Here is a 288358-nt window from a genome sequence, read left to right on the forward strand (position 1 = left end):
AAAACACTTAATAGGCAAACAAATTCCAATCTATGTTTCCCCTGTCATTCAGTTTGCTGTAGCACCATGATAATGATGATATAGTGTAATGTTTCTCAACTTTAAGATATGTAGACTTCAACTCCTAGAATACGTTAGCCAGATGGCTGTTGAAGTTCCCATATCTTAAAAGTTGCCAAGGTGGAGAAATATTGATTTAGTGTTAGTGCATACCTTCTTTATTTACAAGAGAGTTTTTTAAAATTTCACACCTTTATATTTCATTTAACAGGGAATTTTTCAGAATGTATAGACAAAAATTAATATTTACCCAACTACACATTGGGTGAATCTTTATCTGCTGTTGGAAACACTTACTATCCTTACCTGCCTGTCATTTCTTTGCTTTTCCTTCCTCCTTCCCTCCTCTCCACAAATCCCATACCTTCCTTATGACTTCCTTATGCAGAGGCAAGAAAATATGTTTTTAGCTCTTGGCAATTACTAAAAGACATTTGATGGTAAAAATGATCTAAACGCAGGTCTGGTCTACCTGAGAGGAAATGGTGTAAAAAAGTTATTCTTCTTAACACCTCAACCAATGAAACAACACTTTTCTTTGACCACACCTATCTGGCCGGCAGGTGCATAAAAAGAAAAAAGGAACCGCTCCAGAGCATTAAGTAACTGCTGAAGAGCTGGGACTTGACTTCTCCCCTTCCTGAATTCCTGCCACTTCTCCAGTCTATCTTTGGAAATTCACCAGTCATGCTTTTTTGGCATAGTCAACCTGATCATTACTGGCCAGGTCCGGGAGAAATGTATCCTTGCCCTGGCAACAATATCATAAGGTGAGCAGCTTCTTTTTTCACCCCTCCCTTTCTAGCTATGCTAACAGCTGAGATCCCCAAGAAGAAGAAAAAGCATGCAAGCAAATGTACTTGTTCGTGCAATGGGACACACGAAATAGTTGCAGTGATTCAGCTTCCAGAATTTTGCTTATTTCAAGAGAATGTCTGGAAAGCTCAGTCAGACTATCAGAGAGGATGAAGACTTTGCTACATTTTGCTCCCACTCTGTTCTCAGTACTTTGTATGCCGAGCTGTCATTCTACTCACATAGGATTTGCATGGTGCTATGCTAGATAGTTGCTATAAAAAGATTTCTCATCCATAAGTTGGTCTCTTCCAAATTTAAATCACTTAAACCCAAGTATCACTGTTTTTCCCATTCTGTGGTTAAATGAGGGGAATGAAGTATTAGCATCAGAGCCAGATTAAGAAAAAAGAATAATGTCACATCTTAACAATAAAAGAGTTGGAAGAGACCTTGGAGGTCATCTAGTCCAACCCCCTACTCATGAAGGACACCTATACTAGGGATTTGAACTGCTGACCTTTCTGATCGACAAAAGCTCACTGTGTTAGCCACTGAGGCACCTCTAGCCAGGCACCTTGTCAATTTCTTTGGTATAAGCTAACATAAGTGACAGATCTTGTTTTGACCCTGTTCATGTTTAATTTCTGGAGACAGGTAGGTAGCTTAAGAATGACACAGCAGGGAGTGTGGGGCCCATCTTTGTTCTGCTACTACTTGAGAAGCTCATACTCAACATCCAGCAGGAGCTGGATTTTGCTCAGAGGCTAACAGCAGAACTTTTCTTAATTCCATTCAAATTTCTTCACTGCCATTCTTTTTAGTATCCTGTTCTCTGGAATTGTTATTCCCCCTCCCTCCCTCTTTCTTTCTTTCTTTCTTTCTTTCTTTCTTTCTTTCTTTCTTTCTTTCTTTCTTTCTTTCTTTCTTTCTTTCTTTCTTTCTTTCTTTCTTTCTTCCCTATCTGTTTTGGATTCCATTTAATGGAATTTAATTTCCCAACTGTTTAGTTGGGAAAAATAGGGGCTAAGTCAGTGGTGGATTGCAGGCAATACGCCCCGGTACGAATGTACCGGTGCCTGCTGGAAGCAGCACCCACTGTACCGGAATGGTGCTTTGGAGGGCCTGCCCACCCGCCCTCATTCCTTACCTGTATTTGAAGGAAATGGGCCATCTGCACATGTGTGTGCAGCATACGGCACTTGCACAATGCTCCACCGAGCAAATAGAGCATCACAGGCAGTGGGTGCGCATGTGTGCGCAGCGGCATACCTGTGGTGCACGCCCGGCTCCCGTTGCAGTGTACCAGTTGCAATGGTAGCTGAAACCCACTACTGGGCTAAGTGTTAAAGTATCCTCTTCTACACAAATATCAAACATGCACAAGTCCTTGCAGCCTTTTTAAATTTGGCACTCTTACTTACTGTTCATTACAACTACTCTTCCTTATAAGACCTCCAGCTTCTGTAGCCAAACCTCCTTTCACTAGCTCATTTTAATGGCATCTCAAGAGGAAGAGGTGCCAGTTGAAGTCCAGAATTGCGGCCATGCACCAAAACACTTGTATATATAAAACAACAATTTCACTTTTGAGAGCTCAAGGTCAGAAGTGCAATCCCAGAGCAGCATGAAATGTTTCTGCGAAGTACATTAGGTAGATAGCCATTGGCGCAAGGCCACCCTATTGTTAGTAATTTGGCTAGACACATTTGCAAAACCCTTTTTGTGATGCAGCCTTTTTACATGCAATGGAAAACTGGGCTTCTCAATAGCTTATCTGTGGAAACAGGAAGAGAATATTCTCCCTTTTTACTCTTCCCTTTCGAAATTGTTGCTTGCTCCTAATGACTAATACTGGTATATATTGTGATAAAGGCTAATTACATATTTTACAGTCAAACAACGTGCACTTGTAAAATTGGCACTAACAATGTCAATGCAGAACAGAACGTGAAAGAGAACTAATTTTAAAGTGAACAAGCCAATGTAGACTTAGCATTCAAATTATGGTTAGTTTAAGACATTATCATTGTACAATATTACAGGTAGACTTGAAAAATTTATTTGGGCTTTTACTAAAACTGCAAGATCTGCTGATCCAATATGGATACCAAATAAAGATCCCGCCGGCATTTGTGATGTGCTAAAAATGCAGTGCCTCTGGGCAATTCCTCAGCTGAGGAATTTACAACTAGTGGAGAATTCAGAAGGGAAGATTGTTAACATGAACCAACCAAGGATTAGAAAGCTGCAGTGATCTACTACCTCCTGCTTATTTGCAAAAGGAAAAAGAAAAAAAAAGATGCAAAAAATAACGAGTAATCTTGGAGAAAATGCACTTTGTAACTCTTCCTTTCGTCATCCTGCCATTTAGCTACTATGAAGGTATTTACAGCAAGACCTCACAAAAGCTAATTGCCTTTTAAAAGGTTCTGAAGACATGTTGTTTGTCATCATAGTTGGGAATCCAGTGATGTGGAGTCTGTTAAGATGGTTGTGTTGATTGACATATGACCTGTAACTTCCTGCTGATTATCTTTTTGGGTTTTAATGGTGTTACTTATTGTGTTTTGTAATCTGTTTATTATTTTATATTCATTTTAATTATGTGAACTATCCAGAATCACAAATGTGAGATGGATGGCTACACAGTATATATCTGCAGTAATTTCTTAACTTCTGAATGTATTATCATTTAGAACTTTAGTTGAAAAAATCTCCCCGCCACCCTCACACACACACCAGTCTTCCTCTTGGCAAATCCTACTTCCAGAAGTTTTCATTGGCAAAATTTTGGAATTCTTTGCCATTGCTTGCTTCCTAGAGCCGAGGAAGAGTGACTGCTCCCAGCTGTCTTTATGCCTAAGGCAGGATTAAAACTCAGTTTTGCAGGTTGTAGTCTTGATGCTTTAACCACTACACCAAAGTGGCATTCTTATGTCTCTTATCCATACCTTTTTTGCTATTGTAGAGAGCCACTGTCACTGCCATTCCTAAAGCAGGAGGAACCAAACATCTCAACATCAGCTGAGCAGCATTGCCCATCTTTCCAGTATATTCTGTGTGCTGTTACCTCTCCAGCTGTCAAACAGCATGAGGAAACTCTCACTTATCTCAACCAAGGTAAGATTTTATAAATCAAGGGAGGTGGTGCAGGAGAAAAACTGACCAAGTTCTACTTAAAAGCTGCCCCCTAGTGGTAAACATAATGCATTAGAGGCAGGTTCCACTGCCTAAATAACATCGTGACACAAAAATGACTGGATTCATACACAGAAACCGCAAGCAAAGCCTCTACTGTTGGAAGAGAAAGGTGAATTACAGACCTTTCATGAACTGACAGCTGAACCAGGTAACAATAAGGCTTTCAACCATTTAAATCCTAACACATTGCAAGATTGATTGCCTTTCTAATTAAAAGCTAAAGGTTGCATTTTATCCAGCAGAAGATCTTTTGTTAGAACTATATACTGTGTTTACACAATATGCTTAATCTGATTACTGAATTAACTCATTGTCAAGACTTGCACAATATATTTTACCCAAAACTAGCCACATGGGTTGGGTCTGCACAATGTGTTACTTCTTTTTGGCTGCCTTAACACTAACGTAGCATAGCATGGGTGTAAGAATGCATGGTGCATTTTAGCAACTGAATTTAGACATATAAAAATAAATTCTACTGAAACATATTATTTTCACAAATGGTTTTTTTTTTTTGTTGTGCTGTGAATATGTTCATATAAATCAATGTTTCTCAACCTGAGCAACTTTAAGATGTGTGAATTTCAATACCCAAAATTCCCTGCTGACCTTGAAGTCCATACACCCTAAAGTTCTTAGATTGAGAAACATTGATATGGGGATGGGAAGAGATCATTTTAAAAGCAAAATTATAGATGATTTGTGGAGGTGAGGTTATGGATTGTTATTGGTTGGATCAAGACTAAGATCAAATTACATTTAAGATTAACAGTAAAATAACTGAAATATTTTTGCTTCTATGTGATGTGAACTATGCCATCATGCTTGGTGAATTTATGTCTTAGCGCAATCATGGGTTATTCAAGTATGATTAAGCAAATCATAGCGTAGCACCATTTTACAGGCCGGTCCAACTGGCGGCCTGCGGATCCGATGTGTCACGCGCAGCTCATACCCACCCCAACTCCACAAAAGCAAAAAAATCATGGTATGTCATGATATGTCATGTGATGCGATTGAGTTTGACATCTGTGATCTAAGAACTCAATCCTAAGAGCTCCTCTGCTTCAAAACATACCCACCATTTTTAAATTTATAGACATTTAAATGTCTATAAACTTGTACATCAGTCATAATAAAATGAAGAGAAAATTATAAATTAATATTCAGCTATAATGTTTTTAATAGTTCTTTTTGTGTTTTTAAAGAAGCGGAAATTTGGGAATTGTTAAAATAATTTTATATACTTTCTAGGTTACTGTTAATTTCTCAATGATATTCTGAGCGGTAATTTAGATTCTCAGTACTCCTTCATTCACTTACTTGCATATTTCTCTTCTTCATTTGAGAATGTATTAGAAAATAAACATGGAAAACTAAAAGATGATATTTTGGATTTTGAGACAATGTTTGGCATATTTGGCCAATCTCACATTCCACGTGCTGTATTATTATTTTCCAGGGCAATCATATGAAATCCGGATGCTGTGTAATCCCAAAATAGGTGAATTTGCTGAGGGGCGGAAGCTGCTGAAGGTAAAGCATAGGATAGGAGAACTGATTGGCATTTTTGAAAATTGAGTCCTCATGAAGCTTCATCTTGTAAGAAACTATAGAACTCATTCACACAACATATCACAATTTTTCTAAAAGATCCAATTCACTGTCTATGGAATAGAATCCATAATTAATCATTAATTCCCAGAGAAACAATTGTTTTCTTCAGAAACTCTCAGCTCCTGGATATTCTCATCATGGTTTGCTTGCAGATTTGTCTGAAGAAAATCTTCAATAGATAGTGGGCTGAAAATTAATCAGAACAGAACTTTATATAGTTCAACCAATTCAGTGTCTTTGAGGCAAAAGTCACAGAGTCCAGAAATTCATTCCCACTAATATCTCTTTGGTCTGATGAGTGATGCAACCATTAAATCTAATTAAACCAATCTCACAGTATGTCTCCTATGTGCAGCCTAATGAACAACCAGTTGTCTATGACCCAATGCAACACTCTGGTGGTAGAAATGGATTAAAAAAAATATTTTCTCTATCTCTCTCTCTCCCCCCCCCCCACCCCTCTATCTTGATCAGAGTGTAATCAGAGTGGTCTTCCATGACCGAAGACTGCAATACACAGAACACCAGCAATTAGAGGGATGGAGATGGAACAGGCCAGGTGACCGCATCCTGGATATTGGTAAGGTGTATTTTCAAAGAGGGAGGAGTGATATTATCTACTTAAGTCCCTAGCTGTGCTTTCATAACAATCTTCCAAAGAGTTTGTAATTGTGAGAATGCCTGCTCTGAACACAGAGAAATAGATCAATCCAGTGGTGGGATTCAATTTTTTTTACTACCGGTTCTGTAGTAGATACTGCAAAATCCCCATTCCCTCCCAATCAACTGGGACTCGGGAGGCAGAGAATAGCAATAGCAATAGCAGTTAGACTTATATACCGCTTCATAGGGCTTTCAGCCCTCTCTAAGCGGTTTACAGAGTCAGCATATTGCCCCCAACAACAATCTGGGTCCTCATTTTACCCACCTCGGAAGGATGGAAGGCTGAGTCAACCCTGAGCCGGTGAGATGTGAACAGCCGAACTGCAGTCAGCTGAAGTAGCCTGCAGTGCTGCATTTAACCACTGTGCCACCTCGGCTCTATAGAGAATAGATGGGACGGGCCAGTCAGAGATGGTATTTGCCAGTTCTCCAAACTACTCAAAATTTTTGCTAGGCAGAGAACTCCAGAACTGGTCAGAACCTGCTGAATACCACCTCTGGATTGATCATTTCAGTTCTGCTGTACAATAGAGAGCACTTGACCTATGATTACGTTTAGTACCAGAAATTTCATAGTTAAGTGAGGTGGATGTTAAGTGAATCATGTTCAATTTTACACCCTTTTTTAGCAATATTGTGTGAATCACTGCAGTTTTTAAGTGAATCATGCAGTTATTAAGCAAAGCCAGCTTCCCCTATTTGCTTTTCTTGTTGGAAACTGGCTGGCAGGGTTGCAAATGGTGATCACAGGGCCCCAGGATGCCACAACCATCATAAATACATGCTTTTTGCCAAGCACCCAAATTTTGATCACAAGACTGTGGGGGATGCTACGAAAGTCATCAGTGCAGGGATTTGGTCATAAATCCCCCTCCCCTTTTTTTTGCTGTTATAACTTCAAAAGGCCAGTAAGTGATCACTTATGTCAAGGACTATGGGTAAAGAAATTGTGAATGTTCTTATAGAAGTATATCTTCTCCAATTAGAAGGGCTTTTCCATGGTCCTTTCTTCCCAAAGCCTTAGCCTCTACCACAATACCATTACAAGCTTTTGGGACACAATTCTTGGCTTATCTTTTGTTTCACCAGCACCTACTGTTTTGTCTTTCCCCATTTTCATGCCTGGTCTGTGCTTGGCTGGAAGAACCTTTCTATTTTAATCCATACTTGGCATCCCCTGCATCCGTCACACAGTACAATAAGAGCATTCTAATTAAAAGCCCACACTTGCTGCCCTTGCAAACACTTCGGTACCCTTTGGCGAATCAAAAAAGTCAAGTTGCAGAAATCTGTCCTTTAGTTTTATTTATTGTCTTGGTTTTTGGTCTTGGAAGCTTTGATTTATAAAACAAGATTTATAAACATGATATTATTTTTATCAACCTCTTTCAGATTTGCTCTTTTTTCAGGTTTGTCTTTTTTTATTTTTCAAGAAAACATGGTCACTGATGCATGTATTTTTTTTTAACAAGAGGCAGTCTTCAGGGCAAAGTTGTGGCTGCCCTGTTAACTTTATTGACCCTGCAGACGCTCTCCTCCCCCTTCCTTGGAAAGAGGACTGCAGGATTGTCCAGCCAGCCATCCCCATGAAAAAGTTGAGAAAGAATTTGGGGGTGGGGGGAAAGAGTATGGGAAACATTATTTATTTGATCAAACTGGGGTTTCCGCGGCTGATTCCATGCAGCTTCCCCGCCCTGCCCCCCCCCCCGATTCTCTGCTCCCTTTTCATGAGAGGGTTCTGATAGGGTTTTTTCTTTTCTTCCTTTTCTGGTCTGTTGTAGATATCCCAATGTCTGTGGGCATTCTGGAGCCCCACATGCCCTCCACTTTGCTCAATACTGTGGAATTCCTGTGGGACCCAACTAAGCGCACTTCAGTCTTTCTGCAGGTGGGTAGCAACCTGCTGGTCAGTAGGCTCGTCTTCATCCCCTCGCCCTTTCATTTGCTTTTATGAAAACAGTAGTGCAAATTTTATGACAGGCTTAGAAGCAATGAAATCGCCCTCCCCCCAATAATCAGAGGGGGAGGAAGAGCCAGTTTTGTGTAGGGGTTAAGGTGCTGCCCCGGAAAGTGGGGGACTGAGTTCTAGTCCCGGCATAGGTACGAAAGTTGGCTGGGTGAGGAATGGGACAGCTGAACTCACCTCACAGGATTGTTGTTGTGGAGAAACTAGGAGGAAGAAGGAATATTATTTTGTTTGCCACCTAGAGTTACTTATAAAATGATAAAGGTAGTATAAAAAAAATCTTATTTAAAAAAATTAGAAAAAAGCAGGTTTCCCACAGGACCACACCAATATTTTGATTCAGCTCTTCCTAGCTTTGCTTTCTGCATAATTTTGAAATGGTCATTGCTTTACACAAATAATAAGCCCAAATTCTGTGTTTAGACCAAGTATATGCCAAATGGATATTGGTATGATGATAGAAATTTTTAGAATTTATATGAAAAAGATACGGAGGAGGGGAATCTGCAACAAAACTGGCCAGTATGGATTATTCCTCATTCGGGATTTCAGTCATCAATTCTTTTTTGTTCTTCCTCACCAAGTTAGTGAACATTTCACGGTCAATGGGCACCCAGTAGATTATATTAGGGGATCCTCCATCAATTATCCTCCTCCCATATTTTATTATATTTTGAGAACCCCGTGATTATCCTACCTGCAGATTTCACTCCCATGCGTTCAAATGATGTTCTTGCTTCTTTTAAAATGACCTTCAAATTGCAAGAATTGATTTGTATACAGACACACACACAGCTTTTATGAACGGGGGAAGCAAAATTGGCTTTGAAAAGAAAGACTGTAGATTAATACCAAAGTATCCGCTTTCCACACAAAAGGAACTAGGGGCGATACATTAAAAAAAATGTTCTGCCCCAAAACTGTGTAGAGCCTTTGCCAGTCAAAGTCAACAATACCAGCTACAAGAAGACATTGGCGCTCTCATTCTAGCTGATCAAAGGAAATTTCACAAGATGAGAGAGTAGTTATGAATTTCAAGGCTGCAGAAAATTGATTAGTTATGGTGATTGTATATTACTTTCAGAAAGTTTATTGCCCCTCCACACTAATTATGGGAAAGCAATGGTGTGTGTGAAGGAAAACATGGGTGCTTCAGTGGTGCATTTAGGGAATCGTCTGCGGGCTACAGATGCTTGTGGTCTGATCCAGCAGCATTTCTCTCAACTGAGAGAGGCATGTCTTTTTCCTCTTTCTCTCTTTGAAACAGGTCCACTGCATTAGTACCGAGTTCACACTTCGTAAGAATGGTGGGGAAAAAGGGGTCCCCTTTCGCATCCAAGCTGACACCTTCAAGCCCAATGAGAAGGGTGAGCACATGGAACACTTGCACTCCGCCAGCTGTCTCATCAAAGTCTTCAAGGTAATGTTGCCTAACTCAGTAGGGGCAAACACAGTTGTTGAAAGGAAGGATTCCTACTGCAAGGATACTACAATTCCTATTCCCTGCCCTGGGTACAGTATAATGAAAGCAGGACGGAGTAAAAGAATCATTGCCAAATTAAGGTGGAGGGTGTCAAGGCTTAGGGGATGCCAATGTCATTCCAAAATCATTCAAAAAAATGGAAATCTTCACATTGGCGTAAGGGGACCACATATTATTCAGCCAGCACTGCTGCCAAGCAGGCTTCTCTGTTTGGAAATGGAATAAGAGCTGAGTTAAAGGCTGATCCACATGCAGTTTTGTTGGGTGGTAACAGTCTTGGGCAATATTGTTCATGTGTGAACATTAAGGATCTAAGTAGCAGAAAGAATATTCAGATTGTCTGGAAGACAAAGTAATCAGCAGAGATTGGTCATATGTTCGACTGCCAGTTATCCAACATACATTACTATATGCAGAGAAGTTTCATGAGAAGCATGATTAGTTGGCATGTGTCAAACGTTGCTGAAGATCTGCTATATTTTAAGTGAGGCTGTTTTTCCCCAGCCCAAAGGAGCAGACCGGAAACAGAAAACAGATAGGGAGAAGATTGAAAAACAGTCCCTCCAGGAGCGGGAGAAGTACCAGCCTTCATATGACAGCACAGTTTTGACAGAGGTATTTGTGCTTCTTCTTGCATCCTTTCGTTGCTGTCTTGCTAAAGAGCTCTGTGTGATTTAAAAGTTTACTTTCATTAGCAACATAAGAATAGCAATATAGCAATAGCAGTTAGACTTATATACCGCTTCATAGGGCTTTCAGCCCTCTCTAAGCGGTTTACAGAGTCAACATATTGCCCCCTACAACAATCCGGGTCCTCATTTTACCCACCTCAGAAGGATGGAAGGCTGAGTCAACCCTGAGCCGGTGAGATTTGAACAGCCGAACTGCAGAACTGCAGACAGCTGAAGTAGCCTGCAGTGCTGCATTTAACCACTGCGCCACCTCGGCTCTGTAGTCAGTCCAAGGATAACCTTTAGAATTTAATGGGCTGAAATAAAAGGCAAAAATAACATTTCACAACATTATCTATGTTTATTTCCTAAAACAAGATGGATCGATGACATCAGCAAGTATTGCGGGCCAATTGGTAAAAAAAAAGCTCAGGACAGTATAGGTTGGAAACATGTGGAAGAGCCTTCATCCTGCAATGGATACACAATGGCTAAAATGATGATACACACATACACACACACACACACACACACATCATACATACATACATACATACATACATACACACACACACACACACACACACACACACACATCTTGATTTATTTTTAACAATGATTTGAATAAGCTACAATGGCTGAATTCACACATTTCATTAAACCATTAGTTTACACACTATGCAGACTATAATAGCTGGGATTATGCAAAATGCACCCATACCTTTGCTAATGAAACATGCAGTAAAATATCACCTGGGAAGTCAATACCTACATGGCAACCAGCCATGAACTCTCCATAATATTCTGCTTCACTTCAGAATGATAAACTTGCTTTAAATTCAACTGCAGAGTGCGAATTCCAGGATATAACATTTATCTCTTCCCATCCATTTTCTTCCTATGCTTTTCCTTAGTGTTCCCCTTGGCCTGAAGTTTCCAGCAATCTCAACAGTCCTCCATCAACTCCTGGTCTTGTCTCTCCTCATCCTTTCAAGCTTCAAACCCCTGAAAGGTACCCTAGGCTGAGCCATCTATAACAGCATTCCTTCTCTATTTTGGTCTTGGGATATCTGTAAGATAAACTGCCTTTGTTGCTCTTTTTGGCAGAGTCTGCTCCTCACCCAGTTATGCCTTGGACAGTTCATCAGAGGGCATGGCAGAGGTAACAAATAGCATCTGTAGGTGGGCAGAACTATTCATGAAGGCCATATTATTAAATAAATGAAGTCTAAATAAAATCCAGATGGATCTTTTGATATTTTGAATTTGTCCAGAGCCTGTTCTCCATTAAACTAAAGCAAATGCTTCCAGAGAAAGTGAATTTTGTGAACCATTCTACTAGTTAACTATGAGATGACTTGATCATTTACCAAGTCCTTGCTAACTGACTCTCCTGCCTTCCCTGCTTTAAGGCAGAATATAGCAAGCTACCAGCAGTAGACTAATATGATCAGTAGAAATGATTGTCTTTAAAAAGACACTAGACCAGTGTTTTTCAACCTTGGCAACTTGAAGATGTCTGGACTTCAAGTCCCAGAATTCCCCAGTCAGCGAATACTGGCTGGGGAATTCTGGGACTTGAAGTCCAGACATCTTCAAGTTGCCAAGGTTGAAAAACACTGCACTAGACTGATGAATCCACATATACCAATAGGTGATGTCAACTGGGATTGACAAAAGTTTTATTCAGCCTGTGCTTACTTTGCACTCAAATAAATACAATGTAAGGGTGCCCTCTGGTGGCAATGTTTTATTTCCAATTAATTTTTTAAAAAATGGATGAAATTTAGTTTATGAAAGAGGATCCAATATACCCAAAGTTGGCATTTTAATTAAAATGTTAAGCTAAATGGTGCTGCTGTTTCCAACATTTATTGGGGAGAGGAACAAACTCAAAGAATATCTCATCCACTATCTACAGTATACCGTCTTAAATTATGAGTAGGTAACACTTGGAGCTCCAGATGGCTTATTGCTCCAGATGTGGAAGAACCACAACTCCCAGCATCATTAAGAAGCCTAGCCTAATTGTAAGTTATGCCCAGAATTTCACGTCAGCACACCAGGTGGACCACAGGTTCACTATTTCTGCTTTACATGATACACTACTATCTTAGCTAGTTTTTCCTACTACAATAGTCTACACACATGTAAGGGTCAGAAGCCATAGTCCAATGCATCTGCAGGTTGATGGTGGCTGCCCACTATTTTGCCTACAGCACTGAATTGCCTACAGGACAGAGAGGTTGTTAAAGCACAGATTTTGAGAATTCCTTTTCATTATTTCTAACTTTTCCAATTGTTGCAATAAATGTAGGAAGATTCTGAATATTTACCCATGTAATCTGGAGCCATAATGGTGGAGCAATATATTATCAGTGGGCAAAATAGTTCAAATATGAACTATTCTGTATTTGGAAATGCCTATTTTGAGTTTGAAACAGCTGCCGACTGCAAATGAAAGTATTTTTATTGCTTTGGAGGTGTTTTAAGATAGAAAAAAACAGCATGGGTTCTTTTGCACTCAAAATAACTGTTTTACATTTTAAAGGGATCTTTAAAATGGAAACATTTGGCAAATCCCTCAAAATGTGAATTACTTATCTACCCAGCGGATATTGAAGTAAAATACTTTCTACAATTCAGGTGACAGCAACACTTACTCTGAATACATGAAACATAGTATAAAAGCATGTTTCTAGCATGTGTTGAATAATTTCCTAATCCCTGTAAATCAGTAACCAACTACAGTCATCTGGATTAAGGAGGAGAGGTTTGTAATCAGATAATATGACTTCTTGGCTAATTTGGGGACCAATGATTAAAGATGATTAGAGTTCTGACACATATTTTTCTGTAAAAGTTCCCTTAGCACATACGTGCTAATCGTTCCCGACTCTAGAAGGTGGTGCTCAACTCCGTTTCAAAACCAAAGAGCCAGCCCTGTCCAAAGACATCTCCGTGGTCATGTGGCCGGCATGACTAAATGCTGAAGGCACATGGAACACTGTTACCATCCCACCAAAGTGGTCCGAATGCTGGCTGGGGAATTCTGGGAGTTGAAGTCCAGACATCTTCAAGTTGCCAAGGTTGAGAAAGCTAGAGCTTCTAGCTGTTCAAAGAATCTGCTATCAGAGAGTGAGTTTCTTCTAACCTGTTTTGGTGGACTTGATTAAAGATGCCTTTTAATTTTTCTGCCTCTTTTCAGACCCTGAATCCAAGCGCCTCCATTTTGGAAACTCAACAGTGGTTACTTAAAAACAGGTTCTCCAATTATTCCAGGGCTTTTGCCAGCTACACAGGTGAGACTTCTTTTCATCTCCAGGGTGAAGATGCCAATAAACTAATCCAAGACTCTGTATCCTTGCAATTTTGCATCCCCCACCCCCAGGCCAGTGCCTTTTGTGGCCTCCTAAATCAGACCATTAAAATAAACGGCGCACACATTTCTTAAATGAGGGAGAACAGCCCAGATTTCTCCAGCATTCCTTAAATTAGGAGAATATACCTACTATTTCTGAATAGATTGTAGAGGATAAAGGAAATACCAAAGCTGAATTTAAATTACAACTTTCTTATGAAAGATGATTTTTCTTCTTTTTTCTTAAGTTACTCTGCAAGACATCATATATATTGATTATGCGATAGAAAATAATGAAAAATGGGCTCTGCCAATCTCTGATATTGCAAATATGAAAAAAAAAGAATTCTAACTACATTATGGATTGTGATGGGTCAGAATAAATATAGTAAAATAAACATTTATTGAATTCTGCCTTGCTCTCTGAAAATGATCTATTATCTACAAATTCTAAATTCTTTTTCCACCCCTCCCCCCAGGAACGGATTTGCTCAAACTGTCCCGCAATGATCTTGTACAGATCTGTGGAATGGCAGATGGGATTAGACTTTCAAATGCTCTAAAAGCAAGGTATGGAGTTATGAACAAAAGTAGCGAGTTTATGGATATCATTTTTTTTAAAAAAAAACTTCTATTAAAACATTATTAAAAAGAGAAATAAACTCTTTTTGGGAAAGAATGAAACTATTGTCCCAGGAGACCAAAGAAAGTTCACAGAACAGCCCATGAAGTCACCAAAAGTCACGCTTGAACTTTTAATATAAATACATGGTGAAAATGTAAAATCAAGTCTAACCCACACTCAAAATAATTATGTTTGTGATTCAATGATTACATGAGAAACAGAGCCATGGGATTAACTATTAGGAAGGACTTCAGAGTAGACAAACAAGGAGCTTCCAGACTATTTGAGCTGCCAGCTTGTGGGACAGTATTTTTCAGTGCATAAAAAATACCCTCCCAAAAAAGGTGGGTGGAAATGCCTGTGTCTTATAGAACAAATGTTGCCAAAGCCCCGCCTACCCGCCAGCTCCCACCCTTCAGCTTCTGCCCCCCAGCAATTTGTCTCCTTGCAGCGAACAGCCTGGTCAGCTTCAGCACAGCTTGATGTGCCCCATTTTCGGCCTGTTCCAGGTGGTGGGGATAGATAGCGATAGGCGGCAGCGGCGATGGCAATCCCCACAGCCTGGAACAGCTGATAGTAAGCATTCCGGGAGGCAAATACAACTGCCAATCAGCTGCTCGTGCTAAATCAGGCTGTGCTGGAGCTGACCAGGCTGTTTGTTGCAAGGAGGCAAATTGCTGGGAGGCAGACAGAGATTTTTTTTGTTTTCTTCCCCAAATGCTAGGTGCGTCTTATAGTCTGGAGCATCTTACAGACCAAAATATATGGTGTATATTTTGGTGAGGTTTTTATGCGCTAAAGGTCTTCAATGGCTGGATGGCCTCTAGGAGATATGTGCTAGTCTGGAAATCCTGCACTGAGCAATTGGTCTAGATAACCTCCAAGATACCTTCCTATTCTATGCCTTTATTAAATTGTTATTTTCAACCTAAATATCCCTTCCCATAATGTTAGTTGTATCCTGTTAGTTGTATCGAGTGCTTGTCAGAGTATAACAATTGAATATGAATTAAATCCATTCAATTCTCCCTTCTCCCCAAAGTAATACTTAAAAAAAAATTGGGAAATTTTAAAAAGGTTAGGGAGAATAGCTAAATATAAAAGAGGATGGACTCCTTAATCTGAGAAGAGGTTCAAAATTCCTTTTTCTATTAAACTATTAAAACAGGCTATTAAACTTTTTTGTATCTGGCCATCCCAAGCTTGCAGTGAAAATGTGTGATATTTGTGGACTTGAAAGTCTAGCTCATCCATACCATTTAGCAACCATGTCACTGAGATGTGCTTGTGTCTGTGTGTGTCTGTGTGAGGAGTGATCTAAAAAAAGTCAAGGAAACAGCCACAACTGTGCAACTGAAGCCCCACCCCTTTTATGATTTAGAGGCAAGGGGAATGACCCCAGTCATATAGAACACTTACTGTGTTCGACATGATTGGGGCCCTTCCTGTTTCACCTGAATCATTAAAAGGAACCCTACTTCAGTTGCATAGCTGTGGCTGTTTTCTTGATTTTATTTAGGCCACTCCTCCCACAAAGCTCCTATTACCACTGCCACCATCAAGTAAATTCACAGCTGGTGAGAACTTTGTAGTTAATCCTCGAAATAATTTCATCCTGCCAGGAATTGGTACATCAGAGAAAGTGGCCTGACTTCCTTCTCTTTTTCTAGGACTGTGCGCCCTCGTCTCATTCTTTATGTGTCCAAGGAACTGGAAGCAAGTGGGAACAATGCTCCTCCAAACCCAGCATCTGGTAAGTTCAGAGTTATTTCCTAAATATGATTTTGGGGCACCTGTGTGCAAAATCCAAAAACATCGCAATTGATTGAGGAGGCCTTTTAGCCACACATTCAGTTGTGGTGCTACTTTGTATTTTTTAAAAGATGCAATATTGCATACTATGTTTATGTTCTGCTTAATATCAGCAGCTTTGAAAAGTGGGACCTATGTAAATTTAAACAAAACAACAAACAGATCCAGCAAAGCGCTGAAACAAGAGGCCCTGGAATTTTCTAGCAAGTTACAGCTGTCTTGGAAGATATTTTCCCTAGTTACAAAATGGTTCCTAGGCAGGTGTAGCTGGTTGCAAAAATACTAATTTACCCAGAGTAAAACTGATCAAAGTCATTGTCCCTTCTAAGTTCTCAGCTTTTCTTGCCAGATGGGTTTAGCTCTAAACAAAGCACCAAACCATTTTCTAAGAATGCTCAAGGGAGTCATTTAGGGCTTTGAGGCATCCTGGGAAGTAATGAAGATGATGGAGGCTGGTGTTTTACATTGCAGCATGCCAGGTGGTTGGGTTTCTTTTTTCTGGTTTTGATGAAAGAGTCTAAAAAATAAATTAAGATGAGGTGGTGTGTGGCAAGCAGCAGGGGAGGAATTTGCAGACACAATTATGCCCACGGGAGCTACGCTGTTCATTTGGGAGATTACAGTCTCTCCTTCACAACTTTTAAGCACCGATGGCATAATTTTGTAGGATAAATTGTTATAAATCTTTTTTTTAAACTGTATTTCTTAAAACTGCACAATATTTCATGCATTGATGTTCCTTCCCCAAAAGTTATATACCAAGAGTTATATCTGGAGGAACTGACTGCCACGGAGCTGACTAATAAATTGGCAGAACTGCTTAGCGTCCCAGCCAATCAGGTCCAGCAAGTTTCCAAACAGGGGCCTACAGGAATTCACATCCTTGTCAATGATCAGGTATGGTGCAGACTTATTTTAAGAATGAGCCTTACCTCTTAGAAACACAGAAGATTGAATCCTTATCTCCAAAGATTAAAGAATAGAGATTAGAAGAGCACAATTATTATTCTTGCAGCGTTCTGACCATGCACTTTCAAAGAGGCGAATCTATGGGATTCTGGCTGCAGCTAGCCGTGACCCGTCAAAACCGCGTTCCACAAAAGCGCGGTCGACGAAATCGCGTATGTGACGTCATCACAACGCGACGAAAAAGATAGAAAAATTGAAATAAAAATTAAATTACAGCAAGCCGATTCACATAAAGGTAAGCGTTAGGTTAAGGGTTAGGGTTAGGGTTAGGTTGAGGGTTAGGGTTAGGTTTAGAGCATTAGCGTTACGTTTAGCGTTAGGTTAAGGGTTAGCGTTAGGTTTTTCGTTAGGTTAAGGGTTACGTTTAGGGTTAGGTTTAGGGTTAGGTTTGGGGGGGTTAGGGTAAGGTTTTCGCTTTATTTTTACATTTTTCGATCTTTTCCGTCACGCTGTGATGACGTCACATACGTGCTTTTGTCGACCGCGATTTGTCGTCCGCGGTTTTGTGGTGGAACCCAACGATCAGGCTAAAGGTTTTAATGCCCGCATTCACTTCTGCTCATCTGTACTGGGAAAGTCCTGGCAGTTCCATAGCATCCCTACCTCTTTCCTTACCAGTAGCACTGTGGTTGGACTTTGTGACCAATCACTACCTATTTTCTTGTTTGTTTGTTCAGTTTATATAGCTACCCACCTCACCAAACAAGGAAATCTATTAGGAAGGTGTCTTTAATGCTGTTTAGTGGTAAGTTTAGAAGTGGACAAACTTTTTTCAGTTATCTGTATCTCCAGCTTTTTTTCTTGAAAAACTAAGTATGATTTAATTAGATGTGTTTTGCTATTTAAATAAACATGGTGAACTGGGGAGAATAGCTTAATCCCAAATAACTCCAAAGATGATTTGCATAAAACTAGCCTCTCTTACCCTCTGCTGACTTTAATTGTTCAGTCCATACCCTAGCATCTTTTGTGAGCTCTGCCAGCATTTAACTTTGGCTGATACCAATGAATTAGACTCTTTTTCTTCCATAAAGTCATTTCAGAAGTTGAGAATGGATTATGATCATATATGCTTGAAAGCACAGATTATAAACAGACATTACTTAATTGGGAAATCCAGATCAAATCAGTTTCAGCTACAGCATTTACCTAAATGGTAGTTTCAGATTCAGAGGTGGGTTGCTCCCGGTTCGGCCAAACTGGTAGTTGCGCATGAATAGCAATAGCAATAGCAGTTAGACTTATATACTGCTTCATAGGGCTTTCAGCCCTCTCTAAGCGGTTTACAGAGTCAGCATATTGCCCCCAACAACAATCCGGGTCCTCATTTTACCCACCTCGGAAGGATGGAAGGCTGAGTCAACCCTGAGCCGGTGAGATTTGAACAGCCGAACTGCAGAACTGCAGTCAGCTGAAGTAGCCTGCGGTGCTGCATTTAACCACTGTGCCACCTCGGCTCTAGCATGAGCATGAGTGAACCAGTAGTAAACTGGTTAGCAACCCACCACTGTTCAGATTGTGAAAATTTAGGGCAATATCCAGATGGCATGGCCCCTGATGCTCTGGAATAAAAAACCCATAATGTATAGTCAACATATTTAGAAAAAAACAGGTTGAATGACATTCCTGTAGAATTAACACACAATCCAACCTAAAATTTGCTCCAAATGGCTTAAGCAAGTGAATTAGCTGGGGACAGAAGGGGAGGGGGAGAGTGAATTGTAATCTTTCTCAGCCAAACAGCCTTTTCAGATTGTCTTCAGTAGATAATGAATTTCTGAAAGAGGTTATTGGTCTAATCCTGCCTTCTCCAATTTGGCTTCATGTTGGCTTGAAATTCTGGGAATTGCAAATACAACACATATACCTCCTTGCATTAATTCAACCTGGTCTGCATCTTAAAATAGTTAAAACCTATATACTGAAGTTTTATCATCTTGCATACAGATGTAGATAGAAGAGTTCTGGGTAGCTCAAAATCCATGAGCATGAGTCATAAAAAAAGCCCTCAATTTTATTTTTTTGGGGAAAAAAAACCTTATAAACCAAAACAGCTATTCAGTGATTTTTATAATTATTTTCAGATAAAAGAATGCCAACCATCCAGAAAGGCAAACCAGTAAAATATCCTTGCTTTGCTGCAGATTTCTGGAGCTGAAAAAAAAGGATTTCTTTGCCGAGGGCCACTTCATCAATTCTTAACAGAAATGAGATTTGAGTTGGAGATTTTCTAATTTGCAACCATAATGGATTATTTTTTACTTAATTACAATTGGCAGGGGGTCACACAACATGCTAAGTCACAAGAAGCAACTTCATGTAACATGGAAGCCATATTATGATTTAGTGAAACAATCACTTTGCTACTCCTTCTTTTTCCTGAATTCCGGAAATCCCAGTTTCAGGGGGTGGGGGGGTGTTGTGTTGAGATTCTCTCTAAATTGAAAGCCATGGAGGTGGCTGTTTGAGAGCAGACAGAGGCAGAGTGCGCCTTCATTATAATTAGGGACCCTGCCATTGACAAAGAATATTATCGCTTTCCACTTTACTCCCATTACTTTGAGAATGTATTCTCAAAGAAAGCACTTAGATTGCAACTAATCGTTATTTTTATTTGTAAAGAAAATTTATGGGACAAGTTACTTACTTTGGAAAATGGGTTCAAGGATCTTGACAGACTTGAGCATTGGGCTCTATCCAACAAGATGCAGTTCAGTGGTAAAAAAAATTAGGCCCTGTGCTTAGGCAGGAAAAACAAGGTGCACAGGTAGGCAGAACCTGGCTCAATAGTTAGTAACTGTGAAAGGGATTTAAGTGTTCTGGTGGATCAACACTTAAGTATAAGTCAGGAGTGTGCTGCAGCTGCCAAAAAGCCAATGCATCAAGAGAGGGATAGCATGAAGAACCCAGGAAAAAATCAACACAGCATCGAGAGAGATAGCATCAATAACCCAGTGAGGCCACACTTGGAACAATGCATTCAGTTCTAGTCATCATGATACAACAAAGATGCTGAAGCACTAGAAAGAGTGCGGTGAAGAGCAACAAACATGATAAGGGGTCTGAAGCTAAATCATATGGTGAATGCCTAAGGAAACTAGGTATATTAGTTAGTGTATTAGAGAAGTGGTGGGCAGTGCTTAGAATACAGTACTGCAGGTTATTCTGCTGATCACTGGCTGCCAGCAATTTGGCAGATCAAATCTCACCAAGCTCAAGGTTGACTCAGCCTTCCATTCTTCCAAGGTCAGTAAAACGAGGACCCAGATTGTTGGGACCAACATGCTGACTCTGTAAACCGCTTAGATGGCTGTAAAGCACTGTGATGCGGCATATAAGTCTAAGTGCTATTGCTATTAGCTTAACAAAGAAAGGTCTTATTGGAGACCTGATAGCAGTTTTCCAATACTTGAAGAGCTGTCACAGGAAAGAGGTGGATAATTTATGCTCAATAGCATCTGAGGCAGGACAAGAAGCAACAGGTGGAAGCTTGTCAGAGAAAGATCTAACCTGGAAATGAGGAATTTCCTGACAATGAGAATGATTAATCAGAGTTGTGAGTGCTCCATCACTGGAGATTTCAAGAAAAGATTGAACAACCATTTTTTCTGGAATGATAGAAGGATTTCTGTTTTGAGCAAGGGGTTGGTCTAGGAACCTCTAATATTCTAGCCTTATGAGTCTACGTTAGTGTTCACAATCCATTTGGGGGATTCTTATATTAACAGAGTTTCAGACAAACTAAATTACATTTCTATTAAGTCCCCCCCCAAGAGTCTTTTACAATCCATCTTTCTCTGTACACATATACACACACACACGCCCCTCCCATATCAACACTGCCACTGGCTTTTATGTCTTGACAATCTCACTTTACCATATTGCCATCTGTTGCTGAGCTCTCCCTCTCTGGCAACCCAGTTAGTTGTTTTTTTAAAGCTGACATTTAGGAGTCTAGCCAAGAACTAACCTTGCATTGTTCTCTCCTGATTATCACAGATGGTCAGAAATCTTCCAGATGAATCCTGCTTCATAGCAGCTGTAACAAAAGGTAGGTAGATCTGCCTGTGAAAAGAGCAGAGTTCTGACTTCTTCAGGACTGATAAGATGTATTGAAGCCTGAGTGTATGTAGACAAAACCCACCCCCATTATTCAGTTCTCAAAATGTCCATGACACAGTGGACTCAAATTTCTACTCCAGGAGTTTGTTTTTTGTTTACAAGAAGACTGAGATAGTGTAGAAGAGATTCCTTCAGTTCACAGACCCCACTCCCTTGAACTCTGTTTTAGGAGGTTCATGCGGAGATAAGGAGGAGGAATTAGTGAAAATTATTATAGGAAGCTCTCAACTTACAACAGTTCATTTAGTGATCATTCAAAATTACAACAGCACTGAAAAAAGTGACTTGTGATCGTTTTTCACATTTACGAACATTGCAGCATCCCTATGGTCATGTGATCAAAATTTAAACACTTGGCAGCTCTCATATTTATGACCGTTGCAGTGTCCCAGGGTCATGTGATCCCCTTTGGTGACCTTCTGACAAGCAGAATCAAGGGGAAGCTAGATTCACTAAAAAGTCATGTTGCTAACCTAACCACGGATTCATTTAATATTTGTGTCAAGAAAGATCATAAAACGGGGCAAACCTCACTTAGCAACAGAAATTTTGGGCTCAATTGTGATCATACATTGAGGACTATCTGTATTTCCCTCAATACATCCAACCAGAGGAACCAGAAACCAGGTGGTGGTATTATTTTTTTCTATCAGTGTCACCTGGCACTTCACATTCTTGGGGCTCTGTAATTTTCACTACTTCCCTCTCCCACAATATGGAACAGGATTCAAGCAGTGACCAGACTCATATCTGCTTGGGATTCCTAGGATTTATTGCTGAATTTTCTATCCTTACTGCTTTGCAATATGTCACTACATAAAATAAGGCATTTATTTAAGTCAGCAGGAGAATATTGCACATAAAATAGTAGGCAGCAGAATCCTGAAAAATATTATACTATCCAATTAAGTGTACGAGGCAAAGCAAACTCATTTAATATTGCAGCATAAATATTCCTTTAGAGGTTTTTGAAGACTACACAAAATCTCCCTTTGGATCAATCACCTTGATTTTTTTCCTTATAAGCTATAAAAACAGACCCTATGCTTACCCAGTACTGGCCCATCTTAAGAAAGGATGAAAATTCCATTTTTAGGAACTACTACTTAAAAAGTGACTTGGTTTTGTCTTGTCTTATCTTATCTGTTACTACAGTACAGAATGCAGAAGGCTACCATTTAGTTCTAAAATAGACTAGGATCTTCTTGATGGTGTGCTGCTGGCCTGCAAGAAGATGGGGAGCGGAAAAGTGAGAAAACAGGCGCAATAAGAACATTAATAGTAATACCCCACAAGTTGACTCTGCACCAAAGAACTCAAGGCTGACATCATCTGATATGGATTTTAGCAACAGGAATCTGTAGTGCAATAAACCACTGGGATTTTTTCTGTATTTTTTGCAAAAAGAAAGTGGCAACCATGTCACCTCACTTACATAGACTACAAAGAATCATGTATATTATCAACTGATTATCTAATATGTTGCAAACAAAATAACTACTGGCATAATTATCAGTTTCTAATGATATTATTTGCGCAAGTCCACATTTTCTGTTAGGAGGAAGATGTTCTCAGACTTACATTTATTTGTTGTGGTGATGAAATCTGATAAAAGTGTTTTTAAGTGAATGGACATATGGGTAACTTGATCCTTTACAAAGGCAATAATTCTCCCTTGCAAGAGGGATGGGGCAATCACAGACTGATTTCGCTGCAAGGGAAAGCAAGCTTTAGTCAGGAATATTTCTGTGTGGGAAATGCTCATCCTCTAGTCAAATTATTTGCAAAGCCAACAGAAAAAAAACACCATGGTTTTTGGTTGGGTCCTTTCCACAACTAATGGTTGCAGCATCTGTGATGAAGGTGAACAGCCATGCTCACTGAACAGATGGTGTATCAGTCAATTACCTGGAATTGTGGACAATGCTGCAGGGCCATCTACTTTTGCCAATTTCTTTCTCTATAAGAATGCCCAAGCAGCACAGAGCTTTCCTTTTCAAGTGCTCATTAATGGTTAACTCAGTGTGACAATATCAGAAAATGTTAGGTTGTAAAGGAAATCTCTTTAGTTTTTGCTCTTCATCCGTCCCTCAACCAAAAGGCAGATTTGTCTGTGCACTCCTTTGTGTTGCAATGTTATCAGTGCAGCTTTCTTTGATTTTTGACATTGGATAGTTTCAGTGGGAGAAGTGCCAACTGTTTGCTCTGCTTTTATTGGAAAATGAAATTATTGATGATTCTTGATAGAGAAATCCAAAGAGTTAAGCTAAGGTCATACAAGAGACTATGTAACAAATCTTCCATAAATATCAAATTATTATATATTCTAACCACCAGGACAGGCACTTCTTCAAATATTTGATGAGTTGTTTTTACATTTATAAAATACAGATTATGGGACATTGGTTGCCAGCTTTTGTTAGCATTTTAATTTAAAAAGCCAAATATTGAAATGGATGATTGAATGATCCTGAAATAGTTTAGATTGCACTCATTCATTTGCTTATCTACAAATAATCACTAGTGATCTAAACAGTCCTGACTTTTGAGTAAATATGCACAGAATCTTGCTATTAAATAATCTACCAAAAAAGAAGTGCCTGTAAACCATTAGCTTTTAAGTCTTTTCATAAGAAACATTTTTGGATTCATATGGCTTAAACCATGACTTCACTTAGTATTAACTGCAATCTTTTTTTAAAAAAATCTATTTTTATTTGGATATTGCTGTTATTTGTCTAAGCCTTTTTAAACATGACTGTATCTTACTGCCATCTGTTACCAGCTGGGTGGTGGTGGGGTTGTAATGATTTCTAAATCCTGCACAGTAGGAAAGCAGCAGCATAATTATAAAGTAATCAAGAGTGTCTATTTTTATACCAGATAAACATAATGTATTAATGCAAACACATATGAAGTGCTAAATCAATAGCACAAAGCACGCCTATCCCTTTGAACAGTGATCCAGTTTGTGATGTACAACTTCTGTAATGTTTAAACTCTTGCCTTTCCTATGCAAAGGAAATCCCATTATAACTTGAACATTCAGAAACTCGACAGCCTTAATATTTTAAACAATTCCCAGATATTGATGAAAGCTTTAACCTACATTACGATTTACCAACTCAAAGCTTTCTTCATATACTATACTCCTAAAGTCTCTGTTTTGTTGTACAGGATATGAAGAAAACACACTTGTTTCAGGTAGGTACTGATTAGTAAATTTATTGTTGCTGACAAATCTTGCTAGCAATTGTACAATACAGTAAATCAAGGTCTGTGCTTTGTAAAGTGGGGGGGGGAAATCTAAAATTACTCCAGGGCTATTATTTGGAACATGTAAAGTTATTACCTTTTAATTAAGGTGTGTTGATTTTCCATCTTCATTCACTGACTATTTTTAAATCCGTTCCTTTTATGCTGTAGTAAGATGGATTTGTTATGGAAACCATTTGATGTGCCACAGATCTAGTATTAATTTCCATAAAGAGTTAATATGTATAATACAGTATACCATTGATTTTAGAACTCCAATTCGGAGCACAGGAATTCCTTGTCCATTAACTGTGCACCCAAATCTAAATTAATTCTGGAAGACAAATTGAAGAACAAATTACTCAATCTGTTCCTCCAAATCTCTTCTTCGAAAGCGTTTTTTTCTCATGGTGGAACTAGATTTTTTTTTTGCAACAAAAAAACCTTGATCCTACACTATGAACTTGATCAAGGTTATAATATTATAAAATAAAAAGAAACTAATTGATCCATGTGCATATTTTGGTTGTAGTAAATTAGCATTAAATCTGCAACAGTTTTGTGCAGCAGCGAATACACAGATTTCATATTTTTTTAAATATACAGATTTCTCTATAGCCTATAGTTAGGGGACTAAATGACAAAATTTCAACGTGTATGTCTAATATATTTGTTAAAGAGGAGAATTATGTTCCATATATTCAAAGTAGCATTTTCACACTAAGCAAAATATCAATAGTTGTATAAATGTAATCTTAAAATTTAAAAAGATACTCTATAGTTCTAGAGTGAAATGTTCAATAAAACTTTTATTTAATTAAAAATTGTTTATGTGAGTGCTTTGACACTGGTTTCCTAAAGGAATTCACTGAATTGCATTATATTATGTTAGGATTCTAAATATATTTTGTATATAAACTTCAAGTACCCAATCCTTGGACAATCTCCAGGGACTTATGCATGGATTTTTTTTGCAGATTTCAATCCCATTATTCCAGTAATTCTTCATTCCAAACTGATTCAGCTAATTGTGCCTGTCCATACTTGTAGGTAGATTATAAGCTTTTTGACAGATAAAAAGCAATAGGTGAAGGTTGGGGAAATCACATCAAATACCCAAACTATTAGCATACCACCCCCAGCCCAGGGCTATCTGATCTCTCCATTTATTATTTTTTTCTTTATGTACCAACAACTGCACTTCTAAATAGCCTTCTGTTAAAATATGTTTGAAGATGATACAACAGTCATTAGTCTCATTTGAGATGAAGAGTCTATTTAATGGGAGGTTGAACAAATGACTATGTTGCAGCTACAATAATCTGGAGCTTAAAATGCTTAAAACTAGAGACGAGTGGATTTTAGGAGGGGCACTCCTATATCACCTCTTAATATATCAGACAACACAGTATCAACAGTAAAGTCCTTCACGTTTTTGGGTTCTATAATTTCCCAGGATTTGAAATAGACATTAACATTAAAACCTTCATTAAAAATGCAAAAGAAAGAATGTTCTTCTTGTGTCAACTCAGAAAGTTCAGACCATCCAAGGAGTTGGTTATACGGTTCTACAGAGGAATTACTGAATGTGCCATTTGTACCTCTATAACTGTCTGGTTTGGCATAGCAACCAAGCCTGCCTCCTTTTGAGGACCTGTATATTGCTTTCCACAGTTCTGTCTTACGTCTATTACCCATGTAGTATGACACAATATTACATTTATCCTTCTGATATGTTGCATTACCTTCTCTATTGGTATCATGATTATCCTTTGTTATTATCATTATTACTTTCTTCTTTTGTGTGTACACTGGGAGCTTGTATACTGGAGACAAATTCCTTGTATTTCTAATCACACTTGGTCAATATTCTATTCCGTTCTGTTCTATTCTATTAGTAGTCACCACCACTACCTGACAAATAGAGAAGTCATGAGTTGCAGTTCACCAAATGTGCTCCAATTGGAAAAAAAAATCATTTGTCTTCTAATTTGGTACTAGTAGGTTAAATCCAAAAAATTAAATTCTCTCTTCCAAATCTATGGTTTTCTATTTCTGCCTTCCAGGAACAAATATAAGCCAAGTGAACAGACCATACTTAAAAGTAGTAAAACTTTGTCTATGGATTGTTCTCTTGAAAATACACCATTTTTAGATGCTACTTTCAAATAAAACTAAATAAAGTAACTTTTTTAAAAAGCATTTTTTCTATCTTCAGGAATAAATGCTTTATAATTGTGAAATATCATTGTTAGTATACCTTGAGCATTAAACTTATTGACTCAGTAGATCTGGAGGTTCTTCAGATCATTCATTGAAGATATATTGTCATTCCCACCACATTTACTCTGTTTATAAGGCAAATGGATTGTGTGTAATTCAGCTGATATGTAGTTATTTTCCACAATACGCAACACAGCATGTCTCAAGTTGTATGCAATTTTTGCTGAGGCATTAGTTATTACTGTTTAGGTACAGGCATATCCAATGGCAATAATATTTTGACATCTTAGGTTATTGTGGTTTCTAATTAAATAAAGATTAATGAATGATGATAATAATAATAATAATAATAATAGCCTTCTAACTAGAGTTTTCAATATAGCATTCTAGAGTGGGAAATCTCCCTCACCATTGCTCATGTCTGAGGCAGGACAAAAGATTCAGATGGTATTTCTTCCGTGTGTGTGTGTGTGTGTGTATGTGTGTGTGTGTGTAGAGATACCATCCCCCTTTCAGAATTTATTATGGGAGAGCTCAGTTGATATGTACAATTGGCTAAACCTGATTGGAAACTCTTGCGATTTTGGTTTTTGGTTAGTAAATGGGTGGGCTTAACACTAATGTAAGTGTGATATATTGTATATAATGTTTTTCTATTACAGAGCAGGATGACTTGGTGGATGGGATCTTATAGATGAATGCGCTAGACCCATATGCTAAGAGACTTTGAGGCATGTAAACTAAGCTTATTTTACAAAATAGGACACCATAAAAGTATGTATCACATACAGTATATCTTTGGAGGCATGATATACTGTATGTGAGTATATCATGTAACCTCACAGAAAGATAGCAGCAAACAAATTTAATAAATAAAATATAGGTAAGGTAGCGATGCTTCTAACGGAGTGTGCATACTTGGGGTTTTCTAAGCTATTTTGGTATAGGAAACAACCAATGAAGCTCTGCAACCCAAATGGGTTGAAGGAGATTAGAAGGTTAAAATTCTGAATTCCTCTGGTCAAATACAACTTAACAGACCTCTGACATCTAAGTTTTTGCCAAATACCCTCTAATTACACATTCGGGTTGAGATAGGAAGGGAGAATAAATTCCTGAATCTGGGGGAAGGCTGAATTCATCTTGGTTACAAAAGTTGGATACCAGTAAAGGGGTAAAGCTGCATTATATAGAATGCATTAAGAGATTAGTGGGAATGTAAAGGCATAAACAACAATTTTTGTTCTAATTAATACATTTGCTGTCTTTACTCCTTGGCTTGGAATGTCTGAGATTAATTTCTCAATTTTGTAGATCATACATGTTCTTACATCAGTTGTCAACCTCCTTAAGATTAAGAATTAGGCTATATTTTCAGAATATGTCCTTCAATTGAGCTAATCTACCATTGTGATATAGTTGGACATGTTCACTTATGGCAGTCGTCTGTTTGTGGGTAGGGACTGGTTCATTCCAGGAAGATCAACCCTCTTTGGTGTTGAGAATGGCACTGAAGTGCTATGCACCTGATGCTAGTGGGTTCTTTTTAAATTATATTTTTCTAAAACCAGATCTTTCAGAGTCTACAAACATTTTCCTGTTCAATCTAGGGTGACAACCAGTATACTATAGGCAGGAGCACTTGGGGATATGAGATTGGCTATACTGATTACCATCAATACCTCAAAAGCTGTTGAATGGAAGACAATGGGTGCCTGGGGAATGTCTAAATAAAAGTCTTGTCTTTCTTGAGAAATTCTGTATTGAATGTTTCCAACCCAAATCCTCAATATTTGATTTTGGCAATTTATGCATTACACACTCAAGATTGATGTATCACTTTTTTTCAAGAATAAAGAATGTGAAATACAGTATCTTCAATGATTTTGATTGTCTGTATTGAGACAAGAACCTGAATGAGATGTTTGACATTTTGTCTTATGACACTTGTGGGATATCATATAGTAACTTAGTGTATATGCACTGATGAAGTCTACCATGACATTTGTGAAATTGTTTTTAAATTATATGTGGGTTCATTATGTGGGTAAATTCCATTAGCCTTCCACCTACACCAGGGGTGTCAAACTCAGGGCCCAGATCTGGTCCGACACAACAGACGTCAAGATGGCCACACCCACCCTGGTCATGCCCACCCTGCCTCCCGAGGTCAAAGACAACCCTAATGCAGTCCACAATGAAATAGAGTTTGACACCCCTGACCTACACGGTTTTTGCCACTCCTCATGATCCTGATGGTTTCCCCAATGAGTTTGTTACCAGTTTCAGGCAAGGGCACAAAGCAAGCATGTGAGCTGCGAAGAAAATATCCACTATTTGTACTTACATAGGAATTTTTAAATTGGAAGATCCTGATTCCTTGTGTTGGGGTTTTACATAATTTATTAATCTGGGATAAATTTGCATGTGTAAATTCTGACACTGGCTGTTGGTGGCCCATAGACTGTTTCCCTCCTTCCTCTCTGTTCTTTAATGGAATTATCTAAATCGCTTCCATTCCGTTCTTTCCCATCTGATGGCAGCCTGGACATTAGCATCTGCAGTAAGTAAACACCCATGAGGAATAGAATATGGGGATTGCTGCAGAATCTCTCCTCGCACCTTGAGTTGATTCAGTTGGGAAGACTCTAGGACATTTCCTATCCTTTTCCCCTCTTATAATACAGACCATATTTCGAGATCATCTCGATTTACCTTCACTGGTGAACTCCGGAAATAAATGCTGAGAGATTGGAAGCAATGGTTCCTCTAAAACGGATACCTAGCTTCCCCCCCCCCTCCACTGCCCAGGCTGACTACCCAGAGATGGTAACAGGTTATGTATCAGCTATGCTATTCACATAGCTTGTGGCTAGTAATTCAACACTTATGGTGTTGACTAATGTCTCTTGAAGAAACTGTAGAAATGAAGTGAAGTGAGTGAATTAGCATGCAAACACAGACTGGTTTAATGGCCCAGACCCAACTTTGGAGGAATTCTGACATACCTTCAAACATTAAGAGTTCCTGCTATATGCTTTGTGGACATATTGGTGTAGAAGAGGATAAAAATTAGGGGAAAGAGCTGTCTTGGGAAGAAACTGTCTGAAAACCAAGGTTGTCCTAGACAGAGCTGATGGGCATAAATGCTCTTTGGAAAATAGAGCCGGAACTAGGGATGTGCTTTTAGAAACATTATTACTATTTTCTCACCCTGTCTTGAGAAAGGGAGATATTGTACTATAGAATTCCTTGACTCCACTTCATAAAAAAATATTTTAACACATCAATTTAGAATCATGAAACTGTTAAAGTCTCTATCTTCACTCTTATCTTTTTTTTGTGCAGCAATTTAGTCATGTATCTTCATCTAACCCAGCTCCTACATAACCTACATTGTCATAGCTAGCAAACACAAACTGAATTTGGACAACCCATAGAGTTTTAAAAAATGGGAAATTTTCATCACATAATACACTCAGATAAAACCTGACATTTGTCAAAGGCAAGTTTTTTTCTAACATTAATAATCAGTACTAAGATTCATTTGCTCTTTGAACCCACATCCAGGTATATAATATCCTTATCTTCTGGGTTTTAACTCCAGAAAATGCAGTCCATTATTGGCAATCACGGCAAATCTTTATTGTCATGAATGCAAGTAAATGCATGTTATAATGCTGGATCTTAAAAATCCACAGGAAAAAAAACCTAGAAATTAACCTATCAATTTGCCCAAAGTCTTTCCTTCAATCCCAGATTTGCCACAAATAGAGCTATTTCTATCTTACCCTGAACAAGTAGCCCTATATTACTGTTAGATAGAATGGAACATTTAAGATAGCAATTTAAACTGAAAACACACAATATGTAATGCAGCAAATGTTTTCATTCATCTCAAGGGGGCTTTGCACATGAACAACACCTGACATTTATCTCCACATGTTCATTCATAGACAAAAAATTCAAAACACTCTGGGGTTATCCTCAAAGCTTTGCTAACCATTGACAAGGTGATAACACATACAAGTTTCTAATTTGTTCTGATAATAATCACCGCCATGGAGTTTGGGATTAAAAAAGAGGGAATTTGCACTGTAATAGTGGATCAATAATATACATTGGAGTTGATAATTGCTTATAATATTTCTCTACTTGAGCCAGGTGATTGTTTCATAACTTACAAATTCGAAGAGATTGTATGGAAGAGGGAAATGACATTTAAAAAAATGTATTTTTAAAAGTATTTTGGAACAGTCTAAATTGTTTTAAAGCCCTTTAAAAACTATATATTGGTGAGTTGAGAACATTCATTGTAAATGTTTGTGTAAGAAAGCAAGTATCTGTGCAAAAGAAATTGTGAATATTGAGATCACAACACAAATTTAAATATTTCATATGGAGCAAAGGGAAAACATATTTTCTGATCTCAAAATAAATGTGCTGCTGATTAAGAAAAATGAAAGAACATGTCACAAAACAATTTCATAAAACAGTGGAATTCTACCCCATCTTAGTCTTCCTAGTATAGTTAAGGTATAATTAAGAAAGTTTATTTTAACATCTATAAGCTTGGCAAGAGAAAAATAAGTTAATGTAAACTGTGGAAAGTTGTCTGGATAGGACTCTGCAATCTGTACTGCACTTTTGGTTGCAGAAGTGGGTGAAGATCCCTTTAAAATCTGTAACTTTCATGATGTAGGGAATACTTAATGTCTCCTGTCTTGCTTGTCTTTCTGCCTCCCTGATCTTGTTTTCAACTGAACATTCTGAAATATTGCCATTTTTATGGTAACTTTAAATTTCCTGTATCAACTATTGTTTGAAAGAACAATTTTGAAATCTGAAGGCTGAGATGAGTGTCATTATAATGGAAGTTTGCAATCCAAACAACCAAAGAGCCTCATTGGGAAAGGTCTAAATTCTAGATTACATTTTGCAGCTAACTCTCATGCGAGAGGAAAAAAAAACCCTTAATGTAAGCCATACTGTGTCAAATACTGGCACAGAAGGGAAAAAACCAACACATCCAGTAGCATGAATGGCAAAAGCAAATGATAAATATTCACTAACAAGAAGTATTCATTAAAGCAGGATACTGGATATCGGAGAAAGTGATTGGTGACCTTTGGCTTGTGTTTTGGGGCTCAATTTGCACTATTTGTGAAGAGAACGTTGGAATGTTGCTGTATAATCCCCACAGCCCTTTTAAACTATGTCTGATACCAAAAATGGCTTCCGAAAAAGCACCTAAAATGATTCCAGTGTTTTTTTAAACAGCAGCTTTGAGCAAATCAAACCAAGTTCAGTAAATATAATCCTGCAGTATTGAACTGGATGGACCTGAATTTTCCCATCATGAATTCTACTTACTTCTAAATAAAATGCAAACATCTGGTGTAGTTTTCATAAGTGTCCAGGTACCTGAAAAGGAATTTTCCAAGTTCATCTAATAATGGAAAAGGTCATTTGTCACTGAAATTAGAATAATTATGTTTGTATACCATTTCTCATTTATGAGGCACCCATTTCTTTGGAAGTAATTAATACATTATAATAGACAGAACTTCTCTCTTCTCCCAATAGCATCACTTGTTTAAAAAAAATGTAGAATAATCTTTACAAAAGAGTTTTGCTTTTATAACTTCAACTCATTTCACAGCTGTGTTTTCAAAGCTTTATCCTCTAGTGATATAAAGTTGCCTTTTGAAAAGAAATATTAACTTGGCATGTGTATTATATGTTCAGTCATTTCATACAGTTTCAGAATTAGACATCTAGTTTATATATATAAAAAAGAAGATACTGAGGAGATTGGGGGGAAAAAGATCAGGCCTGACATTACAGATTTCTAGCTTTATCATCACAACAATCTAGGAAGCCTCTGAGCCAAATATTATAAAAGAAGAGAAACTGCTGAACCTCCAAGATGAGCATGCTCAGTGTATGTGCCAGCACAGAAAACAAGGTAGTACAGAAGCGCAGGAATCTACATCTCACAATGGCTGCTGTTTTAACATTCCTTAACACACATATGATTTTCTTTTTAAATAAAAAATATACCCAAGGGCATTGTGTTTTCTTTTTGCTTTGTACATTTTCCTCCCACCTGAACAGTATCTTCAAGGTTCAGTGCTCATGTTTGTTCCTCCTCAGTTATAAACCTCTCCTTCAATCCCAACATCATTTTTTTTTTGCTGCTTTCAGTGTCAAAAGAACAACTTTTCCCTCTCTTGGAAGCAACAGCAGTTTTTCTGATGTGCGAAGTGATTCAACCAACAACTCTTTTCTCCCACCCGCCACCCCATGATTTCTTCTGAGCAGGCTCTGTAGGAATGGTTTACAATTATAGCAACCCACCCACGGGACAATGGGGTGGGAAGAGGAAAAAGTTCCCATAGATTTAGGTCCTCAGTTTCAGAGACCTTCAGTCTATTGGAATAAGTATGTATATACTAGTTTGTGTGTTTGTGTGTGTGTGTGTTTGTGTGTGTGTATTTTTACATAGGGTAAAAAAGGGGAACAATGTTTTGCACCAGCTTCCCCTGCTTTGTTTTCCAAAGGCCCTGGTGAAGGAGCACTGGCATCATTTTGTTGGCAGAGATACTGGTGTCCACTGTAACTTCTAGAAGGGTAATTTAAATACTCAGTTTGTTTTTCACAAGGTAGACTGGCTCTCACGTCATAGGATGATGCAACATCTGCAGAAACGCTGTCTGCTGCCCCCCACAGATGGTGGTGGAGTTACAGGTGCAAAGTAGGCGTGGACTTTTATATTGGGTAAGTGGGTCTGAAAAGACAAACAAAATTTTTCCAATTTAGAAAAATTTAAAAATACCGAAAACATGAACAAATATTGTAAACTTAAAAAGTTGAGCATGAAGTAATATTGGACCCTTTTTACATGGAAAAAAATATTCTGCATAAAATATATTTTAAGGAAAACTAATAGATATTTTTCCCAATCCTCCCCACTTTAGTTTTGTACATATGTAATTTTTTTTTTACTTCACTATTTTCTTTATTATCTGGTTGCTTCGGTAAAGATAACTTCCCTTAATCTCACTTTCTATAGATTTGTAAAAGACACTGCTTCACAAATGAAAAAGAAATCGAAGTGCAGGGACATAAACATACATGACTGAAGTGCTATTTCATCATCAGATCAAGAAGTAACATTTGGGTCAGGCAATTGTTCTTAATATGCTTGAATTGTGTAAATTATTATCTTATTTTGAGCTCTTTTAAATAATAACTGTTCAAGTGCTTTTCTGCACTGAGAATGATCTTACTAGTGTGCATGAATATCAACATTCTCTCAAGAAAGAAGGACAGGCCCACAAACAGATCAAAGTATCTCAGAAGGAGGGAGGGATGAATGGGATAAATTCAATTTTGGCTATCTATTTGAAGGATATTTTTATAGAAAATTACCATTACTCGCTGTGTCCTATGAATACTTTGTAAAGTTGGAAACTATTTTCCATCTCATTCTTAATGGGATTAAATCTTAATTTATGTAGGCAACAAGTCTTCAATTTTGATTTACTGTTTATTTGTCATATTTCTGTCCAGTCTTTATCTCAGCAGTTTACATGGAAGTCTGCTCTAATTTTATCCCATAATGACAACCCTGCGAGAAAGGCTGGACTGAGAATAACTGACCCACATTTTCCAGTGCATTCTGTGGTTGAATGGAGGCTTGAATCCATAACTTCCCAGTTCAAACTGAATACTAAGTCTAATATGCTGATATTATGCCATATATCCCCTTACTTTCAGTTTGAAGAATATGTTTTAAGTAATTGCAGCTATTGTTAGGATGAGAAAAGAATTAAACGAGTACAGGAGCTAGAACTATCTGAACATCAATCTATTAAACAATGTAAATGTATTCTTACCCTGAGTCTCTTAATTCCAGCTCGGGTAATCTGTTGGCAGTCATACAGTTCTATCCTTTCCAAGCTGTGGCAGCTCTTGAGATGTTCCAAAGAGGCATCTGTGATCAAGGGGCAGTTATCCAGCTCAATCACCTCCAAGCGATCATGGGCACAGGCACCATTGCCTAAATGGCGAATACCATCATCGGTGATCAGTTCACAGTGTGATAAACTCTGCCAATAAAAGGGAAAATAAAGCAACAGATGACAATCAAAGGCTTGGCTATGCAGATTTTTTTCAATTTATCAGGCCCATTCCTCAATTATCCTCTACAATCTGTTCTGTTGAAATCTTGCACAATATTTTAAACCCTTCAGATGAGAATATACAGACTCTGTGGATCCTCTTTTCTTCAATAAATGTTGAGATCCATTACCAGTTCTGTGTATAGGGCAGTTATGGCTGCCTGTAAACACAGGCCCAGAGATGGATGCTACCATGAGATGAACAAAAACATTCTTATTAGCAATATGTAAAAAGTTTTCCTATTAATTAGTGTGCTCCTCTGTACCAGCCTATCTAGCAGTTAACCAGCACTTCAAAGAAATGCAGGAATGCGAGCTGCTCGCCTTCCTCCACTCCCCCCTCCCTATTCTTCCACCTCCCTCCCTTCTCATCTATCTCTCTTCTCCTGCCCAGGGACGAAGCAGCCCCCCTTTTTCATCCACCTCTCCTCTTTTGCCCAGAGACGAAGCCTTTTGCCACGCTGCAATATTATTATTGGATTATTTAGTCATGTGCCTTTTGATGTAATTTGTATACACCTTCTCTTTGTTTGGAACTAATAAAAGAAGCCCCCCGGGCATCGCTCGTGGCCAAGCTTCATCACAAAAAGGATTTGTCCGGTGTCTTTCTTCTCATTCGGCTACAAGCATGAGCGGCCCATCAGGAGCGTGAAAAAGCCGCAACTGGTGACCCCGACGTGATCTTGCTGATCAAGCACATCGCCTCATCCGTCTCATTTGGCACCCCCATTGCTTACCGGCGAAGGAACGCCTCTTGCATACCAGGACCGGCCGTCGCAGACGGAGCATCCTCCCAGAATCGTGAGTTATGGGGGCAGAATTCTCTAAGCCCCGGGTTGCACACCTTTTCGACCTTAGAGAATTGGCCAAATCCTCAATATTAATCTTAAAAAACAATGGGAACTTTCTCCCCATCCCTTCAAAATAAGATCTTACTAACCTTCTCAGGTACATTTATCAAAATTGTCCCGCATATCCTGAGAAGGGCTCAATTCGAACAATCATTTGGGTAAAATTAGGGAAGTATTTCCAACTGAAAATACTTTCCACTTGGCGGATCATCATGGAATGCTTAAAAGTTCATGAAAAGGCCATGATGGGGGGACCGGACCCCCCCCGCCATATTTGGAAACCTCTTCACTAAATTCACACTTTGAATCCAAGGCTTCCTCTTCTCTTGTATGCATGCCTCTGTCACCCGCAGCCCCTGAAGCTCCTCAGCATTACATCCCTTTAGAGGACGCTTCTGCCTGCTTTCCAACCTCACTCACTGTCGGGAAACTAATCCTGGGGCATTCAGCCAGCCTCACACAAAAGGCTGATGCTGCTATTTCTGCTTCTTATCTTCCTTCTTATTTCAATCTCTTGGCAAGTGAACCTATAGATGCTCCAATGCCTGGCTCTTCCTATTTCCTTCCGGTGATCCTGGCTACCTCTCTTCCATTACCCCCTACGATGCCTCTCTTAGTCTTTCCTCATCGTGATTTCATGTCTCAAGGAGTTCTTGCTACTCCTTTTCTTACTGACTCTTCTGATTTCTTTTCTGTTGCTTTGATGACATTTTCATGCCTGAGCACCTGAATCTTTTTCACAGATGTTTCACAGAGCAATTGATTTATAGGATCCGAATTGGAATGGAGAAAAATGCTTTTGTGCGTGCATGTGTGTGTGTGTGTGTGTTTGAGTGAGTGAGGGATCCAGTAAGGGAACTGCGCCTATTTAGGAAAGTAGGTAAATTATTGCAAACATGATTAATCGAAGGTAAATTATGGGGACAGGTTGGGCAGTAGAGAGTAAAGAGAAAGTGATAAAAGAGTGGGAGAGAGGAAGAAAGAAAAAGAGTGAAAGAGAGAGAAGAAAGGAAGAGGAAAGAGATATCCCTCAGCCCCTATAATACACCTGTGTTTGTCATAAAAAAAGAAATCTGGTAAATGGCGTTTTTTGCATGATTTGCGTGCTGTTAATAAAATTCTCCAACCCATGGGAGCGCTGCAGTGCGGCCTCTCCAATCCAAATTTGATTCCCCAAGAGTGGGATCTCATGATCATTGATTTAAAAGATGCCTTTTTTTCTATACCACTCCATGAGAAAGACTGTCCCGGAATTTAACTATTCCAAACCTGCTTCTCGCTTTCCATGGACAGTCCTGCCTCAGGGAATGCTCAACAGTCCTACCATGTATCAATATTTTGTAGATAAAACTTTGCAGCCGTATTGGACGGCATTCCGTGAGCTGCACTGGCTACCTGTTGATCTCCGGGTGCGATTCAAGGTGCTACTTGTCACCTACAAAGCCCTCCATGGTATTGGATCTGGGTACTTGAGAGACCGCCTACTGCCAATTACCTCCACTAGACCGATAAGATCGCATAGATTAGGCCTCCTCCGAATTCCATCAGCCAGCCAGTGTAGACTGGCAACTACCCGGAGGAGAGCCTTCTCGGTGGCTGCTCCAACCCTCTGGAACGAACTCCCCGTGGAGATTTGGACCCTCACCACCCTCCAGTCCTTCCACGCCGCCCTTAAAATCTGGCTGTCCCGGCTGGCCTGGGGTTAACGATTCTAACCCCACTCGAATTGTATGACTGTTGTGTTCTTAAATGATGTAGTGTCTCCATGTTGTAAATTGTTTGTCCTCCCCCCCCCCTTTTTGAACTGTGAGCCGCCCTGAGTCCCCCCAGGGAAAAGGGCGGCATACAAATAAAGTGAAAATGAAAAAAAAAAATGAAAAAAATATCCTCACTTTTTAATTTACCACTATATGGATGACATCTTGGTAGCGGCATGTGGGCCCCCAGGTACGGTTTTAGCAACATTACCTTTTCTGACTAACCTTCTCCATAAAAATGGCCTGCACATAGCTCCAGAAAAGGTTCAAACAGCACAACCTTTTTCGTACCTGGGTCATAAGTTTTTGGCTTCTCATGCTGCACCTGCAATGCCAAAATTGGACTTGCCACACACTCCCACATTAGTACAGTTACAGCAATATTTGGGCTCCATTAACTGGGCACGCCCATATATGGGGCTCACAACCCCTCAATTGGCTCCGTTGTTTTCTGCATTAACAATGGGCAAAAACCCTGCAGATGGATTTGTCCGGTGTCTTTCTTCTCATTCGGCTACAAGCATGAGCGGCCCATCAGGAGCGTGAAAAAAGCCGCAAATAAACCCCCCAATTCCATATATATTTTGGACAGCATGCAAATTCCTCTGCAATTTTTTTTATTTGAATCATTGGTTAGCGATCTTAATAATCTCCAAAGTGATTGTGGAAGGTTTACAAAAACTAAAACCATCACTACAACAGTTTAATAAAACCAAATGCTTGATTTCATACACAATATAATTCATAAATATATCATATCTACATTAACTAGCAGCACAAGACTCAGACACCTGGGGGAATGGCTAGGTCTATAACACTTTACTAATCTCCAGAAGGATGTTTTGTAGGGTGCATGTTGTCTTCCCTTTTCTCCTCTTCAGATTTCTGCAGTGCCTAGTTTTTCCCCCCAAGTCATGGCATATTGGCCCTTTTATAATATATAAAAGCTTCTTACGTTGACATTTAACAGGGCTGCAGTTCTGTTCAGAGAATTTAGGGAATATCAAATTTTATCTGGTTGTATGTTCAGCTATATATCTCAAACTCTTAAAGGTGCACTTCAACTAAGATATATAATAAAATATTCTCTTGGCCCTTCTGACTCATATTCTAAAATTCTATAGTGCAAATGAAAAAATGGGTTGGGTAAAATTTTAGCCTGCAAAAAAAATTAACTCACCAAAACTTGGAGCAGAGGACAGTGAATGGAAAGCTGGATTAATGTGCTGTCTGTTATCTGGAAGAAATCAGACATATTTGAAACTAAAACAGTATATTGGATTGGCAAGAAGTTTCATATGCATCATTTCACTTATTTTGTGTTAGCGTTCTTTCAGGAACAACATAAAGCTTGAAGAGGAAAGTTGCTAGAAGAGGTACTGATTCTTCTCTGGTCATTTCCACAATGAGAATTTTGGGTGGGGCCAAAAGCCAAAATGTGAATTTCTTAACATAGAAAGTACTGTATTTCTAAGACAGTATTAATGCTAAGGTATCCATAAATTATGTAAAATCTGTCTTTCTAATTCAGATTACATTCAATAGGATTTAAAATTTGGTCTCTTTACAATTAATAACTAAGAACAACATTAATCTGAAGACCTATAAACTCACTTAATCACAAATTATTGCTGACAATTACAGAGGGATCTGATTAAAAATAAAAAAGAAGCACCAGACCATGCAGAATTAAAATCAAATCTTTAAAAATCTTTTCCTCCATTTTGTTCTTCTTATTCCCAGGCTGATACTAAGGATGGTATTTCTTTCCCATCGTGTAATCTAATGCTTTTCCTATTTATTATGTGCATGAATATTCATAATATAATTGAATGCAACTAAACAGATTAATCTCTGTGATATATTTTCAACTCTCTGGTAATCTGTAATTAAGAAGAGAAGTGATGTCAGAAAACTGCGTAGACATTCTTCTTTTGTTGCTTAAAGCAGCCAATGAAACAAAGTGAAGAAGCTTTCTGGCTAATGTACTGCACACTTTGAAAGATGTTTACTGGGTCAAAAAGAGAAAGTGGATCAGGTGCTTCTCACTAGAGCAAGCGTATCCAACCAGCAGCCCTAGGGCTGTATGTGGCCCTGGACAGCTAATAACGCAGTCCTGGAGGACTGTAAACTTCTAACGTTATGTGCATTTTTATACATTAACTATATTATATATTTTATATGCGTCCCAAGACAATTTCTCTTTACTCAATGCAGCTCAGACAAGCCAAAAGATGGATATGCTACACTTGTACTTGTTCCAATTCTGAATTTCCTTATAAAGTCAATAAATGTGATTCAGAAACTTATTTCAACCTTGTGGCATTATAACCATGAATATGTTTTCTTAGGTATAATAAAGGCCTATGAAAATAACCAATTATATATTAGTAATACCCTATGTTCATCATTACAGAGTGGTCTCAGCCAAATATCACCCAAAAATATTTTTTCCTTCAGTGCTTGCTATGATGCTTAAAAACAAAATCAAGCAGATTCTTGAATTAATTTTAATTTATTTGTCATTATGTTACTTTTAACTAAATAATCTAGAAAATAGGTTGAAAATAGTACAATTACCTGAACACATTCCTCCAAGTCCATTTTTTCAAGTTCATGACAATTCTGGAGAATATACATGGAAATTAAAGATTAGATTGTTTTTAGAAACATGTCCTGGTATTGCACAATGTTACTTTTCCTTTTGTTACTAACAAATAATTTCAGTGGTAAGCAGTTGGATAACCTTTACTTAAGGATAAAAAACCCCAACTTTGCTAGAGAACTCAAGTGCATGTAATGTATTAAAATTATTTTGGGGCAAGCTAATTTTGTTTAGGAATAAATATGGACATACACAGCCCTCACTTTCTGACTTTGATAAAGTTTGCAATCACAACAGATTATATAATTTTATGGAAATGTCTTATTATCAAAGCAATTTGTTCTTATTCCATGAAATTATTTTTATTTTTAGCACTAAATGGTATCAAACTAATCAAATGTAGTTCAAATGAATTACATTAATAAGGTATAGTTATCTGTGCATTATGGGCTTAGACTATGCTCTTCACATTATTACCTTTCAACTTCGATCATATTGAACCACTGTGACCAATGGTCAAAAATGGGCATGGTATTCGAAGAACAATGGTGCCCAAGACTGGAGAAAGCTACTTGTAAAATGCAAGGAATAAAAATAAAAAAAGAATTTTTTTTTTTGGAATGTTTGCACTAAACGTAGACTGGTGGATAATGCATAACCAATAAAAATATTAACTTGCTGCATCTTCTGTTCAATCACATCAAGCACCTGTGATACCATCAAACTACAATAATCTTAAAAATGCTTGGAATCACATCGTCCGTTAAGATTAGAATTTTGGATCTTTTCAGATCTTTCACGTTTGTACAAAAAAGCAGGCATTAAGATATATCATTTGAAAAGAAATGGACTGGAAATGACCACTGAGCTCTCACATCTTGGCATAAGCTAGGTTTTTTTTCCTGCACCATGTACTCACTTCTAGATTCAAAAAGGGAAGCCTGGCTAGATCAACTACCGTGATTTCCTGAAAATAAGACCTATTCAGAAAATAAGCTGTAGCTTCATTTTTATGTGTGTGCCTAATATAAGCCCTACACCCAAAAGAAGCTCTAGTTAAGACCCCGTCTACTCTCTCCCAGTTTGGTTGTACAAGGTGGGGCAAGGTGCATGCGTAAAAATCAAGCTAGGGTGGGAGTGGGCGTGGAGTGGCCCCACACAGCCCACACCCATTTACTTTAGGACCGCTGCAGCCAGGGCTCCCACGCCCCAATACCTGTCGTGCTGCTACCTAATTTCTTCTGCGGCTGCTTACAGCCACTTATGATCGGATGCCATGTGACTCATGTCAGTGCTGCTGCTTGCAGCAGGAGGACACATGGCTCATCATGTCGGTGGACACTGTGTGGCACTTTGCACCAGTACTCCTGCTCACAGCAGGAGGCTGCGTGGCTCGTCATGCTGGTGCTTCTGCTTATGGCAGGATGTCATATGCCACTGCAGCTTGTGGTGCGCCACGAGTCACATGGTTAGGTTAGGTTTATTAGATTTATATGCCGCCCTTCTTCCAAGGACTCAGGGTGGCATACAACATTAAAAGAAACACATAATACAAAAGTTAAAAAAAAATTAAATAGAATATCCCAAACCCAATTAAAATTGACAATGACATTTTTTTTAAAAAAAAAATTGAATTAAAATTAACAGTGATCAATAATTTATTTTGTTTTGTTCAGGCCAGGCTGGCTTGTTGGAAAAGCCAACTTTTTAGGGCACATCGGAAGGACCAGAGGTTGGGGATTATACCAAGCTTCGGGGGCAGCTCATTCCAGAGGGAAGGCGCTCCCATAGAGAAGGCTCTCCCCCTGGGGGTCACTAGCTGACACTATCCGGCTGACGGCACCCTGATCGCACTGGACGATGGGAGGCTACCGGTGGCAGTAGGTGGTCTCGCAAGTACCCTGGGCCTAAGCCATGGAGCACTTTAAAGGTCATAATTAGTACCTTGAATTGCACATGGAAGACAACCGGCAACCAGTGCAGGCCGCCTAAAAGGGGTGTAACATGGGAGCAGCTAGGTGCCTCCATGATAACCCGCGCAGCCACATTCTGGACCAGTTGAAGCTTCCGGGTGCTCTTCACAGGGTGCAGCCCCATGTAGAGAGTGTTACAGTAGTCCAGGAGAGAAAGGACGAGGGCATGAGTGACTGTGCACAGAGCATCCCAATCCAGGAAGGGGCGCAACTGACGTACCAGGCGAACCTGATAAAAGATCCCCCTGGTCACGGCCGTCAGGTGTTCTTCTAAACTAAGCCAGGACACCCAGATTGCGGGCCCTCTCTGAGGGGGCTAAAATCCAGGACACCCAGATTGTGGGCCCTCTCTGAGGGGGCTAAAATTTCTCCTCCTATCATCAAAGATGGAACAAGATGCACAAATCGGGGTGACGGAAACCACAGTCACTCCATCTTGGAGGGATTGAGCTTGAGCCTGTTCCTCCCCATCCAGATCCGCATAGCCTCCAGGCATCGGGACATCACATCGAGGGCATCATTTGGGTGATTTGGGGTAGAGATGAGAAATTGGGTATCATCAGCATATTGATACCATACCCCAAAACCACAAATGATCTCACCCAGTGGTTTCATATATATGTTGAACAGGAGGGGTGAGAGAACTGACCCCTGGGGCACTCCACAAGTGACGCGCCTCGGGGTCTATCCCTGCCCTCCAGTCAACACAAACTGCGACCGATCCAACAGGTAGGAGGAGAACCACCGTAAAATGGTGCCCCCCACTCCCAATTCCTCGAGTCGTCGCAGTAGTATACCATGGTCGATGGTATTGAAAGTCACTGAGAGATCTAATAGGACCAGGACAGAGGAGCAGCCCCTGTCCCGGGCCCGCCAGAGATCATCGACCAACGTGACCAATGCCATCTCCGTGCTGTATCCGGGCCTGAAACCCGACTGAAACGAATCCAGGTAGACAGCTTCATCCAGGGACTGTGAAAGCTGACGTGCTACCGCATTCTCAACAACCTTCGCTACAAAGCGAAGGTTGGAGACTGGACGATAGTTGGCTAAAGAAGCTGGGTCCAGGGAAGGCTTCTTAAGGAGGGGCCTTACCACCACCTCCCTCATGGCGGTGGGAAAGAACCCCTCTCTCAACAAAGCGTTAGTAATCGCCTGGAGCCAGCCTCATGTCACCTCCCAGGAAGCCGAGACTAACCAAGAGGGACACGGGTCCAGCACACAAGTGGCAGCACTGAGTCTCCCCATAATCTTGTCCATGCCCTCGGGGGTCACAGGTCAAACTCATCCCAGATAGTCTCCACAAGATTCATCCCCGTCAACTCGCCCGAGTCTACCCAGTCAGAGTCCAAGCCTGTCTGGATCTGAGCGATTTTATCCTGCAGATACTGAACAAATTCTTCAGCCCTACCCTGCAAGGGGCCTTTCCCAGCTCCTTGGTTAAGTAAGGAGCGGGTCACCCTAAACAGGGCGGCTGGGCAGTTATCTGTGGACACGATAAGAGTGGAAAAATGTTGCCGTTTTGCCGCTTTTATAGCCACTAAGTAGCATTGAATATGAATTCTTACTAGTGTTCGATCAGATTCGGACCGGCTGGTCCTCCAACCACTCTCTAGGCATCTTTTCCGGCGTTTCATCTCCTGGAGCTCCTCGGTAAACCAGGGAGCTACCCGGGATCGACACCAGGTCAGAGGCCACAAAGGCACAACATGATCCAAAGCCCAAGTGGCCGCCCTATCCCAGGCTTCCACTAGGGCTTCGGTCGAGTTGTGAGCAAGGGATTCAGGAAAAGTCCCAAGCTCCATCAGGGACCTTTCAGGGTCCATCAGGCGCCTGGGGTGGAACCATCTAGTTGGTTCCACCTCCTGCGGTGAGGGGTAAGCAGTATGGAAGTCAAGCCTAATGAGGAAATGATCCGACCATGACAAGGGTTGGATAGAAATATCCCCTAAATCTAGATCATTCATCCATTGCCCAGAGACAAAAATCAGGTCGAGCGTGTGTCTCCCATTATGGGTGGGGTCTTGAATTAACTGAGTTAGGTCCATAGGCGTCATGGAAGCCATGAACTCCCGAGCTGACTCAGATGTCTCGCCAACGGAAGGCAGATTGAAATTCCCCAGGATCATAAACCTGGGGAAATCAACCGCCAATCCAGCTAATACATTCAGCAGCTCCAGCAGGGCCGATGAAACGTAGCAGGGAGATAGGTACATAACAAAAAGGCCCACCTGAACTCCAAGGCCCCATTTTACAAAAAGAGACTCACACCCGCCTATCTGAGGCACAGTGACCTCCTGAGGTCTGAGACATTCCCTAATAACCACCGCCACCCCCCCACCCCCGCCCTGGCCTCTCGGCTGGTGAAACACCCAGAAGCCTGGTGAGCATAATTCACTAAGGGGAACACCCCCCTCATGGCCCAACCAGGTCTCCGTAATGCTCTACCCTCTTGTACGAGGTCATAAATGAGGGGAGCCTTATGTACCACGGACCTGGCCTTAAGCGACACCAGCTGGAGACCAGGGTCCTGTAATCCCGAGCACCTAGGGGTGTGAGAAGGATAATGAGGGTCGGAATGCGCGATCGCTCTTAAACAGCGGACCCGCGTCCCCCGAACATAATTTAGCCCTCGGCCCCCACCATATTTGCCTCTCCCACAAACAGTAGAGATGGTGAACCCCCCAATGGAATGGCTTAATGTCTCCCCCGGAATCCCAACCCTTCCCAGCACTCTAGACCTGCGCCCATTAGTTAGCTTTGGCCTGTGCCCTGGCAGACTCCCCCACCAAGCTGTCTGAACCATCCAAATCAAACCCCCGCCCCCTCTTAAAATTTGATTTAAAAACCTCTGTAAGAAACCCCTAAGAAGTCTCTTCTTCACATGCCACGGTGTCCTGTCATGAATGGTGGCATGATGCCACGATGTCCTGTCATGAATGGTGGCATGATGCCACGGTGTCCTGTCATGAATGGTGGCATGATGTGCCATGTGGTATCTGGCGACAAGTAGCTGTAGAAGAAGCCAGACAGTGGCACGACAGGTGTTGGGGCATTTGAAGGTTGGCTGCAGTGGTCCTAATGTAAGCAGGTAAGACGTCCCCGAGAAATAAAACCTGATGCCTCTTTTGGAGGCAAAAAAAATATAACACTGAGTCTTATTTTGGGGGAAGCACAGTAATTGATAAAGCATGAATGGGAAATTCTCTATGTTCATTCATTCTCATGGTCTTTTTTTTATTCTGAGATTTCATATCATGCTTTTCATATATTTCAGGAAAGGCAACAGAATGATATTCTTTTTATATCAAGTATAATCCTTAATTTGCTTCTCTTTCTTCTTTGTTACTAGGACTAATCCTATCCATTTTGGCTCAAAACCTACTAGCACTACCAATTTGTGTATGTGAGACTCTGTATCTGCTTTTTTTTCCTCCCATGCTTAAAACTCTTGAGCAGCATTAAAGGGGAGCACAATGATTCCCAAGGAAATACTGAAATAGATGTTCACTTATGAAGTACAGGCATAAACAGCAAACAACAGCATTTATATGTGTCCTTAACTTATTTTGAGCCCAAAATGTGAAACATTTGTCAAATAAGTTTTGCCCCATTTTACAACCCTTGTTGCCACCATTAAGTGAATTACTAGAGTTATTAAGTTAGTAACCCGGCTTTTAAGTGAATCTGCATTCCTATTGACTTTGCTTATCAGGTTACAAAAGGTGATCACATGACCTCTGGACACTGCAATTGTCATAAATATGAGTCAGTTGCTAAGCATCTGATTTTTGATCATGTGATCACAGGGGTGTTGCAATGGTTGCAAGTGTGAAAAACGGACATAAGTCACTATTTTCAGTGCTGTTGTAACTTCAAATAGTCACTAGATGAATTGTAAGTCAAGGACTAGCTGTAATGGAAAAGGCAACCTTGACATCAAATGCTTACCCGAGCCAGAGTTGTAAAGCCCACATCTGTAAGTTGGGAACAACGAGCTACCTCCAATATCCTACATGGAAAATAAATAGATGTACCAACAAATAGTTTTAGCATTTAAAACCCACTTCTGAAATCTTAGAAAGCCAGTATGAACTAAAGAATACTTTTTAAACCTCTTATTCCAAAATAGGGGAGATGTTGAATTCTTCCTACTACCATTTCATGGGATTCTAGATACCAGCAATTCTAGCAAGAAAATAGAATACTAATAGAAGAAAGAAATATGACAGTATAAATTTCAGAAACAACTTGTTTGCTTTTTATGACTTATTTCTAAATTTTAATATTTTTACTATGTTTCCCAGCACTGGTACTGAAGATTTTTCAGAAACAAAAATCTCCATTCCTGCTTGCTTGCCTTTCTTAGCTAAAGAAACAACTTTTAGCTGAGTAGTTTTGTCATCTATCCCCTCATTTCTCCCATATGTATCACTGTCCTGTCTTCATTTAATTCTCAACAATGCTTCATAAACCTGTTTTAGGGTAAATTAATTTTGTTCATTCTCAAACATTCTCCAATCAAAATTATCTTAATCAATTTATGGAAGAATCACACTTGTTTCTGAATGATAAACTAGCTTCAGAAAGGGAGAGGGACACAGTTCATAATAATATAATGAAACTATTCTATGTAGTGGTTTTATGCTTTCCCCTCAAAGAAATGGGATATATTCTAAACATAACATGCTTACATGCTCCTATATTGTCCTGTGGACGAAGAACTGGTTACTTACCTGCAAATGTTGTTCTTCAAATACTCTGTGATTCGACACACATAGTTTGTGTGCCTCCACCTAGCCCCTTCAGAGCCTTCCAGAGCTTACAAATTTGAAAGGAGCCCCATCCTCACATGTACTATATGACTATGCACTGTTCTCACTGAACCCTCTCAGTTCCTAAGACTGTTACAAAAGACTTGAAGAAACATTAAGGTCATTTGAGATGAAACAAGGTAACATGGTGCATTGTGTAAATTTGCAGATGACTACTGTAAGAACTATAGTTACAGGTAAGTAAGCAGTGCTTTATTATTATTATTATTTCTCTCATTCACATTTAGGCATATAAAACTTCTTATATGGAACAGAATCTGAATGACATATGGTTACCAAAGCTAGGAAAGCCCTTCCAAGGACTGCATCTCACTGTAAGTTCGAGTCCATTTTTACGTTGAGTAAAGGTGTAGGCCTGAGATTAAGTGGCTGCCCACATAGCTTCAGTAAGGTAGTGCTCTAGCCTAGGGAAATATTCCTAGTTCTGCAACACTCTTGATAAGTATAGACTGCAAGAGGCAAAGCTGGTAACTCATAACAAGCCTACATGGTTGCTATTATCAATTAGGAGAATACTGTCAGGAAAGTACTTCCCTTTAGATAGGCATTAGAAAGTCCTGAATGAACTTTTTTACATAGTAAAACAGGCATTCAGTTCAGGTAAAAAGTACAAGTGTCGTGGGAAGAATGAAGCAGTGTTTCTAATGGTATTTAAAGTCAGGGGGAAAAAAGATGGCAATAAAAATTCCAATGTTAAGCGAAACACTAAGGCTGATTTTGAAACAAAAGAAAAATAACATACAATTTTATTCTTGATTATTCAATGTCTCAGCAATAAAAAAGCTATTTTGAAGATGAGATTAACAGGAAGAGTAATCATGGGTTCAAAGAATATAACATAGAGAGAAGAAAGCAGGAAAAATGACAGAGAGGCTTTCCAAGCAGTGCTTTGTAAATAGGCTAGAAAGTAAGTATTTTCCCATAAAGAGAAAAAAGGAGACGATAGCCACAAGATACATTGTCACTCAACAGAGAAGCAAATCTCATTGCTTTAAATGAAGGGAAAAGATTGAAACGTGATGGATCTGATATTATCAGAGACTGAATTGTTGTTTCTCAGCAGAGATTTCCATTTAGCTGTAAAGGAAGCCTATTTGTGTGAGCTCTTTGGTGCTGGTGTCTGAGAAAGCCACAAGAAGGGGGTAGGGGGTGAAGGGAGCCTGTAAAACTTTCCCCCTTTACTATGTATCTCAACTCTTCCAATTGCCTATCAATTAACACAAAATGTTGGAACAGTTATTCCCAATTCTCTGGTTTGACCTGCCTCATGAACAATTTTTTTCAGTTCATCCTTTTCAAACTAGTCAATTAAAGCAAGGTAATTCTATCCCATATCTCCAGTACATAATTGAAAATCTCTTTTGCACTCAAAAATACTGCAGTTGCTGTTATTCTTGAAATCTCTTTATGAAGTTTGTTGCTGGAGAGGGGTCCCTCCCGTATCCTGGACCCACATCATGAAGGTGATTACCAACACCTTGAATTACATCTGGAAACACACCGGCAACCAGTGCCACCCACAGAGCAGTGGTGTTAATGGGCCATTCTTGGGGCTCCAAAACTGACGGTACTGCTACACTCTGTACCAGCTGTAGCTTCTGGATGCTCTTCAACTGTAGCCCCTTGTACAGCATGTAGCAGTAGTCCAATTGCAAGATGATTAGGGCTTGAATGACTGAGCGCAGGGACTCCTGATCCAGGAGAGGCTGTAACTGAGGCACAACCTGAAGTTGTGCAAAGCTCTCTTAGCCACAACTGCAACCTGCTCTTCAAGAAGAAGTTGAGAGTTCAGAGAAATACCCAAATTGTGGACTGGATCTGTCTGGGTCACTGCCATGCTATACAGAACTAAATATGTCAAAATCCTGGTTTTTCAGAGTTCCATACACCCAAAGCCATTCAATCTTTTCAGGATTCAGTTAAAGTCCCCTAGCCAGGCCCTCGCAACCCCCAAGGCCCTATGAGAGAGCAGAAACTGCATCACTTGGGTCACTAGGGGTAAAATAGAATTGAATATCCTCAGCATGCAGAAAATACTTCAACTCATGGTAATGGATGACCTCACCCAGTGACTTCATGTAAATGTTAAAAAAAGGTGGAGGGAATACGGAGTCCTGCGGCAAGCATGGCCGTGGGCTGTATCTTTCACTTCCTATTAACACCAATTTTGATCAGCCTTGAATAAAGAAGCACAACCAATACAATACTGTGCTGCCCAGCTCCAATCCCATAGTTGGCCCAAAAGGATACTCATGCTGAAGGTATTGGAGGCCACTGAGAGATCAAAGGGAGAAAAGATGGTTGCATTATCCCATCCTGCTCTTGCCAGAGATTATCAACAAGCACAACCAATACCAGACCTCCAGATCTAAATCCTGACGGAAAGGGGTTCAGATAATCTGTTTCATCCAGAACCCTCTGAAGCTTTCAGGCAGCCACCTTTTCCATTATCTTCCCTAAGAAGGGAAGATTGGAAACAGGATGAAAATTGTTCAAGAAGATGGGATCAAATAATGTTTTTTTTAAGGAGTCATCATTTGCAAGGACTGCAATTGGTTCGAAATGACTGAATTATTCAGACAATTGTGGCAACTATTCACATATTACACCATTTGAAGTTTAAACATGGTAATTTCCATAGCTTATTGGAAAAAAAAAAACAATTTACCTTTCTCATGATTTGTGTTAGGGGATAATTGGTAGTTGTGTATTTAATATGCCTGTCCTGGGAAACTCTGTCTTGTTTTGAGCTCAAAATGTTCCCAAAATACTTGAAATAGCTAATTACACCTGAAAACCATGTTTTGCACTCAAAACTGAGGGGTATGTTCAAAGCTGAAATGGTTAAATTTAAAAACATTTTGTACATTCTTAATCCTGATATTTCTAACTGATGAATCCTAAGGAGTTTTGAAGATTTGAGATTAAAGAAAATGTAAATAAAAGGTAAAGTATTTCAATAATAGTGAAATACGATTGGCTCAAAGAATATGCAATACAGTGATAGTCAAAGCTGAAGGGATTCAGTAGGAGTTCTGCCTGTCCTCATGTCTAACAAAGTCTAACAAAGGACAGAGTATCCATCAAACAGTTCTGTAAATTCTAAAATGTTCCAAACAGGCACATAGTCTATATGTATGAATCTTAGAGACCAGGAAAAAAAAAATCTACTTACCTAAGTTTTGGACAATTTTGCCCTAATGCATTCAAGATGGCATCAGTGATGTTGGAACAGCCGGAAGCACATAGAGATTGCAATTTGTGGCATCCTCTACATATTGTAATGAGGCCATCATCTGTTATTTGCTAGAAAAGGAAAGAAAGTCAATTATTTATAGCAAGAAGCACAATTGGGGCGATGCTGTGTTCAATTTTCTCTGAAAATTCTAAAATTAAATGTTAAAAACTATTTGCTGGTGAAACACTTGGATGAGTGACTATTTGGCAACTATCTTATGAAAAACCAGAATGCCAACTGCATACAATCACCCCAAATCAGTTCTTTTTTTGGATAAAGATTCCATTTTTGGCATCACCACAAACTGGTTCATGATAATTTCTTGGAAGAAAAAATGTGCTTGCTCTTTCAGATCTTTTTATACACACATAAAAACAGACTATATTTTAACACACGTGGAAAACAAAAAGGAGACAAGACCACAAAGCATGATAGTTCAAAATAAATATTTTCCCAGCCTATTCAGCAAACAAACTTTGAAAAAAATTCATATACAAGGCAAATGAAAGCCTGATAGATTTACCAGATCAAATGCTAATATCAAAATGGTTTTGGAAGATTTTTCAAGATATTAAAGTGATATTTATTATATAAAAATGTGAAGAAATAGTTGCCAATTTGAGCGTTTAGAAACATTTAGTCATTGAATGGAGTCAACCAAAGTCTTCAGAATCTGGGCATGGAAAAAAATACTTTTGCATAGTCATTATAGTGACAGTGAATATAGTGGTTTTTGGAATGATTGGTCAGAGATCAGAAACTAGGTCATAAAAGCATTTGGGCCAAAATCCCCCAATTCAAAATTCAAACTATGCTAGGAAAAATGACAGCTGATAGAAGAGATTAGGCATGGCGTACCCACATGATTTTAAAACAAAAAGTGTCAGAAAATAAGTCTTACAAAATCTCTCTTTTTAAATGGATTAGTAGAAAGAGGGTAATGGCGGGATAGATGCAGTTTGAAATCAAGGCAAGTAAACAACTACAAGGGAAGGCTTATTACTATAATAAAAACTTTTCTATTTCAAAATTGCACAAGCCTACATGTGTGTGGACACATGCACAAACATACACACTTATTAATCAGTAGATTGTTGTAGAAGCCTTGCTACCCAATAATGCTACTTAGATGTTGTTTCCACACTTGTTTTCTTGTGTAAATGAGAAAAGCAGGTGAAGCACCAAGGGATTCAGAAAGCGCAGCATGAATTCTTAATCCTGGAAATTTGATTGGCTTGTTTGAAATTTGGGGAATACATAGGAATTGCGAAAAATGACTTCTAGGAGAACTTGTTCATTTACAAAATAACTGCCCTAGAGAATTTAATCAATTAGTCAGATACCTGCTACCTCCTTTTTATTTCACAACCTACCGTTATCCTTTTTTTGGTCAATAGATACATTTGGAAGCAAACGAGTAGACTGCAACCATCTGTTATATTTATGGGGGCCATTGATGGCTCAAAAGTATTCTTGGAACCAATATGTTTTTATCTGCCCTATACCATACATATGTGCACAACACACACATGCGTGTGCACACACACATGTAAAATGGTCATAGGGGACAGAAAACTAGAAGGATGTCATAGGAATAATAGAATGAGAGATAGTGCCAGTGTTAATTAGGCTTCCTAACCATGCAGATTTGCCAATTAAATAATCCTATGATTTGTTCCTAAATCTACTTTATTTAAGGCTTGATCCCTTTTTTCCTTAGTGATCCTAATTCAGAATATGAAGGCACAAAGTCCACCCTCTCCCTGCCCCCCCCCCAAATGGTAAAAAATTACATCTGTAACTATGATAAGAAAATCAACTGCCTAGTTGATGAAAATACTAGTTGAACTAGGATAATATAATGTACAGATTTTGACCAACCTATTCCCTCTGGCTCATGTTATTGCTCACATTTTAAACATTTTCTTATACCCCATATTTTTCCACTATAAAATAAATTGTCATTCTGCTAAGCCAATACTGATAACATAAAACATTGAATATGGTATGGAATAGGTAATTTACAAAGCTTCCATAATATAAGAAAGGAGAGAAGACTGGGTTTATAAAGGCCAACCTCTTACCAAGCATGTTTGCAAATTCAGAGTCACTAATTCGGGACAGTTTGCACCAATGTATTTAAGAGCTTCATCTTCCAGCTAAGAGAAAGACAGAAATAGAGAAAATAGACAATTTCCTAGGTCTCTTCATTGTACTTTTCACTTATAGCATGAATGGGCAATATTCAGTCAATCATGCTTTTCTTACTCCTGCTGCCTCATTAAGATACCAATGTTGTAATTCACAACAAAAGCCAGAAATTTGGTGATATATTTCAACACAACACAAAATAAGTTTTCTTTTACCACCCTACTTTAAAAAAAAAAGCAACTGATCCCATAAGAAACTGAAAATGTTGTTATACCCTGTTTCCTTGAAAATAAGACCTCCCTGGATAATAAGCCCAATCGGGCTTTTGAGAGCATGCACTAAAATAATCCCTCCCCCGAAAATAATCCCTCCATGAAAATATTGCAACACAGCAGCAGTCATGAGGTGACTACACTCGCCACCTCCTGCACCTTCAAAATAATAAGATATCCCAGAAAATAAGGCCAAGTGCTTATTTCAGGGGTCAAAAGAAAATAAGACCCTGTCTTATTTTGGGGAAAACACGGTATGATTAGCCTCCTTCCTGCGGCTTTTGAATTTTGAGTATACGTTGCTGAAAATAAATCTCACTCACTTGTGCATCAACTTGTCAAAATTATAGCAGTGCTGAAAAAATAACTTTGTGAATATACAACTTTTACAGTGTCTTTCTATAACATGTTCACTATTATGGGGAATACACATTGAAAGGAATGTCTATTATTAGAAATCCTGAATGTGTTTGACAAATAACTAATGCTATCATGTATAGAATAGAATAGAATTCATTATTGGCAAACTGTGATTGGACACACAAGGAATTTGTCTTTGGTGCATATGCTCTTAGTGTACATATTTTTTTCCCCATTTTAATGTACCCATTTCATTTCCCATAGTTGAGCCCAAAATTACCATTGCTAAGCAAGAGAGTTGTTAAATGTATTTTATCCCATTTTTGACTTTTCTTGCCACAGTTGTTAAGTGAACCACTGCAGTTGTTAAATTAGTAATGCAGTTGTTGAATGAATTTCGCTTCCCCATTGACTTTGATTGTCAGAAGGTTGCAAAAGATGATCCCAGGACACTGCAACTATCAAAAATACATGAATTTTAATCATGTGACCAAGGAGATACTGCAATGGTTGTAAGTGTGAAAAATGATCAAAAGTCAAAGTATCCAGTATTATTTTAACTTCAAATGGTCACTAAACAAATGGCTTTATGACTATCTGTAATCCCTTCCTCTTTAATGACTATAAATACAAATATAAATTTCCTTTATGCAGATTATCCCAGTGCCAGAATGAGTATTTAAAAAGGCAGGAAATGGGTAAAAAGGAAACCTATAGTAAAATAGTAAGAACCAAACAGTCATGATTTCCCACATTAACAACTTTATCTAGTGATTGAATTGCCAGTCCTAATTGTGATCGCTCAATAAAGATCATCAATCACAAACACCAAATATGTATGATCTCTGGCTGCAATCAAATTTCCCATATGAGACATATGAGTAAAACAACAAATGCTATCATATGAGTGTAAATGCTATCCAAAATTTATTTTTCAAAAATAATTTCACTATTAAGGATTTCAAGTCACATTTTATTTCCAAGGGAAAACAAAGATGTTTTCCACAAAATACACACACAAAAATACACATTATTTTTGCAATGTATTTGAGTTACAGCCCTTTTCATCCCCCACAGATGAAAATGTGATTAAAAAATATTAGAATGTGCAGAAATGAATAGATTAACAATTAAAGGAAAGGAAAAATCTAATTATTATAATAAATGGGAGCTATTTTATTAATGGTTAGAGAATAAATATGAAAATAATGTATCATAATGTTAAATAAATTAAGAAAAGAAATGTTGTAATAATAAATATGTTGAGTTTTAAGTACTGGTATTAAAATAAGAATATATATATAACAAATATGTGGTAAGCATTAACTATTATGGCACAAAAAATGTACCCAAACAACACGATTTAATGAATGATGAAAAGTTTGTATTAAAAGAAAATTTAAAAAAATGGGGGAGGGGGATATGATAGCACCAGACAAAGGGGGATGGGTGAACTTACAACTGATTTGCAAAGTTGCAGCGGTCAGTATCCCTGCAGTCACATGATCAAGATTCAGGCATTTGGCAATTGGATTGTAATTACAATAGTTCTAATACCCTGTACTCTCTCTTTATGCCCTTCCTTGCCTGCTTCTCACAAGGCAAAGTGAATGGGGAAGCCATTAGCAGGGAAGGTTGCAAGCTGCTCCTGCCACTTTTTCTTTGAGATCCGGGGGCTCACCCACTGCATAACACAGTGTTTTTCAACCACCGTGCCGCGGCACACTAGTGTGCCGTGACATAGTGTAAGGTGTGCCGTGGGAAAAACACTTTATATATAGTCAGTATAGGCACAGAGTTAATTTTTTTTAACATTTTCTAATGGTGGTGTGCCTCGTGATTTTTTTCATGAAAAAAATGTGCCTTTGCACAAAAAAGGTTGAAAAACACTGGCATAACACATGCACCAACTCTCCTCGTACGCCTTTGCACCAGAACCAGCTCAGCATTTGCCCGTATATTTCATTTTGTCCCTCCTTTGGCATCCTTTCTGTAGTGATTCCATTCATTATTTATTTAATATTAGTGTAACTCTTATGCTGTGGTGGGTTGTCCTGCAGCGAGTTGGGCATGGTCAGTTGTCTCATGGCAAGTTGGCTGCAGTGAGTGGCAGCAAGTTGTCAATAGATCCTGCAGTATCTACATTTGGTCGTAGTCTGCAGCATCCCCCACCTGCACAAACTCATATCTCATCACAGCACTTCCCCACCCAACTATATTTTACCACAAAAGCCATCTCTACCTGGTCACTTTACATAACATTTATCTGCCCTCTGGCCTCTTTCTAGACTGCCTGAGGAAAGGCTTGTGGTGATTGGGACTGTAACCTCCTGCCAACTTCCCCAATTTTGCATGTTGGGAGCTGGTAGGAAATTGCAAGTTGCAATCACATAAGGTCCCTGCTTAATTATGTGCAATCCTTGCTTAAAGATGGCAACAGGGACTGCTGTTACTAAACAAATGCAGTCACATGATGTTGCATTTTAGGTCCATATCTTTTGGTCCCAATTAGTATTGCAACCCAAGGACTACCTCTAATGTTCTGATTTAAAGAACAAATTGTGCAAACTATATTTTAACAGTTTTGGATAGTCTGAGATGACAGAACAAAATAATAAATATATGAATAAACTTGTTTCTTTAGATTTATTATTTATTTTTTATTCAATTTTCAATGCCTCATATGTAAGTGATGAGACATTGTATGAAATAAATCAGCCAATCCAGTTTTCCAGGCTACTGAACTTTCTGAACAAATCCAGCCAATCCAAATTCAGCTTTCTAGACTACTGATCTTTCCGTGGAGACTTGTACAGTACCTGTGTACAGCCTTTAAGAAACAGAGCTTTGAGTCCACCACAGCCTCTCACCAAATTTTGGATGCCATCTTTTGTCACTTGGTCACACCACGAGATATTGAGTTGCTCTAGTAGAGGGCACCCCTCACTGAAGGGGAAAAGGGATGAACACAGAAAGAAAATGCAGGTGTACATATTAACTCTAAAGATAAACATCTTGCTTCAGGAACCAAGGTGGGTTAACCCTTGCTTATGTTTATTGTTCTAAACTTATTTATCTAATGTTCTAAATGTTAACAGTTTTCTTCTCTGACACAGCCTTAATAGACAATCCAATTGAAAGCTATAGCTGGAACAAACAGAATAGCTATAGAAATAGGGCTGAAGAAAAGATATTGGCCTGTTTTTGCATTCTTATTAGGGATTTGAGATGAGAGAATCTCTGATTTGACTCATAATTCTCTGTTGGCATATTTCTTATAACATTTCCAATGTAAATCTTGTTGATCATGGCTTCTGAAAGATTTATCAAAAATCTAAAACTTATGAACTGTTCTGGGATCAGAAAACCATTTACTGGCATACAAAAAGTCATCCTGTGTCCTGCTTATCTGAGTCTCAGGAGCTACATTAACTACAAAAGAACCACATATTTATTCCTTCAAGATGTAAACTGGGCCAACTGCATTACTATTAGTACTTGGACAGGGAAGAGAAGAAATGCATTGCAAAGGCATCTGACATATTTAAATCAGAGATTATTATTATGAGTCTACTTTTATTAACCTTATTTAGGTGATTAGTTTTATGAACAATCTGAACACTCACCTCAGTGCTTTCAGTGACAGGTTGGTTATTGATGTGCAGGAAGCTAGATCAAGATGCCGTAACTTTGAGCAAAATTTACTAAGGCTAGTGCATGTACTGGAAGAAAATAGAATACCCACAGGTTCATTTTATATTTTATTTTAAAAAGTAGGAAAAAGCATTGGAGACATTTTCAGATGGATGACAACAGCTAATTCTAGCAATTAAGATATTGTGCCGCTATTCCATCTTACCTTCTTCAATGATTTTCTTGTGACAAGAAATAAAAATAAAAATGGTTGAAAACACTGGAAATTTACAAATGGGAGATAACACTAAACTGAGTTGCGATATGAAGAGATGAAGATGGCAGTAGTATGTATGGAAATTGGTTGAGGGTGTACTGGAGGAGCTTGGCAGAGGGAAATTTTTGGATGTTGATAGTGGTTTGTGGAAGTGGAGAACTGTATCAAGAGGAAGGCAGGCATGATAGGCTTGATGACAGACTTGAGAATTGGTAGAGAAGTAGAAATGTGGAGAGATTGGAAAAGAAAGAAAGAATGGATGGATGGATGAATGAATGAGGGTACTGGTAAAGAGATTAAGATGAGCCCTGCCACTAATCTATTCTAATCCCATTCCTAAATCCTTTTTTAATCATGAAATAAGAAATAGAACAATTACATGAAAATACCATATTTAAGCAAACTAACAACAACAAAAAAGGACCAGGGGAAGGCGGACAGGGAAGACCATTGGGAAGAGGAATCATAGTGCAATCTTATATATGTCTCCTCAGAAGACCAGACTAATTTCCAATGAAGTTTACTCTCAGTTAAGTGCTATAAGACTGACATTTTAAAGAGCTAATGCAATATTTCAGAACTCTAAAACAAAGATCACTTACGCATCTGTAATCTTGGTGCAGCCATTTAGATTCAACACTTCAATATTTCTGCAGTTTTGTGCAAATATCCTTCATGCAAAGAAACATATATTCTTTCAGGCTTTTAATGAAAGGTTTTATCACATGATTTGACTTTTTAAAAATCTCGTATGCACTGAAAAGTAAAGCTAGCAACATCAACTTTTAGTAGAATTTTGACAATATGTAGGGAGAAAACCCAGTTTTTTAAGAAGCAAAAAACAAAACAAAACCATGAAACATAATTATATTGAAAATTTGTATCAATGTTGAGCACCTATTTTTAAAAACCACAAATGTAGGAATTCAGAGGTTATGGATCATATAACCTCTAAAAAATAATGCAGAGGTGGGGAATGATTGCCCCTTTATGACTTGACTTGTGAACTTCAACTCCCAGAACACCTGGGCCAGCATGGGCCATCATTTCCCACCCTTGCTCTACTGAGATAACCATAACTGGATTGAAAGGTATTTATTTTAGTTACTTAAGCAATATAACAGATACAGTATATCCTACCAGGAGTGAGTTGAGGACGCATCAGACAGAAACTATATAGGTAGTCCTCAATTTACAACAGTTCCTTAGTGACTGTTCAAAGTTACAATGGCACTGAAAAAAGTGACTTACGACCATTTTTCATTTATGACCATTACAGCATCCTCATGATCACGATTTACATTTGGATGCTTGACAATTGACTCACATTTATGACAGCTACAATGTCCCAGAGTCATGTGATCTCCTTTTGTGACCTTTTGACAAGCAAAATCAATGGGGAAACCAGATTCACCTAACAACCTTGTTACTAATTTAACAACTGCAGTGATTCACTTAACAAATGTGGCAAGAAAAATCGTAAAATGGGGCAAAACTCACTTAACAAATTTCTCACTTAATAACATAAATGCTGGGCTCAATTGTGGTTGTAAATTGTGGACTACCTGTTATGCTATACCTGACAGCCTATGACTTCATCTTAATTTAACGTTTCTCAATCTAAGATGAGAATTCTATGCTTATTCAATTATAAGCATATCTATAGGCAGGCCATGAAAGCAAGTATTTCAGTTTGCTCCAAATTCATTCTTCTAGATAAAGCTGAAGCCAGTCTGTGTTTTTGTGCAGAATATAGTCCATTCTCCCATAATTTTGGTTTTAGATTTATATCTAATTGTTCTCAATATTTCTTTAGATTTGTTTTTAACTGTTTTGTTGTGTATTACCCAGACTTCTAAATGTTTCCTCATTACATTTCTGTGTAGTATTGCGTGGAAGTAAATCTTCTGCTTAGAGTTGTGTGGAGATAAGAAACATCTACAGCAGGCTTACATAAAGCCCACAAACAGCTTTGTGAAGCCTACCAATATTTTTTTAAAACTGATGCCCCCCCAAAACATGTTACCAACTACCTCCAAGGTTTACTGGTGTTGCTGCTGCTGCTGCTGCTAGTACCAGCCTTTCTGCTAATCCACTAATCATGGAATAGTTGATTGGCACTCTTAGTATTTCTTTGGGGCCCATGAGGAATTTTAATTTATCAATGCAAGCAACTCAATGAGTTGTGCAGGACTGATCTGGAAATAGGAGTGAGAAAGAATGCTTCCCTCCTATAAATAACATCAAAGTTATACTTTAGTTTGATGTTACAGATAATTACGGTAATGCAGAAATCAAATATTTGAGGATTCTGCAGCCTCAATTTCTGTACCCAAAATTAGTACCTGCCCTATCATCTCATGGCCAGTTCTCAGATAGGTGTTAAATAATTTGTGTTGACCTCACTACCTCAATGCGTTGTCTCCCACACCTAGGCATCCACGTAGACTCAGCTTTCGAAGGAATCCTCCACATCTTTTAGAAATATTCTCTACTACACGCCCCTGAAAGAAGAAGACGAAAATCTTCTAAATTAATTCTCTTGCTTAATTTTACATGCAGCAAACAACTTTTTTTCTTTAAAACATCTTTTCCTATTTGATATATTTTTATCACATCTTGTTATGATATATTTTTATCATATCTTGTTATCCTCCTTCACCTCTAGGCATTTATTCTATACTTAAATTATATTTGGAATAATATGTTTTGTGGAATGCCTGCATTCATTTGGTTCATAAATAGGGGTCTTTAGGATCGATTCACAGAAGCTGAAGCTTATATTATAGTGCTACGTTTGTGGCACTAAGATGCTTTTCTGTGGCAAACTGATCAGCTGAATATTTTCAAGCATAAGTACAAAGCATAATTTAGTATGCTGTTATCCAACTCATATGTTGTTTATTGTGCTATATTCTTTCTCAATTTGTGCCTGCAAAAGACCATGCAGCTAACTTAGCCACATAATTATACATTCCATGGTCATATGATTATATAGAGGGAAATGTGTGTGTGTGAGAGAGGGAGAGGGGGAGAGGGAGAAAGAGAAGTTCTCTTAGAGAAAGCTGACTGGCTATCTTGTTACTGTTTGTGATGGAAACAACAGAGGGATTTTGTTCAGCAGCATACACTTGGGTGCTAAAAAGGCAGAAATTAGTTAATTTGGCTACAGGAACCAATAAAAACGTGAGACATATTTATAAAGGGCAAAGCATCACAATTACTTTTCAAGTGCATGTAGCCTCCGCATTTTTTTTCTATTGAGGTTTATCCTTACAGCATCGGCTGTCACATAAAGAACGGCATAAGGAGAAATGCCCGGAGACTGTTTAAAACAAACAAACAAACAAATCCCCAAATGGCCTCCTTACTACTTTTCATTACTTTTCTAAAAATCTAAACCCAACATCTTTTAATATGGTGACTTTTAATGATAACCCTAAACCTCTATAGTTTGATGCGTAACCTCATGTTGTTCAATGCTATTTATACCTCAAAGATATATCCTTATAATTATAAGGCACAATATTCAAATCGAGAGTATTATTATCTCCCTCAGATAATCGATTCTTTCTTTAATATTTTCAGGTTAGGAACATAAATCTTTGTGTACAGAGGATATTGAATTAATTCATACAGAGATAAGCAATCACAGTATAAATCAATGTGGTGTTCTATTAAAAGCATACTATAGCTTTAAACGCTCTTTGGAATGAGTAGTAAAAATTAACAATTTGTCTCTGAAGATCTGAAAAGATGACATAGCTTGTTACTAATCTGAGGCAGTACAGTAGTTACAGTTTATCTAGAGACAATCTTTTGCATGTCACTTAATTATACCTCAATGTCCCTTTGGAAATCAAACAGGTCAATGCGTTGCCAATTGCTACCATCCAAAGCTAGGACATTCCATGCCTGTAATGAAATTGGCAAAAAGTTGAAAAATTGTCAGATATATACCTCTAAATATAGAAAAACTGAGGGCAGATATAGCCTCTCTATTTATTTGAGTCACTCCAAAGCTTCTGTCCTCTAGAAATACTATCACTAAGTTACTTCTTCATGAGAACCAATACATTCAAGCATGAACAGTCTAAACATGCATCAGTTTAAAACAATGCAGATTTGAGTTAATCTTTCTGTAGCTAACCATTTTAAATCTTACATTCAGAAATTATAGAAAATACATACATGCATGAACAACTCACAAGTTACTCCTGCACATTTCCGTTTCTCAAATAATAATGCCTCATTATGTTTTTGGAGTACCGGCTCTGTGTAATTAATATAATAATACAATATACAACAGTTGCCTGAACTATCTTAATTCAGATAATATCATTTAAAGCCCAGATGTTTAAAACTGCAGAAAGGCTTCCTTATGAAATATGAGGAGCTGCAAAGAATCTTTAATTTAATCAGTGAGCAGATTATATATCTGCTTCCCCCTTTTTAAAAAGATGTTTCTGTTGTTTGATCACACTTTTCTTATATTTGATAGTTTGAGAAATCCTTTAAATGCTTTTATTGTTTTTGCAATAATGCTTCTAAGCAATTTATTTTTTACAATTATGTCTCCCAGCGCAGATTTTATTAATTCCAACAAGGTTATGTGAATCCTTTAGAAGAGTTGCGATGTATTAAAGCAGTTGGGCCTTTTCTTAAGCTTGTGCAGCTGTTTTAGAAGCTGCTCCAATTGGCCTCTGCATGCATTCACCAGGTACTGCAGACTACCAATTCTAAAGAATATGCACAGCCCTAGACTGCAATATTCCAACTTTTTGACTAATTTGACTTCTTTTTTGGCATTTCTTTTTAAAATGGGGCAATCAGAGCAATAAGCCCCTAAAAGTTCAGAACTTCTCAACACAGTACTATATCCACATTCAGTATTTTGTAATCTCATTGGAAATTATGGGAAATGAAGTCGAATGCATCTGGAGGGTAGCAAATTTGGAAAATTTAATGTAATGGGAATGTGCTACAGATGTGCAGGATTATTAAATCACATTATCCAATTCACACTGTGAATTATAATAACTGTGCTATTCTGCTCATGGTCTAGTCCATTCACCATTAAAAATGATTTCCTCTGAGGTATACTATGTGCATTTCTACAAAAGTAATGAATCATACAGGAATATAGGAAAATGTTCTCAGTAATGATCTTCAGTTTTAAATTTCTATTCCTGATGATGTCTAGTAAAATATGAATCTGAGCATTTTAAGACTTTTCCCTCCGGACAAGCATTTCATTATTGAGCCCAGTATAGCTCACATAGATTTCTCTGTGTTCTCTATGAATAGTTGACTTACAATCATTCATTTAATGATCAAAATTATGATGTGCTAAAAAAAAGTTAGTCTTCACACTTAGCATCCACACATCATATGATCAGAATTTGGGTGTTTGGAACTGGCCTGTATTTACAATGATTGCAGCATCCTGGGGTCACTTGATCAAGCAAAGCCAATGGAGAAGCTGGATTTGCTTAATAATCATGGTAATTCAATTAAGATCAGAACACATGTTATATAACTGGGCCCGACTCACTTAATGACTATATCATTTAGCGATGGAAATTCTGCCCCCAATTTTGGTCTTAAGTTGAGGACTGCCTATATAAAATCCATTTTGTTAGCCCTTTCCCATCCATGCCCTCAAAAATTGTTGCTATCAATGACCTGTGAACATGAATTATAGATGAAGTGAATGCATTAGCTGCAGGTTCATCATTTTCCAGCAACGTAAGTTTCTGAATGTTAGAGTAACAAAATGAGTGGGCATTTTTGATACAAAAACTGTGGAGAAGAAATGGGCTCACATTGAATATTACTTAAGGCTGACACACTGCTGGGTTTCATATGCTGATCTATAATCAAGATTTGATCTGATTTCTGGAGATAGCCTGAAGATACCCAATAGAGAAAGCCTTACCAGTACTAGTATGCAAATATTCTTACCCTGGAAACCTGCGCACAGCGGCATAGAGTGACCACATCCAGAAAGGAGAATATTCTGTTAAAATACACACACAAACAAATAACTAAATGTATATGTCTGCAAAATGACTTAAGCATCAAGTTTTGTTTGGAAACCTGGTTTCAATATCCAGGCTTCAATTCTGAAAAACTAAAAGTAGAATGTGACATTTAATCAGTAAAAAAAAAAAAAAAAGTCAAGTGAGTGGTCACTTATGTAAAGTTACAATTGAGCAGTATTATTGTTGTTTAATACAACAATAATTTATAGCTTATTCTATATATTATTTCAAGGCATAATATTATTAATTTATTTATAATTGAATAATTGAGGTATATTGGAGAAAAAATTTACAATTATATATTTCATTGCTTAAGATAATGCAACTGAATTGTGTGTCTAACTTTTAGTTAGCTGGAGAATTACATCTTCTGCTTCTGCATTCTTTGCAATTTAAATCAAAATTAGTAATTATTAAAATTGGTGAAATTAATTAAATGAAGTGGTGAAGACAAAGATTAAAATTACTGATAGAAACAATCTAAATTATAATGTAACATCTATAAATGTGACATCTATCAGTTCAAAGAGTTGTATTATTTGGAATCTCAAACCAAAAACTACCATATTAAACAAAATTGAATTAACCAGATTAAATCACAAAATTTGTAATACATCGCAAAATATTGTTTTAAAACATGATGGCATGTAAAAATTATAATTCTATCCTCACTCTTGATATCATTTCATTATGACTTCATTATGATGCAACTAAAAGATAGCTTTTCACAAAGATCTTGACTTTGAAGAATATTTGATTATTAGTAAGGTATTCTTTAGGACATCATACTCAGCCACTGAGAATCTTAATTCAACATAGTTCCAACATCTGAGATGTTCAATTTCCTATTGAATGGAAAATAGAATGTACTAGGCCAAGTATATAGATATAGAGCTATATAGGATATATAAATCAGGATATAGATCTGTGTTTTATACTGGTAGTTTAAAAAAGGTTAGTTTAGTTTAGGTTTTTGCTGACGCTCTGATATGAGCATTGTCTGGACGTAAAAGTAAAAACTAGAGTCAGATTTTTGTTCCTCTATAACTGTTTAAATTGAGAGCACAGTATTAAAACAGTTACATTGTCAAGTTCAGACAGAGTAGCACAGGACTAATTTAAACTATTTCTCCCTCACAACAGAAGGGTTATAGGACAACTGGCCATGGCCAATTCGCCGCAGGACAAGAGTTACACTAATAGCAAAAACAATAGCACTTAGACTTATATTTCTTAGACGTAGACATTTCTTGGACTTAGATTAGACATTTCTTCGATACTTCACAATGTCGAAGAAATGGAGTAGAATAAAGAAAGGATTTCAAAGGAGTAACAAAATGAAATGTAAATGACAAAAATTAAAATGTTTTAATTAAATTTAAATAATTAAATTGAATTATTGAATTGTTCTGCAGCAATTTAGCCCACGGTAACTTGGCTGTGGCAAGTTGGCCATGGTGAGTTGGCCATGAGCTGTGGCAAGTTGGTTGTGGCAAATGGTCCCATTCTGCAACAGAAGTTTCCCTCCATTACCAAGCCGTAGGTTCACACTTCACACAAAGTCACAGCTTAACTTGATTTACTGAAGTTTAGTTTGCTTAACATAACAAAATCATAAATGATGGCATATAAACACAACGTTTTATGAATCCACAGTAAGCCACAGTGAAACAAGCCATATTAAGGGTTAAAACAATGTGAATTCAACCATCAAATAATTCTGGACAAAATCTTCAGGTGTGGAACTTAAATCATATTATTTGCAAAAGGTTGACAGCTATTGTCATGGACCCAAAAAATATCTTGCTTTTCTTATGGGCAGACTGATCACTGTAACTAAGAAATGTCAGCACCCTTATCTTAAAACCAATGTGAACAAAAACTTTGCTTAATAGTAAAATGGGCTACATATAAATTTAATAAATAAATAATTTGGACATCTTCATAGTCTCCTGGTATTTAGCCAATGTTTCTACACCATCATACTTTATATAAGATGCACTGGTGGAATATATATTGCCGGAAATTTGAGAGTAAGTAGAAAACCAGAAGAAGAAAGAGGTATCACATACAATTTGTGAATTTGGATTACAACTTTCTGAACAAAACTTTATTCCCTGGCAGGAAGAATTGTCCACTCACTACCAACAAGAGATATTACAAATATCTACTGTGATATTAGTACAGAAAGGAGAATATTTTTGAAGATGAGTAAGGGGGAAATTTTAATGTATAAGGGAAAAAAGTTTTTAAACTTTATAGCATATTCCTTTCAAAGCCTAATGCTCCCTTCAGAAATAATCTGTAGTTAGATTCACCCACTGCTTTAAGCTTTAATGTGGTTTGTTTCACTTTGGCTTACTGTGGTTTCCTAAATCATTGTGGTTTATATCCATCATTCATGATTCCACACAAGGCATTCATTTTCAGCATACAATAGAAATATTTCAAGAACATTTCTCATCTAGGCTGCCACAACTTCATTCTACAATTAATTTTGGAATCCTTATTACAATCTCTAGAATCATTAAAATGCCAGTTCCCATCTCTATGCTTCAGTACTTGGCCTAAGGAACCACAAAGTTATAGAATGCCTTGGAATACAGATGCTAGTGAAGGAAATGTCAGGAAATTCTGTCTAAATTAAAGATTGATCATGGTGTTAGAAATATTTATACGTGGCACGACAAAACCGCGAAGCCCTTATCCGTGGAGACATAAGCGCGTTGCTAAAGCCGCGACGTCATCACCGCGCATCATCACCGCCGCGACAACAGAAGGGTGCTTTAAAACGGCACCGCGGCAGAAAGCCGATTTCAATTAAGGTAAGGGTTAGGGTTAGGTTTAAGGTTAGGTTTAGGGTACTGAGTGCTTGGGAATGCGTGGATTTGCCCTTCGCGATTATGTCATCGCAGTAGGGTCGCGTTTTTCCTTAGCGCTTTGAACGGAATGAATTAGTCTTTGCGCTTATGTCTCCGCGGATAAGGGCTTCATGGATTTGTGGTGGAACCATATTTATATATAGTAAATATAAAATACTATATCTTCAGGGGAAATTGTTTCCAAAGAACTGTAATAATTTTCACCAAGTTCAGTACATTTTAAATTTTCATTCCCCTCCCCCCCTTCTTCTCGGGAGAAAACAGGAGGGCGATGTCCTGGGAAAGAATAAAAATTATTAATTTATAGTTAATGTTTGGCATGCCATAGTGTAAAAAGCTTAGCTTTTAATGAAAGTACATTAGACTTCTGGAGAACTGGAGAAGCAAACAAGAGCAGATAATTTTCTAGGGTCATTAATCGGTCAGCAAGTTGGTAGTTCTTTTTAAAACATCACTTGAAATAAATGTTTTTTCAAGATTCTAGTGTTAAACAATAACTCCTACTGTCATGCAGCTATATCTCTACTGCTGAGATTGTAAAAGACAAGATTATCTGCAGATAGTAAAATGGTGATTTGAACATAAAGTTCTATTAACTCTATGTTGGTTCCTTTAAATCTTCTATTCTAGTAGCAGCTATGAAACTAGTTACTCTCTGCTTTTAGAAGGAAGGCACCTGGGACAGAATCCTATTGCTAGATTGTTTGCATTGCAGCAGGAGACTTAGTTCAAGATACTAAAATCTTTGGAGCACTTTAAGTTTTAACTTTTGCCTCTTATTTTCTAGTGCACCATAAAACCAAATCAGAATTATCTAAAATATTGGTTTTAGATATATGGAACTGTAAACATTAGTTAGGTTTTAACTAACTGTAGCTTGTTCCTGGAAAATCAACTGCAATATCTTTACAGAATGGATTAAATATCATGAACAACTAAAGTTTGATAAGTCACAATCTGACTTAATGTTATATAATGCATATGACACTACAGCATATCAATGAGATTTTAGTTATACTCTAGAATAGTACTAATTCACTGCTAGTACTATTATTCATACTTTCTCATTTCTATCAGAAGCGTTTAATTGCCACTGTGTAAAAGAAAGAAGATGCTAAACAGATGCTCATATTTCTACTTCATTCATCTGTCTTTTCTTAGCTTTCTAGTGCATGTCAAGCTGGCAATGAGAAGAGACAAACAAGCTTTCAGTGTCAGGCCCAAAGAAAGATTCCTAATTATTAAAATCAAAATCATCAAAAGATTCCTAAGTCATTAAAATTGGAAATTAACCATTGAACAACTATTGCAAATGAACGGAGAAAAATGCAATGATTTTGTCTTGACACCCCCATACATGAAATGCCAAGACATTCTTTGCTATTAAAAAAATCCAGAAACAACTACTTATGCAATAATTCTGTATGAAAACACACCAGTCTTTGTCTTGTAGAAACTGAAGCCTACTTATAAGGCAATCCTTTGAATAAAGCTCTCTTTCAAAATCTCATAGGCTAATTTGCATTAATAATTTTTCACAGCTTGCATGCAAGAAGCTTCCAATACTCAAAGCTATTTCTTATGCTTCATAAAAGTTCTCAAAAACTTACATGAAACAATCCAGAAGGCACATCGTTAAGTTTATCAAGAAATATTCCCGAAGTCAAAATTGATTTGATCTGCAGAAAGATTTTGTACTATACTTTCCAAACTAACTAATTTGTTGTGGAATATGCTTTCATAAGTTGCAACTTGCTTTGTAATTTTAAAATGAAGTCGTTTGAGAGCAAGTCTTAATTTTATTTCCATAAGAAATCAATTTCTGAAAATATTCTCTATTATAGTGTCAAACATATAGCTTTTTACAAAAAAACAAAAAAGCCCACTTCAAAGATAAAAGTTCTACAGTAGTTGCTACATACCATAGTATATTATTGAGGCCCAGGTTCTAAATCGTTTTCCAAATCCTCCACCTATTGTAGAAATATGGTGATAAAATGGGCTGATATCAGGGAGGTAACTGGATCAATTATTTTAAAAAATAGCTAATTTTGGACAGAAAAAAATGAAGATTTTCATGAGAATTTGATTATAAAATCAAATACTCAACATCTAGGTAGCATAGCACTACCTAAGCTGCTTTTTAAAAAAGATCTACAGGCCAGTATTTGTTGCCGTTAAAACTCAGAAATGCTTACTTAAGGAACAGGCCTGTATTGAGATGCAAAATGTTAAGTCAAAGAATACACTAAATCAAAATAATATACTAATTACCTTTTAGAGACTGAGTGCCCAAATGGAAACCCAAAATCCACTTATTTACAGTGTTTTCTCTAAAATAAGGCAAGGTCTTATTTTCTTTTGCCCCCTGAAATAAGCAATTGGCCTTATTTTTGGGGAGGTCTTATTATTTTTGAGGTGCAGGAGGCGGCAAGTGTGGTCACCTCATGGCTGCTGTTGTGTTGCAATATTTTGGGGAGAGCTTATTATCTGGAGAGGTCTTATTTTGGGGGAAACAGGGTATTACAAAGTGCCAACATGGCAATTTAACCTGAATAGAGGTTTTACCACCTAAAATAATGAAAAACAAGGCAGAGTTCAGCTAATTGTTCTAAGAAAACTGTGATAAATGCACTTTTATGCCCCTTCATTTTTTTCTCTGCTTTTGAAATATTACGCTGAGCAACAATAAAAAATAAAAACTTTTGTAATATCATTTCTTGGTTTTTCTCTTTATATTCTTATCCCAATTTTCTCTGTACATTTTTATTTTTTTTCTTGTTAGAATAAAAGTTTTAATTTCTATTATTGAAACAGAAATTACCTTCCTCATAACTGAATACCCATCAATTATTTATCTGGAAGAAAACTGTAATACCATAAAATGTCCTATCCAGGACAGAAGTAGGGATATCTGAACCTAGATACCTTTGGTTACAAGCCAAAAACTCTAATTACCTTTGGACAGGATATTCAAAACAAGAAAGGGGGGAGGGCAAAGAGGGCACATGGCTTGTATTTTGCAGGAAAAGACAAGGTTAGGAATGCTTTGAATCCACTATATGGAAACCGGATAGCTTTTTTTGTTCTGCTCCTTTATCTGATGAGTGGTTCCAATAAAGAAATATGCTTATTTCCCGCCTCCCCCAATACATTTCTCCCAAGGACTCTGCAAATTCTATGATTGTCTAGAGCTGAAAAGTACAACATGGGTAGTTACCAATTTATACTCTTCGCTTCTCCGCCCTAAGCTCATCTACCGTCAACACCACAGCTGCTGCTTGTTTAGCAGGGGTACCCTTGGCTATAGTGGGCAGCTTTGTTGTTTTTCTGTCCACTGTGATCCATGAGGAAAAGAAAGGTGGACCAAAAGCCATGCACGTCTGGATGCGCTTGGTGGAAGGATGAGGCGTGGCATAATGGGGCTCCTTTGTTCGCCGCCAATGGAGCCACCGACAGACTGACCAACCGATCGAAGCTGAGCCCAATGTAGGGGAACACTGCGGGATTAGTTTGGCCAGGCAAATTATCCCCCCCCTCCATGCTATTAAAGTGCATCCTGGGCACTGCAATGTACAAATGGAGCAGCCACCATGAGGGGAGGAGGAGGAGGAGCAGGGAGAAGAGAGGGAATGCAGCCTCCTCTTTACCTCGTACCAGTCACTCCATTGCCCGTTTCGCCATTGCAGCGCCATACGACAGAGCTTTCTCCACCAACCACACCACCAAGATGCCCACACTTTCCCGAAGCAGAAGCAGCAGGTAGAAGAGAGGGCCACTCCATTGCCTGTTTCGCCACTGCAGTACTGTGGAGATTGTCCCATCCACCACCACCCAGACCCTCATTTCCCCCAATCATTTCTTTGCCTACCTGATTTCCAGCTTTGTCACGTTTCTCTGTAGCGTTTCTTGCCACTGTGTGCAGGGAAATCAATTCCAACTTCGCAAGATCTTTTTCTTTTGCGAGAAGTTGGAATTGATTGAGTGAACTTTTTGTGGGACAAAAGTTTGTTTCCCTGCAAAGGATGGCGAGAAATGTAATGGAGAAACATGATAGAACTGGGTTGAGGTGATGGCACGCATGCCCAGAGAGGATTCTATGTGCTACCTCTGGCACATGTGCCATAGATTCAACACCACTGCACTAAATACTTGGTTATTTTCAGAATTGACAGCAAGATATAGTAGGTTATCCTCCTTCCAAATCCTATGACATACAGAAAAAAATGCTAAACATAAAAAAATCACTAAGGCTACTATAATAATTATTATTTTAAAGGACATTTCTTTATTGCTTCACAGAAACATCTAGTTGTCTGTTGGGGAAGCAAAGTACTAGACTAGATGGATTTTTTGTGAGGTGCAGCATTAACGTTCCTGTATAAAAGTCATAGATATGTATAGGACAATTGTCTTTCATATGGAAAGGACAGTGCAATAAATTCATCAGCTGCCACAGCCAACCAGTTTATTAAGACCACAACTTACGTAATAATTTTAAAAATGTAACAGAAAACTGATCAAGGTTAAATACAAAGATCCAAAGTGTATTAAAACTCACAGGAAAATAGATGGTTTGGGGTGATCTGCAAGATTGAATCCACTGTGATTCAATGTCTAAATTAAATAAACAGCAATAGAGAATTTCAGGTGAGTTACAATATAAGTATGTAATCCTCAAAGCATCTCTCTAGAGCACGAATGTCAAACTTGTGATGTCATGTTGCCATCACATGACATTTCCCCCCTTGGTGGAGCTGGGGTGTGCGTGGCCTATATGTGATGCATCCGACCCATGGGCCAGCAGTTTGACACCCCTGATCTAGAGGACTAAACTCTGAGTGTTTGATTTGCATCATGGCTATTTTATTTTCTACATCTCAAACAAATGAACACTATTCACTTAACAATATGTTCTAGAAAACAGAGTCCCATTAATACATATTTTTAATATTCATATGCTATAACACTAAGAAAATGGGACATTTCAAACACTAAGAAAAGCACATTTCAAAAGCCAGAAACAATGACATATAATAGAAATATAAATGTTATGATAATCAATAAGCAAGCTAGTTTTAAATACTAATTATTCTGCCTTTACCTATAGCAAAGCCAATCTAAATGCTGCTCTTTAAGTAGCCAAGGCACAGTGACAAAGCAGTTTAAATTAGTTCCTTAATTCCATAATGGAAAATAGACTTTTGCTGACTATCAAGAGCCAGTTAATGGATTTGTAGCTTTTTGTTAATCAGCTCCTAGATCTCACATTAGAATCTGTTGCTTACATTTAAAAAAATGAAAACTGCTCCTCTCTGTTATTCACCCTAAAGAAACCATCTATGCTGAGTAATTAATGAGAATATAAAACTAGTATAACCAGAAAGTATGCAGTAACATTATTAGACTGGAATCACAAAAAATTATAGATTGATCAGTAGAATGTATGCTATTTCTCCTTTTGTGTTAAACTAAATATGGTCATCTACTACATATTTGTGAGAATCTTATCTGAGATTGAAAAAAAAAAGATTTTAAAGGGACAGTTTTAAAGAGACACGTGATCCTGATTATTTCAAGTCTGGATGAATGAAAATGAATGAAAATATCAAATTTACTAAAACTATTATTTACATTAATACATCAATATCTTACAGACTGTCATATTTTGTATGCATTTTTAATAATAATAATAATAATAATAATAATAATAAATAAATAAATAAATAATAAATAATAATAATATGGAAGCTAGTCAGAATGAACATGAGTAAAAAAAAATTAGTTATTAGAAACAGATGGTTGATCCTTAGTTCTAATGAACAGACCTGGACTTACAACAGTACTGTAAACTTAACAATAGAAATGAGTGTGATTCAAACTATGGGATACACAGACATCTCTTCTAATCAGGTCTGACCATGTTCAACTTTTCTAAGAGCAGCAAGGTTCGCTAGGTGCTGCCATCTGCTGAGGATGAGCTATCTAAATCTCTGCTGATCTCCTTATCCAGTCCAGAAGAGGGGATTGTTCTTCTAGAGATTCTACAGGATTTAAAGTGTTTGAAATTGCTTAGAATTACCCTCAACCTGGCCTAACCCCTTGGGTTATCGTATCTCACTATTCCACTGGCAGGTCTTGGCATCAGGCAGCAAACGTTTTAATGTGACAGAAATGATTTGGATGATTTCCTACTGCCATACAGTGCAATTAGTATGGTCCTTTAGATTGAGATTTTTCAAACTGTATTCTAAGATTATAAGCAAATGCCAATTTTCTAGCACTATAGCTTTGGCTCTGAATCAAGATTTCCAGGAATTTATTTTTAACCAACAGATTCTGTAGCTTGAATTTTTTTTGGAAAATCCCTTCTTTTGTTCTTACTACACAAAACTGTCAGGTAGTGTATGGGAGATGAAAATGATTACAGATTGTAAATTCCTTGAAGAACCATAAGATTTCTAAACAATATGATTTTCTCTTCTAAAGGCAAATATCTTTGGACATGAATATGAAGTGATAACAAAAATAATCAACTTTATATGAACAAGTAAAGCCAAGAGGCTGTTCCAGTGCCTGGAAGCTGTTTGGGTCTGGATGAGGAAGAATATATTTAGGCTCAATCCTAGCATCATAGAGAGTCTGGCTTTAGAAACCATCCAATTACAGGAAAATCCCACTTCTAATTCTGGATGGATGCATGGTCCCATACCAAATTGGTCCATAATGTGAGGGCCCTTTGACTCATATCTCTTGCTCAGTACTAATGTGACTAGAAGAGCCTTTGCAAATTCCACTGTGTGTCAATTGCTCTACAATTGATGAGACCTACAATTCTATAATTGTGAACAGAGAAAAGTATCAAGATTATATCCTCAATAGTAGCTTTCTACGCCCTTTCCAAATATGACACACTTTCTCTTTTCCCTAAACAATAGAAAAGGTTAATACAATCTATTGGGAGCAAATTTGAATCTGGATACAGATAGCTGAGCATGTTAAAGAATAGCTTGAAGGTCATCGCTTGTCTATATGGAATAGAAGAATAGAATAGAATATATCTTTATTATGGTCATATACCAGCAATAGACATCACTTTTTACAATATATTTTTTTAAAAAATAGTACTGACATTAATAGTGGATAATAACATCCCTGTTAAGAAAATACATGTTCTCAAACTGTAAGGGTCACTCCCTAGTATACATGGGTAAAAAAACGATAAGTATGTAAGTAAATATAATGTTCCAAAAATTGTTAGAGACATCTCCAAAAAAATTGATACAAGTTGACAACTATAATTCTGTAATCATTTTTTTTCTTGTGGACATTGCTGCAACACTCTATATGGGTTTTTTTTTGGAATCTGAAAAAAACTAGCAATTTCCCATCTTGTTTTAGAAATACTTTCATTTAATACACTGCTTTGATATTTGTAAACAGGTTTAAAAGGTATCATAATGTTGCTTTTTAAGTTATGACTCCTTATGAAGGAGCTAAGACACCAAGTTTTAACTGTGCCAAACCACATTGAAAGCAGCCCTTTTCTAAATTTGTTGAAAGGCTGCACTGTATATGGCAGAACTAATTCGATACAGCAAACGATTCAAGAGGATTGGGAATGTAGTTTTCCAGATTGCAGCATCTAGGCCTGTGATGGCAAACCTATGGCATGCGTGCCATAGGTGGCACGCGGAGCCATTTGTCTGGGGACGCGCTGGCCAGCTGACTTCTGCCTTCTTTTTAGGCCATTTTTCGCCCTCCGGAGGCTTCAGGAGCTTCCCTGAAGCCTCCTGAGTGCGAAAAACCGGCCCTATAGGCAAACCGGAAGTTCAGGAACGTACTTCCAGTTTGCTCGTAGGGCCGGTTTTACTCTCCGGAGCCTTCTGGAGGCTTTCCTGAAGGCTCCAGAGGGCAAAAAACGACCCTACAAGCAAACTGGAAGTCCGTTCCCAAACTTCCGGTTTGCCCATAGGGCCTGTTTTTCGCTCTCCAGAGGCTTCAGGGAAGCTTCTGAAGCCTCCGGGGGGGGGGGGGGGCTTGGGAGGCTGTTTTTGCCCTCCCCAGGCTCCTATAAAGCCTCTGGAGCCTGGGGAGGGTGAAAAAAGCACACAAAAAATGGGGGGGAGCATTGGTCATGCGTGCATGAGCGCTGGGGCCCCCTGCGCTCCCCCCGCTTTTGGCATGCAAGTCACAAAAAATTTGCCATCACTGATCTAGGCTTTGGAGTTGTTTGCAGTCAACTAGCATCTTGTTTTACTCTCATGTTACCATGTTTCCCCAAAAATACGACATGTCCTGATACTAAGAAAAAAAAAGGAGGGAAAAAAAGTTTCAGACACTAGAGAAGAAGCCCCATCCATCAACCTCCACATTAAACTGCCTGTGGACATTAGCGAGAGGAAGTGCATTAGGAGCTTTTAAGTCCCTGGAAGTGCAGGGCAAGAAATGCACCTTGCAGGCTATCGAATATCTCATTAAGTTGTGATTCCCCCCCACTTTCCCTTCCCCTTCTCTCCCGCCCTTCTCTCTCTCTCTCTCTTTTTTGATAAGCCCCGCTGATTCCAAGCTGTCATAAACAACCAGCCTTGCTCGTTTGGGAGCGCCGGTTTTCGGAAACTGAAGCAGAGTCTCGTGACCTGCCCCGTCCCATCTGCCATCCCCAAATTGTGCCCCACTGTGAAATGCACATCTTACCAGAGTCTGGCAGCTCCGTCGCTCACCCAGTTTGTGCAGGAAAACACCTTGCCAAACACCAGTAAAGAAAAACTTCTCATGAGTGCGAGAAGTTGTTAATTGGTCACACTCGTGAAAAGTTTTTCTTTACTGTGCAAGGTGTTTTCCTGCACAGACCAGCCAAGAGACGTGATGGAGCTTCCAGACTCCGCTAAGATGCGCATTTCATGGCTGGGCCCATCCCCCCCGATAATAAGGCCATGGCCATATTTGGGGGGGGGGTTCCAAAAGAAAATAAGACCCTGTCTTATTTTTGGGGAAACACGATAGTTAAGCCTGTGCTCAATCTTTGAACAAAACAGAAGACATCTTACCGAAGAAGCAACTCTTTGGGAAGCTTTTTGTTGATCACAGCCTCATCATTGTTTGAGAACATCTACAAAATAAAAGCAAAATACATATTAAGTCTTCTGCATTTTCATTATAGATCATATTCTTACAACAAAACAAATATGGCACTTTTGCACAAAAAAGTATTTTTAAATCAGATTCAATTGACAGCTTTTAGATATTTGTACAATTATTTTGAAAAGTAATTTGGAAATATGCTGCAACTACCATTGAACATCTGGGACTATATATAATTTTAAATTATACTATACTTATTTTTAAATCTCTGTAATAGCACTGGAATCAAGAACACTATGCCCGCCTCATCACAGGTTTTTCATTTTTTTTTCTACTAGGCCATATGGATATGTGCATGTTAGACACAAGTTACTGAATCTAAGTAACATTTCTTTTGTATTATACCAACTGAATAGGATTTGTTTTCCTTAAAGATAAAACTATTCTTTTGGGGCAGATGGATTATGACCATGAAACAATGGTGCATTCCCAGAAACTGGAGATCAAACATCTGTCCAAATAATCTTGAAAATACTGGGTCATATGATTTGTTAATTCTAACATTGTATTCAAAATTGATCTCTGAGTGTTTCAACATACATCTTGCCTTGCCAAATTATGTCCCCAAGCTTTGTCTGAATGCATACAATTCAGCAAACAACCTCAGTTTAAGTAGAACTGAATCTGGCTATTAGCCAGAATCTCCATATAACATGTCTATGTCAGCAGATAAGATAGATTTCCAATGAATATGTAGTAGAACTATATATGGTTCTGTTAGCTGATATAACAGAAAGCAAATGTAAAATGTCCACGATAACGCTAAAAATGGAAACAAATTTCTGGAAAATAAAATAACAAGAAATAAAAAAAATCACTATAAAACAAATGCTCTCTTCAGAACATTTCTTTCTTCAAGATCTTCCTATATGCACTCAGGGATAGTGCCAGTATGAACTCCATGGTAAGACTGTTCTAGAGGACTGGCATTGCTACTAAATCCTTCTTTATTTTCTAAATATTAAGAAAACCAAAATAAATGTTAAGCCATATAAGAAAATCCATGTATAATTTATTAAAAAACTTGAGAATGTTTTTTTAATTATTTTTAAAGCATACATAAGATAAAGACCAGGATGTTAAATACTGATGTTTTGCAAAGCAAAAGTTCCAATAAATTAGAAATTTGATGGTTCTGTAGTAGTAACTGGGCTCCAATCAGACTACAACAAACATGATATATACATTAGTAGGGCAAACAAAGATTAATGTAACACTTTCAACGTATTAGCTTTTCTATATTAAGAAGAGAACTTTTATTTTGATGTACATCTTTGCTGGATTCCATCCAACAATCATGTTACTGCTTCAATGATACTTATTTGTTAAACTATTACATATGACAAAATAAATAATGACAAACCATCTCCACATTGTTGCCAAGGAAACTATGTGGACATGTTAATGAGATCACCAGGAAATGACTACAGGGCAGATTGAGGAGTATTGATCTTGCATGTGTTTTTAATTTGCACAGCAAGAAATGTTCAAGTATTTTAAAATTAACAACAAAAAATTAAAGCAACTATTTTTTTTACACAATCATAATGGTTATTATTGTCTTCATCAGTTTTAAAGAAGAGTATATAAAAGATTTTAACCTTTGGATTACAGCATGACAGTCCCTTAAAAGCACTGGAATCTTCAGCTGGATCAGAATGCTACAACAAATTTCTGACTGAGACCAATTTTATGCAGCATATGATTTCTATCTTATGACTAACACTTGGATTACTGATCATTTCCAAATTCAAAAAACAAAAACAAAACAAAAAAAACATTAAGTGAGAAAAATTAAATATGTGTAGACTGGCAATATATGGAAATCTAAATTACATAATAATAGTTCTTATACAATTGTCAGTAATACAGCAGATTAATTAACAATATAGTCATAATGTTAGCTACATACAAAATACGTGTATAATATATCTGAACTTAATAGGTTTTCCTCAGTATTAGTCTGAACAATGAAGATCCTTTGATCCACCTATTTTGTTATAGGGTTATACGAAATACTCAATAACTGAGGTTCAGTAGAGTACAGAGAGCCCTCAATTTACAACCACTCATTTAGGGACGTTTGAAGTGCTTTTGGGCTGGTTTTCACATTTACAAACTTCGTAGCATTGCCATGGTCAATTGGGGCACTAAATAACTGGCATGTATTTATTTCAGGCTCATGTGGTACCATTTGTAACCTTCCCAACTGGCATCCGAAAAGCGAAGTCAATGGAAGTCAGATTTGCTTAATAATCACAATTCAATTAACTGCACTGATTTGCTTAATAATTGTGGCAAAAAGGTTGTAAAATGGGGCAAAACTCACGTAACTGCCTTGCTTACCAAAAGAAATTTTGGGTTCAATTCTACTCATGTTAAGGATTATGTATAAATTATTACTTTTTATTCTTTAGCTCTTCTGATTTGTCTATATTTTACATTTTATAACTGTTACATCAAAATTAAGACTATAACTGATGATGGCTTTCTAAAGGGCGCTGACATGTATCTACAATAAGCAAAGTTATGGTAGATACAGAACTCCACAGAACAAAACATTGTTACATTGGCTGTGAATTACTTTAAGGACATTCTTTTTACAGTTTATTACAATTCTAATTCATTGTTTGTAAATGCATTACAGGGTATGATTTTGAAAAACAAAGTTTGTTAAACATAAAATAGCTAAAATGGTCATTTTAAAAATTTCAACTCATTAATAAAGTGTTCACAAAACACTTACAAATTCTACTACTTTAGTAAAGTCCACTTTATCATCTGTAATTCTTTTAGGCAGAATGCATGAGCAGCTGAAATACTATTTGCATAATGTTACCAGATAAATAGATATTTAAGTATTTTCAGTAATAGTGCACTTTGAATGTTGCTGGGCTATAACTCCCGTAATCACTAACCAATGGTCAGGTTGGTTAGGGCTAATAGGAACTGGAATATCACCTGGAAAATCAAAACCCTAGTTTACATACAAAATGCATGTGAATTTTCTATTCATTGCTTATGGAATTTTTTTAGCTGGGATTATGCTTTATACATCAAACAAATATGAATAGATTACTTAGAAATAAAAGATTACACATTACATTAAGCCATGCTTATTTGGCCAATTTACTTAATAAGCTCAAGCTTGCTTTTTTATATTATTATAAAGCCATACTTTATCACCTTGGCAACTTTAACATCTGTGGGCTTCAACTCCCAGAATTCCTTAGACATCATTCAGATCTTAAAATTTGCCAAGGTTGAGAAACACTGCTCTAAGTCACTAATAGTGTTTAAATACTTCAAATGTTTTGTTGATAAGAATATAATATCACAACGCAGTTGCATAATTCATGGCTTATGCAACAAGGTACAATCCTGAGACTATTGAGCAAATATATATAATAGTAAGCTATAGCTGACATATTTACAAATCACAATTAGCTATAACATGGCTTGTTTTGAGAGTATAATGTATGATTCTACAACTGTAGCTTACTATAACAATATTTTCAACAAACTACAGTTGTATTAATGCAGCTACAGTATTTAAAATCAGATAGAGAAAATGTCACTATTTTTTAAAAAAATAGTCATAATTCATTTTGATTAACAAATATGTTTCATGTCTTTCAGATTTCTGTTAAATCTTGTCATTAACTTTAAGAAATAAATATTATGAAGAATATCAAGTATTGAAGATACACAAAAGTGAATGGGATTTTCCTAAAATTAACTACAGATTTTTTTGTATGTTGACAACTTGGTAAGTTGTCTGCAATTTCTTTTGAAGTAAAGCTTTTTTCTTACTTAGTTTGTTTAAAGGTTTATACCAAAGAATAGTAAATTCAGTGATTCTCGCCATTTCTTTTTCATTGATCCAGCATGGATTCCAAAAGTGCTAATCACAATCATTTTTCCTTGTGCTCCCTGCAGCAGGGACAAAGGACAAACATGTAGTGCTGCAAAGTGCTGTGTTACTATATTGTAAAATAAAAAAAAATAGTTCCATGTCTTAAAAATTAAATAAATAAAATATAATTTTACCTGTGAGGAGGCTAACATTTTTTGGAAAAGGATCAAAAATTGGCTGGAGGCAATAACAGAGGTTAAAATAGAATGGAAACCTGAAGTTTTTTTATTAGGAATAATGTCTGCGAAATACAAAAAAGAAATCCAGTATTTAATACTACATATAATTACGGCGGCAAGGATTGTCTTTACCCAGAAATGGAAAAACAAATTAACTCCAAGCGAAGATGAAATAATAAGAAAGGTTATGGATTATGCTGAAATGGACAAACTAACTAAAAAAATCCAGGGAAAAGAAGAATCAGAATTCTACCAGATATGGGATAAATGGTATAGGTGGATGGAGGAAAGATGCAAGAATCAATGAAGGAATACAACAAAACTAAAAAATAATAGTTATGAGTAAAATAAGAGGGTTAAGAATGGTGAAATCCAAATGAAATATAATAGAAGGGGAAATAATATAAGGTGAGCAGTATCGATTGATAATTGCTATTAGAAAGAACAGGAAGCTCCTGTTCGTACTTTATTGTGTACATCTAAGTTTTTGTGTGTGTGTATTTTACATGTTTGTAATTAAAAAAAATTAAAATAAAAAAATAAAACTCAAAAAAATATAATTTTGTTGCAACTGCTAATGACAGATACAGCCCAAATGTATTTGCAAAACACTAAGCTAAAGAAGGCTGATTTATATCAAACAATATGGATTAGATCTTAAGCTTCATTAAAACAAGAGACCCCACTAATAATTATTTTACAGTTCATTCATTTCTGATGGTTTACTCACATCCATTCCATAACATATTTTATAAAACACGCTGTGTCAGAAAATCGCTTAACAAAAAACTGGAAAAAATAACTTTGGATATTATTATGTGACCATAACTTAATATACAATCATAGCAGAATGGATTGTAATCCACTTGAGACTTGGAAACATCTGCAACCATATATATTTAGAATTTATCATATTTATAGACTGCTGAATCTCTAAGGATTCTCAGAAGCTTACAAGATAAAATATACAAAAATCAATATATTAAAACAACAGGAATAAAAATACAGTAAGTCTATAAAATTACGAAAACATAAAATAGGATTAATTAAAGCAAACAATATTAAAATAAAATAGATCTCGCCTGGGATGTTCTAGGCATCACTTATTTGTCAAATTGATATGCTGTCCATGAAATAACTCTGTATGGTATACAATGAAACTGGCATTCTATAAAGCTAGTTAAAAACAATGAACATAAATAAAACAAGATCACAAGAAGGAAGATGTTTTATATATAACTTCATATATATGTTATATATAACACCATATACACTATATTGCCAAAAGTATTCGCTCACAACTGAGTCTGATTATGCGTATTGGTGAGCGAATACTTTTAGCAATATAGTGTACATGCAGGCTCCCTTTTATCAGGAGATTCCCAGACTTGCTGAAAAAGGCACATTTTAAGGGCTTTCTGGAAAGTCACATTTGGAGCTAATCTCATGTAGGGAGGAAGGATGTCACTTCATCTCCTGCAGGTTCTTGGTAAACCAAGGAACTATCCAGGATTAGCCAGCAAAAAGGCTACTCAAAGGTCATTTTGTCAAGAGCTTGGTCACCTCATGATCATATGGTGCGGGGCATAAACCTATTTTCCAAAACACTTAAAGGCAGAACCAGAAGCAATGGATGGAACTAATCAAGGAGAGAACCAATCTAGAACCAAGGAGACATTTCCTGGTAGTTAGAATTAATCAGTGGAATGACTTGCATGCAGAAGTTGTGAATGCTCCAACACTGTAGGTTTTTAAGAAGAGATTGGACAACAATTTGTCTGAAATGGTATAGGGTCGCCTGCATGGGCAGGGGGTTGGACTAGAATACCTCCAAACTCCCTTTCAAGTTTGTTATTCTGTTTTGTTAAATCAGGTCCTCAATAGGTTAATCTGTTAAGACTGTCAGGAAATCTTCCAAATACTCATCAGAAACCATGAGGAGCCTGAGGCAGATTTGCTCTATGGAATTCTAGTGTAACTACTCAATCACGTTCAAATTGGGAAATGATCTGACCGTGGCAAATGTTTGATGGTAATGTTAATTACATAGCAACTAGTCCAAAACAAAAGCAAGGTTCAAAGTCTATCCATATGTGTGTTATGCCTCAGATCACCTGAGACAAACTGAGTTACCATAGGGACCATGAACTTCTGGGCCTTTCAATGTGGTGCTCATAATATGGGAATTGAATGTCCTGACACCAAATGAAAGGAGGCTTCTACCAGCAGAACTATCAAATCCACAAGTTTAGAGACAGAACCTACTGTTAATACAATGGCTGGTGATCCACTAGTATTCTCAGCTTGTTCTTATAGACCAGATATTCATTTTATTAGTTGTTGCAGGAAATTTTATTTTGACCAAGTTCAACTCTCTTTGAAGAAAGCTAAAGCATTGGGAATTCAGTGTAAATATGGGTAAATTGTTAGCGTATCATTTGAAATCAATGAAATAATATAATTTCTGAAATGAGGGGTCTTTGGTGCTCTCGGAGCTTGCTTGTTTTCTTGTAGACGTTTCATTACCCTAAGAAAAATCATCAGTGGTACTAAGGTGTGCTGTCAGTTTATATTCTGGTGTCTTGCCTGTCTGTGTGGGTGGGGGCTGTCTTAAGAGATTCTTTGGTTGGGCTGTTTACTGATGGCTCTTTGGCAGTTTCTTGATTGGGGTTTTGCTTACTTGATTGTTGGTCTGAATTGTTGGCCTACTGAATTTCTGAAATATTCACAAATTAAGGATTGAGACTTGTAAGATACACAATCCATTCATTATTATAATTTAGATAATGCTGGATGAATTGCATGCAATGGATAGTTTTTTTTAATGAGTGTGGCATTAAATTATTACTGCAAGAATATCTTAAAAGAACCATTGGGATCAGAAAAGACATTGAAGGCCAATTGATGAAAAATGGTAACGCCTGTAAGCCAAATAGTATACATTTCTTATAGATTTATTGGCTCCAATGTTGTTAGAAATAATTATTTAAATGTGGCAAATTGCATTTATCTTTTTATTACATTTATACAATATTATTTTAAAACCAGATAAAAGTTCCTAAATTTATTAATATAGATACCTAGATATTTTGATTAAGGGATTCAAGGTGAAGAGTCTAATTTATCAATTTCAAAAACAAACATTGGAAATTTAAATTTACTAATAGACATTACAGATGTCTCAATATAGATTGAATTCTATTGTATTAATTACTTGTGGATGTTCAAAAAACTTTTTGCAAAGTTGAGATCAATTTTCTAAAGCAAATTTTGTCTAGGTATGGCCTCCCATTTTATTAAATGGATTCTTGCAACCGATATAACAAAGTAGCCATTTATTTTGGACCAAATGAATTTTATCATGATAGCCGCCAGTATTGTCCATTTTCTCCACTGCTTTTTGATTTAATTTTTGAACTGTGTGCATGATCACTGGTATTACAATGGTGAATTCAGAGTATAGAGCGCAGGTAGTCTTCAGGTAATGATGGTAATTGGTATTTTATTCAAATCAATACTCCTAAGTAATTGTATATGACAAGCCAGTCATTGATTAAGCTGAGATTTTCTGTTGAGTTTTTAATTTACCATACTTTCAAAAATATAGATAAAACAAATGAGAAATTATATCTACATGGAATGGTAATTTGATTGAATATCAGCCCTTATGAGATTTATTGGAAATTTATCTTCATTAAGATCTTAACAATTAGGCAGGTCAACATATAGCAAAATGAGTCACTCTTCAGCAGCACATGCTAAGTATTGAAGACTGCTACCTCTTTCATAGTTGATTGCTGGTTTCTTTGGTTGGTTGGAAGAAAGCCAAGACAATCCTCTTAGTTAAAAAAAAAGTCCATCTGCTGCAAACAAAAAACTAGATCCTAGCTGTGATCAATGCTACCAGGCACTTGGTCTGGTTTATGAGGTACACAGTTCACAATGTTGTTGCCTGTTTTAAGATGAGGTCCCTTATAGCAAAACAAAACAGAAACCTTTCTTATAATCTTTTCTCTCTCAATTCTAGATTTAACAGACACTATAAACAAAATATCAGACATTTTGCTACAGCATAACTCATTTTAGCTTTATTAAACCAATTATATATCAAAATTTGTGTTTACATTAACTTTCATTATTAAAATTAATTCCTTCAAACATTTTCTGCACAATTTCTAACATATCTACATACAAGTTATTTTTATTAGAAACTAAATAACCCATGCCTGTTGGGTCATTATTTTAGAAATATTTCAATATCTAAACACAGAAACAGAATGACCAAGAGAGCAGGACTGACTTCCTGCTGGCTTTCCCATTAAGTTTGTCTGTAGGAATCTTCCAGGGACTATCAGAAATCTCAGTTCCTTTCCTAACAGGCAGGTAAATGGCTGTTTCTGGGTAAGGGAGGGAGGGAAGGAGTGATTGGAAGATTGGGGAACTGTTAAAGAACATTGAAAATGAAGATCATGTGACTTACAGCAGCAACATAACAGCAGCCAATAGTACTGAAGCAGCAACAACTTCCCCAAATTTCATTCCCTTAGGAGTCACATGTCCTGGATTTTAGACACATTCTGTAAGTTAACCCACTTGAAGTATATTGATTCAAAAATTGTTGCTGTACAATGCACCGTTTTACCAGCACATTACTTTACTAAATGATACCACTGAAAGATAAAAATGTGAGATAAAACTCCCAATTTATTTAATTAATTATTAAATGGATATGCCTCCCACAACTTCTGGGGTATAAGCATTATGTAGGATACTATTACTGTTCACTGCAACTTATAAATCATATACAGTTATTTTTCCTGTTCAGTTTTTACTTATTTCCTACTTTTCTCTTCTACACTTCACTTAATATTGATAATGATGATTATAAATCACTTCTGGAAATACCTAGACTAATAGTGTTTGGTCTGTTGAATTCTATCAATACTAAACTCATTCCTTTGTAGCTTATGTTGTATCAAACACTTAAGAAACAGGAACTGATAAATCTGATATAACTAATCATTATATATGTAAGCACATGGTCCTCATTTCCTTAATTTTCCTGGAATTATGGAGTCTGCTGGATGAGAAACTCAACTAAGTTTAGAAAATTCAGAGGGAAGCATAAAATAAGCTCATTGCTATTTATATTTTTTGTAAGATTTATATCCTGTTTATTTAGGGCAACTCAAGTTGCTGTATATAATGTTCCCTTCTATTTTCCACACACAACTCGGGGGGGGGGGGGTTGGACTGACAATTGCCCAATTCTACAATTTATTAATTTGCTAAGACCACCAACTTATTAAAACATATTATTAATAAACTTTATGGAACGAATGTACTTTAACCATAGAGAACAAGATCCAATTCTTTGGTTTATTGCAATTTAGGCTTCAGACAGAAAGACTGTGTGAAAGGGACCATCTGCAATATTTGGAGCTTCTTAGAGCGGAACTGTAATCAGTAACTCAAAGAAATAAAATTAATAGAATGTTTTGTAAAGGGAAACCAGTAAGTACTGTGTACTTTGCTTCTAAATTGCCTGAACAGAAAATAAATACTCGGGAGGCAAGTTGTATTTTGGAGCTCAACTAATATCTTGAAATGCTTGACTACTAATTAAAAAAAATAACTTATTCTTTAATTAACTAACAATCATCCCTAAATATCTGAAACAGTAAGCAGAGAATTATATAGCAGATATATGCATATCTCACACACTTGGCACAGTCCTTCATTTGACTAGTCAAAACATTTCCAAGAACTAGCAGGCTCAACTTGACCATGGCATTGTGTTTGATAAGCGATTCCAAAAGGACAATGCCTGAAGGACGACGCCAGAGCAAGTCTGCTTCATACTCTCAATCTTATTTTTCAAGCAGAATATATTAAATATAGATTTTAATGGAGGCCAAGTAAATATGCTAGCATATAGTCAGGTTGCCCAAAATCAATATAGTATCTATTACCATCTTAGAGGTATTTTTTCCTGCCCATTCTAGTAGACAAAAGTGTGTGTTGGGTATGTAAGCAGAAATGTAACATTTAAGTTGAATGCAACAGAACTAATTATTTGAGTGTATGCATTAAAGCAAGAAGAAATGGGATCAAATTGAATGGATTGAATACTAAAGGGAATGTGCAGTGTGTGAAAGAATTATATTGAGACAGTATGATCATAGGAAGAGGATAAAGGAGAATCTAACTGCAAAACAAATTTAAGAAGGAAGGGGAGGTGGTAGCTTAAAAGAAATGGGTAGACCAAGAATGTCAAGCTGATGAGATCTTCAAAAAAGGAAGAGTAAGAAATTTAAACAGAGAAAATAAATGTGTGGAACAGTATAGATACTTGATAGAAACATGGATGGTTTGCTAAGAAGAGAAAAGTAAGGAGTGTTGATGTAAACTAATTTTAACTACCTTTCCTTTGCTTTTTTTAATCTCATGCTCCAATTACTTTGGCTTACTATTTTACTCCTTTTGTCCACCTTGTTTAATGTTTTAGGGAAGAGCATGATGGGAATTTATATGTGTGAGAATTTAGTTACTGAGTTACTCTGTCCTACTTGTTTTGTTGTAGCCAGTCACTTTTCCCACTGAAACTACATTATCTGGACAGAAAGCATTCAGGTACAGAAATCAACATGCTTATTTCTGCACCCAAAAAAGGAGAGGTTTATCTTTACTATAATGAGCTTACTACCCCCAACAAAGTCATTAAGATCAACAAAGTGATTATACAATGTTAATATAAAAATATTCTAGAACTCAACAATAATTGACTTTACCACTATTTAAATTCCAAGTGATTAGGAAAATGAAAAGATTTGTGTCAATTATATGGGGCTAGCATAGCTAATTTCATAGCTTTAAAAACAAAAAAGGCCTCAGGTAAGGAAAAATCACAGTACCCAAATATCAAAAAGATGTTTAAAAACGGGTCTATGATTCTATTATCTCTCTTTGCACAGTTACCAAGTTGTAGAAACATTAAACTATACTAAACCTTAACAGGAAAGAATATAGCAGAAACAGGCACTTCATTGCAATTGCTTTTGAATGTATGCAATGGAAAAAAGTTATAAAAAAAGAACCCAAACTAAAATGAATGGGTGTAGTGACAAGCATTGCAGGTTATGACACTAGTGAGAACATTTTTTAAAACATATAACCAAAAGAATTATTTAAACCAATTGAAATATATTAAATAATATCAACTATTTTGTAGTCAATGTAACAGTATTGCTATTAGAGAAATAGCAGATACCATTACTTTAGTCTAGACTAAGGACGAATAACTATTCAGAGTCTGATGATAGTAGTATATTTTTTTAAGGGAGCTGATAATTACAGCAGGACTTTCTAAATATTTTGCTCACTTTAAAGAAAAACTTTCTAAGTATTTTATATTTAGAAAAAAGTTATAACCTGTAATATCTGAATTTGCAATAACATGCTAAATCTAAACCAAATAAAACACACTAATACTTCATATTATACTGAATATAGAATAGGTTTTTTTTCTTTTTTCTGAAAATTGATGAGAATTAGCCTGTTTATTGTTTGGCAGTTTGCCAGCAATTTTTGCTGGTATGACTTCATGAGTCTGTAAAAATGGTTCACATGTGGCTTGAAGGTTAACCCCCCCCATCAGTTTTAAGTATTTCTAGTTTTAAGTGCTTTGTCTGAATCTTGTATATTTCAGTTAAAGATGGGGACAAGCCAAATGACTATTTCCATGAGATCTTGACAGAATCTGTATTGGCAAAAAGAAAAACTAAGAAACATGAAAAAAAGGAACTGAAAATTAAACTTCAAGAGAAAATACTTCAGCCCTTTAAAACAATATTTTTGCCTTATGGCTTTTACCACTGAGTTTCTTTATATATAATTTCAGGAAGCTAAATACATTATATTATGCGAACATTATAAATATTCAAGATAGGGAATAATTTGAAGCAACAAATTCAAAATCCAAAGCAAGATCCAATGTTCTGTTTTAGTTCTTCAGAAATCGACTGTTAGCTGCTCAAACCCTGTAATTCTGTTTTTTTTTCCATTCAAGAGAAGAGGAAAAATTATAAACAATATATTTCATAGTTCATTATTGAAAAAGTTTTTTCCTGCCAAAATATTTCTTTGAATACTCAGAAACAATTCAAACCTTCAAGTTTTGCATGCAAATTTAAATACTATGAAGTAACTATGAGAACCTCTATATAAATGCTATCATGTTTTAGTTTTATTCTACATTCTTTTATCAGAAACGGTAGCTCAACACCCCAACTTATTCATACAACAGTTTTAAATAAATATGTTAATATGTATCAAGTATATAGTGATTTACTGTCCCATTATATTGCTCATTTGGGCCATTTAATTTTTTATATTTGATTTATGAGATGCGGATCATGAAAAAAATTCTCAGGGTATATATTTTACATTATAACTATATAAAATTGTCTTTGCTATCTCTGTCTCTTTCAAGAGCCAAAGAATAAAATTCCTCAAAAATATCTATTACTACTGTATCTTGACACTTTCTTAATTTCAGGGAACATATATAAATACCTTTTTCCTTGATGAAAGTCTAGTTGTTACAGGCCAAAGTCTTCTGAAGTTCAGTCAAGAATCTGGAAATATATCAAGTTTCTACTAGCACTATGCAATGTTTCAATGTAGCACCTATGCCTGAAAATCTGTATAACTCTGAAGTTATTAGATGCAAGCAACAAGAGTCACTTGGAATAAGAAAAGTCAGTAATCTACCACTTCTGCTAGAAGAATCTCACCAGACTCCTTACCTTGCTCTGGGAACAACAAGATAAGGCTTCATAGATCTTGGGGGAGGTCACACTTATGATGTTTGTGACTGCGCAGACTCCAAGCTAGATTCCTCCTCCCAGCCTGGCTGGCAATTTCCCAAGAGAAGTTCACATAGGATCACTTAAGTTAGTTCTCCCCCCACCCACCCCGGTCAAATAGTGTTTTGTTTGCTCATCAATAATTTTCAAATGTATTAATTGTTTCTATGATACATCTATATTACCTTTTTTTCCCGGTCCCCCTACACGCAAATTTCTTTCTATTTAGCCATAATGTGGTATTCTATAGGCTTATTATTATAAATAATTAATAATTCTCCTAAAGACTAGGGTTTTTAAAAGAATTATTCTTACATGCAGTTGCTTTTAATTTACATTTTACTGGAATTGAGAATTTTGGTCATTATAATGGTATGCAATTCTTTCTTAAGTCAGATTGGACATACAGTATATGATCACATTTGTGATCAGACTACCAAGAGTCTCCATATTTTTTGGAAAATTCCAAAATATTTTCTGCAATTCTAAATTGATGGAGACCATTTCATATGCAGTGTATGTATAATATCCTATTTATTTTCCCCCAACATTTAAACTGCTTAAATGTAATTTTGATCTGAGGAGGCAATTAGAATCAGTGCATTAAGTATGGCTTAATGTGAAAATCATACATATTCAAAGATTTATTTAGAAATTATTTACAATGAAATGCTTGCAAAAATTGAATGGTATAAATTTAATATAGACTTAAAATATATAGTACAGAATTTTTAAAAAGCAAGGGCAGAACAACCTGTTGTCATATTGATGTTAACATCATATTAATGTTAGCATGTTTGAAGAATTGTATGCACAACTGCTTTCTCCAGAAATACAACCTCTTAAATTACTTCCAACTTTTCTTCCCATTTCTAGTTTCCACTCATTAAAAGTAAATTATTTTATCTCTTGATATTACCCAATTTACATTGTGCATATTCTCATCCTTCTATTTCTAACCATCTTTATCTAAGGAAGTACTGTATTCTGGTTCTGAAAATGGCCCTAATGAATAGCTGTCTCAAGATGGATTCTAGAAGAAAGCATGTTACAACTTTGATTTGATTAGAACAGATAGTCCTTGACTTACGACCAAAATTGAACCAAACATTTCTGTTGCTAAGTAAGACAATTGTTAAGGGAGTTTTGTCCCATTTTATTATCTTTCTTGCCACAGTTGTTAAGTAAATTACTGCAGTTGTTAAGTTAGCAACCTGGATAAGTGAATTCTGGCTTCTCCACTGTTAGGTTACCAAAGGTGATCGCAAGACCCTGGGACAATGCAACCCTCAAAAATGAGACAGTTGCCAAGCATCTGAATTTTGATGTGACTATGGAGATGCTACATTGGTAGTAAGTGTGAAAAATGGTCATGTCACTATTTTTAGTGCTATTATAACTTTGAACGATCATTAAACAAACTGTTGTAAGTCGAAGATTATCTGTATTATACTCATTCCAGTTTCCCATTTTAGCCTACACAGTGTTTATTTATATTATTGCTAGGTAATTTAATGATAAAAGATATACCTGAGAATGAAAAACTTTTTATAGAAAAACAACAGTAATAGAAATGTTTTCAAGATAATTTTCAATTTTTTCAACTTAATTATTCAACTCAAATACTTTCTGCATAAAAGCTGATTTTTATAGCGACAAATTTTCATTGTATTCTACTTTACTAAATAAATATATTGTATTTTTAATAATGTATTTTCCCTTAGAAAGTTTTTGTTTTGATTTATGGTAATGTCTCCAGTTCCCTTTTATAATAAGATGAATTCATTTTGCAAACTATACTGTACATATCCTTTTTAAAATAAGAATACTGTATTACAAGCAAAGCAAAATTAAGACCAACAAATTTGAATATATTTGATTTCCAAAACACTTAGGACAGAGGTGGGGAACTATAGCCCTTTTATATCTTGTGGACTTCAACTCCCAGAATTCCTGAGTCAGCATGGCTCTCTTCTCTAACTCATTTCAAATTTTAAAATGCTGAAATGATACAGTTTAAACAGCTAAATTCTCTTTCAAAGATTGTTAGTCCTGCACACTTTCTTCTTTCAGGCAAGGTGGCTGAAACTGAACAAAATATTAAATGTATGGGGTGGAAGCTTATTCTATGCTAACCACAAGGTTCTATATTTTGAGTTGGAATTTGAACCTAGTGATATCATATTATGCAATTTGTGACATTTAATTCAATGCATATACCACCTCTTCTTTTTATTTGTTCCTTGCATCAACATGCAGTTTAATAGTTGTATAAAGTAGGAAAATAAAAGCAAAACACAGTATTACCTGTCTTAATCCAACAGCCAATTTCTGGACGAAGATATTCTTTTTCATGTTTGGAGGTTTATCATCTGGTGCTAAATACTTTTTATAACACTTGGTTAGTTTTATTTTTCCTTTCTAAACTACAAAATGAAGAAGCAATAATGTTCAGAGTTGTAGTTTCTAAGCAAGACTACTATTATTGCACTTAAATTATTGCTGCTTTATATTCATGAAAGATAATACAAAAATAAGAAAAATAAGGAAGAAATAAAATTTGTGACTCCCATATTATTTCTCTGCCACCATCATAAATTCAGAAAGGAGCCAAATTGGAGGAAAGATATTTGTCACAATAATGCACTGGCAGTAACTGGTTAAAATAAGGTGCTTTTGTATAGTCCCAGATTATTCTGATTACATGCCATATTTTCCTGAATAGTTTGTTGTTTATTCTTGAATTGCTCCCCTTCCAAAATCCCTCTCCTTCAGTTTCCAAGTATTGGACTTCTTCCTTTTTCACAACCTCATGAAACGAAAAGCAACAATAGTACTAGATTATTCTGCTTTTGACCAATCTGATATTAAACACTAGTCATTTGCTCTCTTATTGTAAAATAGCTGTTTGGCATTTGCTTTGCACAATTTTAAACTGACATGATCAACTATACATCCTGAAAATAGCTGTACTTGCTGTTAAAAGAGTTGTAAGCACCACAACTCTTAAAATCACAATCACTTATCTGTATATAAAGATGCAAATACATTAATTAATACCTGTAATGGATACATCCTCTAGGATATCATTCAAAGTACTAGCTGCTCTCATTTCATTAACCTATACAGTAATTACATAAGCTTCATATACTATACTTGTTCATCTACATAACCCCAACATTAACGTTAGACATAACTTCAATCTCCGGTTGTTTTCTTAATACAAATAGTTTTTGCCCCTTTCCCCCACACACACCCCAAAACCCCGTACATGATACATTATACGGTTCCTCAACACGTCTTTGCTCTATCACAGCACGTCCCCTCCCTTTACCCCTGATTGGTGAAAAATACGTGGTAGACGAGGATATGGCGGAAGCAGAAGCAGCAGTTTTATATTTTTTTAATCATTCTACAGGGCTTTCTATATAGACCCATTTCCACCACATCCTCTCCTCTTTATTCCTGCCACCAAGCAGGCCCCTGCTTAAGTATCTGACTACCACTAGCTACATTAAGCACAGGAGAAACAACCTGCATGCTCCGTGCGATCCCCCTTCTGTCCTGGTTGACGTATCAACAACCTATTTCTTCTGCACTCGTCTCCCCGCGCAAACCCTCCATCCACCACACCCCTCCGAAACAACAATATGTATTTTTTTTTCTACCAAAGGGGAATCCCGCAATCGAAGACGGCGGCCCTACCCTGGGACTTCCACTCCACACAAACCCTAAAGCGCTCAGGCTCCTCCCCGTCCACCGCCTCTCTCCTTCCTCTACTGGCTCCACCCCTCCGGCCGGAGTTGCGGGGAGGAGGGCGGGCGAATGGGAAGGAAAACTCAGTGCGAAGTAGCACCCTTCCTCCTCCCCCTCCCCTCCCCACCCTCAACTCCAAAGACTTCCTAGCAGTTCCTGCGGCCCCGATACGCACGGATGAAACCGCCTCCCCTCCCCCGCCGCCACCAGCAGCCGCCTCTTCCTTCCAGGCAGGGCCGGCGCATCGGCGGTAAAAAAAAAAAAAAAAAAGCAGCAGCCGCACCGGCACCTCCCTCTGGGTAATCGGACTACCTCGACCCACAATCGGAGGCGTTTACTTGACCGTCGTTTGGTTTGGTGGTTGTGTTTGCCAAGAGGAGAAGCAGGCAGGCAGGCAAGGCCATAGGGTCTCTTCCGAAGAGAGTAGAGAGGAAAGACTCCCTACCTCTCAGTATCTACTTAGGGGAAGAAAAACAACCGAACTCTCTTTCTTTGGCCGGACAGGCAGAGAGGGAGATGACAGCCTTCGACCCAGGGACATCTCCTCCACCCGTGTATGCTCCCTCCATCCCACCCACCCTCATCCTCGCCCCAACTCGTCCAAGAAAACGTACGGCCCTTGCTCCGCCGCCGCCCTTCATGGGGAAGGGAGGCAGAAAGGGCAGCACCTTCCAGGAAGGAGATCTCTTCCCTTCCCCAATCCCCCCCTCAACCGCACACTAAACAAAGCCTCTCCCCCCCTCCCCACCATCACCACCGCCAGCCCAAAAAAACTTCCAAGGAGCCAACCGGTCATCTGCTCACCTCAAACCGGCCCTTAGTGACCCCGTTCATTTCTCTCCTCATGGCTGAGGCCCGGCGGGGGTCAGCTCGGGCGAGACCAAGCCAAGCCGGGCCAGGCCGAGCCAGACCTGGCCCCCCACCTCTTTGGCGCGGCGGCTTCGGTCGCTTGCTTGGCCGTCGTCCTCCCTCTTCGCCGCGGGAGGGGGATGGCGAGAGAGGAGGAGCCGTATTCCTTTCCACCACCACCACCACTCCTCCTCCTCCCAAGGCCAAGCGGCAGGGGACAAGCTCTCGGTGCGCGTGAGGCTGCTGGCCAGCGGGAGCTCGTTCCCGGCACGCGCCGCTCCGAGAGGGAGAGAATAAGGAATCTTGGCCTTCCTCGACTACAACTAATTCTTCTACCCAAAACAAAAACACGCCGCACCTGCCAGCAACAGTGCCGCTCATTGGCCGAGGACGGCGCAGACGAAGGAGGGGAATAGAGGCGCGCGCGCTCGCTCCCGACGCTCTGGAGCGAGCGGCCGTGGGCGCGTGCCTGCTACGGGGAAGAGGGCGGAGGTGCCTGTTTTTTATTATTATTTTCTTCCTTCCCTTTTGATCTTTGCAGCCGATGCAGCAGAGGCTACAGCCCCATCCGAGGTAGATGCGGGTTTCCTCCCACCCCCTACAGATATTAGGGATGCCCACCTATTCTTTACGTGCTCACTAAGTTATGTACGTGTTTCCTCCGTGCCTACGTGTAATAGGCATTTTCTCTGTACAGTACTTTTTAATATGTACTATATCTCAGTTTCACTCTACGGTGCAGATGGAAGTGGAAGAGGACTGAAACCTGAGATCTGGCTTTATGATTAACTGAGTTCTAAATAAAGCCACTAGTTTATTCATGAATATTAATTCATTGTTGAATAAAGAAGCTAGTACCAATTGATGATTGAGCACATTAAAAATGTAAGTTTTCCCTGGATTGTATATGATCCTAGTGTAAATTTATGGAACCCACATAAAATCACCATTTAAAAAAAGAGCACAGCTGTATGCATGCAAGGAACTCACCCCCACCCCAAATAATCATGACTGACTATTGTACTAGAGTGCTACATGAAGCAGAGGCATAGGTCAGTTTGCATGGGATTAATATGAAGTCATGCTTTTATTACAGATTCTCTTTGCTGGCATGCAGTGAAAATTGCAATAATGTATCTGACAATTCAGGATGTTTATGAGGCATTAAATGATCATGAATAGCCATAATTGTTATTTGTATCCTCATGAAAGTACTAGCAAATCACAAAACACTTCTATCTACCCATAATTAAATATCTCAATAATGGAGTCAGCACTTTTTGCTGTGCCATAGTGCAAAAAAAAAATTCTACATGTGATCCATACCAAATCATAACATTATAGATCACATCTTTCTGCATACTAAATTCTGACAATCATGTGTCTAACAATTTTTCACATTACTCAAAAGCACGGATCATGTTAGTGAGCATCTTGACTTCAAATGGTTTTTAAATGGAAGTCATTTTAAAAACCAACATCAAATCACAGAGGCCATTGACCTGCATACTGTGAGTGATCAGAATTAGAAATCTAATCACACTTAGCAGCCATAGTATAAAAATATGAATCTAAACAAAAATCCTATTGTGTGCATACAGTGAGCCATCAAAATTACAGATTTGACCATTTTGGCACCATAGTTGTAAAAACTAAACTCACACTAGATAAGAATTAGCAGAATTCAGATGTAATTTTATTCATGTTAGCACCAATTTAGTGCTGATTTTAGTTGCCAATATGGAGGATATTTGAAACTCAGGGTTGAAATGAAGGATCCTTACTGCTCTTGAGCTTGGTTATTTTCTTGCAGACATTTCATTACCCAAACTAGATAACATTAGTGCTAGACATGATCTTAGTTGACTAGATTCTTGTGTATATAGGCATGAGAAATAAATTAGTTTAACCGGAATTTTACTCATGGTTCTAATTCTTCCTGCCTGACATATTTATATAAAACTTCAAAATCATATATAGGTAGTTCTCGATCTACGACCACAATTAAGCCCAAAATGTCTGTTAAGTGAAACATTTGTTAAGTGAATTATTACCTTTCTTGCCACAATTGTGAAGTGAATCACTGCAGTTGATAAGTTAGCAACCCAGTTGTTAAGTGAATGGGGCTTCCCCATTGACCTTGCTTGTCAGAAAGTCATAAAAAGAGATCAATGATCCATGGACATTGTAACTGTCATAAATATGAGCCAGTTGCCAAGTGTTTTAACAAGGTAATGGGAATACTTAACATCGTTGTAAGTGTGAAAAACATTCATAAATCACTTTTTTCAGTGCTGTGGTAACTTTGAATGATCACTAAACGATGAAGAATACTTGTATAATGTGTTTGTATAAAATAGCCCAAAACCATCAGCTATCCAAAAGTTTTTTTAATATGTTTTATTAGGTTATAAAGTATTATAAAATACAAAATACAAAAGCAAGTAAGAGGACAGGGAGAAGGAAGAGGAAAGGGAAAGAAAAGTGAGAAAGGATAGGGAAAGAAAAAGAAAAAGAAGCATTGACTTCCGACTCTGTTACAGTAGAATAAGGCATTAACAACAAATCACAACTTTTTGTTTTACCATAAAAATATGAACCATTTCTACAAAATCCTATCAGTCTAATCTGTAAAACCGAGAATCAAAACTTCATTCTTTTCCACATCAAGCATGAAGTTCAGAAGTGGTTTTCATATGGAAACAAAAGTATTTATGTTCTTTTCTTTGAGCAATTTTGCCATTTCAGGCAACTCCCATCAGCTTCTTTAAACTTTTCTAATTGTCTTCATCAGTGATAGGTGATGAGAATGTGAACTTGTATTTTTACTCGTGGCTTCGCATATTCAATCATATCCCCGTGGAGCATCTGTGTCACCAGAGTTCTACTTATTATAGCCATATAAAATATATAAAAATTTGAGACAGAAAAATAAAACTTTTTTCTAGCTTGAGACATGGAGTAAAGGAATGGTCATTGCCTCAACCATATTGGAGCATTCTGATTAATAATTATGTATCATCAACTTGAGGTCCCCTCTTAGTGATCATATAATTTATTCCACAATGATCTTTCCCTAACCTGGTTTTTCATGGCTTCTGAGGCTTATCATCATTGTAACTGAGTCCATTCACCTTTCTCTTGGTTGTCTTTTTCTTCTCCCACCTTTCCCAATATTACAATCTTCTCCAGAGAGCTAGGGCTTTGCATAATACATTTGAAATAATATAATTTAAGTCTGGTTTAGAGAATAGAGGTCAGAAAATAATGGCTTATGAATCCATTGAGATTTAATTTTGTCTCCTGTTTCTTAATGTTTACATGATATTTGGCTAAGGAACGTTATCTGGCAGTTTGGATTGTAACACATGGATGACATATAATTGAACTTCTCTTTGCCAATGTTCTAATCATAAGAAGGTGACAAGAACTCTAAACTGAACAGATTTATCTCATTAGCATGAGGTTTACCTCACTCACAAAATATATGCTGTTATTATTAAGTTTATTTGCCCCTATCTAACCATGGGCTACTCTTTGTACACTGTATGCTGCTATCAATTACTTTGATGCTTTTTTTAAAAAGAAATTCATTTTTCCTCATATTACTGTTTGACTAAATTCTAATTTCAGTATGCTGTTGAGTGTAATGTGCATTAAAGTTGTGATATTGTCATTATTGGTGGGATACTGTTGAAGGCAGATATGATGCATGTAAACATTCAAACAAAGCAACTTTCCCTTCCCAAATTGTTTAGAAATTAGTAATATGACATGTTCTAATTATATCCCGTTTTGAATCTGATGTTCATTCTCAAGTGTATCTAAGAAACAAGCATCCTTGGGGAAAATCCATATCTTTCTGCATTTGGAAGGGGGCGGAAAAGAAGCCTTTGATGGCAGCTCGATTACTATTGTTAAAAATATTTCTTAATAGTGGATTGATTTATATTCCTTCAAGATCACAGCTTTTTTCCTGCCAATTATGTATTCTGGTAATCTGGTTTGATTTGATGGTTTGGTTATGACATATAAAGCCCTAGGCAACTTTGAACTCAAATACTTGTCAGATTGCTTTTGTTAATTTAGATCTGGTAAGTAACTTGATATCATCCAGGAAGCCTTTCCATGTGTATGAAGTTTTGTAAAAGCAATCTACTCAGAGGTGGGCCTTCTTTGGGCCAAACTCTGGAATATTCTTACCCTGAAACTAGGACATTTAGTAAAATGCTCTTTTCTGTTTTAACATATTTACAGAAGACCAACAGTTTGGGATATATCTGATTACAAAGAGAAAGCTGTTCTGGTATGGGCCACAATGGAACTGACCTGTAATGTACAGGAAATTGAGATTGAAACAAGTACCTGGGCAGATCACAATCCAATTACAATTAAATTGAAAGGCCAAAGGATAAGATCTAGATGGACATTAAATAATACTGAATTAAAAGAGAAAGACTTTGTTCAGAAAATGGAAAAAGAATTGACTTTCTTCTTTAAAGAAAATAGAAAAGAAGATACATCATTGCAGAAATAGAAAGTTGTTCTACAGTAAAGGGGCCAAAACAGAGAAGAACATCATCCTGACCTCACCCTCCTGATTTTAGAGTAGTGGAAAATTATAAGGACACCTTTTTTGTGATACTTATTGGATCTAGTTCAATTCTAGTTGAACAAAGGAGACCTGAAGGAATATAGCACTTTTTCAACCAAATTACCAAGTTAGTGTTTAAACTCCACCTGAACACCTACTGACAACCAATGCAGAATCAGCAACACTGGCATGAAGCTTCTGATGTATCTAGTGCTGTTGAATTTTGTATCAGCTGCAGTTTCTGGGTTACTTTAAATGCAGTTGCATGTAGAGCACATTGCTAAGTGGTGAGATCAATGGAGTGTTTGTCCTATGTCAAGCCTGAACCTGGACTGTAAAAGATCTAGAATCTAGATAATCCACTTCCCTTTAGGATGCTTAGCATTTGTACTCTCACTTCAGCTTTACATTTTTTTTCCTAAAAAGGGAAGGTTAGGAACAGGACAATTAAGGAATCTAGGAAGGGATTCTTAAAGAAGCGCTACAATATAAGTCCATCAAGGTCTCAAAGAAATGAAGCTTAGGCATAGAAATCATCCCAAAGATGCTTTTCCCCCCCAAATACATTTATGTGATCTAGCTAACCTGACACTCCTATACTATTTGCAACGACTGATAAGGCATGGATCCAGCCAAATGTGGCAGGGGACATATTAACAAACTTTTTTTGACTTTGACGGAATTCACAAGCCAAAAGGAATTCGAAATTAATATGAAAAGGCATTGCCCTAATAACTAATATTGATTCTGCCCATGAAGAGAAGATATTGATAAATCTGAATGAATGACGTGGATTGCAGGCATCATTTCTGTCTTAACATTTCCTGGAACTCCACAATACCTAGGTTGTTGAAATGTTCGCCAAATTGCTAGCAGAATCTTTTAAATTCATAAAACCTTAAAGCAGGTAATTATTATCAGCCTAATTACCTTGTGAAGGTCTTGGGGGCCAATCTTATCTGAACCAGAAACAGATCTGAGTAGGTCACTAAATAACAGCTTTAGGGAAGCACATTACTAAATATGAAAGCATCTGTGTACAGTGGACCTGATATTACCTGCGACAAGCCTTGGTTGCCAAATGGGCCATGAAAACTAGCACTTCCTAGCCCCAGAGATTGAAATCATCTGCATTAATATCAGCAGGTGAGGTAATTCTAATACCAATCCTTAGAAATTAAACCAAGGGCCTCAGAAAGGGATTTTCCTGTGTGTTCCTCCTTCCTGCTGTTGAAATTGATGACAAGGGCCTGAAAGTTGGGAAGACAACTTTTTTGTAAAAGTGATATTCATGAAACACTCTCATGAAACCAGGCTTATATATGATACGTGATACTGTTATCTTCTGGCAGATCAATTATAAATGGACATAATATATGCCAATTATAGGCTGAGGTCATTTGCCACTGGGGTATTGGAGAGGAATGGGATTGCTCTGCAGGAAATAGCAAAAAGCTAGTTATATCCTGCCTATATTTAGGGTTTATTAATAAACATGTGCCACTTTTACCACTAGCATAGTGTTGCCATGATTCTGAGAGACTAACAAATTAGACTCTTCCACTGATAATATGTGGAAGATAGAAATCTGGCAGTGCCGTTCACATTGGTTCTTCTCCAATATTTTTTTACTGTTACACAACCCTATAAAATCCTAGACGGTCTTTACATCACAGCACCTTTGTACAATTCTTTAGGTTAAGTCCTGTCATCTTAATCAGTCACTCTGGTGAGCTTCCTACTTTAAATACAGCCACTGCTCCCGGAAGTTTAGCTCTGCAAATGATGCAAGTCCTAATTATTTCCCAGACTGGCTCTATTACTGCTTCTCATACAAGTGAAATGAATAGTAATGGTGGTTGCTGTGTTGTGCTTACTGTATGTTGTTCATGCTTGTAAATCCCTCTGCACCCATTAGATCAATGATTTGTTGCTCCAGGCCCAACACAAATTCTCCTGAGTCAAGTCTCATATCCTATCAATATCCTATCAATATTAGTTTATGATCCCCTAAACTAATACTGCAGAATATTGCAAACCCTAATGTGAATTTATCAGTCTCATTTATAGCAAGTTAATTAAGGCAGAGCCTCTTTGAAACACCTTTTTCCACCCTTCTCTTAGCAGCCAACTGAGTTTCATTTTCTGAAATTTGCATTCAACTGAATCTCTCCTGGCTTTCCCATAATCTGCCATACCCTGCAGTACAAAGCTAATTCTTGAAGGAATCTTACAGCCTCCATTATAGAGGTAAATATTCTATAAATTACCCATTATGCAGATAACTGTCCTACATTTTTATCCATGTAATAATAATTATCTATCCAATTATCTGTAAAGCCTTAAATGGTTTGGGACCTGGATATCTTTGAGACGACCTGTTCTGAGAAGAAGCTGCATAGTCATTTTCACTGAGTCTGGGAAAAAGATGTTGAAAACACCACAGGTTCAGAACATATAGAGATTCCTCCCTAATCTAGAAAAGAGCGTCATCTCCTATAAATGAAACGGCTTACCAAAAAATAAAAAAGCTCTGCTTTAGCAAACTCATATATGAAATCCTGAAAATGGCATTCAAATTTATGCTAATTACCCTATTTTCCCTTTCAATTAAGTGATTGAAGAAGTTTCTGTGAGAATCTATTCAATTGTCAAAAGTTTGACTGTCTTTTTGCTTAGTATATATCCGTGATGGCAAACCTATGGCACGCGTGCCAGAGGTGGCTTGCAGAGCCCTCTCAGTGGGCACGCGTCATTGCCAGCTGCTCTTCTGGTTTCCGGCAAGCACATGCACACTGGCCAACTGGTCTTCGTGGGTGCCAGAGCACCAGAAAACGGCCTGAAAAACAGCCAAAAAACAGGTCCTTTTTCACGCTGGTTTCAGGCCTTTTAGGCCATTTTCAAGCTGTTTCTGGCGTGAAAACACCCAAAACAACAGTCTGAAAAATGGCCTATTTTGGGGGCGTTTTTCAGGCTGTTTTAGGCCCAAAGTAGCAGAAAAACAGCTTGAAAATGGCCTGAAAATCGGCCAAAAAACAGGCATACCAGCCAGCTGGTCTTCAGGTTTTTGATGCTCCGGCGTGCACACACACACACACGCATGGACACACATTCTGATTTGAGCACTTGGTGCTGAAAAGGTTTGCCATCACCGGTATATATAATAAATTCCTGAGAGTCCCCACCTTGGGGGATGTCAGGCAGGAGAGGAGCTTGTCTTCCCCAAGCAATAATGCCCTCTTTACTCTTCATCTTAGAAGCTTGTTAAAATCTTATTCCATAATACGTTCAGGGACTAGATGTCCGTGAGAAGTGGCACCATAAGTGAATGTTAAACAAGAAACTATTATTAGACTGTATTGTTATTTACTTGATTAAGTGTACTGTTGGACTTGTGAACTATTTAGTCTTGAGTGTAACAGATCTCATAGAAGCATAAACAACTACATGGAAAGCGGTTATAAAAGGACAAGAAAAAAATAATTTTCATCAGCAGATAATAGAATGGAACAGTTTGGTTTGTACAAACTGTTTCAAAGTGAGATAAAGCAAATTGTTTATGGATATTCTCAATCACCCAGGTCATGGTTTTCTCAAGTTGCTTTTTTCAAAAGGCAATTGGACGTCAAAAAGCAATTTTCCTTGAAGCCATTTTGCTTATCCTCCAAGAAGCTTCTTCAGTTTTGACTGAATGATTCTAAAGATTCTTAAATCTTTATTACAGTAATTAAGCAGAAATCCAATATGCTGTATACTGCAGATGAGCTGAGAATTTAAGTGCCAAAATACACTCAGAAAATTGAGTTCAGTTTATCCTTGGATAAGTTTATCTACAAGTATGTATAGTAATATATTTTTTTAAAATACTTGTGAGGTAGTCCTTGAGTTATGAAATTTGTTCAGCGACTATTCAAAGTTACAATGGTATTGAACAAAAAGAACTTACAACCAGTTCCTGAGGTTCTGGCTGTTACATATTGCGTGTTAATATGAACAGAATTCAGATGCTCGGCGACCAGCTGACACTTATGACTAGTAGCAGCATCCCATGGTCATGTTATTACTGTTACCAACATTTTTTGGTAGCTTCCCACAAGAAAAGTAAATGGGGAAACCTTCAGGGAAGGCCACAAGTTACATGGGCAACTCTCCCCAATTGGCCTTTCTTCACTGATGTGTACATTCTGTTGCTTTTTTGCATTTTCCCTGGACTCTCTATGTGTCAATTAATGATATGCATATCTTGCAGTTGCACCAACCGAGATTGCCTGGATTACCATCCTAAGTGATGCAGCCATGTAACATCATGCTTTACTTTTTACTATATTTTTAGACTTGGATAATTCTGTCAATTTGTCTTTACAACAAAGTAGTAGTAGTTCACCTTTCATTTGGTACTACTTCACAAGACTGCATATATCCCATATATATTTATAAGCCCATCCACAGCTAAGCCAATGCTCGTATTTTTAATCATAGTATCATGAAAAATAACTTCTTCATAAACCATTTATGAAAAAAAATACATGAAAATTTCTGGATTGGTTTATCTGCAAATGGACTTATGTGCTGCATGACTGTCATATGGGCAGTGTATAAATATAATAAATATATAAAAACATTCAATTTTGATATATAATCAAGGGTGCTTCCACCCATACTATGTAATGGGCTTAAGGCTTTCCATGCTGGCATCAGAGAAATGGTTGCCACATGTACCCTGCTATTGCTACAGGCTTCTGGCTATTGTTCTTGATCTTACCGATCTTATTCACTTGCGGCTGATCCGAATTCTGGAATCACAGTGCTACAAAATTTTTTATATAACTAATTATGATTACATGCAGGCAATTCTATGATTTCATGTAGATCCAGTAAAAAAATATGATGAATTGTAAGAATCTGTGCTTCAGTTTTAATATTAGACCTCTTGGCCACCATAAATATGAACCATCATGAGTAAAAATATATTATCTTTCTTACATTATAACCTGGTTCAGATACGAATAAGCACGATCTCTTCCCATCTTAAAACATCAAAGGAGCTTAGATACAATTAACTAAAATCAAAGCTTGACATTTTAAATTACTGCCCTGTTGTTCTCTCTCAACATGTAATCTGAGATATTAAGTCCTGAATAATATTGAGCATATCCAGTGGTATTATTAGTAAAGTCCCTTTATCAAATGAAACAAAGATTTTTAAGACAAACTGGGAGAGAGATAATGAAGCTGTAGCAGGAAACCAATTTTTTGCATACTCTCCTAGAGATGGCTTTAAAAGCTCAAGGTGGCTATCTCGTCAGGCACATTCTTCCTTTTGATCTCTGCTAAGGTTCTTAGATAATAATTTTAGGAGAATAAATCTTTTTCTATATTGATGCATTGTACATTCCTCTCTCAGCTTGTGCAATAGGTTATAAATTGCTTGCTACCTCCTACTTTGTATTAGCTGAATTTTAATTTAGCTTTGTAGCAGAATAAATGCCACTCATATGTCCTTTAAAATAAATACCCAGCATCGGTACTCAAACTGCAAAGCAGCATAGATTCAGTCCATTATAACAGTTCATTTGGTGTTTTTTTTTAAAACCATAAAAACTGTGACTTTTCTTAACCTTAGCTGTAGGCAATCACATTCAGCAATGTTTTTCATCTTCAGAAATGTTTCTATCTTCAGATATTTCAAGAAACCCCAGCATTGTAGAGGATTTGAAGGACAGTTATGCATTGTTTGTGTTAAGCCTCCTTCCATAAGCCAGGAATGTTAGATAGTTTTCGGCAAGCTGCCTTTTAAGGAATTTGTCCTGCATTAGTATTATTCTCATGGCTCTCCAATAATTTTAAATCACAAATAAAAATAAGGAGCATTTGTTTCTGCTGTTTGTTGGATATAAATTTAGGGTCTATAAGCCCTCTGACAACTAATAATGAAGTCTATAGGAACAAAAGGATAAAAATGAAGGAACAAGAAGGCATAGACAAATGGTTTTCAGTGCATTAAATCCTATGTTATTGCCATGCGCCCCCAAATAATCAAAGGAAGTAGCATTTGCAATTATATTGTGTCTGAATATTGATGGGGATAAGAAAAATATAATTATTTACATTTTCCAGTTAATTTTAAATATTATAGTTAAGTCAGGATTTCAACAGACTTTCAAAAATAGCATTTAATAATCAGAATTTCCTCTGCATAGAAACTGACAAATCAAAATGAGGAAACTATTTCTACCAAACAAATTTATTTATATGTAAAAACCAACATATAGTTTAAAATACTTTTCAAGAAGCTAAAACATTACTATACAATATATTCCTTACCCACCTGTCATAGGAAGCAGTCTTTACACAAATTGTTCATAGAGTGAAAGTAAAGGTCATATATTTACATGAGAAAAAAATCTATAAGCTGCTGCAATTGAGATTTAAACATGTAGCTCTCCTATCTTAATTTCTGAAAGTTGGTGTGACAATACTGAGGGATATTGTGAATAAGTAAACATTCTTTTGAAAATTATTCTTTTTAGTCATGTGATAGCAAACTCTAGAGTTAGCACATTGGTTCAATCTAACACATACAAAAGATAACAAGAAAATCATATTCTGTACCACATGTTTGGGCAACGCAATATATATGGGGAATATATGACTCTGACAGCATTCTGGTTTTAATGCCAACTGGTAAAATGGATCTAGAGCCAATACTGAATCTCTTCACTGAAATGAAGAGACAATAATATTTAAAGCAACGATCCCCAACCTTTCTGGCTTTGTGGACAGACAGTGGTGACGACAATGGTTCTCTGCAAGCAGCAGGGCAAGCACACTTGCATTCACGCCCACCACTTGTCCATGTGGAGCTGAGCGTGCTCACACACTGCTTGTGTAACCCAGTTCCAAACACGCAGTGGCTCGAGGGTTGGGGACCCCAAATTTAAAGAACCAGTTGTATTTTGTTTTCTTATCACCATTCATATTTTCAAAAATTATTGCAAATGAAAGAGAATCTCTATTCTCTACATATGACACTGTGTCTGGAATTACAGCAAGCTTTTCATGAAGCTTCACTTTTGAAAATGCTATGCTGCTGTTACTTAGAACTTTGCATTTTCAATTAAAAGGAATACTATAGAAACTGAACACATGACAATCTGACCAATAAAAAATTGCACATCTGTAATATGGTGCTATATAAGGAATAACAGTTAAATAATTCTTACTATTTCATAGATTTTGTGTGCAATTCTCAATCAACCACCTGTAAGGACACAATAATGTAACTTGCTCTAAATTTGATAAACAAGAAAGCAATACAAAGAAAGTACATCTCCATTGTGTCTTAGAACAGCATTATCAAAGCTGGCACTGACAGAAGTGTAAGGCTAAAATTACCACATTTCTTAATTAGCTGGTTGGAAATGTAAGAATTTTTATTTTGCAGGATATCAGGTTAAGTGAAAGCTGCCTCATATTTCATTAATACACAGAATCCAAGAATAGTAGATTAACCCGATAATACCTTGGAAAAATCAATTTATTTAGAATGCATAGTTTTAAGGCCACAGTTTAATCTATCAGTACAGATGTGGCCATACGCTGCCATTGCCTAATCCAGATACATATAGAGTGCTGAGCTGCACAGTTTTTCAAAATACTGGGCAAATGTCAGTGTTAAAATATAGAAGACAGGAAGTATTGACTGGTAAACAGATGCATATGTAATGTTGGAAGTCTATGGTGTCTCAGTACATTTCCTATGACAAAATATAACAGTGCAAACAAGGGTGCTTTTCGTAAATGCTTTCACTGTTATTTCACTAATGTGAAAGAAGGTAATGAGCTGGCCAAACTCTTGGGAACTAACACAACTCTTTAAAATACTGTACTATTGACTCCTTACATATTACATTTCTGGAGCGGCTTATACATCAAAGAGGACTCATTATCTCAGTACATAATGTTAAAAATACAACCAACTGAAAAGAAGAACATGATGCTTACTCTCCTTTGTGGTTTGAATATATACATACAAAATTAAAACAGACCAGAAGTATTTAAATTCTGTTTAAGTTCAAGAGTTTCTAAAACCATCCCTTTCTGCTTCTCATCAAATGATAGCCTTTATTGTGTAACTGTTACACAGGAAACAGTCATGAATTCCAACACAGGTACTCTTAAAAATTTAGTTTTATAACACAAATAAGTCAAATTACCTTATAGGTATAACACATCTATATCAAAATACTTCACCCTTTTGGATGAGTGCCAAAATTGGTTCTATCTGTAAATTTGTATTAGATACTGCTTCCAATAATCTGTTAATGAAAAGCTCTACCTAATATGAATAATAAAAACCAAACTCTAAATGTTAAAAAAAGATTAAAATTAAGCACCAAATAGAAATATAAAAGTGGTGCAATGAAGATCTATTTCTATTAAAATAGGTAATGTTCATCCTCTGCCTAAAGGAATGCAATCTTGTGAACAAGTGACAGACTTATAACCGAACAGGGTTTTTTTGTGTGTGGCAGACTCTTGGTAGACAGGCTTCCAATATAGATGTGTGTGTGTGTATCTGACACACACACATACACACACACACACCATTAGCTGTCCAAATCAGATTGGATTTACTTGAACCCATGCTCACAATTTTAATGTTATTTTTTAAAAGAACATAAATTAAACATTGCACACACGCACAATTTACAAATATTCTCAATTTCTTATCAGGGCAACATCCATGAGATCATCATCTTCCTCCCCAATCAAGAAATCAGGGCTGGGCCTAGATGGTCTATCTGATGTAAGGATGGCACTGCTTGTCATAGACAGGGACTGTTCTGAAGAGATGGGAGATTTAGACCAGCTTTCTGGCTTTATGCTGTGAGATTTCTTTTTGTCTCTCTCTTTGTCACGATCCCTGTCACGGTCTTTATCTTTCAGTTTCTTCTTTTCTTTTTTGTGTTTTTTATGCTTTTCTGAGCTATATTCTGGAAGAGGCCTAACTCCATCATCAGAGTTGGGGCTATTCTGATAGGATTTTTCTGCTATAGATGATCCAGATTCACTCTCACTGTCAATATTTTGGGGTGTATATGCAGGTGACTTACTGTGGCTAGGAGAACAACGCTCATGCTTTGGAGTTGATCCACTTATCAGGGGTGATCCATAATTTTTGGAAGATGATATCTGAGGCCTTAAGCCATCCCCACTTCCTTCCCCAGGTTTTTGCAAGGTAACTTTGGCTTTAATACTAGGAGAACCGCCATCATGTTTACTGATTATGATTTTGGCCACTCCAGTGCTTCCAACACTCTTTGAATCAGGTGCTTTCTTGGAAGATTCAGAGGAACCTCCTGAAGCAGGGATTTTGGATTTCTCCTTGTCACTTCTTTCTCGTTTCCCCTGCAATTCATTCCCTGACAGATTGTGCTTGGAGGACATGGAGTGGCCTGACGAACTGGAATTCTGGACCATTTGTCCATCCACTGAATCTTCCCCAGTGGGGCCACTGGTGACAACCCCATGTTTGAGTTTGTCAATGACAGCAGTCAGGGATGGCTTTTTGTTTCGGCTTGGAGACTTGCCTTTGGAACTGCCATGCTGATTCTGAGATGAAGACATGGAAGAGCTGCCAGATGAAAAGGAAGATGAAGATCCCATTGAAGAATTTGAAGAAGGAGGTGGCTTCTGGGACATGGAACTGGAAGATCCCATCCCTGAAGATGACTTCATGCTTGAACTTGATCCTGTCCCAGGAATGTGTGAACCTCCAGAACCGGAACTAATAGGGGACTTTGCTTTAGATGACGGGGGAGTACCTGGAACAGGTTTCATCGGAGAGGCCAGCTTGTCAGAACCGCCCGAGGGTCTAGAATGAGAAGGAGAAATGTTTGGTTTACTCATGGAAGGGTTCATAAGCGATGAAGGCTTCCCTTGAGGTTTGATCTTGGTACCTCCAGAGCCGCTGCTGAGGCCGTGTTTTGTGATTGGGGAGGACCCAGGCTTGCCCACTGATTGGGTGGAGCTTTTGGACTGACCTGAACCAGAGCTGCCTTGGCCTGAGTAGAGGCTGCCGCTCATCTTGGACCCCGAAGACCCATCCGACTTGCTGCTCTTTATTTTGCCTGACGTCGAGGAGGAAGACGAAGAGGATGACGATGACGAGGAGGACGAAGAAGAGGAGGAGGAATGACTGTGATGACTTTTGCTGCTCAAAGAAGAGACTGAGCCACTGCTTGTGTACTGCCCATGGGAAGGTTTGCCAACAGTCACTGTTCCCTTGGGAATCTGGATGGTGATTTTAGGGATGGGAGGAGTAGCTACCCCAGGGGGTGTTTGAGACCTGCCTGAACTTCCAGGAGATTTTGAGCCACCTGTGCTTGCTGGTGGGGTGAAAGGTCTGGTGGATGTACTATGAGAAGGAGATTTGCCTTCTGGCTCCACCTTCCTCCGCTTCTGGACCTTTTCTTTACTCTTTCCATCACTGGATGGGGTGCGATTGCGTTTTCCACCCTTGCCATCCAGCCCAGGGCCCGTTAAAGAACTCCCAGATCCATTACCCTCCTTGACCCGCTTCTGTGATTTATCTTTCCCCAATTCTCCCATACTCAGCAAGGGGCTCTGGCTTCCACTATGATGCTCCAATACATCAGAAGCTCCCAGAGCCTTGCTGGTAGCAGTGATAATACTAAAGTCGACTGTGTCCGCTTGGCTGCTTGCCTTGAACTTACTCTCCCCTCCATCTCCCCCCAGTACTTGCACACCCAGAGTACTTATCGTTTGTGGTGCAAAGCCCTTGAAGTCATCAGCGTCTCCGCTCTGGCTGCTATCATCAAAATAGTCTTCTCCAAAACCGCTTTGGCTCTGGCTGTTCAGGAGATCAGGGTTAAAGTCAACTCCATCTGGGAAGAACTGATTTGAAGAGTCACTATTTGGGCTTACAGTAGCATCAGCAATCAAATCAGCTGGATCAGTATATGGGTTTTCACTGTTATTTGACTGAAAAACATCTGGATCAAAAAGGGCACTTTGTGAATGCCCTGAACTGGATGAGTCTCTTATTGGTGTCCCAATAGGAGGACAATCTTCATTGGTATTTGGCAGTTTAGATGCTTCTTCTGCTATGTCAGAAAGAATATCTGTAACATCAGCCCCAATGCTGTCTGAACTGGAGAGCCGGACCATTCTCTGAATACTGGGTTGGGCATGAGGTATAGATTGTGGATAGGTTGTTGGAGGGGTACTGCACTGACTGGGTGCTGGAGTAATATGAGGAGTATCTAAAGTGTCAGTGGTCATGTTGACATCAAATATGGGGTTCTGGGAATCAACATCCATAGAAAACAGCTCTCTCTGAAAGTCATCTTCAGTTTGATGCTTTGGTTTATCCACTAACACACGTGATTTTTTCTTTTTTTGCTTATTGCCCCCTGGTCCCATTTCCATCCTTGGAGAACCAGAAGAAGAGTTCTGTCTCTCAAGTGGACTGCTTCCATAAAGAGTTGAGAAATCTTGAGCAGCATTGTCCTTCAAAAGATTCATAAGCATTGGATGGTTTTTGGTGTTGCTTGCAGGCGATGATACAGGGGGAGGTGTATGGTGTGGAGGAGTGGGACTAGAGCCAATAGTAGAACCTACATTGCCTGTGATTTGTAGCAAACTTGTAAGAATGGGGTTCTGAGACACTTTGCTGAAGTCCTCCCCATGTCCCACTGAATCATGTCTTTCTTTGATGCCCATGCTCATACTAAATAAAGTGGAGATGGGGCCGCCAGGGAAAGTACTGGTTGGGGTGGTGGTGCCACTCATTGGGTTGTTGCCAGTAGTCATGCCATATCCTGGACTGCTTGCAGGAGGAAGATTCTTCTTCACCATGTCTTCGACTGTCTCAGCAATAAGGGACAAAGCTGGTGTGTCTGCTTGGATTGTTTCCGCTTTCCTCCTTATGGCTCTCATAGTCACAGGAATTGACATGCACCTACAAGATATAATGTTGTAAAAAGCAAATTTAGTCCTACTATTTAATAATTTTCTCGGAACAGCACAACTACTCTTACCACAAAAGATGTGAACAATGGTAGGTCTAACTTCACATTTTTAACCAATATAATTCAGTTCAGATGCTTTATAAATAGTAGTATATACACTTAACTTTTCTTCTTTAGGAAAACACAAAGCAATACATAACTGCCTGAATAAAAAATGAAGAGCAACTAAGCATTATTTTTAAATCAGGGTAGTAGCTTCCTATGAAGCACAGATGGAGACCTTTCTCTAATAATCTTTCCCATCCCTTCCAAATATTTTTAAATCTTTCTCTCAATTAACAAATGAACAAAACAAGACATACTGATTTGTTAAAGTAACAATAAATTATTACTGTAGTAAAAACAAAGTTAAGTATGGCCCAATAGTTTTATAAAATGTGCCACAATTATTTTACATTATATTAAACTCAGAATACTATGTCCTTCTAGACTGTGCTCTATTAAAATTTCTGTTTAACAAAAATAAGCACCTATACTAGGTACAGGTAGTCCTTGACTTATAACAACAATTGGCATAGAATTGTATTGCTAAGCAAGATTTATTAAATAAGCTACACCAGATTTTGACTTTTTAATTTTGATTTTGTTAAGAAAATTGTTGCAGTTGTTATTGAATCATGAATCCAGTTTCCCCCATTGACTTTGCTTGCCGGAAGCCCACTAGAAAGATTTCAAATGGCAATAATATGACATTGCAACCATTGTAAATACATGATGGTTGCCAAATGCTCAAATTTTGATCATGTGATTGTGGGGTTACTATGATGATCATAATTGTGAGAAGTGGTTGTAAGTCACTTATTTAGTGTTTATTAGGATTTGTATGCCGCCCACTCTCGAGAGACTCCATGCTGTTGGAATATAGAATTGTCAATAAATTAATGGTTGTAAGTTGAGAACTATATGTATTTTAACTCTCCATATTATTTCTGTTTCAAAGGAAGATGCAAATCTTCCCGCCTTATTCCCACTGGCAATATAACAACATAATTGCCACAATTCTTGATTCTCAGAGGTAATTAGATAATAATACAATTAATGTGTAGTCCCTAACTATAAAATAAGTTGGCCAACCCTGAATAAGAAAAAAAATGGGTAGTATACATTTTCTTCTACATGAAAGTGATTATATCTGATTAGGTTCACAAGCATGTTATAGTCTTCACCTTACAACCATTCATTTGGTGATTGTTCAAAGTTACAATGGCACTAAAAAAAGGGACATATGACCATTTTTCACATTTATGATCTTTTTAGCATCCCCATGATTATGTGATCAAAATTCAGACACTAGGCAACTGGTTCATATTTGTTGGTTGCAGTGCATTGGGGTCATGTGATCACCTTTTGCGACCTTCTGACAAGCTAAATCAAAGGAAAGATAGATTCATTTTATAACCATGTTACTAACTTAACAGCAATGATTCACTTAACAACTATGGCAAGAAAGGTTGTAAAATGGACAAACTCATTTAACAACTGTCTCACTTAATAACAGAAATTTTGGGTTCAGTTGTGTTTATAAGTCAAGGACTACCTATATGCTATCATACACTGAACAAGTTAGTTGTTCAGCGATCCCTCCTTCCGGCCCTGTTAGCTCCACTCCAGGACCAGATGGCGAGAGTTGTCAGGGCCCTGGTCTCAGGCTGCTGTTGCTAAATGCCAGGTCTGTGGTTCACAAAGCTCCCCTCATCCAGGACCTAATATTAGACGAGGGGGCAGACCTGGCATGTATTACTGAATCCTGGCTGGGCCATGAGGGAGGAGTCCCCCTCACTGAAATGTGCCCAGAAGGGTTTCAGGTGCTCCACCAGCCACGACACCAGAGAAGGGATGGGGAAGCGGCAGTCATCATCCGAAGGTCATTAGTTTCTCGTAGGATCCCTGCTCTGGAGCTTGTCGGGTATGAGTCCCTGCTGGTGAAGTTGGACCTTGGGGGTCAAATGGGTTTGTTGCTAATGTACCTACCTCGCAACAGCGTTACAACAGCCCTGCCTGTGCTCCTCGAGTCAGTAGCCGAACTGGCGATTGAGTTCCCCAGGCTTATAGTGCTGCGGGATTTCAACCTGCCGTTACGGGGCACAGGAGTTCATGGCTTCCATGACAGCCATGGACTTGACTCAGGTAATTCAGGGTCCGACTCATACAGCGGGTCACACGCTTGACCTCATATTTCTCTCGGAGCAGTGGAGATGTGATCTAGATTTGAAGGGCATTAAGACCTTGCCCTTGTCATGGTCTGATCACTTCCTATTGAGGCTTGACTTTCGGAAACCAATCCCCCACTGTAGGGAGGGGGAACCGATTAGGTGGTTCCGCCCCAGGCTCCGGATGGACCCTATGGGATTTCAGACGGCGCTTGGTGAGATACCTGACTCTCTCGCCCACAGTCCGGCAGAGTCCTTGGTCGCTGCGTGGAATACAGCGGTGGGTGAGGCTCTAAACCGGATTGCGCCTTTACGGCCTCTCCGCAGCAGTGGATCCAGGAGGGCTCCTTGGTTCACCGAGGAACTCCGGGTGATGAAGCGCCAAAAGAGACGCTGGAGGGCTAGTAATTCTGAATCCGACCGAACACAATTAAGAGCCTTTATTAGGACTTATCTAGTGGCAATACGGGCGGCAAAATGTGCGCATTTTCCTGCTCTTATTGCATCCGCAGAATCGCACCCAGCCGCCCTGTTTAGGCTAGCCCGCTCCCTCTTGAAAGGGAGGGATGCGGATGACCCTCTACAGGGGGAAGGTCTTGATCGGATTTTATGGAGCGAGTTTCAACTTGTCGCTCCTGAGGAAGTGGACAAGGCCATGGGAGCGGTGAGTGCCACTCCCAGCAGGGAGGTGACATGTGGCTGATTCCAGAGGATTGTTAACACCTCACTTCGGGAGGGATCCTTCCCGCACCCTCTAAAGGATGCGGTGGTGAGACCCCTCCTTAAAAAACCTTCCCTGGACCCAGCCATCTTGAACAACTATCGTCCAGTCTCCAACCTCCCTTTCGTAGGGAAGGTTGTTGAGAAGGTGGTGGCCGTTCAATTCCGCCGGACCTTGGATGAAACAGATTATTTGGATCCCTTTCAGTTGGGTTTCAGGCCTTGTTACGGCACCAAAATTGCTTTGGTCGTGCTGATCGATGATCTCTGGCGGGCCAGGGATAGAGGACATTCCTCTATCCTAGTACTTCTTGACCTCTCAGCGGCCTGCGATACCATCGACCATGGTATCCTTCTGCAACGGTTACGGGAGATGGGAGTGGGAGGCACCGTCCTACGATGGTTCTCCTCCTACCTCTCAGACAGGTCGCAGTCGGTGTTGGTTGGAGGGCAGAGATCGCCCCCTAGGCCCCTCAAATATGGGGTGCCGCAGGGTTCGGTTCTGTCCCCCCTATTTAATATCTACATGAAGCCGCTGGGTGAGATCATATGCTGGCACGGGATTAAATATCACCAATACGCTGACGATACACAATTGTATCTGTCCACCCCGTGCCAACTCAGTGAAGCAGTGGAAGTGATGTGCCAGTGCCTGGAGGCTGTCAGGATCTGGATGGGAGCGAACAAGCTTGCACTCAATCCCGACAAGACCGAGTGGCTATTGATGCTCCCTCCCAAGGATGGTCCAGTCATTCCACCGCTTAGCCTGGGGGGTGAAATTATACACCCCTCAGAGAGGGTCCGCAATTTGGGTGTCCTCCTGGATCCACAGCTGAAGTTAGAACATCATTTGTCTGCTGTGACCAGGGGGGCCTTTGCCCAGGTTCACCTGGTGCACCAGTTGCGGCCCTATCTGGACCGGGAGACCCTTCGGATGGTCACTCATGCCCTGGTTACCTCAAGACTGGATTACTGTAACGCGCTCTACATGGGGCTGCCCCTGAAGAGTGTTTGAAGACTGCAGTTGGTCCAGAATGCAGCCGCGCGGGCGATATTGGGTGTACCTAGATACACCCATGTTACACCTATCCTCCGTGAGCTGCACTGGCTCCCCATTGGTCTCCGGACGCGCTTCAAGGTGCTAGTCGTTACTTTTAAAGCCCTACATGGTTTAGGACCTGGCTACCTGAGAGACCGCCTCCTGCCATTTACCTCCCAACGACCAATAAGATCACACAGATTGGGCCTCCTCCGGGTGCTGTCGGCCGGTCAATGTCGGTTGGCGGCTCCCCGGGGGAGGGCCTTCTCTGTAGCTGCTCCGGCCCTATGGAACGATTTACCCGTACAGATCCGGACCTTTACTACTCTTCCTGCCTTCCATAAAGCCACTAAGACCTGGCTATTCCGGCAGGCCTGGGGCTGTTGATTAGTATCCAGCCCCACTCTAACAGTATGCATGGTGTGAAATTTTAATACTTGTATCCTTATTTTAAATTTTTTAATATATGTTTCTTTTGTCTTGTCTGTAAGCCGTCCAGAGTCCCAATGGGAGTGGGCGGCATACAAATGTTAATAAATCTAAATCTAATGGCCCAATTCATACACATTTTGAATCTGTAAACTACTACTTACAATCTATATTGCCTGGATTTACTATGTGAAGCCATAACAAAACAAAGTACATTATATCTTAATATAGTACATGAATCTGGCCAATCTTGTTGTATAGCTTTGAAAAAATTAGGCAAAGTAAATTGAGAATAGTGTTGCACTGAGGGAGGCTTTTTTTTGCTATTGTAGTAGCATCTGAAAAATAGCAGTGTATGAAACAGAAAAGCAGTAAGGATTTATGGTGAAAGCTATTTGAATAACCACTTTTATATTTTACTAGTTTTAAGTCATTGGGGGTTTTTGTTTAAGAAGACATACCTTTGAACAACCTTTGCAATGAAATCATCTGTGCAGATGAGTGCATCAGAAAGCCCTTTGTACAATTTACAGTTTACATGGGTAGAATCTTGTACATCCATTACCACTGAAAGACAAAATTCATAAGCAGAATGTTATTGAAATAAGTCAATTTTCAATCAATGCCAGTTTATTTATTTGTATTCTGCCTTTATTATTTTTATAAATAACTCAAGGCAGCAAACATATCCAACACACTTTTCTTCTCCAATTTCTCCCACAAAAACAACCTTGCGATGTGAGTTGGGCTGAGAATGTGACTGGCCCAAGGTTACCCAGTTGGTTTTCATAGTTAAAGTGGAATGTGGTCGCTGCTTTCTAGTCTAGTGTCTTAGCCACTAGATGAAACTGGCTCTCAGTTTATACATATATCTTGCCCCAATCCTCCTCCTTCCTGCAACTCACCACAAACTAAGGAGTCATTAACAGGGTGCTGAAAAGATACACTGAAGCAAGCGTCAGAAAGAGGGCAGACTTCAAACTGCAGGATGCCAGGGGAATCTGAAAAAAAACCCCACAACTTGGTAATATAGCCAAAAGAAAAATACTTGTTTAAGTATGGATATCAATAAGCCTTTGACATTCCAGAGAACACTGTTCACTTTATAATGAAAGTCAAGGAAATAAGAAACATTCATGTTTTTATTTGCAATTTATTTATGACATTGGAAAATAGATTTGAAGGCAAGATTAGATAATTTGTTGTCCCCATAAAAAAACTTTTCAGAGCTAAATCAGTGTGTGTGTGTGTTAAATGTGATTTAATAAAAGATCTTCCCAAATAGAATTGATGTTAGGGAATGACAGAACCATCAGTAATACTGCAGTTCTGGTTCAGTTAATTGGTTGCTAACTGTTGTTTGCTTGTTGAGTTCTGAAAAACTTAAAAGCTTTGCACTTTTAGAATAAAATACTCATTTCTTTAGAGGCTTGCACATTTGTTGAGAGATACAGAAATCTACCATCTCCCTTTCTGATAAGACTGCCTTGTCCTCTGCATAGAACAAAACTGTGCTCAGTTCACTGATTCATCATAGCTGCCTAAATCATGTTATGTGTTTATAAACTACTATATATTTTGTTGCCATTTTTAGTTTTTATTACTTTGTACTCTGCCTATTCCAATTGAATTTAGTTGCTCTTGGAAACAATTCTAAGGAAAATATGCAAATGAAAGTGAAAGATATGTTTAATCTTGGTAGAAGAACCATTCCTGATGATAAAAAGACAGCTAATATTTTTTAAACAATTCTGAGATGAAGTCTCTTCAAAAATGTAAGGGATATCTGTAGGACTATTGCAACTGTTTTTCTCTCTGCTGTTTGCTCTTATCTGTGACTCTCATTTATATATTAGCCAAGATCAAAAAGGTCAATGGTGAGACTGACAAGAATTGCAGTCTAAAAATATCCTAATGGCCATATGTTGCCATTTGTAACTTAACCTATCTCACAGATTTGCTGCAAGGCTATAGTGAAAAAATCCTAAACTCGCCAATCTGGATTCCTTGGGGGAGAGACAACAAATTCTCCTAACTGTAATTTGATTTCATTTATCTTATTTTTAATATTATCTAAGTATCTAACATATTCTGTACTCACTTCATGCCTCCAACAAACAAATAAAGTATTTTTGTTGGGAAAATACTGATACATTTAGGTTTCATACAAAATTAGTTTTAAATTCAACATGCCAAAATCATAATTTAAATTATTTCTAATTACTGTCTAAAATACAGGCACCATGTCAATACTGTTCTAATTTTATCCAATTTTCTCTGTAAAAGATATTTTCAACTACAAAAGATGTTTTAAGTTTCATCTGGAAAAAAATAACACTTCGCAAAAATTGAATTTATGCCTGCTTGTACTAATCATGTACTTCAAAATTTTCAAGGTCTTTTGAGCTGGGTGATGCCAAATCAAACCAAATAACCAAATAAAGTCTATAAATCCAATACTGGAACTTGTCTATCTTTCAAATAGATATACAACCTACTATAATTCTTGAGACAAAAGATGCACAATAGCATGCAAATATAGATAAATATATTATAGGTAGTTCTTGACTTATGTCCACAAGTTAACCTAAAATTTCTGATGTTAAACAAAATAGTTATTAAGCGAGTTTTGCCCCATTGTATGATTTTTCTTGACACAAATGTTTTAAGTGAATCACTACATTTGTTAGTAACACTGTTAAGTGAATCTGACTTCCCCATTGACTTTGCTTGTCAGAAGGGCACAAAAGGTGATTACATGACCCTGGGACACTGCAAATCTCATAAATATGAATCAGCTGTCTGTGTCTGAATTTTGATCAAGTGACCATGGGGATGCTGCAATAGTTGTAAGTGTGAAAAATGGTCACAGCATTTAGCCGTGCTGTTATAAATTTGAATTGTCACTAAACAAACTGTGTGGTAAGTTGAGGACTATCTGTACTGGATATAACAACATTCTTTGGGTGTTTCCTTTTAAAGGAAGCAATAGTACTTACCTTCTTTTAAAACAGTTCGTTTGACACAGCTGCCTATTAGTGTATTGTAAGCCACCTGATGCCTGATCATACTGAGAATGAGAGGTACTCGACTAGGATGGTGGAAAGCAATCTTATTAAGCAGTGTTCCTTGAAGGCTTCGTCCATCTGGCAATGGGGCATCTTTGTTGAGGAAATAACAGTGCTGTTGTCCTGGCAAGGCCTGGAATTTGAAATATATGAACACATATTACATAAAGCAGGGGGGAATATAACAAAGCAAATGCCTTACAGAGGTGAACTGAATCACCTTTCAAGGCCAGAGTTTATTGATTATTCACCACAAAGTTGTTTCAATTCCTAGTGACCATATAGATATGGTAGATTTTATCCACGGGAAAGTTACACATTTAAAAATATTTAAGTTATATTGTTCCCAAAATTTAAAGTATCTTACGAAGAAAATGTACCAAATTACCGTATTTTTCAGACTATAAGATGTACCAGTGTATAAGACGCACTAAGATTTTGAAGAGGTAAGTAAGAAAAAGTTTTTTGTCCTCCCCCGCCCCCAGAAGTACTCTCTAGGGCTTTCCCCCTTCCCCCAGCCCTGCTGAAGCCTAAAGAGTGCTTCTGGGGGGTGGGGGAAGGCAAAAACTCCCCCGTTTTGGTGAAAAATGGCCCATTTTTCACAAAAATGGGATGCGGGGGCAGGGCTTCGCTAGATGCACCAACATTTCCATGCTCTTTTAAGGGGGGGGAGGTGTGTCTTATACTCTGAAAAATATGGTAATCATATTGGAACGATTCAGATATTTAGCATACATCTCTTACAATATCTAACAACTATGTGTGTTTACTGAAGTAAAGGAGATGTATTCCAATGGAGAACTACTTAATCCTGGAATGTATATAGTAACAAACATGTTGTACATTTAATAATGTGGGACAAAATAATAACATTGAAAGCATTCTTTCTCAATTCAGCAAATATTCAATTCCTATTAAACTCAGCAATCAGTATCAATTATTGGGTTCGTTACAAAAGTATCTAAAATTACCTGCACATAGACAGCAAAAGACTGCTTTGATCTACATTTGACTACTTTATTTAGGTTCCATTACAGAGTTTACTTATGACTTATGTTCTTATATAGTACAAGTCTAACATTCTGATTACTTTTCATAGGCATTTTAAAATAAAATTAACCCCTAACATGTTAAATTTTAACTGACTCTTCCAGGAATAAATTAATATATAATGCTTTAAATCCAACATCCAACAGTTAAGAAAGATCCTTTTTCTGGGTTTGCCCATGTCATAAAGAAATTATCCTTTAATTTCCATTCCAGGTAAATAATGTGATATCAAAAAATAATAGATTTTTTATTCTAATTTAGATTGCATACTACTTATTTGGCAATAAAAGGGTTTATTAAAAGATAAGGCTCAACTAAGTACTATAAACAGAATTAGGCACATTATAGATAAAGAACCATACATACTGTACATACATAAAATCTTAAAAGATGTCTAAGAGTTACAAGCTTTCAAAATGGCTATTGGCAGAACTGATAAAGAGAGGAAGTTAAAATAAAAACCCCTAAAAACAGAAAGTGGGAGATGGTTTATAGAACCCCTTGGAAATTTATAGCAATACACCATAACAATGCATTGCTTGAGTTTGAAAAAAAAAAGTCCTATACAGGATTGATGTTGTAGGAGATTTTTCAAAATTTTGTTATCTTTATTATGTCAATGTTATACTATTATAACAAGAGAATGTTATGTCAACAAGAGTGTGATAAAGGAAGAAAAAATGTCCTTAACCATTTCTATTTTTCTGTAACTATTCCAGTTTGGAAACCAGAAAGATTATTTTCTCTATATTGCTGGAACACTGAAGAAAATCTTTAAAATGCAGAAGACTGTTACAGACCTACTGAGCTTTGTTCTCTGGGATAGAAAACCAAATTGGTAGCATTTGTAACAGTATGACATTGAAACTACTATTCAAAAAGGGTAGTGTTTATAATTCTCTCTAGATAATTCTCAGGTACATAAAATAAATAATTCTGTAGATTAAGAAAAAAGCAAATAAAACACAAAACAAACTATCCCAAAGGTGCTTTTTTTAAGAGGCAACTGGACTTTCTGGTTTTTCTTTGAAGATAATTTGCTTCTCAGCCAAGAAGCTTCTTCAAAAAAAAAAAAAAAAAAAAAAAAAAAAAAAAGCGAAATATCTTCAAAGAAAAACCAGAAAGTCCAATTGCCTCTTGAAAAAGCACCTTTGGGACACAAAGCAAATTACTGTCTAAAAAAGAATTTTTCAGATTTACCACCAAAATAGAGGTGCTATTGCTCTTACATATAAAATGAACAGTATGATAGAGAAATTAACAGTGATCCCCATAAACATCTACAAGAAGAAATTCTACTGAATTCTATGGAGTTCACTTCAAGGTAAGATATTATATGTGGGTGTATACATATTTATTAATTTATTTAGTCATGTTTATATAGTGCATATTGAAGGTGGTGAATCTTTGAGAGCTGTAGGCAAAAAAATTTCATTTTAATGTATGCCGATTAGCCGTGACCTGACAAAAGTGCGCACGACAAAAGCGCGCCGACAACACCACATCGCTAAAACAGCGACATCATCACCGCGCCGACAGCAGCGTGGTGACCGAAGGGCGCTTTGCAACAGCGCGGCATCAGAAAGCAGATTTAAGGTAAGGGTTAGGGTTTAGGTTTATGTTTAGGGTTAGCGTTATGTTTCGGGTTATGTTTCGGGTTAGGGTTAGCTTTTGAATGCTAGTAAAAGCATTTTGCTGAGTGCTTCGGAAGGCGCGGATGTCTGCGCGCTAGGGTCGCATTTTGCTTAGTGCTTCAGATGGTGCGGATTTGCCCTCTGTGGTTATGTTGGCGGAAAAGGGCTTCGCGGTTTTGTCGGTGAACCCCGATTAGCGTGCATTTAAAGTGACAATAAAGTTATTCTAGGTCTAAGCCTAAGTAGGCATATTTAGAATAACTTAAGAGAAGATTAATCCCAGAATGGTGAATATAAAATGAAAAAAGAGAAGACAGGAAAAGAAATTAGCCTATAGGTAGTCCCTGGGTTATGTTCATTTGTTTAACATCATTCAAATGATGACGCCACTGAAAAAAATTGACTTACCACAGGTCCTCAAAGTTATGGCACTGCAGCATTCTTAGTCATGTGATCAAAATTTGAGTGCTTAGTGACTGAGCCGCATTTAAAACTATTGCAGCGTCCTGTGGTAACGTTTTCTTGCCCTGTGCAAACTGCCTCCATTTCAACTCTCCCTCATCCCCCGCCAAATCAGCGTATCTCTACCTCCCAATCTATTGGTCATCCTGCAAGCGTGGCCAAGATAAGAGGTTGCTGTATTCTGCTGCTGTACACACACCCACACACCCACACACCATGCTATGAAAGGTGGCTGAAAGGTCAGACAGTCTGAAGTCCTAGCCTAACTGCCTGTGCCTTTGCTAAGTGATATGGTCATGTGATGTTTTCCTTAACAATTGCTTTGCTTAGTAATGGAAATTCTGGTCCCAATTAGGTTGTAACCTATCTCAAATCAATATAGGACTTCTCAGTTAAATAGTAATGAAATTCTCAGTTCAAACCTAAAGGCATTACAAAATAAAACACAACTATATTTATAGCACTATGTATTAATATTTTTCTGGTGTTCCGAAAATTCTATACTTAGAACTTGCCTAGCTCATATATTACTCCCTCACTTGATAACTTACAGCATAAAAGCGCATAGTATTGTGCAATGGACAAGGATCCTCCTCCTCCTCCTCCTTGGATAGCTCAAACTGTGTGATGAGCTCATATAATGGGACATAGGTTGGAGTAGTGTCAAACAGCGGGATACCTAGAAATAGTAAAAAAATATTATCAGCCCCAGAGATTTAACTGAAGAACAGCTATTATTACATTGCAGTTGAGGGAATATTGTATTGTTTAGTGCAATTCCTCCAAAGGGAGGGGGTGAGGGAAGAACTTACTGCACTATGGAATTGCCATAATTATCTTCCCAGATGCCACAAATGTTTAATAGACAAATACATTCCCATTTGGCAAGGATTATATCATTAATTATATAATAAAGACAGCCTCAAAGTTAACATGGTCCACCGAGAGAGTACTATACTTGGGTGATAAAAATGTATAATCATCAATAGATTTAATATATTAGAAAACCTGTGCCTTTTCCCTCATTTCTCTCCCAACATTTTAACTAAGTGTATTAGCATAATATCTCTGTTTTGAATTTGAGGCTGAAGGCAGACTTGTAGAACTAAAGGAGAACTATATCAGCATTTATTTATCAGCACAAATGCAACACACACAAACACATATGCTGGTCTTGTTGTATTCGGGTCTTTTCCCGTATAAGATTGAGATTGTCTTGGCCAACCATAGAGCGTACGCCCAGAGTGGCCACTACCAGAAGACTCAGTTTGGAAGCTGCAGAAAAAGTCATGTGGCGGCAGCGGCAGCAGAGGTCCCCTGGCTCTGCGGAGAGAGCTGGGCCAGGGCATCGTGAGGCTGGGAGGTGTACAAGCAAGAGCGGAACAGCTATTTAGGTATTTAGGTATTTATTGGGATTTATATGCCGCCCTTTTCCCCGAGGGGACTCAGGGCGGCTTACAACCACAGGGGAGGGGAGGTGCAAGGTCAAAACAAAGCAATATGTGAACAACAGAAAAATAATAAAACCCAACTTTCATTCAGCAATCAAACACTCGGGCGGGTAATTAGGAGCCTATCCCCAGGCCTGCTGGGAGAGCCAGATCTTGAGGGCTGCGCGGAAGGTCTGGATAGTGGTGAGGGTGCGGATCTCCATGGGGAGCTCGTTCCATAGGGTCGGGGCAGCAACAGAAAAGGCTCTCCTCCGTGTGGTCGCCAGTCGGCATTGACTGGCAGATGGAATTCGGAGGAGGCCCAGTCTGTGCGATCTAATTGGTCGATTTAGGGAGGTAATCGGCAGAAGGCGGTCTCTCAAGTACCCAGATCCACTACCATGGAGTGCTTTAAAGATGGTCATCAATATCCTGAAGCGCACCCGGAGACCAACAGGTAGCCAGTGCAGCTCGCGGAGGACGGGTGTAACGTGGGCAAACCGCGGTGCGCCCACTATCACTCGCGCGGCTGCATTTTGGACTAGCTGTAGTCGCCGGATGCACTTCAGGGGCAACCCCATGTAGAGCCCATTGCAGTATTCCAGTCTAGAGATCACAAGGGCTCGAGTGACTGTTGTGAGAGCCCCCCGATCTAAGTAGGGCCGCAACTGACGGACCAGGCGAACCTGGGCAAATGCCCCCCTGGTCACAGCCGACAGCTGGTGATCAAGAGTCAGCTGTGGATCCAGGAGGACTCCTAAGTTGCGGACCCTATCTGAGGGGTATAGAATTTGACCCCCCAGCCTAAGCGTTGGTGAATTAGCCAAATTATTGGGGGGGAAACACAACAGCCACTCGGTCTTATCCGGGTTGAGTACCAGTTTGTTAACACTCATCCAGTTCTTAACGGCCTCCAGACCCTGGTTCATCACGTCCACCGCTTCATTGAGTTGGCACGGGGCGGACAGATACAATTGTGTATCGTCCGCATATTGGTGGTATTTTATACCGTGCCTCCGAATGATCTCGCCCAGCGGTTTCATGTATATGTTAAATAGTAGGGGTGATAGGACCGAACCCTGGGGTACCCCACATGTTAGGGGCCTCAGGGACGATCTCTGCCCCCCGACTAACACCGACTGCGACCTGTCCGAGAGGTAGGAGGAGAACCACCGCAGAACAGTGCCTCCCACTCCCACCTCCCGCAGTCGTCGCAGAAGGATACCATGGTCGATGGTATCGAAAGCCGCTGAGAGGTCAAGGAGAACCAGGATGGACGCATAGCCTCCATCTCTGGCCCTCCAGAGATCATCGGTCAATGCGACCAAAGCGGTTTCTGTGCTGTAACCAGGTCTGAAGCCGGACTGGAAGGGGTCAAGATAGCTAGCTTCCTCCAAGGCCCGTTGAAGCTGAAAGGCCACCACCTTCTCAACAACCTTCCCCAAGAAGGGAAGGTTGGAGACAGGACGAAAGTTGTTTAAAATGGCTGGATCTAACGATGGTTTCTTCAGGAGGGGTCTCACCACCGCCGTTTTGAGTACGGCGGGGAAGTGCCCCTCCCGAAGGGAGGCGGTGACAACCGCCTGGATCCAGCCATGTGTCACCTCCCTGCTGTTAGCCACCAGCCAGGAGGGACACGGGTCCAGAATACAAGTGGAGGCACTTACAGCTCGAATGGCCTTGTCCACATCCCCAGAGGCAACTTCCTGGAACTCAACCCAGAGCTGATGTGGCAAATGATCCTCCTGTGTCTCAGCTGGATCTACTGCGGTGGAGTCCAGGTCCGATCGAAACCGAGCTACTTTGTCCGCCAAGAATTGAGCATAATCCTCAGCCCTACCCTGCAAGGGGTTTCCCGCCTCCCTCCTATTAAGGAGGGAGCGGGTTATCCTGAACAGGGCGGCTGGGCGTGACTCGGCGGACGCAACCAAGGAAGAAATATATGATCTTTTTGCGGTTCTTAATGCTCGGACATAGTCCTTGGTGCAGGTGGTTAAGAGTGCTCGGTTTGCCTCGGACCTATCGGACCTCCACTGGTGCTCTAGGCATCTCCTCCGGCGTTTCTTCTCCCGGAGTTCCTCGGTGAACCAGGGAACTCTCCGGGATCCACTGACCCGGAGGGGCCGTAGTCGCGCAACCACCCTCTCCATGCGTGCAGAGCACAATTCACTGCCATTTCGAAGGCGCCAAGCTGCGGGAGCCGGGCGGCGGCAAACAGATGCTCACATGGCTTGGCGATATCCCTAGATCAGTGAATGGCACTGTGTCCGGCTGGAAAGGGGATTTGTCGGTTGGCTGCTCTTGAATGTAGTTACTTCATGGCTGTGTTACGCTGCTGCGACAGCAAAACACAGCCATTTGCCCATGAGGCTGTGCCCGGCTCTTTGGGAGCCCGCTCACAAGAGAGCAGCTGCCCGGCAACCCCCCTCTTCAGCTGGATACAGAGTCGCTCACCAATCTAGTGGTATCCCAAAGGGGCTAAGCAACGCAATCACCTTTGCCTCCCCGCCCCCAGTTCCTGTGGCTTGGCACCTTCGGGATACCGCTAGGTTGGTGAGCGGCACTCTGCCTGGAGATGAGGGGTTGTCCAGGGAGCTTATTTGCGGGGGAGGGATTATATTTTTGCCCACCAGAAAAATGTGGCATGGCCTTATTATCAGGACATGTCTTAATTTCGGGGAAACACGGTACACCATCTGCTTGGCATTAAGATTTTCAAATATTTACAATTTTTTGTTCAACATAGGAAGAATAAAAAAAGGATAAAGTATAGAAAGTAGCTATGGGTAACTTGCCAGGGCAGGGGAAATGACAGGGGAGAACAGAAAAAGATGAAGCATATTTATTACCACAAAACTCTGTGCAACTTTATTCTGAGATGCTATCCTTTTCCAGACTATGATTTATTTCCACAATTATTTATAATGATAAATATGTGACATTTGCTTGGCTTAAAAAAAAAAAGAGAATTTCAGCAGCAGAAAATAGGACTATTTCTAATTAGGTTCATGGAAAATATATAGTCTAGGTTGTGAAAAAGAATAAGAATGCATTTTTAAAAAGCTACTTTGCTACCATCTAATGTCAGATGTAATTTTGTCAGATATTACAAAATTTTTGCAATAATTTATCAAAAGTTATTACCGGTGCAATTCTGAAGTTTCTGAATGAAAGCCTGAGAAACAGGAACTGGTTTTGGAAATTTCAAAAAGAAGCAAGCTGGAAAATCAACACTATTGGCACTGGTAACTGAGGAGAATGAGGGTGTCCTAAAAAAAAAGAAAAGAGAATTTGATAATAATCAGATTTTTTTTAGTGGCTGAAGGCCACAGCAGAGACAATTACATGTGTAGGGAGGGAGAGTCTTAACTCACTATTTTATTCATTAAAAAGAATATAATGGGCAACGTGCAAAAAAGGGACCAGATATGACCGTGTCCTATAGAACATTAATGAGCATCCAGTGTTGCTTTTTTTCTTACCCTTTGTTATCAACAGGGTGAGTCCCCATAATCAGAGGGGCAATCGGAAGTTTATTCATAGTTAAGGTTCCCTCAATTGTAACACATACATTCATGCCTAGGTAACGAGGAACTGAAAGGAAAGGAGAAAAAGGTACAATTTTTCAAATAGTTGTAGCTCAATGAGTTTAATGCTAGACACTGCATAACTTGTAATCAACATAATTCACTGTTATACACAAAACAGATTTGTGATGCATGCCCTTTGATAATAGATGGCATTCTTGGGTGAGCAATGACTTTTAACTTCCCAAAAGCTGCTATATACCAGTTAAGATTTACCCATTTAATACTGCAGGCAAGCTTAAATCCTATGTCCCCCCATGAACTGGAAGTACAATTTCTTTTTATGTCATATTCTTGAAGTATGTTCTTTTACTGGAAGTCAGGAGCATGTACATTTAATAAATAAGAATATGCTTTTTTTCTATTTATTCTCAAAGTTTTATGCATCATTGGAAAATCTGTAAGGTTGTATGGGATCTCCAACCCTGTTCTCACAGCCCGAGACTTTATTTAAAAACCAAATATTCCAGCTATGTCCTTTCCAGGGATCTTACTCTGTCAACAATGCCATTTAAAGATATTTATTAGGCTCTGAAAATAGGAACGACTGTCAGTGACACACTCCTTCCAGCTTTCAGAGTTTAAGAAAGGAACTGTAACCACAGAACACTTTCTCATACATTAAAGTATATACATCCTTTGGCTTAGATTAGTATCTGTAATGGAATCAACAATATAGATGAAGGGAACATGTGCAGGGGTAACAAGAGATGGTAGCAAAATGAGGGGCAATGTCTTTTTTGAGTCTTGGCTATTTAGTCTTTAATAACGTTCAAATTAAGTGGCAGCAATTTAAAATGTAAGATTATCTCATCTAAGACATTCAACGCCAGTATTGTGCTCCATATCAATATAAATCATGAATTTGACACTGAATGAAGAAATTCAAGATCACTTTTAACTTTAAGGAGGTGTCTCTGATTCAAAGCCCTCTCTGGGATTCTACATGAAATATATATTTCAGAAGTTCAGTGTATTTGTTTAGGTTGCATCACAAAGGAGGAGTTTCACAATGTTTGTTCTCCAAATATTTTGGTAGGAAGGTATAGTACTGTTTAAGAGATCAATGCATCCCATAGGGGCCTCTGTGATTGTTATCCCAACCTCTGCTTCTGGGTGAGGCACAAGGCTATCACTATGTTTGCATCTCCTTCTCTTCTTGAATTTGTGTATTCTTATATGTCTGTATGCTTTTTTTTTTTTTTTGCAAATAAGTAGTTAACATTTAATCCTTTCTCATTTTGTTTATATATTTTTCATTCTCTTTTTCTATCCTCCATGTCACATTTTTGTTGTTGGAAGACAGTAATTTTTCATTTCTACCTACATTTTACTTATTCATAATTTCTCCAGAATAATCCCTGTAGAAAATAATTCATTGCTTACTGCTTTTTAGCTCCATAAACAATTTAAAATGAAATATAAATTTTATATCTGCCTTCTTGTTTTTTTATCTATCTTTTTTAGTGCTTCCCATTTCATTTTCATTATATAGTATATGGATGTGTCCTCTTGTTTAGTTGCATTGGCAAAGAGTTACAACATAGTTATTGGATTAGTAATTGTTGCAATCAAAAAACCCTGAGGTTCTAATAATTTTTTTACACTTTATAAATGTGATTAAAGATTTATGTTTTTCTAATACAATACAATAGCAGAGTTGGAATGGACCTTGGAGGTCTTCTAGCCCAGTGTTTTTCAACCTTGGCAACTTGAAGATGTCTGGACTTCAACTCCCAGAATTCCCCAGCCAGCATTCGCTGGCTGGGGAATTCTGGGACTTGAAGTCCAGACATCTTCAAGTTGCCAAGGTTGAAAAACACTGTTCTAGCCCAACCCCCTGCCTAGGCAGGAAACACTATCCCTCTGTTTATGTTGCCTAGAACTGTTGGCTTTTTTGGCAGCTGCTGCACACTGCTGGCTCATATTTAAATGGTTGTCCACTAGGATTCCAAGATCCCTCTCACAGTTACTACTATTGAGCAAGGTCCCACCTGTACCTGTACATCTTGCCTAAATGTAGAACCTTATTCTTTTCACCATTGAATTTCATTTTATTAGATAGTGCCCAATGTTCAAGTTTATCAATATCCTTCTGTATCTTAAGCCTATCTTCTGGAGTGTTGGCTATTCCTGCCAGATTGGTGTCATCTGCAAATTTGATGAGTTCCCCATTTATTCCCTCATCCAAATCATTGATGAAGATGTTGAAGAGTACTGGGCCTAAAACAGAGCCTTGGGGTACTCCACTGCATACTTCCCTCTATGTAGATGCAGTTCCATTGACGACTACATGTTGAGTGTGGTTGGTCAGCCAGTTACGAATCCATCTGGTGGTGATGCTGTCCAACCCACATTCTTCTACTTTATCTAGTAGTAGGTTATGGTCTATCTTATCAAATGCCTTACTGAAGTCCAAGTAAACTATATCAACGGCATTCCTCTGGTCCACTAATTTTGTCACTTTGTCAAAAGAATGCAATAAGATTAGTCTGGCATGATCTGTTTTTGACAAACCCATGTTGGCTATTGGCTATTACTTTGTTTACTTCTAGGTGTTTACTAATTCATTGCTTGATTATCTTTCCCAGAATCTTTCCTGGTATTGAGGTCAGGCTGATAGCTCTATAGTTTCCTGGATCTATTTTTTTCCCCTTTTTTGAAGATGAGAACCACATCAGCTCTTTTCCAGTCCTCTGGCAGTTCCATGGTGCTCCAGGATCTCTGAAAGATATAGTTCAGTGGTTCTGAGATCTCCTCTGCCAGTTCCTCCAGAACCCTGGGGTGTAATCCGTCTGGTCCTGGTGATTTGAACTCATCTAGGTAAATGCTCACTTACCATTTTCTTCCCTATTTCAATTTGTGTTCCTAATCCGATTTTTGTGGTGCTGTTTTTGATAGGTTGGACTGTTTTATCCCTTTGTGTAAATAGTTAATAGTTCTGCTTTCTCCCTGTTGCTTGTCACCTTCTTGCCACTTTCTCCCAGCTATGGACCAATTGTTTCCTTAACTTTTTTCTTGTTTTTAACATGTTGGAAGAAGCTTTTTTTGTTATTTTTTACTTTTGTGGCAAGCTTTTCTTCATTGTGTACTTAGCTTTCCTTACTTCATCTTTACAGGCTCGGGCTATTTGCTGATATTCTACCTTAGATATGTCCCCCTCTTTTCACTTTTTATACTTAACTTTTTTGTCTTTCTGTTAGACTATGAGCAGAGTTGTAGTTATTCTGGAAATCAGAAATGAGTTGGAACATGAAGAGAGCACAGCACTTCAGGCTATTTCTCAGGTTGAGGATATATCTGTGATCCAGGTAGCATAGTCATTTCACAGCCCCATCATTTAGACCATGTGAGTCCAACCAATTTCCCATGGCCCAAGGGCTAGCAATAGTCAGATAGCAATGTGGCCCTACAAGATCATAAATTCTATGATTTATGTACATTAACTATATTATATATTTTATATGCAGCCCAAGACAATTCCTCTTCACTTAATGTGGCCGAGGCAAGTCAAAAGGCTGGGCACCTATAATTTAAACTTTCAGTTCCACAATGCAGTAATTTCATCAATAATTATCACATAATGGCTGCAAGAGACTACAAGTTTTTTAAAATTTGAATTATTTGCTTTAGCCTTTATTAAATATGAATACTGCATACCTAAATGCTTTACTGCTATTAAGGATATTGAAGGAGAAGATTTAAAACAATTCAGCATATAGAATGCCCAATTCAGAAAATCAGTGGATAACAGGAAATACTATGTAAGGATAACGTACCATTATTCTCATTCAGAATGATGGGAGCTCCAGTTCCTTCTTCAAATAAATCATAAGGAGAAACATAATACTTAAGATTCATCAGGTGACCTGAAATAAGCAGGTTTGTTAATGGAAAAACAAGAATAGGCAGAAGAAGAGTAAAAATGAAGTCTAAATATTGAACTGAATATATAGTTAATCTTTTCAATTAGTTATTCAATTTTTATAGCTGTCCATCTCAATTAATGATTAAATTCCAAAAACTATAAAAGCAATACAAATAAAAAGCCTTTAAAACAATAAAAGTTATGATTTTATTTATTAAAAATATGTGACTTATGCATTTTAGTTTACCCACCATTGTTATTCAATACTTTTGGGACTAAAGATGATTTGAAAATTGAACCATAATACTGCCTGCCTTTCTTTGAGAGTTGGGTTTAATAGTATTAATATTACTATGGTTGTTCTTACAGTCAGGTAGGTGTTTACACTGGATTTGGCATTTCCCAAGGTCTGAGCTAGGCAGATGTTGTTTGATGATGTTAAAGGTATTGTTGCAGGATGCAAGCTGTTCCAACTAAAACTATCTTTTCCAATTGGCTGATGGTGATTTTGCCAATGCTGATAGTGTTCAGGTGGGATTCCGGTTATTTCTATTACTTTCTTCTTCATTCTACTTCTATTTGCAGGTCACTTTGTATTTTGCGATTATAGTGATTTTTTAAAAAAGTTCTTTCTCTTCTGCTGTCTCCAAATACTGTTCTGCCAACTATCCAGATTGCTATTGTTGTTAATCCTAGGATCCTGCAGTTGATGTGGAATCCCCAAAAACAGTACATTTGGCTGTAGACAGGAACAACATTTGTGCCAGATATAAAGTTTTTGTTGTTGTCAGAAACTGAATTTGTTCTGGGGAAGAAATAGCAAACTAAAGGTATCTCTGTGGAAAGGAGAACTGAAAATCAGGACATGACTAGATGAGCCATGACTAGACAATTTATAATATTTTCCGTACAAGGAAAGGATCTGAGATTGCTTACAAGTCAGCTGTTTCAATTTGGAGATCTCAGAATGAAGGAATAAGCATCTTGGTAAAACTCAGTTAATATCTTGAAAGGACTCGAAGTTCATATATTTCTTTTTCTAATCACTTTTGAAAATTGCTTGTTAACTAATTTGCATCTATTAGCAATCTTGGAATCAATATATTTCATTATACTGAGTAAGCTTACTGCAATCCTTGATGAAATAAATTTTAACTATAAGTTTAAGAACTTATATTTTAAAATTGAACATACTGAAAAATATTTTTGAACAATGGACTCACAATTTAATTTTAATAGTCTCTTCCTCTATAGTTAGATAGTGTTTAAAAGACCTTATGGAAAAGTAACAAGTTCAACTTAACAAGATCAACAATGAGCTGAAAATGGATTTAGAAATGACAGGCTGTATGAATAACAGAGAAAAAGATGTTATACTGGACATATAAAATAATTAAGAGACAAACAAAAACCAAGAGACTAATTTGGAGACTTTTATTACACTGGATTTACAAAAGAGGGCTTGTTAAAATTTTGAACAATTTTGTGAGAAGACGTAAAGAAAAAAAAAGAAAATAATCAAGTTGTACAAATTTATTTGAAGGGACTAAAGATCAGAGTTGGTAAAAGTAAAAGTTGGTTTATTTGATCAAGATTAAAATAGATAGGTTGTTATTTCTGGTAAACCTTAATGGGCTTTTGATGACCTTAAGACTAGAATGATGAGGCTTTATGAATTTATTTAAGACTGCAAAAGATTTTTTTTCAAATGTACATATTGATTATAATATGCAGTTTATGTGCATTTTCTATAGTTTTTTGCTGAACTAGCAGTTTTTGAAATCGGTATTTTATCTGTAGTGCACTACTGATTGAACTGCATTGTCTGAGCTAAGCAAGGGCCAGAAGAACAAAATTAGGTAATAGTAATTTCACAATTTGCTTTAAATAATCAGGAATCAATCATTATAAAATAACAAAAATCATTGCACCATTAATTGGGTTATATTAGTCTGTCTGTCTACAATTATCTATCTATCATCTATCAATCTATCTCTTGCTCTCTCTCCCCTTCCCTCCCTCCATCTTTTATAGAAAATGATTAGTAAAAAAAACATTTCCTACCACCACTTCTAGGAGTGAGATAGCCCACGCTGCCATGCAGAATTTTGTCCAAGGGACTTGCATTCGTGGCTTGCCTATAAGGAGATAAAAAACAAAAACAAATTTCTAGACATTCATGATACAAAAGACATATCATATTCATGTTCAATCAGAAGTTAATTATGTCTGCAGAATTAATTCAACTGCATATAAATTTGGACAGGACTGCAATCTAATTCTTTAAATGAGATCCTCTCCTCTCCTGCCATTAAATCTCCCTGGATAAACAGTCACGAGCACTGGATATCTATTACTGCATTTGGGAAACACAGTTCAGTTTTATTTCAGAAACTGTTTTCTTAATCTTTTAAAAAGAAAATCTCACACATCCTCTATTGAAAGCTTTGGAACTGATCTTTTAAATCATATTTGGACTCTAAGATCTATCATACATATGAAGTTCTTTAAATAATTATACATATAATAACATTAACCAAACAATTACAACTACAATAAATCTAATAAAACAGGATAATAAACTAACATAATAAAGAAGAAAAAAGTTTAGTAGGAAAAAGGTTTGATAAATGATGTAGTACGTTGACAAACTTTCAGGTTATAGTAAACTAGCATTTGCAATCTTTCTAAACTCAGACCCAGTGCCTTTTAACAGCGATCACAATGGATCAAATTGCGGCAGTATTTCTGGATATTTCTACGGATTGATTTGCTAATAAAAATATTTTTTCTCTTCAGACCAATAACTTCTGGTTAAGAGTGGAGTTCTGATTTAATTAGAACATTGGGTATAGTATAAGGATCAGCGTAATAAAGACATGGGAGATGGTCTCTAATGCCTTGTCTAATACAGATGCAGGCACTCGTGATGTGGGATGTTACTATATCTTTCCTCCATTACCATCAAAGGTGAAAGACTTAAACTTTATTAATGTGAACACTCTCCTATGCAACAGAAAGAATATTGGTGAAATAATATGATGCACAAATATTGTATTTATCCATATTTCAAATAGGATTAAAGCCAGTTCTTTCCAAGCCTACTTACACTACCTGGGTATTTTTTGGGGGGTGGGTGGGTGTTTTTTTAAATTAGAACTAAATCCTGGGTTCATTGTGGTAAACTGGTCTTACCAATACATCCCTGCCATCTTTGAAAGATCAAGCTCCAAGGACTGCAGAGCCAAATACATTTTAGTTTTCAATTTGCTGAAAAGAAAAGAGGAAACTTGTTTTAAACGTTTTGTATAAAAAAAGAAATTCCTCACACTATAAAAGCTAGCTAAAGACTTTAGAATCAGACAATGCTTCCAATTCTCTGCCAAGAGTAGATGCTCTACAATGTTTTAGAATGCTAGGACTCACACCTCCCATAATGTGTAATGCCATGTTTGCAATCTGCTCCTAGTCGCTTAGGTGAGATTGTTACAGAAATTAGATAAGTAAATAAATAAATTTTATATACAGGGTGCTACAATTCTCCCTATCATGATATTGTGTTATCACTTATGCAGTCAGTCTCAGTTGAATCATGACAGAATAGGATAATTATTTATAAAACAGCTTGTAACATGCAAATTGTTTTATGGGATAATTCTCCATTAATGAAACTATGATTTAATGGAATACTTACTTGTCACCTGGCACTTTATATAGATTGACAAGACCCTTAAGATGCTTAGAAAATTCATTGAAGTTTCTCTCTCTAGGAAAGAAGAAAATTTAGTTTTAGTTTACTATATTGTCATTGCACCTTGTACAACAAAATTAAATGTACATTAAGTGTACATTATACAGAAAAAATAAAAAACATACATCCTTCACATTCTATACAATTGAACTGAAAACCTGATATTGTATTAATATTGCACTATATAGTAGAATTCAATATAGTTACTGTTCTGGGATAGAAGCTGTTTTTCAGCCTATTTGTCCTGGTTTTTATTGTTCTGTACTATCAAAAAAAGGGTGCCTAGGATAAGATGGATCTTTAAGAGTGTTTTGAACTTTCTTAAGGCAGCAGGAGTTATAAAGCTCGGCGCGACAATTCTGCAGAGCTCCCAATCCCCAAGTTCAAGGAAGGCTCCACAGCGGGGAAATTGGGCTGGCAAGGACTGCCGCCGCCACCCCCGATAGCCAGAAATCCACGAAAGGTTAAAATTACCGCTGAATCCAATGAAAAGATGAGAAGTTTGTCAATTAGTCAGAGAGAGAATTGAGAGACGTCTCGTTAGGCTGGACTGAGTAAAAAAACTGACTCGGTCCAGTCACAGGAGGCGTGGTCAAAATTTACATACTCAGTCTCTAGGCTAATGGACAAAGTTAACCCATGATTGGATTCCCCGAGCAGCACACAGGAGAATAAAATATTCTCTATCGTGCAGTGGTAGAAGGTCACCAGCAGTTTTTCATTCAGTTGTTGTTTTCTGAAAAGTTTCAGGTAGTATAATCTCTGCTGGACCCTTCTGACCAGTGCTGCAATGTGGGCGCCACAGGTCAGGTCCTCTTTTATGATAACACCCAGAAACCTAAAACTAGCCACTTGCTCCACTTGGCTTCCGTTGATAACCAATGGCTGAATGTCTGATCTATTCCTTCTATAGTTCACTATAAGCTCCTTGGTTTTATTAGTATTAAGTTATTGTCTATACACCACGAAAGCAACCGGTCCACCTCATCTCGATAGGCAAACTCATCCCCCTGATGTGAGTCCCACCACTGTTGTATCATCTACAAATTTAATAATAGTATTTCTGGCGTGAATGGGAATGCAGTCATGTACATAAAGAGTATAGAGCAATATATAACCTTTTGGGCTTGCGTGCCAAAAGCGGAGGAGCGCGGGGGGGGGGGGGTCGTACGCGGGCGTGCCACACCCATAATGCTATGTGTGCGATTCCAGCACACATGCACACGCCCCCCTCACTTTTGGCACACTTTTTTTGCCCTCCCCAGGCTCCAGAGACTTTCAAGGAGCCTGGGGAGGGTGAAAAAAGTTTTCCATGCCCCCCGGAGGCTTCAGGTGGCTCCCTAAAGGCTCGGGGAGGGGGGGGGGGAATGATCCTACGAGCAAACCGGAAGTCCGTTCCCAAACTTCCGATTTGCCTGTTGGGTTGGTTTTTTGCACTCTGGAGGCATCAAGAAAGCCTCTAGAGGGAGAAAAAAGGCCTCAAAAGAAGGCCAGTCAGATGGCCAGTGCGCGCAGATGTGCTAGAGCCTTGCGTGCCCTAACAACTGCCTCCGCATGTCACTTGTGGCACGCGTGCCATAGGTTCACCATCACGGGCACAGAGTAAGAGACTCAACACCACAACTCTGTGGTGTACCAGTGTTAAGAATAAGGGCTGAGGAGGTATGATTCCTAATCTAACCCTCTGGAAGCAGCCAGACAGGAAATTCATAATCCAAAAGCAGACTGAATAAGAAATTCAAAACCCATAAATTTAAACACTAGTCTATGTGGAAGAATTGTGTTAAATCATTTGAAACCAGCAATTCTATTTAAATACAGTATTAATTTGTAAGAAGGAAGAGGAGAAATGAGAGATTTGATATTGCTGGCTCTCAATCTTCCCGTGCAGTATCCTGCTTGAAACTATTAAGCTTTAATGTGTTGTTGTATACTTTTCAGAGATATGTAGGCCTTATTGACTAACTGCACTCTTATATAACCCACAAATCCCCTGGATTGTCTTTTACCTCTGTAGCAGAGGATTCTTAATGTGTTTCTCAAAGGTTTAATTTCTAAGACTTAATTTCAAAAAGAAACGTAAAAGAAAAGAAAAAGAAAAAAGAATAATAAAAGAAATAAAAGACATTCTCATAACGACATCCTCGAAGGACATAATAACATCCTGTTAGAATGCAGAATTAAGATAGTCTTCATTTTTTTCTTTCAAATTTCCGTATTTTAAATACTGAATTAATGTTTCCAGCCCATACTGTACAATTATTCAGTTCTATTTATCTGATTCATAGCATAACCTTTTTTGAAGGCCACCAATTTTTCATTACAGCTTTCCTATCCACTCTCAATAATTCTGTGCAATACTACAATGGAGGTCATATTTGCCGGAAAGCACAGCTTTGAAGCCCTGGGAAATCTGACTGCTAGCCAGTCTTAAAGGCAAGTAAACCAGTCTGCATTAGCTAATTCTTTGATTATCTGACTGACAGGGAAAAAAATCACTGATTTGTTGTTGTTAATGAGAGCAATTTGCAGAAAACCATTGGAAAGGAATGGAGAGTGTTTGTGTATAAATAAAGGTTTTGAAAAGATTGCCTTCATAATAAAATAACACAGTACTGACCTTAGATGCTGTACCAGCTCTGGGCAGCTCTGGAACAAAGAAAATGGATAATATACAAATTACAAACTACTGAGAATACAATAGCTTTTCCTTAAAGCAAAATAAATCATATAAAGCTTAACATGGGATTTGGAAATGTCTTCAAATGCTCCCCTTCCCATAAAAAAATTTTTTTTGGGGGTGGTGGTGGTAAAGTGAAAATTTTGTGATTTTCATGGATATTATAAAAAAAAAATCTAACTCATGGTGGGAAAAACCTGGCAAAGACTGGCTTAGGATAATATGTTATATTAACATATATTATAAATCAGCATAAATATGAAAAAATAACTTAGCCATTACACTCTACGTACCACTGGGTTTTCTCCATGATGTGCCACCTTGACATCACGCAGTTGTCCTGTAGTATCCAAGTGTACTTCCACATAGAACATGTCAGATGTTATATAGCATTCAGTGCCATTTGCACTAAGATGAGATCCAAGACTTTTGTAAAGGGGAAAATTATAAATGTCAAAAAAAAATTATAAGATTATATAAGTTTATCAAATTTCAGTAAGACCTTATATATACTTATACTTGCTAGTAATTTACTTAATACTTCATCAATTCCTCAACTTATGGCAAAGATGTACCAAAGTAGAAAAGTAGCTTCCCATACCCGAAACCAAGTGCTGCCCATCCAAATTTTCAATTTTATTTTCTCAAAAGTATATTAAACTAGTATGAATATATATAAAAATGTAATTAGCATAGTACTGGCTAAAGAAAGCTATGAAAGTTAAGTAGTAGGTTGACATTAGAATACAATTATTTCAAGCTTGCTTTCAAATATAATGAATGTTTAAGAACTACTCTACTTAAATCAATTCATGGAAAATTACATTTTAATCCACTCATAAAATCATTAATACAATTCAGACCACAATTGAGATGTGATCTTGGATCAAGGCTATTTGTTACACTTCATGTACTGTATAATCAAAGTAAACTATGTTTCCTGCAAAAGAATTGAAATTGAAATTGCTTTCCAGTAGAAATGTGTTTTTGTAGCATATCAAAGAGACAATTAGCATGATTCTTTGAAATTAACTAGGTAAAACCTGTAAAAGAACTAAACAACTCACCCATTTTGTCTAGCAATGGACTCTAAGCGATCTGTCATAGCAGGCAGAGATGACACTAGGAAGAAGAGAGTTTAATTAAATCCAGTCCTCTTGTCAACTTTAGATTTATTTTTCATATAGTAAATGGGGAGTTGAATCTTTACATTTTAGACTAAGTTTTACAATTTCTTCTAGCATTACATTTTTCTACTTTTTTCCTATGATGGTTCACCCAAAAGGCTTGGGGCAAGATAGATTAAAAAATTTTTTGCTTTTTTCCAAAGCAAAAGACTGATAAAAGACATCAAAACATGATAACAGCAGCACTATGCACTTATAGCCTTTTATGATTATTTAGAGCAGCAGTGGCACAGTGGTTAGAATGCAGTGCTTCAGGCTACTTCTGCAGACTGCCGACTGCTTGCAATTTGGCAGTTTGAATCTCACCAGGCTCAAGGTGGACTCAGCCTTCCATCCTTCCGAAGTCGGTAAAATGAGGACCCAGATTGTTGGGGGCAATAGGCTGACTCTGTAAACCACTTAGAGAGGACTGTAAAGTACTATGAAACGGTATAAAAGTCTATGTGCTATTGCTATTTAACAAGAAGTAGGGAATGGTATCTTGTTTTAAAAACAGAAAAAAACATGCAGATGAAAATAGCAGAATCTTGTGTTTTTCCATTCAACAACTTTTCTGGACTGCTTTTCTCTTTAGCCACATGTGAATAGCCAAAATGGTTGGAAGAAAAGCAGAGAAACATGACAGGGGGACTTCTGTATGTCCGATTTAAGTATCCTAATTCAGGACCATAACTTCTTGTTTTAAGCATTTTAATTTATTATACATCACTGTACACTACATAACATTGAATTCATTGGTGTTGATATGTATCATTATAAATCAACTTCCCCACTTTAACAAATCAGGAAACAGAGTCCAATTAATATGCTGCAGTGGAACTAAATCTATTTCCTTGAACAATATTTGGAGTATGATACTACTACAGCTCTCTGAAAATGTTGGCCAAACGTTAAATCAAGGAGTGTACTTTTTTTCCAATCCCAAACAGAAGAAAAATAGCTCTATTGTTTTAACTCTTTGCTTCTTGATGCAAAAAGACTTTAACCCCTTCTCTAACTATGCTATGCAGATAGAACTGGGGCAGAGGCTTAACTTTGCACCTATTAACCAGAAGTTCTAACTGGCAGCAGGTACAGAAGCAAGAGAAATCAAACATGCCTCTGCAACTGCTTGCTGGTTCTGAATGGAGAGAAAAGGAAAAACCACTACTGCTTGTTCCCAAATCCATTACAAAGATGCAGCAAAAGCATTAGGAATGTGGCATTTTGTACATTAATATGCAAAATATGCCTGCTGATTAACCAAATAAAACATAAAGATATAAATTGCAGCAAATCATGTCCATCAGATTTACAATCAATCTATAAATCCTTAGGAATATGATATAAAATAGTTACACAAAAAAATCAATAAATACCATGTTACCCCAAAAACGTGACCTACCATGAAAATAAGCCCTTGATTTTTGGGGATTGGGCCGAATATACATCCTACCCCCAAAATAAGCCCTAGTGAAGAGGTGGGCGTGGCCAACACAGGAGGCAGCCCTTTCCTTGCCCGGTCACCTTATGGCTGTTCTGCCCCTTAATTGGGGCCCGCGGATCAGCTGAGCCAGCAAGAGCTGGGAGCTGCCTCTCGTTCCTTCTCTCTGGGAGCAGCCTGTCCCTTTCAAGCGATCAAATGTCACTTGAGAAAAGGACGCACATCTCAGGACTACAGTGCTGAAGGCTAGAAATGGAGCCTTTTTGATGAACAGTAGAAAAATTTTCCTGCCTGTCATCCTCAACTCAGCACAAACTGAGGAAAAGATGACAGGCAGAAAAATCCCCCTCCCCATTTTCCTGCTGTTTGCAAAAAACCTCCATTCTGAGCCTTCAGCATATCCCAGGACCCTGCAAGGATCGGTGTGCTGTTGCGTGAGTGCGAGCAGTGGCACCACTGGGAAGTTTGACATACCGGCACAGCTAGCTGCGTCAGTGAGATAACACTTGCAGCGGTGCTGCCATTCACAAGTGCAACACCACAACAAGCCTTGAAGGCTCCTGCTCCAAGAGGCTGCACTGGTATGACAAACCTCATGGCGGCTGCAGCTCCTGCATGAGGCTCATTCGAGTTGCAAACAGCCTGGGGATTTCAGCAGTCTTTATATGGCCGGGATGCTGCAGGATCCCTGGCTTCTGAGTACAGCAAAGGCTAGTGTTTGGGCTCCGGTGCACTCTTCTCCTCCCAGGCGGTGACGGTGCATCCATAGTGTGTCTGGCTCATCGAGTCTGGCCTGCTGATCTTGGCTGTCACTGGTTCTGACCCTATCCTGGCTGCCAATGCTGGGGTGTGTCACGGCCAGCTGGCTTCACATGGGAGACAAGGTTCTGCGAGGGAGCCCATTTCTTGTGTTGGCCAGAGACTGGTCCTCAGGGCACCACCCTGAGCAGGTGCCGAGCTGGAGGCAGGGAAGGGTCAGTCTCCTTACCTGGTTGCCCTCTGCTGTTTCTCATTGTGTGTGTGTGTGTGTGTGTGTGTGTGTGTGTGTGAGAGAGAGAGAGAGAGAGAGAGAGAGAGAGAGAGAGAGAGAGAGAGAGAGAGAGAGAGAGAGAGAGAGAGAGAGAGAGAGAGAGAGAGATAGATAGATAGATAGATAGCGGAGAGGAAACCCTTTCATTCTCTCTCTCAGGTAAGCAGAGAGATTGTTTGAAAGGGACAGGCTGCAATTTGCTTCTACGATAAGCACACACTACCCACAATCTTCCAGAATTGTCCTTTTCTCAAGTAGCAGCAGCTCTGTAGAGGTGGGGGGGGGGGGGGGGAGGAGCCGATTCTGATGGGTGGCATGGCTTTCTGCCTCAATTGCCCATGCTGGCTCAGCAGCCATGAGGTGACTGTGTTCCCCACCTCCCGCACCTAAAAAAAACAAAAACAACCCCCCCCAGACTTCTCCAAAAATAAGCCTGAGTACTTATATTCAAGTCTAAAAGAAAATAAGACCTGGTCTTATTTTCGGGGAAACATGGTACTGTGAATTTATTTTGAATAAATGTGATAAACAAAGCAATAAAAATGTTCTTAATGCCAATTCCTATAAATCAATTAGTGTTTCTTTTTAAAAATAAAATAAAATAAATAATAAAATTAAATATTTAATATTTAATATATATGTTTTTGACACAACCACCAACCTTTTAAAGCCTTCTGCAAAGTTTCTAAGCAAGTGATAAGATTCTGGTGACCTCCAGAATTCATGACAATTCGTTTTTCCTACATTTAAAAAAAATAGGAGAAACTATTTCATGTCACATTTAATAATAAAATGAAATGGAAACAACTAAGATATTAATATACTTAATGTAGTGTAGATTGTGACAATAGTTAATTCTAATTAGTATTTCTAAGATCTGAAACAGTTGCTCAATAAGTCAATCAATAGTCCAATTTCTTGGCTACTTTCCATGTCTGCCAATTTTTCTTTAGATATGTTATAAAATGTATTCTCCATTCTCAGGGGATGATAGCAAAAGCCTAAACAATAAATTAATTTAAAGTCTTTTAATCCTTACCATAACTTGTCTAACAAGCTTCATGGTCTCTGTCCAAGGTCTGCTGTTGGGATTAAACTTGACATGAAGTCTTTCCAGAAGGGAACTCATCTTATTCAGTTTCTCTGATTCTATAAGTAAAATCACAAGTCATGTGTAATTTATGTTTAATTTTCACCAAAGCTTTGGCTTCATTACTCTTGTCATCTTTTATCTTTATCTTTTAACTGATTTTAATTTCTTTGATTGCTGTGAACTGCTCCAAGTTGTTAAGATTTGGGAAGTATAGAAATTTTATAAGTTATTATTATTCAATCTCATCTTAGAAAATTCCATTCAGGTTTTCTGCCCAGAAAAACAGCTTGTAGAAGATGACCAGGACCTATATAATTCAGTATTCATATCAGATTGTGGATATACATACTTTTTCCCTATTTCTGATTTACAGATGTAGAAGGGCTGACTAACAAATCATTATTCTGCAAGGTTTATTTTGCAAGGCAAAGAGCATCATATAATCACCAAACCTAAGTGAACAAGTATACGTCTGTGAAGAAAACTAACCATGCTTATTTTACTGTTAATTCTCAACATTGCATTAATGAATGATAAAATTTTCTAAGCTAATAGTAATGAAGTGATCTCAAACAAGAGAAAATATTAGGTTGAAAGGCAAATCAAGTCTCAATTGATATCTTTGAAATTCCTTCCCACAGATCTATTCATTCCCTATAATATTTCAGAAGATCAAGATCTTGTTAGCTTATGTTTTCTACCTGTTACAGATGAAAATTCAAAATGGTGGGTAAAGTTTTCAGAAGAAATTTTCCCCATAGACTTCATCATAATGTAATTCTTTAGAGGAGGTAGGAATATATAAGTTCAGCAGACAATACTGTAGCTAAAATTATTCAATATGCGTCATTAGTTGTATAATTTTTACCTTTCTGTTAGGAAAGAAATATTTTTAAATTCCTAGCAAATTCTAGAAAGCAAATTTGCTAATAGCAAATTTCTAATTATTGCACATGGCTGTTTCTCCATGATCTATCTCTTTTCTATATACTAAAACTCTGTAACCTTCAATTCCAAAATGATACATCATAGTGCTTTTTTTAAAATTAAGTACTTAAAACCCACAAAATTAAAGAATGTGTACAAAGTCCACCACCGTTATTCTCATATGACTGAAATTTAAAGGATCTTCAAATCAATTGTATTAGCAAACCTATGGCTGCTGCAGCATTGCCAGTGTCAAGTGATCATGACTTTTTGAAACACTCTGGCAGCTTTCCATAAGGGAGCTCCTGATCCCACTGCTTGTTTTTGTCCATTCTGTTTCTCTGTTTAGATAAGAAAAGATGCCCAACAGTCATGGGATGTTCAATTTTTGCTAGAATTCTACATTCTAATTGCTAGATTGACTTGGATAATATATCACTTAAAATCCATTTCATAGATAGTTGCTTGACACCAAATTAACACCTTTCTTACCCAAAATTTGTTAACCAAATAAGAAATTTGGTTGCCAATTTCATTTTAAGTTGTTTATAATCAAGCAACTGGTTAATCTACTAGACGTTAATTAGCATCTGCTTTCTATACAAGCTGATAGTTTCTCTCTCCAATTTTTACCTAACTGAATTTTCCTTTAGAACACTCCACTACTTACAACAATTTGTTCAGTGATCAAAATTACAACAGCACTGAAAAAGTGACATGACTGTTTTTCAGATATCCGTTGCAGCATTCCCATGGTGACATGATCAAAATTTAGATACTTAACATCTGGAATATATTTATGATGGTTGCAGTGTTCCTGGATCAAGTGATCACCTTTTGCGACCTTCTGACAAGATAAGTCAATGGGAAAAGCAGATTCATGTAATGTGTTACTACCTGCATTGATTCACTTAACAAGTCAGAAAGGTGGTAAAATGGGACAAAACACATTTAACAATTGTGTTGCTTAGCAATGGAAATTTTGGGCTCAATTGTGGTTGTAAGCCAAGGACTATCTGTGCAGTCTGTGCCAGCCTCCCCACAAAAAATTCAAATCATAATGTCAAGCTATGTTGTTCAGTCAAAATAGAAAATAGAATGGGCTTCTTGTAGAAGCCACAAAAATCTAATTTATTCAGAACAGAGGGCATAAAAGGAAATAAACACTGTATTAGAATCTGCTACATAGGCTTCAAAATCTGTTGGGAGATATATATCTGTGTCCTCAGGATCACCTGAGTAGTGCAAATGGGTGTGGAGCCTTCTTGGAACTGTTGAAAGGACTGTGTTGTAGACTGGAGATAGATGATGTTGTATCCCTCCCGCTCTATTGAGAAAGGGCTGTCCAACTGTTCATTGATGGCCCTATGCCAACATTGAACAGCTTTCTCTCAGCAGAGGGGGAGGGATACGGCATCATCTAGTTCCAGTCTTCAAGTCCTTTCAGCAGTTCCAAGAAGGCTTCACACCCATTTGCATTATTAGGGTGACCCTGAGGACACAGATAAACCTCAAAATACCCTCAACAATTGTCTAAAAGATTGCAAATAACCAGCTATCTGCAAGGAATATAAATCTTTCCATTCCCTCTCCATGCAGTCAGAGCTGAAGAAGCTTCTTGGATGAGAAGTGAAACATCTTCAAAGAAACACAAAGTCAAGTTGCCTCTTTGGGTCATGTGGATCTTGGATTTTTATTAATGTATAACTATCCCATTACAAAATTCCTTACTAGCCAAATCATGTGCTATATTCACAGCATAAGAAACAAGGAGAAAAGAAAGCAACAAACAGGAATATTCATAAATAGAAGGTAAGAGGAACTCGTTGACAATGCTTTTTCTTCAAAACACTTTAAAATATGGATTCATTTATAAATACCAATATAGAAAGGATCATCTCAATTTCCCATCCATTTCCCAAATAAAATCCATTAAAAATTATAGGGTTGGAAGTGAAATTATCTAGCCCAACCCTTGTTCAAGTGCACCATCTCTGAAACAGGAGTACTACTGCCTCAATGCAAAGTTAGAGAAGATCCCACCACTTCATGAGAAAGTTTGTTCCAATACTTGATATCTCTTACAGTCAAGAATTTCTTCTGATATCTATTCTGAAGACCAATAATTTAAGTTATTGGTTCTGGTTCTGCCTTCTCAGGCAATAAACAAGTCTGCTCTTTTTTCTCCATGGCAATTCTTCAAATATTTGAAGACTGTTTTCCCATCTCCCTAAGTAATCTTTTAAGTTAAACATACATAGATTCTCAAATACTTCTTCAAAAGCTTGGATCCAGACTCTGCACTACCTTGACAGCCTTCTTCAAACTTGCTTTAATTTGTCACTGTTCTTTTGAATTGTAGTGCCTCAAAATGGATACCAGATTCCAATCGAGGTCTCGTGAGGGCAATGGCTGTTAATGTGTTACCCAACTGTCTTTTCAGCAGTTGTCCTCAGGCTGGCGCTCATGCCCAAATTTTGTAAAAAGCTGCCAAACGAAATCTCCTTTCTGTTTTCTTTCGTACCCCAACACCACAACTACCAATTTTCTACAAAAGCATCTTCTCCGAGCTTTATCCGAAATTGTCAAAATATCCCAGGACTCTCCTGTCTTTCCGAAATCCCCAAGATCGACCCCTCTTGCACGGTTATTGCGATTGCCACATCGGCAACCCTCTATTGAGCTCTTGGTAAATCTTCCCATCCGATCAGAGGGCCTTCGTGACTCCTACATTGCAGGCTAATTCTGCCCACCGCCGTCTATCAGCGGTTCGGCAGTTCGAATCTCACCAGCTCAAGGCTGCCTCACCCTCCATCCTTCCGAAATCGGTAAAATGAGATCCCAGATCGTTGGGGCCAATAGGCTGATTATGTAAACTATGCTTAGAGGGGGCTGTAAAGCACTACGGTGCAGCATGTAAATGTAAGGGCTATTGCTACATCCCTAAAGATTCTGCCACGGAGAAAGCGAGCCAGCGCTTTTTTGCAGCCCGAAGCCCCATCACTCACCCTCGGTGTTGCCCTGAACTGCCTTCATCCCTCCGATGATGGTGGGGGGAAAGGGGGCAAGTGACCCTGCTGCTTTCCCTCATGTAGAACTGCCCCAGCCAGACAGGCCCTCTCCCTTGGTGAGAAAGGGGCGGGCCCAGCAAAGGCAGCCTCCTTCAGTCCCGATTACTGCAAAGCAACCGCCATCCCACCACCCGCCATGCGAGACCTCCCTGCTCCTCCTCCTCCTCCTCCTCCCCGGGCTCGAAACATGAAAAAATGTAGAGCAGGAAGTCGTGCGAGAATCCCGTATGGCAGTCAATGCAAAGGCAGGAAGGGCAGTAATTCTCGCGAGATTTGACATCGGCTCTTTCTCCCCCTTCCACCGCCTGTGCTAACAAATTCCTCGTTGAAAGAGCGACTATCTTAAATCTCCGCAGTAGATGGCAGCTAATTTTCCCCAGCTGTTTTCAAGTACAGAATGATTTTCCATAAAGTGCCATTCTTTTTCCCCTCACGTCTCATCCTGGCAGAATGTCGTTTCCAAGTTCCTTAGTAAACATGTATTGAGAGAAAAGGCACAGGAGGGAGGACGCCATTTCTAAATCAATTTGTTTTTATTCATCATGTTTTTGTGAAAAAAATAAAAATAACCACAGCTGCCTTGTGATAAAGCTTAATGTATTTCGTAGCAGGAATTAGAATGGTCTAGGATTGCATAAAAGCGTTACAACACATCTTAAACTACGATGTGTGCCCCCCCCCCTGTTGAGAGGAAAAATGACTTCCGCAAAGCAAACGCCCTCTTTTTTTTTTGTCTTCTAAGGTTTTTCAAAAACAAAAGTTTAATTAATAACGCATTTTAGTCTTAGGCCATCCACGCCTTGAGGTGAAAAAAAAATAGCCGAGATCCCGCGAGAACATGGCAGCAAATCTCGTCTAAAAAACTCCCCATCAGGTCAGAAACCGGGATAACCTCCGTCCCATCCCTGATCTCTAAGCGGGCGTCGCGAGACTTCGCAAAGCTCGGGCTGTGCGGGAGCGCGTGCGCCTGCGTGAGAGGCAAGCGTACGCGCACGCACGCGCGTGTTCTCGCGGTATTTGGAGAAATAGGAGCAGGTAGAGAGGAGTTGGGGGAAAAGGAACCTCCGAGGTATACCAAAAGAAGCCACAGCGTCGGCTGCTCAGAGGACGACAACGTGGGCGATTATTTTTTCGTATTCTCGCGAGAAACCTTCCCTCCTCACTTTCCTACCTTCCTCTTCCATACCCCTCCCCCACAATCTGGAAACAGCGTCGTTTCGGTCTGGGAAGTAGGTAAAAAAAGATGGGAATCTTGACTTGGGGGACTCACTAGAGATAAGGTCGAGGAGCGGGTGGAGGCTCTTGGGTCGGTCACGGGCCTACGGGATTTGCTCAGTGAGCGAGGCCCCGGGGCGGGCTGGAAGTGTATACAGTCAGTCCCTCAGGAAGTTAAGGAGATAGCAAATAAATTCAGTCTCCACTTTCAATTTGTAGGGACGTGGGACCTTTAGTTAGTGGCAAGGCAACCTTGACCCAAGGCAGTCCGCTGGTTAAATACTTTGGGAGACTACTCTTAGGGGACCCCTTTTTCGAAAACCTTGAAGTGGCTAGTCTCCAGAACTTTTTTGGGGGGAAGGTGAGGCGTTTCTAAAGTTCAGCTTCTTACCTATTTACAAATTGGGTTTTTCTCTCTTATTTTTACCCCTTTAACACCCTAAAAGTAGGAGTTAATTTAGCCTTGGAGTTAAGGAAGAGCAGGTGCTTACTCAGGGTTTAAAACATCGTTTCTTCCCTTCCTACATGTGAAGTGTGAGATCGGAGGATATTTTGATAGAGTTGTTTTCCTCCAGTTGAAAGGCGACTCAACTCAGTTTCAGATTTATTTCTGAGGCAGCCTTATCTTACAACATTCTGCATATGATTGCAGAATCAGGTATTCATAGAGCAACCCCATTTATCCTGGTAAAGAGACAGGGGTGGGTTGAATGTAGGACATAGGTAACAAAAGAAAAAGTAGCCCTTCCATCGTAGGGGGAGGGGCTTGAAGAGTAGAATTTGGGCTTTTTGGAGGATTACTCCCTCTTTTCAAGCACAGTGGAGAAGGAATGCCAAACCCAGAGAGACATGGGGGAAAGAAAGATATGGGAGGTGGGGGGTCTTTGCATCAAGATGCAGTGTCCAGCAGTGGGAGCTCAAACAGCAGAGAAAGGCATCGACTCTCCAAGCATAAAAGACACAGATCCAGGCATTCCAAAGATTCACCGTTGGGGTCTCAAGAAGGAGGAGCACCTCTTGGCAGCATGATCAAGCCATTGGTAGAATATGACGATATCAGCTCTGATTCTGACACTTTCTCAGATGAAGCAGTCCTCAAGCTGGAACGTAGAGAAAATGATGAGAGGAAAGGGACATCAGACAGGAGTGATCGACTACATAGACATCGTCATCATCAACACAGGCGTGTCCGTGAATTGATAAAAAGTAAGCTGGGAGACAAGGAGAAGAGAATGGACAGAAACCAGGAGTCCTCAGGCAAGTTGAGTTCTAGTAAGGATAGACTATCTGGTACTTCCAAAAGGCTACAAGAGGAGAATGATGACCACTCATCTAAATCATTCAAAAGCAGTAGCAAAGAGTCCCGCTCAGCCAAACTGCATAAGGAGAAGTCTAGAAAAGAACGGGAGGCAAAATCTGGTCACAAGGATCACAGTAAAAGTCATCGGAAAAGAGATGCCCCCAAAAGTTACAAGTCATTGGACAGCCCAAAGCGGAAATCCAGAAGTCCACACCGTAAGTGGTCAGATAGTCCCAAACAAGATGACAGTCCCTCAGGAGCATCCTATTCACAGGAGTATGACAACAGCCCTCCACGCTCGCATACATCCAGTAACTATGATTCATATAAGAAGAGTCCTAGTGTATCCTCACGACGGCCATCAGTCAGCCCTCCATATAAGGAACCTGCTGCCTATCAATCCAGTATGCGTTCTCCCAGCCCTTATGGCAAGAGACAGCGATCAGTCAGTCCATACAGCAGGAGGCGTTCATCCAGCTATGAAAGAGGAAGTGGATCATACAGTGGAAGATCTCCCAGTCCATTCAATCGAAGGCGCTCCAGCAGTCCTTTTGTTTCCAAACGGTCTCTGAGTCGTAGTCCTGTTTCCAGGTACTGGTCTTCATACTTATATCAAAATTGTTGAGCATCCTAAGTACAATATAACTAAAGGGGATAATGTCCCAAAATTGTTATTGTCTCTTAGAACAAAATGTTTTATATTCCTCTGATTCATTAGTTTTATTTCTCACCATGATGCGGCCCTATGTATTGGATCATAATATTATTTTAAGATAGCATGCTTATGCTAGTGAGAATGGAGTTTGAGTCTAACACACTTGGCTCAGAGGTGGGTTGCAAATCCCAGCACTACCAGTTCGTTCGTGCTCCATGGGCAGAGCCTCCCGCAGCTGCCACTACTGGTTTGCCCAATCCAGGCCGAACCGGGAGCAGCCCACTTCTGACTTGGCTTAATGTTAAAGGATGATGATTTAAGGTACAATCTTGTTTTTCAGTCTTCCGATATTATTGTATCCTTAGTAATACTTTCTATCTTATTGGAGAATAAGTTGAAAAGAAGCCAGGTCAGCCAGTATAACATTGAATTGATGGAGTATCATGCTAAACCATGATATGAAATAGAAACATAGAATCTGAAAACTTAGTGACAGTGAGTCTTGCATGTTTTTCAACATATTTTTGCTTTAATTTGTCAAGCCATCAAAACTTGGCAAACTAGAATCAATGAGCAAATCATGATCAGCATGAATACAGATCATTAAAGATAGATGACATTACATAGTTAATGCAGATGGATAGCTTCTGTGTCAGGTGTGTAATTGAGAACTAGCTGCCAAGATTTACTGTTTGTTAATTGCTTTCATTGTGCTATAGTTAGATGTAGTATATATGTCAGAAATTTCTAAAAACTAAAACTGCAGTTTAATCAATTCTCATGATACATATTGTGGTTTTCAGTTTTTATAAAATAAAAAAACTGGAAGAGATGACTGGTTTACTAAATATATAAACCAGTGTTGCAAGAAACTTTCTTCTTTAGCAAGTTGAACTCAATTCAAAGAAAATAAGATATATTTAACATTATATCATTTAAATATATAGTATGGAAGTTTCAGTTTAATCAGCCTTCATGACTTTTCATATAGTTATGCTTAGATAGTTTTATCACAATTATTTTACTGGACCTTTCTTAAGTGGCGATAGATATTCTTTTCATATACATTTAGCTAAACAACAGTTATGGGCTCAAAAATTCAGCTTCTGATATTTATGAATACCATAAGGGAAGTCAGTATAGCTAAAATGTGTTCATATTATTCCTTTGAACTGTAATTTTAACTAATTATTAAAACCTGCAGAAAGGAACTTTTAAAATAGACCTCTTTCCTATCAACATTTATCATTGATTCTAAACGTTATACTATTCATCTTACTTTAAATAAGATTTCATTTTGCTAATACTGGGAAGGTATTACTCTCTCTTTATAATATAAATATATGAAACTGCTAATACTGGTTATCACTGGGCATTGCATAGTTAACATTTCCGTGGATAAGTTACTATAGTTTCTTGTTAACACTTTTCAATGCAGAACCTTGACACTGAAGTACGAGTTTTTCAGGCTAGCACTCTGGCAGTGCTAAATCTTATATTGTTTCGACTATTCACAGAACTCTCCTCTTCCCGTTGTAAATTCTTGATGGTCTTCGTGAACTGTATCTCACAGCTCCATTCTCCTTTCTATAATGAAATAGTTAATGAACATGAGAGAAACTATATAATTGTTAACATAAGACATTTTATATGGAGGGAATGTTGTGAAACATATTACTAAGCAAGGTTCCCACCAAGTTAAGATTGTTAAGTTGGTTGGTACTTCAACTCTTGGCAATTACTTTTAAATAATGTAGGACAAATGGAGTTGTTGTTTCCTGCTAATTATGGGCCAAATATCAGGAAAGCATCTCCATGTCTATTGAGAAAGGATTGGTTAATATGTGTAAACACTTTGTAATCTAAAAACATATGTCCATAAGTTTAGAAAACTTATGTAAATGACTTGATTAAGTCTTTATGATATGTTGAGTAAGTAGGCTTGAGTAGAACAAACAGTAAGTATTGTATATTTAAATATGTGAAACTGCAAGGAAGCATCTTATTCCTGTTCATTTTTTATATTCTATTTTATCTCATTTTATAAGCTTTACAAAGCTTTGTCTGGTGTTTTAGTTTGCCAACTCTTTTTCCCATTCGCCTACATATGTTGGGTTCTGAAATTCTTAAACCATTTTAACTCACTTTCTCCATTATTCTTTTATAAAAAGTGTTATTATAGTCTTTTATAAAAACAGCTGCCCTTCCTCTAAACAGATGTCCTTCCTCTAAACTGACCATATTAACAGAGAATAGCTTCTTAAAATGTTTGGTACAATACACTACAAAATGAGATGTCTGTTGTGAGTTCAATAGCTAATTCTCAAGTTGGATTCCTAAATAAGCAGGGATTGGCAGACTGCTAACTTGAAGTTTGGAGAATGGGATATGAGTCAATAGAGCTCAAATATACTGTAAAGGATTTTGTTGCAGATTTATTAGTACATTTTGTTGACCTGAATTTTGGGAAATTTTGTGATATATTGTGAGACTAGGCTGAAGCTGCCATAGATAAAGATGAAGAAGACACATAAACAGGGAAGACAATAAACCAGGAATCATATCTAAAATATCCCCTTAGGGAGGTAGTTAAGAAGGAACCAAGCCTAAAGGAAAAAAGCTAACTGATCCAGACAAAGGAAGCTCAGCCTGAGTATATGGAGCATGCTGCCATCTGAGTTACAGCTACCAGACGTGAATCAACAAAGCAAGGACTTTGGGAGGGCTAAAATGGATCCTAAAATCCATTCACTCTTTGAGTTCTGTTTGGTGCCAGACTTGGTGGCTTCTATGCCTAATTATTTCCCAGCTATTGACAAGAGATGTATATGTTGTCTGCTTTAATAGTATCTATTTAGAAAACTCAATAGAAAGCAAGAGGGACGTACAAGTTGTGTGCTATGAATGGGTGACCATAAACTAAATCTAGGAGTGCTGTTTTGCTGTGTATGAAGAACAAGAGAATGCTATATGTTGCCTTACCTGGAAATGTGCCCCAAAGCATACTTAATATTTATTTATCGTTGGTTCACATGTCACTTAACTTTGTGGTTTGGGTTATGATTTACTGTACTAGGTAAATCCAGTATTGTGGTCTGCACATTGTGGTAAAATCATAGTTTTTAAAACAAACACTATAGTGTGATGTGTGAACTCAGCCAGTGAGTGCATTCCATGGGAGTAACCATCTTTCAGCCAAAACAACTCTTATTATTATTGATTCCTGTAGATAATTGGAGTTTTCTGGTAATACCAAAATCATTGCAAGGAGAAAATCCTGCTTTTGGTTAGTTACATTTAAGAAATTAGATTGAATGTTATTCATTCAAGAAAGAATATTTCCCTTTGCTCTTGAAAGAGGTCTGCCCTTATATTTCCAGAAAAACATCAGTAACTGACTTTACTATCTCCAAGTGTACAACTAGCTCTTTTCATATTGAAAGTCATGAAAACATTTTAAACTGCCTAAAATAGCAAATAATGACTTATTGATAGCTTATTCAAAACTTGAAAGAAAATTGGAATAATTGGCCTAAGGCTGAGTGCAGCCATATTGACTAGTGATGTTCTTTTCTCAATCATGTTTCTTTAGTTACCCTTGTTGGTTTTGTGGATTACTTCTGTTTCTGCCCTCTTTCATGGCCTAATTTATCTTTGAGCTTAATTTAAATCAATAGCGCCTGTCATAAACAATTGTTTGTACAATCTTGCATATGTAATGGTCCAGACAACTGGATTTCTAGAAATTACTGTTTGTAAATCTTGAGTAGCTATATTGTGTTAAAAATGAACATATTAAAGGTTTTAAAATAGCTAAAATGTTTAAATATAAACAATATATAAATAGGGACCAAACTCCACACTTTGTAGCACTGATGTTACCTGTTTGGGTAATGAAAGGTCTGCAAATAATAGCTCAGATAGTACTAGAGACACCAATGTTCATCCCTAACTAAATGTTTCCCTTCTGGTAACTTTTAAATAATCTGAAAACAGTGAAATAACAAAATAAAAGGATAGCTTTTAATATATTTCACTGATTTAAAAAAAAGTAAGGAGGCAAGTAACATTCACATTTCAATCTTACTTATTTTCTAAATTTTAGATTAGTAATCTACACTGCAAAGTCCTGAAGTACTTCTGGTAGACCTCAGGATTACATTTATTCTCAGCTTCCTATAATTAACTGCAGAAATTGCTTTCGAATCTTTGTGTTTTATTGGAGTGTTAGGGATTAGGAATGATTTAGATAAGATTACTAATCTGCTGAGATCTGATTGTTAGAACAGTTTTGTCCAGTAATATTAGAGCTGAGAAGCTCAATGTCAGGGAAGGAGTAGGAAAAACTGAGAACCAGCGTAAGGATTTCTGACACTTATTGAGTTTTGGTCTTACCAGTTCTTTTAATTTTTAATTTTTCAATTATAACTTTTCAGAAGCTGTATATAGGGCATATAGCACCCCTTCCTCTTTTTTTTTAATCATAAAACTTTGTGACCTAAGATGGACTAAAAAAAAGTGACTGGCTCACAGTCACGCAACCTTCTGTGGCTGGGAACGCTCTCTTTCTTACCTGCTAGACTATAGCAGAAAGTACATAGCCTATGTTGAACAACAGAACTGAAAATTTACTTCCTTCCTGAGCTGCCATTGAACTCTCAGTCCTCTTGGTGGGAAAGAAAAGGTAACTTCAGTAAGTCTATTTTCTGATTACACAGAACATTTAAGAGCATCTTGGGAAAGTAACCACCAACTTGGGGAAGTAGAACTTGAAAGCAGTGCTGAACCAAGCAAAGGCAGCTCAGCTCCCCTCCCTCCCTCCCTCTCTTTCTGCTAGAACACTTTAAAGAAAAACTTCATAGTAAATATTAAAAATGTCTGTCTTGTTTTGTACAGGGAGTATATATCTTTGTTTTTGCACATATGAACAATGATATATCATGGTTTCTTGATTTCAAGCAAAAGATCTAAATATGTCCCGGCTTCAAATGTTTGACCCCTTTTATTTTAACATGTGGTACTATAAAGATTATTGTATTATACATGAGTGGAAGGTGCAGCCTATGCACATAAAGTGAATGTAAGAAGAAAGCAGAGAAACCTGTAGCAAGTTGAGGAATGTACTGGAGCATTAAGGGTCGTGGTCGGTATCTATAAATAGTGTGAGTTCTGAAAGGGCTTAAACCATGACCTGTTTTAACCATAGTATGATGAATAAATCAGCTGGGTTAATGTAGCATTTAAATATGGTTTACAAACTTCATTGTCTGTTCACATACCTTGCAAAAGAAACATGTAATAGAAATACAGAACATAAAACATTGAGCTAACTTCTTAAGAGCTAGAAGTTGATTTTTTACATAAAAGCATGGCAGTTGAGATCCTATTGGATTCTGATTTATCCTATTTTGTTTTCACAGGAAGCCCATGAAATCCCGAAGCAGAAGTCCCACTTATTCAAGGCATTCTTCATCTCATAACAAAAAGCAGAGAACTGGGTCTCGCAGTCGCCATTCCAGTATCTCACCTGCTCGGCTACCACTGACCTCCAGTTTAGGAGCTGAGCTGAGTAGGAAGAAAAAGGAGAGGGCTGCAGCTGCAGCCGCTGCAGCAAAAATTGATGGAAAGGAGATTAAGGACTCATCTAGCTTGGTGTCTAGAAAAGAAAATAATTTAGCTGAAGTAAAAGAGTCTGTAATGGATGTCAGGAAGGCAAAAATGGCTAAGCCTGAAAAATGTCCTTATAATCTGGTGACGGTAAATACTCTACAACAAAATACAGAGGTGAAAACAACTCCTGAGCCTGTCAAAACAAAGACAGCAGAAAATTCTGAAAAGAAACGTCTTGCTTTGGTTAAAGACTCAAAAGCTGTGGGAACAAAAAATATAAAACTTGTTACAGCAAAGGAGGAAATTGTGACTCCAAAACAAATAGAGACATCTGAGCAAGAGGTCCAACCTCCTTTGCCTTCTGTAAAGTCACTCCCTCCTTTACCAACCTCATCCCCACCTCCTCAGATTCCTCCACCATTGCCCCCTTTGCCTCCATTGCCAGTGGTTCCCCCTCTGCCATCTGCCCAGTCATCTACCAGCCCTGCTTTAGTTCCTCTGCCATTTACTGCCCTTTCTAAAACATCCTTGACTTCTCAGGCTAACTCCCAGCCCACCATGCAATCCTCCTCAAAGGGACATGGTTCTTTGACCATAGCTATTCCTCATCTGAAAACATCAACGTTGCCTCCACTCCCTTTGCCACCAATCTTGCCTGGAGAAGATGAGTTGGAAAGGTAAGGTTTGTAGACACTGCTATTTTACAAAGACTTGTTAGTATCATGTATTGCTCATCTTGCTCAGTTCTGATGCAAAGATTGGTATTTGAAAACTGTTGAGCTGATGCAGTAAATGCTGCAGTCAATAGAATTCACAGGAGTAGTAACCTGTTTGCTGCCTCCGAAACCTTGAATTTGTAGTAATGTGGACAAGAATGGAAATTTCTTGCAAAAGATGTACCTCCTTAATAGACAATAACTTGGATAGCTGGCAAGGAGAGGGCTTTATTTAAAATACTTGATAGGTATTGCTGGTCAGGATACTTTTAGAGATAAAGAACGGTTGATAATCCTATTGTTGTTTTCAGTGTTTACACTTGCCTTGCAGTGCTTTTTATGAACATAGCTCTGAATTCATGACTAGAGAATTTTTAAATAGGCGAGCAATGTGCTTTTTGACCCATTATTCCCCCTAAATAGCCAATGTGTATTTATTTGTTTTGTTATTAGTATTTGATTGCTATATTTGGAGACAGGAATGATGATCTTAAATCAGATATTTATTTTTGGGGGTGCTGCTGGTGGTAAAGTATAACTTGGCCATCTTGGTTACCGTCTTCATTTTTCCTCTTGCTGGACATGTTACCCTGTTTTCAGGTGTCTCCTTTCGCACACAGAGAATGATGGGAGGACAGTGCAAGACCAAGATTTGCTGTGACTGTGACCTGATTTTTCTCAGCCATATTATAATTTCTCACACTTTCCATTTTCTTTATTTTAATTTGAGTCTTTTTCCAGATTCAAATATTCATCCTGCTATAGGGAATTTATAACTAATATCATAGTGATAACTTAATATTTAGATATCTGGGGATGCATAGCTGGATTTTTATGTTCCTTTGAGATCTTGAATGGGGCAGCGTGATAGGGATCTGTCTGATGAACCTGACGTAATTTTAGGCAGAAATGTATATCTTCTTTGTGTACTATTACTATTTTTTTAGAAATATTGCTTAAAATAAATTTTTTTTTGCTTCACAAGTTCTTTGGAAGAAAGATGCTATAGAAAAATAGTAGTATAAATGGTTGGAGGAAAAGAATCATTGTCAATTACTAGTATTTGGATTTAATGCCTACTGTTTTTGTAAGAGTTGTGTTGGAATATGACACAGAACCCAGGCAACTAAATTTCCATCTTATTTTTTTTTTAAAGGACAATTCTATCCACCAATTCACAGAATACCATCTTGAGAATTATGCAGTAGAAATGTGCTGAACAAATAACTCTTTTCCAGCCAGGTTGAATACTTCAGAGACTATCAGTTGTTTTTCAGACTAGCTGGTTTGATTTCCAGGAAAAGAATTTTTCCTAATTTCAAATCTAGCAAACAGTTTTAATTCTCAAGTGTGTTTCCACTGTCCTGTGTTTGACAGGGGCTGGTAAAAGTGTAAAAATAGACATTATTAAGAGAGTTTTGTTACATTTTTGCTGGTAGAATTGGACTTCATTGATATTATATTGCTAATTTTCCACATGTCAATCAGCATATAGCACTATCTCTAACTAATAATTACAGAGGCAGTACATCATAATATCCAGGAATTGTAATTAATCTGTTTTAAAGTATTCATTTACAAAACTGTAGTTAGTATAAATTTTACATGTAGACAGTCTTCTATGTATCTATAGTAATCTAAGGGTATTTTGCTATTGCAAATCATGGGAATATTTTCAATCCTCACTTCAACATTAATAAAGTTAGTTAATTCTTATTAGTTAAAAACAGATAGCTGCTTTAAGGGGAAAATGTAGTCAACCTTGGCCTGGAGTTCAAATTCTTTCAAGCAATGATGTTTGAATAGTATGGTGGGTGTGGAGGAAGAAGGTACATAAAAATGTATGTGGTTATGAAAAAAATAATTTAACTTCAGTGTAGTTAAATTAGTTCAGTTAATGATTGTGTTTTATTTTTTCCCCTCCATTGCATTAAAAATGACACATTTTTAAACCCCAGAATTTTGAATTTTCAGCTGCATATCAGGTACTAAACTTCAATGTTAAAATGGTGTAACCTTTGGTTACATTGATTTCCTCTAGATATTTCTATCAGTAACTTTATAATTGTAGCAGCTAAATGATATCCATCTGTGTTAAACCTTGGAGATGTAGAACAATGATCAGCTTCTGAATAGTTAACACTTTTCTTTTCTCCGGTGCTTTAGTCCAAAGGAGATTGTTCCTCTGAAGCCTGTGAAGAAAGAGAAAGAACAGAGACTACGATACTTGCTTACAGACCTCCCACTTCCTCCGGAGCTTCTTGGTGGAGACCCTTCACCGCCTGAGTCTCCAGAACCAAAGGCAGTCACACCACCTCAGCAATCATTAAGAAAGAGACCAAAGTAAGAACTAAATATACTTTTATTTAATGGATTTGTTCAAAGTACTTTATTTCTTTAGGATAACATTGAGGATTGACAAAAACAAATGAATTGGTTAATAGATCTAGCCAAATCACCTTTTCATCTTGTACCATGGCAAAGCTAATATAACTTCATTCGCATGACTCTAGATTTAATTTTGATTAGTACTGGTAAATAACACTTGTATTTCCAATTGAAATACAATCCATTTTGAAATGGATAGAAATGGAAACTTAGGGAATCTTAAAATTCAGATTCAGTTTATAGTGCAAGGAAGATAAAATTTGATCCTCAGCTTGATATCCATGTTGTCGGGTAGCCAGTGTATCCGACAACATCTCCCTTAGAATCTGTCCGACATAATTTTTATCTAGTTTTTATTTTATAGCCTGTAATTTAAAATAAAATAAGAGTTAAGCATATTGCAAAGCACCACTTTCAAATATGATTGGTATTTCTATTAATGTATTTCACATAACTCTTAGAAATATTCTTGAAAATAAAATGGCATATGAATTTAGCTAGAGTTTTGTTTCTAAGTATACCTCCCCAGGAGAAAAAAAATGAAAACCAAGATAAACCAAGTGTCCTGTTTGGATGAAAAACTGGCTTATTTTTAGCATTATGGAAGCATTTTGAACTCTTTTGAATTCAAAAACAGTGTGAAAATGCTGAAAACAATACTTTTACTGAGACAAAATAGAATTGAGAACTCTCTTTTTTAGAGTATTTCAGGAACTCTGTCATTATTAAATAAAGAATAATACAGTCTGTAAATTTTATATGAAAATTGCAGTTGGATTTTGTTTTTACGCACTGTTAACCATCCTCTAGAAACCATTTTGTGCTGAGACAGGTAACCCCTTCCACCCAGCCATTTTGCGATAATACCCATGGATGCACTGATCAATATGCAGGTATCAGGAAAAGAGAAGTCAAAAGCTAAGTACTTGAGTGACTACACATGTGTATTAATCTTACATGTGTATCTACCTTAAAGATGAAAATGTTTAATGAATATTGTTCTTATGTCGAGAACAGAAAACCCCAGCAAGTTATTAATGTAGGTAGAGTGAAACATCCTTTTCTAGGTCATTTTCTTTACCTGTCAGATGTAAATCCATTTTTGATTCCATCTGTTTTGCCAGATAAAATTTATTTTTTAAATTTGTCATTTCTTCATAATACCTTTTGAACAGAATCTATCCAGAGAAGCAGACCTCATTATTGATATTGTTGATAGTGTGCTACTATTTTCAGATTCCATTCTTCAAAAGTCTCGAATATTTTTTACTACTATAAGATTTTGCATCATTTTACAGACTTGTAATTCTGTTTTACCTAAAAAATTTAGCCATCTTTTTAAAGTGTATCATTAAATCTTCAAATAATTTTGTGACTTTATACCTGCTTATGTTTCTTTTCCTCCAGAGAAGTTAGCTGATAAAATCATTATTATATTTCATTAATAAACAATGTGAAAAATTAAAAAAACTATCTAACCAAAAATATATCAGTCATAATTCATTAAAGGAATTACATATATTGCAGTAATCTAAAAAATAGGGACGAAAAAGAAAAAATGTAGGAAAACAGAAAAAATAAGATCTAATATAATCATAATTTATATCATAATATAAAATTAATTCAATTCTTAAATTTATTATTAAATCCATGGGATATTAGCTTGTCATTTTTAGAGTATAACTACATTTCAAAAATTGATAAAGACCACATATATGACTTCCACTTCTTAACATCTTTCCATTTACATGAAATAATTCCATATATGTCTAGGTGATAATTATCCATATATCTGGTGCAGTGGTTAGAATGCAGTACTGCAGGCTACTTCTGCTGATTGACTGCAATTTGGCAATTCAAATCTCACCAGACTCAAGATTGATTCAGCCTTACATCCTTCTGAGGTGGATAAAGTGGGGATCCAAATAGTTGGGGGCGATATGCTGACTCTGTAAACTGCTTAGAGAAGGCTGTAAAGCAGTATATTAATCTTAAATGCTAAGTACTATTGCTGTCTATATAATTATCCGTAATAGAGTCTTGCATTTAATTGAGCCAGAATTCTTCATAAAATATCAAACTCCATAATTAGAATAATCTCATCATCACATACCTTTAACAGGTATATTTTCTTAGGAATATAAAACATAAAATGGGGTGAGAAATCTGAACTCAAGGACACCTTGGCAATACCATTTCTCAAATATAGTGAACTGTGATGTGTTTTTTTTATTTTGGTTTAGCAAATTATGTGAACCATTGAGGTTTATAAACTATGGTTAGTATTTAATCATGAATAAATCTAACCAGTTGTGGTTTATTTAATAAATTGTTAAATAAGCCATTATTCCTGTCTGAACCTGGAATATACAGTTTCATACTTAATGTAATACTACCTGGAAAACTTAAGTATAATCTTTTTTTCAATTAAGAAAAAGGGTAGCTTGTATTCATAATAGGTATCACATGTGTTAGGTATCACAGCATTTTTGATATACAATACACACATACACACATACATACACACATACACACACAGATCCGAGTAGGATGATCAGAAAATATTTTTGAAAGAGTTTTGTCTTAGAATTACACATTTTAACAATTATTCTGTTTGCTTCCCACCCACCCCACACTCACATCCCCCCCCCCACTGCCCCATATCTCTTCCAGAATCTGTTGCCCTCGTTATGGTGAGAGGAGACAGACAGAAAGTGATTGGGGAAAGCGCTGTGTGGACAAATTTGATATTATTGGTATTATTGGTGAGGGAACATATGGGCAAGTGTACAAAGCCAAGGACAAGGATACAGGTGAGTTTAAAAACATGGATTATTTTTAATTTTCTTTTTCTGAGCATATATATGTATGTGTGTGCTTGTATGTATATATACACACTACATACATATACATACATACATGTTGTAACCCAGGTCGCCTAGGAGACAGACTACGATAGGGTCTTTCATTGCTCTGTTAAATTCCACAACAAACAGCCTTAAAATGGCTAGTAATGCTCCACCCTACATTTCCCTGAAGGCAGCCACCCAGTCCAACAAACAAAAGCCAGTAAGTAACAAAACCAATTTGGAAAGGCAGAGAGGAAGTCCAAAGACTAGGTGCAAGGTCACAGGGCAAGGGCAAGGCAAAAAGGCAAAAGGCAAGACACAAGCTGAAACGAGACAAGGCTGAGTTTTTCCCCAAAGCTGGAGAATCTCCCCTGGCTTCTCCTTAAGTCAACCCATTTTAGGCATTCCTTGTGAGAAGGGATAGAATGACCTTCTTCAAAGCAGCCTCTTAGGCCTCCTTTGAGCTTGCTTCGGTTCTGCTCTCTGTGTCGCCAGATCGAGTGTGGGAGGCAGCTATTCTTCATCAGAAGGGATCTGCTGTCTCTGAACACCACTTTCTGTAGCCAATCCTCCCCCAGGTCTGTGAGGTCAGACAGCTCTCTATCTGGTTGGCCACTTCCCCAATGCCCGGGGGGCCTGGGACAGCATTGTCCTCAGCCCCTGGCCTCTCCAAACATTGCAAAGAATGGCATTATGCCATCCCTGTCAGACGGTCCTGGTTCTATCTCCCTTTCCTCCTCCGAATAACAACATACACACAGACACCACAAACACATATATGAGAGGAGAGAGAGTTATAGTTATTTATTGACAGATATTATAAGATCTTTTATTATTTTTAGTATAAAAGTGTGACTTCTGTTTATAAAGGAACAAGTGATTTATCTATACAGTTAGTCCTTGACTAACAACCAAAATGTGTCATGTGATCTTCATTTGTAACTTTCCCAGTTGTCTTCGACACACAGAATTAATGTGGGAAGCCAAATTTTGTTTTTGTTGCAATTGTAGGTCAAGGCACCAGATGGTTAGATTTTAACTGTTTTTATGCTACAATAATAATTAAATAATAAATTGCCAATAAATTTTATAAGTAAAAAATGCAAGTCAACATATTATTAAATAAATCACTTCGTCTTTAAGCAAAATGAGGCATCTTTTTTGCTGGGAACTGACAAAAATGTCACAAATTGTGGTCGTGTGATCATAAGATTGGTCATAAGTACAAGCAATTGCCAAGTGCCTGAACTATCATGTGACCCAGGGGTGGGTTCCGGCTGCCGCTACTGCCGGTTCACTCAGGTACCCATCATACACACGTGCTTGATGCGTGCTATCCACGCATGCACAGTGAAACAAAAATTGCTCTGCGCATGTGCAGAAGGCAAAAACAAGATGGCAGCGCCTGCTGCCCCACCGAGAAAACCAGTTCGGGTGTGTGGCAGGCCTGGGTCGTTAAGTTACTACTGGTTTGGCCGAACCGGTCCGAACTGGTAGGAACCCACCTCTGACATGACCACAGGGGATGTGTGTGTGTGGCTGTCTAGTTTTGAGGACAAGTTGTAAGTAAAAAAAAAATTCAAGTCTGTTTCAACTGAATGGTCATTAAACGGTTGGTCCTAATTCGCAGACCACTTGTGTTAGCATTGTCTACTCAGATAAATGACAAACAGGAACATGTTTAAGGAGGATCCTATTTTTTGTTTATCTTGTTTTGTTTGACCATTATTACTTTTATAATTTGCTGTGTTCTGTATTTCGCAGGTGAATTGGTAGCTTTGAAAAAAGTAAGGCTGGACAATGAAAAAGAAGGCTTCCCTATTACAGCTATCCGTGAAATCAAGATTCTCAGACAATTGATTCATCGGAGTGTTGTCAACATGAAGGAAATTGTTACAGACAAACAAGATGCACTGGATTTCAAGAAGGACAAAGGTACTCATTGTCAAATAAGATTGTTTGGAAATAGATTGTGAGATTATGACCTGCGTTTCAAACTAACTGGCTTACTTAGCAGTAATAAACATGCTTTGTACATTAAAGAAAAGTATTATGAGGAGATATATTTTAATTTTGTCTAGAGTGTCAGAATGTCAGTGGCTTACTTTATAACAAACATCTGGGTAAGAAGCTTCCTATTCATCTTGAGGATCTGTTGTAAAATTTTGAGAGAAACTCTGTGCTGTGTAAGATAATCAGGTTCTTTAATAATAGATAAAGGGAGGAATATTGCTATTCTTAGGATTAAAAATTTATTTACAATTTAGATATGCAGACGCAATTGTCTTGATAATGAATACTAAGTGATATGGAACATTAAATGATGTACTATCCTTTTTTCTGAGAGCACAATTTATGGCATTTACATTTTTTGACTTATGGCAATCTACTTTAGAATATTATAAATACGGTGTGCTAAATTTTGATGTGCTAAATGTTCATATTTTAATTCTTAAATAAAAATAATGATGTTTGTCTTTTTAACCTTCTGGTAGGTGCCTTTTATCTTGTATTTGAATATATGGACCATGACCTCATGGGATTGCTAGAATCTGGGTTGGTGCATTTCTCAGAGGACCATATCAAATCATTCATGAAGCAGTTAATGGAGGGACTAGACTATTGTCACAAAAAGAACTTTCTTCATCGAGATATCAAATGTTCCAACATCTTATTAAATAACAGGTAATGATGTAAATTTGTTTTATATTAAATGACTTTGTATGGGAATTGAAAAATTGTTTTCTCAATGTTCTATCCAGTATATTTAAAAAATGTCCATTGTATTCTTATTCTTCCTGAGATATGAGGAAGATGATTTGTTCTGTATTCTTTTGCCTGCTCTGGTAATAATTTGAAAGCAAAAATTTAATGCACCAGTATCATGAAACACATTTCTAATGGAAATCTATGTAACTGTCATCATTCCATCAAGTAAAATGTCTTTTATATATACCACCGTTTGTTCATTTAAGTTACATAAATTTTGCCATATATAACAGTAGCTGGCTGCCATTTCTGTTAAACAATCATGCCACCTAGAGTCATTTTTGGTACGATAGTCTAGATTTTTTAAAAATGCTGCTAGTTTTCTATCAGAATGCTTCATCCATGAACTTTTCTTACTGTGGTAACACCAGATCCAACGACTTCATATAAACATTTTCACAGCAAACGGGGATTTGTCATGAATATTTATCTTATATAATATATTTCAATCTGATCTCACTCAGAGAACTCTTTAAAATATACTGAATTCCTATTGGATTCATGTTTTCATTATGGAAATAATTCAGAAAGAGAAAAAGCCAAGGGCAGCTGACCTCAGCAGAGCTATTGGATCTGGTCTATATATTTTAAAAATTCTGAGGCTATTAATTACTTTACTTCACCTTTGTAACTCTTCCCCTGCTGCATGTTTAACCCTCTATTACACGTGGGGAAGCGGGGGGAAGTCTAGGAATTGATGAATGACTTGAAAATGTATTTCCATGCATTCTTGCTCTCCCCAAATTTCTAAAATGATAGATTCTGTACTTGAAAAATAGAATTATATCTATAAATTTGTAGGATAACTTTGTAGGGAATCTCTTCTGTAGGAGATTTCTGTGTCTTGAAAGTGTGGCTTACAGGTACCTGCTGCAAATTCAGTAATCCTTGTTTATGCAATGTTTCTCTTTTGTGTAAAATGTTGTTACTAAAGTTTCACAATTATTTTTATGCAGTGGGCAGATCAAGCTGGCAGACTTCGGTCTTGCCCGACTTTACAGTTCAGAAGAAAGGTAAGATGTTTAAGAGGAGCATGGGCATGATTTTACACATAATATATCTGGATGGATTGCTGTACAAACCCTATTGAATTCAATTGCAAACAAACATATAGGAGTTATCTTTGTTGTCTCTCTTTTTGAGTCAGTAATGTTAATGAGGGAGCTGATTGCATGGTCTTTGCCTGTTTTTTGGCTGCTAATTATTTTGAACTTTAGATACCCGATAATAAAAGCAATGATTTTTCTAATTCTGTTTATAACGTAGCAGAGAGAAAGCATTGATCTATCTTTTTTTAATCAATTAAAATATCCTCCTTGAACACCTGATATATGATGATTTTCTGTAGAGAGGGGATGAGATCAGAGACAGTTTATTTCTTGTTGTCTCTGTAACTGCATCTTGATCACTTTTCATTATGAATGCTTGAGGCTGGACTTGAGAATAACTTTAAATGAAATTTGTAGTGGCTTAAAAATGCTGCTTAAATAATTAATAGTCATTCTGTTGATTGTACCATCTAATATATTTCTGTTTACATTGATTCTTACCGAATTATTGAACCTAAATGTTTTTTATAATTGTTTTTTCACTTAGCCGTCCATATACCAATAAAGTCATTACATTATGGTATCGACCACCAGAATTGCTGCTAGGCGAGGAGCGTTACACACCAGCAATAGATGTCTGGAGCTGTGGGTAAGCCAGTGACTCTTCCATGCTTTGGTTTCTGATATTAACTTGTGGCTACAATCTGCAGTGGTTCATACCTCAAGGTTTAAGCATGGTGTGGCTGAAATTCTATTTAGTTTTGATCAGCCTTAAATAACTATGATGAATCTAATTTTTTGCTGTTTCTTTGGACAGTAGCCACAAGCACATGCAAAAGCTCACTTCTAACAAAAACCTTTAGGTTTTTGTATTTAAAATATTCTATTGTTCTTTTTTATAAATGTGAATTAAAATATAATATTGTTCATGGCAATAATTTTCTTCAGAAAATATGAAGATGTATCTTCCACAAGGCAATGGGAAATGCTGCTAGGTAAATGCAGATAGGTCCTTTGCATGCACTTTTCATTGGCAATTTGCTAGATATCTAATAAGATCCCTAGGCAGCCAAGAGAAGCTTGCCATCCCTCCCTCCCCTCCCAAGTACTCCAATTTATGCTATTGGTGTTTTAGCTTGTTCTGTTTTCTTCCTAGTTGCATCCTTGGGGAACTGTTTACAAAGAAACCTATTTTTCAAGCTAATCTTGAGTTGTCCCAGCTTGAATTAATCAGGTAAAGCGTTATATGAATGATAGAAAGGAGATTGGGCACAGAAAGTAGTTTGTGTATTCTGCCTTGGCTGTGCCAGCAGTTGTCATTTTTTCTAGAATTGCAAGCAATTATATTAGGTCCAGATCAGATCTATGAACAATATGTACCAGCTGGTTGCTCATGTTAGAAATGTACATAGATGCCAGGAAAATGCTTTTCTTGAGTTTTTTTAAACATACATAACTGTATCTTATATTAGGAGTCTCTATCTCCAGCCTGGTAATCCACTCTTCAGGAGACAGGAATCCAGAATTCTGTATATGCAGCTTATTTCTACCTGTGATTTTGAATTGTGATTCTAATGGTGCTGTTAGATGGCTAGAAACTAGCATTTAGGCTCCCTTTAAATACCATACAAAGTTGGGAAAGAGGCCAGGGCAGAAAAGAATAGTTATGTGGCTTATTTAGCTGGTCAAGATCTTCTATTCCTTGGGGGAAAAGTACAGTTTCGTCAGCTGCAAAGTCTTCTCTAGAGCATCATTTTCTGTTCAAGTAACTTAATCCTTGTTAGGAATCTTTCTAAAATCTGAAATTCATTGCCTGGGCCCAGAGTCACCTTATTGGTGAGATGGACAGCATTTGAGTTAAATAAATAAATACATTTTTATTATTCATCTACAAGCATTTCCTTTAGCTAATCTTAATCATGGTTCACCCCACCCTTCCTGGCAGAGGGGGCATACTGTGGATCTAGTCAGCCAAGGAATTTCAGCTGACAGGATCCAGGAGAAGAACCACCTTTGCTGTGGCTCCTGCCCTCTGGATGTTTCAAAAGAGCTTCAAGACCTGGCCCTGCCAGATGGTTTGAAAATCCAGTGGGGGAGCTCCATACTGGAGACGGTTCAGTAGTTAAAACTCAATGCTACCTCCCTCCCCCGATGTCTTTGGCTCCCTTCTTTGCCACATTGCCTCATTGATTTTATCTGTGAAATCTTTTTATTTGCTGTGTTTTTATAATGGATGATTTTACAGTTTTTTTAAATGTTTTTTATGTTGTAAGCCACCCAGAATTGTTGGATATGAGATGGGTGGCAAATAAATGTAATCAATCATCTTTGTGCTTGTCAGAATGTTCAATTTGCTATTATATATGAATGGGGACTCATTTCTGTGATGCTTTAAATATCACAAAAAAAGTGGGTGGGGGCTTCTTCATATGTCTTCTGCATTTAGAAATGACTAATGGAAATTTCACTCTTGCTGCCCAAATTCTATTTCATTTTATTTTCCCTGATGCTCTTTTTACTTCAGTTTTAAAGGCCATGCTAATAGCTATTTATGAATCCTTTGAGATATTTAAAATAAAATTTGAGTTTAAGTAGACAGAATTCAAAATCATTTATATATACTCTTTCTGAATTTCCTCTTTAATAATTAGGAGGGAGGGAGGGTGGGAGGGAGAGAGAGAAATGGAGTGGGAGAGACCCAGACACAAAATCAGCCAGCTGGCTTTCATGCCTAAGAGAGACCTAGATCTTGTGATCTCCTAATTTCTAGGCTAGCACATTAACCACTATGCCAAAGGATAGTGGTTTCTATACTGTACCATATCAACAAATGGGGGAAAGGTGATGCATAAATGTTGATACTGTGATATTTGGAGTTATAGTTGGATGAGCACAGAACTGAGTGACTTCAAGTGTTATGTTTATCGAGAGATTCAAAACTGTGTTTACATTTCCTTGCAGCCGTCTTTGTGGGAGCCCGTGTCCAGCTGCATGGCCAGATGTCATCAAACTTCCCTACTTCAACACCATGAAACCTAAGAAGCAATATCGTAGGCGCCTGCGGGAGGAGTTTTCTTTGTAAGTTGATATACTGTTTTTTGGATGAGAGCTAGCATTGTCTGCAATACGTCTTCATGTTTAATATAACACTATAAAGCGCAATATCTATATTTTTATTTCCATATGCTATCTCTGTGAATATGAGCTAATGTAGTGCAGAGGCTCACCACTTGTTTTCCTAAAAAAGCTTGCTCGGGTTCCTCCCTTTCAAAAAAACAGGTTGAGATAGATTTTTAGGAAGTAACTTAAAAAAAAAACACTATGATTTTATAATAAATTTAATTTCAATTTAATTTTTATAAATAATTCAAAGTGTCAAACATACCTAATATTCCTCCTCCTTTCTTATTCCACTTCAACAACCCTGTGAAGTGGGTTGGCCTGATAAAGACTGACTAGCCTAAAGTCATCCAGCCAGCTTTCATGCCTAAGGCTGGACTAAAACTCACGGTCTCCCAGTTTCTAGACCAATTTTTGGGGTTGGAAAAGAGAGATGGATTAATTTGTTGACATATCATGTATGCTTACTGCAGTTGTAGATAATTTTATTTGGCCCAGTGTGTATTGTTAATTGTATTGAGACATCTGTGAACTTCCAGGACCTAAAGCCGCAGACTTTGGTGGAGTCTAGATGAGAATTAGGAGAGGACATGGAGACATTTAACTGTTTCTGCTCTTAACTGCATTCAGTAGTGTCCAATAAGTGTCTTGGATAAAGGGGGAGGAGTGATTACTTACTTCCAGTACAAGGGAAAAATACAGATTGTTTTTCTTTTTTCCCCCCATAGCATACTTGAGAACACTTTGCGCTCAAAGCATCCATTCTTAGGCAATTCATGGTTGGGAAACTAGATGAATTTAAAATATACTACAAGGTCTCATTTCAGGGACTGGGACTTCTAGAACTTTGTTATTAGTACTGGGTTTTTTTTATTATAAATAATTGGTACTGATATTACTGTTTATTCATCGCACTTGTGTCTTAGTTGAATGGAGAAAGCATATGGATATGAGTAAATGTAAATTTTGTTGCCAAATTCCCAAATCATATTCTCTTTTGTCAGCACTTAGATTACCGGTATACATTCATTTGAATTACTATATATGCCATAGCCATGTACATCTGATGGAAATGAATGGAGCATAATCATCTGGTTAGTCAGCAAAGAGCATTAGATCCATGTCCTGAAACAGTAGGCTTTAAGCAGGAAAGAAATGAGGAAATCCATACACATGGGTTCAATTTTCAGTGATTTAATTCCAACACTGCCGATACCCTTTTAAGATTATCCTATCCTTTCTTCTGTGGCTGGTATATTGGATTGATTTTTAAATGAACATATGGAGATGACTAATATGAAATCAAATTTGGCCATGTAATCCAGAAACATCTGCTTTGACTAGTATCAGTTCTACAGACAAACACTTCACAATTGATAATGATTAACACATGGGTTTGAAGCACAAATTACCAGAAACATGTATTTTCAAGTATCAAATTGAAGTGCAGACAGTCCTTGATTTACAACAATTCATTTAATGACCATTCAAAGTTACAACAGCACTGGAAAAAGTAACGTATTACCATTTTTCACATTCACAACTATTGCAGCATCCCCATATTCATGTGATTAAAATCCAGACGTTTGGCAACTGACTCACATTTATGATGTTTGCAATGTTCTGGGGATCATGTGATAACCTTTTGCGACCTTCTGACAAGCAAAATCAGTGTGGAAGCCAGATTCACTTAACAACTGTGGCAACAAAGATCATAAACTGGAATGAAACTCACTTAACAACTGTCTCACTTAGCAACAGAATTGTTGGGCTCAGTTATCATAAGTCAAGGACTACCTGTATGAAAGACAGATGTGTATCCATGTTCAATGAACAAGTTCTTTTCCAAATGCTTGACACCAAATGGCTCATTCTGACCCACCTTTCATGGAGTGCTGCCCTCTAAAAATACAGTTCTACAAGTGTCAGTTGAATTTCCTGGCAAAAGCATAATGCAAACAAGGGCTATGTTGGTGTTCCAGGGGTTCCCTGAAGTATTTTTGGAAACTGATATTGAAGTTTTATTCATAGTTGGAGAGGGCCTTGGAGGCACAAAATACATAGTTGTATGCTATAGATTGGCCTTGCCTGATAAAAACTTAAAAAAACAGGTTGTCTTAATATATTTGAAAATTATATCAAGTAATTTGTCTTCTGAAATTTTATAGTGTCATATTTGAACATTTAAAATTTGTAATCTTAAATTAATTTAAATATTTTAATGTTGATTTTATATGCTGTTTATATATTAATTACATCGTACACTAAGTAGATCCACTCCCTGAATGAATGAATGAATGAATGAATGAATGAATGAATGAATGAATGAATAAATAAATAAATAAATAAATAAATAAATAACATTGCTGATTATTGTGGCAACTCTGGGCTCTCCTCCCCATATTTTTTTCATCTTCTAGCATTCCTACTACTGCCCTTGACTTGCTAGACCATATGCTAACACTGGACCCCAATAAGCGATGTACAGCAGAGCAAACATTGCAGAGTGACTTCCTAAAGGATGTTGATATCAGCAAGATGGATCCTCCAGAGTAAGTATCCTGCTAAAGGAAGAAAAACCCTCCCTTGGTTTACAAACTAGTTCAAATTTGGAGGATAGCTTAGAATTATCTGCCTTGTACTTCAGTCCCAATCTCTGCTTTTTCTTTGAACATGCGAAGATGCTCCTGGCCATTCGCTTTATTCCTGTGATATGTCTGCACATAGCCACCTCTCTCTCTCTCTCTCACACACACACACACACACACACCAAGGTCCCTTTGGAATCTTGGAGCTACAGGTAGATGAGGCAAGGAGAAAATTGTTTAATCAAAGAAAAAAAATAGGCATTGCTAGATTTTTGGGCCACAGAAGGACCCACTGGAGAAGAGCCTAATGCTGGGAGAGATTGAGGGCAAAAGAAGAAGGGAATGACAGAATAAGGTGGCTGGATGGAGTCACTGAAGCAGTAGGCGTGATCTTAAATGGACTCCAGAGGATGGTAGAGGACAGGAAGGCTTGGAGGAACATTGTCAAAAGGGGTCACAATGGGTCAGACACGACTTCGCAACTAACAACAGATTCACATTTTTTCTGCAACTCCAAATTTTTATTAACTGAAATGGCACGATATATATGCCCTAAGCTTTAAAAAAGGAGTGGTGCAATTCTTGTGGCTTTTATACAGCTTTAAAATCTCTTGTGAAGTCTAAGACAAGGTTTATTCCTCCTTTAATTCACTCACTCCAAATGACCTCCTTTTTGACATATAAGAACACATGAAAAAGTTTTGTGTTGGACTGTTGCTGTAAACATCATCTAAAATGAGAGAAATACCAATAATCTAATATTAGAAATTTTCTTTTGATTATTTGCACTTGCCATTATTGTCTCTAATGTTTGTATATTGTCTTTCTAGCCTCCCTCGTTGGCAGGATTGTCATGAACTCTGGAGTAAGAAACGCCGACGGCAACGACAAAGTGGGATTGCAGTGGAGGAACCTCCCCTGGCAAAGGTTTCCCGGAAGGACACCGCCTCTGCAATAAGCACTGAAGCTACCAAGAATCATAGCAGTCCAATACCCCCGCAGCCTGCTCAGATCAAAACGCAACCTGGTGCTGGAGACTCATTTGGTTAGTGTGTAACCTAGGAAAATCCTTCAAGGTTTAATTAATTGGCAGGATTTTTTGCTTTCTTAAATGCTTGGAAATTCAAATCATAAGTAATAATTTTGAAAAGGGTTATGCATCATAGCATGAAAAATGTAATCCTATTGCAAATCCTATTTATATATTTATATCGCATCATCAGTTAATTTGTTCTGAGATAGCTCTCAAGGAAACCTACCATAAAAACTGGTATAATAATATTTTATTATATCTTTATTAAAGATAACTTAATAATAGCTTAAAGATATAATAATATTATTAATATGTTTAATTAAAACAGGAGGGAAATTGAATAGATCCTTCCAAATCTATTTGGGGGGGAATTTTATGAAGTGGACAATTTCCCAACTGCCTTTTATTTAGAATAGTGATACATCCTTTTTTAAAAAACACATATGCATATTAATAATATATTCTTTATAGCCAATTTTGATTAGAAATTTCTTAGCTTTATTCCACCTTAATTGAAGTTTCTGGGTAGTTTTTGGAAATTTATACAATAATAATCATTTATTAAACTGGTAGTGTAGGCCAGCTACCAGTAGTTGTCAATGACCTTGGGTACTTCACAACAATCAAATTACAATAAAATTAATAAAAGAGAAATGATAATGATAAAAGATGGCAAGCACAACGAACCAAGGGATCAGACTCTATTGCCAAAGGCCTGGATAAAGAGCCAGTAAATTTGCTGGACTTCAGTTTAGCAGTCTTGATGGAAATCTCTTTACCATTTTACATGTGATAAATTCCTATTCACGTATGTGAATAATAAATAATATACATATAGTGCATCATGTACATACTATTCAGTCAATAGTATGTGTTTTCAGACAGGGTTTACTTGTGCCTGTTCAGAACTAAGTCTCTAATATGTTTTTATTAAACATTTCTAATAAATGTTTTTTGGGAGTGCTGTGGCTCTGTGGTTAAAAATGCTGAGCTTGTCAGCTGGAAAACTGGCAGCCCAGCTTTGAGACCTAAGTGCTGTGCAATGGGGTGGCTTCCCTTACTTGCTCCAGCTCCTCCCACTTAGCAGTTTCAAAGCATGCAAATGCAAGTAGATAAACAGGTACCATTATTGGTACCTATTTATAGTGGGAAGGTAACTGTTCTCTCTGTCCATTGGTGTATAGTGACATTGGCCACATGGCCATGGAAATGTCTTTGGACAACGCTGGCTCGGTCAGCCAAGAAACAGAGGAACACTGCCCCCCAACATCAGATGCAACTGGATAGGGGAAACCTTTACCTTTTACCTTTACCTTATTAGACATTTCAGATAAATATATAAACAAAGAAGGGAAAAAACAAAAGGGGCCAAAAATAAGCAAGGGATTTACAAATGATTTAGGGATGATAATCTTCCAGAATATGTCTATGGAGATTTTCAGTCATCCAGGTAATGGTTGTCCCAAAGGTGTTTTTTTCAAGAGGCAACTGGACTTTCTGGTTTTTCTTTGAAGACATTTCGCTTCTCATCCAAGAAGTTTCTTTAGGTCTGGCTGGATGATGGGGAATGGAAGGCTTTTTATACTCTTTGCAGACAGCTGGTCATTTGCATACTTTTAGCGGGTCATTAAGGTCACTTGTGTCATTAGCAGTTCATTAAGGTTTATCTGTGTCATCAGGGTCACCTGAGTGGTGCAATTGGGTGTGGAGCCTTCCTGGAACTGTTGAAAGGACTGTGTTGTAGATTGGAGATGATGTCGTATCCCTCCCCTTCTGTTGAGAAAGGCTGGTCAATTTTTGACATAAATGGCCTCTTTAACTCCTCTTTCAAACCAGCAATCCTCTCTGTGCAAAATATGGACATCAAAAGAGTGGCCTGTATCTTTTAAATGATGGACGGCTGAATCTAACTCCAGGTGATCTTAACCCACTTATAAGCATTCAAATGATCAGCTGTCTGCAAGAGTATAAATCAGGGCTAGTCAATCTTTTTGTACCTACCGCCCACTTTTGTATCTCTGTTAGTAAAATTTTCTAACCCTCTACCGCTTCCAAAGTAATGGTGATTTATAAAGTAGGGAAGTAACTTTACTTTATAAAATTTATAAAGCAGAGTTACAGCAAACCCCTACCGCCCACCATGAAAGCTGGAACGCCCACTAGTGGGCGGTAGGGACCAGGTTGACTACCACTGGTATAAATCCTTCCAGTCAGAGCTGAAGAAGCTTCTTGGATGAGAAGCAAAATGTCTTCAAAGAAAAAACAGAAAGTCCAATTGTCTTTTGAAAAAAAGCACCTTTGAGATTTCCAGAATATAATTAATTGATTATAAATAATATAATACATTATATCATTTAAAAAGCTTGACCATCACTCTTAAGCTCTAAGCAAATAATACATATCTAGAAACATACTCAATGCAATATAAATCATAAAATGAAATTTGTAAAGTCCACATTATTAGGTCTACTCGGCTTTAGAAGTCCTATGAAATTACAATATACACTTCGCACTCCTACTGACCATTGGCTGTATTTTATTAATAAAATTATGCAGAGGAGTATTTAAATTTTGCATACGATAGAATTAATGTATTGAATTATAATTTAATTGGGTCCAGTTTGAATTAAATTCTGTGTCAGATTTACTTTTGAGATAAACAGTTATTTTAGTCATTGAGACACACTCCTACATTTAATTAACCATTCAAGGACTGTTGAAATATCCAGTCCTAGTGTCTCCTTCAGTCCCTTACTTAGTGTATCACTGACTTCAAAGACTTATTTAGCAAATTTGCTCATCCAAGGAGGTTACAAATCATACCAAAAAGTCCTGGAGACTGGAAAAAACAGATTATATAAATCCCTAAAAATCCCTGACAGCTGCTTTTCGCTCTCAGTTTAGAAGATCTTTCCAAAAGACTAATGCATTAATAGTTTCTGAAGAGTCTAATAAAATTAACAGATTCATTTTCTGTCTTTCCTGACATCTATCATCTACCACACTAAAATGAGCTAAATTCTGGAAGCTGAAGACAAATGGGGCAAATGCATCGAGGGAGCTGAGGCTGCAATTCCAGCAGGCAGTAGTTCAAATTAGCAGGTGTATAAAACTGGACCAAACACAGGAATTTCCTTAATAGTATAGCCACATATAATAAAGGTGAATCGTGTGCTTTCCAGTTCTACAGTCTAGACTGATCCCCCAATTTAGTGAATGTCAGTTTTCCTGAACTTCAGTTTTTATAATCTCCAGCTAGTAACATGAAGGCTAAGTTCCAGATGAGTAGAGGATACCAGACTGAGAGATGTTTCCATAGATTCAGCTCCACAAGTAGGCATACAATCCATCCTGGTATGTCAGGTGAGAAGCTGGGCTTATGTGATAGTTCTCCCTCAAGCATTTTGAATGAGTCTCCTACTAGTATTTTGAATTCCTCTGGTTGACATTTCTGTTTGCCTCTGTATACACCCTATGTCCTTAGATTGCTGTGTCATTTATTATTCTTACATTAAATAACTGCAAAAAATATTTCTTGAAGGAAAAGAGGAGAGTAACACTAAATATATCTGTAAGCAAGAGGTAGAGTTACATATAGACAATTTCCTGTTCTACTTTATCTAAGGTCTTTTTGCTTCTTTTTCTGTTCCCTGGTGCCTTGTCTCATGTTTTCAGCAGGTCTTGGTGACATCACACAGCAGCTGAATCAGAGTGAGCTGGCTGTCTTACTGAACTTGTTGCAGAGCCAGACAGACCTAAGTGTTGCACAGATGGCCCAGCTACTCAACATTCATTCAAACCCTGAGATGCAGCAACAGCTAGAGGCCCTTAACCAGTCCATCAGTGCACTCAATGAAGCCACCACTACCACCACTCAGCAAGTGCAGGATTCCCAGAAAGTGCCTGAAGAGGAAACAGCTGTTGAGGAACCACCCCCACCAGCCCTTCCCTCTGAGGAACAACCCACTCCTGAAGCAGCAGGCACTCAGGGAGACATGCAAAGCGTTCTGGCAATTTTGCTGAGCCAGCTAATTAAAACCCAAGAGCCTGCAACAAATACAGAGCAGAATAGCAGTGAGAAGAACAGCGATCTACGGGGGCCACGGAAAACCCCCACTTTGCCTCAGGAGGAAACTGCAGGTAAATAAATTGAGACACCCCCTTGCTCCTAGGACTTAAGGGGGAAAGATTATATGGGTCTTTCCATGCAGTAAATAAAAAACTCTTTGAATATTCTTTAACCAAGCCTGGTAGTCGTCTCTGAGTGTGTGTGGAATCTGGCGACAGTTTTGGGTTCCTGAAAATGCTCATCATAAGACCTTAAGCAGATTGTGTACTCTTGGCCCTAGCTTCTCTCGTGAAAGAATTTTCAGGATGTAAGGCGGGAAATGTACCTTGTTAAATTGAGAAGTGATTGCTCAGATACTCTCTTATGACAGTTTTCATGCACATGGGAGCTAGCATGGTACTGAGAAGGCTAAATCATAGTCTTCCTCATTACTGCCCTAGCTTTATGCTTAGAAACCTTACGTTTAGTCTTTAGAATGTTAGAAGAATAAAACCTATAATTAATGTTACTCTAATTAAATCTTTAAGCCCTTTATGAAGGGGAACTTAAAATAATTGCTGATCTGTGCTGAGAAAAAGAGTTCAAAAGAAGTCGAGAGGACACAGATTCTCCCACTGAGGCCTGCCCCATCATCTCACCCTTCTTATGAAAGAAACTACCACAGTCTAAACTGAAGTAGAAATGCCAGATGCTTATTCTGAACTAGATTAATATTGGTGGAGAGGGTCCATTCTTATCAGCTTCAATGGTTTGGGATATCTGAGGTAACTATGGGGAGAATCCCTACATTTTGCCAAAATGGAAATGAGCACATATTGCTTGGGCTCTTGTACAATTGGATCATTATACATTTCTTCTTTTGGGTATTCCCTATAGGGTTTGATTAAGGGAAGGGCTATTGTATATTCTATATGGAATTTTGTTGTTTACATGATATTCTTCAAAGTGAAATAATATTTTAATTTGTTTAAAGGAGTATATTTAGCTTTTATTTTCAGAGATAGTACTTGAAAATACGTGGGCCATGACTGCTGAAATTTAAGAAGATGGAGGGATTCAGCACCATTTTTTCGAGGGGGTGATCAGTACCTTGCTTACATCTTTGTAACTAACTATGACAATCAGATGTATAATAAACAGTAAAAAACAGAAATGATTATCTTGTACATGGGTCCCAGAATTTAGATAAGTTTGATGCAGAAATTTGTTTTGCTTTGGTTTACCTCTTTAAAAAAATTTTTTAAAGCGCACACAGCTATTTTATACCTAGTACTATTACCCTGACTGGCAATGGCTCTCAAAGATCTCAGAACGAGAATTTATGAGTCCTCTAGTATGCAATTCTTTTTATGTCTTATAATCTGGAAGTTATTTTATTCAAAGAATATTCTCTTCCCTAAGTTTGCCCACTTCCTTTATATCTGTCTCTGAAATGTTTAATGTTTGTTCACATGTACTTATGAGATGGTGTTTAAAAGAAGTAACCATTCCACAGCCTGTCCTCACATTCTCCCACCAGAGAAGAGACCCCCTGAGCCTCCTGGACCACCACCGCTGCCACCACCCAATCTGGCTGAAGAGAACAACTCTAATGCAGCTCAGGAGTTGAACCCGGCTATGACAGCCGCTCTCCTCCAACTTTTATCCCAGCAAGAGGCAGGGCTGCTGAGCCACCCAAAGCAGGAACCCCAAGTTGGGAAGCCCTCCTCGGAATACACGAAGTCACAAACTTCATCCAGGACTTTCAGCATCGACAGGCCCGAGGGCTGCAACTTTGATGTTGATGAAAGAAATTCCATCCAGACTTTAACAGAGACATCATCCCCAACCGCGGGGAAAAGTAGGACCTTTCTGGGTTCCACAAGCGACATCAGGGAGTCCAGCAGTTACCAGAGCACAGGATCAGTTCAATTCCCTGGGGACCAGGACCTCCGTTTCACCCGAGTTCCCTTAGGGATACAGTCTGCTGTTGGGCAGTCCTTCATCAAAACTGAGGGGAGTAACAATACACTGGTACACTCAGAGGCCAAAATTCATAACTACAATGAGGTGGGAGTAACAGATTCGAGTGACACAGGAACAAGCCACACGTGGGGAAACCCAGTCCAGTCCACTGAATACGGGAAAGCATTTCGTGGGCAGAATAGAGTACCTCCAAGAGGAGGAAGAGGGATACCTTATTAAAATGACTGAAAGGTGACATGAGGGGAGTAGTGTTTACTTTCTTATTCTTTTAACCTCAGAGCAACTAGTTTGATGGGCAAACCATTGACCACCTACTATAGAAATGGTTGGTACTTTCTCCCCTTTTGCTCACCGGACTGCTCTGTTCCTTTCCCCTCAGGGCTTTAGAGTGAAAATTCTTTAGCCTTTTTGTGACATCATTCCATCCCCCAAAATCTTCTGATTTGGGTTTGATGTGATGAGTTTTGCAACATTGACAAGTGTGTGGGGAGGGAGAGGGAAAAGAAGGAAGATTCTTCAGTAAAAGAATAAATTGGAGACATGAGTTGAATGTTCTTGTATGACTTGAGCTATTTGTGACAGCCCACTGAAGATCTGGATGAGATGAATCAGTGTCTTGGTCTATCTTTTTTGCAGAATGAAGTCTTAGAATGAGCTGTATTATTTCAAATAGCAGGTGGAGAAATCCACATGTGGAGCAAGAGACAGAAATTTTCCCTCTTGTAGGTAGAAAATTCAGCATATTATGGAGAGAGATACTAGCCCCAGCATCCCCTTGGCTGTATTAATCTAAGCCAAGACTGTACCTTTCTGGGAAGCAGAATGCTTGAAAAGTGCAGTTCAGCACCATCAGTCACTCAGCCAGCTCATTCTACGGCTCATGTAGATCTAATCTCAGTATTGCAAAGTCCATACATGTTTTGTTTTTCCCTTGCCTTCTTGAATTTCAAGATTTGTCAGATGGTGCCTACATGCCTTTTATACTGAATTAGAAAAAAAAATGTTTATGTTATGTAAGTCTTGGGATATTTTCCCTGTTCTTAGTTATTGTTTCTTTATGTGAAAAGGCAGGAGGCTACATTCTTCCAAGGGTAAGCTGTTCCCTGGTTTACTGTGAAAAGCTCTGTGCTGTTATACTCACTTCCAAACCTTAGCTGAACTAAGTTTCTGTAGTGAGTCCACTGAGTAGTGGATGGAATGATTTTTTTTTAATTTTCTCTCTTAAGAATGGCAAGTGTCTTTTTGTTGAAGTTCATACAGCCTGAGTGAATGGCTAAAATAAAATACAAACCAAAAACTTTGTAATTCTTAAATTCTTGGGGTGGCGGGTATTTAATACTAAAATGAAGGAAACCTGAATAGGTTTATTTTTTTCTCAGTCTTTAAAAGATAAGAGTTGATATCTCTTATATGATAAAATACTGTTTTCAGTGTTTGGGAAGACTTTTTGGGACATTCCTCAATAAAATGAGGGTACGTACTTATTTTTAATTGTTCTATTTTTATTTTTATTTTGCTTTAGTAGTTTCACTCATTGATTAATTTTCAATTCCAATTTTTTTATTCCTCTCCTCCATGTAGATCTTTGTAAAAAAAAAATTACACTGGAAACTGTATAATACTCCAAGATTTCAAAATGCAGAATTATGGAGAGACATAATTTCTTAGTAATGTAGGTCTACTTCCTCCCACTTCCAATTCTTTAAATGAGAGTTTTCAAAGAAAGATGCTAGGGATTGAAAGGCACAGTGAATTTTGATAGTTGCTATAGATCATTCATTAAAAAAAACCTGCTTTCATATTATAGAGAAAAAAACTGCAATATTTGGGGAAGCACACTGCTGCTGAATATACCTTAAACATGACGAGGGAGTGATGTCATAACTGAAATTGAAACAAAGGGATGAGAGGGAATCATTAAGTATAGTAATGTTCCACCTTATATTAGAAAAAACAACTGTTTTCTTTGTTCTGCAAAGTGTAGAAAGTTTGCAAAATTCCAAGTGTAAATTTTGTGTGTACTTTTAAAACTTCAGTTCATACTTAATGTGCAAAAAAAAAAGTATTATGTGCAGAATATGGTAAATAAAAGGGAGGGTTTTCTCTCTCTGATCCCCCCTCCTTTATTATGCATTTTTCTTGATGTTTTTTATGTTAGCAAGCTTAAGCTGTCCTGGTATCCCAATTATGCCTTTGCTGTTCACCATCCTTCCATATTCTTTCTATCCTTTCTTTTGTCTAAAGACAGAATTATCATTTGGCCATATGGCCATTCATTTTCTCTTGTATTCACCTGAAAGAATTTGAGTATCACAGATTCAATCACCTTCTTCAAGTTTTTTTTCCTACCATTCGACATGAAAGGCCAGATTAGGGACAGATTGTCATGGAGAAGATCTGTGTGGTGATTTAGAATTGATATCAACTTGGAGGCATGTAATCAAACTCTACAAACCAGAATTGCACAGCATTTTGGATTCCAAAGGAAGTAGGTACTTCAGAAAAATAACACTTTTCCCCCTGAGATCTTGCAGTTGCCCTCTAGAATTACTCTGTGATCCTGGGAAAATGTATTTGGTTTAAGGAATGCTGCCATGTATGCACACTTATGCATTTCAAAGCACTTTTAAAAAAACCTTTGAATTAGAAGCATAGTACAATCACTGTAGAAAGTTACCCTCAAGTGAAGAATTTGCTGTTGCAAATTTATTTGGAAGATATTTTTTCTTCTTTTAGAAGGGAGTCTTTTCAACCTCCCTCTTTTTTCATGCTTTGTTATATGCAGAACAGGCTTAAAGGTTTTGCAAATACCAGTACCTAGTTTGGTACATTGAATGAAATAAAATATTGCTTTGAAATTTAGTACAGTTAAGGGAGGGAATTGAGAAAACGATCACTCTAGTTCTGCAATTCTCAACAGCTATCTTAACTATTTTTAAAATCTTCCATCATTGAACCATATTAAGATTTCTGAATTAGTACTATTCAGCAGAGATGTAAATTGAGTTCACCCTGAACCATTACTTTTTTCCTCACCCCCACCTTCTCCTTTCTGTAGGATGGTATCCTGAACTTGATTGCCATGGCTTCTTTGAAGGAATATTCTCTGTACTGTTAAGAAATTATAATATCCAATTAACTTGGGTGAAACTGCAGGAACATTTTTTAAAGGCTACTAAGAGGTAGAAGAAGATATAAATCTCATTTGTTTATATCAGAAAATATAAATAGGCCAACTTTGGAAAAAAAGAGGTCAGTATTAAATATCGGATTAGCATAAATCCCTAATTTGGAATTTCAGGTGCTTCCTGTTACAGGTAGTCCTTGACTTAAGACCACAATGGAGCCCAAAATGTCTGATGCTAAATGAGAGAGTTAAGTGAATTTTGCATCATTTTATGACCTTTCTTGCCACGGTTAACTATCAATGCAGTCGTTAAGTTAGTAACATGATTGCTAAGTGAATCTGGCTTCCCCATTGACTTTACTTGTCAGAAGGTTGCAAAGGATGGTCACATGACCCCATAACATTCCAACCATCATAAATACATGCTAGTTCTAAGCATATGAATTTTGATCACATGACTATGAGGATGCTGCAACGGTAATAATTTTGAAAAACGGTCATAAGTCACTTTTTTTCAGTGCCGTTGTAACTTCAGACGGTCATTAAATGAACTCTTGTAAGTTGAGGAGTACCTGTACTTCCTTGCAAATAATTACTTGCATATATGAAGGAGTCATCAGATACTAAGTATCTCCATTCTTTGGATTTAATATTTTTCAAAATAGTTGGAAAACTGACACATACATACCTTTTGACAAAATAATATGACAGAATACCTCTACTAAAATAATGATTATGTTTATCAAAGCTGGAGTTTTCTTATCAGTTACAACTTCAGAACTACAGTACTCCTGTAACAGACCATTAGCTTTTCTTGTTAAGTACATTAGCAATAGCACTTTCAGGGATCATTGTAAAACTACTTACTTGCAACATTTTCTACAACTCTCCACCCAAAAACTCTAGTGATTCATCATGCTAATACTAGTGTGGTAGGTTTAAGACCGTATCTATTTTTGGTGTTGGAAAAATGCAATGAAAACAAGTTGCTGCCTGCAAATTCCAGTGAACCAAGATGAGCGTACCTCTATCTGTAATCTGGCAAATACATTGAAAGTTCAGATCAATGATATCAGGGCAGATTTTCCCTAAAGGTCAGTCAATTCACTGATCTTTCCTATGCAATATATAGATATAGTACAGGCAAATAATAGATAGTTTTTCAATTCTGTGCAAAGCAAATGCAAGACACAGACTTGGACAATATCAAGTGTGAACAGCATCTGACATCTTAAAAATATATTGTTCCCATCTGAGAAAGGGTTGGGCAAACTGAGGGGAAAACAAAAATGAAATATCAGTGCTAGTGGTACTGGTCTTTGCCTCTGTCCTGTAAGTTGTTCATTATTCACAGTCCATCATTTACCCGTAACTCCTATTATGGCAGTGCAAGAAATACATAACAAAAAGCTATAACTTCAAGAATAAAGAATGCAAAGTGAGAAATTGCAAGCTACATCGAGGCCTTGATCCTGCTTAAATAGTCCAGTGGTGGTTGATTAATTGCCTCTACAGTTTCAATATTATGAAGCATCTCTGCCACTCATGCACCAGAAGTGTTTGTGTGTATATTTATAAAAATTCTGCACCGAAAAAAGATAATCCAGGTTAGTCTAAACCATATGGTTGAAACAGTGTTGGCATATTTTACTTTTCATCAGTTTCAATTGTATGGTTTCTATTTTGCTAGTCAGAAGAGCAAAGGACAGGGCCTTGCTAATTAGTCAAAATTTTCTTCAAAAACTCTTGTCTCTTTTGAAATGTTGTCAAGCTATGGCCATCTCCCATAGATCTAAAATCATTATTTTAAAAATCATCAAAAGAGGAGAAAGATACAGTAGGGGTGGGCAGACTTACATAGAGCAATTCTGTCTGTATTCCCTTCAATATATCTTGTTCATACAAATGCAGGCTGCTTTTATTTGTTTAGAATTCACAAATTCCATCAGTTTTGACAGTTTCCAATTTATGCAGGTAGTCCTCGACTTATGACCAAAATTAAGCCCGTTTTCTTAGCTAAGCTAGACAGCTGTTAAGTGAATTTTGCCCCATTTTACACCCTTTCTTGCCACAATTGTTAATGAATCACTGCAACTGCATTAAGTGACACTACTTTCCCATTAACTTTACTTGTCAGAAAAATTGCAAAAAGTGCTCACATACGCCCAGGACACTAACTCATAAATACATGCTAATTGCCAATTATCTGAACTTTGATCATATGGGCACAGGGGTACTGCAATAGTTGAAAATGTGAAAAATGGACAAAAGTCATTTTTTTCAGTGCCACTGTAACTTCAAACTGTCATTAAATGAATGGTTCTAACTTGAAGACTATCTGTACAGCACAATCATATATGTATTTGGACAGAAACCACATTCAGTTTAATAGAATTCCAGCCTTTGATCTGCAGGTTTGTGAATACTTGCTTGCAATTAGCATTTTACTAGCAGTTGATACACTGCAAACTAATTCACAATAACTGCATTTCAATTTTCTGAATATTCTGTTTCAGTATTTCAATGGAGACATATGTCTCCATTGAAATACTGAAACAGAATATTCAGAAAATTGAAATGCAGTTAATCTAGCTATTTGAATATATGGTACTTCTTTTTGTGGTTGTGTATATTCAACTAGCTAGTTTAGGAATCTGCTTTCTTAATTATGGAAAAACAGTTTCAAGAAGCCTCAAATCTGCATTCATGATTTTAATTCCAGGGAAAGCCCTCCTGTACCTTTCACATCTTATTACTCGACATTGATACTCAGTTACTGGTACCACAACATCCTGCTGTTGCTGCTTCCTTATTGAGTCATTGTGCCTATTAGTATATATTTCATAAGCAAATTTAATTCAAGTTTCCTGCTATCAAATTTGTCCTTCCTTTTTATAGGCTTCCTTAATTCAGTGTTAAGGGAAGCTATATGCTGTACATTTTGGTATGGTGTACTTTTCTGAATGGTCTTCCTTTAAACAGTATTTCATTTTTAAGGCTCAGATTTCCATGATATGCACCACAAACTTGTGTGCACACACATTTGTATATATGGATATCTCTATGTAGATATACACACGTACAAATGTAAATAGCAGAATGTCATATGTCCTTTGGTATTTTATGTAGATTTTTTTACAGGAAATTGGCAACATGGGGAGTCATCAGTGGTGGGCTACTGGTTCGGACTGGTTTGGCCGAACTGATAGTGGTTTGGCGGCCTGGGTCGCTGGAACTGGCAGCGACCCAGGCCTGCCACGCCCCCAAATCAGTTCTCCAGGTGGCGCCATAGGCACTGTCATCTTGTTTTTGGCTTCTTTGATGGTTGCTTGCTTGCAAACATTTCATTACCCAACTAGGTAACATCAGTGCACATCATCAAAGAATTGGTGATGTTACCTATCAGGTAATGAAACACCTGCAAGAAAACAACCAAGCCCAGAGAGCATCAAGGTCTCCATAGTAATGAAGTCAGCACTTCAACTTTCCATGCACTTAGCTGACATCAACGAATTATTGTTATTTATAGATTTGAACTGCAAGACTAATATAGTTGTAATGAAACCACAGAGCACACTAACAATAGAATAACAAAAAATTAACCAGTGTTCCTCTTTTTAAATACGCATTACAACATTAATTACATATAGTCTTCTTTCTTCTCCTGTTTGGTAGAATGTCTATCCAACTCCCTCTAAGAAGATTGCTTCGTGTTTCTTGTGTTTGCTGTATTGGTGTATGTGATTGTTTCTTCTCACAAGACTAGAATAGTTCATTTCTCCATGATAACAAACATGGGTGAAAGTAGGACCTTTTGGTGATAGTGATAAAGACAGTGGTATGCATATTTGTGTTTGTGCTATGAGGTTGTTTTTCCTGCACTGTGCTATAGTGACAGAGCACACTCATAAACTTAATTGTACAGGGGAAAATCCACATTTCCATACAGAACAGGCCCCAATTTTAAAATAACAAAAAGGCTCAGTGCAACAATCATATTTGGATTTAAAAAAAAACACATTTATTTGGTCAGTTTCCATCTTGACCGCTATATCTAAAGCACATTACTCCAAGTCTTGTATACTTCGTATTTTGGGAAACTCAGTTCAATAATTTTCAACTAGAATTAGATTGTTGTTTTGAGAGATATATAACCCATCATACCTGAAGGGCACCAGGCTAAGGAATGCTATCTCAAGTTCAAAGAGTAATCCTCCCCATCACTCAAGCAAACTGGTTCATCTCCAGTAATCCAAGTATGAAGATAAGCACAACCCCTTAAAGACACATGAACAAAAAGGCATAATTTTTCAACAGAAATGGCTTTTAGGTTTAAAGAGCTTTGTAGAGAAGATTATATATATATGCCACCTTTAAGAAGGCCAAACGGATTTATAGGTGGGCCTAATTATTATATGACCCCTTGTTCCACTTACTGTTTTTAAGGCACAACTTTGTTAACAGTCCTAATAAACCTCACAAATGTGCTGATTTTCCTCCAGAGTGAAGTTTGCCTAAACAAACACTTGTTATATCTGTTTCAGTTACTGGACCGATTCACACGTATGTGTATTGCTTGAGAGTTGTATACAGTGCTGCCAGTACATAAGGACTAACTTGACTAACAAGTATGAAAGTGTTATTTCATACTTGTGCCAACTTATTTGCACATCTAAATCAGGCAAACCTGGGACCTTCCAGTGCCAAGTTCCATAATTCTGCCAATCTATGGCACCTTACATTTTCTACAGACATACAATTTGCAGGGATTTAGTTCAGAATGCTTTGCCATTAGAATTCAAACACTTGTTGCTGATGTTTGACTGCAAATTGTGATGTACAAATCTGAATGTTTGTAGAAATTTTAAAACAGTACTGATCTATGCAGTAGAAAATTATTTACAGTATCACAGCTCTATAAAACTTAGTATTTATGTTTCTAATTTTTTTTAATAATGTAAGACAATGACATTATTTCAGTAATAGACTCTGCAATCATTAAGGTTTGCTTCAGGGGTGAAATCATCATACCTTTGCTACTGGTTGTAAATGTGAGCATGTGTGCAACAGAGCATAAAAACGGGAGGTGGGCGGAGCCTCCCGCCGCCACTGCCACCGGTTCACCTGAACCAGATAGAACCAGCTGAATTGCACCGCTGGTTTGCTTGTATTGTTCTTGTGCTCACAATTGACTAACAAATGTCCAGCCTACTGGGAGGTGTAGCCTTGGAGCAGGGATGGAGTATGCCAGCATAGAAAAAAAATATGACCTGGCTTTTTTTGAGCCAAATATAAAAATATTAATATGGTCCTTGGTTTTGACCCCTTACTCTGAGATTTCCCTTAGAGACCAGGGAAGGAGGCTCTGACCAGACCCTGAAGGCTGAAAGAACACAGCTTGTGGAAGGCCTCCAAGTGAGTTTTTGGTGAACTTTGCTTGAAATTGGAACTAGGCTGAGCAAATATTTGAATGGGTGGGAGGGTGGCTGGCTCCTAAATCATGCTTTTAATCATTATGCTACATGAATTCTCTTGACTGCATCTATCTGAATTAAGCTGATTTAATAACAACAACAAAATTATTTTTTTCCCCAACTACAGGTTAAATTCTGGATATTGGTCAAAAGAAGTCTATTTTCAGCCCAGGAAGCGTGCTCTTCAGGGAGAGGAGAACCAAAGTTTGTAAGTAATTGTATTGTATAAGCTGTTATCCCCAGTATATTACTTTGTGATATTACATACAGTGATTACTGCATTAGCTCCACACCAATGAGATTTTATTTTTCTGCTTTTCCACACTTTCTGGATTATTGATGGCATTCTGGTATAGAATTGTCCCCTAGTGGAGTCAATAATTCTAGGTCAAGCCGTTGAGGCAAGCTATGTGGTATGTAGGGAAGTTGCCAGTTATGTCTAATCGTAACTTCGGAACAAAGACAATCAGTGTAGGGTGAAGTTTACCATATATAATATCTACAGGAGCAGAAAATTAATCTAGAGTGTATGTCAGTTTTTAAAAATAATTTTTGCATCAACCACATATTGAACAAAATAAAAGTGCTTCCCAGTCTTTTTCTGCAATTCCATGATATCTCTTCTAAATTAACATATTTTGAACTGGGTTGTTCTTTGAAACTAGTGAAGGATCATGATTAAGAAATGGAGCTGTGAACAAGACTCCTTGCTGAGATTTTGTTTTTGCCGTAAACCTGTTGAATAACCTATGACAGTAATCATTCTTCATTTCTTATTATCTCATCCATAGTAAAACAAACAACTTTATCAAGTCACAATTTTAAATGTTTTAATTATTTCAGTTGTGTACTGGTGGCTCTATCAGGTATTGTGAAGCGGTTGACATGATGTGCCAGTGCCTGGAGGCTGTTAGGGTCTGGATGGGGGTTAACAAGCTTGTACTCAATCCAGACAAGACCGAGTGGCTGTTGTGTTTCCCTCCCAAGAATTTGGTCAATATTCTATCACTCAGGCTGGGGGGTGAAAACCTACGCCCCTCAGACAGGGCTCGCAACTTGGGGGTCCTCCTGGACCCACAGCTGACCTTAGAACACCATTTGTTGACTGTGACCAGGGGGGCATTTGCCCAGGTTCGCCTGGTGCACCAGTTGCGTCCCTACCTGGACCGGGAGGCGCTCGCAACAGTCACTCACGCCCTCGTGACCTCAAGACTGGACTACTGCAATGCGCTCTACATGGGGCAGCCCTTGAAGAGTATTCGGAGACTTCAACTCGTCCAGAATGCAGCCGCGTGAGTGATTGTGGGTGCACCTCGGTACACCCACGTTACACCTATCCTCTGCGAGCTGCACTGGTTACCAATCAGTCTCCGGATACGCTTCAAGGTGCTAGTCGTAACTTATAAAGCCCTTCATGGTATTGGATCTGGGTACTTGAGAGACCGCCTGCTGCCAATTACCTCCCACAGACCCATTAGATAACACAGGGTTGGCCGCCTCCGGGTTCCATCTACTAGCCAATGCCACCTGGCTACTACCCGGGGGAGGGCCTTCTCTGTGGCAGCTCCGGCCCTCTGGAACGAACTCCCCGCAGGTATTCGGACCCTCACCTCTCTCCAGGCCTTCCGAAAAGCCGTCAAAACCTGGCTTTGCCGGCAGGCCTGGGGTTGATGAGTTCCCTCCCCTCTCAACTTGTATGGTTGCGTGACTCTTGCTTATTTTAATTATCTGTATTTCGTTGTATGTTCCCCCTTTTCCCCTTTTTGAATTGTTCGCCGCCCTGAGTCCTTCCCGGAGAAGGGCGGCATACAAATAATAAAATTCAATTCAATTCAATTCAATTATTCCCTGTAATATACAATATACAATTGCAATATCCCTCATCAATGCAGATGAAACATCCCTAGTAAAAATTAAGTAACTTAGGGATATAAAATATGATCTTAATGGATCATTCATACAATATTGCACTCCATCGCTCACAAAAAAACAAACCTTCCCACAAAAATATAGTTTCCCTGGTTTGGGCTCTATGAACTTAACCATTATGGTTTCATTACACAATATACTAGGATCCTATAGTTTGTTCAGCAACCTAACTTTAAAACAACCAAGCCTTAATAGATTTGATAAATCCCATCAGTGATTTTAGGAAGATATACCATATTATCAGTGGCAGGAAAAGTAACATTTTGCAAAATAAAGAGCAAGAGTACTTCAGCCCTGCCCTTGTATTTGGTCTTCCAGAGGGTGCAGAAATGCCGTGTTCCAATTCCCAATCTAAATAATAATATTCAAAGCATACTAAAGTCCAGGGTGAAGAATGTGTTTGGGCATATTGAGGCATGTGAAGATGTCACGCATTCCAGACATTTCTCAGTCGGCTTCAGTGTTTCCATTGGAACTGAATAGGTCTGTCTGATAGAAGAGGGCATTTTGGAGGAATAGTGCTTAATATTGGAGCCATTTCTGCATTTGTCAGAGAAGAGAAGTGGTAAAAAACCTGATGTTTTGAACTGCAATCCTCAGAAAGCCTTACCATGCTAGCTGAGGCAAATAGTCCACATTTGAACAATTCCATGTTAGTCACCAGAGCTAGAGAGATGAAATTAAAGCAGGTATTTAGAGCTTCAGGACTTCTCCCAGCCCTTAATTGACTTTTATTTCCTTCCTTTCTTCTTTCTTCCCTCTCTCCCTCCTTCCTTCCTTCCTTCCTTTATCTTTTATAAATTATTTATTGGACTTTTAAAAGAAAATACCTAAATAAGTATACAAAAAGCGATGAAAAAAGAGTAAAAGAAAGTAATACAAATAAATAAACCAGGGATTTTAAAATATCATTAAAGTTATCTTTATACTATCCTATTAATTAGTTTTGAATAGTTAAATATGTTTTTTCTATAAATTATAGAATAGAATAATATACTGAATTCAGTCTATATTATTAAAACTTTATTTTGATTTAGCTATCTCATAAAACTGCAATACAGATATTATGCACAATTTCAATCTTGTATTTTGTGCCAATTTATGTATTAAATTATAATCTAAGAATGATTTTCAGTTTGAGTTGAAATCTCTTGTTAAATTTTAAGGTATGAATATATTCTAGACATTGAAACTTATTTTCACAACTTAGCCATTTTGGAAGGAATCGGGTTATCTTTTTAGTACAAAACACACAGTCATGTAGTATCCTTGTAGAAGTTATCATACATAAAGACAATTCACTGTGCTTTATGAGAATGCATATAGTTTGATAAAATTTGGTATAAAAATATAAAAAGTTGAAATGGGAATTCAGTTTTTAAATTTTGCTTCATTCTAGTACGAATTGTTTTCCAGAATTGTTGAACTTAATGTTGCTATCATCAGTTCTGAATAACTGCTCATTTCAATTCCATCAACTTTTAAAATAATGAATTGTCCCTTTTAGTAGTCAAACTGGATGATACGTTCACAATAACTCGCTTTATATCAATTCTCTCTGAATACATTTTTGCGGTAAATTAACACTCTTTTTCCATTGAAATTCCAATTGTTGCATCTCTATTACTGCATCCATTTAAACATAGTCTTTTGTTTGTTCAGATCCTGAATCAAACTGCATCAGAACTCTATAAATATGACTCAATAATATGTTCTGAGTTATGTACTACAGATTTTTCAAATTTAGTCAACTTTTTTAGTATTCCCCTCTACACTTTTTAATACTCTGCTGGAGTTGGAAGTACTTATATGGATCGGCTAAACTAGGTCATTGTTTTGAATGATTTAAATAATTAAATCTTGCAACATGAACCAAGTATTAGCTCTCTGCTGAACAATTGTTTTGGACCTTCATCTTGATAAAATTCATATGATAGAAATAGGAAGAGATTCTGGACTGATCCTTTTTCTGTTTTTTTTTTAACCCCAATGCATAATTTATTATTGCATGATCTCTTATAGATTTTTTTCGGTTATGTCTAGCAGAGACATTCAAGCAAACCATTTGAAAGTCCTGTCTCCTTTATAGATGTAACTGAGTGATCAAGAGATATTGGTCTCTATGAAAACTATCTTAACCTGTTAGTATTAGTACTGTAATACAATTTAAAGTTTGGAGCCATTAATCCACTTCACCCTTTTTAGTTCTGCAGAATTTTGAATTTAATTTATTGGCACATATGTAGTTCAGTACATCTGTCAATCCTTTAATATCTTATTAATAATATGTACTGGAATTATTCAAAAAAGAAAAGTGTTGGTAAAATATTCATTTTTAATGACTGCAGTTCTACTTAGCCTAGTAAAATTTATTTTTCCCATCTGGAGATACGTGTTGTATTTTTTCTAATGCTGTAGGTAGTTATTTTTATACAAATCCTGATTGTTTTTGGTCATACAAAGTCCTAAATATTTAATCTTTTTAGCAGCAATGTTAAACCTCACTTCTATTTTCTTCCTCTGCTAAATTTCATATCAGCATTTGAGGTTTTTTTTATTAGATCCATAAGCTGGCATAAGTCCGTATTGTTGTATACATTTCATTAAGAGGGCTAAGGAGTGTTTTGCTTTGGTAATTGTAAATGCAATTTTGTCATCATGTAATTTCAATAAAAGTTTTGAGTTGCTAATTTAAAATTTCAGGAGTTTTCCTGATGTTCTTTATTTTCTTTGCTAATGGTTCTAATGCTGATAAAAATAAGGAGGGCAAAAAGGGGCAACTGTGTCTTGTTCCCTTTGGTGTGTTACCTTGTTGTGTTAAAAGTTGTTTATTATTATCTTGGCTTTCTGTTCTTTATAAATGCTGCACTTCCATTTGTTAAAATGTATGCCCTAATCCAGGAATAGCTTTTTTCATTTGTAATGAATTGATATCTAACACACACATAAATAGACACATACAGAAAGATTATATACACACACATGTATACATATTATTAGTTATGAAAATTAGCTCTCAGCAATTCACTGGCTCTAATTCATTATATAATTTGTTGTTATTTGTTTTAACAAACAATAACAGAATTGATTCTTGAAAAGAACATTGTCAAGCATAAAAGACTGTCAACACAACAAACATAATAAACTGTAAAAATAAATATTTAAATCAGTGGTAGGTTCCAAAATTTTTTGCTACCGGTTCGGTGGGCATGGCTAGATTGGGGAGGGGGGCATGTGACTGAGTGGACGTGGCCAACTTGATGCCACTTACACCGACTCAGTCACATAGCTTCCCACCTAGCCACGCCCACAGCAAAAGGTAGGAAAATTTGTAGGATTTTTCCCTTTGCCAGTCGCCCCTGTTTCCCCTCTTCCTCCTCCCACACCACCTGTTTGGTTGCTTACTTTTCAAGGCGAGTAAGCAACAAAGTCCAGAAGGCAAGCCTACTGGAGTTTTTAACAGCCCCCAGCCAGCCACTGCTACTGGAAGTGGCTGGCTGGCAAAGAAACCTCCCAGCCGCCACCTCTTTGAGAGCCACTTTACAAAGCAGCTTCAAAGAGGCAGCGGCTGGCCACAGGGTACTAAAAAGTCTTCAATGGGATGTGCATGCACGAAAAATATGGTGGCGATGGCAGCAGCTTTTTTGCCGACCGGAGGACTTTTCAGCAGCCAGCCACCTCCTCTTTGAGAGCTGGTATGCAAAGTGTCGGAGCGAGCAAGCAGCAATCAGGCAAGTGTGGTGAGCAACAGGGGGGACCGGTTCAGGGGCATGGCCAGCCTGCCATTGATACCAGTTCACTGAACTGGGCAAAATTTCCGCCACCAATTTGAGAGAACCAGTGCAGACCAGCTGAATACTACCTCTTAAATGCTGTAAGATATTAGTTTTAAAAGTATAAGTTTTAAAAATCAAAATTCTTATTCTTATTTTTAATAAGATTCTTATTTTTAAATGCAAGATATAGCATATTGTTCATATTATAGGTATACCTTGACTTGCAACCATTTGTTTATTGACTGTTCGAAGGAACAATAGCACTGAAAAAAGTTACTTATGACTGATTTTCACACAATTGTTGCAGCATCCCCAAAGTCATGTGATCAAAATACTGGTGCTTGGCAACTGGCATGTATTGTGACAATTGTGCTGCCCCAGGGTTATGGGACCACTATTTGTATCCTTCCCAGGCAGTTCCAACAAGCAAAGTCAATGAGCAAGCCAGATTTGCTTAATAACTGCATGATTCACTTAACAACTAAAGTGATTAACAACTTCAAAAAAGTTCGTAAAATGGGGAACAACTGCCTTGCTTAGTAATGGAAAGTTTGAGCAGAGATTTTTTTTAAATAAGCAGTATAAATTCGGTAATAATTTTAAAATTATATACCTAGTTTCCCTGAAAATAAGATCTCCCCGGATAATAAACCCAATTGGGCTTTTGAGCGTATGCACTAAAATAAGCCCTCCCTTGAAAATAAGACCTTCCCAAAAATATTGCAGCAGCCATGAGGTGGCCACACTCGCTGTCTCCTGCACCTCAAAAATAATAAGACCTCCCTGAAAATAAGGCCAAGTGCTTATTTCGGGGTTTAAAAGAAAATAAGACCCCGTCTTATTTCTGGGGATATATGATATGCTTTGTCATCCCAAATCGAAGTAATAAAGCAATAAATTATTATAAACCAATCAAAATAGTAATGCAATATCAAACATTTTATTTGACAATGAGATGGACTTTTTCCTAATTATCCTATTGCCAGCCACCTCTAAAAACTATTGATACTGCATGCTTTGTAGGCTCTGTTTGGTTTTCTGAACAAACAGTACCTTGATGGAGAGGTTGTTCCTCTCCGGTGGGAAGACCCTTTTCATCCCAATTACTAAAAAACATCAATGGGACATGGCTGAACATCTAGACTAGACAAGCCTAGGTAGGCTAAATGGATGGGATAATTTTTTCATAGGAATATATTAGTTTTAAGTTTTATGTTTGTAATCTCTGCATTCTTGTTGGACTGTCTTTGAGTTGTATTTTTTTTAATTAAAACATGCTGTTTGAGTTGTATTTTTGATTAAAGCATGCTGTATTTTATTAATCTAAATTCAATGGCCCTTAGCACCCACCATTTTTGTCTTGGAAAGGCATGGGAGAAGACAGGATGGGATGGGATGGGAAGGAAGGAAAATCTAAACTGATTTTCATTTAACATAATTCCCTTTACAACAATCTAAACTTCATTTTTAGATTTAAGGTCATGACAGCTAAGGGAAAAAAAACTCTTTGATGTCCCCCTTCCTTTGATGCCCTAAGCACCTAGATTAGCACAATAATGGCTAATAGCTAATTCCAGGGCTACATTTTTTTCTGGAATATTTTCCTCCATATCTTCTGGCCAAAATCAACTTATTTGCTATCTGATTTGTGTGTGTGATTTTTCTCTCCACATCAAATTAGGTCTTATTCTATTCAGCTTTCAGAATTACAGTATCTGATTGACAAATGCATGGATACAGAATCTTAAATTTCTTTGTATACTTTCTGCTCTAACTTAATGATGGACACTAGATGGCACTCTAATCAAAAACAAAAAAGGATGCAGATGATTTTTTTCCTCCCTCCCAGTTCAGCACCATGAAAACCCCTGTGTGTCTATGTGGGTTTTTTTTTTTTTGTATATATGAGAGAAAGAGAGTGTATGCATGTCTGTGGAATGATATTCATTCTCATCAAGCTTTTATATAAGGAGCGCTACAGTGTAGACAGAGGAAGGAAAGAATAAAACCAGTTTTATCATTTAATGTTATACCTTTTATTCAAAATAAGTGGCTCATCAAGAACTCTTCAGTCACAATAATTTAGGGATGGGGTGTTAAAACAATATACCAAATCATTTCAGGATTTCCTGCTGCCACCCACATATCTTCCAAATCCACCATCCAAATTAATACAATGTTGTTAAAAATTTAGTTAGATCAGAACCATATCCATACTTCTGTCCTAAATACCATTAGAGGGTCAATATAATAGAAGGGCTAGTGGAGTGAGATTATTGGACAGTGGGGTTATAGATAGACCTTCCTTAATGATCCCCTTATTTAGTAACCATTCACAATCTGATGAAAAGGTGACTTCATTACAAATTCTTGCATTTACGACCTCCATGGGTCTTAAATCAAAGAAAACTCCAAGTAAGAATCATAAGAAAAGCCATGGATTCACTTAACAAATGCTTTGCTTAACAAGTTGTTGGTCACAGTTGGGGTGACAAAATGACGACTACCTATGTGGCAATGTTATCACCATTGAGGTTATTAAAAGTTTCTAAAAGAGTGGTGTATTTTATTGCATAAAGCAAAAATGACTTCATTAAAGGGTTCACTTGAATCAGCAATTTATAGGTAGCAATGATAGAGTTAGGTCTGAACTGATGAATCAGTGATATTCCTATGAGCAGTCTTTATCAATCCAGATTCTTTCTGTATCAGTAAAATATTTGCCTATTTGTGCAGGTTAGGACTGTGAAACTTGTAGGACTCCAGTTATTCTTTGAACTCCTATCTCCCATTAGCCATAGTAGTTTTATTTGTTAGATTTATATTCTTGCTTTTGATCCAGAAGTCCAAGAGATTTCATTTTGACAACTGCCTAATTATATGGCATGGCCTGAGACAGAATTGGACATTTTTCTCTTTAAAAATAATTTCAATAAAAGATTGTTTACAATAATGAAAGACAAATATGCAGTGTATATTTATAGAAAAGAAAAAAGAGTGAAGAAAAATATAAAACAAGTGTAAAAAGAAAGTAAATAAAAATCATATAAAGAAACAACTCCTAATACTTACAGCCGTTACAAGCAAATTTATCATTTATCCTACTTCTTTAAGATTGCATCATAATTCTCTTCTTCCCATATTCTGCCTTTTTCGAGTGAATTTTCCACAAGTCTCTGAATTCTATGTAAGAATTTAATATCACTGTGTCATCATCATGCATTGTCACCATAGTTGATGAAAGCTGTCATAAATTGTGAAGAGACACAATCTTTGGAAAGACATAATTTTCCAGTTTATATTCAGTTTATGATCCTGCTCTTTGTCCTCACCTTAAGAGTTGAGGACATTTGTCAGCAGTTATGCTGCTAGTAATTGCTTACAATTGTATACAATGTTGCCCCTTATAAAGCTGAAGATCTTTAAATATTGTCATGCTGTGTTTCTTAATCTGCTGGCTGTTTCAGAATGACCACCATTCTGTTTTAACTTGGTTTTTAATATTTGTTATTAGTAGTTTCGGTTAGAATTTTTTATTCATCTAAAAATGGTTTCTCTGAAGGAAAAGAAATACTTAAAAAAATTTAAATGAATTGATAATTTATATTTCTGAGAAGTGATAAAAAAGAAATGCTGTATAAATTAAATATAAAAGTAAGCTACATTAAGTAAGTCTGGACAACAAAAAGTACTACAGAAAATATTGTTGTGCAATAAACTAAATGCAGATCTTTAAAGATGGGTCATTGGCTGATTTCTTCTTCATGACAATTGGCAACTGGCATTCTTCTTTTAGACACAAGAGGGCAGCTCACATCAACAAAACTTCCAAACATTTCCACAGGAAGTTCTGGCATCTCACTTTCGGATCATCATGGCTTGTTAACTCCATTGGACCTCTGTTTTGGTTTCATTTCCTTTTACCATTTTGAGGAAGGGAGATATTTGAGCCAAAGAAGTCTGAATACAGAGACAAAAAAGATTCTTGGAGAATCATTATGCATCTCAAGTCACTTACTTGTCACTAAAAAGAAAGAAAGGAAAGAAAGAAAGAAAGAGAAAGAAAGAAAGAAAGAAAGAAAGAACGAAAGAGAACAAAAGGAAGAAAGAGAAAGAAAGAAAGAAAGAAAGAAAAACAAAAGAAATTTCCTTGTTTCGGCTGCATATGAGAAAAATACCTTTCCCACTTTCCTAGTTTTACATTAAAGAAAATCCAAACTGGCCAAACAACAACTCCAATTACATTCTCCAGTGTATGGAGAGCAATATGTTTGCATGTCAGCTGATTATATAGAGTGCCATGTTCACAGCATATGGGTTGGGTTCACATCAGCTAAGTCCAAGCCAAACAAAACACATTATGGCTTAAAATGCTGTGTGAACACTCTCTGTAACTAAAGCAAAACAGAAATAGACAGGTCCTTGCCATTATAGAGCTTATAAGCTAAAACTAGCAACGGGAATAGTAACAAATGGAGACCAAGAGAGTTAATGAATGTAATGAAACAGAATAAAATATACTTAATATTTATATTCTTATATTCAACAAAATATAGTAAGTGTAGCCCCTGTGAGGGTCAACATGGGGAGTATTGCCCATAGCAGCTTTTCTGCCAAGTATCCTGTATTTGCTGAGTCCAACTCTTCCAGATCTTTTCATACAGAACTACAGAGTTTAAAATAATAGTCCTTGCTGTTTTGAGGCTCACAACTAAACTACAGCCAGTTAAACCCAAATACAAACAAACATAGCACAATGAACACCTGAAATTGAGAGGGAATGGGATGAGTGAAACTAGTATGGATTCTAATGGGAAATAAAAAGGGTCCCTTTGGGTTGAAAGCTTCTTGATCCTCTATTTTGTATCCAGATGGATCTCACCTATTATAATGTTTGTTTCTGCTGCATAATCTAGTCCCTCCACCTCTCTCTGTATTGATCACATTGACCAATGTTTTAATATACATTAGGATTCTTATTGTCCTTATCCTTTGTGGTAGCTCAGACATAAAAGATTAAAAATTCCAGCAATAAAATAGACTTAAACTAATTTTAAAACCATTCTTTAAAAAAAGAAAAAAAAAGAAACAGGAGTTCCTAGATTAGTAAAATGTAGTAGAGGAGTTGTTTCTGATGTAGTATTTTCAGTATGTTCCCCAGACAATAATTCTCCCAAATTCCACAGGACAAAAATAATAAATTTCAGACATTATTGTGGAATCCTTATTGTGAAGATATAGTAAGGAGGCTTTGGGTTGTCTAGTATAAGTAAACATGGCAGTTTCATTCAACATAACCATTGGTGAACCACTCTTACAACTCCAGTTCAACAATATTTGGTCTGCCAAAGATTCTCTCCTGGTCTGAGTGAGGTTTAAGATACGCAAAATTGTATCTCAGGTTTTGGTCGCCATGATGTAAAAAAAATATTGAGACCCTACAATGAGTTCATAGAAGAGCAACAAAGATGATTAGGGAACTGGAGGCCATTCTATATAAAGATCGGTTTCTGGAACTGGGTATATCTAGTCTGATGAAAAGAAGGACTAGGGGAGACATGATAGCAGTGTTCCAATATCTCAGGGGTTGCCACAAAGAAGAGGGAGACAAACTATTCTTCAAGGCACCTGAGGGTAGAACAAGAAGCAATGGGTGGAAACTAATCAAGGAGAGAAGCAACTTAGAACTGAGGAGAAATTTACTGACATAACAATTAATCAGTGGAATAGCCTGCCTCCAGAAGTTATAAATGCTCCAACACTGGAAGTTTTAAAGAAAGAAATGGATAACTATTTGTCTGAAGTGGTGTAGGATATCCTACCTAAGCATTGGGTTAGACTAGAAGACCTCCATATTCCAACTCTGATATTCTATTCTAAATACATTACTCAAAATTGAACTTACTTCTGTATAAATAATCACAACTTAAAATAACAAAAGAGCAAGTTTGGTGTCATAGTTTTGGTGCTGAATTAGAACCTGAGAAATGGTATATTAACCTCTGCTTAGTTTGGCACTCGCTAGGTGACAATATGTTGCTTGTCAAGATCTTCATGGCATGGGGTTGGTTATTTTCAAGACCACCTTTTTTGGTTGTTTCTGCCTATCCTTCTAGATCCAGCAGAAAGGGCCCTTCATTTAAAAAAAGATAATCTAATGAGTCTAGTGTTCCTGATAGTCAGACCGTTGGATACCCCATTGAGAGGTTTTTGTTAATTGCTCTATTTGGGTTTACCCTCAGTAACTTCCGTAAATTTTTATTCTTTATTAGGGTAGTATTTATGAGCATTGTTTTTATTGTTTATGTGTGTGCTAACTGCCCAGAGTTACATTTGCAAGATGGGCAGCCGTATAAATTGGTTAAATTAAAAAATGAATAAAAATGGTATGAGTATCATAGATACTCATAGTATCCCCTTCCCCCTTTGGTTGTTAGCCGCCCTGAGTGTCTCGGAAATAGGGCGGCATACAAATTGAATAAACTACAACTAAACTACTAATTCTAATAGTTTCCTCCACCTTTCTTTAGAATAGAATATGAGGTCTATTGGCTTCAGCACACACAATAACGCAAATTCCCTTTTTACGATCTTGTAATCCCTTAATTTGGGGTAGAATCAGGGTGACTGGATGAAGCTAAGTGTTTACTGGCCAGATGCCCTTCCTGATGCCATGCAGAGTTCACAGCAGATATTTTTTCTTTGCACCCCAGAAAAGAAACCTCTAGGATTGAACTCTTCCCAAGTGGGAGGCAAGCATCTTCCAGTCTAGGCCACTGCAATAAGCACAATGATTGCCAAAATATGTAGTGAAGATATAAGGGTACAAAGTATCTATTCCACAAGAAATACAGATCAATCCTTATCCACTTTAAAGATAAGGAGTCCTAAAAGCATTTCCCTCCAAATCAGCAGACAGCTTGTGCAGAGATCTCCTAGTCACTACCATACTATCATTTTGCCAAAAAGTATATGATCATTTAGATTATCATAATTGTTTTGAATTTGGCACTTATGCATATAAAATAGCAGATGCAAATTTATGCACATTATCTGTGTTTTTTTGTAATGCACTTTCTTTTCTCTTTCTGAATGATTCCTAAATGAGGGGTCTGGAAATCTTTTAAGGCTTTTTTAACATTCTAAAAACTCGGGTTGGGGAAAAATAAAAGAGCATTGGACTTAATTTAATTATAGTTTTCTTAAAAAATAAATATCATTTATAGGATAATTCTCTGTCATTTTCTCCTTTAACCTCTTAAATAAAATAATTATTCTCTCAAATAAAAGCTGAAGCTATTGGTATGGATGTCGGAGTTCACCAAGGTTTTGTAGCAGGAATTGAAAGGGAGGCCTGCAGCCTCCAAGCTGTGAATTTTAGATGCTTGCCCTAGCTGATAATTTTTTCCCTAAAAGGGCAAATTTTATAGGAAAAAAATCTGCCATGATAATGATAAGACTTGACAGCTAGGAAGAGAACTCCATCTGCAGAAGACCAAAATGCTTACCAGGCAACTGGAGGAAATCAAGGATGTTGTTTTCTGTCAAACTATTTGATGAACTTTAGGCCCCATGTTGTATGAGAAGCAGATTAGAAGGACATTAAATGCCATGAATCAAATAGTGTGACAGATAGGAGTTATCCATGAGTCATAGGGACTTAGTAGCAAATATTGGATCTGACTAGTATATCCCCTACTCCAGTATAAATTCTTGAGGTGTCTCCTCAGTATTTGAATCATGGCTGTGAAGGAAAGATTGTGCTGTGAGGAGAAATTCAGTTTCTTTATCCTTACCAGACCAGACCAAAAATTGCTATCTACCTTCTAAAATAATAGCTAAAGATGACTACAAAAAGGTTTAGGGTTAGGATTTTCCTTCTCTGCTCCTTGATGTAATTTAAAAATCTACTCTCTTAATATATGGCTGATGGGAAACTGCAGTCTGCATAAATTCATGTCCTTGGGATCCTGCCAAGACTTACTCTTAGTTTCTGCAAGGCAAAACCAGTTTCTCTTTCCCTCCACAAATTAGCTTTGCCCTTGGAGTGGGGAAGGGCAAAACCAAGCTCTCACCTTCCTCATCCTCCTAACCTCACCCTCCCTTTCCCCAATTCCACTATCCCACCTTCCCTGCCAAGATGGCTTGATTAAAAAGCCGCTGCTGCTGGAATAGCTGCACAGCTGGTGATCCTGTCAGCACCCCTGAGCAGAAAGTCGCTGAAGATTAAAATCTCCAATTAGCAGGAATGTGAAGTCGGCAAGAAATACGGCAGATTCCAAAACTAAAATGGAACACTTTTGAAACAACCACCCCCTTTCTTGGCCATTGCAAGATTATTCTGATGTGTTCTCTGTTGCTCCGCACTCCTCCATTCAATACCACTTTCAGAAGGAATACTTATGTTGCCACATTTGTCTGACAAAAAAAGCTCAGTTTTCAGCCCAAGAATCTTTTTTTCAGTGTTACTATCTCAACTTTTGAAATGTAAAATGCCAACTTCATATTTGATTGGAATTTGGTAATTTTTAGATATGGCAATTAAGTCATACTTCTATCTATCCTTGAATGGCATTTAAAAACATTGTTCCTGGCTTAATCCAACATAATTTACTTTCAAGTATATAATTGATCAATACCAGTTAATCTGAATTACTTGTATATTCTGCACGACCAGGGAATATATTTATAGAATTTATGGATTATACTACTTTAAATAGGACATTTCAAATACATGAAATGAATCTCCCTATATTCAGTGCTTTCTTTCAGAAACGTATGGGTTGGATCATAGAATTAGCTGTCATGCTATCTGCTGACACATAACTATTAACCAGATCTTAGAAAGAACTCATGAAAAATGTTTATATATGACAAGATGACTGATATTGATGTAGAACTAACTTGTTGAAATATTTGTTTGGTTCCATATATTTTCTCTTATCTCAGCATTAGTAAAAGGTAAAGTTATTGAATTATTGCTTTTAGCAGGAGACAAAGGTATCACCAGTTTGGCAAAAAGGTTGATATTTTGCAATTGTACCACCGCAAGAAGGGTAAAATTAGCATTGTTGACTAAATCAGTATTCAGAGGTTCCATATTTTGCCTGTCTTTGGCTCACCACTTCTATACTATATTTCGATTATTGTTATTAAAATAAGCATGTGACACAATGCCCATCTGTCAGGGATATTAGCGGTCTAGGGAATTGATTCCTGTTACAGAAGCCAGGCTGAGAAAAATAATTTAGACTGAACCGAAGTAAAGAGAACTGAAGTAAAATCAGAATATTGTAGTTAAGAAAAAGGAAGGCTGCTAAAATTGGCAAAAGGAGATTGGGAGGCAATGGCCAAACTGCGAAGGAGAAATTGAAATTAGCATCACACTTTAAAATGGATAGCCAAAACTTTGCCTGTAGGCCTCCATTCTACAGACTTATTTTAAATGAATCTGTTGTTTGGCTTAGCAAACTCTCTCTCTCTACTAGATAAGCTTTTCTTCCCCCCTAGTTTCATTTGGTATTTGGGAGAAAGCAAGCATAAAAATGGGGCAGGACGCAGCTGACAAACTATAATAATGCCAACCATTGGCTATGGTAATCAGCCTGCCACATCTCTTTTGCATATGCACACACAGCAACATACACTCACAGCACCACCCGAACAGACTGGCATGGCCTATGTTGGCACAGGTTCAGAGAGCTCTCCTGTAGCCTCTCTCTGCATCTTGTTCAATTCGAAGCACAGATGAGCCAATCGAAGCAGGAGGGGGAGGGAGCTCGTATGGCACGTCCTCACCTGCCATTTAATTGGATGTATTTTTAATTAATAGCACCTCAGGGACTGACATGAGACACAGTCGGTCTTTGAATAGGGACTGGGGAGGAATTGGGGAATGTGCAAGGATTGGACCGCAGGGTGCGCTTAGCGGGCAAACACTGCCATCAATCAAGGACCACTTTGGGCTGTTTGGATGGAACACAGCATAAAGGGAAATGGGTAGTGTGTGGATGTGATGTGTGTGTAGGACAGGCAAGGAATCAAAGAGAATAATTTGCTTTCCCTACTTCTAAGGATGAGCCCTGGCCAGTGGGAAGAAATCTCTAGGGACAAGGCAGGAATTTCAGGATAGATATATTGAGACAGGTTTAGAGCAACTTGTTTTTACTTTAGCCTCCAAAAAAATGAGATTTTTATGTATCCATACAGTAGTTTTCATATCTTTCTTCTCTGTTTGGGAAGACATGCAGCAAGGCTCAAAGGTCTTTTCATGGCAGGATGTATTAATAATGTTTCATGTGTCTGCATATAATTGTGTGTAATAAAAGAGGATCTACCGGAAGAGGCCAACCATCTCTTTGAAGCAAAGATATGGATTCCCTTTGGGATCTATTCTCATGGCCAGAAGTAGGCAATATTCCTGCAGTTAGGATGGGAGAATATTTTTATGGCTCCCAGGATTTCTGGTTAGGAGAAGCCCAATGTTTGGCATATTGTTATGGACATTTAAGGATCAAATTGGTACATGAAACACCTCCCCTTAAAAAAAACAACAAAGGGACAAAGTGGCTAATTTGGGGGAGGAAATGGAAGCCTGACATTTACACTAATACACCCTACTCTTCCCGCCCTCTTTCACTCTCTTGTACACTTAATTACTCTCTCTGTATAATGGCCACAAATCCAGGAAGGGACCCCACATTGTACAGCTCACAGATTTTTAGGTAACCTAATATACTCCTTTGGCAGGCACTATAAGGCCTTTTGATGATTTATACGGTTCTCTAGAAATGAGTACAACCAATAAAGTAGCCAAAGAAATAGGTCGAGGAGGGGGGAGGATGACAGTCTGCCTCCCTCAGGCTTTACTTGGCAAGCTGTCCTCCAGAGCTCATTTCAAAGTTGTTACAGGAGCTGCCCTTCCCAGACCCACCTGCTGTTTGGGGGGGAGAGACAGGAGGAACCAAAAGTAAGGTAGGAAATGCCAATTTGGATCTCCCCTCACCAGTGGCCAGTTTTGACTTAGTTCATTAGCATGCAGGTTTTAGCTGACCAAGGGGACATAAGGGGAAAATATAAAAAAAAATGTGAAACAAGAATTAAAATCTTCAATCTATTGTACATATATATTTTATTGTTGTTATGGTGTGCTTTTTAATGTGTTTTACATATATTTTATTAGCTGTCTAGAAAGTGAAGTAGTGATTCCAAAAATGAAATGCAGTAAATAGATAATTCCTGTAGAGGTTGTTGCCTTTGGCAGATAATCGTTGAAGGTAGAGGACACCTTGTTGGGGAAGAGTTTATTCTATATTCAAGATTAACCTACCAGTTGCATTTTCTTGCAAGTTTAGAACTCTGTTTAGTTATCAGTGAAATCTAGGGAGGCCACCCAATATATTCTGGCAGGCTGGAATCACAAGCTATTGATTTCCCTAATTTGGTATATAGCTAAAACTAAAACACGGGATAAGTTAGGGTATAGTAGTTAAAAAACTTTTTTTGTTCCTTTCTGCCTTTTGTTTCCAGGAACAGATGTGCCATTGGGCAAAGAACTGGCTAGATCATGACTTTTTGCCTAATCAGATGGCAGCTGTTTGATTGAAGGGTGCTAATATTTGCACTGGTTCTTCAAAGAAGATATGATTGGCCCACAGACACAGGTACACCCTATTTCTCTTTTTTGCCTGTCCTATCCCTTCTCCCCAATGTTAGCACTTTATAATCTCACTGCCTCTGTTGAACGGAAGAATAGCAAGGCTGGGCAGAATTTAAACCTCTGGAAATGAATGCACAGCTGGTGCTGCTCTCTTCCTGCTCAGCTGCACCAGCCTCCCTTTGCCTTCTGGCGAGTCCCCAGTTGGCGGTGGGGGGAGGGGATGGCAGAGGGAAGGAGGGGAGGATGGGTTCCTGCTAGTAAAGATGATGGTTTCTGCGGTGATGTGCCAGGGCAGTTGCCCTGCAGAAGGAGAGAGGGGAGGGAGAGTCAGGTGCTTGTGGATTTAATGTAGGCCACTCATTAATATTTAGTGTCATTGGAAGAAAGTGCAATTGTGTGGCAGGGAGATTTCATCTAGCTTGGTCTACACCGCCTCCTCTGCATTGGAATGTGTTTACCCAGGCAGACATTTAGGGGTACCAGATGCTAGGGCCAAAAAGCCTCTGGAGATTTATTTGGCCTGAAGAATTAAAGCTGCTATGGTCCTCTGAAATTTATTTCACTTCAAGACGGGATGGTTGCATGCTCCAAACCTTCCTATCTTAAGGAATACTGTACTAAACTAAAACATGTACCAAATAAAGGAGCATTTCTACCTTCCCCTCTCCAGCAATTTCTGAGGTGTTAAGAGCCCTTTCTTTGGCAATGTGTTTTTTATGGTAGCACTCGGCACTTAAGACTAATCATTTATTACTACCAAAATGATTTAAAATTTTCAAAAATGAATTTGGACAGTATAGTTTGGAATTTATGTTACTCAGTCAGTAGTTTCATGTTTTAAAGAATGTAATGTGTTTCCTACAACTTAAAAATGTAGTTTAGCAAAAAAGAAAAGAAAAGAAAAGATCTTGGATCCTTCAGGGAATGTTTAAAAAAAGTTGGCTCTCAGCATTTTTATGCTGCAGATGTAATGAATGTAAAGGCACTTTGGTGAATATCTTATGGATATGTCCACTGGTCCACTTGTAATTGACTGAATATTACGACTATGGTAAACCAGGTTCTTTGAAGCCAGGTAAGGATTAAAAATATTAATGCTTTGCTGGATTATAGTTTCCAAACTTGGATTCTTTCTCTCTATGAAGAAATCTGGATAAGCTTGCATCTGAAGCTCCACATGATAACTTAATGGAGTTTGTCAACTCTGAGACCTTGAATCAGCTTTGCACTGATGGGAAGGCAAGACCAGACAGTACGATTGCATATGCTCTTACTTTAATTCACTGTTAAAAAATTGAATTACAACTTGCAAAAATAGAAAATGAATATAATTTTAGATTATCTGGTGTCTTATCTACTAGATCTACCTGTCTACTTACTTATCTTTGAATGGGCTATTATATATCTATATTAAAAATAGTCATAATTTAGGTATTTAGGATTTTAACTTTGTAACCCACTTTTTATTTTTTAGAGTTTTTTATGTTTACATTTATTTGAGCTATTTTTCTTTGTTTTTGTTTTGTATTCTATATAGTTTAATACAGGATTTTTTTTTATTTTTCCCTTCATTATATACCATGTACACCTTTCTTTTTTAAATACAGTTCTATAGTAGTAATATAGATACCATCAATCATGGTATCCTTCTGTATTGGTTTGGGAGTGGGCAGTACAATACTGAGGGATTGATGAGTAGCAAGAGTTCTAGCCCTGGACACTACTTTGTGAGGTGGTACTTTCTCCCTGCTATTTAATAAAGCCGCTGGTTAAGGTCATCTAGCACTTTGAGGTGAGATATCATCGGTATGCTGCGCTTTGTATCTCCATTTCAGGCTGTCTAAGTGATGATATGGAAATTATGTCCGAGTGTCTGGAGTCTGTGGGGGCGTGGATGGGGCGTCACAACCTTCAACTCAATGTCTCAGTCATCCATGTCATGGTTGTCTGAAATGCTGTTAAAAAGACAACTAGACTTTCTTGGCTTATTTTTTCATTGAAAATGTTTCACTTCTTCAGGAACTTCAGTTCAACCCAAACCAGTCCACATGGCTTTTGGGTTTGGGGCCTTCCATCTTTGGTTCTGGATGGATGGCACTGCTGCAAAGCCAAATGCAATCTAGGGGCCTCCTGGACTAACATCTCCTTTCAAAGAGGAGGTGGCGGCCTTAGCTAAGAGGGCCTTTGCACGCCTTTGCATTGGGCATCTTTTGCACATGTTCCTGGACCAAGAAAACCTGCTCACTTTTAGTTATGCCCTTGTTAGCTTCTGATAGATTATTGCAACACATTCTACATTGAATTGCTCTTGAGAGCATTCGGAAGGTTCAGCTGGTGCAAAATTAATGGTGTCGGTTATTCAGTGCAGGTGAAACATCCTTCTACAAGTTGCATTGACTGACAGTTTGCTTCTAAGATAAAAGTTGATAGTTATCTTTAAATCCCTACAGGACTTGGGCCAGGTTATTTATGGGGCTGACTCTTCTCAGTTGTCTCTATCATCCTATCCAAAATAGCATAGGGAGCATGCTGCACAGGAGTGTTGGCTAGTAGAGTCCCATAAGAGAACTTTTTCTGCTATAGTACCTACCCTCTAGAATATTATCCCTCAAGACATTTGGTTGGCTCCAATCCTATTGGCCTCTGTGGGGTCCTAAAGACCTGACTATGTGCTCAAGCTTGCAGCCCCAGTATGTGACACAACCCATTTCCTGGCTGTGCTGAGGCCTTTATTTTATACTTCAGCTGCTATGTGTTTTATCTCTTATTTGCATATTTTGTATTTGTTTTAATGTTGTGAGCTGCCCAGTGTCATTTAATGTGATGGGCAGTTATATAATTTGATTTAATGGATAAGTAAATAGTCACCCTCCTATATATATGTTAATATATATATATATATATATATATATATATATATATATATATATATATATATATATATATATATATATATATATATATATATATATATATATATATATGTGTTTTTTATTTGTGCTGATAAATAAATAAAGGAAGACTAGTATAGATCTATTTCAAGCTTGAGCACATAGTCAGGTCTTTAGGACCCCACAGAGGCCAATAGGATTGGAGCCAACCAAATGTCTTGAGGGATAATATTCTAGAGGGTAGGTACTATAGCAGAAAAAGTTCTCTTATGGGACTCTACTAGCCAACACTCCTGTGCAGCATGCTCCCTATGCTATTTTGGATAGGATGATATATATATTAACATCTTCAGAAAAAATAATAATTGAAGGTCAGTTTGGTGTACTTGTTAAGGCAGCAGGCTAGAAAACAGGAGACTGTGAGTTCTAAGTCCTGCCTTGGTGGGTGACTTTGGGCCGGTCACTTTCTCTCAGCCCAACCAACCTCATAAGGTGGTGGTTGTAGAAAAAATATTAGAAGGAAGAAATATTAGGTATGTTTGCCATTTTGAGTTATTTATAAAACTAATAAAGGTGGGATGTAAATGAATAAAAAATAAAAAATACATTTTTGAAATGTATGTGTTAAGCATTGGGGTTTCATGTTTGGATTGCAAGAATCCAGAAGACCCGAAGGCAGCATAGAATTGGAGCCACCATAGAGCCAAGGTGGCGCAGTGGTTAAATGCAGCACTGCAGGCTACTGCTAGATCAGCAGGTCAGCGGTTCAAATCTCACCGGCTCAGGGTTGACTCAGCCTTCCATCCTTCCGAGGTAGGTAAAATGAGGACCCAGATTGTTGGGGGCAATATGCTGACTCTCTGTAAACCGCTTAGAGAGGCCTGAAGGCCTATGAAGCGGTATATAAGTCTACTGCTATTGCTATATTGCTATTTTCTATATCAGTTTGCTGCTGTAGGATAGTTAGCTAGATTTTTGCAGCCTAGAATTGGTAGCCCTATGGTGGGAAATATCATCTGTTGGGCATGGATCAGCAGTGTGCTGCTATAGGCATAAAAGCAGGTGCTGATTGAAAATAGTCTGCAAAATAGTCTTCTTTGGGCACAAGGCTGGCCCAAAGAATGCTGCTGTCTGAAGGAGGGCAACTAATGCCATCCTGTGACCGCCGTTCATTCATTCATTCATTCATTCTCTCTCTCTCTCTCTCCCTCCCTCCCTCCCTCCCTCCTCCCTCTCCCTCCCCCTCCCTTTCCCTCCTTCCCTTGCCAAATTATTCATTTGACTAAGGCAAATAATATCAAGGATCATTTCTTCCTCCCTCATAATAAAAATATAGCAATAAATTAAATAATTAACCATTTATTGCGCCCCCCCCCCCCGTCAATCAGCTAACTGAAAGAAAACACTTTCTCTGCCAAATGATAGGGTCAGCCTTGATATAATATAATATGTAATATATTATTATTTTGTATAATATGTTAGATAAATTTAATTTTTGCTTTTTTATATGTCCAGTATTGGAATTAAGATGATTCTTTCTTTGTAAATTGTACGGCAGTTAGAACTGAACTGGATACATGAGTACAAGTAAGAGGAGTCAGGCAGATGGGCTGTGTGTTAAATTACAAAATCTATAGGAGATCTTAGTGATCTGTACCCAAAAACTAACAGAATATTTTGCACAAATGATCATTGTGAGTAATCCTGGTTATTTGGAAACTTCCAATCAAATTTAACCCAGGGTGAATGGAATGCTTCTGCAAATTTCCTGTCTCAATGCTGAAGGTGAAGACATTTTTTCTTGTTAAAAACAAGAAAAAAGTTAAGGAAAAAAATGGTCCATTGCTGGGAGAAAGTGGCAAGAAGGTGACAAGCAACAGGGAGAAAGCAGAACTATTTAACTCATTATTTGCATCTATCTTTACACAAAGGGAGAAAACAGTCCAATCTATCAAAAACAGCACCATAAAAATCAGATTAGGAACACAAATTGAAATAGGGAAGAAAATGGTAAGTGAGCACCTGTCTACCCTAGACGAGTTCAAATCACCAGGACCGGATGGATTACACCCCAGGGTTCTTTGACAAAGTGACAAAATTAGTGGACCAGAGGAATGCCGTCGTTATAGTTTACTTGGACTTCAGTAAGGCATTTGATAAGGTAGACCATAACCTACTACTAGATAAATTAGAAGAATGTGGGTTAGACAGCATCACCGCCAGATGGATTCGCAACTGGCTGACCAACCGCACTCAAACTCCTCAATGGAGCTGCATCTACATGGAGGGTAGTATGCAGTGGAGTACCCCGAGGCTCTGTTTTAGCCCAGTACTCTTCAACATCTTCATCAATGATTTGGATGAGGGAATAAATTAGGAACTCCATCAAATTTGCAGATGACACCAAGCTGACAGGAATAGCCAACACTCCAGAAGATAGGCTTAAGATACAGAAGGATCTTGACAAACTTGAACATTGGGCACTATCTAATAAAATGAAATTTAAAGGTGAAAAGAGTAAGATTCTACATTTAGGCAAGAAAAACGAAATGCACAGGTACAGTATAGGTAGTAGTAGTAACTGTGAGAGGGATCTTGGAGTCCTAGTGGACAACCATTTAAATATGAGCCAGCAGTGTGCAGCAGCTGTCAAAAAAGCCAACACAGTTCTAGGCTGCATAAACAGAGGGATAGAATCAAGATCACATGAAGTGTTAATACCACTTTATAATGCCTTGGTCAGAGGAATACTTGGAATACTGCATTCAGTTTTTGTCGCCACGATGTAGAAAAGATCTGGAGAGTATAGAAAGAATGCAGAGAAGAGCAACAAAGATGATTAGGGGACTGGAGACTAAAATATATGAAGAACGGTTGCAGGAACTGGGTATGTCTAGTTTAATGAAACACTTCATGATAGCAGTGTTCCAATATCTCAGGGGTTGCCACAAAGAAGAGGGAGTCAAACTATTCTCCAAGGCACCTGAGGGTAGAACAAGAGGCAATGAATGGAAACTAATCAAGGAGAGAAGCAACTTAGAACTGAGGAGAAATTTCCTGACAGTTAGAACAATTAATCAGTGGAACAGCTTGCCTCCAGAAGTTGTGAATGCCCCAACACTGGAAGTCTTTAAAAAGATTTTGAATAGCCATTTGTCTAAAACAGTATAAGATTTCATGCCTAGGCAGGGGGTTGGACTAGAAGACCTCCAAGGTCCCTTCCAACTCTGCTATTGTATTGTATTGTAACATCCAATGGACATGGGATGTTGTGCCCTCTTATCTATGTTGTTCTTGGCTATTAAAAATCCCACAATATTATACTGTAATAATTAAAATTGTCATCTTGAATGATTTCTGAAATTTAGCCGAAGATATTGTGCCTATTCCCCAAATCATATTTTGCATGTTCAGAAAACCTAATAAAGCACAGATTAGAGAGACACTGTCACTTGGCCAGAAAAGTGAATATATGAACTTATGTAGTCAATACATTTAGTCATACGATATGGCCAGACTTTACCTTCCTTTTCTGAGCTGAAAGTATTATAGCCACATGCTCTATTCAGGTATTTACATCTTATGCACCATATGCATGAAGTCTATGTGTGAGGGCATCCAGTATATATGTTATACACAATGCAAATAGTGTTCTTTACTTGTGTAACAGTACTTGTAGATTGTCACAGTCTATCTGCACATTTAGTTATACTATATGAATCAGATTTTTTCAGCTGGAAAGGGCAGCTGTTTAGAAGCTGAATGCCAGTGTTAGAAGGTTAGAACTAAACATAAACAGTATAATCCCTAATCAGACTTTGAATCTTCAAATATACGAATGAATAGACAGCTGGGGAGAAAAATGAAAACTCAGAGACTGACAAGTGAATAAGGGGTATAGGGAGAAAAATGACTTGAATGGCAAGAAAAAAATTCACATAAAGTGTGGCACAGTTTGCAAGACGTTTCTTGCCCTAGACGTATTTTTCTACAGATTCTTGGCTCATGGCAAACTGTATGGTGATTTTGATAGGCTAATGAGAAAAGGAACTTTAGGTGGTACCTTTCTCCAGAGATTTGATTCTCCTGACTCCATGACAGTATAACTGACTCAGGACTGCCACAGGCAAATCAGTTGGCACCCCAGGCCAGAAACCTGCTTCTCCTCTCAGGAATTTGTTTTTAACTTTGATCCTTTGATGAACCCCTGAAAACCTTGAATGCACCAGAAAAAAATGTGATTTGGTGGCAGAATTTGATTTTCAAACACCTGTTAGGTAGTTGAGAATAAGCAGGAATGTGCAATAACTAGCAAAAATATTCCATGTAGAAATATATCCATCAGTTCAGTGTGTTTTATGGGCATGACTTTGCTTGGAAACAGTGGAGGGAACTGTTCTAGGGAACAAGACACAAACCTTGAAAGATTCAAAGAAGAAGAAAGCAAAATATGGCCAGTTATCTTAGGTGAAGAAGAAGAATGCAAGAATTGAAATTGGCAGACCTAAACTGTCAAACAATCTGATCTAAGCATCAATGGATGATTATTTTAATGGATTATTTGTCCGTTTCTTTAGATGGACAGGGGGATAGATAGAAATACCTAGAATAGAAACTACACATCCTGAGGCCAAACACTGACATTTGCTGTGGAGAAAATCAGTTGTCCTCCATACATGACCTGCTAGATGTGTGAGTATACATATGTATCTGGATGCATCTGTATGATAAGAGAAAGTACACAAACCACTGTAAGTGGGAGAAGTAATAAACAAAAAAGGAAGGGAAGGAAATGTGTGGGCAAATATAAGTAATTATCACAATTTAGCCATAGATGTGGCTATTGAAGGTGATATTAAAGGTTTAGTAAGTCGTGTTAGAGAACCTGAAGTTTGAAACAAAATCCGAAGAATGAGAAAAATGGCACCACGTTCAACATTCCCGAAGGAGTTTGTGACTTCAGGGGAAGTAGTCAAAAAGGGCAAAATTAGGATATCAGTTTTTTGAGGATGATAATCCTTTATAATTCCTTTCGTTTGGTTAACCATCCTGAGGTTGGTTGAGCCCAGAGGCTAACTCTGTGCACTAGGCTAGAAATGCAGGAGTTTGGCAGTCTACGTAATTCCCTTGTACATATGCAGCCTCCTTCATTGCATAGCCACTGCTTCATTGACCATCTTTTTTTTGTTTTTGTAGTTTTGCTCTCACAGATGTCTATTTAGAAGAAATGGAAAGAGGCAGATTGGCATCACCAGCATGTGCACAATTCTCTTCTATTTTATCCTGGCACACATCTCTATAAGTGTATGGAAGTGAGCATATCTGTAAATAAATAAATATGTAACGCCCATGGGTTCAAAATTTACATGTACTAAAGCACAGTAAGAACGTGACTTAAGCATTGTTGTTAAAACTATTTCAAAACGTATTTATTATAAATACACCTCATTTTTAGACTATAAATAAATTAGTGTTTTATCGGGCTAACAAGTTCCATTAATGCACTAAAATTTTTATTGAGTGATAAAAGTGTTCCCAGTTAATAAGCGAATTTAGTTTTTATTAAATGATATAAAATAGTAATATGTATTGTTTTTGAAATGTGACCCCGCTCTACCTTTCCTGATCCTTTTTAAAAATAATTTTATTAAAACTTTTAAAGGTGGATTAAAAACTAACACAAACTAATTGGTAGTAAGCATGGAAAAATAAATATATGAAAAAACATAAGGTGTAAAAAAGAAAAAAGTTAAGAAAATAGAAAAGAAGGGGTAAGTATAAAGAAGTGGTTTCTAATATTCTTTATAATAATTATAAGCACAAATAGATCTTAACATTGCTTTCTAAAGTTACAGATTACTCTCCCTTTTATGACCTGTGTAATCTTCAAAATCATAAGTTAAAAGTTTCTCTTTTTCATTTTTACACAAAAAGTCCTTAAGAGGTTTCCGGTCAGCATTAAATGTAAATAACTTTTCTCTAATCAATGAAGCTAAATTTCATCAAAATCTTTCAATTTCACCAACAATTCCTCCAGAGGAATTGCATATGCATCTCTGTGTCTATAATTATCTTTCTGCTGTGATCATATCCTGAAATAATCTTTTATGAGTTTTTTTCAAACTGTATATCCATTAATTCTAAGAAGAAAAGTTCTGGCTTTAGTTGAATATTAATTTTTAAAGTGCTCTATAATAAAATATGTATTTGGATCCATTTTTAAGCTTTTTTAAATGTCCACTAAGCATGATAAAATGTCACTTCATGTTGCTCATATTCCCAACATAAGTTTGAAGTGGCTTTATACAATTTATATAATTTTACTAGCACCATGTACCTACAGTACATATTTTATAAAAAAATCATTTTGAGATAATAAAATAATAAAGTTAGAATGGACAAATTTCAACCCTTTTAACTACCATTGATCCATCTGTATATTACAACCAAAATTCTAAGCCCACTTTAGCATACATTCTTTCAGGTGTTCTACCACTATTTCAAATTTTAACAAAACTTTGTACATTTTATCAATTACACTTTCACCATCAGTATACAATTGTATTTCAGATTCTTACTCCCTCCATACTATAAGTTACTTTATTCATTTTAAATCTTTCAGATAATTGTAAATGGGAGAATCATTGATAATTATATCCTTCTGCTATTAATTATTCTCTTCATTTGATTTTAAATTCCCCTTGATAATTTTCCAATAGGTCCCGGAACGTCAAACATTTATCTTTATCTGTCATTTCTCTTCTATAATATAGTTCCTGAGCTGAGATCCATAAAGGTATTTTGGGGCACAAACTGAGTTTATATCTTCTCTATATTTTCAACATAGCATATGCAATAAAATAATTTTTGAAGTCCACATTATCCATGAATAGCCATAGTATGTAAACTTCAGGTGATCTAACTGTAGTCTCCATTCTTTCATCCAGACCAAACAACAAGCAGCGAAATACAATTTTAAATCTGATGAACCCAGTCCTCCTTTTTCCTATGCATGTTTTTTATTTAACTCTTTTTTTCCCTTTGCCATGTAAACTTAGGGACATCTTTTTGCTTGGATGATACATCTGTTGTTAAAAGAGGTATTGTTTGAAACAAAATATTCTTGGCAAACATTCATTTCTATCACTGAAATTATCCAAGTGACAGTTTTAAATTCTTGCATTTTAACATGTATTTCTTAATTTCAGTCCATATCTTAACATAATTATTTTGAAATAACACATTTATGTTTGTCATATCAATACTCGGGTATCTTACTTTTTTTCTCAAAAGCAGTTTTTCAGTATCTGGTTTCATGTTTTTTTGTTAACATCTTTGTCTTCTGTTTATTAATTGTGAAAACCTGCTAATATGCTAAAGTCGTCTAAATTTCCCATTAATGTTTCTATGCTATCTTTCCTGATCCAGAAAAACATGGTTCTTCTAAGAACGAGTCTATTGCAATATCCATGCATCTTCTGAAGGGATATAATCCCTATTCCTCATAAGCAAATTCATTCATATGCAAATTAAATTGATTGATGAAGCAGTTGATTAACTGACTGTTCAGCTTTACTCTGAAGTAAGTTTGACTGAATTAAATGGAACCTATATCCGGAAAAAGGATATAGGATTGCAACCTAACATTTCTTAGAGGGCATCCTTAAGAACTCTTTTAAATAAGATTTTACTCATTTTATTCATTTTAAAATAATACATTTTTATCATTTTCTCTCTTTCGCTCTCTTTTTTTACAGAGATTGCGGATGGAATTTGATTTAAAAATGTTCACTAACGAAAGTTAAATGTTTCTGTTGCAACTTAAAAGTACAGGTGAAATTTTTTTGTGTTGGTGGTCTTTATTAGGAGACAATGTTCTCATTCCAGTAATGGACGTTTGGCCTTGATTTTCACAATGTACTAGAATAGGATTTAAAAAATTATAGTCAGATTATTGGGAGAACCTGACTTTTGTTTTAGCATGCTGTTTGATACCATGGTACAGTTAAAGCATAGTAGGGTTTCTCTACTTATATGTAACATTTTATACAATCCTTTCCATTGTATTTTGTTAACCTGGGTTTAGATTTATTGTGTTCCATAAACTTAGCCTTTTTGTGCCATTTTGATTGATCCTAGTAAATGTAGTGTCTATACTAAAAAAAAATGGCTTTTTTGTGTATATATGTCAGGTTCTTTGGCAACTTCCTCAAATCAAAAGTGTTATTTTCCATGTAAGATTTTCTTTAGTAAGATTTATTGAAATGGAAGGGACAAGATTACAAGAATTTTAACAACTGAACTATTTCCAATTTACATCTCATTTATCCTCTGATATATTAGGGCAGATATTCATTTGATTTCTTTCTAACAATTTTCCTGAGCTCAGGCAAAGAGACAAGCGTTTTCAATAATAATAGAGATGTTTGCAATGGGTTGCTTATACAACAGTCTCCTAAATCTTTATTAATCTAGGGACGAAACATAGTGTATTTAGTATGAACATACATGTGTACCCACGCCAATATGACTTGTACAAGAATTGATAGCTGACTCATATATATTAACAGTGAGAAAGCAATACATTCTTTTCTACATATACTTTTTAAAAATATTTTTATTAAAATATTTTTATGAAAAATTTAAAAACTGCAGAATGAGGAAATAAAAAGATCATAAAAGGATAAAAGAAAATGTGAAGAATAACATACAATTAACAATAAGAAAGGTATTTAATTTTTATAAATGTTATGTTTGTAACTCCTGCAAAGATCAGAAGTTGCTTCTCTTTAGCATTTAAGGTAGATCCCTAATAGTCACTGCTTGGCCTGCAATCTTCTTAATGCCACACTTCCTACAGTAAGATCTGTGAAAGTCTATCATTCCTATGAGTTAGCATGCACCAGCATCTCTTTCTCTCCTGGGACATATTATTTCTGTCGGGTTTCTGTCTTTTTTTACGAGCTTGGTGGACTTACCTGCTCGCATTGGCAGGAATCCTAGGAGCACTGACCATTAAATAGCAAGTGTTACTGTTTAAATTTCTCATCTTGTCCACGAGGAATGCTGCTTGATTCAGTAGCACTTTGAGCATGCGCTGCTTAGAACACTAAGGTTCAGATTTTGGGAACAGTGAACCATAATGATGACAAGCATTGTTACAATCCTATATGACATATAGGATATAGACTACAGAATAGTTTAAGGATATTTCTTTCTGACTTATCTCTCTTTTCTTTTCTAAGTATGGGGTCAGCTTAGCTTGGCCTCACAATCCATATCTGTGTGCAAGGGTGTGTTTGTGCTTGCCAATTTATTAACATTATTCCAACATTGTGATGCAGCAGGAGTAAAGGAAGCAGATGCTCCTTGGTTGTAGTCTTTATTGTTACCTAGAGACAAGCTACTGGCGTCTTCCCAGATATCCCCCCCCCATTCTCCTAACTCAGTTCCCTCTGCACTCTGCAAAAGGAAATTTATGGTATGCCCACACCATGTGTTAACTCCTTCCCTCTTTGGCAGAGAAGCAACCAACCAGGGTGTAATTTGTACCAAGGCTATCTAGCACTTTAACCTCAGCATCTGTTTAAATGCCAAAGGTCTGGGGTAATATGCTGGTCTTGATATTTCTGAGCATACAGAAAATAGCTCCCCTCTCCACTTCAAGAAAGCTGAGGAGCTGGAAGTCACCATTTCTCCATCATCTCTGCAGTTCAGCAAGGGGAAAACTGCTGTTTGGTGAAGCAGCTCATACTTTGAATGTAAAAACTTCATGGTCTCACCCTGGCATTTCAGGTTACGACATCTGAAAGAACTGGATGGCAAGAATGACTTTTCCCCAAGGCCTTGAAAAACCTTCAGAAGGAATAGAAGGTCTAGGCTGGGCAAAGTGGTGATCTGGTTCTTTATTTGTTTATTGTGCAAGCAGAGCTAATTCTGGAATGTGGAGAACGGTAATTTAAACTCCAGCCATTTACCTGACAGAACACAATTCTACAAAATTAAGCCGCAGGTTGAGAAGCAATGTGTTCAGGAAGGAGAGAAAGTTGTACTACATTTTATCATCCAGTAATCTCTTTCCTTTAAAATTCACTGTAATCTGAAACTATGGTTGGTTCATTACACAACACTTTGGGCTATATTGCCCCATATTCCACTTATCAAGGTATTAGTTATCTTGAGAGGAAAATATGAGATATGTGATTTGTTGATGTTGTTGATGATGATGATGATTGCATAAGCTTATATGGGTGGAACATGTAATTTTAGATCCAAGGCTTAATTGTCCTTTAAATGCCATTGTGTTTCATTTTTCTTTTTTCAGAATATGAAAATCCAATTCTGTGGTATCTGGCAGCCTTCCTGTTTTCTCTGCCAACTAAAACCCTGGATGTTTGCCCTTAAATGCTGTCTTGATTTTACAAGACACTATTTCTTATTTTACCCTTACCATAAAATGAACATGCCTCAGTGACACTTCTTTCTGCTATAGCCTCATGACCCTGCATTTGTCCCATCCTTAGCCCACTCTTGAGGCAAATGAAGATTTTCCTTTGTTGCTCTATTAGTGTTTTTCCTCTTCTCGTGGTCACTTGATTGCTGAGGTGATTCAGGATACTATCCAGTTATCCTAAATACTTTTGTATCTTTACAGTGCTGGCACAAACATCCCCTTTGGTATTGTTCTCCATAGCCATTTTGGTTAGGCAGAAATGATATGGCATATCTCTTCTCCAAAGGCATCACTCTGGGCAGCACCATTTTATTGAATTTGTCAGGTCTTATATGAGCTTATTATGAATATGGGCTTAGCATTCTTTTGAAAACACTTTCAAAAGAGCTTAGAGCTACTTTTTAAACACTGGTTTAGCATTCTTTTGAAAGAGTTCAGTGCTTCACAGGAAGTTGATCTAAACTAGGAAGAAATCCAAATGTTTCCAACACGGGGCATGGATTGGAAGAGGAGCTTTGAGAGAGAGAGATCCCTCACATTACATGATCTCCCTTCTAGCATCTTTATTTCATTTATATCCTGCCTTTATTATTTTTTTATTAAATAACTCATGGCTGCAAGCATATATAATACTCTTCGCTCCTCCTAATTTCCCCACAATGTGAAATGAGTTGGGCTGAGAGAGTGTGACCTAGATGGCTTTTGTGTCTAAAGTGGGACTACAACTCACAGTCTCCTGGTTTTTAGCTGGATGTCTACTAGACCAATCATGCTTTAGAGAGTTGACCAAACTGGCCATAACTGCTAGCCATTAGTCAGGCAACTTGACTGTTAGCTGAATCCACTGTCTAGGTAACTCTCTAAAGCATGATTGGTTCTTATTTTTCTCAGTAGAAAGTGACAATTGGTTAGAGAATAATGAAAATCAAGGCAATCCACTGATGACTTGTCATGCATTAAATAAGTAAGGGCAGCACAATTTGTCAGCCTCATTACCATGGCAGAATAGGGATTAGCAATGGAATCAGCACAGTTTAGTTTTCTCTGTTATTCTTTTCTATCCGCTTAAGGACTGGTGGACAGCAGTTTAATGTCAATATCTGGAAAAGTTCAGGGAAGCATTGGAATGCAATGGAAACACTTCTAGAAATTTACAGCTCTAGAAATCACTTGGATATCAGACTTCAAATGATAAAGACCTTTACAAATCCATTTTTTCAGCATTTCCTATGTGATCTGGAAGGCATGGGATGTTGTTTGAGGGTCAAGCTAGGTTGAAGCGAACACTGAAGATTGCTCTGTAACTGGAAAAGAAACACAAAGAGAGATTAGAGAAAGTCTATACAATTTGATGGGGAAGCTCATCTAAATGAGCCATTAGGTTTTCTTGACATCCTGTTCCTTACATAGATTGAGACAAAAGAGAGCTTTGTGTAGGCAGATAGTGGCAGTATCAGGCTGAATAGGAATGAAGTAGCATGCCATCTTGTACAGCTATGGAATTTTTCAGCATGGGCAACTTTCCTAAGTAAATGAACGACCCATAGAATTATTTTAGTTTCTCACTGTATATATACTGTAACTTGATTGTATTCTGTACTATGTTTGCATGGGGATGCCTCTGCCCTAGATATGTAGATAAAAATCTGTAAATTGCTGCTTCTGCAATGCTGAAAGACATAGAGAATATTTGAAGGCTTAAACTAATGTTGCTTGGAAAGTAACATTGTCTATGTATTCACTGATATGCCACGTCGGTATCTCTTATGTCTATATATTAGGGCTGCTCAATGCTCTGAAATCAATTGTAAAAAAGCATTTCAGAGCATGAATATAGTGTGTTTTCCTGCGATCACAGGCAACTGCCAAGGGCAAAGAAAATATGTCTGTTTTAAAGAGTTTTAGACAGATGGTATGCTTGAGCCCTTGTTCCTTTTTTTTTGAATCTAATCCAAAGATTATTCAATCCTAAAATCTGTATTTATATTTTTCAGATCCTTACGAGTTGTAAAAGGCTGTTGGGAAGCTGGGAAAATAACAGGAAGATTTTAGGCATAAACAACTGACAGAGAGAATAGGAGTTCATTACTATCTTATCTCATAAATGATATCTGAAATCCAGGGTATAAAAACCCCAGGAAGAAGCGATTAAAAGCATTCAGAGACTCCATCTATATGAAATAACTAATAAACAAGGGCAGGAAGTTCCTATCATAATTTCCAATAGTTTATACCTTACCCCTTATTGTTGCATTAAAACTTATTCATGTCTGTCAGAATCTTCAATCATACACTGAGGTAGAGAACTTGGTGCAAACACACCAGTACCCATTACTGTGCAGTCATCACAGTGGTTTGTTATAAAAGAAGAGCAGTTCTAATCCCAAGTAGTACCAGGGCAAAGTAGATTCCTTCTCCTGGTCAGCAATATTATAGGAATCCAAAAAATGACTTCATCTGAGTGATAGTGTCTTAGATGTAACCAGTTATACAGCAGTTGTAAATGCAAGGCACTCCATCACTTAAAAATAAGGTCCGGCAACACAGAAAATACTTGCCAAACACTGGTGGCTGGTTGGCAACTACATTCCCAGAAGACCCAGGTTGGGGAATGCTTTCCAGCTATAATTTAGGTGGGGTAACTCTTCATTCCTTGCAATTTGCACAAGTGGCATGCAGGCACATACTGTTTACTCAGCCATATGGTGTAGCACAAGCAGACAAGACTTCTCTGCATGCAAATGCTCTTCAGAAATGATTCAGAAATGCATTTCTCAGCTTTTCATTAAAGTAAGTGTTTTTTTTCCAGGTGTCTGTTGAAAATGAAGGGGGGAAAATCCAGCTGTGTCTTTTTTTTAAGGCTGGCATGGAACCCTGAAAAAGAAGGGCTGCTTTAATGAATAGCAGGGAGGTGCTGTGTTCATGAATTTCTGAAGCATTGTTTCTGAATAGTTTCTGAATACAGCCTCTCTATATAGATGAATAGTAGATAGAAGATAGATGGATGGATGGATGGATGGATGGATGGATGGATGTAGACTGTCTGTCTGACTGAGTTTTATAAACAAGTATATTTCTATATAAACAAGGATATCATGTGCTTAAACATCTACTTTTGTAAATATGCATTCTCTTCTTAATCCCGTTAGTTTATTTTTAAACTTTTTGTAATATTGGCATCTTCGGATTTTTAAGATGCTTATTATAGTTATTTTAAATAAATTCATTTTATTTTAATGTATTAATTAATGCTTTATGACATATCTAATGTTTCTAAACTATACTGTAAATTGAGATATGCACACAAACAAATAGTCTATTATATTAGCATGCAACAACCAGTATAGAATTTCTTTTTAATAGAAATACTGGAATTATTTTTATTCTTTATCCATCCTATTTCTAGCAGTGTAGGGATTGGTAGAAGAAAGTAATTCAGTGCAAGTAATTGGTTCATTAATATGCTAACAGGTAGGTATATATGTGGAATTTTGTTCATGTCAAAAACATATTTGATTGTTTCAATAATTGACTGTAAAATGTGCCTCCTCTCTGTAATATTGCTGATAACCCCCCACAGCTTCACATTCATGACATTTTTATAATTTATAGCACAGCAGGAGTTCTAATTTAATATAAATCCTTCTCTAGATTTATTGTCTAATAAATGGATGGCCAGTTTTGGATGTCCAAATAGAACTGAAATGCCTGCTCTCTTGGAAAAGCTGGTCAAAAGAGAGCAACAGAAACATACAGTATTATCCTGCATGTACTTAACTTTTTATGATGATCAGTTTCTGAACATTATGATCAAGAATAGCTGTTTATTGAAGCATTGCATGTGTAATTTAGCAAGAAGAGTCTTTTCTCTCAATCCCATGTGTTGTTTTTTTTTATCGATCCATTCCAACAGGAAATCTTTGGACTCCCTCAACTGGATTTGGCCTTAGGTGGCCATTCCAGTAAGCTTATTGTGATGCACAGGATTGTACAAATTGTCATTTTTAAAATTTATTTCATTATTTATTTATTGTCAAATGAATACCATGGTATACATGGTATTCATTTGGGACTATCAGATTTTGTGCTTCCCTTGGTATGTTTCCACTCTTACTTATATCAATCTTCTCTGAGTTCATGTCTTCTAGATGTATTGGAATAAAACTCCCATAGTTTTCAGTTTGGGGGGGACCATGGAACATCTGGAGAACTGCAGGCTGGGGAAAGCTGTTTTATTACATCACTGAATCTTAGGTTCAACTTCTTTCTGAGTTCTTTCTTATTTTAGCTGATCTGCAGGAGCTAGATTGAAACAAACAACAAGCAATTCTCAATCTAAAAAAGGAGAGTAACAATATTTTGCCACAATCAAGATGGTGGAGTATAGTGGAAAATTTTGTCATATTAAAAATCATATGTAGCCATTGAATAATTGATTATTTTTAAGTGACACCATATTTATGGGCAGACATTTTTTCTTCTGAATATTTGCTTTCATTAAAAATAGAATGATGCAATGGTTAGACTCCACCCCGTGACCTATCAAGCCACTCCCTAGATATCTTCAGGGCTCCGTACCGTCCTTAGACTAGAACCTCTTCCAATTTTTAAAAATTATTTTTGTTCTGTTGTTCTGTAATTCTGGGGACCTTAATTTAGAGTATCCACATGCACCATTGTTTTAAGCTAACAATGCTCAACCCTTATCAGTTATTCTTCTTTTCTCCTTTTCCCCCCTTTCTTTCTCTCTTCTCTCCCCCTCCTTCTCTCTCTCAGCAAGTTTTTATGTGATTACAAGCACTGCATGGTAATTAGTGCTAAACTCATTTGCACAACTACAGTTAATTGGCTACAACAATTAATTAATGTGTTGGAAATTTGGCACCAGAATAAAAAAAAGTTTTTTTTTCATCAAACAAAAGACAGAAGTTAAAAAAGGGAGATGGACAGACGGAAAGGCAAATTGACTGCACTTGGATTGCCCTCATAGCTCCCTCCTCCAGCAAAAATACATTGTTTCCAAACTACAGAGTCCTTCAAACTTTTGTTTGGTATTTGTCACTTTAAATTCTTTAGCTATTTATTTTTGACACTTTTACCCTTTATCGCCTCCCTTTTTAATTCATTCGTTTATTTTATATTTCCTTTTCCTCTTTTTTTTTTTTTTTACAACTTAAGCAAACTCATTTCACTGATAAAATATAGCATGACTAATGAGTGGAGCATGTAGAAATCATTGGGAGAATGTCCTTGGAAGACGAATGCATTTTCAGCAGAATAATTAACTTAATTAACAAATTCACATGCATATTCATCAGGCTATTAATGTCTTCTCAGCTCAGCTTGATGAACATTGCGGTAATAACAATCTCATTTGCATACTGCATTCTACTGCTATCCAAAAAAAAAAAAAAATTAAGCAACATACACAAACACACAGAAAAGAACACACTTTCAGCACCTTCTCTCTTCCCATCTTCCCATCACATCATGTATTTGCATGTTTATATGTTTAAAATGAAGTTTGTTGATTTCAACATGGTCTGTGAAGCTGGAACATGCATAAGTAGTCAACTGTATTTCATGTATGTGATGTGTGTGTGTGTTTGAACTTTCACTATGCCTGTCTCTCTCTATCTTTCCAATCTCTCCCTAGGGAAGCCTTGGCACGGGTTCCAACTTTTTCTTCACTCTTCCCCTGCTGCCAAGCGGCGTCAACACAAAATTGCCATTTTCCCCAGCTCTCTATGGAGCAATCTTGAAAAGCAGTAAGGTGTGACGCCGAAGGACTGCCAACTCGGCAGCAGTGCCTGCGGAAAAACCGCAGAATGGAGGCAGAGAAATAGGATGGTGGTGGGTGCTGTTTTTTTTTTCCTACTGGCGCGTGGAGTGATTGGGAGGAGGGGTGGCAAAGAAGGGGGGTTGAAAGAGGAAAAAATAACGTAGCAGCTGTCGGCCTAATTCCACTAACACTCTGCTTGTGGTCATATTAGAAAAACAGATTATACTCCTTTGTGGCACTCATTTATTCCTGACATACGTTAACATTCTATATCTTAATTCTGCCTGCCTTTAGTTCGACCAGTGGACTTTGGGGCCAGGTTTTTTTTTCCCCATGAAATATATTGAGGAATATGGAAAGCAAAAGGAAATACTTGTTTTTCTTTTTCTTCTTCTGTCATAATACTTCATAAGCCATTGAATTCATTTGACAATAAGGGTTCTGAATAGGTTATTTTATCTAAATGCACTTCACTTATCAAACTCACTTCCATAGCCATGGATATGGTTGTGATAGCTCCCAAACTTTGATGGGAGCTAGTTATCATGGATAAAAGTCCCTGATGGTTACAAGTGGCTACAGGCAATTTCCCCCATCTCTGCCCTATAGATGTATTTGGACTGCAACTCCCAGAATTTCTAGTGTTGGAAATATTCCTGAATGCCCTTACTTCAGGGCAGGGATATTGATTTTTGTAGCCCACAGCTTATGATCTGAAGTTGCATTTCTAAAGCTAAGCAAGGCTTAATTATGCTCAAGGCTTGGATGAGAGGCCAGTATAGAAGCCAACATATGCCATTCTGGACTTCAGTTTGAGAGGATGCCTGGATGTAGAAAAATGCAATAGATACATGATTCACAAATGGACCCAAGCCAAAAGTTCAGTTCATTAAAACACCTCTGGATAAAATATCAAACATAAACTGTGAAGAATGATAGCAATCTGTGTGTACACTCTGATACACAATGGATAGACGAAGTACTTTATCCAACTCACCTGATTCCCTCAGTATATTTCAGAGGAGTGAGTCTACCAATGGTTGTGTTAAAAAAATGCTGCTCCTCAAACAAAATGCTATTCTCCCAAGGTAAAGAAGTCTCTTACAGTCTCCACCCACTTTCTTAAGAAAATACCAATGCTTCTGTGTATCTGCACTCATTTGATGGGATTCAGTATAAGAGGGAAGTGTTTTGCCCTTTCCCCTCACCTTGTGAAAAAGAACATTTACACCCAGTGTTGGTGCACCCCCTTCCTTCAATAAATAAATCTCCCTGACCAAGTGGCCCAGAGGATGAAATTCTGATCATTTCGGGCAGCCTAATAATCCTAGAGCATGCGGGCCCATACCAAGGTGGCGCAGTGGTTAAATGCAGCACTGCAGGCTACTGCTAGATCAGCAGTTCAGCGGTTCAAATCTCACCGGCTCAGGGTTGACTCAGCCTTCCATCCTTCCGAGGTGGGTAAAATGAGGACCCAGATTGTTGGGGGCAATATGCTGACTCTCTGTAAACCGCTTAGAGAGGGCTGAAAGCCCTATAAAGCGGTATATAAGTCTACTGCTATTATTGCTATTAGCACAAATCATGTGCTTCTTGGCACTTTCTTGTTATTCTCTGGTAAGAATATCTGCTTTAGTTTCTCCTTTGATGTTTTAAAATAAGCATGGTTCATAATCAGAAGTGGAAAGTGATGGGAAATGAAGCTTTTGAAGTGGATGCAACTTCTTCCTAATTGCTCACTCACTCACTCATTCACTCACTGACCATCTCAACTTTGATCTTCCATTTTAACTAGTTTTACAGGCAATCCTCGTTTAGCAAGCAAACAATTGGGACCAGCAACTTGCTCATTTGAGTGAAACGGCTGCTCAATGAATCCGAAATATGTTTACACCCTCGCTTCAATTTTCCTTTGCTTTATATATCTGCAAAGTTTGGTCCCAGAGTTTCTTTTTCATCAATACCACTGCTAAATGAGATAATGGCTAAACAAGGACTTAACAGTATTTACCTCCCTCTTGCTTTGGTTTCTTCTGGCTCCAAATAATCCACCTGCAACTTCATTTTCCCCCTTCAGCACGCACAGAACCCCCACAGCCCACTCGCACCCCGCATAAGGCCTTTCTTTTTCCTTGTTGCAGTAGGAGGGGGAAGGGATAGTTTCAAAATGGATACATATTCAGAGATATGAAAATACAATAACACACACATGCCCTATCGCAAGTTGTTTTACATGGAATTGGGCCTGAATAACACGTACTGTTCATAGAAGAAATATCTGGCAAGGGCATAGGTCTCCATTTCAAATAGCTCCACTAGACAGCTACAAATTTCTGCTTAAATTGTTACTCTTTTGCTTCATCAGTACACCTAACCTTTTGCATAGGAGAACAGATCTCTATTCAGATCAGCTTACGATTTGCAGGGAGGTCCAAATATGCAGAAGGGAGGCAGGGTTGTTTGTGTCTGTTTTTGTTGTAAGTGTGCCTTAAATAATGAGAGATTTCACACACATACTGCCAATACATTAATTGTTTTCTGAAGGTCAGTTTTCTATTCTCTTTTTTTTTTAAGTTAAAGACTTGTTTTATCTGACAAATCAATATTCTTTCCCTCCTTCCCTCTCACCTTCCTACCTTTCATAGTGAAGTGAGATTTGAACTCAGCTCCTCCAAGTTGTATTCCCTAGCCTCGGTCCAAGCTGGCATTCAAACTCATTCCGCCACAGGATCATATTTGAATGGCCTTTTGACAGTAATTCAAGACAGTGTGTGACTCTGAATGAATTGTACATATATAGTGAATAGATGTTTAAACTGTGGATGTTTTAGAGCCAGCTAAAACAGCTGCAATGCTCATGGGAGATTTAACATGATGTGTGTGTGCTTGTGCGTATTTCATAGCTAAGTTATTAGGAGAATGGAGTGAACAGTTATATCTTTTCCCCAAATATTTGCTAGTGCAGAGTCCAATTCATTTACACCTTTCCTTCCAATACTATAATGCCCTCTTCTTGTATTATTCTTGTATTCTTCATCTAAGAAAGATTTCTAAATATAATAACTGGGGATTCCACATTTCCATATGTACAGTCTGGTTCCAACTTATTTGATATGTGCCTCTTTCCCTCCTTATGTGTACAATTCAGAATCTCTACTGTACATTATTTTTCCCTGAGATCTTGTTACTCTTTAGGAGATGCCAATAGATCCCTCCCTAGTTAATAAACAGCAATGTATCAAGGGAAGGCCCTGCAGTATCTCATAGCAAATATACATCTCCAGGGTTCAGTGTTGGCTAGAAGATTGAATGAAGTGTTGTTTTGCAGAGCAAACAGTGTTGAAAGAGCACTATAAAGATTTTGGGAGTTTTTAGAGTTATTAATGCAACTTTCTGTTTAGATTAATTATTGGATATTACATAAGCCACTTTGAACTTTGTTGAAGAAAATATACATACTGCTAGCAAATGAATAAAGAAAAACTTCTTAAGTAACAATCTGAATTATTCCCAAATATGCTTCCTTCACTAGGGAAAACCCAAAAATTCTTTGCTGCCATCTAATGGTTGCCTTGATTTGTGCACCTCAAATCCAGTAGAACTACAGCTACATCTCTTCCTTTTCAGTCTCTTCAAATGTTTTCCCTGGTGGATTGTGGCAAAGCTGTTTATGTGACCACAAATCAGTGGTGAAATTAATTTTTTTTTATATCAGTTCTGTGGGCGTGGCAGGGGAAAGATACTGCAAAATCTCCATTCCCATGTCATTCTGGCGCCAGCCAAAGGTGGTATTTGCCGATTTTCCAAACTATTCAAAATTTCCGCTACCGGTTCTGCAGAACCGGTCAGAACCTGCTGAATTTCACCCCTGCTTCACATCTCTCTCTTTTTTTTTCTTGGTCTCAATTTCCCACCATTTTGAACTGTGGACACAGGACTTTTGCACAGTACCTTTGCAGAATAAGGTCTACGAAGGTCTGATTTCAATGTTAATGAGAAAAACCAAACCTCGCTCTTTTGCTGAGCATCAGAAAAAAGAAATCCCAGCTTTGCCCAAATATGTGATGCAGCCTGGCTCCATTACTTATCTACTGTGCCTGCATTCCCTCTCCCCAAATAATAAGTGAGCCTCAGCGTTAACTCTGACCTAAGTGATTTGTAAATACATACATCAATACCTAGCACAGAAAACAGACAACATGCAGTTCCTTTTTTAAAAAAATAATCAAGCACTATAAGTTATTCTTTCCCAGATCCATTACATGCAGGTGTGAAGCTTCACTGCCATTTTCTAATTCTATCTTATAGAGCTGATGCAGTGAGTTTTTCCCCCCCCTAAAAAAATGGTATTTGGGGCATGCCTTACATAATTATGCAGAAAGGCTCAGAAGGACCTTTGTGCCCAGCTTTGAGGGTGATACTCAATTCTGGGCAACTTTTCCAAGCACATTTCCCATCAGGTTGCCAGCACACTGCATTCTCTGATTGTCCTGTGCCGAGACCTGTTGCTTAGCAACAATCAGTACATTCATCTTTAATAAATTGCTGGCACCATGATGGCCAAGACTGTAGGGAGGGGGAGAGTGGAGAGTTTGATTTGGGTGACTTTTATTTTATTTTTTTAAGGGAACACCATGTGGTTTGCAAAAATGAAAGGGGAAGGAAAGATTAAAACATTTTAAAAATGCAATCTGTTGACACGGACTAGCCCAGATTGAGTCAGCCCATAGATAAGAATAGGCTCTCCCTAGCTACATGAAAATAGCTACTCAGGAACATGTGATATGTGAATTGTTCCTATGTATAAAAGGTGGGTTGAGGTGTGGTGCTCCAGACTGCACTTCACATTTGGAATTAGAACTGCCAAGAAAGTGTTGTGGTGGGTTCTGGCCAAACAACCACCTCAATTAGCAGAAAGCCAATATTAAAAGACCAAAATAGTATTCACTGGCAAATATACCTGCTTCAACAGCTCAGTCCAGAGAATATGATAAAGCCTATATGGAGGAAATGTTGAATGAGATAACCGTAGAATCAAAGCTGGAAGAGATCATGTGCATTCCAAACCTGGGTAAATTACTCAAAGTTGGATAAAAGTGGTTTTTCTTTGGGTAATGATATCCAACCAATTATCCATCACAACAGGGACATTTAAATTGACTTAAAGATTGCCACGTGAACTAAAATATATTCAAAAATACCCCAAATATACCTATTGTTAAAAATTGGTGAAAATACCAATGGAAATTTGTTGAAATGATAGTAAAGATTTATTCACTGATACTGTTTTTATAATACAAGTAATCTTTCAGTTTGACCATTTGTTCAATGACCATTCAAAGATATGACATTATTGAAAGAAGGGACTTAAGACTGATCCTCAAAGTTTGGTAAGACTTTCATTTGGATAATGAAGGAAAAATGCAAGGAAGCATTGGTTTAGGCCATCAAACTTTCTGGCCAGTACAAGAATCCAGATGAAAGCACCCCTACAGTGCTTTCAGTGTCTCCCAATTATTTCCAGGGAAGGGAAATTCATTACTTCCTTTGGTCCCCTTGTTGCATTTCTCGTACCATATTGAACCTGCCTTCTATAACTTAAGAACATTATTCCATATTCTGCAGTCTGGGACATTAGAGAATAGGATATATTCTTTTCTGTGGCACCCCTTTAAGGTCTTGAATCCATCCATCCATCCATCCATCCATCCAACTTGTTTTGTACAATGCTCCCGCATCCTACTTTCTCACAACAACAATGTGGTGAGGTGGGGTGCGCTAAGAGACTGGCCCAAAGTTAACATAGCTCTTTTCCATCTCTCCAGCCCTCATTTTTTCTTCAAGACTAAATATGCCTATTTCATCAGTCTGTGCCAATAAGACTTATTTTCTACCATGTTTTCCCAAAAATAAGACAGGTCTTATTTTCTTTTGACCCCCCCCCAAAATAAGCGCTTGGCCTTATTTTTGGGGAGGTCTTATTATTTTTGAGGTGCAGGAGGGAATGAGTGTGGCCTGCTGCTGTGTTGCAATATTTTGAGGGAGGGCTTATTTTCAGGGGAGGGCTTATTTTAACACATTCACTTAGAAGCCCAATTGAGCTTATTATCCGGGGAGGTCTTATTTTCAGGGAAACAGGGTACTTCTTTGATTATTTTCACTGCCCATCTCTGTATCTCTGCAGTTTCTTTGAATATATTTTTAAAAATTGTGCCCAGAATCATATTTAATACTTATGTTGGGTTCTGACCAATAATAAATATATAATAGAAATATTTCATTCCACGATTTAAAAGTTATGCTTCTTATGATGTAATCTAAAATTTTGCTTGCATTTTAATCAGAAATAGGAGGAGGGGTATGCATTAAGTGTGTTTGATGCTTTGAATTATTTCTAAAAAGTAATAAAGGCAGGATAAAAATAAATATAGTATCACATAATGCTCTTATTTAGCCCACTACATAGGCAATCATGTTTTTTCTTTATCTTATATAGTTGAATCTTGCTGCTATTACTCAGACGCCTCCTTTTCAGGAAAGAACAGAAAGAAGTTCATGCAAATCATCATCCATTTTAGATTTGAAGGCTGCCAATTTGGAAGAAGAAACATCAACTCAACTTGACTTCTCCATAACACTGGCATCTGCATGTGAACATTTTGGTGTCTATTTTTATAATAAGGCAAACCAAAAAAAATCAATTTTTTTGAAAATAGAAACTCTTATTATAGAAAGATTGAACGCTAATTGCTGAGAACAACAGTTTAATTTTGAGCAAACTCTGATCTTGACATCCTATATTTTTAACTCTTGATTGTACTTTGGATTGTTCTCTTGAATTTGTATTTTTTTCCCCACCTTAATGGCACTAATCCTGCTTAGCTCTTTAAATTCACATTTGGCTGCTAATATTTCCTAGATCAGTGATGGCAAACCTATGGCACGCATGCCACAGGTGGCACACAGAGCCCTCTCTGCGGGCACGCGAGCAGTCAGCCCAGCTCCACCGTGCATGCACATGTGCCTCCCACTGGCCAGTTTGTCTTTGGATCTCTGTCGTGCATGTGCGGGGAGCAGGGTGCATGATCGGCAGGTGCTCACATTGCATTTGGGGGTTCATGCGCATGCATGCTCCCCCACACCCCATTTTGGGCCTGGAAAGCCTCCTTCACCAACCTGGAAGCCAAAATTGGGCGAGGGGGGACAGGGCGCATGCAGAAGGAACGCATGCAAGCATGAGGTTGGGGCACATGCACAGGGAGCGCTTGCATTGCATTTTGGGGTTTCACATGTGCGCGTGCATGCTTTGGGCACTCGGCACCAAAAAGGTTAACCATCACTGTCCTAGAATGATTCATGACATCGTCTGGATTTGACCCTGGACTTTGCTAAGTCCAGTAGATACAGTACAATTATCCCTAGTAAAAAAAAATAATAGGAGAACATTGTTCACATATTGCTTGCTGATGATTTATAGAAAAAGCAGAGGTGACTGGGTTCAAACAGCTAAACCAGAAGTCATGGTTTACAAACAGATTTCATGTACTGGGCTAAGGCACAAATTTGGAGGAAAAATCACATTATAGCTTAGTAATTTGAGAAGCCAGTCTGTGTCTGATTTTGACATAAACAGCTGTTGGAGCTTAAATGGACCACGGACCTAGAAGCCCTGCTCTGGTTTGATGTCATCTGGTTTTATCTATATAAATATTAGAGAAGAGCCACAATAATTTTGCATTGGCCTCTTTGTTATGAAATAGACTGCTGAGTATATTGCAGGATGTGTTACATTGTTCGCCTTCCTCTAAGTGAACGTAAGGCTGAAACTGTAAGGGAGAATCATTTTTTAAATTTTCAATGTTAGTTGGAGATAAAAGGAGATAAATGCCCTATGCAGGGATACCAATGTTTATGCTGGTATCTCAGTGTTTTATTATTGATGTGTATCTAATGCTAAAACTTATTTATTTGCTTTGAAAGGCTTAACCCACCCATTTTCCCCTGTACTCAGTGAGTTTAAAAAAGGGATTTGAGGGGCACTTCCATGTAGCCTGTCAGTTCTCCTTGGACATAGTAGCACCATGGTTTATTCGAATCTGGCTTAATGTTTTATGTAAATTCAGCTTCTAGATGTGTGCACCATAGTTTATGGTTATGTTGTAAGAACCCAGCTAGTTATTTCCTATTCAGCAAACTATAGTTAGGACAAAGCCAACTGTGTCTTAGTGGAACATGTAAATGCCAAGCTTTATATTAAATTATTTTTTTTCTGCCACACAGGTTGATAATTATGATGACTGTTGTGTTTAATTAGCTATTTTATTTGCATTATGTAGTTCAATTGGATTCTAAAGGTGGCATATATTCAAATGTTCTAAACTACATAAGTAATCATCAGAATTATTCCAATTACAGACAAACAAAAACAAAAACCTGTAAATGAAATAACAAATGAGCTAGCTAAACCAAAGACCTCATTTTGTTGAGTCAACTGCTTGTTGAATAGGATAATGTTCTATAGTACGTAGTAAGGATAATGTTGTTTTCATGGTTTTATAGTTAGAGGTTGTTTTTTTTTTTAGTTTTATAATTCAATTGCCAAAATTAATTCAATGTTTTAAAAAGAAGGTGGAAGAGATTTGCACAAACGAAGACAGAATGGCAGACTTCTCAATCAAATTTTTCTATAACAGTCCAAACTACATGTTTTAATTAAACTTGCTTACAATTATAACACAGATTTAAGCATAAGGATCTTGCAACAAAGATGGAGGAGCATTACATTTAAAAATATATATTTAAACTCATTTTTAAAAAAGTATTGTGAAATGTTGCACAATTGAAAGAGGAGACCAATGGACTAACAACAAAATTTAGAGTAGGTTCCTCAATCACTGACTGCATTTAATCTTCTGGCTTTACATTCTGTTGTTCAAATAACTGTGGCTAAATGGATAAATGCTATAAATGGATGTTTCTCTCTGGTTGATTTTGTGCCCTAATCATGGTTATGTATGTTTTTACATACATCTTAAGTGGAGCATTATCGTTTAACATAATCAGCTTAAGAAGTTCATGTAATGAATTAGTATTTGATATTGATCTTATTCCAGTCATGTAAGAAACATCAGGTTAGAGTTCTCCAATAAGAATACAAGGAAGGACTCATAATATAAACTGCGATTAGAGTAGGAAGAGATGTCCAAGGAAGAAATCTGTAGATAGTGGTCCTCATTGTGGGCTTTGTAAAACTTGATTAATCATTACATCATGGACAAATATTCCAAATGATGCCATTCATTCAAAAGTTCTTTGACTTGTGTGCATAAAGTTGATTTACTTATGGAGGCTGTACCATATGTAAATAGATGTCATTTTTTAAAATTCCCATTGTTTTAATATGCAATAAAATAAATGACAAAATAATATTTCAACTTTCTCTAGAATTCTTGGTATGCATTATAATAAACAAAGCAACATTGAGTAATATTGTGTGCTCAAATCCCAATATTTCCTAGATCATGTACATGGTTAACATCGATAAACTGATTTTATGGAAAAAGAAAGAAAAGAAAAGAGCAGCCATTTATGGAAAGAGGACATTTCTAAAAGATGATTTTTTCTAAAAGATTTTAAATGAAAGATGCATCTGGAAGATGGATAGATGAATGAAAAAGGGGGAACCTAAGCTATATTGAAGTTTAAGGGAGAAAATCTACAAGGCAAATTATTCCCTGGTATTAATTTTATAGAGCACAGCTCAGAAACAGATTCTCCTACATGTGAAATTAATGGGATATACAGAAGAACACTAAAAAGAAATTCACTCCAGGGCCTAAGGTGCTATATGAGGAAACCTGAGTTCTAGCCCTGCTCAAGGCACAAGGTCATGTTACGATGGCCTTGAGACATCCACTTTCTCTCAGCCCTAGTAAATCATTTTCAAATAATGTTGCATTGAAAACTGCATGGACTAGACCCAGGAACCAAGACTGATTTAAAGGCTAAAAAAAAAGTAAGAGCACTGCCTAACCTTTGCCATGTAATATTTCAGCTTCACATTGATTCATCATGGAGGAACCTCCTTTTGGAACATATATAAATGTGTGAGAATGAGGGATAACATCCAGAAGAATATGCCAAGGAGGATAAGAAAAACAAGGAAGGTATGTGGAGTTTAAAAGACTGCAATAATTTCAGATCTTTTTCTCTCTGATTCTCTCATCTCTCTATTAAAATTAAACCTAGGTGTATCTGTCTGAGACTTACACAGAGGTGGCAACAGAAGAGGATAAGGGTGAGGAACTCTCAATAGTCTAGCAATCATGGCCAATGATGGAAAAATACTGTGAAATGTACTTCAGCAAATTCTGAATAGAGATAATGTAGATGTGTATGCCTAAGCAAAATAAAACCAAAATGATGAAACATACATTGTGGCATCATAATGTAACCTGTGTCCCATCACACTTTCAATGCAAGGTTGCCTAGGTATATAAAAGGTAGAGGTTTAATCATGACATCGCAATGCACATTTTGTCACTTGCTTCCTTTGTTCCTTGTGAATGCCTATGTGGAGAGAGTCTCCTCCCCTGAAATAAAGGATGGGTATGAAAATGCACAGGGATGCTGTACGTAGTTTGCATTTATCCAACATAAGTCACCTACAGATATACATCTATTTTCCCCCACACATATAGCTATCCCTTAAGGAGAATGGCCACAAGTCATTGTTTTTAAGTGATCGGTGATGACTTCCATATTTTTGTGCTTGGAGATCTTAATTTTTGGTTATTACCAGCAAGGATTTTTAGGCTGAAGCAGTTCACACATGGGCCAGGTATTCCATGAATACCTGGCACATGGCATATGAGTCAGGATGTAGTTGTATTTTAATTCATGGAAAGCACCATGGGAAAGATTTTCCTTCAGTGTCATTGAATCAACATCTGAATCAATTTCTGAATGAATAAATATACAGTGAGTTGCAGTTGAGTCAACACAGTATCCCTGATCTAGTTTTCTCCATTAGCCTTCTCAACTTAGTGTCCACCAGATATCTTGGAGCAACTCTGAGAGTTGTAGTCCCAGAACATCTGGAGGAAATCAGGATAGAGAAGACTAAATTGCACACTATTCTTTAATCACCTCAGGACTCAAGCAGACTCAATGGGAGTTGTTTCATGTAGTTAAAATCAGATCACTTAGATTCTTGTAGCAAGAATGGGTGAGGTTCACTTTTAACTGCAAACTTTGGCTTGTAGATGTAAACAGCAAGGCTCCCGCCATTCCTATAGGTGTTGTGCTCCCCCTGCCAAAAAAACACCTCAGGAAAGGGAGAGAACAATAATTGTTGGGAAGAAATGCAGAGCAAAGATTCTTCTTCCTCCCTCTCTTGAGTGCTCCTTATGATTTTTAAACACCCTCGTTTCATTGTGAAGAAACAAATCTGACACAACTGGGCCTGCAGATAGTGCTCTCTCCAATTGTTGATAGTCAGTCCACACATTCAGTTGTCTGTCATGTAGTGTGTTATGATTGCAGATAAAGAAATTGTAATGCCACTATATAAATAAGTAATGCCGGCATGAATTTGTTCCTTTCTTGTAAGAAGTAGTGTCAGTGAGGAGCGATAAGGGGTGGAGGGAGTAGAAGGTTTCGCCTATCGTGAACAGCTAACTTAATGCCCTGCTCTTTTATAAGGCTGTAGAGAAGGGCACTCTGCCCACGTGCAGAATCACCCTGTTTTGATCATTTGGGTATAGGCTAGCTGTAGCCTATCTCCAAGGGAATATCTCTCCAGTTTACTTATACTGTACTTCGAAGCATGCCAACTTAGTATTCACTTCCTTTAGAACAATCAACCTGAAGAAAGCTGAGCATGGTAAATTCTTGCCACGTTCCTTGCCTGCTGGATTTCGGGCGGGGTGGGGGAGAAGCAAGGGGAAAGATGTGCTATTATTGTTAGCGTTTGACTGGGTCCCTTCTGTGCCTTGCCATTCATTTAAAATTCTGATTTAAAAACCAAAAGAGGCTCTTTAAAATTTCCACATTAGCATGCCGTTTGTATGTTAGGCCAAGATGCTCAGGGATGCTTTTTGGCAGAAGTCGCCCTCTGACAGCTTTTGCCAGCAATAAAACAACACATGAATAAAAAAAAAAAAGTCAGGAGCTTTTTAACAATTTCTTCCCCTCCCTGATAGGCAGAAACAAGGTGGTACAGGTCCCGAGCAGTGGATGAGGGCATTTAAGGCCTGGAATTCAGGCTATTGTCTCTGTTTTTGGCCAGGAAAGATAAGAATCTCTAGTTCTGCTATGGAATGTTACATTTAGAAACAACGGGAAAGGGGCAATCTGTATCAAAGAGACAGTGCTTTGCTACTCACAAATAAACCCCCGCTCTGCCTTGGCAACCTTCGTCCCCTCCTTCCTTCCCTCTGTCCCTTGGGGAATCGCTTGCTTCTTCATAAGGACAGATGTCTCTTTTGATGAGGACACAAGGATTTGGCTGGCTTCCTGGACCAGCCCAACTTCATTAATGGGCTTTTGCGCAGCTTGGGAACAGGTGGGGTCGGAGAGCGAGCATTTTCCATAAAATGTCGTGCCACATAAAATACGATGGTACCAGCGGATGAGAAGCCGACAGCAGGATAGGAATTGGAGGGGGAGGAGAGAAAGGTAGAGAAAGGTGGTTCTCTCCATGCAGACAAACACAAGTGATAAGATGTTTTCACGAAGCCAACACACAGTACACTACATCTTCTCCCATTGCTACTTTATGGGATTTACTGAATACATACATCTTCTCTCAGCATCAGATGCTTCAAATAAGAATTAGGATTACTCCATGTGCAGCTGGATAATTTTAGACAGTAGAGTCTCCATGCAGGGACCCTCAAACAGCCATGCATACTAGGCAATCAAAGGGGGGCAGAGCAGAATTATGGGATGGGCGTGATGCAAATTGACCTTTGGCCCTGTTGCCCAGTTGAACTCCAGGGATCTGCATGCCATCCCACAGTCCTTTCAAATTTTAAGTTCAAGCATTCCAAGTTGAAGCCAAAAAGCAAAGCTGAATTCTGTGAAATGTTACATTATAAATATTTGCATCGTTTTGCATAATACCTTCTACAATATTTGTGATTTTTAATCAATGATTTTACTTCTGATAGCCGTGGGAAATGAAAGGTACAGTGCTTAAAGCAACAGGCTAGAATCTGGGAGATCAGGCAATTGGGTGATTTCCAGCCAGTCACTCTCTATCAGTTCTAGAAAGGAGACAATAGCGAACCATTCCAGAAATCTTGCTGAGAAAATTGCAGGAACTTATTTAGGCAGTCGCTAGGAATCAAAATTATTCAAAGTACCATTCCCTCTTAAAAACCATGGAAAATATCCTAGAAAATATTCATCAACTCCCCCTCAACTTTCTAGATTTCACTCATTGTAGGGTTGGGTTTTTTTAGTGCCTTTGAGCCAACTCTTAACTCCTGGCAATTAGTTCTGAAGGTTTTTTTTACAACATATTTTTGAAGTGATTTATCATTGCATTTTTCCTGGGACTGAAAGAGAGTGAGTGGCCCAAAGTCACTTAGTTGGCTTGGTGACTAAGATGGGACTAGATCTCATAGTCTCCTCGTTTTTAGCCTAATATCTTAATCACTATACTACAAGTGGTGGGAAAAGGTTTACTACCGATTCTATGGGTATAGCTTGGTGGGCATGGCTTAGTGGGCGTGGCATGGGAAGGATACTATAAAATTCCTTCCCCTCTCCAGGGGAAGGTTACTGCAAAATCCCCATTTTCCCCCAATCAGCTGGGACTCGGGAAGTAGAGAATAGATGCGGGCGGGGCCAGTCAGAGGTGTATTTACTGGTTCTCCAAACTACTCACAATTTTCGCTACTGGTTCTCCAGAATTGGTCAGAACCTGCTGAATACCACCTCTGTATACTATGTCAAACTGGTTCTGTCTCCAAATGTTACTTCCACATTGACAATAATTTTATATTTGAAAAACTTGAGAACGTATAGAGGTTGCGAAAGTTGCATTTGGGAAGAATAGCTAGAAAGTAAGAAGACAGAAATATATGCTTGCAAAGCAGTATTCTGCTTTCAAATGCCCATTTGTGGTAATTTGGAAATTCCCTGTGGATTCCTGCCATACATTCATTTTGCATTCTTCTGGGCATTGAATGAAATATGACAGGTCTGATCCTTCTCTTCCATGTTTGGAGCCAATCTGCAAAGGTTGAGCCATTTTATGAATACTTTGCTTTATTGACCAAGCAAAGTTGAGCCATCAGCTTAAGATGCCTGCCTGGCAATCAGTCAATTTGGAATAGAATGGAACACCGAGACTCCCTTGTTCCATGGAAAGGTTGAATATTAAGCGCAATTAGCACCTGTGTCCAAGGGGGCAGGGAAGGTGTAAAGAGGAAAGCAGTACAATATCTCATTTGAAAAATGAGATCTTAAAGTGAGATCTCTTATGGCATCATAAGAAAACCAAGTCTTCCAAAGATGAAAATCAATCCAACTTTTACCTTCAGTTCCAAGTGTGAAGGGGTGTGCAAAATAGATTGCAGCAGTAAAGATCAGACCCTGATGCTTTATTAATTTTAAATACATCAGAAGTTTTCTTAGTTTATGACTCCTGGATGAGGCCACCAAACAATGTGCCAAGTGGAATTCTTTGATCTGTATAAATTATGCATATTGAATGGCCTTTTATATTTTTGCATATACTGCTGTGCAAATTTTATTATTGTGCCTAACAATCCAGATTTATTCAGGTTTTATATGTTTATTCATATTTACATTCTGCAATGTTCTGTCATGGCATTCAGGATGATGTACTTAACAATCCCTCACACCAATAAAATATGGTTAGCTTCATGTACTCTCTGTCCATGTTTTGATAAGTACAAGTAAGGTACAAGAAGCCATGCAGATCACTGAAATCTGCCTCTCTCCTGGCACCAGGAAGAATTTTACTGAGCCACTGTTCTTCATCATGGGATTTCATCAGCTTGCACATTTTTCAACTAATTATTCAGGGACTCATTATGTCCAATTCAATTTCCTGTATATATTCCTCCACTTCAACACTGCCTATGCATCTCTGGTTATAACCGGTGCAAAGTCCAATGAATGCCCCATTACCTTGGCAGCCACAATCTATTCTGGCATAAGTCATTTTGATGCCCAAGGTAGAATGGCAAATGATTTCCTATCTCCAATTCAGAGTGCAGACTACATGTTACTGAAGTCCACCCCGTTCATTTTGGTACCTGGGGCAAAAAGTCCATTAAGCACCACACTCTCAACTTGGCAGTGCATATTAATAAGCCAAATAACTGACATTGTTATCTTTCCTTCAGATTGCCTCACATTGCCAGTCTACCATGGGGTAACTCCAAGGAAAATTCATAGCTATGGCTTTCATTCTTTGGTTATGCTTGTCCCATACCATTCAAAGAAGATGCCATTTGTATCTAATGATTATTTTAAAAACATATTTTGCTTAAAGTCAACAAATGACATACTCCTTAAGTGACTGCTATACCATAAAATATGTTTGCCATTCCCCCCCCCCCAATATTTATGACTCTATTTTAATTTTTTATAAATGAACTCAGTAGGCTTTTGTCATGACCATAATACAATACAATACAATAGCAGAGTTGGAAGGGACCTTGGAGGTCTTCTAGTCCAACCCCCTGCCTAGGTAGGAAACCCTATACCGTTTCAGACAAATGGCTATCCAACATCTTCTTAAAGACTTCCAGTGTTGGGGCATTCACAACTTCTGGAGGCAACTTCTGTTCACCTGATTAATTGTTCTAACTGTCAGGAAATTTCTCAGTTCTAAGTTGCTTCTCTCCTTGATTAGTTTCCACCCATTTCTTCTTGTCTTGTTGTATTGTTCTACACTCAGGTGCCTTGGAGAATAGTTTGACTTCCTGTTCTTTGTGGCAACCCCTGAGATATTGGAACACTGCTATCATGTCTCCCCTAGTCCTTCTTTCTATTAAACTAGACATACTCAGTTCCTATAACCATTCTACATATGTTTTAGTCTCCAGTGCCCTAATCATCTTTGTTGCTCTTCTCTGCAGTCTTTCTAGAGTCTCCACATCTTTTCTACATTTGGTGGTGACCAAAACTGAATGCAAGGAGAGAGGCATGGCTTATTGTACCTCATGCAAGGCATAGCCTATTTATAATAAAGGGGAAAATTAGATTTCACTGCAGACTAAACTCAAATAAAAACAAAGGCGAAATGATACATGATAAGTCGGGTTTCAGGCCTGGTTACAGCACGGAAACTGCTTTGGTCACGCTGATCGATGATCTCTGGTGAGCCGGGGATAGGGGTCACCCCTCTATCCTTGTGCTCCCTGACCTCTCAGCGGCCTTCGATACCATCGACCATGGTATCCTTCTGCGACGGTTGCGGGAGGTGGGAGTGGGAGGCACCGTCCTTCGGTGGTTCTCCTCCTACCTCTCGGACAGGTCGCAGTCGGTGTTGGTCGGAGGGCAGAGGTCAACCCCAAGGGCCCTCAATTATGGGGTGCCGCAGGGTTTGGTCCTGTCCCCCCTCCTATTTAACATCTACATGAAGCCGCTGGGTGAGATCATATGCCGGCACGGGATTAAATACCATCAATATGCGGACGATACGCAGTTGTATCTATCCGCCCCTTGCCAACTCAGTGAAGCGGTACAAGTGATGTGCCAGTGCCTGGAGGCTGTCAGGGTCTGGAGCGGTATGAACAAGCTTGCACTCAATCCCGACAAGACCGAGTGGCTATTGATGTTCCCTCCCAAAGATTGGCCAAGTATTCCATCTCTCAGGTTGGGGGGTGAAATTATATGCCCCTCAGAGAGGGTTCGCAATTTGGGAGTCCTCCTGGATCCGCAGCTGACTTTAGAACACCATTTGTCGGCTGTGACCAGGGGGACCTTTGCCCAGGTTCGCCTGGTGCACCAATTGCAACCCTACCTGGATCGGGAGGCCCTTCAGATAGTCACTCATGCCTTTATGACCTCAAGACTGGATTACTGTAACGCGCTCTACATGGGGCTGCCCTTGAAGAGTGTTCGAAGACTTCAGCTAGTCCAGAACGCAGCCGCACGAGCAATTGTGGGTGCACCCAGGTACACCCACCTTACACCTATCCTCCACGAACTGCACTGGCTACCCATTAGTCTCCGGACTCCGGCAGCATACAAGACCAATAAACTGAAACTGAACTGAACTGATAAGTATTCTGCTGTCATTGTTAAGATATTGTCTGTCTGTGTGTGTGTGTGATATTTCTTCAAATGATGGTAAAGCAGAGGAGATAAGATGGTATTTCAGGTTTTACATTGTTTAAGAAATTATAGTAAAATACATAAATGAAAGTAATTTGAAAACTGACAAAATTTTCATAATATGGTTATAAGGAACTATCTCAAGTTTTTGTCCCAGTTGTATCTCTTTTCATTGTAGATCTTATATTGTTTAGGAAGTTACAGTGAGGTTGTTTGTCTAATATATTTATATATGACCCTGACTCTGTGTGATCAGGAATCATTAAATAACCACAATAATAATTAAAAACAAGTGAGAAGATTAAAGCCCAAGTAAATGAAAATTCCCAATGATTATTTTCACATAACATGTATCTTAAATAAATAAACTATATCAGTGATGGTGAACCTTTTAGACACCGAGTGCCCAAATTGTGTGCTCGCATATCCAAACTGAAAGATGTGTGCATGCGTGAATTCAAAATAATCTTGAAAATATTATTGACTCTCTGTATTATTGATGGGCTGAATTCATACTAGACGAGACAGAAATGGGACTGGGTAAGCCACCAGTTACCCGGTTCCATTTATGTCTTGTCTAGTATGAATTCAACCCATTAATAAAACAGAGAGTCAATAATATTCACAAGATTATTTTGAGGATATTTTAAGATTTACTTTTGCATATTAATTTGAATCCTGTGCAAATGGAATTGAAAATATATTATGGACATTAAATCAATGCTTACTTTGGATTAGAGCAAGATTTATTTATTTTACTGGTATGATTATTATCTAGGTGTTGGAAATGGCAGCTAAGTCTAAAGCACAACTTTATCCAGTCACCTTCGATGGTTGGAAGTAGATGGGGGGCTACTCATCCTACGGCAGTCTCCTGAACATTTCTGGAGAAAGTGGTTCCGCCCTTGTGGTTGCCTTACTAACAACCTACCACATTTCACTAAGTCATTATAATCAAGCCTCTTTTCTTTTTGGCCATGCCAACTAAATTTCAGAGCTAGAAGATGCAATTGCCATGGCACAAATGAGGTTATTCATATTCTACCAGCCTCCTTCTTCTCCTGCAAGTTTCAGGCCCATCGTCTCTGAACCGTCTGGAATGCTGGCACCAGTTCCAGTCCTCGGTGCTCCCACAGAGAGTCAGCATGCATGGCAGGCTGCAGCATCATTATGATGATTGATTCTTTCAGCAGCTTACACACAGTGGGGTCCCTGCTACCAACAAAAATGGGGACACGGGGAAGAAGGAGGAACGGCAGCTTCCACAAAAGCTTCTTCTTGATACCTCTTTGGATTAGAGGAAAGGCTTGCTCTAAATTGATTAGAAAGGAAGGAGAAGGGATATTCGGAATTGGCCCTTCCATGTTTGTGCCTTTTGTAATTTGCAGGGTGGGTCTAGGAACCAAGATCGGAAACTGCAAGAGGGCTTCTCTTCTCCGGATGGAATTTGGCGAGATCGGTTGCACTGAGTGGTATTCTTCAATCTCCGAGAATACTTTTTACATCAGTTTGTCCCGTAAGGAATTCTTTTCACCTGCAACAGAATCCTTATACATTGAAAAAAATTCTAGGTACAGTAAGTTGAAACATTGTGTAGGCATTTTGCATGCCAGAGAAGAGTTCCCAGTTGTGCATCACCCACCCCTCAAAGGACATCGATGCCAGTTTAGAAATATTTATAGGTTGTCTTCGAGTTATGATTACAATTTCTGTGTAAGCTGTTGAAGTCATAAGTCGAATCAGACCCGATTTCACCTCCATTTTTATGACAGTTTTTAAGCAAATCACCACAATCATTAAACAGATCTGCAGTCATTATGCAAACACTGCAGATATAAGTAGGGACCCATTCCTCCAAATGGACACATTTGGCTGGAAACCAGCAACAAAGGTTGCAAATCGCAATGAAGGGACCACAGGACACTGTAATTGGTTGCAAATTGCTAAACACCCAAACTGCAATCACATGAACTTGGAGTATGAAGTCACAGTCGCAAGTGTGAGGATTGATTATAAGTGAGCAGTGGGCTTTTTTCAGCACCATCATAACTTTCAACAGTCACTAAATGAATAATCATAAGTCAAGGACTACCTGTATTTTAATTTTAAGTACAAATTCAAAATACAGTATGTTATCATGGAGGAAAAAAACTATATCAAATGATGTTTGTATTATGGAGAAGAGTCTATACCAGGGATGTCAAACTCACGTTGTCACGGCGGCATCACGTGACATATCAGGATTCCCCCACCCCTTTGCTAAACCGGGCATGGGCGTGGCCAGTGCATGGCCAAACTCCAATGACAGCCTTGGTCTATACCATTCCAGAAAAACATCTGATAACCAATTTCAAAGTTTTTGCTCAACTTTCTAAAAGTTCCATAAATCAGATTTTCAGTGGAAAGCCACAATGGGAGGCCAAAAAGGACCTATTAGTAAAACAAAAGCCTTACATTTGCCTTATACTAGTCAACAAAGGCATTCATTTTGTTTTCCTTTCAAGTTCAGAATGTTTCCCTCTAAAGATATGCAGAACAAAAAGGCAGGTGTAGAGAAGCCAGGTAGAAGTGGTCCGTAATCTTTCCACATTTCCACACCTTCGGTTTGACATAGCTATTTTACTTGAGAGATATGTAAATACAGGGAAATCAACGTATCCCATTAAAGCTTCTTTATCAAGGATCCTGGTGTCTCAGTCGGTAACCTTTATGGTTTGCCCGGGGACCCAGCTAAACAAATTATCTAGGACTGTGGGTGCTCTTTTTAAAGCTCAGATGCTCTGCACTGGCCTCTGATTGGAAGGCAAGTATGATGTTTCAGCATGGACAAATGGGTCTAATAGAAAAATAGGATATGCTTACTCTTGCATGGCTAACAAAGCAACCCTTTCCACCTGCTTGACTTCCCTCTTGTACCATCATTTCCAACCACAGACAACAGTAGATTTCTTGGATTGGAAAAATCCTAGATAGAAGCTAACTTTGGCTTAGCATTAACCACTTTGTTTCAGACTTACACTATTTTTGGCATAGAACTCCTCCTCGCAATAAAACCACGAAATTCACCTGGCTGGCTTGGGAGCAAAAGTATCCCTGCTATTTCTTCCCCATTCTCCCCTGCTTTCTTCTTTTTGACAAGATAATAAAAGAAGCAAGACCCACAGGTCAATTTCCTTTTTCTGACACAGACATTTGAAAAATCTTCAACATTATGTCAACAACCAAATGTGCAGCTGGGGCTCAAGGCTGGCTGTCTCCAGTCCCAGCTCGGCTCAGGGAGCCGTAGCTCGCCAGCATGAGAGTTTCTCGCCCTGCCAAACTGAGTAATTAAAGCCTCTATCACATCCTATAAAGATGTGTTCTAGCAACAACAAGCAGGAAGAGGCAAAACTTCAGGCTGATTATCAGATTATCAGACCCTGATTTCCTTGTTAGGGTTAATGTTAGAACTGAACAGCTTTGGTTTTGTATCTCATACATCCTGTATTTCAAGAAAATACTGTAAAATAATAATGAATTGTTTTTTGGCCTAAATTTCAAAGTTAAGAACTTCCCAGTCAAGGTGGATGTTTTCAAGGCTGCCTTTACACTTTATTTCCATTGAAATTTTATTTTATTTTATATTAATACTGAAGGTAAATTAATTATGCTTTCCTTCCTATTTTCAACTGTACTGGATTAATAAACACTGAAATTATAGTATTAGAAGAACAAAATATAGATCCGAGGTGGCACAGGGGTTAGAGTGCAGCACTGCAGGCTACTTCAGCTGACTGCAGTTCAGCTGTTCAAATCTCACCGGCTCAAGGTTGACTCAGCCTTCTATCCTTCCAAGGTGGGTAAAATGAGGACCCAGATTGTGGGGGCAATATGCTGACTCTGTAAACCGCTTAGAGAGGGTTGAAAGCCCTATGAAGTGGTATATAAGTCTAACTGCTATTGCTATTGCTAAAATGATAGTTCTCCAAACATTGTGGAGCCACAGCAGCCTTTGTCTTTCACCATTGATTGTGGGACAATGAGAATTGGAGGGACACCCATTTTTAGAGGCCCATAGATTCCCTAATCTTACTTTATACTGATCACTTTTTCCTTTTTCTCTTTTTTATGGTGAAAAGAAAAGCAATGCATTGTGGCAGATGGATTCAACCATTTCCACGATCAAATAAATTCTAGATTGCCACTCTCCAGAAGCATTTTGACTAGTTCTTTCAAATATCCCAGGCAAGGTTAGAATAGATGGTTTTTGTACATTTCCATGGGACGTTAACATTGAACTGAACAATGTAAAGTGGCAAGATTGAATTACTGTTAGGCTACTTCTACGTGGGGAATTAACTCCACTGGTTTTGCTGCCGTATGCATGGTTTCAATGAGCACTCTCTGCCAACTGGCACTGCTGCCAACAGCCAGTAAGGAGTGCAGAAAAACCAGCAGGACATGGCACCCCATTATCAACCCCAAGCTTCATCTTACTATATTTACACTCCTTGTCAAGGAACAAACAAACAGGCCACAACATGGGGACGTGACAAAGCCAAGAAAAGAGCATCAATGTACTATGGCACCTTGATTTCTCAGGAAGGTAGAGAAATCCTAGACGGTGGGTATGGACCAGTGCTCCCCTTCAAAGGGAAAAACATCAGTCCCATAGCTCTAAAAAAGAATGCTGTGGTTATTGCAGGACTTCTTCTGGAGCAGGAGCCAAGCCAGATAGCTTGCAGAGTTAATCAGCTCAGTTTTCCAAGCCTACTGAACACCCTGGCATTGTCGGAATGCACAAAGGCAGCACAGTATCAGACTGGCATGGACTCAAATGGGATGAGGAATTGTCCTTGCCTTCTTGTTGCTATTCCTATGCACCGGAAGCTCCAATGCCAAACTGAGCACTAAAGCTTTCAGCAAACAGCATTGCTTCAGGTGAGGATGATGGCAGCCTTTAGAAACACCGCCCCAGGAATATAAAGCTCAGTGTGTAGAAATATTGCAAGTCCAAAAAAAAAAAGGCTGGGCCAACCATTTGTGTTGCAATCAAACTATGTGGCAGCCTTTGGTGGTCTAGAGTCCCCCAGGGGTTTTGGTCTGCAATACCCATTACTCAAAGCTACTTAGAGCTAGTGGTACAATGCAAGGGAAAACATTGTACTCTACTCTACTCTGGATTGGCTTCGGTGGATGGTTAGTACCTAGTCCAGCTGCTTATCTGGCCTCAGAAGCTAAGTGGAGTCATGCCTGATCAGTCCTCTGGTGGGAGATCTAGGGCTATGGGTTACCGCAGGAGGTGAAAACATAATCTCAAAGAACTAAATCTAAATCATTTTCAGACAAATTGCAGGAACATAGTCACAGAGTCACCAGAGGTTGAATTGACCTGAAGGAGACACTGCCTTTTAAAATTAACATAAAGCATATCTCTTTGTTGTAAGCCTAAAGATTAGGACATTGAGAACTGAAAACTGCTGAATAATTCTGTCTGTGAGTGTGTATTATCTATTTAATGCAAAATTCAGGAGGTGAGGTTGCTAAAGCATTTGGGGAAGATAACAGTTGCATGCAGATATGCTGCATTTTTCAAATGTAATACCTGAGTGGTCTCCCCCCCCCCCCCGCAACCAGGATTGTCTTTCAACATCTCAGACAATATTTGCAGCAAGGCCATTATACCTCCCTTGACTCTTCTCATAAAAGAATGCTAATTCCCCAGAGTCTCTTTTTAAAAATCTTAGAATCCCTCTAGTGGTCAATAAGCTTCAGAACAGGCATAGTTTTGTCCTATGGAAGCCTTAGAGTAAGATTTCAGATATCTTTCCTTCCCACAATACAGTTGTCAAGAGACTACTTTATTTTATTTTATTTCATTTTGGATCCCACCTCTAGTTTCCTCAATAGCATCTTGCCAGGCAGAAATATAGCAAGTGAGACTTTTCCTGGCATGGGGGCAGTGTGGATATGTGCCATTTAGTCAGGTTGGGTAACTGATCCAATAAAGAATGGCAATTTTCTTCTAAACTAGAGTTGCCATCTTTTAAGCAATCTTCATAATTATTAGTTCTGGCGGTTGAAGTTCACCAGCATATTTTTAAACAGAAGAAATAATAATTCTTCTAAAAGTATTCTTTTAGAAAAGTAGCTTTACACGCAACTGTGAGCAAGCCCAAAAATTTGTCTACAAGATAATGCAATCTAGAATTTTACTTTTTGGTTACTGGAATGCTAATGACTTTTTAAAAGAGAAGCATGACTCTTTCTTTTGTTGATTTTTGGGACACAAAAGATGCCCCCCCCCCATTTGCTTCCCAGATTAATGGGAAACAAAGCATTACATATTTTACACACCTTGAAGCTATGATGGCTTCATGGGGGAGGGGGGGTGAGGTGGAAATAGCATTTTTAAACTGATACGATTACTGACTCTTTATGTCTGTTTCATTTATCCACATAAATTGTTTTCTAAGCAAATTCTATAAATAATTTACCTAAATTTACTATTCCAGATGACCACTAGGTGGCAACAAGGAAATCCAAAAACTCTGCCCTTTGCTGACATCTTGTGGTGATCCAGATGCTTTGCATCATGTATATCGTAGCAGCCAGTTTGAGCTGATGGTTAAGGCACCCGACTAAGAAAGCAGAAAACAATGAGATCAAGTCCCACCCTTGCCATGAAAATCAGCTTGAGTGACTTTGGGCTAGTCACTCTTTCTTAGCTCACCTCACCGGGTTGTTGTTATGAGGAAAATAGGAGGAAGATATGTTGGATATCTTCACCACCCTGAGTTATTTGTAAAAATAATAAAGACAGATAAATAAATAGTAAAGGGAGAGAAAGAGGGAGGGGGGAGAGAGAGGGAGAGAGAGAGAGAGAGAGAGAGAGAAGTCCTTAGGAGAAAGACTACAAACTTCACCCCATTGAATGGAGCCCCAGGCTTCTATTTCCCCCTTGAAATGTTTTCATAGCTCTCTGGAATTACTTCCCTTTTTCCCATTAGAAATTTGAAATCTGCTAAAGGTGGAGGAGCACAATAGATAGTCATAATGCAGAAGAAATTCAACAGATGTACATTCATCGGTGCTTCCTTACGGGGGGGGGGGAGTTGGAAGCAGCACTGATTTTTTTTCTTTGCATACCTCAAAAAGCACGAGAGTCTGTAGGAAGGCGGTGTGGCTCCATGACCAAACAACTGATTTTCTGCATGATCTCCAAAATAATTAATGTTTCTAGAGCACCATGAAGCGTTCATTCAATGCCACCAGATATTTCCCAGACAATTGTCTGTGTGTTTGCATGTGTGGGACCAATGTGATCTTTAAGCACACCTGTTTGCTTTTGCACATTAAAAATAGAGACTCCACCCAGCCTGCTGCTGTCCTGTTTATTTATAAACACCTGTTTTTTTCTCTCCCCACAAGTCCAAAGCTGTGAAAATCTAAAGTGGTGTTTTCTTTTATTTATGTTAGTGTTTAAAGCATACTTTCACCCATTTTGTAAGGCAGATATCACTTATAAAGTGGACCTCAATCAGGAGGCTTCTCTTTGCTGTCGTCTAGCCATCTAATATATGTCCTGGTTTGTGCAGCCCAGTTATGCTAGTCTTAATAACCAGGAGTGGAAATAGTTCACATTTATACTATACCGGAATAAAAGTGAACTCTATATTGCTCTAATAATTTAGAAGAAGTTAGGTAGGAGATGTTAGGCAGACTTTTATAAGCTCCAAAATAGAGGAAATGTTTTGTAAGCATATCAAACCTTGCTTATAAGTTTATTCAAGGGGAGAGTGGTGTAAATCCCACCACAGTTGATGGTCCATTGAGAGTTGGGCTCTGTAAAGTTATTTTTCAAATCTAAAATGGGTTAGTCAGTAACTTTCCTGATGACACTGAATTATAATTTCAGCATCCCTCATCAATGACCCTGCTAGCTGAGACTGAGAGAAATTAAAGTGGAGCAATGTGTGGCAGTCCAAATTTAATAGAAAGGAATAGATTGGCAGGAAATAGGTCCATAGTGCAAAAGGAAGGAAAGAAGAGGTATACTATTCTTTATCAGGCCTTATTTTAATGAAACGAAAATATCAGTCAATGTTACTCCAGATTTTTGCAGCTGAAATATGACAACTCTAGAGGGGAAAGAAAGTCTATTGATATTAGGGATGAAAGAAATAGCAGCAAGTTAACAAATGATACCAGAGGAATATGAGGGTCATACATGAGTAATATAATCTCGGTATGCCTCTTCCTCAAGAACCCCTTTGCATGAATCTCAACAACAGATTCTTGAGGTTCTACTTGTTCAGAACTGCTGCTACAAGTCTGGCCTCCAATGGTTTAGAAATGTGCAAACCTCATTGATCCAGGATTGAAAACTCAACATGTTCTGCTTCCCTTCTGACCAAGGCAAACTCCTTCAGGGCCATGCTATTCTGGGAGGAATTTGGTAATTTCTAGAATTAAATCCTTCTAGAATTAAAACTGGAAGCAATTTTAGATGCTCCAGACAATATAGTTTCCATCGCCCTGGATGATGAAGTTTGCACATGCATATAATGGATCTGTATGGATAATGTAGCTGTAAAGTATTACATCAAATAACATTGGGATCCTACAAGCTTTCAGATAATTAAAGGAGAGGCCTGGGAGACTATATGTTGCCAGTCACCTCACATTTTAATAAATCTGTGTTCTATCTGAGAATTAAAGTCTGAAAGATCAATGAATGCTATATGCTTCCATGAAGAAACCTGTGTTACTTTATTGCAGGGAGAGAAAAGAAATGAAATTTTTTATGAGGTTCTCCAGATGTTACTGAACTATACTTCCAGCTACTGTCTATTATTGGCTAACAGACTGGCCCTGCTGGGAGCTATAATTCAACACATCTGGTGGACAGTTTCAAGATATGTTCACATGACACACTGAACCAATATTCAGCCCATGACACTTTAGCAGAGCGTGTTATAGTTATTTGTACTAAGCATGCTAAGGAAACTATGGCAAAACAAAATGTGGTTAAGCCTTTTTGAATGGAGCCTACCTATAGTGCCATATGTTTATACTGTACCACAATAAACCTATTAATTTATATGATGCCACATAAGTTGTTCTATCGTTGCCAGGCTCTTTTTTCACATCTACAATTCATCCTGTTTCATAGGATCCACAATCTTTCAAATTTTGCCCGATTCCAGCTCAGACCTGCCTATTCCGCTTAAATGTTACCTTTGTTTATGCCTAATCTGGTCTTATTCCTGGACTCAAGGGGTCCCAGAGGTCTAGTGCTCAATTTAGCAAAAGTACAAAATTCAGATTATAGATGGCACAATATGTAGTGAAAATGAACAGTTATTTGGTATTGTAGAGGGAGGTTTTGCCACATATGTTTAAGATTAATGAACAAGCAAGTCTTCTTTTATCCAATTGTTCTCAGGAAATGGATTGTAGACTAATAATTTTCATGTTGGATTGCAGCAAGATCAGCCTAGAATCCTGAGGCATTTTAAAGATTACAACATCAGTTGTGTGAGTGGATCCTTGGGATTGATCCTTCTTTCTCTGTGACTATTCTTGTGCATTGTAGTTGTTTCTTAATATTGTCATTTCTGATGTCAGATTGCGATCCATTTATTATTCTGCACAGTGACAAGTTACCTTGTCTTATGTAGAGTGCAGCAGCACATTGTTGACAAATGATGGCATCTATCATATTGCAAAATGAGCAACTAAGCAACTAAAATCCTATTGAATTCAAGGGGATTTAGTTTGGAATAAATTAGATTGGATTGCAAAGTGTGCCCATATGTTTTCTGGCAGTTATTGCTGTACCAGTAGTGCATATAGAAGTGAATATACTGTGTGCTATAGAATAGAGGAAACAGGAACAAACATAAACAAAAGGCAGACTTGAATACAAGGAGGGGAAAGTATTTAATGAGCCAGTTGAAAATAGCATGCAAGAGTTTGAGTTAAGAAGAATTTTAGTCAGAATTTTTTTTTTAAAAAAAATGCAGCTACTAGTTAAATTTACAGTCTAAATTTAGTTGAGGGAGAAGGGAGAATACCAAAAATAAAACAGAACGAACATGTGGTTCCTTTGAAACATTGAACTTAGGAGCTGTTTGCCATTTACCGGTAGTTTCTTATATATAGGTCTGGTTTCTTTCCCATGAAAACTCTACTTGCTAGCTTACAGATCCTCTTCCCACAAACCAATCCCCCCACCCCCAAATTTCTCCTCTATGTTAGCAATTTTAGCCAACAGTGTTGAGGACACCTTCAGTATCTATCTGCCTTTCCCAGCTTGGTTTTCTCTGGGTGGGTTAAGATTGTAAGCCCCAAAATTCCCAGTCAGCATGGCCTATGGATATTAGAATTCCCCCCCCCCCCAATCCCCAGGAAAGCTGTAGGTTGGAGAATATTGGTTGCTTGAGAAGTGTTTGCTTCTCTCAAAAGCAGGATCCACAGGGATGAAAGGCCCAGGCTGGCAGACGGAAGCCCATCTTCCCCAAATGTATCCTAAGCCTTCCTGACATATGGTTCTAGCTGCCCCCTCTTTAGTCATTTATATTTCTTCTTAGAGTTGCTGTTGCATTAACATTTGCCTCTAGGCACCTCCGAGTCTAGATTGGTGGGCTCCATAAGGACTCTTTTATATATTTATTTTGCCATCTCCCACACTCTACGCCTCAGGAGACATCATGCCTCCCCTCATGCCTCCCCCCCTCGCCCCCAAAAGAGGAGAAAAATGTGGAAAAGGAACCAGATTGCTGTATACATAAAGTGTGTGTGTGTGTGTGTGTGTTGTGTGTATTTGTAATTTGTATTAGGAAGGATAAAAGTAGCAGCAAAAAGCCCTTCATATCCCAGGGAAAAAGAGGTTGAGAAGCTGGAATTAGGATGACTATGGGGGCTTAATATAGGAGAGCTGAACTGCATTCTACCATCTCCTAGCATCACATCATTTGAAGTCTGGGAAATTCTTGTGAGCTGTTTAAAAGGCTACTAGAGTGGCTACTAGAAAAACAAGTTGGATACCTGAACATTTTTACTGAGTTAGGAAATACAAAATAAAAACAATGAGGAGGAAAAAGGGGAAGAGAAGTGAGGAAGGATCAGGGGGGGAAAAAAGAAGCACCGACTTCCTGCTCTCTCTCTCTTGCAGTAAAATAAGACATTAGCATCAAATCACAACTTTTTGCTTTTTTATAGTAATATGAACAAGCCAGAGGTGAAATGCTCTGAAGTCTGCCACTGGTTCGCTTCGCTACCGGGTCGCTTTGCATGCGCTAAATGTATGCTTTGTGTGCATGTGAACCACAGCACTACCACACAGTGCTGAAAAAGGAGAATTAAGAAGCCTTTTCTGAGTCTGCAAAGGTAAGTAGAACAGCGGGGTGGGGTGAGGGTGGGAAACAGCTGTGCTGCATGATTTAGATTCGCTGGAAAGCAGGATTTCCTGCTTTCTAGCTAATATAAATTGTGTGGCACAGCTGATTGTCACACAGGTGATCGTCAGAAATATTGTTTTGCCTGGTAAAATAATGCTAAAAAAAGTTTTTTAAAAAAGTTCCGACGATCAGCTGTGCGACAATTAGCTGTGCCATGCAATTTCTAGCAAATATAAATTGCACGGCAAGCTGATTGTCACACAGCTGTCGTCAGAACTACTAGTTCGCCTAAACCAGTCGTACTTTTTTTACTACTGGTTTGGCGAACTGGTCCAAACCGGTAGCTTCTCCTGTGTGCTGCTCGGGGAATCCAATCATGGGTTAACTTTGTCCATTAGCCTAGAGACTGAGTATGTAAATTTTGACCATGCCTCCTCTGACTGGACCGAGCCAGTTTTTTTACTCAGTCCAGCCTAACGAAACGTCTCTCAATTCTCTCTCTAACTAATTGACAAACTTCTCATTTTTTCATTGGATTCAGCAGTGATTTTGCCTTTCGTGCATTTCTAGCTGGTGGGGGTGGTGGCGGCAGTCCTTGCCAGCCCAATTCCTCACTGTTGGAGCCTTCCCCGTGTTCGGGGGTTGGGAGCTCTGCAGACTTGCAGCGCTGGGTGATTCAGCCGGCGATTCTGAGAGCGGCTTTGAAAGCCCTTGTTCTTGGCTTCCTTGGGCGCGGTTTAGCAGTTAGACTTATATACCGCTTCATAGGGCTTTCAGCCCTCTCTAAGCGGTTTACAGAGTCAGCATATTGCCCCCAACAACAATCCGGGTCCTCATTTTACCCACCTCGGAAGGATGGAAGGCTGAGTCAACCTTGAGCCGGTGAGATTTGAACAGCCGAACAGCAGAACTGCAGTCAGCTGAAGGAGCCTGCAGTGCTGCATTTAACCACTGTGCCACCTCGGCTCTGGGCTGGTGCACCGCCCTGCGCCGTTTTTGCGCTGGGTAGAACCCGCCGGCAGGCACGGTCAATTCCCTGGCTGGATGCCTTGTCAGGCAGCCCGCTTTCGTCCTCCCAACGAAGCTGCAGCCGAGCGGGGCTGCGAGGTTGCCGGCAGTTGGTTCCCTCCTCGCCGTTAGCGGTTTAAATTTCACGCTTTCAGTGCCGGTCGCCATTTTGAATAGCGACTTTGCGCATGCGTTGGAAACGGCCGAAGGAGGCGGGGCAAGCTATTTCGCGCACTGGAGTCTGCGCTGTTCAGGCGATCCTCCCTTTTCCCTCACTTGCGGTTGCTGACTCAGGGAGGAGGTCGCTTTTGCCTTGGCCTCTGCTTTCACGTGGCGACTTGGCAGTGGTGCGCAATTCGTGAAACTCTTTACTGAGTGTGATTGAGCTTTTTCAAATACCTTGCCCTACCATGGCAGATCAAGCAGTAGCTAAAAGTACTGTAGAGCCCATCTGTGAACTCCGTTCCCCTGGCGAGGGGGGGGGGCTAGCCCAAGGCCCGGTAGGGCCGCTACTAGGACCTCCAGCAGTAGGCCTCAGGCCTCATCCACTGCCCGGGACAGGTCGCACAAGCGCAAAGATAAGGCCAAGGTAACATCAAAGGCCTCTGGGGCTCCCAGTTGCCCACCCCCGGTCCTGATTCCACAAAGTGTTACACCGGTGTGCGTAAATGAGCAGAGTTGGTCTCCTGATATTCAGTTGCCCCGGGCACCACTCCCTGAGGAAGGGGTCTTTGGGCCTCAATCTCCCCCAATTATTTCAGAGGCTAGTGGGGCTTCTATTCATTCGCCCCCACGTGCTGGGCCCTCTTCCACATTCACTCCTACAGCTGCAAGCCTAAGGCCTATGGAGGGCCAGGATTTGGGCCTTCCTTCTGATTTATACCACATGATATCCAAGGCCATCTCTAGGGGAGTGGATGCAGAGTTGCTTCGTAGGGCCCAGGCCCCTAGGCCCATTGCGGCCCACTCGGGGCCGGTTTCCCAGGTAGTGCAGGGGGATTCCTCTCTTCTGCAAACAGATCCTCATTCGCCTCTGCCCTCAGTATTTAGTGAGGAATCGGCCCTAGTGGAGGAAGATAGGGAATTTTCTGATGATGAAGGCCTACCTAAAGACCAACTTACTGCCCCTGGTCTATTCCGGCATGCTCTGTTCAAGTCCTTGCTGCATAAGGCTAAGACCACCACCCACATGGGGGAGGCAGCATCTAAGGAGAACACAGCTGTAGGTTTGGATGCCACTGAACGCCTTTTTGCTGAACAGGTGGCCTTGCAGGATGTTATTCCCTCTCCCAAGCTTTTTCTTGATTTGATTCAAAAGCAGTGGGATCAACCGACTGCAGTTACCCCACCCAGCAATGGGGATAGGAAATTATATACCTCTACTCCAGAATTGGAGGGTCTTCTTCAGTTTCCCACTGTAGATGCCCCTATTGCTGCTCTCGCCTTGCCAGCATTAATTCCATCAGAAATTTCAGAGGGCTTGAAGGCAGAGGATCGTAAGGCCGAGACAGTTATTCGCAAGACCCATCAGGCTGCGGCCTGGGCCTTACGCTCGGTTGCTGCGGCATCCTTCTTCAATAGAACTTTCTTGGTCTGGCTTAAGCAGTTACAGAGTAGGCTCGCCCCGGAGGAAATGCGCCTTCATCAAGACATCACTAAATTAATGGCGGCTTTGGAGTTTTCGGCGGATGCCACCCTTAGTGCAGCAAAATTTGCCTCCCGAGCTGTAGTCTCTAACGTGGCATCTCGACATTTGCTATGGCTCCGCCATTGGCAAGCTGATGTCAAGTCCAAGTGGCGCCTTGCGTCCACGCCCTTCAAGGGCGGAGCTTTGTTTGGATTGGTTCTGGATCCCATCCTCATTGAGACAAGGGATAAATGTAAGGTTCTCCCTTCTACCAGTGGTCGTGCCAATAGGAGGCAACAGCCTTACAATAGGCAACAGCCCTTTCGAGCTGGGGACTCGGGATTCGCCCCTGCTCCCTATGCTCCCAACTACAACAGGGGTTTTTCCCAGGCACAGGATCGCGGCCAGGACCGCGCGGGGACCAGAGATAGGGGCCACCAGCAGAACCAGGCACAGTCTCAGGCTAGGAGGCCATTTCGTGGAGCAGGCAACCGGTCCTTTCGGAGGTACCGGTGACTCGCAGGGGGCAGAACCCATAGGAGGGCATCTCCTGACCTTCCCTCATCAGTGGGCGGAGATCACGTCCGACACCTGGGCCCTTCAGGTCGTGAGACTGGGCCTCACTCTAGAATTTCTCTCCATCCCCCCGAGACGGTTCATCAAATGCCCCATACCCAGGTGCCTGACAAAACGGCGCCTCATGGACGGTGAGATATACCATCTTCTCACCATCAGGGCCATAGAACAGGTGCCAAGGGGGCAGGAAGCACTAGGGTTTTATTCCATCTTGTTCCTGGTACCCAAGAACTCCGGGGGATGGAGGGCCATCCTAGATTTGAAAAGGCTCAATCGGTACATCAAGTACCAAAAATTCAAAATGCAATCTCTCAAGAGCATATTGGCCTCCATCCGCCAAGGCGACATGATGACATCAGTCAACATCAAGGAAGCGTACCTCCATGTGCCCATATATCAGGTGCATTGGAAGTTTCTGCGGTTTCAGTTCAACGGCCGCCATTTTCAGTATCGTGCCTTGCCTTTTGGCCTGTCCTCAGCTCCGTTCACCAAGCTCCTGGCTGTGGTGGTGGCCTCCCTTCGCTCGATCCCAATACGTGTCAACTGTTATTTGGACGACATATTGGTTCTGTCGCCATCTCGAGACCAGGCCCTGCGGGATCTGCAAGTCACGATGGACTCACTACGCAGTCATGGTTTCATCCTCAACCTGCTCAAGAGTCATTTGCGGCCAACCACGTCCCTACTCCACCTGGGGACCATCATCAATTCCGTGACGTGCGAAGTTTTCCTGTCTCTGAAAGGCGGCAGAGCATATAACACCTGGCACATCAGGTACTGTCTCAAAGACTTTTGCCGCTGGCAACACTGTCTAAGTTGCTGGGAAAGATGATCTCCTGTATCAACGTGGTTCCCTGGGCCAGGTTCCATGCACGCCCACTCCAATGGTTCCTGCTTCCCTTCCAGAGAGTGCACACCAGTCTCTCCCAGATCAAGGTTCGGCTTCCGCTCAAACCTCTCAGATCCCTGCGTTGGTGGATGTCATCCAGACTTCTCCAGGGGTGCCCCTTCAAGGAACCAGAACGCATCCAGGTCACGACGGATGCCAGTCTGTTTGGATGGGGAGCCCACGCCCTGAACAGAGTGGCTCAAGGGCGTTCGTCGGAACAGGAACTATCAAACAGCATAAATTGGCTGGAGCTCCGCGCTATCCGCCTAGCCCTACTGGAGTTTCGGGACATTGTGACACACAACCACGTATTGGTCTTGACCGACAACGTTGCCTCCAAGGCTCACATCAACCGTCAAGGGGGCACCCGCTCCAGGGCCCTGATGCTGGAGGCGGAGAAGTTACACCATTGGGCGGAGGCCAGGCTCTTGTCAATTCGCACATCTCAGGGGTGGCCAACACGAAAGCAGATTGGCTGAGCTGAGCCACTGTGGATGAAGGGGAGTGGCAGCTCCACCCCGTTCTCTTCCAGGAACTCTCTCGCTGATTCGGCCGCCCCAAAGTAGACCTCTTTGCGCAACAACACACAACTACCGCGATTTTACACCAGGTACCAGACTCCCGGAGCGGAGAGGGTGGATGCTCTACGCAGTCCGTGGCCGGCCGGCCTCCTCTACGCCTTCCCTCTTCTTCCGATCCTTCCGTCGGTCATCCAGAAGATCTTGATGGAGCAGGCGGAGGTGCTGTTAGTCGCTCCAATGTGGTCCAGATGGCCCTGGTACGCGGACCTCGCCCACCTGTCGGTTTCACGTCCGTGGAGGATTCCGGACAATCAGATCCAGCTCAACCAGGGAGCTCTCATCCACCCGAACCCCCAGCTACTGCAGTTAGCCGTGTGGCATGTCAGCGGGCTATTCTAACCGCCCTTCATTATTCCAACGAAGTTATTGACACTATATAAGCGGCCCGATGTCCATCCACTACTCGTATTTATGAGGCCACATGGCAGGCTTTCTGTAGGTGGTGCTGTCGTGCTGGGGTCAACCCCGTCATGGCCTCGGTGCCCCAAGTTTTGGACTTTTTGCAATCCGGTCTCAACAAGGGTCTGGCACCCAACACGCTTCGTCGACAGGTCATCGCCTTGTCCAGGTGATTGGAGGCGGTCAGGGCCATTCCTTGTCCCAACACTCACAGGTCAAGACCTTTCTGAAGGGTGCCTCTAACTTGCGACCACCGACGGTGCACCGTTATCCCACCTGGGATTTGACTTTGGTCCTCAGAGCTCTCACATCTGCTCCCTTTGAGCCCATTCACTCCAACAGCCTTTGGTTGCTGACACTCAAGACTGTGTTCCTGGTGGCCATTACATTGGCCAGGAGGGTGTCAGAGTTGGCTGCGCTTTCTGTTCCTGCGGATCTTTGCATTTTCCATCCGAACAGAGTGGTGCTTCGTTTGGATCCAACCTTCCTCCCTAAGATCAACTCGTTGTTCCACAGGGCTCAGGAACTCGTCCTCCCAGATTTTTGTCTGCATCCCTCTCATCCTCAAGAGCGCCAGTGGCACCATTTGGATGTTCGTAGGTCCCTCCGGCGTTATGTGAAGCGCACGGCATTGTTCAGGAGATCAGAGGCACTGTTCGTTTCATTCCAGCCGTCGTCCATGGGACAGAAGGTGTCTTCCCACACCATTGGCCGATGGTTGAAGGCATGTATTGCATTGGTGTACGACAGTCACTCCCGGCCGGTTCCCAGACGTATTACTCCTCATTCTACCAGGAGTGCGGCCACCACAGCGGCCTGGGCTACGCAAGCCTCAGTGGAAGAGATATGCAGGGCGGCCACCTGGGCGTCGCCTTCGCCATTCATTCGACACTACGAGATTGATGTGTATGCCTCGGCTGAGGCTTTCTTTGGGCGGAGAGTGTTGCAAAGGGTCCTTTCTTCTACGGAGGAGCTTGACCAGCCTAGCTCCCGCCCTGGGAATTAATTGCTTTGGCATGTCCCATGATTGGATTCCCCAAGCAGCACACAGGAGAATGACCGTTGACTTACCTGAACGGTCCTTCTATGGGTGCTGTGAGGGGAATCCAAACCCGCCCGCAGCTTCGGCTGGTCAGGGCTCTACCTTGTCTTGACTCTATGACTAACCTTTCATTTTTTTCCCTGACTGGACTATATGGACGTGACTTTAGTACCTGTGTTGCCTATGGCATGTTTGACATTGACATACATCTTTCATCAGCTGACTTCATGCAAAACTGACTCGGTCCAGTCAGAGGAGGCGTGGTCAAAATTTACATACTCAGTCTCTAGGCTAATGGACAAAGTTAACCCATGATTGGATTCCCCTCGCAGCACCCATAGAAGGACCGTTCAGGTAAGTCAACGGTCAATTTCACCCCTGGAACAAGCCATTTTTGTAAAGATCTATCAATCTGCTTGGCAAAACCCAAAAGTCAAAGTTTCATTCTTTTCCAATTCAAGCACGTTCAGAAGCAGATATGGAAATAAAAGTATTTATGCTCTTTTCTTTAATCAAATGTGATTTCCATACTCCATTGCTCTCAAATGGGATTTCCAAACTCTGAGAATTCCCCAGCTATGCTTGCAAGGGAGTTCTAGGAGATTTTATAGCTACCAAGGTTGAGAAACACTGTTTAAGGGGGTTTCTTTCTTGTTTTCCCCATCCCACTTTGTTGAACAATGGAAGATTTGGGGATGAGGGAAAAGGGAACTTTTTTGTGGTCACTTTCCTTTTGAGAGACACTAAAGATTTGCTAAGAATTTCATAACATTTATTTACTAGCTGGATACCCGTGCTTCGCTACGAAACCATGTGATCGGGCCAGCCCACAGACTGGGTGAGTCACGCACTGGCCACGCCTATATAAGGCAACTGGCAGTTGGAACAAAGTTCCTGTCAGGTGGGGAGGGGGAGTAGAATGTCTTAACTCCTTAGCATCGATGCGTGTTAATATAATACTGTATAAGAAATACTGATGATCTGATGGTCATTTTGAAAAATCCTTTCTTAGAGGGCACCTAGAAGCTACAGTTCTGGAGATTTCGTGATGATGCTTGAGTGGTATTTCGCTTTTATATAGAGAGATGTATTTATATATTTATTATCTTTACACATAACTCAAGGAAATAAATATATCCAACACATCTCTCTCCTATTTTCTCCACAACAACCCTGTGAGGTGGGTTGGGCTAAGAGAGAGTGACCAGTCATCTAGCTGGCTTTCATGGCTAGAGTGGGACTTGTACTCATTGCCTTCTGCTTTCTAGCCTGGTGCCTTAACCACTAGACCAAACTGGCTCTCCATTGTTTATGTTTATAACATCTGTTTATGCACATGCATAACAGTGAGAGAATGGTAACCTTTGAATACCATCAGTTTCCCAAAAGCAAACACTATGCCCTCTGAGTAATAGCTCCTTCTTGCTAACCAGCTGCAAATTCCCTAAAAGTTTCCCCAAAACTTACGCTCTCTGTGCTGACTATGGTCCTATTATCCAGGCAGTTTATCCCAACTCTCACCCTCAGTAAATGAAATATCTACATTAGCTAATAGCCACCAGCCTCCAAAGCACACGAAGACAGTATGCAAAAATTATGAGAGGTAAAAATACTTTTTGCATTGCCAGTAAAAGATGCTCGCAATAATTGGATTGGCTTTGGTGAAGATTTCAGAGCAAACTTTCAAAACAAGAATAGCAGAGATAAAAGGGCCTTCCTATTCTTTTTCAGTCTGAAAAATGTTGCTTTTTTGCAGATTTTCCATTACATTAACGTTTCAGATTTTTAAAGATATTATATTAGGTCATGGCTAGAATTTATTTATATTTTACTTATTTTATAAATATAGGATTTTATATAGGATTATATATTTATATTTTTTTATATAGGATTTTATTTATATTTGTGAAACATATTTCCTTTTAGTTGTAAGACATTACCAAGTGGAGTACAGTAAAACAAACCATAGAAACATGCCATAACACAATAGCAGACATGTTGGATGACACAGTAGCTATAGGTTCAGCTTAAATCTTGAGTAACAGCGCAGTTTCAGGTCAGGTCAGAAACTAACAAGATTCAGAACTGATAATTGGACATAGAAGCAATTCCATCCTCAGCATTCTGCTGTTAAACGTATCCTGCTTGGGTTGCTGCATTGTGCTCAAAAGAACAACCCACGCTTTGATTGTAATAGCTGGGTAGCTATGTAAAGAATAAGATAGGCTGCATAAACAGAGGAATAGAATCAAGATCATGTGAAGTGTTAATATCACTTTATAAGGCCTTGGTAAGGCCTTATGTACTTGGAATACAGCATTCAGTTTTGATCACCACGATGTAGAAAAGATGTGGAGACTCTAGAAAGAGTGCAGAGAAGAGCAACAAAGATGATTAGGGCACTGGAGCCTAAAACAAAAAGAACGGTCGCAGGAACTGGGTATGTCTAGTTTAATAGAAAGAAGGACTAAGGGAGACATGATAGTAGTGTTCCAATATCTCTGGGGTTGCCACAAAGAAGAGGGAGTCAAACTATTCTCCAAGGCACCTGAGGGTAGAACTAGAAGCAATGGGTGGAAACTAATCAAGGAGAGAAGCAACTTAGAACTGAGGAGAAATTTCCTGACAGTTAGAACAATTAATCAGTGGAACAGCTTGCCTCCAGAATTGTGAATGCCCCAACACTGGAAGTGTATAAGAAGATATTGGATAGCCATTTGTCTGGAACGGTATAGGGTTTCCTGCCTATGCAGGGGGTTGGACTAGAAGACCTCCAAGGTCCCTTCCAACTCTGCTATTGTATTGTATAATCCATGAGATAATGAGGTTTCAAAACATTTAGCTTTATATGTCAGTAGGAACAATTTAAATGGGGCTTGATAGAGCACAGGCAGCCAGTACAATTATTTCAAATCTGATGGAAGGGATTCATGGCAGGATGTCTCTTTCAACAATCCTTTTAGCTATGGCATTGTTATGCTAGCTGCTGGTTCCAGTTCAGCTTCATAGGTATTCCTGAATAAGACCTATTACAACAGTTCAGTCTTGCAGTATCAGGGCCTGATTCACTATGGCCAAACTATCCCTGTGCAGAAATAACCATAGCCAATTAATTAGGATGAGTGGAAAAGACACTAATTACAGAGGCTTGAGCCATTATTGAAAAAAAAATATCTCAATGCACACTTGGTCTACCCAGAAATGCAAACTCATCTAGAGGAATCAATTTCTCAAATTCTTGGAGATAAAGAGCCAGCTTTCATATTTTTATATTTATCCAATCCTGCATTGCATTCAAACATTAATCCAGGCTCTTCACAGCCTTTTCTGGTTCAGACGCTATAAATGGCTATAAAGAAAACTGAGCTCTAGAAAGCCATTCCTAATTGCATTCTGTAGATTTTATACAGCTTTGATGTTCCTGCGGGCCGCACAGCTTCATTGCCATAGAGCCAAGCAATAGTGATTCAAAGCTGTCTTCTGAACATGTTCCTATAGGTAGTAGTGGAGCCCAGTATCCTGGATTCTCATGCTGTAAAGCCAGCAAGAAAAAAAAAATCATAGTAACACTACACAGCATCAAAAACAGCAGAAGAAAAACCAGGATCACCAGTAAGATTGTACTACCCCTAAAGATCATCCATCATGGTGATCAAAATTAAGTCAATCATATAATTGAAACCATATAATTAAGACTGTTCCTAATAATCTTTTTCTTCAAAGGAACATTTGAATCGGTACAGCCCCAGAATCCAGCACTAGAAGGCAGAGGTGGTATTCAGCCAGTTCTGACCGGTTCTAGCAAACTGGTAGCGGAAATTTTGAGCAGTTCAAAGAACTGGCAATTACCACCTCTGACTGTCCCCGCCCCTGATCTATATGCTGCCTCCCAGTTTTTTTTAAGGCCTTTTAATTTTTGTTATCTCTTGCTCTTCCTCCTTGTTCCTGGGCAGAGAACTCTTTCTTCAAGAGAACTCCACTCCTCCCAAAGAACATGTAAATTCTTTGTTAATACCAGTAGATTCACACAATGTTGTTTTGTTTTATACCTTACAAACCAAAAATGTGTAGAAAATTATGTCAGCCCTAGGAAAATATGCACACATTCCAAGCAATAGTAGTAATTATTTAAAATACAATATTTTGGAATTATTGGACAATTTCCTCCCAGATCTGTCTTTCATTATTAACAGGCACCATAGTAATCTCTGAAGTAACATATGTGCATTGAAAGAGTCAGGAGGTTACTTAATAGAAAAGAAGGTGCTTAAACTGTAGGCAGATTTAGTTGTATGACCTTGAATGTGTTCCCTCTAAGAAACTTCAGAGGAGATGCAGATTAATTTGAAATTGGAACAAAAACATTTAACAGAGAAGCAATGTTCCTCTACAAAGCGGAAGATTTTATGATTCTGGGCCCCATTAAAAAATCAATAACCACAGCAAAATTCTGTGCAAAGATGCCAGTAAAATAGCGAATTTCTCCATTGTTTCCCCTTATAAAGGAAAATGGAGGATACAAGGTCAAGTAAAGGTCACTGAGGGAACATTGATGAGGAGAAATAGAGAAGTTAAAATGTGCATTAAAAGAGGTGGAGGGGGAGAATTGATGATAAGGCAACATCACAATCTGTCAGCAAATGAGGAATGAAAATAATGCTGCGGAACGAACTCACACAGCACATGGTATGTACCTTTTTTAAAAGCCCTTTTGATGGGTGCAAAATACCAGCAGTAAAGTAGTTAAATGGAGGCGTGCACGCGCACGCCCACACACTCACAAAGAGAGATGGAGCACACGCAGTACGAAGTGGGGGGAGAAATTTGGTCCCGATCCAAAGAGTTAATGTTGCGCACCATGATCGATTAGATGTCAGATGTGATTTCGAACCAATATAAGATGAATAGCATAATTTTCCTGCACTCATTTTCCGACAGAATTAAGAATCCATTAGCTAACACAATTTTTTGGCAACTTTAATAAAAAAGCGCCAATAGACATTTGCAGCAAATGCTCCCAGAGGTATCTTTGAAAGATGTGAATAACCTTTTATTCTCTGTCTCCCTCCTCACACAACTCCTTCTCCCCCCTCCTCCCAGTTTCCTAATTCTTTTTTTTTTTTTTGGAAGCTGTTTTTCCAGTATTCTCTTCCAAACAACTTCCTTGTTGCAGCTCTGTGTGTGTGTGTGTGTGTGTGTGCGTGTGTGTGTGTGCGCGCGTGTGTGCGTGTAGGGAGGAATGTATTGCAAGAGGGAAGAAAGAGAATGAAAGAGCAACCCTCCTCATATCTCCCAGACATTTATTTTCCTACATTGTGCAATACTTCTAAAAACGACCACAGTCTCAATTGGTGGAAATATTATACATGTATTATAAATGTATTGCTGAAAATGGGCTTGGGAAGAATAGGCAGAATGGAGAAAGGAGATTCTCCAAGCTGTGTTGAGGTAGAAACACACATCCCAGCCCCCATGACATTTCAAACCATATCTTGGCAAGAGCAGATTGAGACCTTCCAGGCCTTCTGAAAATTCACAGTTGTCCAATCTACTCAGCAGTTTGCCCTCAAGGAATCGGCAGCCTAAGTGGAAGCCGGCCAGCTTTGTAAAATTAGGATAATTGGGACTTTCTTTGTTATTGCGTCTTTCACCCTTACATCTCCTTTCTAGGTTCAGAGAAGGGTCCCATCATGGTAACATGCCTGATGTTACCGCAACCAGGAGCATCAGGATTTGGAGAAACCTAAGGCTTAGTAGGTCTTTCTGTCAGTATTTTTGACCTAGAAGAGGGAAAGTGCACCTTCTCAGGTGTCTCTCTCTCTTTCTCTCTCTCTCTCTCTCTCCCTCCCTCCCTCCCTCCCTCCCCCCCCCCCAGTGCTTGGCTTTTGTAGGCTGTCTTTTGCAAAATGAGAATTCTACACTATTAGGAGAATGAGACTCTTGAAGGAGTTTACCTTCTAAATAATAGCTGTTCTTGCCAATCACGTAAGATTTTTTAAAGAGAACGCTTTAACAAAGAGTGTGTCCCAAAACATGTGCATAGTACATTTCCCTTGTAAAAGATAACTCTCTTTCTAATGTGTCATTGACACCTGGGTTTTTGTTGCTTTCATCAAAATGACAAAAACTGTATCATGTCCCATGCTGCAAATTCTGCCCCTCTGGGGCATGTATTGGATATTGTGGTGCATTTAGAAAAAAAGTCAGAGCTGTGGCATGATGCTACGATGGTGCAACCCAGCTTGCATCATTTTGACTGTCTTTTCTCTCCTTGTGGACACATAATTCCCTCAGCAGTGATAGGGAAAGAGTGCGCTTTTGACTTCTCTCAAGATGTGTTTTCAACTTTCAACCACAATATAACCTGTGCTCTTGGAACTTCAAGTGGATGAGCTAAGCCCTATTCAGTTTGCTTTCTTAGTCCAGACCAGATCAGCCAAATACTGCCACACCTACGGAGGTGTTTGTTTTTTTTTTAAAACTACCTTATATTTTAATAGAAGGAAGAGTCTCTCCCTTGTAGAGAGCTAAGGCAAGGGGTCCATAGGGTGTGATAAAAAGTCAAGTTGGTATACTGTTTTTTGTATAACTCTCACATGAAAAGTGGGTGGCACACACTTGCATTATTGTGGTTGCCACCTTCACTTTTTTTTACCATAGCCTCTGGACATCCCTGAATCTATGACTTCTGCCTGCCTGTGTGTGTGTGTGTGTGTGTGTGTGTGTGTGTGTGTATCCTGGCAGTGGAAATCAAGTGACCACTGAATAGATTCGCGGAGGAAGGGATCAGAATCACACCAAGAACCCAAAAATAGCTTAAATAAGCAAATGAAAAAGTCTCTTAGCTAACGATGGTGAGAGAGGAGGTAGACTGGACAACAAGAAATGATTTAATATAAAATTAAGGAATGTGTGCATGTATGAGTTTGTGTGACTTTGCACTTGAAGCAGTATATACCGGTAATTATACCCATTGACTTACACAGAGACCACAAATACATTTTAACATATATTCAAGTTGTAATTAGTTGAATGAAGTGAGATGTAAAAGTGTCTCTTCCTGTGGTTTTTAAATTGTATTTACATTTTTGTAGGTGATAAATGCTAGTACCTCACGTATAATGAAGACAGCCATTTAATAGCTAATGGTGAGTGCAGAGGATCCTGTGCATATTACACTTACTCAACTGCTTTCCTGGCAGGTTTACTCTGGGAGCATATTCAAATTCAGTCAAGCTTTTGGAATGCTCAGGACTAGCCCGTGACTCCTTCCTGTGGACAACTCACAAATGGAGCTCCCACAATAGACTTGGTTCAGGTTGTGGAATCTTACAACCACAATGCTCCAGATCTTAGAATTCCTGTGAACTAATCCCAGATATTCTCTCCTACAAGGATTAAGTTATAGTGTATGATATCTACTATTGTTGTTTGTTTGTGTGTGTGTGCACACGCACACTTGAGTTAATGTTGACTCCTGGCAATTGCCTGGACAAATTATTGCAGTTTTCTTGACGAGAGTGTGGAGGTGGTTTGCCACTGACTTCTTTTTCCTAGGGCTGAGTGAGTGGGTGGCTAAGGTTACCCAGCTGGCTTTGTGCACAACAGCGGAATAGAACTCACAGTCTCCCAGATTCTATTGCCTTCACCACTATATCAAGCTTGCTCTGCTGTTTTATATAGCTCTCAAAACAGCATTCTCCGTTTAAGAAATTCCACAGATATGGAAAAGACAGGCAAATAACCTAAGGGACCAGTATCTATGAATGCCTGGTTGGGAGCATTTTTCTCTCTGTAAAAGTACAAGTAGAGGATTCACATTAAAGTGGTCTAGAAAATCAAGCATTGGGTGTGAAGAAAGGAAAACTATTTTCTCACTGCTCTGATTCAAGTTCAGGATTGCATCAAGATTTTCAAGAAAATTGAGATTTTGTGTGTGGTTTTGGGAACCACTGTCCCAAAGTAGATGAGAGTCAAAACAAGGAAACAGATGGGTGAAATAAAGTAGCATTTTTCATTTAATGTAATAATGAATGAATTGTGCATTGTAGTATATAATAATAAATATAATTATTTCCCATGCATTTAATAATTCTCATTTTTCTCATGTTAAAAGTGTAAATTTGCAGCACTCTTTAGATGAGTTCTAGGACCTGCATTTAAGGATTGGAGGAGAGGAAACTCAAGTATTACCCATATTTTTCAGACTATAAGACGCTTTGAAGTATAAGACGCACCTAGCTATTGGGGAGGAAAACAAGAAAAAAAATCTGCCTCTGCCTCCCAGCAATTTGCCTGCTTGCAGCAAACAGCAAACGGCCTGGTCAGCTTCAGCACAACCTGATTTAGCATGAGCAGCTGATTGGTGGTTAGAATACTGCCTATCAGTTGTTCCATCATTGCTGCCCATCACCACTGCTTTCTATTGCCACCTCTGTGCGCCCCATTTTTGGCCTCCACATTTTAGGGCTGAAAATGTGGTGGATGGAGGCTGAAAATGGGGTCACAGAGGGGCAATAGGCACCAGTGATGGGCGGTGATGATCCCTGCAGCCTGGAACAGCTGATAGGTGGTATTCTACGAGGCAGATCCAACTACCAATCAGCTGCTCTTGCTAAATCAGGCTGTGCTAAAGCTGACCAGGCTGCTGGCTATTTGTGGCAAGGAGGGGCCAGCGAGTGGATGAGGCTTCAGCAACATTTGCTCTATAAGGCACACAACCATTTCCACCCATTTTTTGGGGGGGAGGGAGTGCATCTTATTCACCAAAAAATATGGTACATATTTCCTTTAGAAGTTGATGGGGCAATTAAATTGAGGACTCATAAATGGAAGAATGTTTCCATATTTTAATAATCCACTATCTTATATGGGTTATTCAAATTCTCATTTTATATATAAAAAAACAACAACCCAGTGCTGAAATTAATATGGTTCACCAGACAAAATAAAAATTATTTTAAACAGGTTTGCTTTCATTAGCAAATTCTCAGAATTTTAATACTATATGTCCTTTCCATTTTAGCAACGAATTACTTTAAAAGAAAGAATTAGTCTTTCTTTGGGGTAAATATAGTAGACCTAGTTCTTCTTTAGGCACAATACCAAGTTGGGTGACCTCAGAACAATCACTTTCTCTGAGCCCAAGGAATAAGGCTGATGACAAACCACTTCCAAAACTCTGCCAAGAAAACGGAATGGGGCTAGTCTAGGGAGTCACCGTGAGTTAAGACTGATTCAAAGGTACGCACACACAAAGTATATCAAACAACTATCCTGATCCGATACATCTAGATGTTATATGATAACTCCCATGATCTCTAGTCAGGTGATCAGACTAATGTTGGTTGGATTGATAGGAATTAAAATCCTAGCAGGCATTCAGGTTGGAAAAAGATAAATCAGGCAACTATATTGAGGACCCAGCTGCTGGGGACAACTACTCTGTTCTTGGCTTCTCCCCAAAGCACCTGACCCCATCATCCATATCTTTAGACAGATGTTTTCCCAGTGACACAGCCCTTATAGATGCGTGAACTGCCAATTTCCCATTTCCCCCTTCCTTCTGTGACACCCACTTCCCAGAGTGTGGTGTGTGGGGAGTTTAGATTTCTGCTACCAAAAATGGAACAGAATTAGGATTAGCATCACAGATGGCGATAAATGTGATTAATTTGGCAGGAATTCATTTGCTTTTATTTTTTATTATTTACTTTGCTGGGATCATGCTATGTCCTGGCCTAATTTGTCCAGTTCTAGCATTGAATAGGCTCAATTGTTATAATAAGCAAAGGGGAGGCAGGTGAACACAATGCTCCCAAAACTGTTTATCTCTCTCCTTCTCTCTCTTCAAATTATTTTATGATGGGGCTAAGAGGGCTTTCTGAAAGATTTATAGTCAAGTGTGATTTAATTAGGAGCATGCTAAAGGATTGATCTACCTCTTACTTTCTCTGAGGGTTAATTCTAGTGTTTTACCGGGCATAGCACAGCTTCCCTTGACCTGGTGCTGTGCAGAGAGATTGGATTGCACCGTTCATCATCCCTAGACAACAATGCTATTGGAGTTTTCCAACACACTGGAGGACAGTAGGCAGAGAAATCTAGTAAACTATTTGTTGTCAAGGAGGTGAATCTCCATGGGGGATATATCAAATCAAACTGGGCCAGATTTTAGTAGAAAAAGCTTGGGGAGTAGAGGCTCCCCTTTCTGGAGAGTCTAAACTTTTGGGAACTCTTTTTCTCAGGTAAGAAACTGAGGTAAGGGAGGATTCCCCCCTCCCTCCCTCCCAATTTTGACTTCAAATATACTATGAACCCATTATGAACTTAGCCAACTGAGGTTTATTCAATAAATCATAGATGAACAAAGCTTGAAAAGAGTATTTTCCCTTTATTTATTTATTTTTGGACACATTTTATTATTTATTTTAATTAAGTGCTGTCTCATAAGCCTGTCTCACGTCTTCTGAATTTAACAAAGTCAAGGATAAAGTCAAAACAGAAGATTTCATGAACCAAACTGTGTCGGTAAGATCAGGAGGTACAGGTAAATCCAAGGGGGGAAAGTGAAAATAAAGATTTACGAAGTCTAATACCAGAGAAACACTAGAAAATTTTATACTCACAGCTTCCCTGGACAGTTTTCCATTCCAGCTATTTTGCTTTAACATAAGGAAAATTTCAGGAAATTGAAATTTGATTTCACTTGATATTCTGGAAAACTCAGTAGAGCTGGCGGTTCAGTTTTTTTGGGTTCAGTGTTCTTGGATCAAATAATAATCATTTCTTATTTCTCAGATACATTCTGAGATTTGTTTATGGACTATTCAGACCAATTCATAGAAATGACATAGAAGGGTGTCAAGAAAACAAACAGAAGCAATAAATTGAAGGCAAATGCAATTTTAGTTAAGTAAATAAAGCAAGTACAATTTTAGAGAACATCAAAGGAAGCATAGTTTTCAATATTAATTTCTGCTACATTCTTCATTGATCAAACTCCACTTTAAATACTTGTCTGTTTCTGATAAAAAAGATTCAGAAAATTGAACATATACAAATAGTCCCAAATTAAGAATAAGTTCTATTCCCAAGGTTTGTTTTAAGTCGAATTTGTATATAAATTGGAACATTATTATATAATACTGTACAAGTAGTATTGTCTAATGAACTTGAATATTGTATATTTAATCTGAATCATTATTAATTTAACTTGAAATTTGCTACAATAGGCTTTGTTCTTAGCTATGGGTTGTCCTTATACAAAGCATTCTTAATCCGGGACTTGCAAAAACAATTGAAGAATTAGAAATTAAATTTTATGAGAAGAGACAGAGGGAAATGAATGTTCTTAGCTTTGAGAAATAATCTTAAATGGAAATATGATGGTGGAATTTTTTTTCCAGATCTTTGTATCAAGACTAGTCCTCTGTTGTCCCATGTACAGAACACCAAATGATAGTCTTTTAATGAAGACAGATTATGTTTGACTTTTAGGAAAAGCATTCTAGTTTGACAATGCAGTTTGTTACCAAGGGTGATACTGATCTAGCCTTAACTAGGTTTGTTAAAAAAGGCTAGGTAGCCATTTGTCAGGGATGCTTTACATTCAATGCTTATACTGAGCTGGATGCAGTTACTTAAGTGGGCTTTTCAAAGTCTGCAGTTCTTTGATTCCATGAAATGTTGCTGCTTGTAAGAATACAGGATGATGGATAGAAGTCATATTGTTGTCTATCCCTTCTTTCAAAAAAGGCAGTTCATATATTTATTCTTTCAAATGAGAGAAGAGAATAGATTTTGATTTCCAATAAGTACCTTATTTTTGGCACTATAAGATGTACCAGACCATAAGATGCACATTAGCTTTAGAGGAGGAAAAAAAGAATCTGCCTTTGCCTCCCAGCATCCATCTGGTATTCATCTGGTTAGCATCCTTGCAGCAAACAGAAAACAGCCTGGTCAGCTTCAGCATGTTATCATATACCCAGCATGTGGCTCGTCAGGCCTCTGCTCCATTGTGCCCACCATTGGTCAACTGAGAGGCAGCTGTATCCCAGCCTTCCATAGCCCCACTGTTCAGTGCCTGCCCGACTGGAAACGCTGCCATTGCTGCCTCCATCGGGAACACTGGAGCCTCACTGCCAAGCAGCTGATTGGTGGTTGGATTGGCCTCCCATAATACCACTGATTAGTGGGGATTGCCGCCACTTTTCTCCACCTCTGCCTATCGTTGCCACCACCTATCGCCGCCGCTGCCTATCGCCACAGATGCCTATCAGAGCTACAGCTTATCGCCACCACCACTTATTGCCACCGCTGCCTAACATCGCCTTTCACCGCCTATCGCCACCATCTATCATGCCAATGGAATGCAATGCAATGCAATGCAATACAATACAATACTAACTTTATTGTCACTTTGACTGTACACTAATCGGCATACATTGAAATGAAATTTCATTGCATACAGCTCTCAAAGGGTCACCACCTCCAATATACACTACATAAATATGACTAAATAAATAAATATGTATGTATATACCCATATGTATTATATGACAAGGAGAAACAACACAGTCTAGTTTGGATGTATACATTACATGGCGAGAAAAACGGATCTTGTGAGTTTACCAGACGGATGGAATCGGGAACAAAGCTGTTAAGAATCTGATAATCCTGCTAGAAATACTGCTAAATGATGCAGTCAAAAACATGATGTCATGAGACTGCATCATTTAGTGATTGCACTTTTCACTTGCTATCTAGAATAATTCACCACAGGTCATTAAGTGAAGACATCTTGTGGCCACAATTTGTGATCTCCTATCAGCTTTGTTGAAGCTACCAAAGAAGGTAAAGGTGACCTCATTATGGCAGGATACTACAAAGGCTGGAACTTCAAGAACCAATCATATGTACAACTTGTTCAACCCTATCACAAATTCAAATGGTTACTGGATGAGTGGTCATTAAGTGAGGACCACCTATGCTATATATCCCAGGAGTCATGCAATCAAAAGGAGAGGAGTAGGGGAGAAAGGGACATAGTGGCTCAGTGGCTAAGATGCTGAGCTTGTCAATCTAAAAGTCAGTAGTTGGGCGGTTCAAATCCCTACTGCTGCATAACAGGGTGAGTTCCTGTTACTTGTCCCAGCTTCTGCCAACCTAGCAGTTCGAAAGCACATTTAAAAAAATGCAAGTAGAAAAATAGGGACCACCTTTGGTGGGAAGGTAACAGTGCTCCGTGCGTCTTTGGCGTTTAGTCATGCTGGCCACATGACCATGGAGACGTCTTCGGACAGCACTGGCTCTTCAGCTTTGAAACGGAGATGAGCACCACCCCCTAGAGTTGGGAATGACTAGCACATATGTGGGAGGGAAACCTTTACCTATACCTTTAGGGGAGAAAACCTGGGGAGTGCTACCTAGAACAATCCTATGATAGTTTCAAATTACAGCTTTCTCTGAGATCTGTGTCAAGAAGCCTCTATGAAAGTGAATACTTCTGAACAAGAGCTCAGTATGGACACAAATTGCAATTTTTAACACTGAATAAATCAGCTATTTTTAGATTGATGATCTCATAATTATTTAAGTCTAGGACATCATCATCTTATGGTTTTAAACATTTTTAATCTCACTTATTTTTATAAATAGTTCAAGGCAGTGTACATACCTAATATGCCTTTCTCTCCTTATTTTTCCAACAACAACGTCTGTAAAGTGACTTTATTTATATTAATTATCAAATTTATACACTGCTCATCTCTCTATGCAAGGCAACACTGAGCGACTTACAACATAATAAAACATATAGAAATAGCAACAATTATAAAATATAAAAACATTAAATTTACAGGAGATTATAACAAACTAAAAAAAAATGGGTTTAGAGTGGCGAGATGGTGATGACTTCTCTATTACTACACTATCCATCACCAGCAAATAGCTTCTCTTTCAGGGCCCCATCATGCCAACCAGCATAGCCAGGTTTTGAGGCATTTCCTAAAGGCCAGAAGGATGGGAAGCAGACCTCATCTCCTGTGGCAAGGCCATAGCAGAAAGGGCTCTTCTCCTGGATTCCACCAGCCATAATTCTCAGCAAATAGACCCTTTCTGCAGCATTAGTAGGGCAGGCCAATCCTATTGGGTGAGGCAGCTCCTCAGATACCCTGAGCTATGCCATAAAGGGCTTTAAAGGTAATGACCAATACCTTGAATTGGACCTGGAAGAACATTGTCAGAATTGAGCTAAAAGTAATTCATCTAGAGAGTTTTTGGCCTAAGGCAGGATTAAAACTAATACTTTCCTGGTTTTTAGTCTGATGCCTTAAGCACTAGACCAAACTAGACAATGTAACAAGAACTCAAGAAGAAAGTTAGATGTAAACATATAATGAAAGTGAAGAAAATCTTAAACACCAAACTCTGTGGAGGAAAAGCCACCAAGGCAATCAATTCCTGGACAAACCTAATCATTAGATATATATCTGGAATACTGTAGTGAACTGGAGTCAAACAGGACTAAAAGGGTAGAAAGACCAGAAAAATAACAGCCAACAACAACAACAATATCTATGCAGCATCACTGATAAACTCTAGTCATCAAGGATCATGTCTGGTTGTGGAATATTGCAAGTACACCATTCAACTAAAGAAAAAATTGGAAGAATATCTGAAGGACTGTGAAGAAAATACACTAAAGCTAGTATACCATGAAGTTTTACTGATTATAAAAGAGACTAAACTGGCATGCAAGAAAGACCAAATGAAGAATAAAAAAGTATGACAGGGCCAGTATATAAAAATACTACCAGGCAAAGCAGATAACAAGGCCTAGCATGGTTAAGAGCAGGAACGGTGAAGAAAAAGACATAAGGGCTAATTTTGGATGCACTGCAGAGGTGGTATTCAGCAGGTTATGACCAGTTCTGGAGAACCGGTAGCAGAAATTTGGAGTAGTTCGAGAACCAGTAAATACCACCTCTGATTGGCCCTGCCCCGATATATTCTCTGCCTCCCAAGTCCCAGCTGATCGGGAGGAAATGGGGATTTTGCAGTAACCTTCCCCTGGAGTGGGGAGGGAATGGAGATTTTACAATATCCTTCCCATGCCACACCCACCATGCCATGCCCACCAAGCGATGCCATGCCCACCAAGCCACGCCCATAGAACTGGTAGTAAACTGGTAGAACTGGTAGTAAAAAAAATTGAATCCTACTGATGCACAGGATCAAACCTTAAGAACAAATGAATATCAAGACAGAATGGAGAAGGCAGCAACTGTCAGCACTTTGCCTCTACAAAGTGGATCACCTAATTAGCTACTGCAAGAAGATTGTTGCACAGAGTGATTACAAACAACAGCATGACAAAGTAGGAACAATAGCTCATTGGAATATCTGAAAGAAATACCACTTGTCCAGGCTATGATAATATAATAATAGAGTTGGGTGTCAAACTAAAAAACATAATAAAATAAAATAAAATTCTGTTCAGCAAGTTTAATAAAAGCTCAGTTTGGAAATTGTTTTTTATGTTTCCAATACAAACATTGAACCAGATAGTCCTCGTGAATTGCGAACAATAAATAAATTGGATTTTTAAAAATTGCTTAAGTTCTAAAGCAAACTAAAACAACACAAAAATGCAAAGAAGATATTGCAGAGAACTTTTCACATAAACTTCACAATGTAGCAGCTCAGGTACCGTCTTAATAGAGGGAAAATCCATTTTGATCCATTTCTGCTCAATTTGGTCATATGAACCTTGCCTTTGCCACCCCACTCATCTGGATGAGAATAACCTTTTTTCAGAGAAGAATATTTTCATTGATTAAAAACTAAGTTTACACAGCTAGGGTTTCGGACAGATGAGATCATCATTAAAAACAAAGTGGGACTAGCATCTGCAATTAAGATTCAGATAGGGCCATTCAAACAACTGTCATGCAGTCAGGCACCACTTTCTTTTATCACAGGAAGAACTCATTTCAACAAACAAAGTTGTTTATTTCAACTTATCTTCTTGGACCTAGTTTAGAAGAAGTAAATTGTATTTATTCAGATGGCTGAACCTCATAAATTGTGTTTAAATTGTTCTCTTGACTACGAACAAGTTCACGTCCTTCATCCTCGCACATTCCGTAGAATAAGTGATAAGATGGCTTCAAGCCTTGTCAATATTTTCATTTTGCCTGCTTTTAAAATCAGTTCTAAAAAGCTTATTTATTCTGTGTTCATGGAAACGAAATCTTTGGCACTGATTTACTTAATAAGGAGTGTCCTAAAGCAACAACATCAATTTTCACTGTCTCTTTCCTGAGATTCACGCTGGATCTTTCCTCCCATCTATATCAGCAATCTCCAACCTGCTGTTCTTCAGATGCATTGGCCCACAATTCCTATACTCCTCAATTGGTGATTTCAATATTAGTCAAAGAGACAAATATTTCTCTATATCTGCAAAGAATTCAAGATTAGATCTACTCAAAGCAAATTAAAATGAGGGTTTTTGGGGGCAGAGGGGGGATAATATTTTTGGGGGGCAGAGGGGGGATAATATTTTTGGGGATAATACTTTTTTAGCTTTTACATGCTAGCTGAAGCTGCCATTCTTCCTATTTCACCTATGTCATGATATCTAGGAACTTTAATTGAAAATGGAAACAATTTGGTTTGCTTGTGCAGTTTGTTGCCTAGATCTGTGGACTCCGTTAATTTGTTCAGAAGATTACCTGCAAAGAAGAATAAAATACAACATAATGATGGACAGGATGGACCTTGTAAACTTAGCTCAGACTGTCTGTGAGCAAGAGTGCACAGTGCCTATATGCAACCTTCACATATGATGTGATTCTCTGTGCTCCCAGTGCTTGACGAGATTGTTGCCATATTAATGGGATTAAAGCTGAAATAACAGATGTTTACTTTGCAGTAGAAGCTCCAGAGATACTCAGGGAGCTTCTAACAGGAAAAGGGTTTAGTCACCTCCTGGGCTTCAAGATACACACACACACACACACACACACACACACACACACACACACACACACACAGCTACTGGTAACAATCTGTGTTCCTTTGTTAACAGGGAACAGAGAAAGGGGATGGGGGCAGGAACGCAGCTTATGAAGGCCAGGAAAGTCAAAAAGGAATGGAGAAATCCAGTTCTCCAGGGACCATCTATGTGAGGCAGAGTGAATTATACATGTCTGGTCAAAATACTCAGTCAGACCTGACACCTGTGGCTTGTTTTTACACACTGAGCTGCAGGAGTGATGTTGTGGGTTCACAAACATTCTCTCAGAGGGAAGGGGACTTCTTAGAAAAATGCTGAGAGATGTCATAAACCTATAAGTCAAGAAAGGGGTATGTGGGTTGTTAACAATTGTTTTACACGCAACATTCTAAAGTACACAGATCTTCTAATCTTTCAGGAGAGGTACCATGAGTGGGATAGGCTGCAGCAACAACAAAGGGATGGGGCCATGTCACTCAATATGGAGAGGGCAGAATAATCTATTTTCTTCTGGATATTGAACATGAATTGTTGTGCATGTGTGTGTGTTTCTGCTTTTAAATGGTGGTGCTAGCTGGACACACCTTTGAGCTGGAACACAGATAGGAAAGAAAGGGGTGAGAGCAGTTCTTCTGAGGATTCAGAAAGGCTGCTTTTGTATTATGTCAAGAGAATTTAAGCTCCACTTGATCATTTTGGCCCTCCTAATCAATCCCTTTGCGTCAAGAATATAGGAATTCAGGAGAGTTCAAGGAAAAAGGACAAAAGAGCACATGGGCCTCACAGAATCATGGCTGAAATATTCAGCACATGATTTTAGATGGGAGATCTCATGGTATCTCCCTTTATGAAATGTGAAATAAGGAAAACAAGTGAAAAATCACAGTCAATAATAGCAAGCAATATTGGACTAGATAAATAGATCTTAAGACAGAGTTTTCAAGTGAAATCCTTAGCCTCGAGCAGAGAATGGAAAAGTGACAGGTCTCCTACAGCCCTTTGAGTTCCAAGAAATCTTACACCTGCCATCTTTGGCAATTGCTTTCTGCATATGGAATGAAAAGAGAGAGGAATTTGATTGAATTGAGAGGAACAGTATCATAATTAGTGGGTTTATGGTGAGAGGCGTTCTTTTCCCAGGCAGTGGAACTCAGGTATTCCCATTGTATAGACTTCCTCTCAAGAAGTCTTCCCCAAAATGCATCTGTCGAAGGAAGAGATGCTTACTTTAGCATATAACAAAAAGGCAATTCCCGAAATCCCTCCCTCTCCTAGCAGAAAAGCTTTTGTTCTTTTGGAAAATGTAGGCAGTTCTCCACAAGGAAAGATATGATGAAGCTGAATGTCGTGACTATGAAAAGCAAGCAATTGGGGGACTTTTAATTTCTGGCATCAAGTCACTCAAAGAAATAGATTACAAGATTAACTAGGAATGTTTCATACGATTTTTATTTGGGCTTTAAAATCTAATATTTATTACTGATCACATCCAAATAAGCCTTAGTATTTGCATGCCCTTGCAACCTGGGCCTTTTGAGCAGTGTTGCTTCCAAACAGAAACAGACAAGCATAATCTTATGACATTCCTGGGCTTTATATTTTCATTGGTATTTTTATATGGAGCTCCTTTAAAGATACTGTCTATAACTCTATAGTTTTTATCATCTTCTGTCGCTGAATCTATTGCTTTTGACTGTTTAAAGCTAAAGGGGTTTACATTTATGTCTCCTTTTTTTCCTATATGAAGTTTGATTTTGAAGTCTAATTTTTTTGTGATAGTGGTCTATTCCCCCAGGGGGTTGGGTGGGCGGAATGGATTACCGCAATCTCCTAGATTTGAACTTCCCTGAGCCTGGTGATTGGAGCTTCTGGCTACAAGGGGGTGAGTCAGAGAGACAAAGAGGACTAGGTAGCAGCCCGTGCGCCATTAGGCATGCGAATCATATACCTATAAACCAAAACAGCAATAATACATTCTGGATTAGTGCACTTGAGATTGTGATTTTATTTTATTTCAAAACGGCCGGCTTAGTTCAATGTAATAACTGTTTTGCACCTATATGCAGTACTCTTTTCAAATTTGGATACTGTCTCCTTTGTAAACAATTTACTAGTCTACATAGATAGATTGCCTATCTAGAATCTCTAATCTGTGCTCTCCAAGCAGAAATTAGGTGCCCATTTCGGCCATTCTGCACTATGGAGATTCCACGCTATCAGCCGCGTCTACTGCAAGGATCCTGCAGGAGAAGAGCAGTCTGGACAACCGTGGGATCTGGCAGGGTGAGAGCTGTGAACCATAAACACAAAGCTTTTGCTGTGACCCAGCATAACAGATATAGTGCCCTTGCTGATCTTAATGTCGACACTAAAGAGACAGGTCAAGGTAGTTGTGATAATGATGAGTCAAATAAGCAGGGGATCTTGGTCCAAAATGAAGAACTTTCTTTGGAAAGGCGAAACCCAGATATCATACATCAGTCGCACAAGAAGATTAAGGTATGTAAAAAGAGAAGTCACCCTCTGGTTGGTGATTCAGTCGTAAGGGATGTAAATTTAGGAAAGGATATGGAGGTTTTAAAAGAGGTCAGGTGTCTGACAGGTGCTACTGCCAGCAGAGACAAGAGGCGTATTCTTAAGATAGTCAAGAATGCAAGTAAGGACTGTGATGTTGATGCTATTATACATCTTGGCACAAATGATCTGTCCCAAAAAGATGTACTTTCTGTATTTCCGGAGCTTGGGGTATGAACTTAGTAGTGTAGATTATAGGCTTATCTTTTCAGAAGTTTTACCAGTGCATAAAGAACAAAAAGGGAAGGGCCAGAGTGTAGCAGAGTTTAATATGTGGCTAAAGGAGTGGTGTAAAAGGGAAGGCTTTGGTTTTATTAGTCATGATTCCTGCAGCTGGTCCAATGAAAAACTGTACAAAAGAGATGGTTTGCACCCATCCAAGAAAGAGACTGAGTTACTTGGCATTAAATTCACAGATTTTCTGGATAAACATTTAAACTGAACAGCGGGGACAGAGAATTAATGGATACAGAACATTTCTGTCCCCAGCAATCTAAAACTCATAGGGTTATCAGTGCATGTAACATAGATGTTTGTGGGGGTAAGATTATCACTCCTACTTTCAAACAAAATCAAGCATTTAATAGTGAATGCCATACTATGTGCATGAATCATACAAGTGGCAAGAAAATAGGGGCAGTCAGGCATAACACAGGTTATGTAGACAGTAAACAGAGTGTCAATCAAAATGGACTCAAATGTCTGTACAGCAAAGCACAGAGTATGAGGAATAAACAGGGTGAATTAGAAATTCAAGTAAATGAGGGCAGATACAATATTGTTGCCATTACAGAAACTTGGTGGGATAAAACCCACAAATGGAACATACAGCTAGAAGGATTTAAATTATTTAAAAGAAATAGACCAAATAAAAGAGGAGGTAGAGTTGCACTATATATAAGAAATAACTACATATCTACAGAAATAGAGCACAACAATGATGAAAACTATCTTGAATGCATTTGGGTCAATATTAAAGGTTGGGTGGGGGGTGACATTGCCATAGGTCTATACTACAGGCCACCCAACCAAGCAGAGGAAGCAGATGAACTTTTTGCTAGTCAGCTAACTAAGGTATGTAGAAAGCACACCACAATAGTAATTGGGGATTTTAACTACCCTGACATCAACTGGAAAACAAACTCTACACCAAGTGGAAGATCCAACAGGTTCCTAATGAACCTAGCAGAAAACTTTGTTTCCCAAAAAGTAGAGAAGGGAACAAGGGGATCGGCCATATTAGACTTAATTCTCACTAACAGAGAGGAAATGAAAGAAGGTGTTGAAGCCCTAGGAACCCTGGGGGCAAATGACCATGCAATATTGAAATTCAACATTATGCAAACACAAGTAGTAGAATAAACTAGAGTCTTGGATTTTAAGAGAGCTAATTTCAATAAACTTAGAGAGAACTTGGAAGAATTCCATGGATGAGAATCCTCAAGGGGAAAACAACTCAAGAAGCTTGGGAAATTTTGAAAAATGTTACAAAAGCTCAGTCTAGCACAATACCAATGAAGAAGAAAAATAACAGCTCCCAAAAGAAACCAACATGGCTGCATAAAGAACTCTCTGACAAATTGAAAGACAAAAAAGTTAAGTATAAAAAGTGGAAAGAAGGGGCAGAATATCAGCAAATAGCCCGATCCTGTAAAGATGAAATAAGGAAAACTAAGGCTCACAATGAAGAAAGGCTCGCCACAAAAGTAAAAAAATAACAAAAAAAAAAGCTCCTTCGAACATGTTAAAAATAAGAAAAAAGTTAAGGAAACAATTGGTCCATTGCTGGGAGAAAGTGGCAAGAAGGTGACAAGCAACAGGGAGAAAGCAGAACTATTTAACTCATTTTTTGCATCTGTCTTTACACAAAGGGATAAAACAATCCAACCTATCAAAAACAGCACCACAAAAATCAGATTAGGAACACAAGTTGAAATAGGGAAGAAAATGGTAAGTGAGCACCTGTCTACCCTAGACGAATTCAAATCACCAGGATCTGACAGATTACACCCCAGGGTTCTGAAGGAACTGGCAGATGAGATCTCAGAACCACTGAATTATATCTTTCAGAGATCCTGGAGCACCAGGGAACTGATAGAGGACTGGAAAAGAGTTAATACGGTTCTCATCTTCAAAAAAGGAAAAAAATAGATCCAGGAAACTATAGATCTATCAGCCTGACCTCAATACCAGGAAAGATTCTGGAAAAGATAATCAAGCAACGAATTAGTGAACACCTAGAAGCAAACAAAGTAATAGCCAAAAGCCAACATGGGTTTGTCAAAAACAGATCATGCCAGACTAATCATTGCATTTTTTGACAAAATTACAAAATTAGTGGACCAGAGGAATGCTGTCAATATAGTTTACTTGGACTTCAGTAAGGCATTTGATAAGGTAGACCATAACCTATTACTAGATAAAATAGAAGCATGTGGGTTGGACAGCATCACTACCAGATGGATCCGTAACTGGCTGACCATCCGCACTCAATGTGTAGTCCTCAATGGAACAGCATCTACATGGAGGGATGTATGCAGTGGAGGCTCTGTTTTAGGCCCAGTACTCTTCAAAATCTTCATCAATGATTTGGATGAGAGAATAAATGGGGAACTCATCAAATTTGCAGATGACACCAAGCTGGCAGGAGTAGCCAACACTCCAGAAGCAACTTAGAACTGAGGAGAAATTTCTTGACAGTTAGAACAATTAATCAGTGGAACAGCTTGCCTCCAGAAGTTGTGAATGCCCCAACACTGGAAGTCTTTAAAAAGATGTTAAGATACAGAAGGATCTTGACAAACTTGAACTTTGAGTACTATCTAATAAAATGAAATTCAGTGGTGAAAAGAATAAGATTCTACATTTAGGCAACAAAAACAAAATGCACAGGTACAGTATAGGTGGTACCTTGCTCAATAGTAGTAACTGTGAGAGGGATCTTGGAGTCCTAGTGGACAACCATTTAAATATGAGCCAGCAGTGTGCAGCAGCTGCCAAAAAAGCCAACACAGTTCTAGGCTGCATAAACAGAGGGATAGAATCAAGATCACGTGAAGTGTTAATACCACTTTATAATCCCTTGGTAAGGCCACACTTGGAATGCTGCATTCAGTTTTGGTCGCCACGATGTGGAAAAGATGTGGATGCTCTAGAAAGAGCAGAAAAGAGCAACAAAGATGATTAGGGGACTGGAGACTAAAACATATGAAGAACAGTTGCAGGAATTGGGTATGTCTAGTTTAATGAAAAGAAGGACTAGGGAGACATGATAGCAGTGTTCCAATATCTCAGGGGTTGCCACAAAGAAGAGGGAGTCAAACTATTCTCCAAGGCACCTCAGTGTAGAACAGGAAGCAATGGGTGGAAACTAATCAAGGAGAGAAGCAACTTAGAACTGAGGAGAAATTTCCTGACAGAACAATTAATCAGTGGAACAGCTTGCCTCCAGAAGTTGTGAATGCCCCAACACTGGAAGTCTTTAAAAAGATGTTGAATAGCCATTTGTCTGGAAGGGTATAGGATTTCCTGCCTAGGCAGGGGGTTGGACTAGAGGACCTCCAAGGTCCCTTCCAATGCTGCTATTGTATTGTATTGTATTGTATTGTATTGTATTGTATTGTATTGTATTGTATTGTATTGTATTGTATTAGGTTTAGGTTTGGTTTATTAGCATTTGTAGGCCGCCCTTTTCCCTGAGGGGACTCAGGGCGGCTCACAGAAAACCAGGAAGGGGGGAATACAACATTAAGATAACAACATATAATAAAATAATAAACAACATACATTCATCATTCGGGCGGGGTAACGATCCTTATCCCCAGGCCTGACGGGCGAGCCAGTTCTTCAAGGCTATGCGGAAGGCTTGGACGGTGGGTGGAGAGGGTACGAATCTCCACGGGGAGCTCGTTCCAAAGGGACAAAGTATTGTATTGTATTGTATTGTATTGTATAATACCTCAATGCAACATGGCCAGGAGGTGGTGCTATATAATTTAGTTCATTATTTTTCTCATTTTAATTCCTTTTAACTTGTCAGTAACACAGAGTACGGAAGCTCCCTTTTCTCATACATTGGGATATGTAGGAAGGGCACAAAGTGAACACTTCTGAAAAGATAGGAAGTGGCCATAAGAGCTTCCAAGCTAGAGAGCAGGCCAAGAGATAGAGTTGGGGAGTGTAGATTCAGAGCCTTCTAAAAGAGGAGGGTTGAGATCAACAAACTATGGGCTTGTTCATGAGGAGGGGTGTTCCAAAGTAAGGAGGCAGCAATAAAAAGAATCCAGATTCAGAAGTTCTATCAGATACCAGTCTTATATAGATGAGACCTACAGGAATCTGTGATCTTTCTGTGATCTTAATGGATGAACCAATACACGCAGAATTAGGCATTTCCTCAAAAATATTGCTAAAAATGACAACCACCATCTTGAATTGCATCTGGAAGACAGCTGGCAACCATTTCACCTTCTGAAATGGCAGGTTTACATGAGAATATCGAAGTACACCATCACGGCCTAGGCTGCTGCACATTATATCATTATAACTTCAGAATGCTTTCCAAGGGTATCTTCAGAGACCTCATTAAATTAATCCAAGCAGGAGGTGATTAAAGTATGAGCAGCCTCCACATTTGGGGTGAGGGGGGCACAAGATGTAACAATGGAAAGGTCTTCACAGCCACCACTACAACCTGCTGATCAAGCAGGAGTTGCGAATTGAAGAGTATCCCCAAATTGTAAGTCATCTCTGAGTGTGTGGTTAAAACTCAGTTGAGAATCCAGAATGGTATTTTTCTAGATTTGTTTTTCCCATAACCCTGAAGCAATCCCTCCAGTCTCCAGGATTGGATTAGCATTTTTAGTACATTGCCACTTGGGCCAAGGGCAACATATATGCAGTAGGTAGGGATCAATAGAATGTTGATAATACCAGCTCCGTTGTCAGTGGATGCCCTCCCCCAGACTTACACATAGATGTTTAAAGAAATGGAGACCAGAGGAAACTCAAGGCATCCACCACACAGAAGTGTTTGGGCAGCTTTCTCTTTCAACCCCCTGATTAGAACCTTTTCAGGAAGGAGAAGATCACTCCAGTGATGAGATTCATTTTTTTTTTACTACTGATTCTATGGGCGTGGCTTGGTGGGTGTGGTTTGGTGGGTATGGCAGGGGAAGGATACTGCAAAATCCCCATTCCCTCCCCACTCCTGGGGAAGGTTATTGCAAATTCCCTATTCCCTTCCCACCCCACTAACCTGTTTTCCAGCTCCGTTCTCCTCTGCAGGGCAACAAAAGAAGACCCAGCAATCAGCTGGGTGGCAGCAATAGACCAACCATTCACTGGGACTCGGAGGTTGGGAGGCAGTGAATAGATTGGGGGCAGGGCCAGTCAGAGGTGGTTATTTGCCTGTTCTCTGTGCTACTCAAAATTTCCAATACCGGTTTGCCAGAATGGCGAGTCTGACCAGAACCGGTCAGAATGGGCTCACTTCCAAATAGGTCCCCTTATTTCAAACCAGTGGAAGTGCTCCAGAAGTATCAAAAGCAGCTGACAAACTGAGGAGGATCAGGAAGGTTGCATTCTCCCAAATTCTTGTCCTAACAAAGATCACCCACAAGAGTAAAATAGACATTCCGTGTTGAACCCTGACTTGAAACTTTTGGTACAGTTATCTTTATTATGATCTTAAAATAAGATCAATTCAACACAATATTTTCATGTTTATTGGTCAGCTTAGAAAAATGTTTAAAAGGGTTGAAGCGTTGTCAACTTTGTGATTTTAGAACTTTAATTTGATGAAGGGGATATTCACCAATATAATATGGGCTTGCCCCATGTTTATTTTGTTTCAGTCCAAAAATTGTTAATATGGATTTAGAAACAATAATATAATCTAAAAAAAGTATATATAATTTTGACTTACATTCAGAACACTGACATTTATCTATGAATGAAGAATTAGTGGTTTATCAAGCTTGGTTATAATGAAAAAAAATGGAACTACAGTGTGTTGTTGTCCCATATCTTTAAATTTGTATTATAATAAATTTTCCCTATCTTTGTTTTTGAGCTGCTCTTTACTACTGTATCATATCCGATGATTCTGATTTTTGCATTCCTTGTTTTCTTTCCTTTTTTTGTATATTAAAGCATATGAATGTAATAATTTAAAGAAAGATGATAAATTCTTTCCATTAATCTTCAAACAGTAAATAGTACTTAGCAACCAAATATCCATTCTGATAGTTTGAATGCAAAAGAATTTATAGGTGTGAGAGGCAGCGATGCCCCTCTGCATACTGTGCACACAGATGTCTTGTCCTCTATGAAATGCTTGTCAAAAATTATCATAATTCTCCAGGATGTTTCTCTTTGATTTAGCATCATTTTTTCTAATTGCAACTCTTAAAGACTGGCTTCTCACCCTATTGTGGCCATTGTCAACAGCTTCTTCCTATAGCTGTTCCTGTGTTGCATTCACAATCTGAGTTTTGGGGAGAGGGGACTGTGCCTTCAAATCATTATTGGCTTCTGGCGAATGCATGGATAAGGCCCAACTTGAATAAATCCCCAACCAAGATTTTTGGAGATGGTTTGCATTACCTTCTTCCTAGAGTTGAGAGAGAGTCACTGACCCAAAATCACCCAGTTGGTTTTGTGCATAAAGGATCTGAACTCACCTTCTCCTGGTTTTTAGCCTGGTGCCTTAAACATCACACAAAACTGGTTTCCCAATCCCAATCTAGCAGACCTGTATAATAATTTGTCAATCACCAAACTGATGACAGTGCAACAGCCATATACTGTACTGTGACCTGCTCTGAGCTTAGCTAGAACCTGATACTTATTATATGTGGACAGTAGAGTCACAACTCTCTGGCAGCCAACAAGAACTGCTGATTCTTTTAGTTCTTTTTCCACTAGCAACTTAGAATATCTTCAGATCCAACCATGATGATACCAAAATAATAGTAATGAATATAGCACTTTTATGTCACTCCAACAGTGATAGGGTGATGTGTTGAGAAGATGCTATAAGACTCTAGTGAGGAAATTGTTCTTAGTTCCAGAATACAAAAGAGGGGGGAAAAACCAGACCCGTGATGATACACTGTGGATGAACCAGCATTACCCATTTTGTATTTAACTCAGCCTTTCACACAGCTGCTTATTACACAGCATATCTGATTATTCTGAACTACAATGGTTATAGTTGTACCAAGCAATAGTGCATACTCAGGATTGTCCACTGAAGACAATCAGGTAAGTAGGATGAAGATAAAGAAATGGGTGGAGCCAGGATGAAACCTATAATAATTTAGTTTAAATTCAAATGCAGTTAAAATATTAAATGCAATTAATTACATACAGTCACTATAATTACTCTCTGATTATTTTAATTGTTTTTCCTGTCTGTCACATTCAAAATTGGCAGTAGTTTTTGGAGAGATGCAGGCAATGCTTTCTACCTCTGAACTAAAGGCTACATTATACGTAATGAAAGAAATGCAGTTGCTAAGAGAGGACCAATACGTCTGCATGCCATGTTGTGTAGAGCGTGGCTAAGAGGCTGGAGCACCATTTCCCAATTTCTCCAAATATTTTAACTTCAGGCCTGGCCTTTCCCAAGCAGGTTGGTGTTTCATCCAGTATGTACTGAGCAGGTAATATTTCATTATATGCACAGCAACAAGTAAATATTGGTAGCCCACTTAATATAATCAGATCAGCTGATTCTAATCAAGGCTCACTATCTTTCTCATCATCTGGACTGGCCTTGAAGTGTGAAGAGCAAAGAGAACAGAAAGGTGCATTCCATTCCTGGGACAGTGGATGCATTTAATGTTTATTTGAAACATAATGTTACCTGTGATACACATGCCCCCTCCCCATCCCTCAAAGTTTCATCTGATTCTCTTCCCCTTAAAACCCCCAGCTCATCCTCATCTTGCCGCAGTCAGTGCAAGCAAAAGAAGGATGCTTCAAACAGCGAACCTGTCTCATCAATGTCAGCATTCAATCAAAGCAGATGGGTTGCAGCTGTGAGTACCAGCATGACGACCAGCCTGCTTACAGTCACTTGGGAGGGTGGGAGGGAGAGAGGCTGAGTGAGGGACCAGGAGAAGGAAGGCTGCAGGAGTTCATTGCCACCAAAAGGGAAGGTGTTCCCAGCAGCCCTGCAAGTAGCAGATACAAGGGAGAGGCTCCTGGAATTAATATAGGCTGAAAGAGGCTCAGAAACCTTCTGTTCTGAGGTTGTGATATGAATACAGTATGGGAAATAAGCAGGTCTTCTATCAAATGTATTAAACTAACACAGACCTGTTTCCCTCTGTCATGGGCACCTCCCTCTTGACTTTAGGAGGCTATTCTGAAGTTGGCTTGTTAGTCCTGCTTCCCCCCCCCCCCCAGCTGCATGTAGAGAATATACCCTTTGGGATGGGGGTTGGGATGGGCTAGCCTGCCCTCCTCTCTCCTCACAAACTTTAGCTATTGAAAAAAAAATGTTCAGTCTTAACAAGTCATCCCACTTAACATAGTGAGTGAGACCTGTTCCAGGGGAGTTGCCAAAAGGTTTGTTTTGTTTCTAAGCTCTTTAGAATTTTTTATACATAGATATTGCCTGTGTGCGCCGGGGTGGGGTGGGGCATTTATTCTTTTGTGGTGAGCCTCTGCAAGATAGTATTTCTTTTTGCCACTCCAAATGCATATTCTGTAAGATGGAAAAGACTGATTTTTAAAAAGACACCCCCAGCTTCATCTATTGAAGTTGACTTCACACATTGTGCAGCAGCACATTACATTTGCCATTTGGTGCACACTGAACAGAACATGGCATGTTTCCTGAGAAATAAGTTTCCTTTCCAAAACCTTTTGGCATTCCTGATTTCTGAACAAATTCACATGGGGGGAGGGGAGGGAGGGAGTTGTTTGTGTATGGGTATTCATGTATATATGTATGTATGTGTATATACTGTATGCATGCATATGTGTATGCATTATGTGTGTGTGTGCATGTGTGTGTGTATGCATGCATACATGCACCCACACACATAGAGATCTGTTCTTTGTTCAATTAGAAATACAGTTGTAGAATCAGATATAACAGAGAAGAAAGGGTCAGCTGGATTCTTCCCCATCTTAAGATGATGTAACCGAAAAACAGTAAAGGGAGATAATGAAAGCTTGGGGAGGAAGGAGAAGATAATATGACTGCCATTGTAGGGAAAAAAACTAATTGGGCACAATAATGTTAATTTACGTTAGCAGAGCATACCAAATATCCCAGCTTGAATGATACCTCTCAAAAGAAATGTTCATGCCCTGTGGGCAGACTTGCTATTTTGGGGGGTTTGTTTACAACATGTTAGGTATGCTTCTAAAGATTTTGGGGATCAAAACATCTGTGCTACCTGTCTAGAGTACTAGGCATTACATGTGAGGAAGGGGATAATTTCTCTCCCATGGTCACCACGGAGCCTCTGGAGAACAGCAGCTGGGATAGCAGCTGCAGCAGCAACATCTAAAAACTGGGGAGGGGGTATTTCCAAGACTCTTATTCCCAAGACTTGCTTAAATCATCACTGCCTTTACAAAATAACCTATTATACCATACCATATTAATGTCCATCTTTTGTCACCAGCTTTGTAGGTCTGACATTACAAAGAGAAGCAAGAGGTAAGCCTTTCAAGAAGAGCAACAAATAATGGATGTGAAAATAGTACATAAAGTGTGTAAATAAAAGAATATTTAATGCATAGCGTCGCTTTGGATTTGTGGCTGAGCTGAGATTTAAATCTAGACATTATTGTTTCCAATTTCACTTGTCTGTCCGGTGGATTGGGCAAAGGATTTAAGTGTGAACAACCATTTCCCTTTCAGTGGGAGTAGATATAAAGATTTTCAAAATGTGTCATATTACCTCATCTTTTTGTTTTTACATTCCTAAAAACTTACGTTGAAGTACTGAACTTGAAAATATCCTAAGGGGAGGACATGGGCATTTGTTCATTTGTGCAATTGCTTATCCATCAACATTTTTATCAGCGGCAAGATATAGAAAGGAATGTTGCAGGAAATGGGTTAATAAGAATGAAACCTTAATACTGGAACACTGTTATCATGTCACCCCTAGTCCCCCTTTTCACTAAATTAGACATATCCAATTCCTACAACTATTCTTCATATATTTTAGCCTCTAGTCTGCTTTAAAAAACCCATATAAATATATAAATAGTTATCTATCTACCTATAAAACAGAATGGGACTACTACTTAGGATCTTATCTTTCATGCTTGTCAGTCTTTTTTATTTACTTGACAGGTAAATTAGCAATAATTTCATGATCTCTAAACTGGACCATAGAATAACCTTTTTTTCAATAACACCAACTTGTTGAATTAGACTTGCAGAATATCTTATGGATATAAGAAGCACATGGGTAACTAGAAGAGACCCAAAATATTTTTCTGGTCTGGCATTTAGGTTCTGTCACCAGCCTGCCAAATGCCTCTGGGAGGGCAAAGCAGGACATCCTAGGATTCACAAAGCCCCAGGGATCAATGGGCCCACTTTCTCCAGAGAAGGAGGTTCCAGTGATAGTTAAAATGTGTGTGCTTTATAGACTTGCAGTATACCTAGTAAATTGTCTATTCCCTGTCCTTTTCATTTTTAATTTAAGTTAGTAAACATAATCCAGTCTTGTGGCACTGAATCCCTTGCATTAGCTGGCACCTGTCGGCACCTATTCCATCTGGCTCCTGTAAAGGTAGGAGTTAAGATAAGAGCTTTCATCAGTTCTGCCAAGAGGCCATCTATTTTTGGCTCCTCCTGTTGTTGAACCATTTCTGTTTCCATGCCAGCTGGTCATTGTAAGAAAGTCTGCTTAACTTTGTTATTAGAATTTGCTGTTTGCTTCAACCCTCCCTTTCTCTTCCCCTTCTTCCTCTCTTGGCCCTCTGCAATGTTGGATATCTGATTTTTAGGCTGTATTTTTACAGGGAAGGATTGTCTTGCTTTTAATTATAGGATGTCAGTCAGTCTTGCCTTTTGGGTTGAAGAATATAAAAAAAATGATTGAAAGAACAAACCAATGGACTGGGTGGAGAAATATCCTCTGTATGGTGCTGGAAAAGAGCATCAGCTATTTTTGGAGCTTCCCCCACCCCATTTCTTTCTTTCTTCCTTTCAGTGTTTCATCAACTGAGCCAAGGTGGCGCAGTGGTTAAAAGCAGCACTGCAGGCTACTGCTAGATCAGCAGGTCAGCGGTTCAAATCTCACCGGCTCAGGGTTGACTCAGCCTTCCATCCTTCCGAGGTGGGTAAAATGAGGACCCAGATTGTTGGGGGCAATATGCTGACTCTCTGTAAACCGCTTAGAGAGGCCTGAAAGGCCTATGAAGCGGTATATAAGTCTACTGCTATTGCTATCTACTGCTATCTATGGCTGTATGGCACTCCCCACAACTTTTTAGCACTTGTTTTACATTTATTGTTCTGAATGAAAGTCAGCTTAAGTCTCAGATAATTTTATCCTTGGGAAATGTTCTCCAACTCATCAATCACATGATGAGCTCCTCTTTTCTATCTTATTTTTTCCCTAGGACTGCTGCCAGGCTTTATTCATTTCAGAATTATCTTGGTTCTGAGCATTTTTGCAAAACAATCAAGAAGAATTCTTTCCTTCCAATCAGTATATATCATAAAAGGCAACCAAGAAGGCAGCGGTGAATTGGTATTTTTGCCTGTCTATCTTCAGAAAAACTGGTCTCCTTTCTTTGAAACAGACCCCCTTGTACTTCCAGGACCAATGGAGAGATCTGTTGTACAGTTTCAGCAGAAGCCACCAGAATAACAACCAGAGCTCTGCTGAACATAAGGAGCCAATTTTCCTTCCCCCATCTCCCTGCTATACAGCACTCCCTCCTCCACTTGGTGGTGGTGGGCCATTTCTAAAGGAGGTTTTGGAAGAGTGGATCAGGTGCCAGCCACATGGTTTCACAGAACATGGTTCATTGTGCCTAAGAGGATACAGGTCAGCCTTAGTTTTCAGTTCTGTAGGCTTTTAAAGCAGCTAGACCTCTGTGTGTACTTTATAGGGCACCCCAAAAGAATAGCCAGAAAAATGTGGATAATAACATACTTGTGAGCCCAAGAACAAAAGGATTGGTTTCTTCAAGAAGGAAGCTTAAAAGGGATGGAGGCAAGAGAAGAAAGGAGAGGGGAAAAGGGGAAAGAGAACTAGGTGGAGCAAAGAAAGAATTTGCCACAATGTTTTTTGTGGCTTTATTTTGGTGGAGGAAGAAAGTGATGGTGCTTTTAATTAATGCTTCTAGCCTGAAGCATATGCTACAAATATTAGATTTTTGGGGAAAAAAATGCCCCCCTTCCATCCATCAGATTGTGTACAGCTGCTGGCTGGCCTTGTTGGAAAATGCCCTCTGGATGGTCATCTTTGTCTAGGGTATTAAAACTACCACAGCAAAAGGAGGCACTGAGGGAGGGTCTGGGCAGCTAATCTATCACAACTTCCAGACCATGCCTTCCAGCCCTACTAGGCTACCATTCTGGTCTTCATACTCAGAACAGCCAACCAAATCTGGCTGTGGGACATGAGATTATAGTCCACCCTATGCAGAGGGTTGAGAGAGGTTGACCTGGATTAAAGGTGATGGATTACAAGGAATTGGGTCAAAGAGCACAGGTGCCCCTTCAGGCAATTTTGGCCTAATTCAATTGACATTTCCAAAATCAATTTGGGCACTGACTGCTGGCTATAGTCTGTTTTATTTATACCAAGGAAGGGAAAAGAGAACAAGAAATAATTGGAACAGCCTTATCTCCACAGCTTCCCATGTTTATGAAAACAAATCGCCAAAATATTATTTTCCATTTGTTTTCAGATTGCAAAGATTGCTTTAATTGGAAGGAAGAAAGGTGACTTTATTGCTAAGGCAGCAAGGAAAAAAAAAACAAAAAGATAAAGAATAAGGGAGAACTTAGATAGGGGGAAAACACAGGAAGGGAATCAGAAACTGAATAATAGAGGGAACAAAAAGAATGAAAAATAAAAAAAGGTGAGATAAGAGGTTAATAGAAAAATGGGTGAAATGGGGAATAATAAAAAAGAAAAGCAAGAAAGAAGAAAGTAAGGGAGGGAGGGAGACAGAGAGGGGGAGGGGGAGGAAAGAAGCTGAGGTATATGAAATATGCTTAATGTTTTTTGTTTCTTTGCGCTGGGTGGAAGATTGGGGAGGGATGTCAGTGCGGACTAGCTGGCGGGTGAAAGTTATCCTTCGTCCCGGCCAGTGAATTTGGCAGGCGCCAAATTCCTGCTTCTTCCTCTCCACTCTAACGACTTTGTAGGCTGCCTCCAAATCTGCTCGGGCCCTCGCAAGGGACCCGCCCGCACTGCCTTTTCCGACCCCGTCGCAATCGTGGGTGGGTTTGGGCTTGGGCGCTGTGTGTTTAAGCCTTTATCCAAATTAAACTGGTAATAACAGGGGCACGGAGTAATTGATTTTGGCTTCTGCCACCAGGCTTGTCCTCTAACCTTTGCGCAGGAGCCTGCCAAATTAGGGGTTCTGCCAGCTCGGGAGGAAAAAAGGAGGATTTGCATCCCTAATTAGATCGCGCGTGGGGAGCAGGGTCTGGGAGACC

At 38.5% G+C, this 288358-nt stretch overlaps 4 protein-coding genes across 15 annotated transcripts; 2 read left to right on the forward strand and 2 right to left on the reverse strand.

The window, feature by feature from the left end:
• The first annotated feature begins 572 nt into the window (after window positions 1–572).
• Window positions 573–23156, forward strand: LOC106538857 (transcription factor CP2-like protein 1). Of its 2 annotated transcripts, XM_014053486.2 has the most exons (15): window positions 573–830; window positions 3827–3978; window positions 5522–5595; window positions 6151–6256; window positions 8121–8227; window positions 9573–9725; window positions 10293–10403; window positions 11374–11471; window positions 11567–11621; window positions 13668–13761; window positions 14300–14390; window positions 16116–16198; window positions 17009–17154; window positions 21226–21277; window positions 22504–23156. In XM_014053486.2, exons 1-15 carry the CDS (start codon window positions 748–750, stop codon window positions 22539–22541), a joined length of 1443 nt encoding a protein of 480 aa, XP_013908961.2. In that variant the 5' UTR covers window positions 573–747; the 3' UTR covers window positions 22542–23156. The 2 variants fall into 2 exon arrangements, with proteins under 2 accessions (XP_013908961.2, XP_087569572.1); XM_087713446.1 differs by lacking the exon at window positions 573–830 and having other exon boundaries at window positions 3646–3978.
• Window positions 23157–30088: 6932 nt separating this feature from the next.
• FBXL20 (F-box and leucine rich repeat protein 20) lies at window positions 30089–92942 on the reverse strand. 4 transcript variants are annotated; one of them, XM_087713447.1, is made up of 15 exons: window positions 92557–92942; window positions 74941–75002; window positions 62929–62983; window positions 60805–60879; window positions 59374–59468; window positions 57567–57635; window positions 56681–56776; window positions 55874–56000; window positions 52356–52430; window positions 50209–50339; window positions 46150–46210; window positions 40201–40245; window positions 38801–38857; window positions 34728–34940; window positions 30089–33616 (listed from the first exon to the last, which is right to left on the reverse strand). In XM_087713447.1, exons 1-15 carry the CDS (start codon window positions 92596–92598, stop codon window positions 33509–33511), a joined length of 1311 nt encoding a protein of 436 aa, XP_087569573.1. In that variant the 5' UTR covers window positions 92599–92942; the 3' UTR covers window positions 30089–33508. The 4 variants fall into 4 exon arrangements, with proteins under 4 accessions (XP_087569573.1, XP_087569574.1, XP_087569575.1 ...); XM_087713448.1 differs by lacking the exon at window positions 92557–92942 and adding an exon at window positions 90304–90415; XM_087713449.1 differs by lacking the exon at window positions 59374–59468 and having other exon boundaries at window positions 92557–92939.
• A 10476-nt stretch (window positions 92943–103418) lies between these two features.
• Window positions 103419–143984, reverse strand: MED1 (mediator complex subunit 1). Of its 2 annotated transcripts, XM_014053484.2 has the most exons (17): window positions 143788–143984; window positions 139799–139908; window positions 139421–139499; window positions 136187–136241; window positions 135413–135545; window positions 135060–135088; window positions 132383–132454; window positions 131884–131958; window positions 130753–130826; window positions 128600–128689; window positions 124716–124827; window positions 124378–124502; window positions 120355–120482; window positions 116589–116790; window positions 114495–114590; window positions 114051–114156; window positions 103419–109181 (listed from the first exon to the last, which is right to left on the reverse strand). In XM_014053484.2, exons 1-17 carry the CDS (start codon window positions 143813–143815, stop codon window positions 105917–105919), a joined length of 4779 nt encoding a protein of 1592 aa, XP_013908959.2. In that variant the 5' UTR covers window positions 143816–143984; the 3' UTR covers window positions 103419–105916. The 2 variants fall into 2 exon arrangements, with proteins under 2 accessions (XP_013908959.2, XP_087569577.1); XM_087713451.1 differs by lacking the exons at window positions 130753–130826; window positions 131884–131958; window positions 132383–132454; ... (4 more) ...; window positions 139799–139908; window positions 143788–143984 and adding an exon at window positions 129056–129255.
• A 1019-nt stretch (window positions 143985–145003) lies between these two features.
• Window positions 145004–229695, forward strand: CDK12 (cyclin dependent kinase 12). 7 transcript variants are annotated; one of them, XM_087713456.1, is made up of 16 exons: window positions 145004–146956; window positions 152441–153307; window positions 155513–155689; window positions 158408–158547; window positions 160348–160518; window positions 161079–161268; window positions 162309–162365; window positions 162949–163050; window positions 163558–163635; window positions 165363–165479; window positions 167942–168073; window positions 168940–169154; window positions 172818–173282; window positions 183651–183718; window positions 183905–183985; window positions 226764–229695. In XM_087713456.1, the coding sequence occupies exons 1-16, from the start codon at window positions 145896–145898 to the stop codon at window positions 227019–227021; spliced, it is 4179 nt and encodes a 1392-aa protein (XP_087569582.1). In that variant the 5' UTR covers window positions 145004–145895; the 3' UTR covers window positions 227022–229695. The 7 variants fall into 7 exon arrangements, with proteins under 7 accessions (XP_087569582.1, XP_087569584.1, XP_087569583.1 ...); XM_087713458.1 differs by lacking the exons at window positions 183651–183718; window positions 183905–183985; window positions 226764–229695 and adding exons at window positions 172398–172505; window positions 174707–176473 and having other exon boundaries at window positions 172821–173282; XM_087713457.1 differs by lacking the exons at window positions 183651–183718; window positions 226764–229695.
• The last annotated feature ends 58663 nt before the right edge of the window (window positions 229696–288358 follow it).

Source organism: Thamnophis sirtalis, unplaced genomic scaffold (assembly GCF_051295495.1).
Source record: "Thamnophis sirtalis isolate CommonGarterSnake01/CBP01778 unplaced genomic scaffold, rThaSir2_p1.2 scaffold_4, whole genome shotgun sequence".
Classification (NCBI taxonomy): Eukaryota; Metazoa; Chordata; class Lepidosauria; order Squamata; family Natricidae; genus Thamnophis; species Thamnophis sirtalis.

Excerpts from the sequence above, each read along its gene's own strand:
- LOC106538857 (XM_087713446.1), top strand. The coding sequence starts at position 3,714 with ATGCCTAAGGCAGGATTAAAACTCAGTTTTGCAGGTTGTAGTCTTGAT. Across the intron at positions 6,257-8,120 it reads TGACCGCATCCTGGATATTG|ATATCCCAATGTCTGTGGGC; the intron begins GTAAGGTGTATT and ends GGTCTGTTGTAG. Across the intron at positions 14,391-16,115 it reads TCAAATGCTCTAAAAGCAAG|GACTGTGCGCCCTCGTCTCA; the intron begins GTATGGAGTTAT and ends CTCTTTTTCTAG.
- CDK12 (XM_087713458.1), top strand. The coding sequence starts at position 145,896 with ATGCCAAACCCAGAGAGACATGGGGGAAAGAAAGATATGGGAGGTGGG. Across the intron at positions 158,548-160,347 it reads AGCCAAGGACAAGGATACAG|GTGAATTGGTAGCTTTGAAA; the intron begins GTGAGTTTAAAA and ends TGTATTTCGCAG. Across the intron at positions 160,519-161,078 it reads GGATTTCAAGAAGGACAAAG|GTGCCTTTTATCTTGTATTT; the intron begins GTACTCATTGTC and ends ACCTTCTGGTAG.
- MED1 (XM_014053484.2), bottom strand. The coding sequence starts at position 143,815 with ATGAAGGCAGTTCAGGGCAACACCGAGG. Across the intron at positions 135,546-136,186 it reads TCCATTGCTAGACAAAATGG|TCTTGGATCTCATCTTAGTG; the intron begins GTGAGTTGTTTA and ends CCTTTACAAAAG. Across the intron at positions 124,828-128,599 it reads CATTCTGAATGAGAATAATG|TTCCTCGTTACCTAGGCATG; the intron begins GTACGTTATCCT and ends CTTTCCTTTCAG.
- FBXL20 (XM_087713448.1), bottom strand. The coding sequence starts at position 90,351 with ATGAAAAAGAATATCTTCGTCCAGAAATTGGCTGTTGGATTAAGACAG. Across the intron at positions 59,469-60,804 it reads ATTTCCAAAGGGACATTGAG|GGGCGTGTAGTAGAGAATAT; the intron begins GTATAATTAAGT and ends TTCTTCTTTCAG. Across the intron at positions 50,340-52,355 it reads TGAATTTGCAAACATGCTTG|CAAATAACAGATGATGGCCT; the intron begins GTAAGAGGTTGG and ends TTCCTTTTCTAG.